The sequence below is a fragment of the Dermacentor variabilis genome, chromosome 6 (assembly GCF_050947875.1).
Source record: "Dermacentor variabilis isolate Ectoservices chromosome 6, ASM5094787v1, whole genome shotgun sequence".
Classification (NCBI taxonomy): domain Eukaryota; kingdom Metazoa; phylum Arthropoda; class Arachnida; order Ixodida; family Ixodidae; genus Dermacentor; species Dermacentor variabilis.
This window is the reverse complement of record NC_134573.1, coordinates 131,815,650-132,072,347: the sequence shown is the minus strand read 5'-3', so window position 1 is coordinate 132,072,347 and position 256,698 is coordinate 131,815,650. Positions and strand designations below refer to the sequence as shown.

General features: G+C 47.8%; 2 long non-coding RNA genes across 2 annotated transcripts in view; both read right to left on the bottom strand.

The window, feature by feature from the left end:
- Positions 1–15,963: 15,963 nt before the first annotated feature.
- Positions 15,964–173,374, bottom strand: LOC142585245 (uncharacterized). Its single transcript, XR_012829059.1, has 5 exons — positions 173,324–173,374; positions 83,378–83,434; positions 21,877–22,059; positions 19,981–20,139; positions 15,964–17,718 (listed from the first exon to the last, which is right to left on the bottom strand). It is a non-coding gene; the product is annotated as an uncharacterized LOC142585245 (long non-coding RNA).
- Positions 173,375–225,725: 52,351 nt separating this feature from the next.
- LOC142584370 (uncharacterized) overlaps positions 225,726–256,698 on the bottom strand; it is a 477,159-nt gene continuing 446,186 nt past the window's right edge. The window contains exon 5 of the long non-coding RNA XR_012828775.1: positions 225,726–225,785. This is a non-coding gene — a long non-coding RNA (uncharacterized LOC142584370). The remainder of the gene's footprint in view (positions 225,786–256,698) is intronic.

Sequence of the window (256,698 nt, the reverse complement as noted above, 5' to 3'; positions counted from 1 at the left end):
AAGGTTCAGCAGCACTAAGGGCAGCCATGAACTTGAAGGCACTAAAGAAGCCGGAATTGTTGAGCTTGGCCAATGAGTTGGGCCTCCAAATTGCAGAATCAAAGAGAAAGCCGGAGATCATTGAGGCGATCGAAGCGACCGGGGCAGACGACGAGGAACTGACGGAATGCCTCGAGAGCATTAAAGAAAAAGAAGAAGAGCGTAAGCGCCTCGAGAAAGAGGAAAACGAAGAGCGTAAGCGCCTAGAGGAAAAAGAAGAGCGTAAGCGCCTAGAGAAAAAAGAAGAGCGCGCCGCACGTGAGGCCAAAGAAGAGCGCGACCGTGTTGCACGCGACGCACTCGAAATGAAGCGCCTAGAGATTGAGCTTCTGAAAGCACAAAATAGCGAAAGACCTAGCACAGAGGCACATGAAAGCGAGCGCAGAATGACAGACTTGATGGCACCCCTACGCAGTAAGAGGGGACATAGGTCTTTTTCTGGTGCAGTTTGAGCGCACGTGTGAGAAGGCAAAATTCGCGAGAAACACGTGGCCGCAACGCTTGCTTACGTTACTGCCACGGGAGGTAGCTGATATTATCGCCCGCATGGGGAAAGAAGAAGCAGAGGACTTCGATGAAGTCAAAGCAAATCTGCTTAAAAAGTATAGATTATCAGCTTCAGCATTCAGGCGAAAGTTCAGGGAAGTCGAGAAGACCAAAAGTGAGTCATATTCAGATTTTGCGTACACCTTGGAGGTAAACCTGAATAAATGGCTCAGAGAAGAGGGTGCACTCGGCGACGCCGAAAAAACAATGCAGTGCGTTGCCTTAGAACAGTTCAACCGCCAGCTGCCAGTAAACATCAAGTATTGGGTTCAGGATAGGCCAGACGTAGACACTGTTTCTAGAGCGGCCGATCTCGCTGAGGAGTACGTAACTCGCCGTGCGGACGAAGGCAACGAAGCTCCTAAGAAGGAGGTGACTAAATACAGAGCCGACAAGCCAGAGCGTTGGTCGAAGTCGAGTCGGTATAAAACAAAGGAAAGATCAGATTCAGGGAAAAGTAGTGACGAGGACAGCGAAGGAGAAAAGGAGTCACCCGAACAGAGGGCAGAAAAGCAAAAGAAAAAGGCTTTCGAGGCCAAGAAACCAGTAGTTTGCTACAACTGCCGGCAAACGGGGCATATCTCCGCGGGATGCAGAAATCCCAAACTAGTGTTGATGTCACTAAGTAGTAACGCAGAGAATCTGAACTTGCTCGAACCGTACATTCGAGACCTCGTGGTAAACGGCAAAGCGTGTAGAGTGCTTCGCGACTCGGCAGCCACAATGGACGTTGTGCATCCGTCGTACGTAGAGGCAGGCCAGTTCCCGTGGGAATGTGCTTCGATAAGGCAAGCCGTAGAGGCCTCCAGTGTTTGTCTCCCGGTGGCCAAAATTCGCATTGAAGGCCCTTTCGGAGTACTGGACACTGAAGCCACCGTCTCGGCACATCTTCCGCCGCAGTATCCGTATTTGTTTTCTTACAAATCAGAGGATTTGCTACGACGCAAGGGAATCGGGTTTAGTGAGGGAACAGTGCAAGCCCTAACTCGTTCCAAGGCAAAGGAGCTCGCGGCTAAAGCAGTGGATGAAAGTCCAGTGGTGAAAGAAACCGGTTTGACAGCTGATTGGACAACTAGTACTGAACAGGATAGCCCTATAGGGGATGAGGCGGAAAGTACGCCAGCTAATGAAAAAACCAGGAAAGCAGCGGAGCCTGAAATGTCGCGAGAGGCAGAATGTAGGAGAAAGTTGTTAAACGTAAGCCCTGCCACAATGATTGCTGAGCAGGAAATGCGTAAAGCACAAAAGAATGCCGAGCATTACTATGACAGGACGGCTCGCACGCGACGCTTCGAAGTTGGGGAAAAGCGAATGATCGAGAAACCCTCGTTGAATAACCAATCTGAGGAAATGCCTGTCGACTTTCCAGAGTTAACAGCAGTGACGGAGACAAAAGACATTGACGAGACCATTGATAAGTTAGTAGAACAGGCGGAGTTGAATCCCAATCAAAGGGCCGAGCTGAGGGAACTCGTGTTTGAATTTAAAGACGTATTTTCAGATACACCGGGCAGGACAACTGCGATCGTTCACGATATCGAGTTAACCTCGTCGGACCCTGTTCGTTCGAAAGCTTATCGCGTTTCGCCTCGTCAACGGGAAGTCATGACCGCTGAAATAAACAAGATGTTAGAGCTAGGTGTAATCGAGCCAGGAGAGAGTGATTATACCTCGCCTCTTTTCTTGGTTGAGGTCCCAGGAAAAGAGCCGCGGCCATGTATCGACTACCGCAGGCTCAATTTAATCACGAAAAACCAGACTTATCCAATACCGCATATCGAGGAAAGGCTTGAGAAAGTGAGCAGTGCTAATTTCATTTCTACGCTCGATTTAGTCAGAGGGTATTGGCAGGTTCCGTTGACCGAGAGGGCAAGCAGGCTTGCAGCGTTTATTTCCCCGATGGGAACCTTTCGTCCGAAAGTCCTGAGTTTTGGATTGAAGAATGCGCCATATTGCTTCTCTAGCCTTATGGATCAAGTGCTACGAGGAATGGAGGACTTTGCACTTCCCTATCTCGATGACATAGCTATCTTTTCTTCATCATGGGCGGACCATATGCAACACCTGCGAACCGTGTTGTGTCGGCTACGAGAGGCCAATTTAACTGTTAAGCTCCGAAATGCCAATTAGGGCGCGCGGAGGTAGCTTATCTAGGTCATGTAATAGGGCAAGGCCATCGTCGGCCTTCCGAGGTTAAACTGACCGCGATAGACAACTTCCCGCAACCACGCACCAAGCGGGACATCAGATCATTCCTTGGCTTGGCGGGTTATTACCAAAGATATGTTCTGCGGTATTCCGAGATTGTGAGTCCTTTAACGGATGCTCTCAGAAAAACAGAACCACAAACGGTAAAGTAGGATGACGCAAAAGAAAAGGCTTTTAGTATGCTGAAGAGCGCACTAACGAGTCAGCCAGTGTTGAACGCGCCCGTCTACTCTAAGCCATTCATTCTTCAGTGTGATGCCAGTGACAGGAGTATGGGGGCGGTGCTCTGTCAAAAGAAAGATGACGAGAACGAACATCCTGTACTGTACGCCAGTAGAAAGCTTTCAGTTCGTGAGGAAGCATACAGTGCATCGGAAAAGGAATGCGCTTGCATAGTTTGGGCGGTACAGGAGCTAGCTTGCTATATCGCTGGCATAGAGACTGACCACTGTCCCCTCACATGGCTGCAGTCCATGTCTACGAAAAACGGTCGTATTTTGCGCTGGAGCTTGGCTCTTCAACAGTACACCTTCGATATTCGCTACAAGAAGGGTAAGCTTAACGGCAATGCCGACGGTTTAAGTCGTTGCCCCTAGAGTATCGAAAGCCTCATGCTCATCCGGGTTTCCGTGGCATATTTTTCGTGCATTCATATCTTTTTTCCGAAGTGAAGCCGATTGTTAGCTGATTTTAATAACCACGTCTTAGCGCTTTCAAGAAATGGCTGTTTTTAGTTTTAAGGGGGGGGGGGGGAGACGCGCGTAGGAAATGGGAAAGGTGTAGCGGGTTTTCTTTTTTGGTAAAAGCCGGATGTGTCTTGGGGGAGAGTGGCCTTGCGCTCGCTGCTTTGTGGTTGTGGGTCCGGCGCTGTTCTGGGGTGATTGCTTGCCCACGCAGGAAACGAAAAGTTGCGAGACCTGCTTGCAAAGACCAATTTCACCGGACCGGACCAAGGAGAAAAGTCACAAGAGCGCCACGAGGACGGAAGACCACTCCCCGGAATCTACCTGCTACGAACGAAGGGTTCGTGACCTCTACGGGGAATCCTGATACCGAAACGCCGATCCCTCGTACAGCGGCTGTTGGCCCCTACACGTCGGGATCTTCCTCACCCGCCGGAGATGATGTTAGGGTTGGCGTCTGACACCACGTGGCGAGAGGTCATCCACTCTACCCCTGAGCCGGAGCCCACGAGTGACCTCATCCCCGTCGCCTCTCATGGTCGTGGCATCGTGTGTGCTGACCTCATCCCCGTCGCCTCTCATGGTCATGGCATCGTGTGTGCTTACCTCATCCCCTTCATCCCCTCCTCCTGAGCCAGAGCCCACGGGGGCCCTCTCTCCGTGTCTGTCACGTATCATTCGACGGAAGCAAGATCCCGCTCACAACTTGTAGAGAGCCTATTTAAGGGGCTCCGAAATGTACTTTGAGAGACTTCATACTTGAGACTTCATACTTCATGCTTTTCTTATTTTCTTTCAACTACCTTTGAACAAACAGTGCAAGTTTCGCACTAGCAAATCGTCTCGCCCCTGCTTGGTCACCATGATCTACCGGATGCCTGCAGCTCGCCGACAACGCCACGCTACCCAATAAGTAATGTCGGTCGAGCTTCGATAGGCAGGCGTCGCTACTTCTCGGCAGCAGTACGGTACGCTACCCTGGAGTACGCATCAAACACTACCTTCAGACAGGCACCAAGCATCAATCTCTAAAGCTATCGTCAAGTACAACGACAAACTTCCCTCGGGCTTCACCGTTGCATCTAAACCATCGATACCCCCTTGGTGTCTTGTCAGCCACACAGTCCATCTCAGCGTACCAGGAATCGGTACAAAGTCTGAGCAGTCGTCGCCTGTGCTGAAACAACTGTCTCTGCTTCTTCTGCACGAGAGGTACGCGGACAGTGCACATATTTATACTGACGGTTCCACAAACATCCAGTGTTCGTCCAGTGCTGTGGTCGTCCCAGCTAGAGGTATCACCATCAGCTTTAGGACTGACCACCCAACGACATCAACATCTGCGGATCTAGCTGCTCTTCACGCTGCACTTTGTTTCGTCAATCGGGAACCACCTCGACAGTGGTCAATTTTCAGTGACTCAAAGGCACCCCTAGAATCTGTGCTATCAGCTCTGCGTCGCGGGCCATTCGAACAGCTCGTGCTCGATATTAGATGCCTACTACATACATCACATGAGAAAGAACATCACGTGATGTTTCAGTTGCTGCCAAGTCACTGCGGCGTCATAGGAAATGAAGACGCCGATAAAGCCACTCGGACAGTTCTTGAAGACACACAGGAAGAGCCCATACCACTTTCCCGGTCCGACGCAGCCAGCAGACTTCGAGTGCTTGCACGAGAGATCACGCTCTCTCTATGGTGCACACCAAGCAGCCAGACCAGCCGGAACAATTGTCAACACGACCTGCCCTCCTTGATGCATCTCTGTATGCCAACTGGATTCCGCCGAAGTGAGGCCACCCTGCTTTATCGCTTATGGCTAGGGGTGACCTTCACGAAATCTTACTCGTTTCGCATTGGAATGGCCGACGACGCTCTCTGCAATGCCTGTCTTTGCGAGGAGACGCTTGAACACACTCTGTGCGACTGTCCTGAATATAATGTTCAGAGACAGTTCCTGGCGTCCGTTCTAGCGCACCTTGACAATAGACCATTGTCAGTTGCAACAACTATTTTCACATATCGCTGACAGAAGACATCTCAGCTGAAGGCCACGAAGGGACTACTTCGGTTTATGAAGGAGACGGGCTTGGACAAGGGGCTGTGACAGTGATGTCACGTACAGCGCAAGAGTGACACACTGTAACTAACGATGTGCGTGCCGTGTTATTTGCTCTCTCTATCTCTTCTCCCCATCTTTCATCCCCCCTCCCGCTCCCATGTGTAGGGTAGCAAACCGGTTCAGCTAAACTGGTTAACCTCCCTGCATTTCCTTCTCCACTTTTTCCTTCCTTCCTTCCGGCCTGAATCTGATTTGACATGGAAGAAGCATTCTATTATTAATAATATTGATAACACGAACATGTAAGGCTCTTTCTATAAGCTTTACAAAATTTTATGTTAGGGCCATTGATCTAATGTTGTCTAAGGTACCATCACCCTCATTCCTATTCACATCCTACCTCTGCTATTCCCGTAACCCCTTCCCCAGCGTGGAGTAGCAGGCTAGAGGCACTTTACTCAGGCCGACCTCTCCACCTTTCTGCCATTAAATATTATCTCTCTCTCTCTCTCTCTCTCTCTCTCTCCGGTACTGGCAATCTTGACATCGCTGACTGGTAACAAATGCACGAGCGCGTCTGCGCCCGTAACAGGTTGGACCAGACCGTTATGCTGGCAAACATAATTTTCTACCTAAAGGCACGGCGCAGGTCTGGTTTCGAAACCACGAGGAAGAGCTCACGAGCTGGGAGCAATGCTAGCAAAAGCTGCACGAGTTGTTCGGCAAGCCTGTTCGCCGTCAGCGAGCTGCACGAAAGGAATTCGGTTCCACGTCAAGACGTTGACCGAGTCATATGTGACATACAGCCAGGACGTTTTCATCCTTTGCCGCAAGGTTGACGAGCGGATGCCAGAAGAAGACAAAGTGAACCACGTACTGAAGGGCATACCGGTTGACGCCTTTAATCTTGTAGTGTAGAAGAATTTGTCCACCATTGCCGGCATTATTAATGAGTACAGGTGATTCGAAAAAGCAAAAAGCCGTCGCATCGTGTAACAGTTCACGCGTCTTCGAAATGCGGCTGCTACTATGTCGTGCGTGGACCTTCACTTGGTGCATCAGTCGGAAACGTCCGAGAACTTAGCTCGTAAGGTTCGCCGAGAGATCGAAGCCTTGGTACTGGTTGGCTTTCCGACCTATTCTAACGATTCTCTACCGGCGATTTTTCTTGCGCAGTCTGTCGTGCGCGGAGAGCCAGCGAGCCTTGCAATTCAGTATAACTGTTCCGTCGACCCATCGGACACTTACGCCTTTCCTAAGATTCGTTCTTCGCGACGCCACTGCTTCTCTCGGCCTTCTCGCACCCCAGCGGAATGGCGAAAATTTGGTGAGCGGTCGATTTGTTTCAATTGTGGACGTGTTGGCCATATTTCCCGTCGCTGCCCAAAATACGTGGACGTCGCCCCAGTATCAGTCTACGTTCCAACCTCACCACCGTTTCCCACTGGCCCCCCGCACCGGAAGATTCCACAGAACCACACAGTTATACTCAGGCGTGCTCATCCACCCGACAGAGTCGTTCGCCCCCATCACGACATCCCCTGTCCCACTCACCCAACGAGAACGGCGTATAGTGCACTATTCGCTGTTCTCCTTCCGCCATGTACCGGTGCTCTACGGGAAACTGACGGTTGCAGCTCGGAGGGGTGGCGCTGCTACAACGACCCGTGCTGCAATTACTCTACTTACCTTACCAACGGATAGGAATTTACTTGATGCGTACAGAGAGGGTGTCCCTATAGGAATTTACTTGATGAGTACATACATGGTGTCCCTGCTACTGCTCTGATGGATACCGGCGCGCACATCTCTGTTATGAGCGACCATGCAGCTTCGTAGGTGGATCACTAAAGTGCTGAGCCCTGCGGAGCCCTGTATTGTACGAGTCGCTCACGGAAGAACACTGGCCACAAAAAAGCATGAGCCATTTCACTCTGTGAAGGTGGCTGATCAGGAAGCTGTTTAGCCCACGACGCAGAAGTGACACAGAATTTTGAACAGAGTTACGAACACATTTATTGTGCTGATCGGTGGTCATAGCGACGATAGGTACACACACGCATTCTCGTAGCACCTCTATTACTAAATGCGTACGCACTTCTACGCCTACCCAATGAGAAATTTGTCCATCACGTAGGAAAATTAATGGTGCACCCCCATAGGCCAGCAAAGAAAAAATATCTACCTGATAGTGTGCTGATCTTGCAAATGGTGTCTATTGATAACTAATCTACTGAAAATACATATCCAAGTGATGACCCTTATAACCTTTTGTACAGAATGAAGCGATTTTGAATCAAATTTGGGACCCGACCCATAGACAGCTCCGCAGTAACAGGGATATGTACCGCCCGCGTTAGTGCCGCTGGCCGTCAAACATCCAAGAGCGTCCCCATGACGGTATTCTGGGCGCCAGCCAACGCTCCAGTCACTTTTGAACGCATGAGGAACGCATGATGGACGCACTCCTGCTTGGCCTCAAGTGGTCCATCTGTCTTCGTTACTTGGATGACGTCGTTGCTTTAACGTGACAGCGTTATGGAGCTCGTGTCGCAGAAAAGCCTGTGTCGGCGGCGTTGGCTGTGAGCGAAAAATCCCGGAAGGCAATTCAAAAACAACTCGCAAGATGGGAATCGAACCAAGGTCTCCGGAGTGTGAGATGGAGACGCTACCACTCAGCCATGAGTTTTTTTTTTCTTTATTTCGATGGTTCAAAGTGGGACAAAAGCGCTTCTAGTGAATGCGGTGTTGCCTTAGAAACATGCCGTGGAAAGTTATACTGTGGTTATGTGTAAATTACAGAAGTCGCAGTTAAACGAGTAGCGAAGTACGTTTCCGCTGCACTTCTTCTACACTTGGCGCACACACAGAGCCATCTTGCGGCAAACACAGAAGACCCCCTTCTCGCAATGTACAGCGCTGCCCCAAAAAGTGGCGCGCCAGTCGCCCGCTTCTCCCCTTCGTCTCGTCAAGAGCATGCCGAGCGAATGAGTGGGTGGTGCGAGCGGGGTGCGACAACGCTATCGCGTTCCACTCTTGAAGGCGAAGCTTAAACGTCCTCCAATTTTTTGCTGCTACATTTGCTACGCACCTAGAGCGCCCCTCGCTAGTTCTTTCTGCTTTTCGCAATGCTGGCCTTCGACTTAATGCGTCTAAATGTCACTTCGAGCGCCACCAAATTACTATTCTCGGCAACTCATCTTGGTTGCGCCCATATCCGGACAAAGTTCGTGCTGTATAAAAGTTTCCCGTGCCGACGTGCACTTTATGTCGACATGGGGACGCCCACTGGAACGCTTCTCACACTTGACAGCTTGATGTCCAGGCTCATTGTAACAACCTTTTCTGGGACGAGGCAAATCATCTTGTCATGGCAACGTACGCCTGAACATCTCTCACACTTGACAGGTCGATCATAACAGTGCCCATAATAACCTAATAAAATTTAGCTGCGAGGGAACTAGTGATAGGAAAGCTTTTAAGGCTGGTCAACTTTATGTAGTTGTAAGAGAAGCACATACGGAAAGAGAAAATATTTTATAATAACAGCAGTACCGGCATTCAAAGGGAATTTAAGCAGTGCAAGAATGACTGCCAAAAGCTGAGCTTCAAAGATGGGAATGTTATCTGGTAGTCTTAAAGAATATGACGGGCCAAACAAACAAGAGAAAATACCTGCATCCGCCTTATGCTCACATACTGAAGCGTTAGTAGTTAGTAGTAGTTAGTAAGTTGTTAGTATGTAGGCGTGCGAAGTAATCTTGCAAAAGCCTGCATAAATAATTGAATGAGTGACATTTGGAAGTTTTGTGGGGGAAATGGCCATCGAATTCCATCTTAATATTTCGATTTGATGATTATTTTGATGCAGTTGTCAGATAGTCTTCGTCGTCTTCAGACCACGTCCTCGGCGTCACACAGGGTGAAGGAGTGAAAAAAAATTGGAGGACGCTTAAACTTCATCTCTAAGTGTGGAACGCGATAGCATTCAAAGATTCCTGACTGCATGTCACTCTTCCTGGCAACTGCTGCTTATGCAACTGTAATGTTTACCGGGAAACGCTGGCGGCGAACCCTATGCACGAAGGCGAGCTTTCTGGTAGAAACGTGGCCTCTTGCGTGGACCGATCCCGGAGGTAGTGCACAACCGCGCCAAAAATTATATAATCTTCAGGTTTCCATTATTGTTTCGCACTTTTAACGTTTAAGTTTGAGAAGATTTAACAAAAGAGGCATGCACTGTCGGTGTTTTGTTTCATGACGTTTGTTTGTGGGCTGTCATTCTCAAAATTCCGAGGAATAACTTTGTCAAGAATGCAAGAAAATGTATGAACAACTTTAGTGATAGAGCGGTGCGGCAATATTAGCCCCGAGAACGAACTAGAGGGGCGCTGCGAGCGCCGCTCGCGTGACGTCAGGGCATGGACTCGCGCCTGTCGTCTGCTGCAGTTCGGGTGGTGTCCGGGCGCCTTTTGCAGTGCTTTCGTTTGTTCGCTCTTATACCCTCTGCTTGTACACTTATGGCGGTCGTCTCATATATTTTTAAAACATCTTTGTTCGCGAAAATTTATTCAAAGAGCTTATTTCTTAGACGACAGTACAGTTCTCAAAGGCAACGCTACAGCGTCAGCCGAAGGAGCGCAGACCAGCCCATTGCGTGTTTTTTATGAACGGATTAAATTAAATTATGGGGTTTTACGTGCCAAAACCACTTTCTGATTATGAGGCACGCCGTAGTGGAGGACTTCGGAAATTTCGACCACCTGGGGTTCTTTAACGTGCACCTAAATCTAAGTACACGGGTGTTTTCGCATTTCGCCCCCATCGAAATGCGGCCGCCGTGGCCGGGATTCGATCCCGCGACCTCGTGCTCAGCAGCCTAACACCATAGCCACTGAGCAACCACGGCGGGTTTATGAGCGGATCGACAACCGCAAAAAAGACAGCATATAAGAATCCAGTTATGATACTATACCTGCGCGGTGTGATAAGTATGTCACAAATGCTGGCTATATATGGCTTCAACAACAGTTACCTTGATTTTAATCCGCTAAAGTAGGTTTGCTCACGACGAGTAGTTCATGGTATAATACAGAATTTTTGCATTTCTTCACAGGAACGCTCGGCAGTAACACGAGCACTTAACACTGCAGTTTATATTCTACCAGTATCACTTGCTTTTTTAACTGCTTGTCAAAATTAGGGGGTTATTCATGTGTTTATTTTAAGTGGCGGTAATTTGAAATAATGCTAATTGATGCTTACAGCTGTTTGCGGAATACGAAAAGGAATGAACCAATATATATTTCCGTTTCCGTGCTGCACGTTCAACTCACATGAGCAATTTACTTGTGTTTGTTGCTTGAGAAATATTTATTTATTTATTATTTATTTAACAATACTGTCAACCCCCTTGCGAGGGTCCTTACAGAGAGGGTTATGTAAAAACATAAAAGAAAAGAACATGTGGAATAATCGCAAACACAGAATACAACAGAATCAAGCGGCGCATGCACTCGCACAGATAGTCATACAGAGTTTGTTTGAATTGAGACAGATCAGTATGTTCCACTAGACACATAGGTAACTTGTTCCCCATTTCAATTACATTGGGGAAGGAGTAGCTGGATGTATCAGTGTGAGCGGTATAAGCTTGGATAGATCGATTATGGTTGGTTCTGGAGCTCCGTTTGCCAGGTGCCAGTATGTATGTTTCCTTCCTAATATTTATTTGGCCTTGGAATATTTGGAATAATAATTTCAATCGATTTTTTGTCTACGCGTTTCTACCAGGTCCAGTTTAGACAAGCGGAGCATTTCTGTGACTGAATCAGTCCTTCGATATCGGGAGCACATAAAGCGCACCGCGTACCTCTGAATTTTCTCTAGTTGTTTCTTCAACTAACTTTGGTGAGGGCTCCATGCCTCTGACGCGTACTCAAGAAGTGGCCTTACAAAAGTTTTGTAAGCGGCGAGTCGTACATCGCATGTAGCACCCTCCAATTTTTTTCCCAAGAAAGATAACCTGCCGTATGCTTTTGAACAAAAATTATTTATATGTATGCTCCACGATAAGTTTTCGGTTATCATTATTCTCAGGTATTTAAACTGACTAGTATTCATCAAGCACTTGTCACCAATAGCATCTGGAAACAAAAGACGGCCCAATTTTTGTGTGGTAATATGTGTATATGTTGATTTAGAATAATTTATTTCCATACTCCATTTGTTGACCATCCGCTCAACACCTTTAGACAGTTATTAAGTTTAAGTTGGTCTGCCGTGCTTCGTACTGTAGAATAAGATAAACAGTCAACCACGAACAGTTTAACATGTACATATGGTTCCATCAGAGCAAAAATGTCATTAATATACACCAAAGATAAAAGTGTTCCCAGGACAGATCCATGCGGGACACCTGAGAGTACTGCCAGTGAGCCGGAGACATGACCATCCATTCTGACCACCTGGTTGCGATTCGTTAAGTATGCTTTAATCCATTTTATTATAGTGGCATTAAGGCCGGTTATTTCTAGTTTGTAAATCAGCTTTTTGTGTGGCACCTTGTCGAAAGCCTTGGCAAAATCTATGGCGATTGCGTCAATCAGCTCTCTGGCATCAATCGCCATTGCGAAATCATGAATTGTCTCTACGAGTTGTGTGGTAGTGGAAAGGCCAGTTCTGAATCCATGCTGGTATGGGCAAAGTAAAGAATTATTTTCTAAATGGCGAATGATATGCTTAGCTATTATGTGTTCCGTAAGTTTACAAGAAATGGATGTAAGAGATGTAGGCCGGTAATTATTCACCATTGTTCCATTGCCGCCTTTAAACACCGGAATAACTATTGCATTGCGCCAATCTTGGGGTAAAGAATGAGTTTGCAATGATTTTTGAAATATAAGTGTCCAGTAACGCGACGCCCATTCAGCATATCTTTGAAGAAACTGGGTCGTTATGTCATCCGGTCCGTGCACTTTTTTTGCATATAAATTCAATAGCTGCTGAAATACGCCCTCCTGTGTAATTATGATGTCATCCATTTGGCTAGGCTCTGTGCTTTCTGAACCAACATCGAAACAATGAATCTGTTTGGCGAACTGACAGAGGCTGCTCGGCCCAATCTTCTTGTGAAACATGTCATATGGGCAGTATGGCTGCATCCAAAAAGAAACCGAAGCGTCATTTATTAGTAGTATGGGACATATTGAAGATGTCGTAATTCGCTGCTGGAGGGTAAAAAATCAAGTGAAACATGTAAGACTTGCGGTGTCTTCCTAATGAAGGTTTGCGAGGTTCTGTTTTATTTACTGACGAAGCGAATAGTTCTCCGTTTATAATAAACAATGCTGGATCGGGACATGGTGAGGAAGAAGGTGCTTGAAGCTTCCTTTTCTAGGCACCCTAAGCTGCTCTGTAGTACCTCGAGTATATTTTAGCCATTGCAATTGGCGCTGTAAGAAACTGCTTCATGGTTTCACTTCGAAGTTGTGAACTTATGGGTTTCGCGAACAATGCGTACCTCGCCATAACGACAGTCGGCTGCTGCCGTTGCGTGAGGGGTGTGCCATATTTTCGACAAAGCCTACTAAGGGCCACCATGAAACATTTCATGGCTTGCAAATGATTGACCCTCGATCTTAACCACGAAACCGTCCTTTCAGGTGATTGCTACTATGGTATTTGTGAATTAACTATATGTAAATACTCTATATATGACGCGCCGTCGTGTTAGCAACCATGAGCAATGCGTTTTATGGGGGCCTGTTTCAGAAAGCGGTGAAAGTAGCAGCTAACTTTTTCATACAAAATGCGCGTCTAACTATTTTTTTACGCATTAATAAAATTGCCATGTTTGTCTAGAGCAACTCACCAGATTACTGAGAATAATGATGACAGCTTCGCTGGGCAGTGTCTTTCTAACACGCATAAAATGTCGACACGAAATACCAAGATTTTTCTTCCGTGTAAAATGCAATGTCTCTCACAGTTATGCACTAAGGGAACTTTAACTGTTTATTGAAGCATCATACACCACTTCGCGTGTTGAATTTGCAGACGTTCTTTTTAGGCAAAATTTTATGGACAGAAACTTCGCATATATGCATTGCAAAACCAGCAGACCCCTTCAACGCTACATAGCTTGCGACATCCAAGCCGCAAATTTTCTCGACTCACGCGCTTTTGAAGAAGGAATTTTGGTTCAGGCATGGCAGCAGAAAGAAGCCGACACATCCTTCTACAAGTACGGCTCGAGCCCCAAGCATACACGAGCGCGCGCGGCAGCCGAGCGAGCCGGAGCGAGCGGCGTCCTGGGCGTGACGTCGCTCGTAAGAGGGCGCCACTCCGAATTCTCGCCGCTAATAACCCACGCATACCTCATATCAATAGCAAGGCGTGGAATATACATATACCTAAATATATGCGGCAATTTTGGCTTACGGACAACTTCGCCGACGCTGACACCGGATTTTCTGCGACACCGGCCTTTAACGCTATCACGTTAAAAAAAAAAAGAAAAAAAAAACCGGCCATCAATGCCACTGGAGCTCGCGAACACCTGCTGCAATGCGAGGTTGGGCTCCAGTAACCAGCCAGCTAAGGAGCAGTAATTTGTGCGCCACACAAGCTCTAAGAGTGGTGACGCCTGTTCACATATTTCGGGGCGAGAGAGAGAGAGAGTAAACTTTTATTATTGAGCAAGCGAAGTGTTGTTGGCCCTTGGTGGGCGGTTTCCTCATTTCAGGTAATTGTAGGACCTGACCATCTTCCGGGCTCGGTTCCCCAGTGCTAGCGGGTCCTCGGAATTTCGGCTTGACAGCTGGGCTTCCCACTGCTGTTCTTAGGTTACCTGCTCTGGCTGGGTTCTTGTTGATCCTCCACACTGCCGCCTTATGTGGTGTAGGGTGATGAGGACGTCGCAGAGAGAGAGAGAGAGAGAGAGAGAGAGAGAGAGAGAGAGAGAGAGAGAGAGAGAGAGAGAGAGAGAATTTAATGATATCGGGGAAGTTAGCCTAGCGACAGGCGTGGCATGGTGAGGGACGTAGGAAAGGTGGTGAGAGAAACACAAAAACAAAGTAAGCACACGCACACTGACACGTAGGCCACACCAGGCGGACGTAGCGCGCGAAGACGACGCGTCCATTGCTAAATTGTTAGTCTTTTTTTTGGTGGGGGGGAGAGAAAATATAGCAATGTCCATTGTGAATGCCTGCTACTCTCGCTGTAAAATAGTTCAGGGACGGAGGGATCCCTCGACACTGCATATTTATTTATTTTTACCCTTTCCGTCCGCCATAAAAACTGAAGAAGTGTCGGCGAACGTCTATGGTTCGATTCTTATTCGTCTGCCCTTCGCGTTGCTGGGGAACAAAGGCACCGACGTCGCAAGCCGATTATACAGCGGAGGGCTTTGAACGCTGGCGCATGCGCTGATCGAACAGCCGTCGATGCGGCGCGCTCCGAACTATATCCGAACTGCAGGCGAAGACCAACGAGGTTACGCGAGCGTCCGAAAAGGGGTGCGCGAAGTGGGACGGGGCTCCCAGCTCTAACAAAAGCGCCACTTAGCATACAAGAGAGCCCAGCAGATTCCGGGCGCCAAATGCAATCCCACTGCAACGTGGATGTGGCGCTCCCTCGTCCTTTGCCGATCAGCTTTTGTAGGGAATGAATAAAAGTCGGCGCCGACAGGGCGAACACATTTCATGAGTGTCTGTCTACGGACGTTTCCCTCTTTCCTCCGTTCTATCGCTTTATCGCTCTTCTTTTTCCAAGAACAAATCGCAAAGGAAGGTTTTGTTTGATTCCGTGCTCCTGTATAGCTTTCGCACCAGACGAGGTCTCGCGAACCAGCCTAGCCGGGTTATTCAGGTCGCATCTTCTAATTCAACTCGATTGACATACGTTTGTTTCCCGGGATTTTGTTCTTTATTTGCTCCTTGTTGGATCTTCTTACGACCAGCTTTGCTCGCGTCTCCATCTGGATCGGTCTTTTCCTTTATAGTGCTTACACCGTTCGACGCAGCGGAAAGGGACAAACCTCGAATAATGCTCGTTTTTTTTTTCAACTGACAGCTTCCTCCTTTTTTTCACAGCACGGATATGTAAAAGTGCCACAAGAATTGAAAAACTAAAACAAAAACAAAGAAAGGTAAGTGGAAGAGCGATAGCAGTTAGAGAACACAACACTAGTTAGTTGTTATGCTATACAAGTTTAGCGTACTATAGGGTACTAATCAGTCTATAACAGTACTGCAGAGACTCCTGCTCTTACGCTGTCTGGTCTGTTCAGATGTTTTTTTTTTCCTTGTTTTTTTTTAGTGGGGGGGGACTCATAATGCAGTTGAACTCATAATCGTGGAGCCCGAAGATGAGTGAATATGTATCTCCAGGACAAGAAAGTATAAGGCACGATGCATAGAGACAACACAAGACGCTGCGATGTCACACTGCATTTTATTTTGTTCTTGCCGCCAATAGGAGCCGAAGCACCGGCAATGCTGCACAAGGTTGGTGACTCAGATCACAAATGGATACATTTATTGGCACTGGACAGCTTTCGAAAGGATATCTATAAAGGGTCGTCGGCCGAATACTGCCGTCACGTCCAAAAACCAAATCGAATTGTGGGGTTTGTACGTGCAAGACACGCAATACGATCATTAATGCACTCCGTAGTGAGGGGACTCCAGATTATATTTGACCACTCAGGGTTCTTTAACGTGCATCTAAATCTAGGTACACGAGCGTATTTTGCATCTCGCCCCTTCGAACCCGCGACCTCGACTTTAGCAGCGCAACGCCACAGTCGCTGGTCTATAACTCGATGGGCGACCTTCCAAAACATTGTAGTCACTTTCTCGCTTTCGGATGACGTCGGCGTCCATTTGCCTTAACTTTCGTCACGTGGGTTGATTATCTGCAAGCTTGTCAGTCCTGTGCGTGGCCGCGATCGTGTGCCCGGGACCCTGTGCACGGGTTATGTTTCTTAATCCCTACAAATTGAAGGTTGGTTGCACGTTATTTCTTGACAGCTTACAGCTGTAAGCTTTGAATTAATGCAGAAAAAAAAAAATCGGTCATCGAGCATACTGCTTTTTCAATGCTTCTCATTATGTGCGTCATCTCTGCTCCGACTTCCAAACTTTTTACTATTTTCTTTTCTCTTTTATTTTGCCCTTCGAGTCTTGTACATCCTGTCACACTTTTCCAGTCGCTTCCGGGTTTTAAACATGACCATAACAAAACGCAAAAGAAACGGTCCGCGCCTTGGTCCTCCCGTCTTTACGTCGGCCGCTCCTCGTCTTCTGCCCATATACGGCCGTTCTTACAACCTTTATTTTCTATCTCGCCTCCACTTGGAGCAGAAGCAATCAGTTTTTTTTTTCTTCGGAGTGCTGAGATCAAACGCACGCGCACTGAAAATGGAAAAGTGTAAACCCCAATATGCGTTCTACGCGAGGAATGAAAAAGCGGCGAACGAAGGAAGGAATCAACAAACCGAGAGGTACACTGAGAAGACGAAAGAATAACGTAGACGACAAAAAAAAAAAGAAAGAAAAGAAAAGAACACAGTGAGAGGAGGAAGAAGATACAGAACCGAAGGAAGCAAGCACTAAAATAAGAAGTAAACGATAATGACGACGGACTCGGTGTTGAGATAGTGCACAATATCAGAAAACTGTCGAGCAAAACGAGAAGCATTCCGAAATGCCAGACAGTGTATCTACAAGAAAGAATAACAATAATAATAATAGAAAGTGCCAGGCAAAAAAAAAAAAAGTGGCAGATAGAGAAAGATGTAAGCTTAAGACGAGGGCGTACAGTATAGTAGTGAGTTTAAGAAATATGAGTAAGAAGCCTCTGTACAGTCAAGGAAGAGTGAGGGGAAGAGGAAGAGACGACAACGCCTCCCCCCTCTGCTCCCTCAGCTTTCCCCGCACTCCCCCATATAGGCGGTGGTGGCGGGCCTCTCTCGCTTGGTCTGTCTCGCTCGGTTGGCCGGAGCGTCCCGGAGAAAATTCGCATTTCAAATGCGTCTCCATGGCTCGCCCTTCCTTCCCCACCGAGCCGGCATCGCCTCCGCCACTGGCGCTGTCTTGCTCGGCTCCACCTTTTCTTTTTGCTTCTACTTGGGTCTTGGCACGAACCGGAGGTTGGTTCCTGCGGGAAGGACTTGAGAACGAGAGAGAAATAAGGAAATCGAAATATAAGAAAGGGATAAAAAACTTCTTTCTCGCTCTTTACGCGTGCGTGTCTGTTCTTTTTTTCCCCTTTTTCACACAGTGGTAAAGATGTAGCTGACGGTGACGACGGCAGTGGCTGTACCGCGCGCGCGAGGGATCTCTTTCTTTTTCATAGTACGGGCTTCTTCCGTTTCTGTTCCCCCAGCGGCATTGGTTTCGTTTCAACGGCGCGCCCGCGCCGCCGCTCGCCAACGCTACAGAGAGTCGTGACGGCCGGGGTTCCGGGCAAGCGTGCAGACGCGGGGGCGGGGTACACACTTCGTCCCCGGTTTCGAGATTATTTTCGCCCAAATGCAGTCGCCGCGACCTCTGGACACTTCGCTGCAGCGTGCGTTGCGCGCGATAGCCCGGCACCTCTCGCGAATCTTCACTCTTTGAAGCACCGCGGCGCTCTCTTTCTCATTCCGCCCAACCCCGAGCAATGCCTCGTCTGCTCCCCATAGGATGGGCTTTACGTAAGACACACCCGATCCGCGGCCGGAAGAAACACAGACGTATATGCGAGCGCGGTGCCTTTTTGGCGGTGGACTCAGCGCGGAGACTCCCGGAAGATACGGCGTGGGTTGGCGATACCGTTGCAAAAGTAGAAGTTGGAAGGGCGCCCCCCCCCCCTCTTCTTTCTCTCATTCCGTCTTATCACCGTTTCCTTCGTATTCGAAGGGCAATAGTTCGGAGGGTGACTACGTCTTCTCGGCTCGGTTCTACTGCTGTAAGCTTTACTTCCTCGCTAGCGAATGACAATGGATTCGGAGGGCTGAAACTTTTACGGGGCCGGACAAACGGACGCTGTCTTCGGGAGCCGTGTGAAAGGGAGGTTCGAGAATTTAATTCATTCTGAGGAGGGACTGCTCCTTATTCCTCCTTTTGTTAGGTTAACGCGACGCGGCTCCGCGGAGATCGAGAAATTGCGTCTCCTAGGAGAGAAAAAGAAAGAAGGCTAAAGAGAAAAAAAAACTAAACAAAGAGAGGCGAGAGGACAAGCTCCAGTGTGGTTCTGAAATTGAAAAGTTCGCTTCCACGGTACTCCGGTAACAGTTCTCGCTTCTCCATGAGACAGCGTAGATTGGAAAAGCCCGAGCGACTGTACCTCTTGGGATTCACTCTTTTTCAACGCAGGTACGGGAGGAATTGAAATGGAAGTGAATATTATTACGCAGCGTAGGGGGAGGGATACGTAGCTTACGCGTTTCACTCGGTGACATTTCACGTCACAATGCTAGTTTTTCTACTGTTGCCAAAGTAGACGCACATTCAAGACGAAACGATATTGTAAACATGTTTCTATGAGTTTATTAGACTTTATAGTATGTTAATCTGAGCTTTATTAGCGTTATATAGCTTGAGCAGGTATCACTACCGTAGGCTAAATGTATGTATTCGTTAAGTTCAAGCTTCTGCACAGGTTAAAAGAAAAAAAAATGTCTTGAACAGGGTGAGCTGTCCCAACCAAAGGTCACGCGAACACTATTCGTCGAGTCATTGCAACAAATCTTGATGTTAGATTGAAAAAAAAACGCAATTTTACATGCATCAAAAGCAAATATAGTCATAACTTTACAAGGCAATAATACATATGACTTCACAATGAAGTGTATCTGTTACACCAAGCAGGAGGCAAAAGAGAGAGAAAGACAGGGAGGTTAGCCAGTGTAAGTACCGGCTGGGTACATTGTCTTGGGTAGCATTGCAAACGCTTCGGTAAGGCTTCTTGTACAGCTGCTGCTCTTTCCACACCACGGGACATGCACTAGAAACCATGCGGGTTGGTTGTAAACGCGCATTCTGCGTAGTGAGTCACGACAAGAACACGGACCATCAATGTATAATAAGACGTAAGACGTAAAAACATCTTACGACGCCGTTTCTCCTGAATTCAAGTCCGAGAACAATGTTGGCAGAATCAAATATTGTTGTTCTCGCTTTGCCAAATCCACGCGACTCGTCGAAGGTCACCGCTCTCTCGAACAGCTATTCGACACAAAGCCTTCTCGAAGCCTTCTCGCGTCTGGTTATGTCAAGAGCAGAAGGCTGTATAGAACAGGACGCTCACAAGTCAGTGGCAGAGGGGCAGATGAGGGAGGGGGGGAGGTGGTGCTTCTCATTTCGAGCTCAGCCGCAGACACTCTGACAACGACAGCCAAGGCGAGAGAGTCAGGCCTTTCTGGCGCGACTAGGAGGGCCCTCGACGCACCCGCTTTGGCGGCTCCGTCCCAGTTCGGAGCCGACAAGTAGTACGCCAACCGACGTTACGAGGCCCTGGCGGTGACAGGCCGGTGGCCCGTCCGGGAGCTGGGACGCTGCGTTGGCGGCGACGATGAAGGGTACTTGACGGGTGCGGAGTTAATGAGAACTGCGTGAGAGGGGGAGAGGGAGAGAGAGAGTGGGATGAGTGCGATATGGGTGCGCAGCTCTTTTGCGGAATCCTTTCACAGCGAGGCCGTGCCAAATGACAAGTGATAGCCACGCGTGTCATCTGCGGAGTCTATATCGCGTGGGTGCGACCCGCCAAATGACGCGTGGCGTTCGACACGCCTCGCGCTGAGAGACTTACACTTCGGCGATGCTTACACCACGCCATTCGCATTCAATCCCACGGATGGAATACCCGAAGCCTGAGGCTGACTCAGTGAAGGAAGTCGGTTGCTACCAGGGCCAGCTTAACGTTGCACACAACGTGGTCTTGGTCTGCTAGCATGTCTACGGACGGCGCCACACCGAGGAACAAGTTGGCCATCATTGTCAGCAAACTGTGCGCGCACTGATTTTCTTTTTTTATTTTTATTTTTGTGGACCTTGAACAGCGTTAACGAACGACCTGAATCTACGCGAACTACAGACATTTCCAAGATTTTCTGACATTAAAGTGTAGGCTGCTGTGTCACACTGAGAAAACGATCATTATTGGAATGCATAACGGTAACATGTATATTTCAGATTGCAACACCCCAGCGTCATCTGAAAGCATTATACTTGCATGATTTTGGTTCCTACAAGGGAGTTTGCATTCACAAACAATGAGAGTGTCGTCATTATGGCATGGACGCTTGTAGAAACAGAACTTGTAGATTAGACGCGTCCTTACAGTATTAGTATATACTATGAATGCACTGCGGAAAGCCCAATACCCGAATTCTCCACTACGACATTTTCTTTTTCACGATGAACTTAAGTACGAAGCAGTAACATGCAGCACATAACAAGCAGTCAAGTGCTCCTACGTACATAATAAAATCCTTCTGAATTAGGCGACAATAAAGAAAACCAGTAGCTCACACGGATCAATAATTCAAGCACGCCGCTGCGACGTATATATGTTTAGTATCACTCAAAACTTCCAGCGTTGAGAACGTTTTTTAAGCTAACCGGTCATACATTCACTAAACTTTTCGCACTGTTTCTTTTTTTTTTTTGCTTTGTTGGTGCTTGCTCGACGCTTAACCACCAGTCAGTGATGGCTGGACAACTTAACCACGGAGTTAATGTCTGCCAGTATAAGTGGTCATGGTTATAGAGACCACTCACCAGATACCTGCAGTGGAATCTCCGGAAGCATGCGAGATATGTCCCATGCACTCTTCATGTGACAACGCCCTTTTTTACTACATTTTCAGCCTATATGACCTTCTGTCTCAAGAAAACTCGATGGCTTTTGTGCCCAAATGAATGACTACCACTATTCCTGTTCATTGCGCTTATGTTTTATATAAATGCAATGGAGATTCCGAAATGACTCGCCATATTAACGAGCAAGAAAATTGACGCGATCAGGTAGGAAGACAAAAGTATGAGCGTCAAACCTCCACTGTCGAAACAAAACGTTTCGACGACTTTAAATTAATCTATTAAATGAACCACCGCGATCAGTGAATCTTTATAGTAACCTATCTAATGTGACGATAACCGCAACGACGAATCCTGCGAATTTATTCTGTTGTTGGGGAAAGTCTTATCAGTTTTATTTTTGTCCAAGTCCCCTTTTTTTTATTCACCGTGACTCAGCTCGACGTAAATAGGGAACAAACGAAAGAGAAGCAGGGGAACACTAGACGAGAGGAGGGAAGCATTTATCCATAGAAGAGTGGTCTACCGGATGCTGTGTGCCGGACTATTTCAGACGCCACGTCTGCTCAGGAAGCGATCATGGCGGCTCTCTGCCTTCTTCATAGCTGCACGCGTTTTCCCATGGGGGTGTCCCAGCTTGCGTTTTTCCGGTTAGCGCCTCCCGGCGCAGTAGCGACGCGATGACAGGAAGAGCGTGCCACCGTCATCTCTGCATGTAGGAAGGGGGGGGGGGGGGTAGGTAAGAAAAAAAAAAGAAATTGTGAGTACATCATACACACGTAGGCAGCGAGGCAAGATAAAAAAAAACCTGCTTGAGGAAAGATTAATTTGGTCGCGTCTATGAGAAATGGTTCTCGAGGAAGATTCAGTGCGGAGAGTAGATGAAATATTATTTCTTTTCCCTTTGTTTTATCCGCATGCATGCTTCTCGGTGGTAACTCAGCTTGAACCGGCGCTCAAAATATTGTTCAACTCCATTCCAGAGAAAGATAAACAAATTAAACGCGTGTTTTCTTTTTTTTCAGGCTTGAGAACTTAAAATGGTTCAGTCAGTAAGGTAGCTAAATGTCCCAGTAGTATACAAAACGTACTCTCGAAGGTAAGGCTAATGTTAATATTTTTGCCTTCAGCTTCACCTTCAACTGCTTAACAATGTGTAAAGAATATGTGCAGTGCGGCACTTAGCTGGAAAGTAGCAATTAACTTATATTAAGTCTAACTTACTAGATGCTTATGTTACGTCTCACGTATGCATTGATAAAGAAAAGTCTTCTTGTAGACACATTAGCCGTCCACACCAGTTCATGTCGCCGCAGCGCTGTCCTCTGTACTGGATTGATCAAGTTTCATAACGTTGATATGAGACCGGGCTGCAGCGAGATAAACAAGTGGCACAATGCTACGCTTACTGAGACAACTCTTAGAAGAGTTCCTGCTTGAAATTGTTTTCTGGTATTCTTGCATGCATCTCCTTAAGCATTTCTTTTTCTTCCTCAAGCGTTGTCTAACTACCTTGTACCGCTACCCGCGCATCTGCTACATGTAGTTCTACCTGGTGTAATAATATGCAAACTGCAATGCAAAATGTGCACATATCGACGCTACGCGGCGCGCACGTCGCAACTCGTGTCTCCTCGCGCGTAAGAACGCGTTTATAGGGCATTTTTTTTCGGTGCACGCAAGCAAGCGCTGGTGTGGCTGAGTGGTAGAGTGGCTGACTCCCACACAGCGGGCGCGGGTTCTATCTCGGCGGGAACTGGTTTTTTTTTTTCTCATTCACGGCGATAGCTGCTACGGACACCGGACATCGGCGGCTACGGCGGTGGACACCATCACACACACACACACACACACACACACACAAAAAAAAAAATTATGGGGTTTAACGTGCCAAAACCACTTTCTGATTATGAGGCACGCCGTAGTCGAGGACTCCGGAAATTTTGACCACCTGGGGTTCTTTAACGTGCCCCTAAATAGAAGTACACGGGTGTTTTCGCATTTCGCCCCCATCGAAATGCGGCCGCCGTGGCCGGGATTCGATTCCGCGACCTCGAGCTCAGCATCCCAACACAATAGCCACTGAGCAACCACGGCGGGTGACACCATAACTAACCGAAAGGGCTATTGGAATGAGCCCGTAACAGCTTACGCTGCAAAATAATTTGAGCATACATTGGTTGTAATGCTAAACAGCTGCTCCCTCACTCTGCTGTAGAACGTACCCTTCACTAATAATCCATGTGTTGCTTCGTGCGCGTGCTGTGCACAATGCTGAGCATTTAACGTAGCCAGGACTATGTCCCACTCACAATGCTGACAAGCATTTCAAAGCAATGTTTGTCACTGGATGCAAAGCGATGCTATTGTGGGCCTCGAGACGCAGGGGAGTCTCGAGTGCCACACAAGGCATTGAAGCCCGAGAGTTCCTCTACAACAGCCAATAAACAACTCTGGCAAGGCTGCTATAGATATCCTGAGCCCCTGGTCACTGCCAAATTCCGCAATATTGTTGATTTTGCCGTCTTGTGCTCTCTGATTGGCTCGCAGGGTGGTTACGCATTCTACAATTGGCTCAAAGCACCAAGGTGGAGGTATTCGACAGGGTAAGCAATACCACCCGGCATGCTTTTCGCGAGAGGCGTTCATGTCATTCAGATTCTTCCTTCAATGGGAAAACTTTAGGCTAAATAACACAGTGGTGTCAGAGCAACATAGTTTGTTTTAGAACACAACATAGGAAAAGAAACAACAGCATTTACATGATACAACTCTTCACGGTGCCTGTACTGCCTGCCTTTACCCTTTTACAACGGTTTGCTCTCTCACTCTTCTAATACACAGGTAACAAAAACTTCGACAGTGCGCTTTCGTGCTTTTATTCAAACAGGGCATTTACTGACGAGCTTAATCCTACCGTGCAAGAAGTACGCTTTCGCTATGCACCTGGAGCTGATACCCGTCTGAGACGCGCTCATGCGTCGACCCTCGGCTTCTCTAGCCCGTAGACAGTCGCCCGTCGCACGCACAGTGCACAGTCGCTGTGCCCGCTCAAAGCAAAACAAGTTAAGGGTAGTAAAGCGGCCGGAAGTTCTCCCTAAGTCCTCCGGAAGCGTGGGTGCCGTGACGTACTTCCGCCGCACAGTGGGAACAGTCCGGCCAGAAGCGCGCCGGACCACTTCGCTGCACCAAAGGAGGCGGGCGGCACCGCTGAAGACGGGCTTCCTTCACCGAAGCGTCCCTCTTTTATTTCCCTCCCTCTCGCGACGGTGCACAATGGCTTGGGATATATCGCGCGGCCCGGAACCCCCGGGAAGTCATATTTCATCCACCACCTCCGCCAGCTCTGTGTCACGCGCGCACGTGCGCTTATAGATCTCGCCTTCTCCTCCGCTCCGTCGCTGTCACGAACCGCCCGGTGCGACGTCAGACGCGAGGGTTCCCTCTTCCTTTTTGATTTCAAGTGGTTCTTCCCTACTGGGTTGAGCACCGTCACGGAGACCACCGCAACGAGCAGACCGACGAAATCTACCGAGGTGGCGGCTTATCTCGTTCCGGTTACCCTCCTCCCCCTTTACGTCTTGCTTATCGCGCTCTCCTCGCTTTCGCAGCCGTTTACTTTCTCGGGCGTCCGCAGTGGGGCGCCCTTTCTGACATCAGTGCCTGAGAGTTCAATGTTGGTGAGCTGACGCCCTCCACAATGAGGGTGTCAAAAAATAATGGACATATGAGACACAGGGAAGGCTTTCTTTTTTTTTTTTTAATCTTGCACATTCTTCGTATACGCTCCATGATGTTGTGTTTATGCCGGTACTGTTCCGTACCTAAGTATTGTATTTATTTTAAATTTTTAGAGATACTATAGTTCACCCTCGTTTCTTTCGCTAATGTGTTAGAAGAGATGACAGGAAAGTCATCTATTAAGATTTCGTTCTTCTTTTTTCTTTTTTATTCTTTTTCGTTTCGCCAGTGGATGTGAAATAGGCGTGGTAATTTTGAGCGATTACATTATTTCTCTTCTTTATTTCTTTGGTGCATATAAGAATAGAGATCACAAGAGAAGAAAAATTACAAAATGGGATAAAAGTTTAGCAGGGGTGTGCAATAAATAAGAGTATTTTGACCATCCTCTACCGCTTCCTGAAGCGACGGGATATGTTTTACTCTACCAAAAGCGTATTTGAAAAGAAGCACTTTGAACAAACCCTAATAGATCTATCTTTGCTCGTACAATTAAATGACCTTTTGAGGAAGTGTCAGTCAGGGGAAAAGGGCGCGCGCGCGCGCGCACGCACGCACGCACGCACGCACGCACGCACGCACGCACGCACGCACGCACGCACGCACGCACGCACGCACGCACGCACGCACGCACGCACGCACGCACGCACACACACACACACACACACACACACACACACACACACACACACACACACACACACACACACACACACACACACACACACACACACACACACACACACACACACACACACACACACACACACACACACACACAAACACACACACGCACGCACGCACGCACGCACGCACGCACCATCTTTGAATGCAAATACGTATGGACAAGCGCTGAACGCATCTTCTGCCGGAATCTGCCCTTATTTTCACGGTTCAGGTTTTCACTTTCTTTCTCTATCCTCAATCGCAGTGTGATATTTTTGCTAGGATGCTGTGCATGTGCTTCACGTTGCGTCATTTTCTAACAGCGTGGCAGTAGCATCAGCGCATGTGTATAGCCGTTCTAAGCGTATATTGTGCACGGAATTTCTGAGCGACTTCCACAACCTTTTATAGCTTGCACAACGGCGCATGCTACCGCAAGAAACAATTGCACCTATTCATAAACTTTTCTTGCACACTAAAGTAGTCCTTTGCCGCATCAACTGTCAGTCTGCAGTAAAGCTGAACTTACAAGCAATTAAAGATAGATAAATTTGCATAAAAATAAAGAAAGACAAGTAAGATGAAAAAAAAAGTTTATATGTACTATATAACTTGGTCCATATTACTTGAATACTTTTCTCCTTCGCCATAGGATGCGCGAACACTTAACCGACACCTTAGTGACTAATCCTGACTTAGTGAAACCATAAATGATAATAGAAGGCCAAGATAAGTATGGTGTCATAGGAACTGCAAACCAAGGGGCCCGTTATGAAAACTCATGTTGACATTTCCTGATGAATTTCCATAACTTTCAATTAACACTTTCTTTAGAAAAGCTATTCCCTTTCAGCTTCAATCATTGTAAAGGATATCACGCCGTTTTGATAGCAGAGCTGTTGACGATCAGCAGGCGGTAGTTTGCAAGCGTTAGGAATGCTTGAGGTATACAAATTGGAAGAAATGATAAAGAGTTCTATCACTGCAAGCAATGAAGTGGGGGATCACATATGAATGCTAATATTGATCGATAAGAGAAATAGTGTCTTAAGCAGGATTAAAATGTACACTGATTGGTAGTTTTTAGCAACATGGCATATAGAAGGTGACATTTTTTTTTTTTGAAAAGGTATTTTGATCGGAAGAAGTGCCGAGCAAGAACAAAGGACATTGTAAGCTTTGTGGCTACCATTGCGGCTCTTCTTTCCTGCGAATTACCAAGTGTGCGCGCTCATTTTATGCGTATAAAGTTGTTCTTTGCCGCACACAGCCTAAATGTGCAGCAAAGCTAGCTTTACAAGTAACTTCAAATATTCATGCTTTGTATTAAAGAAAAGTTTGTTATCCAACTAAGGTGAGCGAATATAAGAAGAGAGAAAGAGAAATTACTTGATGAAAGGGGAGTGTGAACTATAAGTAGCAATAGGAGTTAGGTTCGTCGAATGCAGTGCAGATAAAAAAGGTCGACGTTATTCATTCCCTTCCCTCCTTCACGGACGCATACGTGAGGTATGAACCGACAACTCCTAACATATCGCGGTTGATTTGTGCTTGCTTCCTCTTCCTACGTTACGCGCGCAGCGCCTACCACAAGGGCACGTGTGATTTTCGAGCTGTCAAGCATCGCTTAAAGATAGTGAATAGGAGGGTCGTTCCTGTCGCAGAGGAGAACCTTATTCTGCGCGAGATATAATGAGCCTGGAGAGTATCTGGCCATCGTTGAAGCAATAAGAAGGGCTTGAGCGGACAGATCAAACTTCACAAACACTTTTTGCTGGCCTTATTGAGAATTCGTCCAAGGTGTTGTGCCTAGTGAAGAAGGAATTCGAGCTCTAAAAACGTGTATCCAGTGACAGCTCACTTGTAATGGCCTCAGGAGCACATCAGAAACGCTGGAAGAAAGCTTTTCGTAATGCTGGATCAATCTTCTGTGGAACCTCATTGAATAATTCAGAAAACTTTCGGAAAAGTATATGGAAATTGTGCTAAAAATGTTCCAAGTGTGACTGACATTTATTTAATGCCTAGCTTTTAATAGGTAGTGTGTTTCTTTCTCTCTAAGGAATCGAGAAGGTGCTTGATCATTTCTATTTCTCCATTTGCATTGTCCTCTCGTCTAAAATTTCTCGTTTCTATTTGGCTACGACTTCAGGATAACAGGTTCATCACTAGTCTAACTTCCAGAATTTTCGCAGTTAATAAACAGCAGCAATAATGAACACCTAAACACTGGAAAATTTTGTGACGTTGATGAGACGCTCGGTGAAATGGACGCAGTGCATAGGTACCTACTTGAAAATCAATTACCGCCTCTTATACCTCGCATCTTTTCCAAGAAATACGCCTGGTTTTCTTATTCTGTGGTTGGAGACTCTTTGAACTAACTTTGTCGGCAAACTTTATATGAAAGATATGGCAGCCACAGATCATTCTCTGCCCAATGTGACTACAGGAGCACCAGCAAGGTATTGACAAGTCGATCGGGATAATAAAAGGAAGAGAGAAACGTGATTCCAGCAGAATGCACTGCGCGGGTGCGGGCACACACGCGCCACTAGCTGCGAGAAAAAAGAAAAACAAAAAGGATGAGAGATTGAAGCGAACGACAATAGTGCCAGCGAAGAACTTCTCTTTTGATCGTCAACAAAAAACAAACGCGGCGTGCACGCGAGAGGGAAAACTAGTCACTCTGAGGCAAGAAAATAAGGGACAGATACAAAACGAAGAAACACTGGGAGAAACGAAGTGGCCAACCGATACGTATTTAAGTCGGCGTTCATTCATATTCAATGCAGTCGCATTATCTGCAGGCCCTATCTCTTCGGACATCTCTCTCTCTCTCTCTCTTTTCTGAGGCTCTCTTGCTGTCTCCTTCCTCGCATGAGCTTTCTCCTGTGGGCGACGTCGGGTCGGTCGCGCCTGATATTGAAGCACGCTTCTGACTCTCAGTGCCTGTCCGTTGTAGCCAGTAAGAGCGGGGCTAGGACGAGGAGGTGGCGGAGTAGAAGTTGGCAGAGGGCGTATCGGGAAGACATAGACAGGCTCTCGCTTCTAGGCCAGGCCGGCTTCCTCGATCGGGCTTGTTCGAATCGTAGGCAGTGCTTTTGTCGATCTTCTGCCCTTTTGGGAACCAGTCCAGCGAAGCACTCTCCTTTTCCTGCTCCCTCCAGTGCCAGGGACTACGACGACGGGTCGTTCCTCGCGCCTTCGTTTCGGCGGTACCCGGTTCAAGCTGGACATTGCCGTCTGTGGCAAGACGGTCCCCCCCTCCCCACCCCCCCCGTCACTCTTCCCTTCTCTCTCGCTCTTGCGCACCGTGCGTATAGTAAAGCAAGCGAGGCGTAAACATGGTGACGTGGCGCTGACAGTCGGGGGGTGAAATGTGTACTGGTTCGTGAGACTTTCTTTCATGGCGAAGGTTCTCTATACTGTATTGTGATCAACGTTTTCTGGAGGCGCTAAGCTCACGCCCTGTTGTTTCTCTCTCTTTGTTTTGCATGCTGGTTTGGTGGCGCCGTTCTTGTGTTATTGATCATCGACTTTATGCATACCTGTTCTAAGAAAAAAGAATATTAACCTGCAATCCCGCAAAGTACGGCGCCGTTAGCGTTTACTGTGATTGCTAGAACTTATAGCGTGCGAAATACGAACACGTTTCATGTACCTACGCATGAAAAATTAACCGTTACGCGCCTCAAGCCAGGATACAAAAAAAAGAAAGAACAATATATGGAGGCTAATAGGATGACGGTTAAAATTACTTGGCCTCACCACTTGCGGCACGTACGTTGTAAATTTACAACGTTCATTTATACAACAAGCGTACGTTTGGCCTACCAACGCTCGCCTGGGAAAGAACGTAAGGCTCGTGGACCCGCTATTGCTAACACCGAGAAAGTAATGCTACATGGGTACATACTGGTCGTAAGCAGTCAGCGGTAGTTGCAGTGTAACATTCCTTGGTTTAATTAACTGCTTTAATGAAGTTACAGTCGCAAATCTATATCTGGGTTGTGAAGGGCGCGGTAATATTGTCCGGCCCCTGAATAATTTTGGCCGCGCGAGTTCCCTTAACGCACAACCACATACTTGTACATAAGCATTCTGCATTTCATCTTCTCCAGAACACGACCGCGGCATCAGGGGTTCAAACCTAACGCCTTGCTTTCAGTAGTGAAGTGCAGAAAATCCGCTGGGCCAACATAGTAGATGCGCCGTTCGGAGGCTCCGATGCCGTATTGGACGAGATTTTCGACGAGAAGGACAACACTAAGTCAGGTATGGGAAGGAGGGAGTTTCCACCCCCTCACTATAGACTAAACAGAGCACAAGCAGTTACACTTAGGCAATTACAAACAGAGTCTTATTATTCACCTGCACAAATAAAGGAATGGTATGACATTGCAGACATGAATATTATATGCAAAGCATGCAAAAAGGAGATATGCACGCTTGAACATATGCTCTGGGAGTGTGGGTCGCTCGGCCCTGGCATTTCCCGGAATCGGTTTTTAGGAATGATAAGATCTCCAGATCATATCCCTCAAGTCCTGGCTGTCCAGTACGGGCTAGGAGGCTTGACCTCCCGGTCCCAACATGGGACTAGCCAGGCGGGTGGCAACACCTTGTACAGGACAAGAATAAAGTTTTTTCCTCCTCCTCCTCCTCCCTCCTCCTATATCGGTGAGGTATTCTTTCGATACAGTATCTGGAATAACCTAGAGAGAAAGGCTTGGTTCATTACTGAAAAAAAAAAAGACCTAAGCCAATTTTCCTTCTTCCTTTAACTTTCCGCCGAAATCTTAGCTCCGGTACGGCCAGAGCAAGGTCGCAGATTTCAAAGTATATTCTCGTGCTTGGGCCATTTCGGCGCAGGAGAAAGTTATTGAAAAATGGAATTCAGTATTTTGTTACTGTAGAAAAGTGATTAAGGAGACCTCAGCAGACGCTGTAAAAATCTGTGACGTCACAGTGAGGAGGTGCGAAAGCTTCTGGGCGGGGTCGACACATTCCTGTCGCTTTTTCCATTTTCCTACTCTCTCACCACACATAATGTCACACCAAATGGTTTAGCCGTTTCACAATGTACCGGCCTAACTTACTAATACAGAGGAACTAAATATTCATCTTGAGTGTCCATTTAAGTCTACCTCAAAAGATATTGGGAAACGCTTGGTTTGTCGACACTGGTAATTGGAGCAATTATGCGGCCTTCTAAGGTACACGGTGAAGGTGAGGCCAGCCATATTGCAGGGCAACGCAAGTCGCGCTCGTAACAGCGCTCCTTACACGGCGCTCGAGATTACGCGGTCGAACGCGTTACTGTGATTCGGGGCATCCGAAGCTAAAATGAAAGAGAGTGAGAGAGAGAGATGAGTTGTTGGTTTCATGGCACCAGGACTGACAGTTGATGGGGTAGCACGAAATATGAAGAAAAATTACACATCCGTTCGTTCAACTGACACTTGCGAAACAGTGCGACGAAGAAAGAAATTACCGGTAGCGACTGCAACGTCAGTTTACCGTGTAGCAGAGCAAAAGTATACTTGGCACTATCGAGCGCAATACCCATCAAATGTCAGTATTCCCTTCTAAGCAGATATGCTAAAGACGCGTCAGAAAACGAGGGCCTCGGCAAATTACGGCGAGAACACACGACCCAGCTGCAGCAACAGGAGGCAAGCGAGAGAAACACCCGCACTGCCTCGCGGATGACAAATGTTCTCGCACGGCGATGCGCAGCTCATACGTCTCTCCATACAGCCGCGTGGACAGCCGCTCGAGCGATGGCTGTTTAATGGCCGTTCCCGCGTAAAGAAAAAAAAAAAGGCCGGGACCATTAGTAACCGAACTTGGCTGCAACGCAACGGGGCTCACGCGACGACTTCATGCCGCGCGCTCTTTTCTCCAATGCAGGAGGGATCGGTCGGCGTACACACAGCATCCAACGGCGGTGGGGCCGACGGCAAAAAAAACTTCGTTCCGCCTGTCGCGCAACGTCGCCGCCACAGCGTCGGCGCCAGGTTAGCGGCAGCGCGGCCGCGGTGACGAATTGCGGCGCGAACGTTTCGTCGTTAGCGGAGGAGACAAATGTTCCCGCGGCGTGGGGCACATTTGTCAAAGGGCGCGCCGTCCAGAATCGAAGCTCACTAATGCGATGCCCGATCGGAATGATGGCCGGTCGGCGCGCTGCGCAGTCGTCGTCGACGTTGTGCGCGATTATGGTAACCTGAGTGTTCGAAGTGTGAAACCGTCCGTCATCCTTCCTGCAAGGTGCGCGCTGTCAGTGAGCGAATGAGCGACCGAGTGAAGGAGTATGTGAGAGGGTGAGTGGGTGACTGGGTGAGTGTGATAGTTTGAGTGAATGCGTAGTGGGGAGCGAGTGAGGAGGTGAGTGATACTGAGTGAGCGCGGAGTGAGCTAGTGGTGGGGTGATCGAGCGAGGAAGACCTCGAGCGAGTGAGCGGTTCAGTGCTTTAGTGATCCGGAGGGCATGTGGCTGAGTGAATTCAATTCACTGACTGGACGAGGGAGCCGTGGTACTAAAACAGTGAAGGGAGAGATGACTATTACTAACGAAGTATTTGGTGTGCAGTCAGGAAAACGTATTCGTGGCACGTTCTTCGTAGCGAATTGATAGATGCTTTGAGACACAGAGCAAAGAAAGTAGGGATAGAATGTAAGGAGCTATGCGCTAGACAAAGAAACTAAGAACCACGCAAGTGAGTTATGGATCTATAGTGATAAATGTAATGTAGAGAGTCCGGAAGCCAGTGATATGTATTGTAGAGTAAACGAGGGCAGCTGATATTCTAATTGAGATTAGGAGAAAAAGAAAGTGGAGTTGGGCTGGTCATGTATTGTATAGAGCAGGTAACGGCAGTGGGTTAGAGCAACGGTAGGGGGTTTAATGAAGGGAAATGCTGGAGAGACTGGCAAAGGATTGCGCTTAAGTTGAAGATAAAGAGGACGTGCTTCACGTTAAAAGTTGTTCACGGTCGATGAACTACTAGCGATGGGTCGGTGCTCCTTCTCGTATTCTGTCTCGATGAACAGAGCGAGAAAGGGTTATTCTTAGGCGCAACAACGAGAATTCCCAACGACGCCGTCATTTATCTCTTCTGAAGCTGTGCACTTACGTAAGGGTTTGAAGAATTGCTACAGTGGCGTGCTGCTCTCCCAGCCATACTCGTCAGTGCGCGTTTCTGTACCGCCAACTTTTCACTTAACCATTTTTCTTTGATCGCAGCTATCGCGAGTTTATTTTGCAAGGCAAAGCAAGGCTCTTTGGCAGTTTCGCCTCCCATAAATTTCAGCCGAGTCTTCTTTGAACCCTTCCACGGTGGCATTCTTTAGTCGCCGCCCCTGAAGAACCCTAGAAGAAAACACGTGGCGCTGCCATCAAACAGACCTAAGGCAGGCTCCGCCTACATAGGTGTGGAGCAGTTGCTCGAAGTTTGCCGCGCCTTATATCTGCTCCACGCAAGAACTATTGCAACTATACGGGACGCTCGCCGGATGAGACCATGCATTGACCGAGCATTGCAGAGTATAAGACACATTCCATCTCTACCGCGTACATCGTGAGGGCCTCCAGCAAAGTTTGGCGCGAGAAACATTCGTGCCCCACGATCCGGCGTCCGGCCCCAAAGGACGACGCGCCAGCCAGCAAATGAACAGCTCCAGGATCGCCGCCTGAATAGATTGCCTTTGTTCCTCCGTACCGCGCCGGTCGCTACACGAGAGTCGGATACCGAAGCCACTTTCTTCTCTTTTTTTTTTCCCTTCGCGCCACAGATCCAAAGGCGCCAGACGTCGACGCCGCTGATGGCTTTCTCCCAGTGTAGTCTATTGATGCCTCTAGCTCGCGGTGCTGCGCTCTTCGATATCGCCGTCGCCTATCCCGGTGTTCGCTTCGGTAGAGTGGCACAGAGAGATGCGTAGCTAGCGCTGCGCTGACGCCCACGCGGGTTCTGCTCGCTTCTCGCAGCTACAGCTCGCCGATCCGGCCGGCGAAGTGCTCGGGCTCGTTGACTTGGAGATGAGCGAGAATAGTTGGGCTTTTTCTTTCCCCTTCTCGGACTGCAACGCCCCCGCGAGACAATGCCCGAGAATGCTCTGCGCACGCCGCTGGACAATGCGAGTATGCAGCTGCCCCCGGCCAGCCGTTCTGGTCGCTTGAACTTTGCTTCTTCTCGTTATCACCGTTGCAATTGCTTATTCCGCCGTGGACCGCGCTAGCCGCCGTTCGCCTTTCATCCCTTAGGTCCCATGCTTTCTGCACTCCAAACGGCATGCGAGTTTCTTGTTTCTTTATCCAAGTCTATCCGGCGCCTGCAGCCCTGCCGTGCGCGTGCAGTGATGGTGATAGGTGAGAACTGGTGCTCCTTCGGGCTAGATCGTATGACTGAACGGAAGCCTCGTTCGGCGATGGGCAGAATTTGAAATCGCCGCTACATCGGCGTTCGCGAGAAAGAAGCCGCGGCCCATGATCAAGCACACAATTTAGAAATATATTGTTTAGAAATATTATTGGTGACCTAAACGTGTCAGCTTCACTGACGTCTGAAGGGCCCCCGCCCCCTCCACTTTACGCTGCCTCTTTACACCACAAAATTGCCGATAACGAACTAGAGCCAGTGTGAATAGAAACAGCACGGGCGGAACAAGATATAGACGGAACTGAGCTCGCACTGTCCAAGTGTGTTAACTCATCGTGTTAATTTGGGCAGTACTTTCTGTTAAGGAAAGTGCTGTAACTTACCCAACAAGATGCTTCAGTCAATGCCCGTAGCAGAGACCTCGAGGTGAACTGTGTACGTATTGGGGAACCAGTTAAATAGTCAGAAATAACAAGGAAGACTTAAGAGGAAGCTTTAGCTCGGCCCCAACTCCGACGCGGCCTATTCAAATACATGTAAAACGCAAAAACGCTTTTCTGAGATAATCCCTGGACCGATTTCAATTAAGTTTGTTGCATTTTAGAGAGAAAGTTAAATTCTAGTGACTGGTGTAAGCGGAAATTCGATTCATGGCCTGAATTATGTGAACATAATTTTTGAAAATTCGTAAGTTCGAAATTATAGACGCACAAAGTTTATAAATTAATAGCTCTGCATCAAGAACAGATATCGCGGTTCTGTAAACGGCATCCATTAGGTCATTCAAAGCGGACAAATTCGACATCTCAAATTTTATTTTACGTGAATTTGTTACCTTGTTTACAAGGTTTCTGCAAAAGTTGTATTTCTATATTACTGAATGTTTTTAGATTCATGTGTAAGATCTCAATTTTGACCGCATTTAGTGTACTATCAAATGCTATTCACAGAATTGTGATACTATCTTTTCTTGCTGAGTTACAGAATTGTAAACCTGATAGTTTCGTTTTCTGAAACTTTGCGATTTTCGCCAATTCTTAGTAAAAAGTTGACGACCTAAATCAAAAATTCTAAACAAACAGTCACTAGATTTTAAGCTTTTCTTTTAAATGGAACAAGCCTCATCAAGTTTGGTGCCGTGGTTGCCGAGAAAAACGAATTCTCCTTTTTTAGATGTATTCAGATAGGAACACCCGAGCTAAAGCTTCCTCTTAACTCTAATTTCTGCGTAAAGCGATTGTAGAGCTAATATTTAATGGCGCGGTCTCTGTGGAAACGATAGACGCTCGTTGCATTAGTGCAAGGGAAGATGCTTCGCTTAGGCGCCTATTAGACACGAAAATGCTAACCAGTCTGTTTATAGTCGTCACCACCTCTAATCTCGTGAGCATAACAAGACTGCTACGTTACGTTAGCATCCATCAGGGTAAAGTGTATCGCTTAGGAGTAGAAAGCCCGTTTCTTCTCGTTTATCATTCCCTTAGCATCTACGGCCACACTGGTGAAGTTATGTTCCGTTTCAAAGCAACATATAGCCTGACTGGAGTGTGCCTAGCTGAATACCACAATTGCGTGACCGCACATGCCCGTGCGCAGCGGGTCACATCACGTCAGAGCGGCGTCTGTACACTTAGTCTCGAGAACGGCCTCGAGCTCGAGTTTCGAAGTAGCCTCCAGAGCACGTCTCATTGTTTCCAATACCGGTGCACGCGTTAATGTGAAGCACAGTATAGTATTTAAGTCAAAGGCTTTCGCGTACACGTGAATCTCAAGAACAGGTGACGGCTAATCGGGACAGCGAGAACGCCGACCAATCAGAAACGGTTATGAACTTCCGGCTCCAAGCGTGAATGTAAGACGTATAAGTGAAACATTTAGCGCTGAATAATTTGAGTGAGACACCTGATACATTAGATAGTCACCGATTTTAGTGGTTATTATATACAGCTCTCGCAAGTTTGTGTCGCTGTCCGTATCCAGCGTGGCGAGGCCGCTTGCTCTGTAAATGTGCGACTGGCCCCAACACTCGAGTGTCGCGCTCGGAAACATCGAGGCCCAAGACAGGAACGCCCTACATTGATTATAATGACTGCTATTAAACGAGTATTATTTTAATATGCGCCCAGTTATAGTCAACGCTAAAGGGAGAGGCGGCACGAGTGTAGAATCATTATCGCTCAACTCCGTTAAAACACCAACTTTCGCAATCATTAGCCGCTCCCGACTCATTGAAGCTCTTTCGGCCGTGCAAGCACGCCGGAAAGTGGTTTTCCGAACTGGCAGGCGCGCACAACGTGAAAGAGACAGTATAATGCTGGAAAAGGAGTCTGGCACGCGTGAAAGCTTGAACGAAAGAAAAGCTTCGCGTGTTAAAGGTGGGAAAGGCGGGGAGGAGGGAAAGGGGAGGGAACAGTTAGCGGTCAAACGACGGCGTGCGCGGTGAAAACGCGACGCACGCTACGTCATTACACGCATTAGCCCTGCTTTGCATAACTTAATTCAGCGAAGACTCACTAATATGAAACGCCGCTTTCGTTCTCCTAACCTTTTTCTCTTTTTCTTTATCGCTCGTTTACCCGTTAACACGGCTCACTTGGGACTGACTGAAGTTACGGTGGGCGCAGTTCGTTTCATTAGCGACTATGCCGAAGCGTTGAAAATCGACGATTATCAGGAAAAAAAAAGAAAATGTGATAAAGTAATCGAAAAAAAAAAGAACTATCGGGAAATTGGTGGTCAACGCGGGATCGATTCCGGGAAAAAAAAGGAGCTCGTGGCAACTCGTTAACGCTCAAGACGTCACGGGGGCGCCGATGGGGCGAAAGGGAATGAAGGACGTCACGTGATACGCAGGCCACATTGAGGTTGAGGGCGCGCATGCAACGCGACAACGTGCGCCGCCTCACCTACGTGTACGAGGGGTCATAGGCTATACGCCCGAGAAGTTCCTGCGGCGGTGTAGCTCGGAAGAAGGAGGAGGGTGTTACGGGCGGCTTATATGGCCGCGGCCGCGATCACCGATTCATCCGGCGAGTTTAAATGAGCATAAAAATATGCAGCGACCCCCGTTGCGGTGCCAATCGATTTTGCTGTGCAAGGCACTGTGGCTATTCGATGCCCGCGTGCGTGCGTGCGTATACGCACGTTTGGACTATTCCTACACGCACTTTTCGAAAGCCTATGAGCAGAGGGCAAAAACAAGAGGCCGGTGTGGGGAGAAAGAGTGTATGGCGGCGAACGAACGGGAACCGACGAAGAATAAGAATAAGCGAGAAATGAGGTATTGAAGTACACGGAAAAGGAGTATAAGAGGAGGTTACGGGAGGGGGGGGGGGTGAGGCGCATAGATTTATTTAGAACAGATTCAACACATTAACATGTATAGAGGACGGGCTCGTCCGCGGGGAAAGTGACATGCACTTCGCTCGGGCGAAATGTAAATGTAGGCGAGCATAACGTCACTGGCTGCGGAAGCGACGGCGGTACAGTGGTTGTGGTATAGCAAGCGAGAAGGGGGTTTCAGCAACTGGAGCAGGGGGGGGGGGGATCAGCAGGAGTGTGCGGGAAGGAGTGGGGGGTGTATGTGCAGCATGGCGAGAGACAAGTTTAAAGGGTAAAGCTAGTCCCAAAAGGCTGGTCCTTTATTCACAATGCCGCTTACGTTGCTACCGCGCGCGCTCGCGGCGCCTGGGGAAGCAGTCAGTGTCGTCCCGTCGCTTGTTCCGTCACGCGCGTGCCACAGGGAAGCCTCCTTTCGCTGCTCCCTCAAGAAGAGCCCAAGTGCACCTCCGGCAAGCGTGACTGAGCTGCAACTCGGATATGACAGCATTTGGATATCTGCGCTATAGGCGTACAAGCTGTATGTGGCGTTGTGTGCGTGCAAAAGGTCTGCCCCGTGGCTTCGGTACTGCCTTGTGAACAACACCGGTCCGTTTCTACTATGTACAACAATACCCGGAGGACGCCTAGGCCGAGTGATACGAGACGCCGCGCTTCTTCTTTTTTTTTTTTTTTTTTTTTGCGAGCAGGAAGCTGTGCTGAATGTGCGATGGCCAAACGGCCACAGCGGCATTCTGTTCAATATTGCCTCTTCAAGATCCCCCTTTCGTTGTTCCTAACAAGTCTTGTAGCAGAGACTAACTAGGCCAGCAGCCATTTCTTGTGGAGCATACCCGAAAACCGGCGGCCCTTTTTGCTCATGTTCCGCCTGGAACTATACAGGTGGTCTAGGAGTGTTCTGTTGCTACAGGATGCGTCTATCCTGGAATCCTGGAAGGCTGAACACGCAAGTGACTTTGTGACACGGTCGCCGCGGCGGTTCATCAAGAACACAGAAAACTAGTGCCAAGTAAAAGATAAAAAAAGAGCCGCAAGATGCTTTCCTACGACTTCTCCGCGTCATTCGGTAAAGTGATTTACTGAAAGCCCACTTTGAGAACACCTGACTCCGTTCACTCCGTTCGTGATGAAGTTCGTGTGAATTAAGTGCGATGTGCGAATATAACAGCGTGTCTGTTCCTTTTCTTTCTTTTTTTTCATCTGCGAAGACATCTACCGCTTCTCGTATTATTCTTCGTCGTTTGTTGGTGCTTTCATGCAGCTTTATGTAGGCTCGCGAGCGCGGCGATCACAGCGTACTTTCATCGTGGCTGCGCAGAAGAATAGGCTACAAGGCGCTGGACAAAATCCTAGGTGAGTAGCAAAGTGTACACCTTCCAATTTGCCGCGTTTCCTGACTTTTGTTTTTATGGAATTGTGTTCAGGGAAAGTGATCATGCTGTCGAGTTCCCACTGAAGTTTTCTTTGCCTACCATTTCATGGCTTTCGCGTGAGTCGGCCGGTCACTAGTCGAGTACTCGCGGAGTAGGTTCGCATTGACACACACACAAAAAAAAAAGGAAGCACGTTCCACGGTGGGATTCACTAGTGTGCACTTAAATTGTAGGCATGTAGTGGAACACCGAGATAGTTAGGTGATACACAAGACCATTCAATGTCGGCATGATGTGATGGTGTAACGAGCCAAGATCGAAACCATAGGCGCGAGCTCTTAGAGTTATTCATTTGCGCAGCGGAGACAGTACCATAATTCCTCGATGATAGAAAGAGCTTCATCGATGCTGGACGTGTCCTTGAAGAAGAATGCGTTATCATCCGCGTATGCTAACATTATTATCTCATTGCCCCTAACATTAAGACCACGAAAATTGCTGCGGCCCCGAATGCTCAAACAGAGCCGTATTAATCATAGGGCGAAGAGGTGCGGGGACATAAGGCATCCTCGTTTCACGAGATTTGAGAAGATACCACTGACAGCGAAGCTAGTTGCGCAATGACTTTAACAAAGTGTACGTTAGTGTACTATAGTGTACGTTAGTTTACGCTAGTGACTATAACAAGTGTACGTTAGTTTGTATGGAACAGGCTTTTATAACACAAGTTTGATGAGGATCAATAAGAATGGACATCGCAACCTGCATGTACACTCCCCCACTACTAACACAAGCTATACTCTTTGCGATGATCGGCGCGTGTTGGTGATTGTGACTCTCATATTATGACATATACCCACAACGGAGGATTGGCCAAGAAGTGGCCGGTACATTTAAAGTAATAAGAAATTGAAGAAACGCAAGTCCTATATAAGATTTGTCACACTGCTTAGCCCGGGTATGCGAGACCACGTGCTCGCGCCGGTTTCCTTTACGCCACAGACGCAGCAATCAAATTGGCAAAAAGCTTATGGCATTTCATTAATCGCTTCACGGAAGCTTCGCTTCACTTGGACTCCAACATCCGTACTTGATCGGCATAATTTTTTTATTAGGAATACGTGGGTAGATGTCGGTGCCTATCAGAAGCAGTGGCTTCTAATTTACTATCTGACGTGCGGTTGAAAAGAACGAGAGCGTAATAACGAATGGAGCCACAGTGGCAAAGGCAGAGCACTTCTGGAGTACCTCACGTGAAAAAAAGAAAAAGAGAAAGAAATTAACATCATCACAAAACATTAACTAGCCAGTCCAGACATAACCGTCGCAATGGAACTTGCATTGGTGGGCAAACTTAAACTGGAAAATAAACTGGAAAATAAACGGGAAATTTAAACTGGAAAGGCACATCAGCAACTAACAGCTATCAAACGTAAAACAATCGTGACGGCTTCGCCGAGCACTGAATACATTGCCCGTGCAGTATCAGAGCGAACCTTCGTACGATACGAAAGGCTTGCAAGGACGAGGACACAGGTAAAGCCAAAGATGCAAGAAATACTTAGAAAAGTAATAAAACCACTGTGATGTTCGCCTAACTTGCGAAGGAATGCACAAAACGGCAGGGATCATTAAAGTGATACTAAAGAGGAATCTTAAGTTAAACAGTAATATTAAAATACGCTTCTACAAACAAAACGGCCATTATTACAGTAGAGGAGGTTTTGCAAGCTTCCTCCCACTGGCCTATAGACACATGACACAAGGCTTTTCAAAAGCGAGAAAGAAATTGAGAGAATGTGGTTAACTTTCCTTTCGATTTGCTAACCTGCACGGGGGGGGGGGGGGGGGGGGGATGATGAAAGAAAGTTGTTTAGAAATACGACAGGAAGATAACAAAACGGCTGAAAATATTACAGCTGTTTTCACTGGCATGTATATCGAAAAGGGCGCAGTGGCGATTGAACGGTTTCTGATGTGGCGATGGGTAACGTCGATGTTGCAAAATCACCTCGCCCGAAAGAGGCCAGTCGTTCAGCTTGTTCAGCACAACCGAAAGTGAACGTCTCTGCACACAGGTTACATGCATGATTTTATTTACAAAAGCTGAATGTTGTGCCCTTCAGCAAAATAAAAACCGAAAAAAATGTGTTTTTTTTTTATTCTTGAACCATACTATAGGGGACCGCAGAAGATGAGGCAACATGTCCTCACATTTTACGTCATCCCACTAGCAATGGCAGTTACGGGACGCACCATTTCTACGATATTTTTTTCCAGGTTTTCTTCCGTCGTTTCTTTTCTTTTTCGTTTTTTCTTTATTAGCATTTCTCAGAGTCTCGAGTTTACCTAATGACAGACATAGCTGACCCTTAATTGGCTGGTCTACAGTTTCCCAGATTAACATCATTTAAAGTACAACAAAATTTGCCAGGGTTGTCTGACAAGCATTGTCTGCTCAAGATTTAGCCTAAAACTAAGAGCAGAAACATCGCCTGCATGAAAACAACAAATAACACAATATCTTCGTCCGCACTTTCGCAAAGTAAACAAAACAGTAAGTACATTGAAGAAAAATGGAAGTTAAGCCTTAGTGAAAGTTTATGAAGCCGCACTTAAGATAAGGGTCGTATGTTTGCAATCTAGCCCCCCCCCCCCCCCCCCCCTTCCCCCTTCCTTTCTTCTTGTCTTCACCACGCCAAAGCACTTTACCACAAACACTTCACTCGCCTCCCTGAAAATCATAATCTGAAATAATGTTACGGCTCCGACGAAAGCTCCGGCCAGCTTGCGCTGCTTCGACCGCCGGTCGACGCCGTCGTCATAAGGCAAACCAAGAGCGTCAGCGTCAACCGCAGGCGTTCACGCTCCTGCATGTGCGCCGGGTCATTTAGAATATATCACAGATACTTAATGTTCTCGCAAACGAAACAAATACTGCAGCACTCGCGTCGCCAGGGTCCCGAAGCATACGATATTATCGCAGAAACAGAAAACAAAGAAAGAACAACGGGAACCATAGACAGAAGTCGCGGGAAGGCTTCGAGGGAGAGGAAAGATGGCGAGAGTTCGAAGAAGAGAGAGAGCGAGTGGGGCAGAACCCCGCGTTTTCCATGTTCCGTATTTCTAATCTCGTCTAATGCCTCCATTGTTTGGCCATAAAGCAGCCGTGCGGGACACACGATAGCCGACTCTGTTTTGCGAACTTTCTGCTGGGCTGAGCTCAGGACGAAGGCGGCCGTTCTGCAAGAACGCTGAAGGGCAAAAAGCAAATAGAAGACAGTAGCGACTGCGACTCGGAAAGCCGCGAGAGCGAATAAGAATAACCGAAAAGCGGTACATTTGTTTTTGTTCGAGTATTTGTTCTTTTAGAAGCGTGGTGAAGGGGGGGGGGGTGGCTGCATCGCTCGATCACGCCCATCGCCTTTCGATTCCACTAAAAAGAAAAGATAGCCGACGAAGAGGCAGCGATAGGCACCATTAGCGAGCCAACGTCGACTGTCATAAGCACTTCTCTCGAATGCTGACTGATGTAGGCCCAGCAATGTCTGCCTACTCAGCCTGGTAAGCACGCGCGACGTTCGATGGAAGAAAAGGACGCTTCGATGTGTCTCAAAACTTTTATCGCCTCCGCGACGCGTGATCGTTTAGTAGGGGGCCAGAGACGCACTAAGTTATCTTGCAGTCTTCGTTACTTTAGCGTTTTCGTTAACGTTCGTCAGCAAGGGGACTAATGCGGGATTGAAGTGGGTGGTCATAAGTGAGTGTTGTTTCTCGAATTTTTATGGTAAGAACGAAAAAAAATGAATCAGAGTTACTTCCGTAAGGAACAAAGCGCAACGTTTGAATGATGAAACAGGGAGTGCGCTTATAGAAAGGAGTGATAAATCGCGGTATTGTTTGCCAAGTCTCGCGTATGCAGACGTGCCCTTATCTCGAGTTGTCTAAAGGAAAGCATTCGTACAACTGAGACGCTGGTGTACGGAGCGAGTTGCTGAATTAGCTTTGTTTCCGTTAGCATTTTCGACAAGGTCAGGGAACTCAAAAGCAGATGCTATAGGAATCAAAAGAGTAGAACTCCAAACAACTCAAGAACAGTAGATGTTAGAATTGAACAACGTTAGAGGACAGCTCTGCTGTATACTGCACCGAAAGATCCGAGAGCTTGCACCCACGAACTTCTCATCGTACTAATATGTGGTATCGCTAACGCTCACATCCTGGTTTAACGAATGTCAGAGACAAGAACGGAACTGTTCTGAGTGCCCTTGACCCTTCTAAAGAGTGGAATATGTAAACGGAATGAGCTATTGCTTTACCGCTTCAGGACGAAAAATTGTGCCGGTCCATCTTCTAGCTCAAAAACTATTCTACGGGCTTCCCAAGGAAGCGGCGCGTTATGAAGTGACAAACCACACAACGATGTTAGACCGCTGGATACCCACTATGAAGACACACGCTTTTCCCGCGATATGACTCATTGGCAGGTTTCAATTCCCTCGGTTGGGGAAGCTGCTACCGATCTTTCGGTGTATCACGTTATTAATACTCTCGGATATGCACGTTTCTCCGTTCTCGCCGTACTAGGTATTAAGGCGCAATAAAAACAAGAAACAAAGAAAAAGAACTCAATAACCAGCAAGCACGATGAGGATGAACTGGGGGCTAAATACGCTCGTTCGCGCTCTCGCGCGAGGGGTGAATCAGAGGAGAGCGAGAGAATTAGGAGGAAGAAGCAGTGAAAGAACTCTTTGAACCCGGGCACTGGCGCAAGCCGGCGTGCTGCCTGTGTGAGCGGTTGGCGTCGTCGTCGAGGTAATCCGAAACTAGAGCGTGGGCGCCGTTCAAAGGCTCAGCGTGGCGGTCGGTGAGCCGCAGAAGCGACCGCGCGCGCCGGCTTAAAGTGGCGCGCAACACCCCGAGCTGCAAGCTCGGTCGCGGGGAAAGATGAGAACTGCAGTTGCATGAGAGGAGGTTGGGGGAGGAGGTTTAGCCACGAACGAAAGGGGCTGCGGAGGGAAGTTGAGAGCAAGAAATGAAACTTTGCAGAAGACTGAACATCCAGCGCGCGCAGATGAAAAGAAAAGGAGGTGAAACAGAAACTGAGCAGGTTGTTAAAAGCATTAAAAATATATGTAGTGCGCGAAAGAAGGAAAATAAAGGAGGAGGGAAGCGAGTGGTTCTTTGTGTAATCCCCCTTTTGTGCGAGAAGGGTTGGATGGATATGTTGGAATCACTTCGGGAAACCCGAAAAAAAAAAAGAAAGAAATAGTGCCAATGCTTTCGGTGACGTAGTGTAAGGGGTTAGCCGTGTGGTGGTGAAGGGGAGGGTGTTGTGGATTTGACCAGAAGAAATTGAAAGATTGAGAGCAAAACTAGCAACAGGGACACCGCCTCGGCGCGCTGCAGTCCATGAGGCTAAAGAGAGGAGAGAGTTAAGAGTTTATACAGAGAGAGCCGAAATGGTATTCCGTATTATCCGTTATATTAGGGAGAAAGAAGTACATGACGAACAAGTTTAAAACATCGTACCCTTTTTATACCGTGTATTCTTTCCCTTGAAAACGGAACAATTGAATTCAAGGAATCCCACAATGCAATAAATGAAGTAAGGGAAAACGAAAAGAGGACATCGAAAGTAAGAAATTGGTGAATCGAATGAAATCGAATTATGGAGTTTAATGCGCAAAAAGCACGATTTGATCATGAGGCACGCCGTAGTGAGGGACTCCGGATTAATTTCGACCAGCAGGGCATATTTAACGTGTTCCCGATGCACGGGACAAGGACTTCGTTGCATTTCGCCACCATCAAAATGCGGCCGCCGCGGCCGGGATTCGATCCTGCGGCCTCGCTCTTAACAGCGCAACACCGTAGCCGCTAAGTCACCGCGGTGGCTGTAAGAAAACGGTGCACATCTGGTGTACTTTACTGTCGCGTTCACGTCTGTTCGACTTTGATGTCAGTCTACAATTGGTGACTCTCATGGTGAAATTATAGGCGATGGTCCATAGCTGGGTGTCCGTTGCACAATTCCGCATGCATTTGCCGTGCCTTCGTACTCTCTACATTGATTAAAATGCTGGACCTGTGGTCCGGGCCATGTATATTAAAGAATATATAAAGAAGGCGTATACAGAAGGCACAGCGCCTTAGCAACTGCGGTTGGACGCGATTGGCTGAAACGCCACCGACAATGCGCTGATGTCACGCTGTGAGGATTATTGCATTTGCGTTTCGCGCACGGAAAGTTAGGTTAGGTTAGGTTAGCGTAAAATGCTTTAGGTGGCGCGGCGCACTCTCACAGTGGCTGCAAAGGGTGTCGAGCGTCGCCGGCGGCGTTTCAGCCAACCGCGGTTGCTAAGGCACTGTGTCTTCTATATTTCCAATATATGCGTCCGGGCCAGCATCCTTTACTTTCGTTCGCACAGGTGCCTTTTTTTCTTTGTTAACGATCGATGACTCAAAAAACAAGCGCACATGGACGACTGCTTATCACACACGTTCAGTTTGCACCATGAGTGCCACGGAACTTGCCTCGTCTGCCTTGTTCTTAAGGGAGCATCATAGCATATCAGCACGCGCCTGCAGCATAAAAGCTCAATATATCAAGGATGCACTCGTTCTCTCACTACAATTTAAAATTCAGCAGATTTTCTATTCTGTTACTTGACCTTCTAGTGAAGAAGAAAAAAAGACAGCAATCTGGCAAATATTCAAAATGACGTGAACACTGCACCCAACGAGTCAGCTTTGCAATTTTCTTTCCTACGAGGCAATCTCTCAAAACGCCGCACCACTACATTGATAAAGGTTGTCATATTCAACTAAGGACGGGCTGAATGGAAGGGCCTTCTTATGGGTTCGCATTCATGGGCTATCTCCTTGCTGCAACGTCCGGAGCGTGTAATTAAGAGAAACCTAACCTCTTGGGGCCATCCGGCTTGTAAATGTAAATGTCCTACTCATTAGAAACCGACAACAACGAATCTCTGCAACTTCCAACGCAGCGCGGGCAGGCACGTCCTGGACACTCTTGACCGCACGTCGCGCACATTTACGACCGCAATTAATTCCGCCTAAGCGTAATCCGACTCGGAGCCATAAAGCTGGCGCCGCTCCGGCTGTCGTGGCGATGAATATGCAGCAGCATTGCGCGCCAAACCGCGACTTCCGATAGGCGCTTTTGACAAAGTGCGCTCATCTCCAGTGTCTACATGGAGGACTTTATCTTCGCGGAGGAAGGCATCATAAGCCCTCTCGGGCAATTTAAAGACCGCGGCGGCAAGCCCCGAGTGCTTGCAATAGACACCGCCAAAAACCATATAATTAACAGGGGGCCGACAATGAAGTCGCTGCCACGAAAAGAAGGAGGGGGCGGTTCCCTCCTGTACAATATTAACTCACGCGGCCCGGGTTGCTGGCTGCGCCGCATGGCACTATTGCCGTGCACCGAAACGGTCATGCTGCCAGTCTTAATGACGTCACGGCTTGGCAGGGGCAAGAACGACAGGGGCGAACCTTCGCGAGGGATGGCGTCCATTTATTCCAGTAATTAATGAAGGCACGAGGATTATATTCTCTTGGAGAGAGAGAGAGAGAACGAGAGAGAGAGGATTACGAGCGTAACAAGCGGCGCATATTCGAACCGGTCCCTACTCCGAGGAGGCAAAATCCGCGCTCGGAAATTAAGGGAGTAAAAGACGATGGAGGGTAAGGGGAACACAAAGCTGTGCGGCAGGAGCAGTTGTGTAGGAGAAGGGGGAAGAGAATCGGCTCAGGACCAAGCGAGCGTCAAGATTCATCCTTGTTTTAATCTAGAGGGGTGGCTTTGCGGGGCAATATCGCTAGTCTTCCGACTCGACTACAGCTCACTGTTTTATAGAACTTGAGAGTGCCTTTAATTACAGCGTGTCCGTACAACTGAAGGAGGCCTTGTGGCGCTGAATACATTGTATAATAAGAATGAAGCAAGAGTATTGTGAATACGTAGCGGTGTGGTAGATGCCGGAGTAAGAAAATGAGGTGGTCAACCTATCCAAAAACACACGCATGACAAGGAAGGTGCAAATGAGCTTCACATTACGTGTGATGCACCCGACACAGTTGAACTTGATGTAAGGGCGGGGTGTTTCAGGAGAAATGTAGCTGGAGTTAATACCTCTGGAGTAGAAACGTGCAAACAGAGCCGTGGTATAGCTAAGTAGCCATGGCGCTGCGCTGCCGAGCTCAACGTTGTGGGTTTGACTCCGGTCACGGCGACCGCATTCATATGGGATCGAAATGCAAAAACGTTCGCGCATACTGATTTAGGTGCACGTTAAAGAGTTCCATGTGGTCAAAATTAGTTCGGAGCTTCACGCTACGGCGCTTCGCATAGTCAAATCGTGGTTTTGCCACATAAACTCCACAATTTAATTTTTGTTAGTGTTAGTGTGTAACCTATTTTTCTCTATCGCTGTGATGCCAAATGATAAAAATAAAAGCAGCACCAAATTTAACACACAACTTCACGCAGTGCAATGCACTCTATTTTTATTTTCACCAACATATCACCTAAAATTGCAGATTAGAATAATTTTTAAGTGATTTCTCGATGCGCATTGGCTATATTCGGTAGTTTTCGCCTATTTACGAACTATCTACCACTTTAACACGCTAGACTACAGCATAATCAAGTCATTCTACAAGCATATATAGACAAGAAAACATTGTGAGTTGTACGTGTGGTCTCAGAACACAGCCAGTAGTCTCCCGACATTCGTTAGCGAGAGGCTGATGGCGCTTTGTAAGACAAGCTTTCTCTTTCGCTTTTGCCCATGGTCAAGAAATGTACCGAGAATGTAGAAGGCCTGGCTGCAATTCTGACGAATCCAGCACAAAGAATAGTCCGCTTTCGCACGATCTTCAGAGATGGGCGCCAAGCACACACGAAGTGTAAGACAAAAGGAGTCCCGCGAAACGCAAACGGTTAGAGATGAATGGAAGTCACGCTGACAAAGCTCCTTCATCAGGCCTTCGGCTTATTTGCTAAAGACCGAATACCACCATCCAAAGGGGATGCCAATAGCGAGCGCCATGTCAGTACAATACGGCGCTATATATTCCATGCAACAGGGCCTGGTCGCGAGCACGCAGTAAGACCGGTCCGCTTTGCGAACGCAGTGGGCTTCTTTTGTCGAAGACACCAAAGCGGCGACGAAGCTCGAAACGTGGCCCCATTGTTTCGGCCTCGTCTCTTTCCTCTTCCGCTTTCCGAGCTTCTTATTCCAATCATGACTCCTACAATATTTGCTTGAAGGTTGTATCGCACATTTTTCTTCTTCTTTCTTTCCCTAATGCCCTTTTTTTTAAACTACAAGTTTTACACACCAGTGTGTTGCTTAGCTCAGCGAACTCGCGGCCAATTATACGTATACATCGACATCATGGACGCCTATCCGACGGTGCGTGCGTACGAGTGAGCGCCTTTGCGCCTCTCTTTGCTGCACCTGGTTTGTTATGCAAATTGAGACGAGACGGCGTTGAGACGCACGGATGCCTTCCGCCGACGAGGGCCCCTTGTTTTTCTCGTTTGTCGCGAAATCGCGCATGCTCAGAAGCGCGCTCTGGAGATTCACCAGGAGGACGGCTCCTGAGATATGTCTTCCCTCTGTAAGTGGGCTTAGCGGCATTGCGCGTCAGCAACAAGGACAACGCCTCGTCGTTGGCGACATGTTTAATTGAATCCATGTCGCAGTTGTTGATGTAGAGAGAGAGAGAGAGAGAGAGAGAGAGAGGAAAGGGGAAAGGCAGGGAGGTTAACCAGAGAAAAAGATCCGGTTGGCTACCCTACACTGGGGAGAGAGGGGAGGGAGAGGTAAAGTGGTAACAAAGTAGAGATAAGGAAAGGAAGGAGCCTAGACACACAGTCACCATCGGTCACTGGCACCGAATACTGTCATCGCACAGCACAGTGACACTTGCCACACTATCAACATTTGTTCAGGCTACAGCCGCCTGTCTAATCCTGTCGCCCTCAAAAACCGCAACAGTGCCCTCGTCGCCCTCTGCTGCGATGGCTTGTGATGGCGGTATTGTAAAATAAGTTCCTCTGTGAGAGGTCTTTGGTCAAAGCGCGCTATCGCGGTTGCGAGTGATTGTCTCTGTAAATTATATCGAGGACAGTCACAAAGAAGGTGTTGAAAAGTCTCCTCGTTACCACAGTCCTCACACGTGGCGTCGTCGGCCCATCCAATTCGGTAAGCGAAAGACTTGGTGAAAGCCACCCCTAGCCATAGTCGACAAAGCAGGGTAGCTTCGCGACGGCAGAGTCCAGCTGGAATACAAAGGCGTAGAGAGTAGTCAAGATTGTGGAGTCGGTAGTCGTGAAAACTTCCAGCGTTCCACAAGGAGAACGTGATGTCACGGCTGATCATTCGAAGTTTTCGAGCGGCATCTGTCCTTGATAACGGTATCGGCTCCTCTTCGTCCCCTTGAAGAGCCGACCGAGCAGCGTTGTCAGCGTGTTCATTCCCTATGACTCTGCAGTGACTTGGAAGCCACTGAAATGTCACGTGGTGTCCTTTCTCAGTTAAGGTATGAATGAGTTCTCTAATCTCAAATACCAGTTGTTCGTGTGGTCCGCGCCGCAGGGCCGATAGCGAAGATTGCAGTGCAGCCTTCGAGTCACTGAATATTGACCACCTTCGAGGTTGCTCTTGGCTGACGAGACGAAGTGCAGCGCGAAGGGCTGCAAGTTCCGCGGCCATCGGTGTCGTTGGGTGACATGTCTTGAAACTGATGGTGGTGGCTTTCGCTGGGAAGACCACGGCTCCAGAGGAACACTGGAGAGTTGTCGATCCATCAGTATAAATATGTACGTGTTCGGCGTACTTCTCGTGCAAAAGGAGCAGAGTTAGTTGTTTAAGAGCAGGTGATGACAGCTCAGATTTTTTCCTGATTCCTGGTACGGTGAGGCGCACTGCGGGTCGAGCCAAACAATTTAATTTAATGTAAATTTGTTCAGTGTGTGGTATGTCGTGTTATCAGTTTCTCTCGCGCGTTCCACATGTATCCTGCACAGAACTAAGATAGCTACGATGGTGTAGACGGCAAACCGACGCCTAAACCCCATCGCAGGTGCGAAGCCGACTGCCGGAGGTTTTAAAGATATCGCACACGCTTTCGCGTGGAGCTCCAAGGTAGCGCACGCAAACGTAACTTTCAATCTTATAGATGCCGAGAGCGCTCTACGCTCGTAGTTCCCCCTTCTGTCGCCTCCCATCATCTCTCTCGCTTCCCACGCATCTGCACGCCTTGGGCTTCAGCTGAGCCAACTGGACTATCATTATCTTCACGTACGGCTGAATCACCCTTTCGCACTTTCTCTCGTTTTAGCTCACCGCAAAGACACACGTGGCAAGTTCGTGCTCGTTTCGCCCCCAGCGCAGCCTAAACTACAAAACCCGTGAAAACGCCTGCGCTATCTCTGAAGGCGGCGTTTTACTCAGCCTCGATCAATCGTGAGCGTTCGCTGGCCCCCGTCTACGACTATCATTACGTCTCTTCGCCTCTTGCACCAGCGTTTCTTTTTTTGGCCTCCACATCTAATGCTCCTCTCCCGCTTCCCTTCCCTCAGTCCTCGTGCCACCACAGCCGGTGCCACCGGAGGGCTGCCGCTCCACGATTCGCACCCACGCGTTCCTACCCTCTGCGGAGGCCTCGGGGTTGCGGGTAGGTGTCAGAGCGCGATGGCACGGCTGTGGGTTTTCTACAAACCGACCTACGACCAGAAAACTCACCGCTGCCGCAGCTTTCACACAACCAGCGTCAGCTGCCTCTGCTGCACTTCCGAGGACGGGAAAGCAAAACGTGCCGCGGAGGTACGGTGTGCGCAGAAGATACAAACAAAGAAGCAAGAAGCAGAAACAGAGGAAAGAAAGGAGAAGTGGGGAGGTGGGGAGATTGTGATGGGACCGGGACGAGGTACTTGCGTCACGGCAAGGAGCAATTTAAGTTTTCCACCACACTTACCGTGAAACGTCGTGCTACATCGTACCGTGCCCTTCGACAAGCTGGACGCATGAAACAGAACAGCGCAGGATACGAGCAAAAAAAAAAAATTTTTTTTTCCTTCGTTGTGGAGTGCCATTACGTTGCGGGTTTTGGCGTTACGTTGCCGCGGTCGTTGCGGGGAGGCTGCGCTCCCGGGGATGCGGTGGTGAAACGTCTACGAAGTTGAAAAAAAGAAGAAGAAAGAAGGTGGGGAGTGGAGGAAGAGGAAAAAGATTACGATGACAGTTGGGGGAAAGATCCAAAACGCCGAACAAACGGAGACAAACTGGAAAACGTTTTTCATCGGTGGCAATATACGGACCGTTTCCGGACCTTTCGCACTGTAACTAAACTAAGCGGCCCCTTAAAACTAACCCCCGCCAAAGATGGAACTTGGTTTCATTTACACCATGTCGCAATAAAGTGAAGGGCACCCGCGCGCTGCCACCCTTGTGAGGCTGACGTTTACTTTCCTAGCGATAAGATCTACCTTCTTGCTCGATCTTCCAACAAAAGGAAAGAAGTGGCAAAGCAATGTCGTCGCTAGAGCATTCGATTCCATTCTAGTGTACGAAATCTACTTTTGCTGCTTTTGTGGGATATCGCAAAGCTATAGTGCAAGATAGTTTGAGAAGACTTTCTTGACATTCAGGTGAAGCGAAACTCTGGCTAGAACTTTGCAGTTCTACTATAGTAACACTCTCGACCGAACGTGATGTGTAGAAGGAGTACGTGCGTATGAAAAATATATCTACATATATATCTGAAAAAGCCTGCAGCAAGACAGTCGATGTGACTTGTTTTCTTCTACAGCGCTTCGATGAGGGAGAGTAACAGCGCTTGCAAACAAATAGTAAATTTCACAAGAAAGTTGGAAAGCAATATCTGCCAGGCTTGAGGACGGAGAAAATTGTTTCGCGCCTGCTGTGGCTTTTTAATTTGTCTTTATTCTTTCATATCCTTGCATATAATTCATCCAGCCTCGCAATTTTTCAAGTTGGCAGAAGACGCAGCCACATCGCAGCTACCGCTGCAACCACAACAACACCGGAAACGCATAAAGATAGCTGAAAGGAAAGGCCCGGAAAGAGGAAAGAAAGCAGCGAACACAAGCTTAAAACGAGGCACCCAAATATGCTTGAAAAAAAAAATGGGCGCGAATGAGTTGGGCCCTTGTGTTTTAGGCCTGGCGGCGCGCACGCGATGGAATTTCCATATTTCGACCATCGGTCTCCGAAGCTATTTTTCAAGGTAGGCGGGCGTCCGGAAGACTCGAAATTTGAAGACAGTGAGCAACAACAGAAACAAAGAAAAAAAAACACTTATAACACTCCCGAATCACGCGGGGCCCCTAAGTTTTGCACCGCGCTGCCAAACTATAACGAATGCTTCTCAGTTTGCATTTCAAATCACACGTTGGCAAGCACACGTAGTTTCTTTCTTGTTTTCGGTAGTGCAGTACGGGCTGGTATAAATAATAACGCTTGCAGAAAGAAAAGAAAAGGAAAAGGTGCGGGGGCAACAAAACACTTATTTTTTATCCTTCTCTTTTACTCTATCATTCGCGGTAAAAAGTGCGTCACAGCTCCCTCTTTGAGCAAGCTCGTAATTTCTTCCGTACTTTCGGCCAGCAAAATGCGTGCTCCCATGTACGAATAATTTCTTTTTCTCGGACCTGCGCAAACGAAACGGCAGTCAAAGCAGCCGGCAAAAAAAGTAGAGAAAAAAGAAACGGATCTCTTTGAGATCCGTTGAATTAAATGAAGAAAAACAACTCTCTCGCAGTTCTTATAGACCACGAAGGTAGTTGCCGAGGCACTGTGTCGGCTGCTAGAACTATAAGAATGTTGGTGAAAATCACTGGGCTGTAAATATTTTTTTTTAATAACTTCGAGAAGTGCAGTTGTCTCACGAAGTCTGTGACCAGCACGGTAGTTACTATTCCGAAGGGTTATGTAACTTACCGTAGAAGTCTTCGCGAAATACGCGTCTTAGAAGGTACGCTAATCTTCCAAAGTGCCACACGGTGTTCGATGCACAGAGACAGATCAGGCGCTAAGAACAAGCGTTTCCAGACATATCCGTCGTCAGGATTAAGTGGTGCTTCGTAGGCACAGCGAAAATCTGCAAGCGGCTTTTTCTGCATGTACTCTCATAGTGCGGAGAAGCCCGCTTAACAAACCTAATGCAACAGTGTAACTTTTCAAATAAATAAATACGTCAGTTGCTTGAATGTACTTGGCTGGAATGTTAATGAAATACCGGCAAGTCAACTATATATGGTGTACTAGCTAACTTTAGCCAAGTTGTTCAGAGAAAAAATATTTAGAAAAGAAGACGGTGCAGTACGCAGTTTTAAGACCTACAGTGTTCCGTTGTCAAACCTCTACGACCGAACATCGTAGGTCTTATAAATGTTTCTTGTACCGGTACTTTTTAACTCCCCCCCCCCTTTTTTTTTTCTTTAGAGCACAGCTCTTAGGCAGCCGTTCGTGTGTTCAGCGTCGACGTCCCTCGGCGTAACCACCCGAATACTCTCGTGCCACTGCTCGCGCATTCATCGTCATCTTCTTCCGCAGCTTGCTCCGACGCCGCTCATCATTCCAGCGTTCCCATAGTGCCCCTCGCGCTCGTATCACTGCTCGGGCTCTTGCCAGTGCTCAGGCTCGTGCAACTGCTTGGGCTCGTACCATTGCTCGGGCCTTCGTCGTCGCCTTCTTCCACAGATGACTCTGGTGCCGCACATCATACTAGCGTTCCCATACTGACCCTCCTTCGGCAAAGGCACTAACGGCACTCGCCCACTACCAGTCGGTGCGGTGATTTCGGTCTCAAATTCTTTGCCACAATACGTCACGAAAAAAAAAAACGTATACAGCTGTGTTCAAATTTCGCATTATGAAGTCTCGTAATCGTCGGACGTTTCTCTTTGAACAGCTTGACTAACGTTGTCTGGGACACACGGTGTATGCGGCCATTGCGTTCTCGGCGGAGCGTTGAGACCGAGTGAAAAAAAAAAATGTCCCGCAGAAACTCCTCTGGGGGCTGTCTAAGTATGCTTAAGCATTGTACACTTGCTCATCTCCACACAGCTCGGCGTCCTTATCAATGTTATGAAACTTCACACGACCGGTATAAACGACAGCGCTTTGGTAACACGAACTGCTGCAGACGGCGGCGCAAGGTGAATTGATGAGGCAAGCAAGCTACTGCAGGCGGTGACGCCAGGTGCGCTGATGACGTTCCGATCATTATAAGCTGGTATCTCTCTTTAACGCCTTATCTGTCCGTGTCGAACATTATGCGCCGCGTGGACCATATCTTGAAAACGATTTGCGACGCATGCAGAGAGTATCGACTGCTGATAGCTTCGCGCGGTGTTCTCGTCAATTCGTGTTGAAGAGATGCGCGTGGTGCCATATCTTGAAGGTGATCTGCGAAAGGGGTGTTTATTTATTTATTTATTTATTTATTTATTTATTTATTTATTCGCTATACCTACATCGCCTGTAGGGCATTATTGTAGGGGTTTAAAATACAGGTGGTCCCATTGGGAACATATTCAGCAACATCAAAAGAATACATCAGTAAATACAACATATCTTGAGCACTGAAATATTTATTTCAGTGCTCAAGTAGGGTGCGGCTTGTGCTGAGAGATTTGTGAGCGCTGTGTTCTCACCGCTTTGTTCACCTGGAAGCGACAGGCAACACGACGGTAAAGCCGATCGCTACTGCGGGCCCTATCTATGTTGCATGCGTGGTTCCAAAGAACGTATGCACTTTTCGCTTCATTTTGCTGACTGTCTTAAGCCTGATTCACCTCTGTCGTGGGTAGGCCCGGTATTCCCCTATCTCCGGGATGGGCGCACGTTTTTGTCTTACAGACGGTTCTCTCGTTGGTTAAGCATAGAAATGCTTACACATAAAAAAATATAAACGTAGTGAGGTTCTGAGAGAGGTTGGGCCATGGGTCCGTAGGGGTCATTGCGGCATAGGGTTGAAAGGTCGGATGCACCAACTTCCGCGTACTCCATTCCACTTGGTGATCAGGCATAGGTGTCCAATGCCTTAGTGCATGAAACACGTGTCAGAGTACTCAAAGGTTGTGACCGTTTAGAGTTGACTTGGCAAACTTGCCGACCATCCTGTCTATTACAACGTCCACGCAAAGGGTATGGTTCAAGCGGCGAAGGAAATTTGAACGAGAACAAAGGGGGTTAACTGAGGGGCCCGATTTTTTTTTATTAGTCATATCATGAGAAGCCAACAAACACTGACACCAAGGACAACATAGGACAAGGACAAGCACAAGTAATTTCCCCTATGTTGTCCTTGGTGTCAGTGTTTGTTGGCTTCTCATGGAAGGAAACTTGAGTAGGATTTACACTGTGCAGACACAAAGAAAGAGAGAGAGAGAGAGAGAGAGAGAGAGAGAGAGACGGATAGAAGGATAAATGAAAGATAGGGAGCTTAACAAACGCAGTTCCGCTATGAAGACAAAAGTGCTTTAAGGAATGGAAAATTGCCTTTGCTTAGCTGCTTCCGCGCGCATTTCGTTACAAACGGGACTATATAATTTGGTGTGATTATATAAGGTAACGGCAGAATGGTAAACTTCGATATTGTGGTTTCCACACATGTTAATGGTAACTAAAACGGAGGGTGCAAGAACACAACGTAAAAATATGCCTTCCTGGCAGCTAAATTATTGAGTGCTAGAGTTGTCTATGATAACCGAAAAGGGAAATAAAGGGCGGAACCGGAAAAACAGATCATCAGGAAAACAAGCCAATTACATTATGAAAGTTTCATTGCTTTATTCCTAGCTTCGCATTTAGAATGCTTGCCTTTAAGTACATTGGGTATAGAAAAATGAGCGCGGCAACTTGACGGCAAGAAATACCGCAAAATCGCGGGTTGTACGTTGAACTGATACGTGTACGTCGAAAATTCTGCGGGGAACAGTGGTAGCTTATTGGAGCCCCACCTGTCTCATCAAAAGTCGATCACATAGTTCTCCTTTCGGAAGTACCGTCGTTTGGGCAATGCAAGCGAACACGAAGTTTTATTTCTTTCGTTCCTAAAGGCAACAGGAACAGAGCCGTTCAATTGGCAGTTCTGGCAGACTCCCGTTTCCTCTTGGCCAATCAACGTCGTTCTCCTACGACCCGACACGAAATCAGGCCTACCATCGAAGTGGATCTCATCTCACCGGCGCAAAAAGCCTCGTTCCCCACACACCTTTAAGGATCCCCGCATACATACCAAACGACGAGGTCATTTCGGAGACGGGGCCGTGCGCCATCCCCGCTAACAAGGCGCGCGCAACGTCCCCATCAAAGCACGGTGCGCCGTGCGTTCCCCGCGTGCTCGGGATAACCGCGAAATTCGCCGGGGTTCCTAACAAATTCCGGGACCCAAAGGGGTTTCCTCTCGAGGCCGCAAAAAGCCGGCGTGCCTCGAACTGAGAGCCACTGGAAACGAGGTACAAGCCAACGGAGGTCTATCCTATATGCGCGTATTATACGTACGGTTCCCCGCATACTTCGCGGCCGCTGATGATGCTGCGTCGACTTGGAATTGGAAATGAGACAACCCTTAGTGGGCTTCTGCGGCTCACATCATGCTGTGGTTCTGAGCGGAAGCCACTAGCGGCCGATCGTGCGGGTTACCATAGCACCAGCTTTGCCTTCCGCATGCGCGTCGTGTAATTCCCGCTGCGTGGTTGGGGTATGCATTCCGCCTCCCCCCCCCCCGCCCCCCCTCCTGTATAACACGGCCTGCCTGGCCTCCATGGTGCAGCGTTTCGAGACTCGTTGTCATTACGCTAAGGACCACTCCGAAGAGCGGGAGGAGTACTGAAGGAGAAGACGCGTAGGCATATGTGGCGCTTTACGAAATGACCGCTGGTTGCAACTGCCGTGCCTATAGGAAACGGCGAACGATCGGCAATTACGACGCCGGTGAGCTTAGGCTCCTATACAGCAACAAGTGCCGGAAGCGACTTTCCCGAAGCTTACTTTCACCCTGTACTTCCACATATAACGCCCTTAGTAGACGACAGCTGTAGGAGTTAGAAATGTGCGCTTTGGCCAAGCAGCTTTCGAATTGCAGCACTCGGGGGAGCGGACGCTACACAGACAGATGAAAACAACATGGCTTCTATCTGCGACGAAACGTTTGCACTGCTGTATTTCTAATTCTTTGATTTATTTCCCCGAATATCTTCTAAGAGGAAGCCAGAGCGAAACGCTACATGACGGTTCAACAAGCGTAGATTTCGCTCTCCACACTTGGACAGGCGGTATTTCTGGTAGCTCGGTGGCGCTTCTGAGCACGAGGTCGCAGGTTCGATCCCGGTCGCGGCAGCCGCATTCGGATGAGAACGGAGTGCAAAAAGCTTGTGCACTGAAAGAGAGCGAGAGAAAGCGACGAGCGCAAACGCAGGAAGGTGAAGCAGACGTCCCCTTTGCTATCCTACACTTGGGTATAAGGGGAAAGAAATGAAGAGAATTGGGTGCACGTTAAAGAACCCTACGGGCTCAAAATCAACCTGGAGTCCCCAAATGAGGCGTGCCTCATAATCAGAACGTGTTTTTGGCATTTCTCGGCACCGTAAAGCCCCGGTATTTCAATAAAAAATTGCGACACGATATAGAGTACAGAAAGCGCTTTCGGGGTGATTGTTCGGAGGTGCTCTACTCACGGTAAAATTTGCGCTGCTGATGGCATATAAAAAAATAAAAATAAAAAAGAAGCAGGCTTGCCCTCAAGCTAAACTTTGCTAGGCTTCCGGATCATACTATTCAACCAAATTACCCAACTTGTTACGAAGATCCGGGAAATGAAGAGTGTCCGGTTATGGTGCACACTGCATGAATGCGTCTGTCCAGTGCAATTGTGTATAACAGTGAGAAAAGGTTCATAAAAAAATATAGCGCTTTGACTCATGACTTACTTATTATGAATGGGAAATGTTGGCGAAAAGGACAATATGTCGCTGACTCCTCCCCTTTGCTAAATTGCTAAATCAAACAAGTAAGTACTCTCCTGATATTACTGCTATTCAAGATTACTGTTATGAATCCTTCAGATAGGTTTAGAGGACTTCGTGTTCTTGGTGTGTCGCATCCACACGCAACAACGTTGAAGGCCATGGATTCACCGTACAGTTCACCACTTCCTCAGAGTCCTCCCCAAAGGGGGCGTTGTTGTGCCGCAATACTATGCAAAAGGCTAGATTAATAAGAATGCACAGATTACCTGATTAGCTCAAGCCGGATCTGTGACTATACGTCACCACCCCGCTTCAAAGGTGATGCCAAAAATTATCATATACATCAAGTAAATGACAAGTTATAGACCACTAAGAGATAGTTAAAAACCTGGAGGCGCTAACGAAGAGAAAGCATCGAATGAAGTGCACTTTGTATTTCGAATAAGGTAGATTATTGTACAACAAGATTTAGATATTTAGATGCGCCAGAAACTGCAGAAATGAAGGCAAAGTAGTAGTAGTAGTAGTAGTAGTAGTAGTAGTAGTAGTAGTAGAAGAAGAAGAAGAAGGAGGAAATGGGGGCCGTTTTAAGGAGGAACTCTCATCATCATCGTCGTCGTCCTTGTCATCATCATCATCACCACAGTCATCATCATTATCATCTCTACGCGGCACAGGTTGGACAACCCTTGTGCCCAAGTCCCGAGCTAAGCTAAAGGCGAAACTGGCCACTTGCCACCATAGTCCGTCCTGTACTTGCTCGGCGAAAAACGCTGTCCGGGGATGCCAAGATCCGTTGCTTAAATGACTGCGCCACGGAAAGTGAGGATGATGGTGGGGATGCCGGCAAAGGAGGCGTTCTAACGTGATGAGCCAAGAAATATGCATCGGATAGCAATCGAATTGCTATTGACGTTAATAAAGAAGGTAGTACCTTGGCGTCACCAACAATGTATATGGTTAGCGCAGTGCTGTGGCTTTCTTCAAGTCAAGATGGGGCACCCATCAAGCGAGACAAAAATGGTCGACGGAGAGGAATGAGACGGGGCTACTGTGATGACCATCGAAAGGATACTCGCCTCTGAATGGGCGTAAGAAGAAGAAGAAAAAAAATCAACGGTCATATAATGACGTTTACGGTTCTTTGCGCTTTAGAAAAAAAGAAGGATATCCCGAGTTGGGGCGCGAGCGCTGACGCCGTCGGTTCTCTCAGCGACATCCGCCTGGCCGCTGAAAAATGAACTGCTGACCGTCCGGTCGCGGCGACGGAAGCGAAGGCGATTATGATTTCGAGGCGTCGCAGATATGGGGTCATCCTTCAGCTAAACGGCTCCCTGGCGCCAGGACTAAAAACGTATTCAGCGCACCAGAATAACAAAAAGAAAAAGAAAGCGATGAAAACGAGAGTGAAGTACTCTTCAGCGATAAAGGACAAGGTAAAACAAAAAAAAAAGGTCGAGCAGAGAAAGAACAAGAGCAAGCAGGCGGCGTCGAGAAGCCATAACAAAGGCATAAAAATAGGGTCTTCCTCTTCTGGACGGCGAAGCGTCGCGTCGCTGGGTGGGAGCCTTTGGCTGCCCATTCGCTCATGAAGAGGAAGAAAACTGTTTCACCAATGAGGAGCCTATCCGCGTGACAAATAGCGTCGGGCGTCGCCAGGGCCGCGGGGGATTTATGGCGGTTCGAAACCACATCGCTCATCTTGGCGCGCGCGCGCGCGTGCTCACGTGCTCGCGTCACGGTCGCACTCAAACGAGATGGCGCCCATGGCAACGGCGGGCACGGCCAAGGGACTCTAGCTGGGCGGCCGAACACGCGTACCAGGGTGGGAGAATCTCCCATTCTGACTGAATTCGGCAACTAAAGTAAAACAGCGCTGCCAAACTGACGAACGAAACGAATATACCCGCCGAGGGTGGGACAGTCGTTATGACACGAACGTTGGAAGTCCACCCGTCGTCCACTCGGGGACGTTTTCATTTACTCGAGGACGGCTCGTTTCTTCCTTGATGCTTAATGGTCTCGCCTGCCTCTGCAGACACTTTGTTTTTTACGGTTTTGGTAAAACAGTACTGTCACGCGCGCATTCGAAATGGCCTCGCTTTAGAGTAGTGATAAAAATAAAAATAAGAAGAGCTGCTGGAACAGCAAAAGGTGATGATCGCGACGTGATGTGCTCGAGTATTAAGGCTGAACAGAGGAACCATGAATAACTTCGTAAGGCGCGTACTTCACATTAATTGCACCGATGACGAACCTCGCATAGGAGCTACCCAAGTGTAGGTTAGCCAACAGGCGAAGGCATCGGTTAAACCTCTTGCCGTTATATATATATATATATATATATATATATATATATATATATAGCTCGCACGCGTTCGCATAACTAGCCAGCAAGACCGTGATGCGCGACGTTACAATCAGCGCCATCGATACGTCGTCTACCAGCCCGGCCAGAGAGTCTGGGTTTGGGCTCCAGTACGCCGCCGAGGCCTCGCGGAGAAACTTCTGCGCCGATACTTCGGACCGTACAAGGTTCTACGACGCCTTAGCGACGTCAACTATGAAGTCATTCCTGACAGCCAATCCTGCTCGAGGCGCCGTCAGGACCTGCCTGAGACTGTGCACGTGGTGTGCATGAAACCTTATTTTGCTGAATGACATGACACTTGCTGGTGGGCTGGACACCGGGTGCTACCCGCCAAGCATCGGGACGATGCTCCTTCTGAAGGGGGGCAAATGCCGCGACGCCATCTGTGCCCAACCATGCTGACGACGAGGACGACGACCTCGTGTGTGCAAGCGAACGTGCTAGAGAAGAAGAAGCTAAAACTGAACGCTTGTTCTAATTGTCTAGATTAAATAACGCTCTCCGCTCTTGTCTCAAGTGAGCCGTGACAATATATATATATATATATATATATATATATATATATATATATATATATATATATATATATATATATATATATATATATGTATATATATATATATATCGCTAGCGAAATTTTTGAATCACTGTGCTTCACAGTCGAATACGACATCAACAGTGATATGGAACACTACACCACGCTTAACAATTCACGAACAAAATGTTGCCCAGTGATCCAAAACAGAGGAAAAAATGGGAAGACAACATGATGGGGAAATACCCCAAATAACAGAGTCAACAATAAGCAGTTCATTTTTTAAATAAATGTATTTAAGGAGAGGTTGGTGCCTATGTGTGGCACCGGCTACTCCTCTTCTCTTACGTGATAGTTATCGTCGGAAAGGTGTCAACGAACACCAAACTGGACAAATAAACACATGAACGAATATTCACGCACTAAGTCTTAGTAGCGCAATATAAACAAATGTCCGCGTCACAGAACAGTTCACATGGCATAAATGCTCACAAAACCGAAGTGTTCACACGCAGCACATGAGTTCACACAGCAGTTCTTCCTAAGCACTCATTCTCATGTCATCCCCGGTGAGAGACTGATGCAGGAAATACTACGACACTCAAAACAGCTAATTCGCTGAACAACTTATGATGAAAAACAAGAAATCCGTCGCAGAACTAAGGGCACTTTTCACAGAAGCGCCCGAGTTCACAAACATCGTTTGATCAGGCTATTCACGGGAGACGCCGATAGGATGTGCCGATCTATGAAAGCACGAGAGAAAGAAAAGGCGTGTACAAGCAGAAATACAGCAGAGCGAGACGGAATAGTTCAATTTCGGAGTGCAAACAGAGACGGTTGTAGAGTACCGGAACAAGACTCGAAATGATCCACGTTTTCCTAAAGAAGTTGGAATAAAACGAGCGAAGATTCGAACTACAGGAGCAGCAAGAACCAGGGAATAGACTCAAGATGATTGGACGGGGCGACGAGGCGACAATAAGGAAAGGGCTGACGAGATTGGGGAAAAAAAGTTTATTTTCTTCTGCTCTACAAAGGGAAATAAAGGGAACGAGTTTCCGTTTGCCTGTTTATTTTTTCTTCTTTCAGAGCGTGAAAAAGGCAAGAAAAAAAAGGGAACAGAAAGAATGCGAGCGAACTGAAAGCAGACAAGGAGGACATAAGGTTGACACCCAGTTTCGGAGAAAGTAGAAACGGCGCGCAACGGAAGCGGCACAGTTTAAGGCGTCGCGCATGTGAGCGCGAAAGAATCGGAAGCAGCTAGCTCAGCGAAGAACCAGTATTGCCACGAGATCCGAGAAGAGAGTGACAAGAAAGGGAAGGGACTGCATTTGAAGAAAGTGAGGTGCGAAGGAAATACAAACGTCGGGGACGTATCGGTCTATTATACTAGGTACTTTGATAAGACTTCTCAAATGGATCCAAAATATATATAAGCTATTTTTGCTGGGAGATGCAGCAAGGCAGCAATAATAACCACGCTGATATCAGCAAACGAGAATTAAATAAATGTAAGGAAGTGCGGCAATGCGAAGGAGGATGTACGGCGCGGCAATATACAGTAGCTTAAGATTTTAGAAATATCTACTTGGGCTACTTGAAGAGATACACATTTCGTGCTAACTTATTGGTGCTTCGATAAATCGAACATTAAATTGTGCTTCGGAACTCAAGAAACGAGATCTGTTACTGAGTAGTCGGGTAATAAGGATAAAGTGAAAGATGTCTGTAAAATTTATTGCCCTTGTTTTCAGGGTGTAAAAGGCAGCACACATTGATAGAGATAAGCAGTACAAAAAATTTAATTCAATTTAAAAGACCAAAGCACTGCGATTTGAACTACTTATACCTCCATGCTTGGTTGCTAGTGGCTTGGCCACTCCTGGTTTATTTATGTTTGGATACCAGTGCCTAAGTTACTCAGCCACGCAACTCATATTAAGCAGAATGTCTATGTACTGTGTTCCACAAATTTACGGCAGCGCCACCTGCGTAGTAGGTTATGTACATACATCGGCAGTCCGGTCAATAATATGCTCACGAGAGATGTCTATATAGCTAACACTTACGCTACAGTATGAAATATTAAAGCTGATTTATATTTAGTTGTTTTATATTTTGCAACTATCTATATAACATGCAAGCTTGCTCGAGTATTCTCTATATGAAAAAAAAAGAGACAGACGGTATATAAAAAAGAAAGGAAGGAAAGCTACCCACGGCAGGTTTTTCTTGGGTGTCCTGCACTACGCAAAGCGACTAAATGGATTGAAACACAAGGGGAGTGGCAAAAAGGAGATAAAGCATTATGGGGCCCATACGCCACACCACAAGAAGGTCACATTAGTGGTCACTGCCTGTCACACAATCCAGGTGTCCCTATAAAGCGTAGAAAGGCGCTCCTGGCTGTCCGTGCTAATAATGTACGTGGGCATCAATGCCTTGCACTTTATGCATCAGAAATAAACAGCGTTACAACCTTCTGACAAGGCGAGGAGCAATGTTTCTCAAGTGCTGAGGTGAGGGCAGTATACGGATGAGGAGCTTAATACGTCACGAATTGCACCCTAGATGTGAAATGCGGTATTTACCGCTGTTCTTTCGCTACAGCATAGAACAAAGATGCGGCTTATTGCAGCAGAATAAGGCGAAAGCTCGGAATATGACCGCTGCTTGGCATCGTCCCGCCTAAGCATTCAGATTCAGATAACGCCGACGAACGGCACGAGCAAATTGCCCTCGTATCTCAGATTTCTTCCTCCCAAACATTGCGTCACGGTGATCACAAAACAACGTCCAACACACGCGGCTTACACTTCAGCGGGTCGCTTCCATCTCGCGCTGAGAGTCGGTTGCGCAGTTCCCAAACCCCAAATCACTTTTAGATTGCATCGCCGAGGAGCCCCTGCTCCAGCGGAGCGTAAGGCGAGGACAAAGCCGAGAACGAATCCTCTGCACGGCCTGTCAAATCCTTTCTAAAACACACATCGTGCTCGTTGCCCCCCTGCTCCTCGGCTTAAACAAATGCAGTCTGAAAACCAAGCTAAACACAAGACGAAGCGGCGCTTAGACCCCACCGGATTGGTTTGTGCCGTCCACGGCCCGGATGCCCTTGTCGACCAGATCTCCGTTTGCCTCGTCAATCTCGACAGCACTCATGGTTGAAAGAAGCATAGTTTTCCTAGCTTGGCTCTTTCTTCCGTTTCTTTCCTTTCTTTCTTTCCATTTTTTTTTGCGACCATCGTGGAGTGAGTTTTTTAAAGAGCGAGACCCTTTGTTCAAAACCATTTTCTTCTCACTCCGGCAGGGTGGTCTTTTACTCAGGCGAGGAACACTTGAACACTCGTTTTGCGTTTGTCCTGAGCACGCGTGAGGACGACAGAAGCTGGTCTTTTCGAATGCACGCGTCGATGGCAGACCGCTATCCAATGACGCCAATGCTTCTTGGACGCCAACAACGCGACCATTATCGTAAGGCTCGTTTAAACACCACCGGACTAGACGCATGGCGTTGGAGATGCCTTCTGTTCGTCACCATCGCTCGTCAAACCTTTTCTTCTCTGTCCCTCTTCCCCAGTGTAGAGCAGTAGGCCAGAGCAAGCTATAGAAAATTTGAGCGCAAGCTTTTTTTTTCTATTTTTTTTTACACTTGACAGTTGCATGCCGCGCCAAACCTCACAGCCTAGAGGTCTGAGGAGACAATATAGCAGGGACGTGATTCAGATGTGCGATGACACGCTTAGGATTGTATATTGCGAGGCAGGGGTCGCGCTCGGACACGGTAGCACGAGCATTTCCAGGTGAGGGCTTTGGACCGGGCAAATCTCGGCATGCACACAGACAAGTGTCCCTGTTTAGAAGATCGTTTCATTTTCTTCGCAGCCCCACAGCGGCTGGCGTCGGCGACACTGGTAGGGTAAAAAAAAAAAAAAAGAGCCAGTGTCCTCTGGCCGCTGCAGAGCACCTATTTCTCAGCCTGCCTGGCTTTCTGCAATCAAACTGTGATCGTCTCTTCATTTCCAATCATGAACATATTCCTACTCGCCAAATTCTCGCTACTTGTGCAGTACATTACAAGTTCAGGCGATTCTTTTCTTTTGTGCGTGTGTTCTAAATCTTTGACCTCACTAGTCCAGCAGTATATTGCTCAACAGCGTCTGTGATCGACTCTTCTTTTTCGCCTTTGTCTATTTATCGCACTGACAGATCATGAAGTGACACCCTCCTCCTCCTCCTCCTCCTCCGCCTCCTCCTCCTCCTCCTCCTCATAGTTTAACCTACGTATTGTAGAAATATTCATTTGGAGTAAGCGCTATGTAAGCACTGAAAATTATTTAAATGATCTCGAAACGGTAGTGGAACTGCATGAGAAAGATGGCTGAAAGGCGTGCATAAATCCAACAAATGCAGCTTTGCCGGTAATGTCTCTACGTAGCGGGTTTGGACCTAGTCACTTGTACCCATTTGCCTAGCCTTCAAGTCTGGTGCTGATACGATCAGTCAGTATCTGTTTGAATGCACCATTCTGGCGCACTCTATTGCTTTGTAAACATGGGCTACGTTTGAAACTGAACTCAGCGTATGCTTATGTTACTCTTTACTCAAGTGCTGACGCGGTGCTGTAAGCGTTAACAAACAACTGTCAACAACGCATCTTTAGCTATAGTATACGGCTTTGGATAGCGGGCTATTCAGTAGCCAAACTTCCCAAACTATCGTTGTTCACACTCAATAAAAAAAAAAGCGTCTGCCAAACTACATTAAAGATTCAAAATCAATCTGTTCTCAAGGTGCCTGACGCAGTGCTAAACGCTTCCGCCTTTGGAAACGTTTGAAAATAAGCAACGCAGAATACCGAATACATTTCGAATGAACCACCTACGCGAATGAAACGTTCGCTGCAGTGCTGCCACGGAGCGGTCAGCGCAAGGCGTCGGAACACAACGGGCTGAGGGTGCGGCCGCCTCGGTCGGCGTCGAGCAAGGGAAGAGAGGTGTGCAGGAGGGAATGAGACGGCGCCGTTTTGGGCAGTGCGGCCCGTACACGCGGACGCACTCTCTCGGCCAGCCTACGTACTACAAGCGGCAGCGACGGGCCCTTGCGCACTCTCGCTAATTGTCGGCCTTGAGTAAATCAGTATTCGCGGAACGATCCGCGGGGGTCGCCCACGACTTGATTGTAATTCAGCGGGCAGCGATGCCCCCGCCACTGCAGAACTAACCCTACGAGCTTTCGGGGGCGCCTAACGTCGCCACCCGCTTCGAGACTTGGAGTAAAGCGCGAGCAGTGACACGCACGCACACACAAAAAGATGTGCGCGTGGGGGGGGGGGGAGGGGGGAGAGGCCCAAGGAAAGTAAAACGGGAGCACTGCAGACACAAACCAACAGTACACAAAAAACAATAGACTGGGCGATAAGATAGCAAAAGCAACTCACAAACTCACAATCACACGTCCCACTCCAGAGAAGAGCCAGGGCTCGGCCCCGCGCGCCTAATGCGTTTGTTCTGTTTCGCGTTGTTTATTTTTTTCTAAATAAACGGGCCAAGTTCAGCAAGTTGTCGAGGCTTCTAATAGTTAAGAAATCATCAAAATAAAGATCGAAAATGTGCAGCGGCGCGGAGCGAGAGTGTATCACATAAAGGATGACCCTGCGATTTGAGTAGCACCAGCGTGGTACTGATGCATGGTGGCTGCATTCCTGAGTGATGGCGCTCGCTGCGGTATGAACGCTGGCTCCTTTGTGTTACGCTGCTAATGGCGCCCATAAAAGCTAAGCACGTTCTGGCGCAAACATGCCGTTTCGGGGCACGCTGAAACAAAACTGCGCGAAGTCCAACACTCACAAGCAAAAGCGTAAGTGCAACCAAAACTAAAACTAGCCGTTTATTTTGGAACGCGTGGCGTTTGGTTGCGCCGCGTCGATATGCGCGAGTGAACCAGGTAGCGGCAAAAATGAATAAAAAAATGAAACGGTTGGTGGTACTCCACGTGCAAGCATTTGGGGCGTGAAGATCTTGATGGCCACGTGGAGACAGCACAGTTATGCTTTTAGGTGTACAAGAAAAACGGCAGAGTGGCGTCCTAACAAGGGACAAATAGATTGTGTGCAAGCATCGTATGGGCCATCGTACACTACATGGTCGTATGTGCCCTGACGAAGACAAGTTCCCTTGTCGAAACATTGTGGAAAATCTAAAACTAGACCAGCGTGCAGCAGACCCCCGCTGCTTTAAAAAAAAAAAAAGAAAAGAAAAAGCCGTATGCGGTCTTGAATCATCCTGTGAACATCCAAGTGGGGAATAAGTTCAGGAGGCAACCTGCATGCCCAAACACGAACCTTAAGAATTATCCCCATCCGCAGCATATAGCCGACCTCAAAGACTAGACAACGTATAGCGCCTCTTTGTCCATCTCTTGAAGCGCACGCTTACATTCCATAGTAACGTTTGATTGCAGAGAAAAAAGAAATCACGCTTGCAACTCAGACCATCGTACTCGAAGGAGTATGCTGCCAGAAAGGGAGTTGAATGTGCAGTGTTGAACAGGAAGGATGAAGGAGTTATATCGGTATGGGATTCATAAAGAAAGTATCCATTCCGGAATGGCAACGACAGTGCCCATGCAGTCGATGTGTCTCAGTTGTGGTGGGCAACGCGACACCGAACTTCGGGTACATGACATGTGTACTATTCAGACTGTTTTCACATGATTTCAACAGCATCGTACAAAAACAACGTTTAGACGAGCGATCGCCCAAGTGCAAACGTGTCGCCGAGCTCGTCTAATTGAAGAAATATCCTTCCGTTACTGCGTGTATCATACTAGATGTGAACTGCTGTCGTCGTTGTTGCTATGCTGCTGTTGTAGCGATTCGTTACCCTGCCTTGATCTCGTCTCTATCTTTGTGTTCCGCTAAGATGCTGCGAAGAAAGTGAGCTCACTGTAGACGCAGTCTGGATTGCCACGACGCCTCCAACTCCACGAACAAAAACGTACACTCCGAAGGGCACAGAGGAAAGAAAAAAAAAAGGAGTCACACAAGCTGCGCGCTTACGACGTCGTCGCATCCCTCTGCGCGTTTCCTCTCGGACTTTCAGTGCTGGTCGTTTGAGCTGAATGAATGCCACACTGAACGCCACAGAAGAACCGAGTGAATCTGAATACGTGGTGCGAAGAAGGACGGAGTGCGCCAGATCCGGAAAAAGTACACTCCTCTTCGGAAACGTCTGCACCGACTCGTGTGAGGACAGCGGGTGATACAGCGTTTCAAGTTTGTTCCTCCTGTTCCCGTGAATGGCTTCGACGCTGTGCACGCGCTCTTACTTGTCCGTGCTTGAAAACACGCGGCGTCTTTCGGCGTGTAGCCCGCGCGGGGGCGGGTTGTGGCCGGAGAAGGGGATCACGCCTCTCAAAAGAAACGGGGCCGACACTTCGCGTCGAGTTTGACGCGAAGCTCTGTGGGAAAGAAGCGTCCTCTTCTGCCCCCCTTTTCGAGCAGTGCCAGTGCGTTAAACACAGACAATGAGGGGAAAACTAGAAATCGGAGCCGCCCGCCCCATAAGCTGCGACTCCGCAAGAGTTTCGGATGCCTCAAAGCAAAACGGCGGGAAGCAACTGTGTAGTCAGCGGATGAAAGGGTTTGTGTGTGTACGCCAAACACGGCAAATACGAGTGAGAGTTCAACAAACTTCTGACAGATGTGGTAGCATATGCGGAGGTGAACATAACGCGGTTTTGTAAGGCATTCACCTGAAGACCGGACAGTGGACTTGTTGAATGTGCACGGCAGCTTCCAGAGCAGTTCCTCTCGTTCCTTTCTTTTCCTTATTTTGAAACGATAGCTCTGGCCGACATTTTACTGACTTCGCGATGTTTGCAAACGGCCTCGTCTAAAAAAAAAAAAAAACTAAAAGGAAGAAGAGGTAAGTGAAACCGCAGTGGTTCTGCAAGGAACTTGTATAACAACACATGTAGCTTACATATACTGCCTATAAGTCCACGTTCACCCAGTGACCGTGGCTCAGCTGCGATACGCTAGGTATCGGATTCAATTCCAGGCCGCGGCTGTTGCATTTCAACGGCAGTGCAATGCAAAAATGTTCATGTGCGATGCTCTGAGTGCGCGTTAAAGAACCCCAGATGGTCTAACGTAATCCGGAGACTTCCACTGCGGCATGTCTCATAACCCGTTAGTTGCTTAGCGGCGTTGAGTCGCATAATTTAATGGGTAGTGCCTATTGAGAACCGCCGCTTGTGGTGAGCAAAGTACCTTGTGCACCTTTGACATTTGTTCTCCCAGGAGTCATCAGCGTGTACGCTAAGCCGCTGTATCCTACAATCATCATTTAGTGAACGGGCGTGCTCCACGGCGCATGCGCAGAGCAAGCTTCAATAAGAACCGGCCGCGCGAAATATTCTTCCGGGTCACGCGTGATTGGTGTACATTTTAGCAATTTTGTGCGCTTGTCGTTGCGATTCTGAACAATAGGCGTGAAGGGGGAATACATGTGCGTAATCTAAATTTTTCTTTTTGGCAAAGTGGCAAATCGTGACGCGGCAAAACCGAAAGTTACCACCAACGAGCTTTTGATCACCGGCTCACAACGGTATAGTACCTGTTATGTACATATGCAAGTACTAATGCCTTACCAGATGGTTCAGTAATATCATTTCTCGTCCAAACACATTACGCCATCAACGCCGCATATGTCAGGAAGCCACACTTCAGGTAATAGAACACTTAGCTATCCCCGACTGTGTAGAAACTGTTATCTTTAAACTGCCTACTGTCACACGTCCACATGTTTTACAGATTGTTTAGCGGCCGTGAGAGCGTTCGTAAATGTTCACAAAAATTGAAGCAAGCATGGTGGACGATGTGCACTCTCAATCCAGATAGTGCACAATATATTCAGGGTCATGCTGCGAACACTACAAACGTTACTGACCAGCAGGCAAACTCTCTACCCAGTTAGGACGTTTTGTCTCCCCCCCTCCTCCTCCCCTCTCAACTAATTTATTGCTAATCCTATTCCGCGCCTATACAAGCTCCCTCCGGCAGTACCATTGAGTGCTCATCCCGCTGCGCGTCTGCTCCGTACCCCGTCACATTACTAAGGTGGAACACGTTGTGCCCAGGTGTCTGCGTGATGGGGTGGCCGTTACGCGTGTTGTCACCTGCAGTTGGAACTCGCTGGACGCTCCACAGGACTTAACACTTCCTAACTGCCTCGTTCCAGTAATGGAGCCGGATGCTTCCTATTAAATATGAACTTCTCCATGTTCACCACTCATGTGCGCAAATGTATTGTTGTGGTAAAATAAATACTCTACTACCAGAACACTCCGGTGCTCCACTAGTTGGCGTTAAATACAGTGCCACGTCGGCTTGTGACATTCCCCTGTGCTTAGAAATACCACAAAAAACTTCTAGCATTATTAGATAACACAGTTATTGCAGAATAAACGTGAACAATATGACAATGTCCGGTCTTCATTGCTAGAAAAAAGAATGAAAAGTGTGCAGCAGTCACATATGTTGCCGCGGTGAACTACATGGACTTCTGGTCTATAAGTGAAGCAGTGGATCAGCGAAGAAAGAAAGAAAGAAAGAAAGAGAGAGAGAAAGAAATAGGAAGTGAACGAAAGAAAGAAGAGCATTAGGTTCATTTCTTCTGGAGGGCCGACACAAAGGAACATGCGAGACGTAATGCTTTTTACAGGCGAGAACAAGTTGAACACGAAGATTTTACTCTTCGCGCTTTTCGCCCCAGAAGGCTTACCGCTGGCTATGGGTCCACCGCTCAGAAGCTTATTAAGTGCGTGTACGCCATTGGAGAGCCCGAACTCTTTACAGAAGCGAGAGCGAACTCGACAAAGGCGTAAATCAAACACGGCACAGCCTCCTGCACTACCTCCCCTCCGCCGCCCCCCCCCCCCCCCTCCGTCCTCCCGAAACACCAACACTGCGCAGACGCTCTTTCCTCCGCGCCAACTCGCGGGTAGCTCTTTCGTCATCGCCTACGCTCCTTCCTTTCTTTCCTATCTCTCGGCCCGCTTGCGTAGAGGCGAGTCGCAAGCATGTAGTAGAGGATCCGCTGCGACGTCGGTCGCAGCGAAACGAAAACACTATGTACGCAACAGAAGGGCACTATAGAAAGAAAGAATGATGTATAGAAAGAGCGAGGAAGTCGCAGGAAACCTCACGCGAAAGGAAAGGGGAGAAGACATTGCCAGAAAGAAGAGGCAGCACACCACTCCGGGAGAAGGATTTTGATTGGTGGTGGTTGCCGACCAATCATATTTCGCCCTTATGCATCCGTCTTCAGACGGAGAGAGGTGCGCCGGGGCTATGTGGCCGGGGCAAACAACAATGAAGAAAGAAACTGCGCGGGAAATGTAGGAAGAGATAAAAAGAAATCATCTGAGAAAGGATGCGAAGCAAGAAATCGGAAAGACGGGGTGAAGAGAGAGAGAGAGAGGTTGTGGGAAGAGATGTAGAAGGGAGGCTAAACGGAAAGAAGCTTGAGAGATCGACATGCGTCAGAAGCGGCGACGAGCAACGAAGCGGTAGAAGAAGCAACGCGGCCCAAGCCCGAACCTGCTTCGTTTCTGAAGGAAGGAGCCGCTCCGAAAGTCTCTCCCGACGCGCACGGGCCAGATCTTGGCGGCATCGGCTGGAGCTCAGTCTCCCAATTTTGTTGCTGCGTCTGTTCGCTTGGTCTCTTCGTTACCGTAGCTGCGCCGGCGCTGCCGGCGCGGCTAAGTTTCTCGCGCCTCATGCATTCGTCGCCACCCGCCGCCGCCGCTGCTGCGTTTCTTGTTTCGGCATTCGCTTGATCTTTGGCGGTTGCGGCATACTACAGGCGTCGGTCAGACAAGTAAGAGGGACCAGCGAAGGCCGAAGCCGTCATCTGCTACGAAGTGCTATAGCCGTGAAAAAAAAATATCCAGGGAGGGCTGACGCGAGGAGGCGGATGAAATATTAGCTCACGCCTACCGTACACGCCGAAGTTCGCCTCCCATTTCCAGTTTTTCCTTTTCTCCTACTTTGTTCCCGACGCACTGAACAAAACGCTCGGGTGTCAGAAACAGCGCGCAGTCTCACGCATGCGATGGCGCTGTAGGGAAAAGAGGAGCTGCGCCAGTAAAGATGATGTTATGGGTCGTAATGAGCACACGCATCAGTACGTACCCTTGTCATCTGGGGTTTTTATTGTTTTATCGTTCCCTTCCTTACGCGCTGTTCAAGGACCAAACTTCCCCTAGAATGTTATGAGTCGCTTTGATGCTTCAGAAGATGGTGGCTATAGAAGAAATTGTCGCGTAAGAAAATATGAAACAATAGGCATCGTAAATTGCTTTGTGCGCAAATTAAAAGAGGAGCGTACCAGTCAGTCAGGTTTCGGACCAAAGCCTGCTTTTATAGCCTTTTATCATCGCACAACTAACTGCCAAACCTACCATGAGTCATCGTCAAGACTTCGAAGAAACGATGCAGCCATTGATCAATTAAAAGCGAGAAGCGCATAGGGTTGACCTTTCGGAATCTGTATGAGTGGGTTAATCGCAATGCCGCGTCTTACGCGCTCCTACATTATAAAAACCATGGTGGATTCCTTTTTCGCAGATAATTTGCCTGTATACTTCCACGTTATTACCGTTATATTTGCATAATATTTGCGCAAGCATCGAAGAAGGCTTCGCTTACCACCGATTCTCATATAAGCGATTCGCCGACATGTTCTTTGATTTAGTGAATATGTAATGTTTTGAATATATATATATATATATATATATATATATATATATATATATATATATATATATATATATATATTAACGAGCACGCTTTAAAGCATAATGTGCAAAGGCAATGAAAAAAAGAAGGCATAGCATGAGTATACTAAAAGGAAGTTCAAAGAAAATGGTATGTACGTGACATGACGCACTGTGATGTCGTCACGTTTGTGTATGCCTATTTTTGGCAGAATCTAGCATGCATATGTTCAAACCAGCTATAAAGGCTAAATGAGCGAGCTTGATGGTCTGTACTACCACCTCTGTTTCAAAGGGGATTTTCACAACGTGACAACGAAGTAAATGAGCAATGTTATGCTGTGTACATTTGGCGTTTGGGAACACGGAAGGGAATATTGCAGCTGCAGCGATAAAGATCAAACCACACACACAGGGAAAATAAGGCGGGTTTTAACAAACACAGACCCGTTTTTTCTGCTGCAACAACAAAAACAACATAAGCAACGTTAACATTTGCTTTATAAACTTGCTTACAATTTGAGGACAATGTGGGGTTTGAATGGTTCTCGCACTTCCACTCATCCCGCCATTTTATCACGTCGCTTGCTGTGCATGTAGGCGATGATCAAACCAGAGCCCGTACACACAAAACTTTTTCTACGTGAGGGTTTCCAGATGTGCTTGAGTTCAGCCACCTGCCACTCCTGATAGTGATCGGTGTCTTAACGGGAAGCTCACCGGATTGATGGTACATAGTGGACAGAAACTGTGAAAGGCGTTTTGCGGAAATCGGCCGAGCTGCTATGCAATTTTCCACTATCCTGTCACTTTTCCTTTGTTTGTAGGTAGGTCTTCTCCTGCATAAGGTTCAAAATGAGGAGAAGCCTGCTTTCAGCGTAAACCAGGCGACATTTTATCCTATTGCAGCTGGGTCATTCTTAGAGGAAGGAAGTTAACTCACGCCGGGAATGGCAGCGGGACATGTCGACCAGACCTTGCCGGCAAAATTGTGGCGCGTATACCCCCAGGCGCGCGCATGGCACAGATCACATGCCCACATGGCCTTCTGTCTTGTGCTTCGTTGCAAGATATTGGCGCCTCTAGTAAGGATCTATAAAGTCGCAGAGCCTGTGCTTTTGGGCGCAGTGTTGGGGCAAACTAACGGCCGACAAAAAGTGACGCGTGACAGAGCTCTCGAACTTGCGTTTTGTTGAGTACTGTCAACAAGCTGCTACCCCTTCGCCACACAGTGACCTGGAGTTGTGCCTGTTCTAGCGTGCGGCATACAAGTAAATCATGAACTTTTACAACTGAAATGTATCTCTTTAGACCGAAGTTTAGCGTGTCTTTATGGATACTTACGACCGCAGCGTAAGCTGCAATGGAGAGTCAGAAAAGGTCCACTCCAATCGCGTTTGATCGTTTATTTTTTTCGATTATTGATTGATTTTTTTCTTGTTCATGCCCCGCCACCCCTTCTTTCTCTCATTTTTTCTTGACACAGTGCCCAGACTTTGAAAAATCTAATAATGTCGAGCGGTGATAAAAGAATTGCCTTCCAGGGAACAACCATGAAAGAAAAGGAAATGCTTTTTTAAAACTAAGTAGACAAATAAATTTCAGCTAAGCTAGAAAACCTTTATGAAACGAAAAGTAGAACAATACGTTATGAAAGCATAACGTGCAGTCTTCATGAGAAAAAGTACTAAAAACAGAAAGTGAACCGAAAGTATTGAAAGCGGTACCAAAACAGCAGTGCAAAAAAAAAAAAAGGAAGCTCGGTTATTTCCGAGCCTCATCCATATGTATGCTATGGAAATGAAGCAGCTGTAAACAGGGAACGCTGTCTCCCTCGCCGGTCACGAGAAGCTCACCGTATCGTAACGTGCGCTCTATTTTTTTCCTGTGTTCTTTTTTTTTTCTGAAGATAACATTTTGCCAAACAAAGTTGCAAGAAAGAAGTCTTGCGAGGAGTAACGAGTGCTAGCGACGAAATGAGTGCTTCAAATCATTAGGTCACAACTACTCTGCACAGAAAAGCCCCGTCTGTGTCCTTAGTACACCGGCCAGGCTCAAGCTATCATCACGGCTGATTCCTCAGGAGAAGTATTCATGGGCATTGACCTGACCTAGAGTGATAAAAATGAGCAACTAAACGGAACACGCGTGAAGTTAAATGTTCAATGACTTAGTTGAACATCTTTGTCACACGAAATTGTCGCAACACTAACAAAGACTAAGGATTTGTGAGGTCTACGGCAGTCTTTATTAAGTGAGGAGGATGAGAGGGTGCGTAAGTTAACATGTCAAGTCTTCAATATCAAACTCGTTTCCCATGAAGAGGCCATGTCACTAAGTGCTTTAGTGCTGTAATTATTATATAACTTGGTGCTGCCCAATGGATTGTCACTATAGGGAAGCCCTGTTCCAGCACTGCTCGTAAACTGAAAGTTATAGAGTGTTTCATTGTTTCACTGATGACTGATTGATTATTTCGAAAATGTTGGCATTGATCCCCGATTTCGTTTATTTTTTTTTTAACACTGTACCTTATCGCCCGACAATCTGCATGTGGTATTGTTGCCATTTAGAGTGAAGAACGTGGAGACCCCGCTAATATTGCTGCTCCAAGACGACAACCTCGGAATCATCCATTTGATTGGCGATTACTTGTATGCCCTTTTTTTCGGGTGAAAGACAGGATTTATTTGACAACTTCAAGTTCAATTTTTCCCAATAAAGTTTTTCTCTAATTTCACGAAATAAGGCGCTGATTACGAAAATTCGAGCTATCGACTTCTGTCAGAACAGGGCTTTCTTTTTTTTTCTAGGATATCAATGTCTGCGGCAGTACCTTTTTGTGTGTACGTTTTTGTGAGTGTTACTTAGCTGGGAGCTAAATCGTAAAGCTGATTGTTCTTCAGTGCTGTTCTACATTGAGCGGCTGCCTTCACTATTGATCTATCCGAAGTTAGGATTGGCTGGTATCTGCTCTTAGGAGCAGTTCTAGCGTTAGAACTTTTTGTAAATACGGGTTCTGCTTTTCAGCTTTCGTGTGGGTCAACGTGAATATTGTAGCGATATAAAACCTTTCTCCTTATTATTTTAACCTTTTAATCTCCTTAGTAGAATCACAATATAGCGAAATCCACAATTGTGCCTGAAAAAAGAAAAGCAAAAAGGAAAAAAAAATAAAGGACACAGTTCGACTTCTTTACGACGTTAGGTCCCAACGGCTTCTAACATTCGTTCGAATACGCTCCCGCATCCGCTGAAAAATCTTTTGAATCAGGCAGAATAGAAATTGACATGACTAAGTAATACCTTTATTAAAACGCCTTAACACCGCGCAGCACGCTAATCTCGTCCACGGGTGTCGATATAGACATGTCAACGTGAAAATGAATTATTTATGTGACACAGATCTCGTCATTCACTCTAGAGTGACAAGGCGCGCGCGAAACGCGCCGGCCTCGCTGCATGGCAAACGTAAGGTTTACGAGATATGCGAGACGTCCCACCTTCTGCGGCGCCCACAAGTTGAGGTGCATAGGCCGCGACTGCACTTAACCCCTGCTTGGCGCGACTATTCACTTTAAGAGGAAATGTACGGTCGGAACACGCCTTGGCTTCGAATATAAGTACCGCTCCTTTCCGCGGTTTATTTTACCTGTGCTTTACACCGCAGATAGTAAATGTCATGCCACGTACGACACGGAGCGTTTAAGACGCTGTGAATGTCACACGTAGCGTGGCATTCAAGAAGATGCATTTACGACCAATAACAGTTTCAGTTAAATCTCTATAGCAACCTTCCCCGCCCCACGATCCCTCCACTACGCAGTTTTCGTTTTCGGCTCCCTCACTTTCTCTCTATAAGTTACCTTTTCCCCCCCTAACAGCCCCACGTGAAGTGTATAGAAGCACGACACGTTCAAGCATTTTCACGGCCTCAGCTCGACGACGTGTAGACAAAAGTATGCTCGCAATACTTCGAAGGCAAAGCAAAACAAAAATCCAATAACGTTATAGCACACATAAACCATGGATCAGCAATGGTAGAGACGTCCTTTACGACACGCAACGAACGCGCAGGGCACACAACACGCCAGGCGCGCAAATCGCTCTTCCGTGAGCTCCGCATACACTGATGCTGCTGCTCGTAAACCGAAAGCAAAAACGAACCCTTCTCTTTCATATGCACATTAGGTCGCTCGTGCGCCGGTGGTCTGGGGCGTCTCTCTTCTGTGTTGTGCCGCGTAAGGCTCGCAGCGTGAGTCGGCCGCCACGGGGCGCTGGCGAACACACCGCGCCATGGGGCTCGGAGCGCTTTGCTTTCACACGTGACGTAGGAGGATCGCGCATTTGCTACCGTTTTTCTCGCGGTTGTTCCACCACCGTTGCGTTGCGCTTACGCGACGAAGGTCGCTGCGTAGGGCCTGAAATCTGCTGTGCACAAACGGACGAAACGAACGAGCCAGCCAACCGCGGCGGACGGGAACCTAGCGTGCTCAAGCTTGCTGCTTTGCTTCCCCCCCCCCTCCCCTCCCTCTTCCCAAAACTCTTCGTGCGATCCGTAGGGTTCTCGCTTCTGGCGAGACAGAAACGATTAGAACTCTATCATGAACTGGCGATTGATTCACAGCGACAAACGGCAACAACACGGAGGGTGTGTGCGTGTGTGTGTGGGGGGGGGGGGGAGGCTTTCATGCGCTCGCGATGTGTATGCGTATATATACCGACTGCGCTCCCTGCGCGCGCTTTGCAGACGACAAAAGAATGGAGGAGGGGTCGGGGTACGCGTATGAATGCAGCGCGCTGCGCAGACGACGAGGCTACTTAGCATCAAAATGGCGTCGACAAACGTCGCGCAGAACGTTATACGACCCGGTGTCGGGCAGGAGGTAGGCAGGTCTCGGATAGAGAAAAAAAAAAGAAATGTGGGGAGATGGAAGTTGGTGGCAGGCAACGCCTTTGGCAAACAGCGCGCACGCGTGAAGGATAGGTGCGCGCGGCACGCACAAAAGCGACGGCGTAAGCAACGGCATCGCGTTCAAGCCTCACCTCCGGCCGTTCGCGGCGATAGTTGCCGGAACGTATAGCGTGAAGGAGTGGGCAGGGATAAAGGAAGAGAGAAAGAGAGAGAGGTAGTGTAGGGGAGGTTCAAAGAACAGGGAAGCTCAGTGGGGGTTACGAAAATGCATAACCACAGCGAATTTTAATCCGCGGTTTTCGGCCGTGCGCGAGTCTGTATATAGAGTGCGCGGATTCACCGCTTCGTGTATGACCCAAAGGAAGAGACTCCAGAACTTACTCCCCTTTCCCTCCCCAGAGAGACTGTCAGATGCTAGAGGGAAGGGGGAGGGGTAAGTGAAGGTGGGAACACTCAGCAGAGTTATAACCCCGCCCTGGGACTGCCCTTTGAGGCGCACAGAACGTACGATTCATGCACGACGTTCATCATTTCCTCCTTTCTCACTTTCGTTTCACGATCTGGCGCTCTACATATTTGATAACGCTTATAGCCACAGCGTTTCTACATCACTGGTAACCTTGAGGCAGAGCAGTTCTGCAAGCAATGTGTCTTGTAGCGAAAGAAGAAATTATTGCATCTTTGCAGCGGTATGCTCGTAAGTGTAAACACAAGAAAGAAAAACAAGACAGTCACCATTAATAAATAGGGTTTGCGCCTCAAGGAAGTAATTTTCTCTGTAATTTTCTATTAGTGATCTGGACTCTTGCTCAATAAAGCAAAATTGAATGTAGAAAGCAAGAAGACACGGTAAAGAAGAATGCGAAAGGCATGGCAGATTGACCACAAATAGTAAACTCGTTTGTAAAACAAGAGAACTGCAGCTGTACTGACTGTGATGAAAAACAAAGTTACCCGCCGTGGTTGCTCAGTGGCTATGGTGTTGGGCTGCTGAGCACGAGGTCGCGGGATCGAATCCCGGCCACGGCGGCCGGCATTTCGATGGGGGCGAAATGCGAAAACACCCGTGTGCTTAGATTTAGGTGCACGTTAAAGAACCCCAGGTGGTCAAAATTTCCGAAGTCCTCCACTACGGCGTGCCTCATAATCAGAAAGTGGTTTTGGCACGTAAAACCCCAAATATTATTATTATTAAAAACAAAGTTGTACCAGGCCTTGTTTGAATGAGTGAACAAGAGGGTTGGCAGGAGCCATGTGACAGCGAGGGTAGCAAAACAGTCTGATAAAGGTTACCGGACAGGAGAAAGCAATGCCAGAATTTCGTCTACCATATTCGACAGCTGAAGTTTAGATAGATAGATAGATAGATAGATAGATAGATAGATAGATAGATAGATAGATAGATAGATAGATAGATAGATAGATAGATAGATAGATAGATAGATAGATACAACACCACGTGACCGGGGCGTGCTTTGCAGACGCCATGAGCGTACACGAAGTGCAGGCTATCAGTTTCCAAGAGCCCTCTTCGAAGAAAGAACCAAAAGAGGCGGAAGGAGAGTCTGGCGGGTCCCTTTCTCGGTCCTCCTTTTCGAATGTAAATACTGCGACAAGATCACGTCGTCCACGCGCTCCTTCACAGCTCTTCCGATCGAATCGAAAAAGCAGGCTCGCAGGTCGGCCAGCCCCACTCGCTGGGGGAAGTTTTGCATACGTTTTCTATCGGGTATATACCCCCGCCTCCCGCATAGATGGAGCTGCCGGACAAGCTTACCGTTTTCTAGAAGCGCTAGTATAGCGGTTTACCACAAGAATAGCGTTCTTTCTTATTTATTTATTTTTGGTTTGGTACGGGAACATACGCAAACCACAAGAAACAACGACGTCGCAATGCTAGGTCGGTGGCATTCCTTCAGATATGGAGGGTAACGCGACCTCGGCGTAAGAGGCCGTGTGGGCGACGGTGCCAAACCGACCGCTTTCTATAGGAACGGAGCTTGGTGCGCGCGCTGGAAAAAGGCGAGAGAGAGAGAAAAGGAAAATGGAAAACACTGACGTCTGCAAAAAAAAAAAAGAGATAATATGGATATATAATCTGTACGAGAGCAAACTTGGACGTAGCAGACCGCATTCGGTTTCAAAATCCGAAATCCGCGCTTGACCCGCTCCGAAACGTGATCATTGTTATGCTGATGACCGCAGGTCTTCTCTGAGTCGCCGCTGCGCCCAGCATCTCGTTTCACCGTGATTTCCCACCAAGTGGACGAGCCCACAATTGTGCCACAACGCTGACGCATCCATAGCGAACACGTAGAAGGAGAGAAGAGAAGAAGAAAATGGAAGGAGCTTTCGAGATTTACAATCCTCTAAAGTGCTGTCTTCTTTTCCCGCACGTCAGGTGTCAGGCGCGATGGCTTCAAGTACTTTCGTTCTAGAAGCGTCTGTTGCCAGATGGGCAAAGATCAGACCGCTTGGTTGTATGCGGGCAATTTGTGCACGCCGTGTACTTCGTTTTACCGTCCAATGCCACTGACCTGAAACAGAAAAATCCACCTGGTATTTTGCCCAGGACGCTTGAAGCGGTTCAGACGATGAAGTTTTTGGAGAGGGTGTCTCGACGCATGTTCAATATGAGGAAAGTTATTTGTAGGTACGTAACAGTCGACGTGGCAGACAACTAAGGGATAAGTAAGCACTGAGAACGAATATTTTAGGCTGTTTCTGCCGTGGTATCCTTTCCTTTAGGCTGTAGACACTCCCCCCCCCTCCCGACATGCCTCCAGAAAACAACAACAACGACAACAGCATTCACGCTATCAAAGTCAGAAAGTTTGATAGTTTGCCGCGCCGCAAGGAAAGGAAGCCTTGCTCGTATTTGTGTTGAGCGTGCTTCCACCCAGAGAAACACTTTATTAACCATAGTTTGCTTTTCTTTTTCTTGCTTTTGTCAGCTTACACCCGAGTGGACTAATATACCTTTTGTCCCCCTTAGACAAGTATTGCGTTCCCCGTCCCTGTCGTACTGCGGCTGTGCGCCTCCTTTTATTTTCTTTCCTCGAGTAAAATCAGCGGCGAATCGGGCTGCTCGTCGGGCATGCTCGGGTTTGCGCAAGCGAAGCGCAAAAGTTGGGACCTGTGCCGAAGTTTCGCGTCCGCCGACAGAAAAGCGAATATCGGGGCAGTCTCAGGAGTCGGTACAGTGTGTCGGCGCAGGGCGCGGTTAGGAAGGGGGTGGGGGCTACGTGCCGCTTAGACGCGGAGGGTGGGGTATATAGGCGCGTGGCAGCGGCTGTCACTGACGTCGAAACAGATGGCGGTCTCCACGACACGCGCTTCCCCATCTTCTCTCCTCCCATAACGCGCCGGCAAAGCGCCAGCGAGCCCGCCTGTTTGGCTGCCGCCGGCAGCGGCGGGCGGGCGGGCGGGCGGACCGACTGACTGCCGACGCTGAACTGCCTTGCGAGCAGTTTCAGGACGCCGGCACGACGGCTCGCTAGAAAGGAATAAGGCTACCGCGTACGTCCTCCTCTTCCTCGGCGTCTAATGAGGGGGCCGGACCGCGGGCGAAACCGCATGAAAGATGGCCGCCAGACGCCGCGCGGCGCCCGTTCCGTCCCGTTCCATGCTCGCACGCGCCCACTATGAGCTCGCGACCTCGTTATATTGCTGGCGGGGATGGCCCCTTCCCCCCTCCACCGCCCACACCCCCAACGACGAACCAACGACGGCAGCGGCGACGACAACGCGCAGCCGGTCCTCTTGAGTTCGGCCACCACGCCGCAAGGGCGGGTTCCGTGGGTTTAGATTTTACGAAGAAAAAATATCTAGAGCATTCCTTTTTCTCTCTGTATTCGACAGGGGGCACCGCGATTGCTCAGCTACTGTGAAAATGATGCTTAGTATACACAAGATCTGTCTGATTGTCGTGTCTGTGGCTGCAGACGTTATTGACGCGTCATCTTAAGACGCTTCATTTTTCTACATTACCGGTTTATATTTGTCTTGGTGCATGAAGGCCAGTAAGTATCTGCGCAAATGTACAACCACTTGGAATCGTTGCATTTGCAACGCAACATTTTATCGAAAGCAATCCATTTGCATAGTAACGAAACCTTTGGAAACAAGAAGGACGATGTTTAGGGAGATCCATGCAATGCCCAACACTCCGGCGCTGACTGAACCCCCGTATATAGTTGGAGCTACTGTAGACTGTAGCGGAAGAGTTTCATGCGACTGACTCTGTGAATGACTGAGTCTATTACTCTTATTTCATCTCTTCCCCTTTCGTCCTCCCCAAGTGCGGAGTAGCCAACCGGGCACGTCCTTGGTTATCCTCCCTACATTTCCCTCTTCGTTTCTCTCTCTTTCCAGTGTCAATTTCTTGGGGGGAACTCCATGTCCCTAAGCTACTCCTTTGCTACGCGGAGTGACCCCTATACGTCGCCATGCGGCGTTACAGTTAGGGCTGCCAGCCATTTGGCATTGTGTTCAGACCTGTCCTGGAATATATCCGGTTCCAAATCGGGCCCTTTCGGGACAACAATTTCTCCCGAACGGAGGAACAGCGAGATTTACAAAACAGGGCCCGCATTCGCGAGAAAAAGAAAGTCCTTGCTCTTGAACTGTTCGTGAGATTATAGAAGCCAGCCGGTATAGCAATCAACATATTAGTTCGCAAGGTGACCGACCAATGGTAAACAACACTTGCGAAGGAAAACATATTATGAATTCGTCCCCAGAATCTCCGCTAATGGCGAAGGCTGCTTTACGTGTATATTGAAAAAAAAAAAAGAACCTGTTGCGCTTGCAACTGTCCAACCCACCTCAAGCATGTTGGATTTGATATTCCTGTCGCATTTAGCACAGAAAAAAAATGCATTTTTTCTTCCTTCATTGTTCTATATTGCAATATTGTTTCCTTTAAAAACAGCGAAATCTTTATGATGAAAGGAATGCTAAGTGAACAAGTGTCTTTTTTTTTTTCACCTTATCATACGTTAGCAAGGTCAGGTAATTCACTATAGGGTGTAGGGTGATCCATGTTCACCTTAATATAAGGTTAGTCAACTACTCTGTGCAGCCACCCACAAAGAAACAGCGCAATCAGTTGAAATAAGCGGCGGAGAGCAGTACGGCGATTTGAACAGGAGCACGTGTAGAACAAACCGAAACCAAGCAACGAACGCCAACCGCAAGCACTAAGTTGGCATAACTTCACCCGGCCAACTATCACAAATTCCGGCACTATATTAACGCAGCAAGCCATCTTAAACCACCGACCAGCTTTGCGAGTAATCGCTGCTTCTAGTGAGAGTTCTAGTTTGCAGGGCACTTCACAGCCCTCAGCTGTAGTCTTGACCTACAAATTAATGGATGCTTAAAAGACACGTAGTGCATAAATTAATGCTTTTTTCTAATCCGACATTTGTGTGGAATTCTTGAGTATACTACATCCCAGAATTTGCGTGGTTCTTCAAGCACATTTATCTACTAATAGGCTATCGATCTACCGATTTATAACGGATAGTTCTTGCAACAACACAGAAGATCTTTAACACGTTCTGAACTCAGCGACTAGTTGTGTGGTACAACTCGTCCTCACTGTATGTTTCTGTAAGTGTCCAGTCTGTGTCTCTGTCTCGGTCAGCGACTATATGCGGCCTTAATTTACTCCCTTAAGCTACCAGCACTTTATATTTCCCGAACCGGTGATGTTTCTTACATTATTTTAATTACTAATATATGAAAAGGACCAGCCATCAGCAGGTTGACTATATATTTTTTTATTTTCATTTCAAGGGGAAAAAAAAAAGATGCACACGTAGTAAATCACCCGGCTTCGCTTGTGCCGACAGGCGTACACTAACATTAGAAGGGACTCACTCATTTGCGAAGGATGCAGGATCGCGCTCGAAGCGAATTTGTTTCACGAGGAACAACCTGCAAGAAATGAAGATGTATGAATGTACGTTTCATCGTCTGTAAGAAAGCATGTATAATAGAGTAAGATTACCATGACACGAACCACCCTTTCCAAATTACAATCAAATTTATCAACAACCCTACTCACCGCTATACACGTACGTAACCACCAACGCAAAGAGGCAAACACAGAGAAGGGCACCTTCACTTTTCGAGTATAATTGGTCACAAACTGGTCACTTCTAATGCGAACGAGGGAAACATTGCGCCATTGCATCAAATTCATTCATTCGTTCGTTCGTTCGTTCGTTCGTTCGTTCGCTCGCTCGCTCGCTCGCTCGTTCGCTCGTTCGTTCGCTCGTTCGCTCGCTCGCCCGTTCGTTCACTCGCTCGTTCGTTCGTTCGTTCGTTCGTTCGTTCGTTCGTTCGTTCGCTCGCTCGCTCGTTCGTTCGTTCGTTCGTTCGCTCGTTCGCTCGTTCGTTCGTTCGTTCGCTCGTTCGCTCGTTCGTTCGTTCGCTCGCTCGCTCGTTCGTGCGTTCGTTCGTTCGTTCGTTCGCTCGCTCCCTCGCTCGCTCGTTCGTTCGCTCGTTCGTTCGTTCGTTCGTTCGCTCGCTCGCTCGCTCGCTCGTTCGTTCGTTCGTTCGTTCGTTCGTTCGCTCGCTCGTTCGCTCGTTCGTTCGCTCGTTCGTTCGCTCGTTCTTTCGCTCGCTCGCTCGCTCGCTCGCTCGTTCGTTCGTTCGTTCGTTCGCTCGTTCGTTCGCTCGTTCGCTCGCTCGCCCGTTCGTTCACTCGCTCGTTCGTTCGTTCGTTCGTTCGTTCGCTCGCTCGCTCGTTCGTTCGTTCGCTCGTTCGCTCGTTCGTTCGTTCGTTCGCTCGTTCGCTCGTTCGTTCGTTCGCTCGCTCGCTCGCTCGCTCGCTCATTCGTTCGTTCGTTCGTTCGTTCGTTCGTTCGCTCGCTCGCTCGCTCGCTCGCTCGCTCGCTCGTTCGTTCGTTCGTTCGTTCGTTCGTTCGCTCGTTCGTTCGCTCGTTCGTTCGTTCGTTCGTTCGTTCGCTCGTTCGTTCGCTCGTTCGTTCGTTCGTTCGTTCGTTCGTTCGCTCGCTCGCTCGCTCGTTCGTTCGTTCGTTCGTTCGTTCGCTCGCTCCCTCGTTCGCTCGTTCGTTCGTTCGTTCGTTCGCTCGCTCGCTCGCTCGCTCGCTCGTTCGTTCGTTCGTTCGTTCGCTCGCTCGTTCGTTCGCTCGTTCGTTCGCTCGTTCTTTCGCTCGCTCGCTCGCTCGCTCGTTCGTTCGTTCGTTCGTTCGCTCGTTCGTTCGCTCGTTCGTTCGTTCGCTCGTTCGCTCGCTCGCCCGTTCGCTCGTTCGTTCGTGCGTTCGTTCGTTCGTTCGTTCGTTCGTTCGCTCGCTCGTTCGCTCGTTCGCTCGCTCGTTCGTTCGTTCGTTCGTTCGTTCGTTCGTTCGTTCGTTCGTTCGTTCGTTCGCTCGCTCGCTCGCTCGCTCGTTCGTTCGTTCGTTCGTTCGTTCGTTCGTTCGCTCGTTCGCTCGTTCGTTCGCTCGTTCTTTCGCTCGTTCTTTCGCTCGCTCGCTCGCTCGTTCGTTCGTTCGTTCGTTCGCTCGTTCGTTCGCTCGTTCGTTCGTTCGTTCGTTCGCTCGTTCGTTCGTGCGTTCGTTCGTTCGTTCGTTCGTTCGTTCGCTCGCTCCCTCGCTCGCTCGTTCGTTCGTTCGCTCGCTCGTTCGCTCGTTCGTTCGCTCGCTCGTTCGCTCGCTCGCTCGTTCGTTCGCTCGTTCGTTCGTTCGTTCGTTCGTTCGTTCGCTCGCTCGTTCGCTCGTTCGCTTGTTCGTTCGTTCGTTCGTTCGTTCGTTCGTTCGTTCGTTCGTTCGTTCGTTCGTTCGTTCGTTCTATATGAGTGGCTTGCTGGGCTTGTTGGGTTACTTGGTGCATGTTTATACTAAGAGAATACCAGCAAACCTCGAAAAGGTAAAAGAAAATCGAGAGGCAGACATACACAAAGCGACAGGAAGATGGCTGGTGAGAGTATAGTGCACGCAACAAGGTGAAATCAGGAATTGACCAGAGGTGTTACACCCTCGCAGCTAGAAGGGCTGCGCTTGCGCTTTTTCGCACATTACAGGCAGGAAGCAGAGGTTCTCGTCTAAGCGCCCCCCCCCCCCCCCTGAGCACTAACGACACTACCATTCGAACCTCGCCCCTGCACACCTCTGTACTTCTTCACGCGTGCGTGTGTGTCCCCCCCCCTCCCCCCATGCTGCTCTCCCTCAATCTCACCTACTGAAATCAGCTCCCCCCTTCCACCGTTCACACACCGTCGAATTCTCTCGTGGCCAGATGTATTCACCGCAGATGTCCGCATATGAATGCGTGGCACGACGCCTCGTCGCGAAACAAATCGCGCGCTTTGCGCACGGCCATCAGCGAAGGCTGCCGACGGCGCCCCGTAGCGGCCGTTCCACCATACTCATCCCCTGTAACACACCCTCTTATATATTTTTGCTTCTTCCTTGTCGCTTACTGCCACAGAGCGCGCGTGCGCGTGGTGTGCCTGTGCGTGTGACTGTATCGGGAGCGGACCATAATTATTTTAACGACGCCCCGACATGATTAGAATACCATTACCTCGGGATCGCCTTTCGATGGAGACAAGAGAGAGAGAGAGAGAGGGTGACAGCTTTTGTTTCTCCGCTTTGTTTTTTCTTGCGCATCGCGGAAGGGCCGCTTTGTATAGAGTTTAGCTGACCTGACTGGCATATGTGGCGCCGAAAAAACAAAAGCAGGAAACCGATTCGTGGACACTCCAAAAAGATGCGAGTCACTCTTATCTTCTCCCTAATTAAGGGAGTGGGGAGGGGGGAGGAGGACAACCGCAATTTGCATCCAATGAACCCCTCTGGACAAGTATAAAGGCCAGGTGAGAGCTGCCTTCATTTTGCGCTCCCCGTGTATAAAGACATGGGCAGGAAGCTGTGGTTTGTAACGGTAAACTTGAGGTGCATACAGAGCCCTCGGAGGGCCCGCTTTGGTTTTACTGTCAGCTCTGCAATTTAGAAGTGTGTTATCATTGTTTCTTTAATGATTAGTGAGACATTACAGTGCACCCTTTAGAGAACTTCGGCACACACTGTAACAAAGAGAAAAGTACGTGCGCTCCTGCTTTCAAGAAGACGACAGTGACACGGAAGGCAAAGCGCCAGTGTGCTAGAAATATCATGCGAGGAGTCTTTTCAGACCGCTAGAAAAAAAAATTAATGTGTTCGTGAACACCTAGTCCACGGCCTTAATAATTGCTAGATATGCGATTACGTGGAAACGCTGATGCTATCATAGATTTCTCGCAACACATGCTTGACCTATAGCATGTGCATATATAGCTCAAGATTGAAATCCACTTCTATATTATTATTCTTTTTTCATTAGTTGGTTGTTGTGAGCGCATTTAGGCTTTCCGTTGATAGCTAGCTTCTGGGATCGTTGTTAGGTTCAACCGTCCGAAATTCAAATACAGCATCAGCTAAAGACTTTCGAGGAACATTTTTCTTCAACATTTATGCTCCATAACCCGTTGACATTTTCTGCGGGGAGAAAGAATATGAACAGAGGAAGGTGGGTAGGTTAACCGAAAAAGCATCCGGTCGGCTGCCTTACATTAGGGAAGGGGGAGGAGAAATCGGAAGATGGAAAAGTGGATGCCTCCTGTAAAGGTGTGCCAACGAGGAAAACGTCCCGTGGTCAAATTTCCCTGTCCATCAAACTGAGAACAGTCACGCGGGTGCAGGTCACACACTACACATTCAGAGGCAGTGCCGCAGCCCGATCACAACTGGGAGGACCGGAGGACGAGCACGCGAATAAAGCAGTAGGGTGTTGAGATCGTAAATACAGTTCGGAGCCGCCCTGGTCGCGGCGACCGAGGACACTTCTGGCGATTCATCTTCACGCCATTTCCGCGCCAGAAGCGCTCGTGGGGGTGCGTGGGCCACGCGAGGAAGTGGGAACCTTTGTTAAGGGTCTCTACAGCTGCGGAACGACAGGGGGCGCTGGCGAACTACCAAGGCAAGCAGAGCTGATATAGATTCGCAAAAAGAAAGAAAGAAAGAAAGAAAGAAAGAAAGAGGAAGACAGAATGCCCCTCGGCGTCTGTCCCCCCTTCAGTGCCGGTGCTCCGGGAGATTTCCGTGACTGCGGGCCACTTTGTGGTTCAGAGCCACTCTATCTGAGGATCAGCGCGTCACTATGGTGCGGATGCCTGCCTATAGCAGTGTGTGCTGTTGTCGTGGGAACTTCGGAGTGCAACGTAGAATGTCACATAGAGAAATGACAGCGATGACGCGTGCATGCGGATGTCAGCGCTGGAGCATCCACCTTGTAGGATATTACATGTTGCTTGATCACTGTACGATCTCATTATTCTTGCTTCTTTCTTTTTTTCGCAAGATTTCGGGGAAAACAGAAACTCGATAGAGTCGGTTTGTGTGTGACCGCAAACACCTTTATGCATTATGGGCAATCATTTAGGATATAGTATTTGCAACGCACTCCAATATACACGTACTGAATTGTACTAAAAGTGAAGTTAAAAGAAGAACCATCAATAAACAAACAAGCCCAAAGGCTATCGCTCCTTGATAATACCAGTAGAGATGCTCTTTACTGCCCAATAGAGTTATGTTTCGGGGTGGCATTGCTGCAGCCCACATGAACAACTGGTAGCAGAGATACGATTACGCTACCATCAAGCGGTGGACAGAGGCCACGACATTGTATTTCAGTGGCTACCTGGGCACTGCAACATTACTGGCAATGAAAGTGCCGATAAAGCTGCCCGTGAGGCACATGGTGAATGTGGAAGCACCTCGATACCATTGTCGAGAACGAATTCAGCGCGGCCCCTCAGCAGTCTTGCCCATATTTTTACTCCAAGGAAATGGAACACATTGAAGTTCACCAACCGGCGCCTATATTTCATGGACCCAAACCTGAGATTACAACTTTTACGTAGTTTTAACCAACGGGAAGTGGCGTTACTGCGTCGCATGCGAGTAGGGGTTTCTTTCACAAACACCTACTTATTCCTAATTGGAATGGTGGGCAGTCCCAATTGCAGCGTATGTGGTGTCGAAGAAACAACCATACATCTCCTGTGAGACTGCCCCACCTACGAAGATGAGAGGAATGTCCTTCGGAAAGCTTTGGGGCACTTAGACGACAGGTCTTTCACATAGGAGAGGATCTTGGGCCCATGGCCTCGTACATCTGCTATTTGCAAGGCCAGAATTGCGCTGGTGCATTTCTTGAAATGCACCAGCCTGTATGACTACCTGCGACTGACTCGGCGATGAACGCTTGTGTGTGTAACAGTGCAAAACGGTGAACTTCCTTCTTCCTTCTCCTCCTTCAATCCACTTTCCGCCTTCTAGTGCAGGGTATCCTACCGGGATCAGCCTGCTTAACCTCCCTGCCTTTCCCTGATGACTTCTCTTTATCTCTCTCTCTTGCTGAATGACCGTTGTGTTTCGACCGCTAAGAGTAGGTCCTTCATTTTTAAATGAAACTGTTTATCTAAGCAAGGAGTTAAGCTCGGCCAATGCGACCACCGTAGCAAGACGTCGCTCAGACTTCCAGTCCGTGCACCACAAGGCTCACGTGTGTATACCTCCGGGTTGGGACCGTCATCGTTTAGGGCTGCTTAACGTGTGACGGGGTAGGGGTGAGGGGAGGGGTTCCCGGCAGCCGCACGGACAGACCCAAGTGGTGGTCAAACAATGGTCGCCTCTCATCTCATCGCTCATACGGAGCCCGATACAGCCGCCAACAGCCGGCGCCGGCGCTCCGCTCTTTGTGGTTTCCGTGACACACGAAGAGAGACACACAGTCGCGCGAAGCGAAGGATATAAAGGAAAAGCAAGGAGAGAAATAAAGAAGAGATACAACCAACGAAAGAAAGAGCCGGGAGGAGTGGGGTCATCACTGCAGGGACTCTGCAGCGATCACAGTTGCCGACGCTTGTGCCGCTGGCGCGTTTGTTTGCGCTACGCCACTGCGCCGTTTGGTGGTCCTTTTTTGGTGGGGGGGGGGGGAGAGGGCAGTAGCCTACGTAGCTCCTGCGCGGCCCACGCTAAGAAGGGGACGTAAACAGATGGAGGGAGTCCGGATGTGGATGGCTTCCGTGGAGAGGAAATTAAACACCCGAGAGCGTCCATTTCCTTGCCCACTATGGGATATATATACGAGAGGGTGGTCGGCGGCGGCAGCGGTCAGCCGGTCTACGCTGCTTCGGCTTGCCCTTGCAGCGCTTGGGCGCGGATGGGTTGACCCTGATTGCTTCTGTATAGTCGTCCGATGGGACGTTATTGCCTGCTCCCAAGAGCCGGCTGGGGCTATCAATGGATGCTTTGGACTCGCTTTCGACGCTGTTTGCGCAGTGACGCTTTGCGGTCGGCTTGTCGGGCCGCTGCTATTCGGTGGAAACAATGAAGCAATCAGGGGATTCTCGGTTTGCACTTCGCGTACGTTTGCGTGCCTGCGTGCGTAAGCACATGTGTGCGTGTGTTCATGCGCGCGCATTTGCGTGCTTAAAACGTGCGTGTATTTAGAACGCGCGCGTGTGCTTTTGTCTGTGTGTGCGCAAAATGTGCGCGCGTTTGTACGTATTTCGTGTGCGTGCACGTGTTGTGAGTGCGAATGTTGATGCGCTGGCATGAGAATAACCGCTAAGATGTCACAGAAACGTGACAGCTATGTATGGCAACGCGAACTTTCTAGCGTTTTTCGCTGTTTCGATTCGAAATAAAGGCACGCTCTGATACGTTGAAACACACGCATGTATCGGAATTAATGCTTTTGTCAATAGTAAATGGGCCGTTTCTTCAGCAGGTTCGGACTTGTACATAACGAATTGCATTTAATTAGTTACTTTTAATGAACTACTTTTATTGGCAAATTTGTAGCTTAACGATCACTATATTTACTAGACCTACGCTCACTGTAATTAAATTACTTTTTTATTCAGTAACCAATTAGATGTAAGCAGTTACATATTTAGGATACGCGAAATGCTGGAAGTAGGCTTTTCCACACTATTAAGTTGCCCTACAAATGACGGCCGCCCTCTCGCTAAGGGCACCACTGATCCGAGGGCATACGCGAAGATGTAAGAGAAAAGGTGGTGGCGAGGATAGCGGCCCCGGATGCAGCTCGGGTGCTTTACTTCCACTTAAAGGGTAACGACTACCACCCCGTGTGGGTCAAACTTCATGTGCGTGGAAGTACACTTGTAGAATATCACGTGTTCCTTTTTATTGTTTGGCTTCCTTTCTTTAACAATATGTTCAGTGTCATAACCCCCCCCCCTTCCTCCATGGTGTCTTAGTGGCTGTGGCATTGCCCTGCTAAGCATGAGGTCACAGTTACAATTCCAGGCCACGGCGACCGCATTTCGATGGGAGCGAAATGCAAAAACGCTCGTGTACCGTTCAGTGGACGCACATTAGGGAACGTCAGGCAGGTTTAAATCAGCCCGCACTCTCACACTACGGCGTGCCTCAGTGTCAGATCATGGTTCTGTCACGTAAAACCATAGAATTTAACTTTATTTTTTCTTCAGTGCCACGATTTGCAGGTAATTTGTTTTTTTCTCACATACTACTTGATAGAGCATGAACTGCTTCCTTATAGTGAATACGGGTTCTAAGCCATCGTTTGGGTTGAATTCGAAAAGCTTTTCGCCCGTAAGTGCTCTTCGCCCTTGTCCAGCTGCCGTGGCTTATGATATGTCGCATCCTGATTGGATGGCATTTCGTTTTACGAGCATTTCTAGCTTGACAACTTCTCTTTCTTTCTTCTGTTTTTTTTTTGTGAATACGCGTCCTGTTTGCGAGCTTTTGCTTGTTTGCTTAATAGTCAAACCAACACGATCAGCCATAACTGATTTGGTTTTTCTTTACTGATGGCGGGTGGCATATCTACTGCTACGGGGGTTGCCCAGGAGTCGTATGGCATTAGAAAGAGACATAACCAATTCTACTTTTTCTCTACCCTAAAAATTCGCGGATCTTTTATTTGCGATACCTCCAACGCTATATACATGTTTGACAGCAACGTCTGCAAAAAAAAAAAAAAAGAACATATTGTCCAAACAGATACTTCGTTTCGAATACGTTTTAATACCCACAGATCGCAATCGCATGCTAATGCGCTTCCTAACCTACCATTATAAAGACATATTCGCTTACCAGAGCATTCTTTCAAAAAACTCTGGGACAGTATGCTTGATTCAGGCTTTCTTTCCCATCAAGATCGCGAAGTCCGCGAAGTCATCGTGTCATCTGGCACTAAGGAAAACACAGGCACATTAATTAGCGTGCCTACTAAGCACCCTTTACATTATCCGCGACTCCCTATGAATGTATGCCATTAGACGTAGCTTTCTTTCAAAAAGCCCTGTTTTCTTTTTTTTTTTTCTGCGCAGTTTACGTTAACTATATGTCACTACTGTCCATAGTCTCCACACGACACGGTATTCCACAGTGCACATGCAAATAAAAGCCTTCATCATTCATCCTGCTCACTATTGCGGTTATTGAGCAATGCGTTCACCTGCATTCTGGCTGTAATGTCGCGCGGCACTTTATTATCATCACGTTTTTTGTAGATCTCGAGTGGCTTACATTGTAATGTTTAGGGAAGTAGCGCTTGATCTCTGTGCTGTGTGCCACGTAGGTGCTGTGCTGCCACCTCATGCTTACATTACTTGATTAGCGCCGGCAGGAACATGTCTGGATATAGTGTAGTTGTGAAGTGTATCTCTTTTTACGTCACGTGCGATGTGACTGCATACTGACTGTAATGTTCACCGTATGATCAAATTCGTAGGTGTTATGGCTGTATATATATATATATATATATATATATATATATATATATATATATATACACAACTTAAGAGACAAATAAAAACATACATGTGACCATTATGCTGTCACGTCTCTTCAGGCGAACGTTACCAAACGTTTGCCCCGTGTGCTGTCGAAAGCAGAAACGTAAGATATTTCCCTTCACTCCGTACAGCACCTGCCTCGCCGTTACAGCGTCGATCGTCACGTTCCTGCGCAAGCTCAGGAAGAGCAGCTCGCATTAGGAGGGCAGAGTCTGCGGCACCGTTGAGAAATCATTCGGCCCAGAGCGCCGACAGACGTCGCAAGGAAAGCCGCAAAGAACCAATGTGCAGGGAAGAGGCGATCCGGAAAAACGCGGCGGCTGACGCACGTGTGACGGCGGCGGCGGGCTGCAGGCAAAGCAGCCGGGGCGCGTATTCTGAGGACAGGAAAAAAAAAGAGAAAAAAAAAGAAAGGAGAGAACGCGTTGTGCTCGCGCCGTTGCCGCGACAGCTGATGACGCCCGCAAGGTGGGCGACAGCTTTTGGCCGCGCGTCTCCTCCCACCGTCACCGTCGCGGCAACCGCTGGCACACCGACCGCAGCGGGGATCGATAGACAGGGACACGCTCCTGTACCACATGCGTGGTCGTCGTCGTAGTCGTCGTCGTCGTGCAGCCGTTGCCAAGCGTCATGGTTGTCATTTCCTTTATTTCTTTTTCTTTTTGTCCCCTCGTCCTTGTTTTCTCTCTCTCTCTCTTTCTTTTGTAACCTCTTCTTTAACCGTTGCAAAACAGACCAGTCGCGTTTCTTCTCGCTGCGGTTTTCTACCTTTAGGTGATTTGTGCTTATTAGTTGTGCAGCGAATACCCGCGGTCTTCGCTCTGCTTCTGAACAAACTAGATTCGTATTTGTCAGCAATACATGCAACCAAACATGCCACCTACAGATTTTTTTTTTTTCAATGCAGAAAGTTGACCGAGCCTAAACACCAGTTGAAGAGCTTTCCTACATATAGCCATTGCTAAGTGGAACTCCTATACCTCAGTTTCGCTTTATCGCTTTCTCGTCACTTCAGTTATTTAGATGTCACTCAAAGACGTCTAGTGAGGAACGACCAACTCCACCGGAGAACTTGCACTTGAACGACAGTGTGTTGCACAGACAGGCCACAAAGTAGCTGAATCAAGCAAGCACGGCGACATCGTTATCGTTCTTTGTCTTCTCTCAGCGATTGTTGTTATAGCTGTAGATCGTGCAACCGTGACAACGTGACTGTCCATACAATAACACGCACGCGATTCCTCTTTTACATTTGGAAACTCAATCATCCAGGCTGGCTTCCCTAAACCCTCGAACACTTCGCAGCCTCGATGTAAGTACATTTCGTTGGGCTGGTATGTGAGGCATTGCAGGTAGCCCATATATGTACTACATGTACAGCTTGTTTGTATACGTATACAGTGCTCAGCGATTGAACTCGGACAACATGGTGGCCGGTACTTCCTTGCGCCATCGGTGGGCGCTCGTGACATAGAGATGATGCATTCTTGCGTAACATGAAAGCGAGAATCTTTTTTATGCATCGTAACTGCACTCGAACTCCTGAGCGATCACCCTGAGATCACCGGTGGTGCAGAAAGCGCCGGCAGGCATGCTGTCTGGGTATCGCGTTTCAATCGTTGAGCACTGTACGCGTACTATATAAAGGTATAGCATACAGCTATATGTATTTTCTACATATACTACGCTATTGCTCTGCCAAGCCGTCACGGCACGCAACACACAGTTTTAGCGCTGGGTTCCGTCTCATTCTCTCGTTTGTCTTCGTATACGTTCGTGCTGTACTTACAGCACGATCCACTGCTAAAGGGAACACCCGAACAGTGTTAAGCGGGATATAACTGGAACATGCCCCCGCCTTTATCAGAAAGAGGTGTCTTGTGTCATATTGCAGCGATAGAATACGAGCCGTTGGCAGAACACGAGCTGAGTAAATCGCTGAATTTTCGTCTCTCACGTTTACGTCTATAGACAGGAACATCTATAAGCGTCTCATCCGTACTGCGCTTTTGTTTCGTTAAACGTGAATGTCGTGAACCGTCAGCCTGCACTTTCCTTCTCATAAACCGTACGCACCACTGTCACGCGTACCCGTGACCAGATCGCGTATGTCACTTTTCGTAACTGTCGTGTCTGATTGCGCCCACATTCAAACGAGTAAACGGAGGGAGGGTGCAGGCTCGCGGTCCACTCCGCTAGCCATCCACCCGTGTCATCGTGGCGCTCTTTTTCTGCGGCGATGAAGAGAGCGTGACCACCTTAGCGAGTTTCCACGCAAACAAAATAACGTCGAATCCAATTCGCGAGGCGGACGACACGCGCGCGTTCACGCGCCCCCCCCCCCCTCCCCCCCCGCACATATAGCACGGAGCGACCGAGACGAACGTATATATACATACGTATACACACAACAAGGTTTAGCGCGTGCCTCAAGTTCAACGCGCAATACACAAGTACACAGCGTGGAGAGCTTTGCCAAAAAACTAAAGCAGGAAGAGCTTCGCGAGACGCTTGAAAACGAAGCCCGAGGAAATAAAGAAGAAAAGAGATCCGGAAACCCCACCGCTCTTTCTCTGCTGCGAGCGCTTTGCTCGGAACACTGTGGACATTTCCGAAGGCGTCGCATAGTCGTCGGGGGTGTGCGCCTCTGTCCGTCTCCCTTCACACGGCGAGAGTATGCGCGAAGAGGAAGCAGCCTCATTTTCCCGAAAACGACTCGGAGACGTGACTTGACTCACAAGCGCCTTTCCTCCTGGCCGTTCCGATCGGAGACGTCGGGACGACGACGAGACGCGGAGCTGCGCCCTATAGAGGAACACGTGGCGTGCCAAACCATCGTGCCGTAGAGAAAATTTTTTTTTTCGAATTCTTTTTTTTATCGGATTATAAATTTATATTGTAAATGTTTCGCCACTTCTTTTGTCCATGTCGCTCCTTTCTCTGTACACGGGAGAAGTAGGAATCTGCTGCTTGAAGCATCGAAGCTCGCCACTCTCATTCTAACAATGAACGCGACCAAGCACGTTGGACGTCCGCTTCCCCTTCAAAGTCTGGCGGCTCGTATTCCGTAAAGTGCGCGGCTTGCGGGAAGCCTTGGAGTAAGCAAATCGAGTTCGGTTGTCGTATTTCGCACAGTGTCCGGAGCTTGAGCGATTAAGCCCCCATTCACACAGGTAGCGCTTTTTCCTTTTTCGATCACGCGAAGTCGCGCCCGATGAAATGCTCATTGACGTACGCCAACTCTTGCGAGATGCGCGTCGCATTCACCTAAGCTGGCAATGTACATCTTCTCGCAGGTTTGTTCTGCATTCAAGGCATACATCTGGTATGTGTCTGTATTCACAAAATTACGCAGATTCTACAAACTGTGGGAATAGGGAAGCGTATAGCTTTCATGAAACAGCAAGGCGAAAAGTGCGTGCTTTAATTGGCTTGCTTTATTATTTTTTTTTCTGTGAAGAAAATCGGTCTCGGACCAATCGATGCGACGAGACGTTTCTTCTGGTACAGTCGACAAGATCAGCGACCTCAAGGACTACTTTGCGTGACCGAAAAAAAGTGTTAGTGTGCACGCGCCCTTAGAGCTCTTTGGCCACTGCCGGCGCGATGTCTCCGTAAAAAGACCGAGAAAATGAACGATGCACAACTACACAAATTTGGAGGACGCTTAAGCTTCGCCTTTAAGAGTGGAACTTGATAGCATTCAAAGATCCCGACTGCTTCTCACGCCTCCCGGCAACTGGAGCGTACGTAACCGCAATCTTTACCGGGAAACGCTGACCGCGGGCGCTGCACGAAGGGTGGGCGTTGTGGTAGAAACGCGGCCTCTTGCGTGGGCCGCGAAGCGACAGAGGCGAGCGCCAGCTAGAGGAACCGGGCGCGCCGCTCCGTGGTCCCCGAGGCACCCACACGCCGGCGCGCGCAAATGGCGGACGCCGCGGCTGGTCTGTGAATGGTAGAAACGTTGGAAAATGTGTTTCTTTGAGTTGTCGCGTAAGAGAGATAAGTTTTCTCCTATGTTCAAATTACAATCCGAGAGCTATCATGTATGTAGGTTGTGTGTAAGTCATAGTTAACGGTTTTTCTATGTATACTCTAGCTTGAAAAATTCAATTAATTCAGTAAATTTCTTGCGTCACATGGAGAGCGTGGGCATGGGTGGTTAGTAAATATCTACATCGAAACGACGCCCGACGCCGGACGCCGACGCCGTACACGAACGCCGGATTTTCTGCGACACGGGCTCCTTAACGCTGTCGTGTTAAAACGACGCAGCAACCCTAACATTATCGCGCAGCATCGGGTATCTATTAGCACTCATCTATTAGCGCCCATGGATTTCTTGAATGAATTCAGAGTCTCCGCCATGATACTCATCATTTGCCCTAACTGCATATGTAGTGTTATAAGGATAACGCAGGCACAGTTCCTGTTTTGAATCCCTATAGCATTCAGCCCAGCAAGGGAATATGCGGGAGACACAACAAGGCCTAATTTTTGTCACATAACTATTTTCGTTAGCAGTGGCTGCTCGCATAGCCTCCTTCAACGCTATCGCGAAGCGTGGAGTGTCTATTAGCAGCCATCTCAAATTTTGTCTACATAACAGTTCTTACGTAAATAACTGCCACCGTAGCAGCCAGGCTGCCGAGAGTACTAGGCTACTAGAGCACCGTCCCCACCGATCATCGGCTCAGAAGGCAGTGAAGGCACTTTTGTGCTTTCTCAGAACGTCTGGTTTGCGAGAGCGGCTTTAACTCAAGTACTGTACGTACACGTATCTACACCCTCCCTCCCTTCTCTGTCTTCCCCTTCTCCCTTCCCCCAGCCTAGGGTAGCCAACCAGGCTCTTGACTGGTTAACATCCCTGCCTTCCTATATTCCTCTCTCTCTCTCTCTCTCTCTCTCTCTCTCTCTCTCTCTCTCTCTCTCTCTCTCTCTCTCTCTCTCTCTCTCTCTCTCTCTCTCTCTCTCTCGCTGTCTCTCTTTCTCGAAATTTAGTCGGGTAAAGTTGGGAATGAAATGGGCTTCCCGTAAACTTTATCCCATTTCTGCGACGCTAAGTTTAGCAGCGCCTTATTTAAACCGGGTGGTCAATATTCCAGCCTTTCTCTTATACTCAGATGTTCGCTTTCTATCTAATAGGCCGTTTGGGCTGAGTAGAACGGCAGACATAAAGCGTTAACATGGGGTTCAAGTCTCAACAGCGCGCAAATAAGATCTTCATTGCCTGCAAATCTTCAAGAACTTCAAATCGGCTATGGAGCATAGAACCAGTTTTCGAGGAGAATAGAGGGTATACTAACCTTTTAAACGTACATTAGGCGATAAAGAATAACAAAACAAGAACGAGAGGAAACGAGGTTATCAAACAGAGATTACAACGAAGGCGAAAAATAAACCAACGGACGAAGAAAAGAGACACGAGACAACCACGTACACGTTTACAAGGGAACCGAATAAACTACTTTGTTTACACATCACATGCTTCTGCCCATGTTCTTTTGCGCACACCTGTTTATTTTCCCGTTGTCCTGCGTTCACCTTGGCACACTTCGAACCAAGACGTTTTGGAGCGCAAAATAAAACCCGAACACCAGCTCGTTTGCCTATTTTTTTTTTTTCAGATTGTGAGATATTCTGTGAACATAGGGAATGATAAAACACATGGTTTCAGAGGAGCCTGCTCCACCCTGGTTTACAACGTTAGGTTTCTTGAGCGGCCTGAGCATTTTTTTCCGCAACAGATATAATCACATGGTGAGGATAACTTGCCCCTTTGAGGCGGCTGACCTGACAATGAAAACTACTTTGCAGCAGATGCACACATGACTTGTTAAGTGCGTTGGTTAGACATGATTGAATGATGCCACTTTTCATTACATTTGAGTGAGCTGAATGGTAGGAGAGGATGGGTTTGCTAGCCCTTGGCTTGAACTGCCAGCACACAAGACACGATGAGAAAGTGATCTCCAAATCTAAAAATCCTAAACAGTTATCGGCCCAAAGCTCATGAATCAGGATTACAGGGTGCAAGGCTGTTTGAAATTCTGACAATACTAATGATGACTGGGTCTCCAATTCTGGACTGTCACAATCTAAGAACACTAAAAAATCATCCACAAATCTAAAGATCTGCATCACATTTGTCCCCGATAAGCACTGCTTTAACAGGTAGCCTACGTGGTTGTCTCGCGTCTCCTTTCTTCGTCCGTTGTTTTATTTGGCACCTTCGTTGTAATCATGCATAAACCACTCGCCCACCAGCACGTGCTCGTTGACAAACAGAGATATTCACTTCAGCTGTATTTTGTTAAGCTGTATTCAGTTAAGCTTTGGTATTTACGCTTAACTAAAAAAAACTTAGCTCTTAGTTTGGCTTATACCGAAGAGCTCATTGTTATCGGGAGGGGGAACTATTGTTGAGATTCGAAACTCACACAAAAAGGAGAGGGTGGTGGCGACGCCACGTTGAAGTTCGCGCACCAGAGTACCGTGACGTTATGGACTTAGCATCCACAGGTGGCGTACAAATCCAGGCCACAGCGACCACTCGCTTTGGATAACAAAAGCCAGTCTCGAAGGCCGTGCTTTTTCTTTTATTTTTTTTTTTTTAAGCTGCATTGCGCCGGAAGTGATTCTGGAGCTGGAAGCAGGTCATAGACGCCGTTTTTAAGACACAACCTATTCCTGTGTAGTTAATTTTTTATTCGTAAGACAATTATATTGTGTTCCCCCCCCAAAAAAGAACAGTTTACCGAAGACGCTATAATAATGTTTTGTGCGCTAAAGACAGCTTTAGTTTGAGCAAATACGTCGGCATACGTGACGTCACGTTGGATTATACGAGCTCTGTGGTTTGGGTGCCATGTTTATGGAAAAGAAGTTCGGCTTTCATTTCCTGAAATTGCGATCGATATTTTCTTGCCAAAGGTACAAAAATTGACAAATGCGTTTCAAAGCATACTCCGCCAGTCTAAATTGATACAGTATTTCTATTCAGTGCACCTTTCATTAAGCGTTTGCAAGTGCACATTGGATAATGTCAAGTGTACTTGCCACATGAAACCGACCTTGTAAGCACACGGGGCTCGCGAACATAATCTTCACTTCAGTAATGTGCTAGCATTCACGATAAGGGCATTTAACAATTGCGGGACAGTTAGCTTAGGTTCATTTTAGGTTATTTTATTTTCTTTTTTTTTCAATCCAGTTCATTGCTGCGTTTGCCATCATCTTCCGCGCTCCTCACGCGCCATGCCCGTTCGTGTGAGAAGCGTTCGCGTTCGACGAGCTCAAAGCAGCCCCCCTGCTCTCAGCTCTCATCAGCAAATTAGAAAGTTTGTCCTCCGACAGAATTGGAACTGCGTCAATCTCTTCTCATCACCCGCCCCCCTTCTCCCTCACTTTCGAGCCCCCGTCGTTTTTTTTTTTTTCTAACAACGCTAAGCGCTCTATACAGCCTCCCCTACCATCTGTTCTACCTTCCTTGTGATTTTCTTTATTTAGTGCCGCAATAGCCGCACTTAGGACACCCTTCCTCTAACGACATTATCCCTGTTCACCGCCTTGGCGTCGATTCTCTTTATTGGGCTGCCTGTGCCATAGTCGGAAAGAAGTACAGGTCTCTCTGAAACGCGGCTCCTTTCTATATTTGTTCTTCCCCCATCTCTCCATCGTCCAACCTATTGTCGAAAACTCTAAAACGTTCAAGTAGCCCTCCTTTCCCGGTCTCTTTGTAGGCAAAATAAAAAGAGAACGAAGAAGTTGTGTTGGCAATAGAGTCTATATTGGTAAGGAATAAAAATACTGGCCACGGTTGGGAACTACTGAAACGGGTCACGACGAACGAAGGGACCAGATGAAAGGAGCAAATTTTGTTGGGAGTACAGACGTGGAGCGAGAGAAGCCAAGAAATGAAATAACTAGAGAAAAAAAACAGAAAATGAAAATAAAGCAAAGATAAGAACGAGCCAATAGTAGACGGCTTTCGAGAAGTGATGGTGTCGAAAGAAAAACACGGCTACGCCAGCAGCAGACGGTCCCCAGCCCCACTTTGGTGACCAATCTGTCTTCCTCGACCGCGGAGGTGCTGCCGCTGGGCAGTACTGCCGTTCACGGTGGTGGCCGCGGATGAAATGCGAGGCTTTGGTCTCTCACACCCTCCAGAGGAATGTCTTCGCGCAATAAACGTATAGCTCAGTAAAGAAAATACACCTTAAGTTTTCAAGGAAGTAGACAAAGAAAGGTGCGCTTGCGTCGCAAAGAAAGAGAATGGGAACGCGAAAATTGAGACAGAGGAGAAAAATGAAATGGCCGCGCCCAATTCTCAAGCGAGGCAGGCAGGCAGGTCCAGTATGATCGAAGCACACGTTGAGGAGACCCCACAGCCTTACACTAGATGTCGACACGACGCCGCGCGAACGGCATTTCGAATGCCGCGTACGCTTTGGAAGCGCAGACCGCGGTTCGGCTCAAAGCGCTCTGCCGACGCCGACGCGAGAACAGAAAGGCGGTAGGACAAGGGGGGGGGGGGGGGGAGATGCCCGCCTCGTGGGCTCTGGCTCACGTAAGGCAGCGGTTTTCAGTGGTGGGTGGCTTCGAGCAAGCCCCGCAGCTTCCCGCGCGATGCGAAGAAGTTTTGGGGCGAAATGTCCGAAGAAACTAAAGTAGAAATTTGTTCCACGCGGGTATTTGGATCCGGACTGCTGGTACGATCTGTTGGGAACTCGGCGCTGACGCCCGTGGTTGTACCTGGGTCGCAAGCCCCAAGGGTAGCGTTGGCCTGGCGGCCTGGGGTACAACTCGAAGCATCCGAAGGTCCCGGCAAAGCATGAGTCGACTGGTAACAACGAAACAACTTGTTTATTTTAACATCGCAAAGAGTTGGCGGTCAGGTTTGACCGAAGTAGAGAGACGGGAGAGCACTTCACTCAACGGAAGAAATCGGAGCCCCTCCTGGCGTCCGGGGGCAGCTGTTTTTATACTCTCGCAGTTGAGGGCAAGAAGGAACCCCTCAAAAGACGAGCACGTGAATGTACAATGGGCTAATGGTGACGCACACTGTCGTAGCGATGCCGTAGCACCATGTCGTGGCGCTGCGCACGATCTCGTAGCACCTGGTCGTGGCGCTGCGCAGCACACTGTCGTGGCGCTGCGCAGCATACTGTCGTGGCGCTGCGCAGCACACTGTCGTGGCGCTGCCGGTCGGACACAATGACTGTAACGAGAAGATGGTCCCTGCTTTGGCATCGCCTGTTTCGGGCACAATGACTGGAACGAGATCCCTGCTTTGGCATCGCCTGTTTCGGGCCCAATAACTGGAAGGAGATCCCTGCTTTGGCCTCGCCTGTTTCGGGCACAATGACTGGAACGAAATCCCTAGGCGGTCGCATCGCCGCAGACGCGCCTGGAAACACCTGGCGATGAGTGTTGCGGTGACGACGATCGGGCCAAAATGTCCGCCGCCCCGCCGCCGTCGCGCCGGCAAAACCACGTGTCGCAGGCGAAACGCAACAGACCGCCCCGCCGGGGAAAGGAGATCCCGATGGACAGGGGACTGCATCCGCTGTCCGGAGGGATGTCGCTCGATGATGCTCATAACCGAAGTCGGGCGTCCCTTGACGTTTCTTGAGCGCAGCGCACAGAGAAGGCCTCGTTCTCTCGTTCAGGTTCGCACGGGACACTGCAAAGTGACTTCGGGAGAGTTCACATTTTTGTTCTCGTTCCCGGCAAGCGTTAGAACTACGCTGAAAACTCAACCGCTCAGTCAGCAAGCACGGCACAACCCTCACTAAGCCCTGCCAGGCTCTTTCCCCTTTTTATACCACTGCCTAGTTCCTTACAGTAGTCTAGCATCACTCAGAACGCGTCCACAAATTGAAAAATTGCACTAGAAAGCATATCATCACTTTGAAACACTAAACAAAAGCAATATGTTAAAAAAAAATCCTGCCTCAGGAAGAAAAACATCAGTAACAAACAATTTTGAGGCTGATTCCTACGTTAGGGGCTTCGACTTAAGCCATCGGCGTTACCGTTGAGACTCCCCTTTTTGTAACGCACCTCAAAGGAATATTGTTGTAAAGCGAGGCTCCAGCGCAGGAGGCGGCCATTTTTGGGAGAGATGGTCTGCAGCCATTGGAGAGGGCAGTGATCTGTCTCAATGATAAACCTCGAGCCGGCTAGATAGCATGACAATTTCTGAACGGCCCACACGAGACATGCACACTCTTTCTCGGTGGCGCTATACGCCTGCTCACGACTGGTCAGCTTACGACTAGCATACAGGACGGGGTGTTCTACTTCTCCATTTTCCCGTTGGCACAGTACAACGCCCATGCCTCGCTCACTAGCATCGCACTGAACAATGAACCCTTTTGTATAGTCTGGCGATCGTAGCACAGGCTGGCTTGTTAGGGCACTCTTTAGGGCGCTAAAAGCTCTTTCCTTTGTCTCGTCCCAGACGACTGTTTGAGGCTCTGTTTTTCTTAGAGCATCCGTCAGGGGAGCCGCGATATCAGAGTACCTAGGGATGTACCTCTGATAGTAGCCGGCGACACCCAAGAACGACCGAACATCGGTCTTGGTGCGCGGTTGCGGAAAGTCTCGCACAGCGGCCACTTTTATTTCAGAGGGGCGGCGACGACCCTGACCAATCACGTGACCGAGGTAGACAACCTCGGCCTGTGCTAACTGGCACTTAGGAGCCTTTACTGTCAAGCCTGCTTCGCGCAGGCGGGTTAGCACTGCCCGCAAGTGTGTCATATGCTCAGACCAGGATGCGGAGAATATCGCTACGTCGTCTAGATACGGTAAAGCGAATTCTTGCTGTCCCCGCAACACTTTATCCATGAGACTTGAAAAACAGTATGGCGCGTTCTTCAAACCAAAACTCAACACTTTAGGACGGAATGTTCCCATTGGTGAAATGAACGCCGCATACCTACTAGCCTCTTCTGTAAGAGGAACCTGCCAATAACCCCTGACAAGATCTAGGGTGGAAATAAACTGAGCGCTACTAACTTTCTCAAGGCGCTCCTCGATGTTAGGGATCGGATAAATTTGATCCTTAGTGATGGAATTAAGCCTGCGGTAGTCGACGCAAGGACGAGGTTCCTTGCCCGGTACCTCAACTAAAATCAAAGGGGAGGTATAATCACTCTCACCTGCCTCAATAACACCGAGCTGTAGCATTTTCTTTACCTCAGCCTCCATAATATCGCTCTGGCGGGGTGACACCCGATACGCCTTGGATCGTACTGGCTCTGTGGAGGTAAGTTCTATATCATGAGTAAGTACAGAAGTCCTACCAGGCCTCTCAGAGAACAGACCTTGAAACTCTTGTAATAGCTGGTGTAGTTCGGTTTTCTGCTCAGGCGACAGCGGTGCTTTACTGATAAGGTCACTAATGACTTGACCGGTGTCTTCCCTGTTCGTCACTGAGCCTAGTCCCGGAAGCTCGACCGGAAGCTCTTCAGGAACGTTTACCATCATGCACACCACTGCTTCCCTTTGTCTATAAGGTTTGAGCAGATTACAGTGGTAAACTTGCTGTGCTTTCCGCTTTCCTGGCAGACTTACCACGTAGTTAACGTCCGACAGTTTCTGAACAATTCGCGCTGGGCCCTCCCACTGCACGTCTAGTTTGTTGTTTAGCGATGTGCGCAATATCATGACCTCATCGCCAACCTCAAAACGACGGGCCCTGGCTGTCCGATCATAATAAACCTTGGCCCTCTGCTGGGCCTTTGCCATTGCTTCACCTGACAACTCCTGTGCCCTTCTTAAGCGTTCGAGGAGCTTAAGCACGTACTCCACCACGACTGGGTCGTCGCCCCTACCTTCCCATGATTCTCGAAGCATGCGAAGCGGAGATCGAAGCGAGCGACCGTACACCAGTTCAGCTGGCGAAAACCCCGTAGCCGCATGCGGCGCGGTCCTTAAAGCAAACATCACCCCAGGCAGACACAGCTCCCAGTCAGTTTGATGTTCAAAACACAAGGCTCTCAACACGCGCTTCATGACGGAGTGGAGCTTCTCAACGGAATTCGACTGTGGGTGGTACACTGAGCTGTGTAACAGCTTTACCCCACACCTTTCGAGAAAAGTTGTCGTCAAAGCGCTAGTAAACACTGTGCCCTGATCTGATTGAATTTCTGCAGGAAAACCAACTCGCGCAAATATGGACAGTAGTGCATTAACTATCTCAACTGAGCTGAGTTCTTTAAGCGGCACTGCTTCAGGGAACTTTGTCGCTGGGCAGATCACAGTCAAAATGTGTCTGTACCCCGTGGCTGTTACCGGCAGAGGTCCCACTGTATCAATAACGAGCCGTCTAAAAGGCTCCGTAATGATAGGTACCAATTTCAACGGCGCCCTCGATTTGTCCCCTGGTTTGCCCACCCGCTGACAAGTGTCACATGTCCTCACGAAATGGTCTGCGTCCCGAAAACACCCTGGCCAATAGTACTCTTGCAAGAGACGGTCCTTAGTTTTCTTAACTCCTAGGTGTCCGGACCACGAACCCCCATGTGACAAGCGCAACAGATCCTGACGATAGCATTGAGGCACGACCAGCTGATCGAACTCCACTCCTCGGCGGTCTAGATACTTCCGGTACAGGACTCCACCTCTTTCCACAAAACGCGCAGTTTTCCTGGCGATACCTTCTTTGACATTGCAGCGCACGTTTTCCAGGCTGCCATCCTTTTTTTGCTCGGCTATCAAAGCCGTCCGGCTGACTTTTAGCAACCTATCAAGTCCGTCTGACGTAGGCGCGATGAGCAAATCAGTAGATAGCTCTTCTAACTTTCCCGCGTCGGGATTTTCCTCTCCAGTATCTGGCGCCTTCAACGCTACAGACTCAATTTTATTCTGTTCGGGCGTGCTCTGAATATCAGCTTGCTGCGCCTCTGACCCTTTTTCGTTGTTTGATAACGTCGGCCCCGCAACTACCGCCTTTGCAGCGAGCTCCCGAACCTTCGATCTGGTTAAGGCCTGAACACTAGCTTCACCAAACAAAAGCCCCTTCTCGCGCAGGAGGTGATCGGACCTGTTTGAAAATAGGTACGGGTACTGGGGTGGCAGCATAGATGACACTGCCGCCTCCGTCTCAAGCGCTCCGAAAGGTCCTTCAATAAGCACTTTTGCTACCGGCAGACACACGCTATGAGCTTCCACGGCTTGCTTGATCCACGCGCACTCGCCCGTGAACATATGGGGTTCTACGTAAGACGGGTGAACTACATCCATCGTAGCTGCGGAATCGCGAAGCACTCGGCACTCTTTCCCGTTTACGAGGAGGTCTCGCATGTAAGGCTCGAGAAGCTTCATGTTCTCGTCCGTGCTGCCTATTGAAAAAAACACAACTTTTGGTGTTGTTTCCGGACACTGCGCCGAAAAGTGACCCGGCTTCTGGCACGTATAACAAACGCCCGCTCGCCTCATCTCGAACCGCTTTCTGCGTTCGGCTTCGGCTGCCGTCTCTTTACGTTTGGTCGGATTGCTTTCACTCGCATCCTCACTACGCGTGTCCCCCTTAAATCTCATGGGCGTGAACCTTGGCCTCTCAGACTTGGAGCCAAATTCACCCTTTTGACCGTCCTTAGCTCCGCGAGCTCGACGCGTCACAAACTCCTCGGCTAGCTCAGCGGCTCTAGCCACCGTACTCACGTCTGGCCTATCCAAGACCCAGTATCACACGTTCTCAGGTAACCGACTATAAAACTGTTCTAGCCCGAAACACTGCAGAACTTTATCGTGGTCACCAAACGCTTTCTCTTCTTTGAGCCACTCCTGCATGTTCGACATAAGCCTATACGCAAACTCTGTATATGACTCACTTTTGCCTTTCTCATTTTCCCGAAACTTCCGACGGAACGCTTCCGCAGACAGCCGGTACTTTTTTAGCAGACTCGATTTTACTTTGTCGAAATCCTCTGCTTCCTCTCTATCCAAGCGAGCGACTACGTCGGCCGCCTCGCCGGGTAACAAAGTGAGCAAGCGCTGTGGCCACGTTTCCCGAGAGAACCCCTGCTTCTCGCACGTTCGCTCAAAGTTAACCAGGAACAAACCAATGTCCTCTCCAAGCTTAAACGGCCGCATCAGGTCAGTCATTTTGAACAATACGCGTTCTCCTGCACCGTGTGCCTGACTTCCATTACGAGCGCGTTCCATCTCTACCTCGAGACGCTTCATTTCCAAAGCGTGTTCGCGCTCTTCTTTTTCTTTCTGCTCTTTAAGTTCGCGCTCCTGTCTTTTTGACCTCTCCTCAATAGTCTCAAGGCATTCCGACAGCTCGTCATCCTCAGCCTCTAACTCAAGAATAGCCGTTATCAGTTCCGGTTTTCTGAGTTTGTCCGAGACATCCAGACCCAACTCTCTTGCAAGCTCCAACAATTTCGGTTTGCGCAACGACTTCAAATCCATGGCTGCTCTGAATGCTGCTTTCTCTACTGCTTACTATTGTCTTGCCGCAAACTAACCCGGCAGCAACGACAACCACAATTACCAGCTCTGTTTCTGACACTAACAAAAAGCCTGGCAAAGCTCAGTAGAAGAAAGTCCCGCACTCACCAAACCTCGCAGGCAGGAATTCCGCGCAGTCGTTCCGCTGCAGGCAACCAGTCGTCACACAGGGCTCGTTGCACTGCTCCCGGATCGACGTTGAGCTGCTCAGCATACAGTCAACTGCATCTCTTTGCTGCTGGCCTCCGTTGTCGCGATCTCGCCGCTGGCAGACAGTTGTTTGAAGTCGTAGGCGATCTCACCGCTGGCAACCAGATATTTGGATCCGGACTGCTGGTACGATCTGTTGGGAACTCGGCGCTGACGCCCGTGGTTGTACCTGGGTCGCAAGCCCCAAGGGTAGCGTTGGCCTGGCGGCCTGGGGTACAACTCGAAGCATCCGAAGGTCCCGGCAAAGCATGAGTCGACTGGTAACAACGAAACAACTTGTTTATTTTAACATCGCAAAGAGTTGGCGGTCAGGTTTGACCGAAGTAGAGAGACGGGAGAGCACTTCACTCAACGGAAGAAATCGGAGCCCCTCCTGGCGTCCGGGGGCAGCTGTTTTTATACTCTCGCAGTTGAGGGCAAGAAGGAACCCCTCAAAAGACGAGCACGTGAATGTACAATGGGCTAATGGTGACGCACACTGTCGTAGCGATGCCGTAGCACCATGTCGTGGCGCTGCGCACGATCTCGTAGCACCTGGTCGTGGCGCTGCGCAGCACACTGTCGTGGCGCTGCCGGTCGGACACAATGACTGTAACGAGAAGATGGTCCCTGCTTTGGCATCGCCTGTTTCGGGCACAATGACTGGAACGAGATCCCTGCTTTGGCATCGCCTGTTTCGGGCCCAATAACTGGAAGGAGATCCCTGCTTTGGCCTCGCCTGTTTCGGGCACAATGACTGGAACGAAATCCCTAGGCGGTCGCATCGCCGCAGACGCGCCTGCAAACACCTGGCGATGAGTGTTGCGGTGACGACGATCGGGCCAAAATGTCCGCCGCCCCGCCGCCGTCGCGCCGGCAAAACCACGTGTCGCAGGCGAAACGCAACACGGGGTAGTAGAAAGAAAGAAGCAGATATGACTCGGCATTTGAAAGAGAAAAGGAGGGCCTCGGTGCCGGCGAGTCGGTCGTAGGGGAGTTTTACGAGGGCCCGGCGTCGTCGAGCGCGAAGGCACGCTTCGAAAGAACAGACACGCCCGCAGACTGTCAAATCCCGAAATGGGATTAAACTGAAGCCGCCGCCGCCGTGCGGTGCGGCGTTATTTTGGGGCACCACTGTCTGCGCGCTTGTAGACGATGCGCGTGTAGACGATGCGAGTTTGAAGATGTGTGCGCGCGTGTGACTGCGGCCGTATTGGGCACGGAGCGTGGTCGGGTGCTTGCGAGTGCGCCTTTATGACTCACACTTGTTTTGTTCCGTTGATTTAGACGAGTAACCGAATCTCAAGCGCTTGAGAAACAGATTTATTGCTTTAACGATTTACGTCTCAGTTAGTCGGCTGAACATTGTAAGACGACTTCATCAGAGAACACGGAAAGCGACAAAAAGTAAATAACAGAGACATAAAGCTTTATGTCGTACAACCCTATCCATTCAATGAAATTAAGACGACGCATAGCAACCGTGATGATTTTAGGTGCTTTATGCAAGTCGTGTCAATAGGTATTGGAACAAAGCATAATTTATTATGACTGTTTCGTTCACAAGGCTAACCTACTAAACAACACAGGACCTGTGAGAGAAGTCCTACGGAAAGGATCAGGATTAATTTGAACCACCTGCGGCTTTTCAATATTACGCCGTCATCGGAACGCGGCCGTCCCGATCTGGCATGGAACACGTGATCGCGTTATCAGTAGCGGAACCCCATAGCGACTGAGCCACTGTGGCGGATCTTAACGTATTTGAACTAATAGGCTAAACAATGCTAGCTGTTCTGCGAACACACCGATTTTGTCAGAATGTTTGCTGAAAGATTAATGTAGACGATAAAGAGTCGGAACAATCGCGTAACTTTCATTCATATAAGATGAGCACTCAGTATGCCAGCCGCCCAAAATTTATTGGTGCGGTGGTTGGGCCGCAGAATCAATGCAGCAAGAGCCTGATGCATTGTACTTGTCAACAGACTCAAACGGGTCAACAGACTCTAAACACTCAACAGAATCAAAGTGCACAGGCGTAAAAATTATCGCCCCCATTCGTACCACTTCCGCCTTGTGTACTCCTTAGTGCCAACGTTATTATACATTGCAATGCATGCGCATACCTAAACAAGCGAGTTTAAGCGACAGCCACGGCTCCCGCAGGAGTGCCCACTCCGTCACACCACACCACGCATGTTCAGTGTACAGGTGCTTCGCGGGAGTCGAGGCGGCAACTCTGCGACGAAGAATGTACGAGTACAGCATATACTTCATTTCCTTATTTTCTTACTACAGCACGAGACAACAGTAAAACGGTGTTCTCCGTCCCAGTGGCCACCGCAGAGAGGGTATACACGGGCGAGGATCGCACGTCGCCGCCGGAATAGCCCGAACTCGACCGTAAATGTATACAATCCCCCCCCCCCTCCCCTCTTACAGCGGGCGCTTGCAGTCGCGGTAACGCACCACTGTATACGAGGGTGTGGGCGGAGCCCCGAGCCGCTGCGAGAAGAGGCAAATGGGTGAGGAGAGAAAGTGGTGCGCCTGTAGTACAGGGCCATAAGCGATATTGCCTGGCGCGCATTACTTATTCCGATCACCGGTGGTCCGAACACCGTTACTACCTGCGCAGTTTCCCTCCCCCTCGACCCACTACAGTGCCCGCATTTCCTACCTGTGCGCTACAGCGAAAGGGCTGATCGCCATTCGCGGCGCGTGAACCCCGCGACGGTGGCGAGCACGACGACGGCTGCAGCCAGCGTCACCGACGTCCGGCAAACCGCGTGGCAGCAGCACGTACCGCACCGCCCGTCCCTGGACCGCTACCGGCGGCGATGTTATTACGCAGCGCGCTGAAAGTGCGGAGAGCTTCAGGCCACGGGCGTGGGGCGTGTGGTTGTAACGGCGAAAGTTGAATGGCCGCCGATGCGAGCACCCCGCTGGACGTCCAGGATAACCTTTCCTCTGTTCCGCGCTTTATTTTATGTTGCTTTACTATTCCACATTAAACTTGCTCGCTTGTACGCGTGAGCGCTGCGTCGCACGCGCGCGACTCGTTTGCATGCAGGGCAGGGCGGCCGCGCGGACCTGTCCTGTTCGTCAACAGCGTTCGATTCGCAGGGCGGCGCGCGTTCTCTCGTTGTGAGGGGGTTTTTTTTTCGCTTTCATTTATTTCTTTATTCGGTATTTTCTTTGTTCACGGCTGAGTTGTGCTCACGTTCATACAAGAAACCCTCTTCTGCGGAAATGTACCGACTCCAGAGAGAGAGAGAGAAGCAAGAGGAAGGCAGGGACGTTAACCAGAAAGAGTCCAGTTTGCTACCCTGCATGGCTGGAAATAAATAAAGTGAATTCAAAGAGACAGAGAGAGGGAAGGATGAGTATATAAGCGGGAACCATCGCACAAAGCTGAAGCGGCAGTCGCCACTATTCAGTCTACCTCAAAGACCGGAGCTTATGATGCGAACTAGCACTCTGGCTGCCTTTAGTGCACACCTCCGTTGGGACCACTGTCATATTATTATTATTATTATTATTATTATTACTATTATTATTATTATTATTATTATTATTATTATTATTATTATTATTATTATTATTATTATTATTATTATTATTATTATTATTATTATTATTATTATTATTATTTAGTTTTTTGCTCTGATGGTGTGGCCGCCTATCCAGTCTCTCGATACACGGTCCGTGGTACAAGACACTTGTCTGTGTACTAAAACACGTGCAGATGCTACAGAAAAATGTGAGATTGTCATTTCGCAGCCGCTAGTGGCACAGACTGTTGGCCCAGCTAATGATGAACGAATATGAGCTGGTAAACGTGACATCAAGCCTCAACCGCTGCAACAGACTTTGTTAGTATAAACACATGCGGCTGGACTATACACACTTAAAGCAGTTCTGAGCTATGTACGTACGCTGGCTCCTTAGCGTCGTACAGTCGTATCCTAAAGGGAGGTTGCTGTTCTCAACACAGACTACAGCGTTTAGAACTCATTGCAGAGCATAGAACCAAACATTCTTTATTACGAAGCAGTCGAGTGTTGCCATTATACCATTTTTGAGGTGAACACGTTACTTTTGTTTCTCGTTTTTGCGCGGTTTTATGGTAAGTCTTTTTTTCTTATTATTCTTCAAAACTTTGTTTTCTAAGTGTCCAGCTGTTGGATGTGTTATTGTGTGCAATAGTGCGCGCTTAGAGTGCTTCGGAATTACTTCAGCAACGTGGAAATTTCTCAGATGAGAGTTTAGTCTCGTTATACCACGCAATCTGTCTAGTCCAGTTGTCAGCGGAATTCGCCCCCAGCATCGTCTACGCAACGGTGGTCGCCGTTGTCCATGTATCGGCAGAAACATTACCAGATCTATAACTTCGAAACACCAGAATAAATATGCAGAATAGACACCCATGTTGTTTTTTAACAGGGACCCCAAAGGACAGTAGAGTGTGAATCACACTTGTCTAGAGTGGCCGAAAAGCCAACTGATTGCGGCGGTGGCCTGTACTTTCTATAGGGAGCGATGGCGAATAAATCGGGCGCTTGACCACAGTAGATAGACGTCACTCACACTGCACTATATATAGAAAAGGCTGCACTAGTGTTCCGAAGTTTTTCGATGCTTGCGTGTCGGAGAAAGACTACCATCTAGCGAAACAAAAAAGGAAGAACGCCGTCGAAGAGAAAACCTGATTTAATCCAGTTCTTTCTCCCTCAGATGCGAAACACATTACGCTCTCTTCCGACGTCGAAAATGTCGCTCTTCTTTTGCTGTATTTGGCTTCGATTCTGAAGTCTACAATAACTAAAAGAATGACATTCCTTCTTTTCGTTTACGTTTGAACGCAGATTAATCTAAGTGCGTTTTGCTCAGCACAGAATAAATAAACAGCAGCAGTCGAGCGTTGTGGTAATCTGTGACACCCGGGGTGCACTGTGTAAGTTGGACCACGTAAAAAAGCAATGGGATGACTTTTCTAGCATTTATATATTCGCATGGAAATGTCGAACGGATTCAGAATATTCGTTGAACTATAGTTAAGGCCATTGATTTTCTGGCAGGTGTGAGAAATCTCACAACTTTCGGGAATTCATTTCTGGCTTCAGAAAGATAATCAATGACTCTGGCTTCGCTATTTCACCCATATTCGAAAACACGTCGAAATACGTGTTCCAAGACACGGTTAGTTTCTGCCGGCATTCAAATGAACGTTATATTTTTGCAAATGTGCCTGCGAAACGGTTTGTAGTAAGGAGAAACACTTTGTCAGGAAGCTTACAGAAATCAGCAGTATACTAAAGGAGCCCCAACTTGTACGCTGCCCAATAACACGCGCTTGAACATTATTAATAATAAAGAACTTCATCATGCAGCACAAAACAGTCAAATATAAGCGTTTCTTTCCACCTCACTCTCGCGAAAATTTAGACGCATTATCGGTCTCGGACGCCCTCAAAGAGAATAGCTTTGTTTGGCTCTTTCACCAGTTTTATAGTAGTCGGTAATTGGAAGATTCACCGCCAGCGATGCTGTCGCAAGACCGAGTATAAAGAAAATTTATTCACCCGTAGGCACAAGTTGAATGACTACAACGTATTGTACATGCACGGCAATATGCTCGATATATAAACAAATCAGATTGAACAAACAGAACACCGCCGGATTCCACTTCGAGTTGCAGGACGCCTTCGTGTCCAAACGCCAGCTACTAAGGGTGTGTCATGGGCAGTGTACGTATACAGTTATAAGGAGAGAGAGAGAGCGAGCGACCGACCGAGAGAGAGAGAAAGAGAGAGAGAGAGAGAGAGAGGAATACAGGAAGGCAGGGAACAGTTATAAGGAAACAGCTAAGACAGCTCCGAGCGCAAGTAACGGAACGCGTCTGGAACCGTCTGGAAAATGCTGGGAAGGCGCCTTTGCAACTTGACGCCATCTCGTGACGGCAAAAAAAGAAAAGCTCGGAAGAGCACATAAATTGCCTGTATTGTGACCTGCTCGCCTGTGCGAACTTTTGAAAACCACAGCGTGACTCATATTAAGCGCATATAGGAAAGCGTGACATGTTTTCGTGTGTTACTTGCCTCCGCGTGTTACTTGTCAGAACGCCAGACCAGAAGCTCCTGTGAAACCCTAATCGCACTGAAACAACGAGGGCCCGCGTACCAACTGCAGAAACAACGTGCTGCGGCGCACGCTGGATGCAGCTCAACGACGGAGGCGCCCAGGCGTGAGCCTGCGGGAACAGGGGGCCGAGGGTAAGCGACAACGCCGACAAGGACCTGCGGTTCGAAAGCACAACGTACACGTCTTGCCCGTCGTGATCATGCCGCCCTTCGGAGGCGTCAAGTCGACACAAGGCGACAATGCCGACAAGACTCTGTAACTTGATATATAGTCGATGCTGCTCCCGATCATCGAATTCTTCCTGTCCGTGTGCGACTATAATCGCGTATCTCAGGAGTGTCAATAAATTTGTTCCATCCATCCATGTCTGCATACGTAGGTCACGTCACTCGTGTTTTCTTAGCGAGTGTATGTTTACTGCAGTTCATATAGTTGCAATTCATCTAACAGTACCTCTAAACCGGACAAAAGTGGTGTATTATACATGGATCTTAAGTACACCAGTAAAATGTGAGTAGGATATTGTATACCTCTCGTAAGCATTGTTACTAATGGAATGACTGAATGTATTCTGGGGTTTCAGGTGCCGAAACCACGATTGTGAGGCACGCTGTAGTGGGGGACTGCGGGTTCATCTTGACCACTAGGGAATCTTTAACGTGCCACCAATGCGCGGGACACGGGCGTTTTTGCATTTCGCCCCCATCGAAATGCGGTCGCCGCGGCCGGGAAATTTGATCCCGCGACGTGGTACTTAGCACCGCAACACCATAGCCGCTAAGCCAAGTTCATGTAAGATATAAATTAATACGTCAAATTTGTCCACTTTGGATGTGATAACGATGCAGCATACAAAACTGCGTTATCTGTTCTAGGTGCAGAGTTACGGATTTGTGAACTTCCTGCTATCATTTTCTTTTCAGAACTTACCAGTTTTCGTCAACCATTGTAAAAAAGAATGTGCGCCCTAAATCGAAATTGCGCTCCAGCAGTCACTAGAATTTACCTTTCTCATCAAATGCAAGAATTTTTGTTAAAATTGGCCTAAGTGCCAATTCTTATCTCAGAAAATGATTTCTGCGTTTTACACATATTTGAATAGGCGGCATCGGAGTGTGGCCCGAGATAAAGCTTCCTCTGAAATCTATCAAACTACTGACACGCGAGGCTATTATTTAAGCGGGTAGGTAATCAGTTGTATATAATTTATTTATTTATTTATTTATTTATTTACTTTACCCTCAAGCGCACTCAGCTTTACAGAGGCGAGTGGGGCACATGAAATGACAATACAAAATATCAGATATAGTAACATCTACAATACATATGAGGAAGTAATGTTAGGCTAACACAACAGAAAGTTGGAGCAAAAGTACAACGCGAAGAACAGTGTATATATAAAAAATTAACCCTCACGTACACACAAGTACACACAAGTACACACAAGTACAAACACACACACACAAACACACACACACACACACACACACACACACACACACACACACACACACACACACACACACACACACACACACACACACACACACACACACACACACACACACACACACACACACACACACACACACACACACACACACACACACACACACACCACTTCACGAGTCATCAAATAAGTAGCTCTGTAGTATGGTCGCACCAAATAACTCATAGTTCGAAATGGAAACGATATCGGAGGGAAGGTGGTTTCAGTCACTGGACGCGCCTGGGACGAAAGAATAAAGAAAAGTGTTAGTGGGGCAAGTGTAGTAACGTGTACCATATGGTGATGATCTAAGCGGACTGAACAATAAGATGAGCTCGTAACGAATTGAGCTTTTAAAACTGGACGATGGTATATCTTATGGAAAAGGGTAAGACGACATGCTTTGCCACGTGAAACAAGTGACTGCAAGGAAAGGTTGTGTTTCATCGACGTGATACTGCTAGTTCGGGAGTAGTTAGATAATATAAAACCTGTTACGTTATCATGTATCATCTCAAGAGAATAAGTGCGATTGAGAGGGGGTCCCGAATAGAGCATGCGAATACAAGTTTTGGGCGCACTAGTGTTTTATACACGACTAAAGTTACGTCGTGGGTATCTTAGCATGCGGTTGCCATTGTTATTAACGTAGTTAATGTGAAGGTTCCAGCCTAAATCAGATGTTATCATCATCAGCCTGGTTACGCCCACTGCAGGGCAAAGGCCTCTCCCATACTTCTCCAACAACCCTGGTCATGTACTAATTGTGGCCATATCGTCCCTGCAAACTTCATTATCTCATCTGCCCACCTAACTTTCTGCCGCCCCCTGCTACGCTTCCCTTCCCTTGGAATCCAGTTCGTAACCCTTAATGACCATCGGTTATCTTCCCTCCGCATTACATGTCCTGCGCATGCCCATTTCTTTTTCTTGATTTCAACTAAGATGTCATTAACTCGCGTTTGTTCCCTCACCCAATCTGCTCTTTTCTTATCCCTTAACGTTACACCCATCATTCTTCTTTCCATAGCTCGTTGCGTCGTCCTCAATTTAAGTAGAACCCTTTTCGTAAGCCTCCAGGTTTCTGCCCCGTAGGTGAGTACTGGTAACACACAGCTATTATACACTTTTCTCTTGAGGGATAATGGCAACCTGCTCTTCATGATCTGAGAATGCCTGCCAAACGCACCCTAGCCTATTCTTATTCTTCAGATTATTTCCGTCTCATGATTCGGATCCGCCGTCACTACCTGCCCTTACCACTTCCAGTGCCTCGCTACCTATTGTAAATTGTTGTTCTCTTCCGAGGCTGTTAAACATTACTTTAGTTTTCTGCAGATTAATTTTTAGACCCACTCTTCTGCTTTGCCTCTCCAGGTCAGTGAGCATGCATTGCAATTGGTCCCCTGAGTTACTAAGCAAGGCAATATCATCAGCGAATCGCAAGTTACTAAGGTATTCTCCATTAACTTTTATCCCCAATTCTTGCCGATCCAGGTCTCTGAATACCTCCTGTAAACACGCTGTGAATAGCATTGGAGAGATCGTATCTCCCTGCCTGACGCCTTTCTTTATTGGGATATTGCTGCTTTCTTTATGGAGGACTATGGTGGCCGTAGAACCGCTATAGATTTCTTTCAGTATTTTTACATACGGCTCGTCTACACCCTGCTTCCGTAATGCCTCCATGACTGCTGAGATTTCGGCAGAATCAAACACTTTCTCGTAATCAATGAAAGATATATATAAGGTTTGGTTATATTCCGCACATTTCTCTATCACCTGATTGATAGTGTGAATATGGTCTATTGTTGAGTAGCCTTTACGGAATCCTGCCTGGTCCTTTGGTTGACAGAAGTCTAAGGTGTTCCGGATTCTATTTGCAATTACCTTAGTAAATACTTTGTAGGCAACGGACAGTAAGCTGATTGGTCTATAATTCTTCAAGTCTTTGGCGTCCCCTTTCTTATGGATTAGGATTATGTTAGCGTTCTTCCAAGATTCCGGTACGCTCGAGGTCGTGAGGCATTGCGTATACAGGGTGGCCAGCTTCTCTAGAACAATCTGCCCACCATCCTTCAACAAATATGCTGTTACCTGATCCTCCCCAGCGGCCTCCCCCTTTGCATAGCTCCCAAGGCTTTCTTTACTTCTTCCGGCGTTACCTGTGGGATTTCAAATTTATCTAGGCTATTCTCTCTTCCGTTATCGTTGTGGGTTCCACTGGTACTGTATAAATCTCTATAGAACTCCTCAGCCACTTGAACTATCTCATCCGTATTAGTAATGAGATTGCCGGCTTTGTCTCTTAACGCATACATCTGATTCTTGCCAATTCCTAGTTTCTTCTTTACTGCTTTTAGGCTTCGTCCGTTCCTGAGAGCATGTTCAATTCTATCCATATTATACTTCCTTATGTCTGCTGTGTTACGCTTGTTGATTAACTTCGGAAGTTCCGCCAGTTCTATTCTAGCTGTATGGTTAGAGGCTTTCATACATTGGCGTTTCTTGATCAGATCTTTCGTCTCCTGGGATAGCTTACTGGTATCCTGTCTAACGGAGTTACCACCGACTTCTATTGCACAATCCTTAATGATGCCCACAAGATTGTCGTTCATTGTTTCAACACTAAGGTCCTCTTCCCAAGTTAAACCCGAATACCTGTTCTGTAGCTTGATCTGGAATTCCTCTATTTTCCCTTCTTACCGCTAACTCATTGATCGGCTTCTTATGTACCAGTTTCTTCCGTTCCTTCTTCACGTCTAGGCTAATTCGAGTTCTTGCCATCCTATGGTCACTGCAGCGCACCTTGCTGAGCACGTCCACATCTTCTATGATGCCAGGGTTAGCGCAGAGTATGAATTCTATTTCATTTCTAGTCTCGCCGTTCGGGCTCCTCCACGTCCACTTTCGGCTATTCCGCTTGCGGAAGAAGGTATTCATTATCCGCATATTATTCTGCTCCGCAAACTCTACTAATAACTCTCCCCTGCTATTCCTGGTGCCTATGCCATATTCCCCCCCTGCCTTGTCTCCAGCCTGCTTCTTGCCTACCTTGGCATTGAAGTCGCCCATCAGTATAGTGTATTTTGTTTTCACTCTACCTATCGCCGATTCGACGTCTTCAGAGAAGCTTTCAACTTTCTGGTCATCATGACTGGATGTAGGGGCGTAGACCTGTACAACCCTCATTTTGTACCTGTTATTAAGTTTCACAACAAGACCTGCCACCCTCTCGTTAATGCTATAGAATTCCTGTATGTTACCAGCTATATTCTTATTAATCAGGAATCCGACTCCTAGTTCTCGTCTCTCCGCTAAGCCCAGGTAGCACAGGACATGCCCGCTTTTCAACACTGTATATGCTTCTTTTGGCCTCCTAACTTCACTGAGCCCTATTATATCCCATTTACTGCCCTCTAATTCCTCCAACAGCACTGCTAGACTCGCCTCACTAGATAACGTTCTAGCGTTAAACGTTGCCAGGTTCGTATTCCAATGGTGGCCTGTCCGGAGCCAGGGACAGATGTTATATGAATACGCAGGTATTTATAAGAACTAACGGATTCTAGAGTAGCGTTATTTAGGGTATAGATAACAGAAGGTCTGCTAGTGCATGAAACGCGTAAAACTTTGCATTTGTTAATGTTTAGTTCCATGTACCAAGTTCTGCACCAATGAGAAATATCATAGATATCAGTTTTCAGAAAACTGAAGTATATGTTACTTGAAATTTCGCGGTAAACGACACAGTCATCTGCGAACAGGTGAATGGAAGAGCTTACACAATCGGGTAAATCATTAATATAGATGAGGAAAAGTAAAGGACCCTATACAGAGCCTTGGGGCACGCCGGAGGCAACAGGTGACGACGGTGAGGTAGAATTATTGGCAAGAACATACTGCAAGCCATTGGCTAACAACAACTCAATCCAAGTTTGAATTCTGCTGTCCATGTCTACTGCGACATTCATACTAGGCATGTGCACCGTGGGGCCACTGAGTATGCGACAATGCGGACGTGCTACTGAGTATTTGCCGCTCTTTAATAAAGTTATTTGACGCGAACTTGGGTAACTGGGCATCACAACAACAACAAACAACCCTTGCGTAACTAAATTTACGTTAAGTCATATTACGTAGATGTCAACTGGAGTCGACGCTGCTCAAGTTTTTCAAAAACTTTTTTTTTTCTAGAACGAAGAGCCAGAGGAAACAGATAGCCTTTAACTTCCCAGTCATCGGCACCCCTTCTCCGTGTTTCTGTTGTAATTTCTAGACTGTTTTCTCAAACTTCGTCTTCTCAGACAGACAAACTTAGCTCACAATCAAAGCCATCACGACCGAGCTGAAGAGGCCCGCCTCCAGAATGATTACTTATCTGATTCTGAGAGGCAGCCAGGACACTTCCCCGCCCCCCAGCAACCACCGCTGCTAGAGAGACGACCAAAGCGGCGATGAAAAGCTCCATAACCAAGAACCACAAGTAATCACGTGGCTGGGCTGGGATAGGGATATATGATGCGCGCGTTCGTGAGAGTCACGTGAGTGAGAGAAAATATAGTGACAGTGAAACAAAGAAAGAAAGAAAGAAAGAAAGAAAGAAAGAAAGAAAGAAAGAAAGAAAGAATTGATTTCTAGCGAAAGCGCCAAACTTCATCCAAAACTTGCAGCGGATGAAAAATGAAAGTATAGATAGATAAAAGAAACTAACACGAACGGTAGCGACAGATCGAGGGAACGAAGGCAAGTGACAAAGAGAGCGATAAAGAATCGAGGCGGCTTTCCTTTGCCTTCTTTCTTTTTTTTAAATCGGGATCTTCTTCTTCATTGGGATTTCAGCGGGGCGGGGTCGCGGTACAGCGTGCCTCGAGCGTTCTGCTCAGACGAGAAGGGCGCCGCCTTAATAAAGACAAACTGGCGGTACACGGCCGCAGAACACAAGGCGGCCAATCGAAAACGAAAAGCGAACAAAGAAATATTAAGAGCCACTATTTAACGAAAACAGAATAATAAAGTGACGAGAGATAACGCGACGAAAGCGGGCAAGAAGAGACACGAGCGTTAGGGACGACGCGACGACTTTTCACGACGCAATAACTTTTGCTCCCGCCCTCACCGCCCCCCCCCCCCACCCTTCCATCTCTCTTTCTTTCCTTCCTCTTCATTTTACTCGATTTTCTTAAACCTTCTCCAACAACACCCACCCTATGTTTCTTTTTTATCTTCTTTTTTTTACGACGTTCAAACTCCTTCCAACGAGCAGCACAGGCCTGCCGCTACAGGGAGCCACGTTTTTTGCTGCATTGCGGCTTTTTCCGAACGATCACGCTCAGAGGAATCGCGCCGCTGTATACTGTTGTGTGTCTGTCTGTACGCACTTTTCATAAAGTCGGCAGCGCGGTTCTTCACTCCGATTCTGCAGATAGAGCTGTTCGCGGAAGAGACGAGGAGGAACGGAGGAAAGGATTTTCGGCTTTCGAAATCCCGCCGCAAAACGAGTGTGTTTCGCTGAGGGTTGAGAGGGCAGGCCGGGAGCTCAGCAAACCCGGGCAAAGGCGTGGTGCTGCGAAGAAGCGTCGAGAGATATATCCTGTAGAGTGGTTATGTCTCGCGAGAAGCTGTGAAGGAGAGGATATACGGTATAATGGGTTGTGAGGAGGGGGGAGATAGAGCCGGGTTGGGGAACGCGTTATCTGTGCCTGCGCCTCTTCCTCTCGCGCTTACTTTGCTTCCGCCTTTCCCTGACGGAAATAAGACGAGCCAGAGAAGCGACACGCAAAGAGAGAGAGACTTCTTCCGCTTGTCGCCGACATGCTGACGCTGTAACAGCAGTATACAGCTTAGGCAATTTAACCGGGGCACAAGTTTTCCTCTTGAGAACGAGTGTCTGAAAAAAAAAAAATGCGGAACATTTTTGTAGCAGTTCTGTACATGACGATCTCAAGTCTTGTCTTTCAGTCTTTCGTGGTGTCGAGCGTCAGCGCAGTGCGCCGGGCTGCGTAGATTCGCCTGTCGGCGTTTGCCACGGCTGCTTCTCGGTCTTGTTTTGAAAAGTCAGCGAATCGGAAGCCGGCAGGCTTCAAGCGGCGTGCGCGCTTAGTGCGGCTTAGTTGAGCGCTCCAGTCTGGCGCATTTCTGTTTTTGTTTCTTTGTTTCTTCTGGTACAATACCGTTCAGTGCTTGAGGCAGCAATGAATGCACGCGTACATACGGCGTTGGTTATTGAGTCCCTCGAGTATGACTTAAGGCAGTTCCATGCGCGCACTTGTCGAAGGGTTGCGAAAAGGCTACAAATGTCAAGAAATGCGTAGCCTATTTTTATATGCGGTGTTACGGTGAATCGCAAGAAATACAAGCGTTAAATTTGAAGTGTTTCTTGTTTACATAACGTGGAATACGTGCGAGTTCGTGTTCTTGCTACACATTGCAGCAAATGGTCGCAGTGGGAAAGTGTCACACCCGACAGCGAGAGAAAGGATGTTAAGAAAGGCAGGAAGGCTAACCGCGGATAGCCCTGGTTGGATACCGTGCACGTGGGGAAAGGGGATACGGGGATAAAATAAATTGAGCTTAAGGGGAGAGAAAGAAAAGCAGTGGCAGCAGGCGGCGTTCTGAACGTCTATATCATGAATGCCCGTAGACCTCAAGAACTTGAGTAGCGCAAATAATATAGACTTTCGCGCCGAGTTCCTTTGTGAGCTCCGAGATAGCACTTCTTGTTCTGACAATGGACGGTAGTCCAGACTATCCAGCGCTGTGCACAACCCCCCCCCCCCCCTCAAAAGAAAAAGAAGAAGAACAATGTTTTTCGCATAGATACCTGTAAATAGCGAAATAATTCAATGCATAGCGTGTACATATTTTGGCAATATGCGAGAGAAACCAAATTTGTTTGCAGACCACGCTTACTCGGCACGTGTGGAACTGAACCTTACATATGGATGTGGGACAAATATGTGCCTGGCTGAATGAACAATTATAGCCTCACAAAACATTCCGCACTGAGTTTCCTGAACACAAATTCAAGTTTCCTCCTCGTACGTAGCACTAAAAGGAATACACGCTGACTACTTTAATTGCAAATAAAGATTTACCAAGTGAGGTGGCTGTAAACCCTTTTCTTTCAGTGAATAGCTCCTCAATGCACAGAAAAAGTTTCATTCGTGCGAAGGTGCATGCCGCGCAAAGAACCACGTCAGCGAAGGTTCTGAAACTCGGTTTAACTACAGTGCAGCCGCGTCCGAACACTCAGCAAGGAACCAAGAGTGCGATTCATACATCCCTTAAATCTTGGAGCGCTGCGGCATATGCTAGAGTTCAACCTAGGACTGCCGAACGATGCTGCGCACGCCTCCTCTGCTTAAGTGTGTACGGATAATGTTTGGAACCTGCGTCAAAACCAACAAGGTGCGGTAGCACGCGTGAATCACGGGACTAATTGACAGAAAACTTCAAAGATCACAAAACGAAAAAAAAGTTTACGAAGAGAAATACACGGAAAAGAAAGAGGCAACGTGTATACGGCCGTGCACGGCAGCTGAAAGTCGCGGGGTTGATGGTTTTGATACGCGAAGCGCAACTACACACACGCTGCGCCACCACCATTTTCCTCCAAAACTTCCCCTCCCTCTTGCACTTGCAGTACAGCGACACGCTTCGCTCGGCACGGCACACGGCAAAGTGTCTAGCGAGGAGGGGGGTGAGCGCGCTTTGCGGCCCAAGTAAAAGCCGCTATTGGGAACGTGTCACGCAGTTTCACGTCACAATGATGGATTGCACTTTGATGGCGGGACACAAAATTTCCCGGCGGTGGCCGCTGCTCCATCTCGATCCTGTTGCTCGGCCCGTCCGCGGCAGCGCACGCAGCGTTCTTTCCTCCAGCGTTGGCGCTAATCTTTCTTTTCTCTCAGCGGACGCCACGGCAGGCAGGCGTAACTACCCACCCGTTCTGCCTACGACGAATGAGCAGACAAGAAGTACGTAAAAAAGCAGGAGTGCAAAGCGCGACTGAGTTACAGCTGGGGAACGTGGCAAGGTGAGGGCAGGGAGGGGTGGGGGGTGGGGGAGGGTAGTGCGCAGCCGGCTGAGGTGTCGCGAAGTTAAGGTGGGTGTGTTGCGGGTGGCATATCGACGTGGGTACGACTTTTACTGAACGGCGCATCAAAAGTGTTCGCGGTGGATGCCAGCGAATCCTTCGTTCTTTCTCCGCTTCTTCATCAGAGTTTTTGCGCGGTTGTTCCCCACTGTCTGTAGAGTGCTGCCGAGCAGAGAGGCAATACCGAGCGAGCCTTGCTTGGCCACTCACGATACACACAAACGCGCGCACTCCAGGTTGGTGCCGCGGTATACCTATAGCGCTCCCAGTACGCGCGCGCACACTAACGTCACACAACGCACGCACGGCTTGCCACGGTATTACGTGCGAGGCCCTGTCAAGGGAAGAAGGCGAAACAAAAGAATACAGAATCAAGGGAGCTCCGCAGAAAGCCGTTCTTTCTTTTCCCCTCTTCGTTCTTAATTTCCCCACCCAATTTGGCTGCGTCGAGCGGTTGATTCAAGATGACGAGACGTCAAAAAAGTTGTCACCTCGCCCTGATATTCCTCCCCCCCCCTTCTCGTTTTCTGTTCTAGTATACGTTCATCGATATGACTAGACGGGTGTTTCTTTTTACTCTGCCCTCGTTTGCTCTTCAGCCCCTTCATACTCGCCGTCAGGCAACGATGGACAAGCCTTGTACGGTGTCCCTCGTTTCCTCTTATTCGTGGATTCTCAATGCAGCCTTGCCTGGTCGTCTGATCCCGACGTACTGGAGGGGACGGGGGGGGGGGGGGGGCAACTTTGTGCCTGTCCAAAATGAAGGCGAGACAGAGAGCGAAAGAAGATAGAAAACGAGGAAGAAACTTTGCTCCGCTGACTTGCGTGACGATGTCCTGTGTGCACCGAACACACAGACGCGCTCACTGACGTGCGCACAGAAGGCTATACAAAAGCACGCACACATATCCGTCGGTGGTCGCACCGCGGGAGAGCCGTGGCTGTATACGAGGCTCAACAGTCAGCGGTGATGGATGACGTCTGGAAAATCTTTCGCAGTTCTCGCCTCGGTCCCCATCCGCTTGCTTCGCCTCCATATTGCTACCAGCCTTTCGCTGCCTTCGCTACAGCGTCAGATATGCGCACAAGTCGTTCTTTTATCTTTCCTTTTTGCCAGGTCTCTCTTACTGTTCTTGTGGCGTACTTCTAATACTGAGTGAAGCCTCTTGACTGACAGGTGTAATTAGGAAATAGCAAGCGACACACTGGACACAGACGCGAGCTCCATATGTCGCGAAATTACAATAAGCTGGATACAAAAGTAAACTACCCTGCGAAATATAAAATGGTCCTTATTGTGGTAGCCAACTACTGACGGGTCATAGGCCGTAGTCATGTGAGTTTACATGTGTTCTCTCTTTCACATGACACATGACTGCACCATTGTAGTTGCAAAAATAATCGCACGCGTGCTCGCGCGTACAATCACCCTCTCTCTCTCAGACACACACAAACACGCACACCTGCCTCTGAAGAACAAGGGGATGACTGAAGTCGGCTTCTCCTCATAGTTATTCGCGTCGTGGAGAAGATCGCTTTGACGGAAGTATTTAAACGAAAATAAGGACTCGCTTTTGAGTCTCATTGCAAATAATGTACACATATTATTGCCTGTAAAGCAAAGCTAGCCTTCCAGGAACATACGTTAGAAAGGCCACCTAGCGGCAGTTAACGTAATTTGTTGCTATGAACGCATTAGTAAGAGAACTTCTGTGAGAGGAGTAGGCATGGACAGCGTCAACAATCAGTGATTAAAGGGACACTAAATCAAACCGATAAATCAATTTAGACGGATAAAGCGTTCTTTGAAAACTTTATTTTGTTAACTTCTAAACAATAGGTTGGTTATTAGAAGAGAAAATGAAGATCAAAGTTTCAGGTTTTGAATTTCGCGCTGAATCCGCGACGCCGGCACGTCACTGTGACGTGATGAATTTCTAAGTACCTTTTCGTAGTTAGGCCGCCTTCGCTCAGTAAATGTTGCCAAAGCTCTCCATATTAAATCTTTGGCTCCTTTAGAGCACAATGTAGCCATATTTACGGTTGAAGAAGCAACTAGGCCTTAGATGACGCTGTCAAAATTCACGACGTCCCGACAAGCTGGTGCAGGTGCTTCAACGAGGCATCGCCACCTGTGTTTTATTATTGCGCTTTTTCTGGCTTACCAAGGGACTTACCGTGTTAAGGGTGGTGTTTTGAATATTGTAGAAGGGTAATTTCTTGATACAGAAGAAATAATTTTTCTCTTACAGTGTACCTTTACTATACGCCTGGCTGGAGTGTCGCTCTGGAAAGAGCCTTTATGACACTTGACTCTACAGAAGTCGACTGAATAACGCATACCTTCCGTCTCCTTTTGTATCAATTGCAATAGAATGAATTAGTAAAGTAGAAACCAGAACAACCGTTCCGTTTAAATACATTTATTTTATCGCGCAACGATGCAACTTCTACTCGATCTTTGAAGAGCACCGAGAAAGAAACTATAGGAAGTAATTAGTCAGCAACGCATTAGGACCGGAGTACGTCAGTAAGAAAGCAGAATCAGCAGTCTGATTTAGAGACTGCTTGTGTCTGACAAAAGTAATAGTCACAATACTTTTTACCTAACAGCTCTATATAACGACCTTCTTTTAAATCGCGCAGTTGGCGGCAATCAGAATTCGATGCCAAGTTCATTAAACCCGAACTTCCAAACTGCACCGTGATATTCGCCCCGGCTACGTGCTGCGCAATGCGCCGGTTCTGTTTTTCATTATGTGAACTCTAATTCTATTCATGGCCACTGCTTTCATTTCTTCCACGGAATGAAGAGCATCTGGCAGCGCTTATTTATAGGCCATCTTCATATTATCATGTGAATACCAGTGAACGTACCAGTGAACCAGTGTACCAGTCAACCAGTGAATGTACCAGTGAACGTGATTGGCGCACTTATATGTGTATTTTTCTTTTGTAATATATATGCTCTCTTTCGTATGCTTTGATTTTTTACTTTGTAATTTTACTCGTTTTGCTTGCATAGGAGGTCCTGCCAATGGTGACTAAACCTTGGGACATTCTGTATATGCACAATTATGTCTCATTCCTGATGTACGTAATAAACTTGAATTGAACGCTTCGCAAATATTACTCCCGCAAACGTAAATTTCATGGTGTACCGAGGTCAGACAGAGAGCACAATAGGGGAACAAGCCAAGAAAACAAATGGTCGAACACACGCAGGCATGGCTTTCCGGAAATGTCACACATCTGAATTCGAGCCGACAACAGCATAACGAGAAATCGCGTTTATGAAAGCCTCCAACAGCATTTACAGCAAATGCAAGAACGAACAGGGAAGAGAGATTCTTTGTTTTCTCCTCTGGAACCATGTAGAAATGCTTGTTAGCGTTAATCCTTCTCTTTTCTCCTATGTATGTTTGTTTAGGTTGAAAGCCGTCGCTGGCACCACTTATAGGCGTCAACAATTCCAAACTGTTGTGCATGAAAAAAAAAAAAGAAAGAAAGATCGTAGTGATCCAGGCTGCTAGTTCTCCTCGAAACTCCAAAGCCCCATGATCAAACGCAGAAGTTCGCAATGTTCCGAGTGAAGTTGCCGATACGAACTCAGTTCGGTGCCTTCTTAATGCCTGGTTAAAGTGAACAGAAACTTAATTTCCGCACGCTGCCGCATCTGTTGTGCAGAATGCAATACGCCAGTGGTTTATTTCTCAAAGACTTCGTCATGCCGCTGTGAAGAAGTGGCATGAACACATCTGCGCCTCGATTTCACTCGCTTGCAAAGTCGATACAGACACGGTTGTCGAAGCCCGTTCAACTACCCGATAAAAGTGCGCGCGGTTAAAAAGTGGCAAGGCTATATCTCCCGAAAAGTTTCTGGGCTCAAAATGAAGAGGAGAGATACAAGTGTAGCTGAAACGAACCAACGACGGCAGAAAAAAAAAAAAATACGTACAACAAAAAGAAAATTGAATCAATATTCCATGGTTGGGACAAAGCCAAGACAATCCATCATTCGAGCGATCGGCCAAGGATCGCGATACCGCGATACCAGCAGAAGCGAAGAGCACTGAGAGAAAAAGGGGGCGAAAGAAAGGAGAAAGACTGGCGGGGAAACAAACTCACAGGGGAGACTGCGGAAAGGACGTCGAAGAAGCAAACAGCGGTGGAGCAGATGAGACCGGAGAGAGCCCACAAAAGAAAAGAAAAAAAAAAGAACGGCACAGTAGCGTCATCTCGCTGAGAGAACGAACAACAAAGAAACCAGAGCGAAGCGGCACAAAATGAAGATAGAAAGAGAATCGTACGAGCCCATAACGCGGCTGCGACGAGAGCACAGCGTATACAGCAAAGGAGTGCGGAATAGAACGAAAGACGTGAAAAAATAAATGATTAAAAAGAAAGGGCGAGAGTCAAAAGGAAAAATGATGTCGGCTGTGGAAGAGGGCTGCAGATTGAGGAAGAGGAAGGGTAGAAAGAAGAGCGAGCGCTCTGAGAGCCGTACGCGTAGAGGGGCTGGCGCCGCCTTCGACGCTGCGTTACGACGTCACCATTGGTGATTTCCGGCGCCCGTAGCGCAAGCTCCGATTGGGCCGCGCCCTGGAAACCGGAAATGGGCGGAGCCTGTGCGTCGTCGTCGCTGTCGACGACCGGGACGCTGTGAGTCGCTTATATTTTTGTCCTAATACTGTTCTTCTTTTTTTGGTCCGCATTCATGTTGGCCTTTTTATGAAAGAAAGAGCGGGGTGCGGTTGGAAGGCCGCCCGTTTGACGTGCGTTATCGTTCTACTTTCTTTTCTGCTGAGGTACTCGACGCCTGGGAAGAAGGTCTCACGCTCATGATGCTGCGTTAGGGACTGTGCGCAGCGAGCGCTAGACCTTTGGTCCCTTAGGAAAGTTCGTTTTGCCCCGTTCCTTCGCCCGTATTTTTTTTTCTTCATTCTCGCTTTGCGATTAAAAAAAATTGTGTGCATCGCCAGGCTTTCGTGCTATCCGAAATCGAAGGGAGAAAAAGACAGGCATTCTACCGCAATGACGTGAGCTATGCGCTGTGAAGTAAAAAAAATATTTAAAAAGTTTATTATCTGTTTTGGTGCATCTGTTATCCCTATGCTATGCCATTGAACTATTACATGAAGCAGGTGCTTGTGCGAAAGTAAAGGTACTCTGTGGCATGAAGTGCTTTCCTCAGAAGAGCAGTTTGTAATGCAGCTTGTAGATGTCATACAATATAACGAAAAAGCGTTAAACGATTCGTTTCGTGATATACGTGAGAAAATTATTTACGATATTTGCCTATATAGACTGTCTTGCTCCAGCGAAATTTTTTCGTAAATTTTCTAGCCAAGTCCGCTTCGGGGCGACGTGAAAAGTGCATGAAATAGTGACGCACCATCCCACGCCGATTATAGGTTTGAAGGAAACGTGTAATTTTTTTTTAACATTCACTCTACAGCACAAGTCTCTTGAGCCTTAGTGACTGCAACTACCATGTAGAGTAGTAATATATAGCCACCGCAGTTTAAGAATAGGTTTTATTATAGTTTCGTTTTCGACGTTTCTTTATTTCTATATTTTTTCTTCTGTGCCAGAATGAAACGTCAGCAAAAATAGGAATACTACAAACTCTACAGCCGTGGAGCACTTTAATAGAACCATCGTTAATGGTTTTTGCAACGTAATATAATACCTACGCATCACGAACACATGTAAGCAACAAAAGTTCATCAATTAATAGAAGCGGTATTTTTTTTACTGTGCCACTAGTTACACCGGCCCACTGTTATGCCAGGTATCAGAATAAGAGAGATAAGAGAGAACGAGAGAGACAAATAGGGAAGAGAGAGATAGAGAAAGCAAGGAGAGAGGTAGATACAGAGGTTAACCAAGGACGTGCCCGATTGGGTACCCTACACTAAGGGAGGGGGAAGGGAAAAGAATAGATAAGAAGCAGCAAAATCAATGAGAAAATAGAATAAAGACGCAGTCATGCCTAACCAACTTGCAAATGAATAAGAGATTTCTGTAGGACAACAACATCTTTCTGGATGCTATTTCACTTTGAAAGCGAAATGTATCTTCAGCGACATACGCCAATCTTTCTGGCTAAACATTACGGGCACTTGCAACATTACTCAATTGTTCAATATATTCTTAACATTGCTTACCGTATCGTACTTAACAATGTCGAAACATGATGCAACGACATTTTTCGTTACAAACAGATTCAACAACGTTCTGCGTGTTTTTAATAATAATAATATTTGGGATTTTACGTGCCAAAACCACTTTCTGATTATGAGGCACGCCGTAGTGAAGGACTCCGGAAATTTTGACCACCTGGGGTTTTTTAACGTGCACCTAAATCTAAGCACACGGGTGTTTTCGCATTTCGCCCCCATCGAAATGCGGCCACCGTGGCCGGGATTCGATCCCGCGACCTCGTGCTCAGCAGCCCAACACCATAGCCACTGAGCAACCACGGCGGGTGTGCGTGCATTTGTGTGTGCACGCACATGTGCTTTTAGGCAGCTGATTTTATTGGGCACTAATTTTTCCTGTTTTTTGTTACCTACCCACGTAGTTCTATTGTTTCGTTATTGACTCTCGTACAATCTCGTAAACTGCAGAACACGGCGTTTTGTTGCTCTGGTTCTTCTTTTTTTTTTCTCCCTATATACAGCTGACCACTCACGTTCGGTGGCAAAAGAAAATGCTGTTTTATTGCGGGAGTGCTCTCATAATATTCGAGGTTATCATCTTTTGCTCATTTATGTTTGGGGAGAAGTCCGCGGCAATACAGTTGTCACATTCCTAATTTAAACAACAACAAAACTTTTTTTTATTCACAGATTACGCTGCAAACCGAGGAAGATTGGGCTGAAGGTGTTTCGCCGCACCTGAAAAAGGCCCAGCCTCCCCTCAGCAATTCAAGCAGATGCGGGTGCAGCATGGGATTTGCCAAACGTTACACACAAACTCACTGAGTGCAATTCGAACATGTTCTATGTCACAGCCGTAATATTAAGAAAATACAAAAATAGCACCTAACAATCAATTGGCAGAAACAATTTCCTGACGAGGCCCCCTGAAGGACATCAAAAACAATGTTAAGTTTGCGATAAAATCAATGAGGAATGTTAGACACTTCCTTTGAATTCCGCAAGAAATTAACCAAAACCTAATGATCACCTGACCCCGATGGCAAGGAGCCCGCGTGTTTCCAGCGAAACAGGCCCTTCGCAAATACACGAGAACAACAACTTAATAAAAACGCAGCAAGGAAAAGGATATCAATCAGTGTTGTTCACGCATAAACGTTGGATCAACGCGATCAAGAGCTTTGCGAACCTTGGCCTTAAGCGCGGATCCACGGCGCTAAACATTGCGCGGAATTATGCACATACCCAATGAGCAGCAAAACGCTGAATGAAAGCGATAATGGCCAACAGCCCGGGAACAGTTCTCGTTTTATCGCGAGAAGCGCGTGGTGCCAATTACTTTAGTACATCGCTTTCATTGCCTTTTCTTTGTTTTCTTTTTTTATTTTGAGCTGCGTAGCGCAGTGCCCCAAGTAGAAATGTAAATGAAGGCCTAGCCAAAGAGTTCCAAACAGCACGAGTGAGCATTGTTTTTTTCTGTGCGTAATACATCCGAGACGAAAGGGGAATACCCTGTTTATCTACATATATTTCTGCCTCCACCTTTCACGCCAACCTCACTTATGAAAACCGTTGGGGTTGTTGCGGTCGGTCCCAGGGTTGAGTCACCGATTCGGCCCTTTCTAACCTTTTCTCGTTCTCCCATTTCCCTAATTTCGTGAGCAATCAAAGAGATAAGGTAAAATAAGGATTCCACAATAAAATTCGAGAGGAAAACGTTGTCCGAGCGTATACAACGAGCAAGAATTTTTAAAAAAGTAAGAGCGTTTCTCCTTTTCCTTTTTTTTTAATGCGAAATCGTCGAATGGCCCATTGAGCGAAAGAGCCGGTGTCTGTCGTCTGTAGCAGCGAAATGGCAGGTAAATTCCCATTTGCCGCGACGCCACGTCATGAGCGAGCCTCAACAGTATAGAAGGAGCGAAAGGGAACACCTGATAACTTTGTTATCGCGCCAGGTGTTGAGCGAGAGGAGAGGGTCGCCCTCGCTCTCGGAAGCGTGTGTTATCCGCGCGTTCCTTGGCCGCACAAGCTCTCGCCTCTGCGTTTTAACTGCGCCTCGCTAAGGCGCAATCAAAACATGCCAAGCGTCTCAAAGCGCTCGCTTGGACGCGAGCGGTGTTCAATTGGACTATAATGATTTTTTTTTTTTTGCATTCACAACTCATAAGTGCTTACATGTCCTCGGTTCTGTGATTTTTCTTTTTTGTATTCCGGACGGTCTGCGGGACCGTTGTGATTTGGTACACTTTAAAAGCTTTCTTTTTCCCCGAAGAATAAGGTGAACCTTAAGTATTCCGAATTGAGCGCAACATTGAAACGCCTGCGTATGATAAGTGTTGCAGCTTGCCTCATGTCCTCTGGCGTATCGCTATTAGCTATGTATATTAATGCTGGAAAGTACTGTCTGATGATGAAAAACTTTATTTATCCCCCTTTAAAGGGAAGGGGGTAATGGAATAGAGGGTGGGGGGAGGAACTACTTGAAGTAGGCCTCCTTTATCCTCTCAGCCCACTCCAGGATGGCCTCCTGAAGATCGGGCCTGGAGCTGCGCAAGGCAGCCTCCCACCGCTCCTCACTAGATATTAATTACTTGAGGAAAGGGGGAAGGGGGTATATGGGATGACCGCAGCAAAGAAATACGCGTGTACCTTGAAACGATATGTATACGACTGTCTGTTACTACCACTACATGTCTAATTGTTGAGTAAAAAAGTGCAAGTATACGCGCGTTCAATGTCTACCTTTCTTTTTTCTTTTTCGAAGCAATCAGTGAACCGAGGAATTCGCTTTTGACAACAGTTTTATTTTCGCTTATATTATATGAAATATATCTGGGTTTCTAGTACAAACACAGCTTGCTTAAATCTTTTACTGCGCAGTTCACTCATAAGAAAAGGCAATACGGCCTGATTTTAATACATTTCCAACGACATAACCGGGAGAGAGTTATACGTAAACCCAATTGTTGAAAGCTTTTCTCTTTAGGGCGGTGAATACGCGAGGGATTGCTTTTAATATCTTAAGCGGGCACTATTCTTTAACAGGCGGATTTGAAAATAAGTTTGTCTTTTAGTCTTACTGCTATACTGCCTCCAATGAGATTCGTTGAACGGGAGTGCGGAGAACTATTTAACTGCATGTTCCCTCAGCTTCATGTATGAGCTGTAGTCGCAAGGCAGAAAGGAATCGTATAATTCTGTTGAAGAAAATAGCCTTATTTTTAACGGTAGCATCGTCTCAAGGAGATCACGATTCTCAGTTCCCCTAAATTTCCCCAGGCAGTGAACGATACAGGGTATGATGCTTAATTCATAACCACGAGGAGAACCTAAAGTAATATTTATTTCGCTTAGAAAGGCTAATCATCAGAACGTCGAGTGACCCGGAGGTACATATGTACAGAACATGACTTGAGTGGCTTAAAGAACAAATGTTTCACGGAGGAGAGAACAGAACATTTCTTGGCGTAAGATAAATTCGATTCCAACAGACGTAAGAACGCACGGACAAGAGAAGCAGCAGGTATTGTGCTTTATATTTTCAGTATAACTTACCTAGAAAGCAAGAAAAAAAGGGATAAGTTAGAATATCAGTTGAAACGAACATGTCTGTATAAAGTAAACGGTACAGAGACACCGTAATGGGAACTCACGAGGCCCAAAAGCTGTCTCCAGAGCACAGGTTTGTCAGAGACATATAACCATCCGGACAAAACTACAGGGAGAAATGCACCTTCACATTAAAAACGGTCTGATAATAACAAAACAGGAATCGGTGTTATTATATTAAATGTTTCGATAAATAAGCGAGAAATCACGAAATACTAACGTAAGGAAAACTTTTTCTAGTTATCGCTCAGAGAAATTATTGAGCACGAGATGTAGCTTACTGTCCATCTGCTACACGCTATGATTGAAGGTTCACAAACAAGGTCCCAAATTAATTAGCACGAAGATAACCAGAGAAACCACATGAGGCGAAGAACTTAGGATTAATTTTGACTACCTGGGGCATTTTGTTTTACGCCACACTCCATACTTGCTTGGCACACGAACGTTCGTGCATCCACGCTGCCATTGAAACGTAGCCGCCGCAATCGGGAGCCTAATCCACGAGTTTGTACTCTGAAGCTGAACGTCATGACGAATTAGCCACCGTGGCGTACGCTGCCCCTCTCTCTCTCTCTCTCTCTCTCTCTCTCTCTCTATATATATATATATATATATATATATATATATATATATATATATATGCAAGATGAAAATAAATAGTGGGGACTGCTGCCACGTGCTATATAGCGACTGTTACTCCTTTTCTCTCGGCTATTATTTAAAAGGCATCTGGGATATCCTACTTGTCTCGATGCATTCCTCATTCTGAGCACGAAACGCTCCCACGCACGATTTTGGGAGTGGGAACAAAGGGCTCCGCCACGCATATCGGTTCATCTGTCCTCTCACAGACCAGCGAACCGACTAACTATCGAGAGTGCGCGCGCGTACTGAGTGTTTCAAACTTGAGCTCTCCTCTCTTCTGTTTTGCTCTCCCAATAACGCGTTCTACACCGCAGCCCTTCCAGAGGCACCGGAAATGACTATCACACCGGAAGAAGACGCTCACATGCCTGCGCGAACCCCGCCGCGATTCGCTGCAGCCGAGCGTGTCGGAGTGGCGCGCTGCTGCGACACAGCGCGGCGCTGCCGTCGCCTCTCACGTGGTACCTCGAAGCCCTTTTACGTTCCTTTTGTTAAGGGACTCTCGCCAGGCACAGAGCAAACTTCCGAAAGCCGCGCGACTCGCGTCTCCGCTCCTCAGTCTGCCCGCCTGCGCACGAAATGCGAAGTTCCAATGTTTGACTTCGATGAAGTTGAGAGAATTCGAAGGCAAATACGAGAGTGCATTTTAAAGAGGCGCGACGGCGGTGCAGAATGGAGAGACGCTAGTTGGATGCGCAGGTTGTTCGAAGTGGGGAGGTAGAGGAGAGAGATGTGCCATCGGCTCTTCGCAGGAACAACCAGCACGTGTTTACACGCGATTTCACGGTATGGTACATTGCGCGTGCGACGTGTAAAGTTCCCTATGACTATAGAGGTTGGTTTTTGTTTATTTTACTCCCTGAGTCAGAATAAAGCAAGAGAACGTGCGCGCTATTCACTTAGGGAAGGAAGTATACATTTTAGGTGACGCACAGAAATGCGCACCATCTCGGTGAGGTGGCGTGGACTAAAGCGCGTGGGACGCCCATTTCACATCAAAGTGCATCGCACGCCCCACCTGCACGTGTTCTGTGCAGTTTGTGCACGAATCAAGCGTGAAAACGAAATTCAATGACCCTGTTCGCTGCGAGACATCTTCGCTTACAAACGAGCTGAAAACGAAACAAATGACCAAAAGCTATATCCGCAAGTTGCGTTAAAGCTGCTAGATATTCACGCTGCAGACTTGCTAGCAAAAGGGGGAAAAAAGGGAAGTTATCAATTTATGTCATTATCGAATTGAGAAGAATGTAAAAACTTGCCAAACTACAAAATCCAGGCTGTCATAATCGAGTGTACCACAGCACAAAGCCCGCCACAGGGACATACAGTTGTAGGTTGGGACAGCGGTCCAAATGGCGCTTATGCGCAATTCAGCGCGTATATCCATGCATGCATGATTGAACGCAAAGGATACTACAGCGCGGTTAACGTTAGTTAACTTGAAGTTGAAAACCACATTAAATGCTAACTTCTCAAAGAGAAGCGCCTAATACTTCTTCTGGCACGTAATGCATATCGGGATGTTTCAGTTGTTCCAATTACTTGCTTCTTGGAAATGGTCCTTCGGCAGGCTATGGACCAGTGCTAAATGTACAGCTGCAACTTCTGTTCAAAGCAGCAAACAGGTATGCCTAAATCAGTTCCAGCTGACAGAGCACTCTTTCGAAACTCCATTTTCTTTCCTTCGGGGGAGACAGGCTGATCATTACCTAAGTGAATGAATGCGAAGTTTCTATTTAGAGTTTTCGCGCTAAGCTCGCTAATTTCCCATAATGTCGGTGTAGCTTCGTGAAGTATTTTCTCGTGTTTGACAAAGTTCACTGAAATTGTTCAGTTCCACACACATTTGAACGAAATGTGATCTCCCTCTACTTTTGCCCGTGAAGTCCTTGCCAGATTTATGAGGTCCCGAGGAATAGGTACATAAATAGAGAGAGGGAAAGAAAGAAAAAGGGAAAGAGCACTCTTTATTGAAAAGCAGAGCGAATGGCCAGCGTTGATTTTCGCATAGATGCTACTCTGCAGGGAATGGGACGAAGGAGAAGAAAGACCCTATAGAAGAAGGTGGGTAGAAGAAAAAACGGCGGAGAAAAAAGAAAAGAAAGGTGCGTGCCTTGTGATTTTGTAGTCAGCAGAACTAGTGTACAAGGCGACGAAGGAATATCAAGATGAGGTCGCCCACCCGTCTTGCATTTCTGTGCTCTTTCTTGCTTACCAAGAATCATTTGCTCCAGGTGTATAAGAAAGACCAAATTGGTGTTCCCAATACGGGAGTCTTGGCATCACTCTCCATGCGTGCCCAATGACCTGTAATACTGCACGCGAGCAAAGTTAAGAGTTAACTGAGACGCACGGAACACAATTACATTGAGAGCCGTGCAACCACTAGGCGCTACAGCGCTCACGTAATCGCAGGTGTGTCCGCACGCCCTTGCAAAGGGAATTAGCGAGATACATAGTGCGAAATAGTTTTCTTTGTTTTACGCCTTCTCTCGTTACGAACTCGGGCCCCTCGACGCGGGCAGCACTGCAGTCGCGGTTGGGCGGTCGCAGGTGGTGCTTAATAGGAAGTGACACATCGGGCTTACAAATGAAGTACGTATGTTTTGTGGGCGCGATGACACCAATTATAAAAGGCGTTTAGCCCAAATTAGCCCAGGGAGAAAAAAAAATATCGCAAACAAGCAGATGTTTTCTACGCCCGGCTTGAAACGGGAGTGTGACTTTATGTGCGCAACGTACTCTCATTTCCTTATTGTTTTTTTGTTTTTTAGTATCCAGTTTTCATGACCGGGAGCAGCTGCATCTCTCGAGAACTGTGATTCGTTCGGGCACGCGTTCGTACAAAGTGCTCTAATGCTAACTGCGTGCGAAGATTTCCGAGGACTCCCATGGGATCCAGTGTTTATACACTGAATAGCCTTCTTAAGTACGCTTGTCACGTGCATACAGAAGGTACGAGCCCGTCGTTTCTTTTTAACAACCCGCTTGGATAAATTAGGGAAGTAATTGTATATGCAGGCACAGGGCGCCGTTGAAAAATTGCAAGCAAATTGGGTTATTCGGGTTTCCTGCTTCATCGGATGGGAAAGACTTGTCCTACTTGGCTGAATAAGAGAACTCGCAGGACTTTGAAAGTTTCTGTCTTCAACTACAGCGTCATTATTATACAGACCAAAATAATTAAATAAATACACACATCCCAATCTATCGGTTTGAACATTCCTCAATCTTGTCGGTATACTGCCGTAGTTCAAACGTGATCCGATATACGGTAGTAGAGTGGCTGCATATATTCTCTCGACGACAGCACAATTATGAAGCCGTAATCCTAAGACATCCCAAGGCAGGCGACGCCAACAGTGCAGCCCTAATTCCTTCCAACATCAGCGACACTGCTGGACTGGCAGCGTGGCATGTCGGGCATGTGAACCATAAAGCCGCGGGTTAGTGTGCCGTCCAACGCGTTCTTCGACAGCTGTTCTTCGCACTTGCGTGTTAACCAAGCGAACGCCTGGCTTATGGGCAGAACCGACTACCTCTGAGCTGGCGAACAAACCGATAAAAGTCCCCCTGAATGAGTTATGCGTTCACATTGACTCGGTGTCTTTTACCCGCGCCTGTTGTTTCTATTTTTCTCTCTCTCTTTTTTATTTCTCTAGTTCACGTCGCGTAATCCCAGGCGCCGTTCTTTAGTGAACCGCCTCTTAATCCCACGAACAATAGCCGCAGGGTGTGCAGATTAGCAGCTAATCGGGGTTGGCCCCCAGCGCCCTAACCCTGATGCTCAGTCCTTTCTCACTTTCTTTTTTTTATGTGAGCTCGCACGGCCTGTTTCCATGTCCGTGCTTTCGGAACATACACGTAGGATCGTATACTATACTATAAGCCTGCGCGCAGTCCGCGGTACTCATAATTCCAACGCCGGAACACGCGAACGAAGCAGACGAACAACGAGGTAGTGCGGCTGTCACTCAACGGCGGGAGCGCCCGCACGAGCATATAAAAGCAAAGCTTGCTGCGCGCACACCGTCGGGTCTCGGGAATTATAGTTTCCCAAACTCTCCCTGCGCATTTGCATATACACCGGTCACGTGCTAGCGCGGTTCGTACCGCCATGTTCCTGAACTCAGCGTATGCGCCATGCACTCGTTGTAAGTTTTCTAGCTTCTCAGGTTTGTATACGTTTGCTTGCTTCATTGTTTTTCTTGTTTTTTCGCAAGCACTTTCATTTCCAGCTCAATACGTTGATCGTAAATTGCTGCATGATACGAAGCGTGTCCTTTCATAAGTGGACTCGGGCCGACCACGTCGCACCTTAGAGATGAGTGTCGGCCTGGAAACCGCGGGCAGGGGAGCGTTGCAGAGAAAGCACGTAAGCAATTAGGAGCGCGTACTTTGAGAGGTGTGTACTATCGCGCTCGATATGGCAAACCACACTCCTAGGTTGGACAGTGGCTCCGAGTGGCCTTTATTCCCACGCAAAGGAAGAGGGTTCCACTGTTCCCGTATTCTTCATCGCCCCTGGTGTCTGTTAATTTCTTACCCTCTCTCCCAGTCTTGTACGCAGAATCTTGAAATGGTCTCGCAAACACACAATAAAACATAGGCTGGGAATTGTGCGAGCTTTGCACGGAAGGTGGCCACATACACAACAATATAGCAAGTTGACAGCGATGTTTGTAATGTGATGCGGAACAGTGAAACAGCTCAGCGCACTTCCTTCAAGTCGGAACCACGAGACCTATATTGGCGCCACCACCCAACCTGGAATACCCCGCTTGCCGTGTAACGAGCGCAGTGAGAAGAGGTTGACAGTTAGCGCATCCATCCCAAAAGCTTCAAGCGTATCGTACATTTCAGATTACACAGTGGCCGCCTCACACGTACAACAGTGCATTTTTTTTTCTTTTCATAGAGCTCATGCGCCTGCCCAGAAAATGTGTTAAGGTAAAACCTAGCAAGAATTGAAAATAAGAGACATAACGCTAAATCATGTTCACTTTTCGTGCTTCATCGCTTCCACTGCCTCATAAATTTGACGTTTTGAATTCCTTTCCAGGATCCTTCACTGTGGCCACATATCGAAGTCCACCGCACACGCCAACCTTCGCAGAGCAGGGACGACAGCTTCGCAACGTCGCTTCTACATTACCGATGCAGGAATGATATTAAAGCGATAGAGCCGCTTGCCATCAATATCATTAAATAGAAGACACCTCTACCTTCAAGCGTTAACGGCGTTAACACTGCATGAGCACCGTTCTCGCGAACAGAACGACCGCGACAAGCTCGCGGTTCTTGCGTAAGCCACGCGCCCGCAGGTACCTGCTTTTGACAAGCGTGTAAACGCTAGAGGCATCTGCACCGAACCTCCTGAAGCTTTTGGGCTTCTTTACGCCCTGGTCACGCTGCTGGCGAAGGGGAAAGTAGGAGGGTGATTGGGGAGGGCGAGAGTGCCGGCGATGGCTCGAGGCACTGTCGAGGGGGTCGATGCATCGTTCCGTGTTTTTAACCGCCGCTTTTTCCCAGTTTTGCCGCCTTAATCCTCGCGGCTCTGCGACGCAAAGCTGCCATGAACGCTTAACAAAAGCAGCCGCACGCGCCCGCGCGTATACACTAAGCGCGCGTGCAACGTGCGTACACGTCATGATTGACGCCGGTTCTCAACTCGGGTCAGCTGCTTGCGAAGAGCGGAACGTAGTTGTGCCGCTAGGGAATAACGGGAATGCAGCCTGTATGCGAGAGGCGCGCTAAAGCGATTACAACGTTGTGCGGATCAGCGCGTGATCGTACAGTATTTGAAGGACATAATGTTCTTCCTTGTTGGAGCGTGCTGAGGATGGCGGGATCGATAAAAAGCAGCGTGGGTTGTGAAGACTCGCGTCCAGCATCCGGAAGTGTCGTTACGGGCTGTCAAAGCAAGTTGCTCGCTCATAAAAGTCCCGATTTCACTCTCTTTATTTTTGAAAAATAAAGAAGAATCACATACGCTCCCAAAATGTCAAGGAGTAAGACGAGTTCGATTTAAATCAGTGCATGACAACAACTTGCGGAGCAATATAGAAAGGTGCTTATCCCTTATGATAGTTGTTGACAATGGTGGGAAAACGACTTATACGAAAGGTTTCACAGAGAGAGAGAGAGAGAGAGAGAGAGAGAGAGATGTAATCACTTAGGCACGTACAGATATGCTCCTGCCCTTCCTTGAACGACACTGGATCAAGCCTGACCAAATAAGGACAACTGTGCAGCAGCATTGCGCCGTCAACGCAGTATGATAACAATGAGTTCTTCAACCAAATGCTGATAAATAAAAGGCTGACACACCGATTTCATACTCGCATACCAATTTCATTGTATGTATGTATGTATGTATGTATGTATGTATGTATGTATGTATGTATGTATGTATGTATGTATGTATGTATGTATGTATGTATGTATGTATGTATGTATGTATGTATGTATGTATGTATGTTTGTATGTATGTATGTATGTATGTATGTATGTATGTATGTATGTATGTATGTATGTATGCATGCATGCATGCATGCATGCATGTATGTATGTATGTATGTATGTATGTATGTATGTATGTATGTATGTATGTATGTATGTATGTATGTATGTATGTATGTATGTATGTATGCATGCATGCATGCATGCATGTATGTATGTATGTATATATGTATGTATATGGTTATACTGCGCTCAGTTTTACAAACACGATACTAAGGAAGGACAGGACGTGGACGGACGAGTATCGTCCGTCCTTAGTATCGTGTTTGTAAAACTGAGCGCAGTATAACCATGAACGTTCACCAACTAGCCCCCTTCATTGCTTTACTACTGTATGTATGTATGTATGTATGTATGTATGTATGTATGTATGTATGTATGTATGTATGTATGTATGTATGTAATCTTTAAGCATCTCTCCACCTCCACAGGACAGCGTGAATGCGTGAATCTGGAATCAAATGCCTGAATCTGGAAGCAGTGCTAGGTTCACTAGGTTCGTGTGTGAGCCTGAACTTGCATGCACAGCAGTTTGACAAGAGCGGCCTGCTACTGCTTTGCTGTCGTGGGGCGATGACACAGCAGGAGCCATCGTCGATCGGTCGCTTGCCAGTGCGGGAGAAGACCGCGCATGAAACCGAATGCGACTGCCATTCTCCGAAACCACCCCCGCGTGTTCAAGCCGCGGCGCGCTCGGCGGGGCGGGAGTGTAGGGTGACACGCGTCTGGCCACGCTGTGCCCCTTGTCACCACGTGCGCGCCTCCCCTCACGTGACGACTACAGCCCGGCGGCGCTGTCCCAAGCACTTTAACGCATTTACCAGTTGAAGCCGGTAAATGAGCAACAGTCCCCGCCTTGGCGACAGTGGCGCCACTGAAACAAGAGGCGGGATAGTCCGACAGATCACTTTTGGACTTGTGGCTGCTTTGAAATAACACTAAACAACAACATTATCTCAGGTTAGCCTGATTAAGCATTTGGAAACTACCTTCATCAATTTGGCAGGAACCAGCTGGTTAATAGTGGAAGAAAGAAAGCTGAAACATTCGTTTTTTTTTCCCCCTTTGTTCCGCGTCAAAGTCTCAGCACCGGTAAGTCAGTGCGACGTCATAAATTTCAAAGCTCTTTTCTTCCACCGTATTTGGACTGTTCCGGCACTTCAAAACGGCTGAAGAAGACAGGTCTTCAGAACAGATACTTAGCTGGTTCAAGTTTTCATCTGGTGCACTCCAATATACCTACGGCTCCGTCTCCAGCAGGAGCGAATGTCAGTCGTGGTGCTTTCTTCGTTCCCTACGACTTAACATCGTTTGGAATCTGAAGCCCACGTCCACGATTCCTTCTTGCGCTTGCCACGTCTTAGCGCGCACCACTGCAGTATAAATATTGTCGTCTGTCATGTCTCTCGCCGCGAATTTTTTCGCGAAACGGACGCGAAATTTGCCGGGGCGTTCCGAAACCTAGCCTCCTCTAGGACCATTCAGCTATAGCCCCTCGTTCCGCGTCCCAGCTCCCGAGCCCTTCGCCCCCCGCCACAATTCACCCGCTCCTTTTTCACGGCGCGCATTTTTACTGCCCGCCTCCCTCGCGCGTTAGGTTTGTTCAGTTTTGCTCGGCAATATCAGCGTCTCTCTCCCTCTCTCTCTCTCTTTCTGGCCACACATCACGCCGATCGCGCCCATTTATAAAACCAGAGGCGACGACATGGAAGGAAAACGAAATCGCGCCCGCGAACGAAACGCGACCCACCTATTCTCTTTTTCAACCTTCCCCATTCTCGCGTTTCCGCATGTTCTTTCTTTTTTTGTTGCACCCTCCCTACTTTCGACATATGTCCAATTTCATGCGACGTTGACACCGTGGACTTTCCGGTACGCGCACGTGGCGTACACAATCGAAGTCAGAGAGAAAACTCGGAAAGGAGACGGGCAGAGCGGCAACGTGACTCTGATGCGCTTGCGCACAGCTTTAAGGATTGGCGGTATGCGGTTTATGGAAGGAAATTCACAGAGCATTCCATTGTTCATTGTGTCGATCGGGAAATAAACATTACGCTGACAGCGTCACCTTCTCTGAAGTCTCGTTGCATCAAAAGTCTATACGCTTTCGCCCCATGCATTGGCATCGAATAATTCGTAAACAAAAAAAAAACATTTGCATATGGTATTGTCGATGACGAGTACAGTGGTACGATATATAGCGGAATTGGGAATGCAGTGCACAGAGCGGTGAACGAAGAAAATTTAAAAAAGCACCGTGGCAGCACAGTTACTGCAACGCATGAGTTGCTTTTCCGTCTGGACCCGTGAAGCGACGCCCGCGCACATGTGGCCAGCCTAACTGAGTAGCTTGCGCAGCAATGGCCATATTTATAGAAGCTTTATTGCGAGACAGGCAAGACTATGCATAACAAAAGCTTCAGTGCGAAACATCACTGTTTAAAAAATATTATCGACGTTTATTAATTGCATATATACATACTCTAAATCCCCCCCCCCAAGAAAAAAATAAACCACGAAGGTTAAGGAGCTTATTTTGAGCAATCGTGTAGTTATAGCATAACGAAGTGTTCTGCCCACATCTTGGCACCGTAAACTTCAGCTCAAAGCTTATATGCTATCGTCTCTCTATACGTGTAGAGCGTATAAGCGCGACTGAACGAGGACATAGAACGAAACAGATATACAGAGACAGAGAAGCGCTGTCTCTGTGTATGTTTCTTTCTACGTCCTTGTTCAGTCGCGCTTACACACTCTATCATGGATTCTAACCAACTAGCCCGCCAACGTGGTTTAACAAAGTCTCTCTATAACCAAGTAGCAGAATTGGCCTCGGTGTACGGGCCCCGGTCACTTTCCGGATAGAAGCGTCGACAGACAGCGCGAAGATCGCGCTGAGACTTTCTGTGCCTGCGCAGCAACCGGCCGGCAGCCGTCGCGAGCGAGCTATAGCGACCCCCGCAAGAATGCCATGGCGGCCGATCCCGTACAATGCGCGAGAGCGCGGCGATAGAAATTGGACTCGACACCTCCTCCCACCTAGCACGCGGCTCGGAGCTGTCATTGTAGCGCCGCCGACTCCCCAACCCACGCCACCACAAGGCCGCTGCTTCATCCGCCGCTTGCTCACCCAGCAAAGGAGGGAACGATGACAAAGCACGCGTGGCGGTCCGCCTGCGGGATCCTGACCCCCGCATGCAGAATCCGGGGGTTGAGAGAAAGAAAGGAATAAACAAAATAACCACTCCCCACTCCCCTCTCTTCCCTCCTCTCTAATTTCGTCGGCGTCACAAACTGTGCTCTCGTGCAGCCTAGAACCCTCGTACCCAACCCAACTTTGGGTGCAACGCCTCCTGTCGGCACCTTCTGGCCGGAGGAGCGGCCCACTTGGTTGGTTGGCCGAAGCAATGTGTGGTTCAATCAGGGTTAGTATACGGAACGAAAGAATGTTCCTATGCGTATGTAGACTCGAAGCATTCTTGATTTTGCGCAACAGGAACGCGATTGCAGAGGACAAACGCTGCTCCTGTAGTATGGTGTGCTTTCTCTGGGGTGGACAAGACGCAGGGCAACTGAATAACGGCCAGTTGGTGGCCCTGAAATAGCAGCTGTCAGTGCATCGAAAAACCTCTTTGTAGGCACTGACATGGGCTCGTAATGCTAGGGATGATTACTTGCAGTGGCTCGTCTTCCTTACTGCATTTCGTCTGTCTTTTATTTCCCTCCTTTATTGATTAAGGATTGCTCTTCGGCGTCCTTTTAAATGAATATGCTGATACGGGCGTGTCGAATTTCGGGGCAAGATAGTGATAATTCGAAACAACCGTGTGCACCTGATGGCCACTGTTGCGGAGATTGGGTCCGGTTGTAGTGGAAGGTATCTTGGCCGTGTAATAAGAATAGCTCAATTGGCAAAAAAGGTAATGTCGATTTGTACTTGTAACAAGAGAAAAAGAGGCCGGCACAGGAAGATGTGGTAAGATAATGCTTAGGAAAAGCTTTGTTAAAGAAATACATATATGTAGTTCATTGGAAAGGGAAAGAATAAATAAGAAAGAAAATTGAAAACAACTAAATTTATTTCCCTTTTAATTACTCCTCCTCCTCCGAACCGGCGGAAGAAACAGGAATATGCTAGAAGATACAGATGAAGCAACCTACGAAAAAGAAAAACAAAAGCACGAGAGGAAGAATACGAATAGTAGGAAATGCACAACGACTGTAAAAAAAAGTCAACATAATCTAACTGGAACCTCTAACACAACCTCATTCTTTAAAGAAAAGATAGAAAGAGAAAGTACAGAGAGAGACACCGAGTTCTCTTGAGAAACTCACTGGTCACACGTTTCCAGCTGGTATCCTTGGCGAATCAAAAATAAGCAGAAAAAATAGGGGGCATGGGGGGAGGAGGTGCGGGAGAGGACACCTTCCTGTCGCCAGCCCAGCACATATATCACTCTTCTCAAAGGCCACATATAGGCGACCCCCTGCGGCGCATCCATTCTCCGGCTTGAAACGAGAGGCGGCAATCACGTTTCTCAAATTTGACTTTCCCACTGGGTTCGGGCCCTGGCAGCCGGGCGAGGCTGTACAAAGGAAGCGGGTGCCACAATGCCGAAGGGCGGTGTGTACAAGGAGGCTGTACAATGGCAACGGACCTTATAGACGGGCGACTAAGTTACGGTTTAGCGAGGCCGACACGCACGCGCTTGGCCGCAGTACAGCTCCGCGCTAACGCGCAGCGACCGATAAATTGGGGCAGTCAAAACAGATAGGTATACAGCGGGAACGCTTCGTTTCGGTTTCCTTTCTTATTTGTCGCCGGGTCTTTGAGCTACTGAAATCGCAAAGTGGTCTTCGCATATGACTGCGGCGAAAGCCTCCACGGCGGGTTTCAAAATTTTGCTAACATGGGAAACCCAAGACCTGCCTCATTTTTAAGTTTAACGGTTTCGGAAGAGGCGCTCATGTTGTCGTCTTATGATCGTCTCCGCCACCGCCATCATTATAATCATTACGACCGCCCTCATTATTGTCATCATTTGAAATTCGATCGAGAACCATAGCGAAACACCATAACTTTCCTGTTATTATGTTTTTTTTTGTATGCCTTAACATTATCAGGGCACTTCAGGTACTTTCCGGCGGCTGTGTATGTTTGTACCTAACCGTTTTCCCACCTGCCTGACTCACTGAGTAATCTTCGGTCGAATGGGTAGCGCATGGGGCTGCAGTGATGAGGAAACAAGGTTAACAAAGGAACAACCATCGGACCAATTTAGGTGGTTCAGTATGCGGCAATGTGAACATGCGTACAGCTCTTCAACGAACCCTTTACACACCGACGTGGGTCACTTTACATGCAGGACAGGGTAGATACCGTTGTTCAACGAAACCTTTTGACGCCAACTTGGAGCACTGGATACGTGCCAGTATACGTGCGTGCCGCGCTCTTCAATAAACGTCTTTGACGGCAATTTAGGTAACTAGCTATGTGCCACTGGGAATGTGCCACCTCTTCAATGAGGAAAAAAATCCCTTAAATTTGTCCGATTCTGAGCGGAATCGAGCCCACGTCACAAGGGTTCCTCAAGGACAGCAAGCCGACACAGTAGCAGGCTGCGTCACAAATACACTGGCTATGTGCCGCTCCTCGACGAACCTCTCGCCAACTTAGGTCCTAAGTATGTGCCGCTGGATGTGCGGCAAGTGAGGGAACAATTCTCTCAGCGTTCGCAGATACCGGAGCACCATGTACTTCGGATGCCGCGCGCAGGCTTACCACCAACGCCGCTAGATGGCGCCGAGCGTTCTCAGTGAAACATGTTTTGACGGATGCAGTACACTGTGTCGCTATGTTGGTTCAATGCTGTTCGCATTTCCGTCGACAGTCATCGTGAGATGGGTTCTGCCGAATTAGTTTTTTTTATTCTTACTCTACTTTCAATGTTGAGTAAACTGAGCATGTAGAGGGTGTTTAAGCCCTTGATTCTAGCGAAGCGAAATAGATTGTGCGATGGCAGGAAAGGTTAAGGATCTTGGCGAAGTGTCAATTTAGGCGGGACACGTCTCGCCTGCATACCGCAGTGGTCTCGCCGTCCCACACATTACGCGTGGGGCGGTGTTTTGTCCCGCTTTGGCCATTGCGGACTCAGAGTCATCCGGAAATACCTGCTTTGCGGTGCCTAATCAGATGAACACATTCTCTGACGTGGTGGTGACACCTTCAAAGAAGGCTCGAGAGGCAGGCGACAAAGCTAGCAATGCGAAACAGTGCCGGAAGTGAGGCATAGAACGCGCGCCCACTTAAGGCTCGTAAGTTTTCTTGCTCCAGCTACAATAGACTTCTCAATGCTTTGGCCAGCGAGCCATAGCCAAGCCAAAGTACACTGAAAACGTCGTTAGCCACTCTAACGCAGTCTGCCTGCCGTCTTATTTGTCACACGCGTGGCGTTAAAAACACGCGCAATAATGTCAAAACGTAAGTGGACATTTAGCGAAAAGTTTGGAAAATTGTTTTCTTTGACATAAATCATGATCATCTTTTCATAATGTCATCCGCCAATCTCGAAGGTATAGTAAATGCAGAGGAAGATTTCTATACTGACCTGTACAGTACCCAGAGGACTCAGGATAACTCCATTCAAAACAGTTATGAACAGGATACAGAAACTCCTCCTATAACTAGCGATGAGGTCAGAAGGGCCTTGCAAAACATGAAATGGGGGAGAGCGACAGGAGATGGGGGAGACATAATGCTTGGAAAACTGGCGGCTCTTTATATGAAGTGTCTGTGAACTGCAAGGGTCTCAGAAAACTGGAAGAATGCAAACATTATACTAATCCACAAAAAAGGAGACGTTAAAGAATTAAAAAATTATAGGCCCATTAGCTTACCTCTAGTGCTATATAAAATATTCACCAAGATAATCTCCGATAGAATAAGAGCGACACTGGACTTTAGTCAAGCAAGGGAAGAGGCAGGTTTCAGGAAGGGATACTCTGCAATGGATCACATCCATGTCATCAATCAGGTAAAGAGAAATTCGCAGACTACAATCAGCCTCTCTATATGGCTGTCATAGATTACGAAAATGCTCTTGATTCAGTAGAGATACCAGTAGTCATAGAGGCATTACGAAATAAAAAATACAGACCGCTTACGCAAATATATTGGAAAATATCTACATGGATTCCACAGCCACCTTAATTCTACACAAGAAAGGTAGGAAGGTACCTATAAAGAAAGGGGTTAGACAAGGAGGCACAATCTCTCCAATGCTATTCACGGCGTGCTTGGAAGAAGTATTCAAGCTATTAAACTGGGAAGGCTTAGGAGCAAGGATAGACGGCGAATACCTCAGCAGCCTTCGGTTTTTCCGATGACATTGTCCTACTCAGCAACACTGCAGATGCGTTACAACAAATGATTGATGACCATAACAGAGAGAGTGTAAGAGTGGGGTTGAAGACTAATATGCAAAATACAAAGATAAGGATAAATAACCTGGCAAGAGAACAAGAATTTAGGATCGCCAGTCAGCCTCTAGAGTGTGTGAAGGAGTGCGTTTACCTATAGGTCAATTAATCACAGGGAACCATGATCATGAGAAGGAAATTCACAGAAGAATAAAAAAGGGTTGGATCGCATACGGCAGACGTTGTCAGCTCCTGATTGAAAGCTTAACCATTATCATTGAAAAGGAAGGTGTACAATCAGTGCATTTTGCCGGTGCTGACATATGGGGCAGAGACTTGGAGACTGACCAAAAAGCTTGAGAACAAGTTAAAGACCGTGCAAAGAGTGATGGAACGAAGAATGCTAGGCAGAACGTTAAGAGACAAAGAGAACGGTTTGGATGAGAGAACAAACAGGTATAGCTGATATTCTAATCGACATTAAGAGAAAAAAACGGCGTTGGGCAGGTCACGTAATGCGCAGGTTAGATAACTATTAGACCATTAGGGTTACAGAATGGGTACCAAGAGAAGGGAAGCGCAGTAGAGGACGGCAGAAGACTAGGTGGTCTGATGAAATCAGGAAATTAGCGGGTGCTAGTTGGAATCAGTTGGCACAGGACAGGGGTAATTGGACAACGCAGGGAGGGGTCTTATAGGCTGATGGTGATGATGAAACGAAATTTGGAATAAATGTTGAATCTACTTTCTATGTCTCTCTCCCGAGCCTTTCCCTTCACGTTCATATTTGTCATCCTAGGATTCTGGTAACATTAGGTAAGCGGCACAATACACAAAGAGAGGTACGGCTCACAATGGTATACGCTCTTCGTTTTCAAACCTCGGCGCTATACCACCTGTCTACATCTTTCGATTCGTTTTTATGAGTTAACAGTTGTGAAAAAAGGCAGACATGACTCAAGCTACTGTTGCTTGGTTATTTATTAGATGACGAGCAGAGGAAAGATAGGCCACCTGTAGGCCGGTTATTCCAATCATCAAAAATAAACTCAAGCCATTATGGACTGCATGAAATAAACAAAACAAACGAGAAAAATAAGGAAGGATCTAATGCGTACTGTCGACTATTTGTATAGCCGAATAACTAGTGGCTATGAAGAGGAAAATTAAAAGGAAGAAAGCCAGAAACGGCAGCAACAGAACCCGAAAGCGTCACGTCTCGTCCGCCCTTTCTGTGGCAGACTAGGGCGGATGCAAGACTGACTAGTGCAAGGCTGACTCAGGGTGTGAAAAGGCGAAACGCTACAGACACGTCAACATTTGCCTACAAATGAGGACAGCCAAAAAGACATCATGGCCCGCAAATTGCCGATACGAGACAGCAGTATAATGGCAAATGCGGCTGTGCCTTCTCAAGCGCGTAGTGCAGAACGTAAAGGAAAATAAAAACTACAAAGAAAAAGCGATAAGATAGAAAGCAAGCTGGAAAACCTCGCATGTTGCCCGTCCGCATATCCTAAAATATTCACACAAGAGCGCGTTTCCAATTCACCGAAGAACGGACGCGCTTTTTGCACGGCCGATCAGGCCTTTTCTGCGAAGCCAGTCAGAGAGGATCAAAGGAGCGAAGCGGCACGCTGGAAAAACGCGTCGAGACCAATCTACCAGAAGGACCGCAGTATAAGCCAAGCCAAGCCAATCGAAGCCGCACACGCGGACAGGCGCCATACAACGGGCGCACAGAAGACGACACGGCCTGTTTCAAGCCTGGTTGCACGAACACACAGGCAGAGACGCCGATCACAGCAGGGGCAAAAGAAGCACCTCCCGATGACCAACCACAAGAACGAATAGATGCAGAAATAAACGAAAAAAAAAAGAGAGAGACAAAGTCTAAGAAACGTCTGCTTGGTCGACCACCGGCAGCTAATCTGCATCTTTAAGGAAACACGGTTTTCACGCTGCTTTTCAAGGCACCAGTCTATAATAAACACCCGGTCTCCACGCCCCGACTGGGTTTTGGTGACCCACGCCGCGCGCACGGCCGCCTCGGGGCTTTCTTTTGGTCGAAGCCGCACCGCGGCCTAGGTTCTCTGTACAAGGCGTTGCCGCTGCGAGCCTCAGAACCCGAGCGGAAAATGTTTCTGTCGTTCTTTCAAAGAGCGTCACCTTCCTATCCTCGGGTTCCTTTTCAAACCACGACGAAAGAAATGCTTCGAGTCTTGTGCGAGAGCATGGAAGTCTTCGCCACTCTTTTCACTTCTTTTTTTTTTTTCTCAGCCAAGTTTTGTTCTCTTTGCCGGCGTGGAGTCTATATGGCCAATACAGGCGCATGCAGTGACCCCGGGCTCGTATTCGGACGGTCCCTCCCTTCCGCCCTTGCCGGGGTACCCACGCGCCTTGCATGTGCGGCCCACGGCGTCACAGATTCTTTGGGACAGGGGTGCCGCCGAGGTGGTTCGGGGCGCGTAGTATATCGCATATATACCCTCGACGCCGGCGTCCTTTGTGCAATGCGAGACACATGTTGCTCGTCGACGCCTTCCAAGCTGAAAAGAAGAATGAGCTGAAAGATGCAGTGTCGCTGGAAAGCAATTTCAGATTTGTTTTTTTGTTGTTTAGGTGTGAGTGAGGGTGTTCGCTCTATTTGCTTGTTTTGGTTAGCGAAGTGTGCGTGAGGGCGCAAAGATGCGACGAACTTTGACGTGCAGGTGATGGCGAGACTATTCCCGAGTCCGCCTTGTGTCATGAACGTTAGTACTGTCTTAGCGTTCCGTTTCGCTCCTATGGGCGTTTAATTTGTCAAGTAGATTCTGCAGGCGTTCGTTCTTTTTCATACACGATCCACCTTTCTTCAAGAGGGTTTGCTGTCGGGTTAGTTGGTACGGGACTATTAAGAACAAAAGCAGCGCACGCGCAGTACAACAAGAGGAGACAGGCACAGATTGCGCAGGTAACCGAAGATGGCCTAATATGTTGCCGGAGTTGAATAAAAAGAAAAAGATGTAAAGACTGCTTTTCTCATTTAAATGGTAACAGGGGAGCTTGAATACGGCAGCACCGGAAGTTACACAGACAGAAACAAGAATCACGAGCAACTGATGTATGGACCATTGGACGGAAGCGGGCAGCACAATTTGACAAGGTCGCGGGAAGCGGAATCGGAGCGACAGTGCTCTCAGACGAGCACACGTGATCCGAACCCACTCACGTATACATGCGGAAGCGAGACGATTTCAAACAGAACGAAGCGCAGCGCAACCATTGCGGACGGAGCATTCACCGTTTTTCAGCGTGTCGAAGAAATAAAACTTCCCCGCTGGGGCGATAAGCGAGCTTGGGGTTGGAGCGAGCAGGACACACGGAGGGGTTGCTACAGAAGCACCCACAGAGGCGTTGACGGGACACCTTTGTTGTTTGTTCAAAGTGACGAATTCGTCGCCCGGGCCGCCGTCGACTATCTTTCCCCAGTTCGGACAACGGTAGGAATCCCAAAGCATCGCGTGCTACGTACAGACACAGAAGCAAACACACACGCGGACATCGGCACCCTGGTGTCTGGCTGCGGCCGAAGCGGTTCCCCAACTTACCCCGCGCGGCCATATAAGACGGTGGGTCCGCAAGGGAGCAGAGGGTAAATGGGAGGGATGAGGAGAAGGGGGGGGGAGGTGATTGGGGGGCGCGGACACGGGGCAGACCCTTCTCCCCATTGTGATCCCCGCGCGCATTATCGGGGGGCCGGCCGCCGGCCGTCCACCTGGCAGAAAATTTGATAGCGCCGAGCGTTTTGTGTAATGTTTCTTCCGCGCCGCTCTCGCCTCCTGGTCTGCAGCAGCGGGTCTGCACTCTAGGCATGGCAGCAGCACAGTGTGGCAAAGCAGCAGCAGGACCGATTCCGCGCGTCGGCCTCTTTGTCGCTGGCTCAGGGTGACTGCCCTCCCCCCCCCCCCCTGCCCCCGTATCCTCCTCACACCCCTCACATCCTGCCATTGTTGTGCCCGTAGGGGTGCGGACCCGATTCGAACGGGGTACAACGCGAGCCGCCACCGTGTCGAGGTGTAAGCCCAGATACGTGAGGAGAGGACACGAAAAACGATGGAAAGAACCCCCCCCCACTCCGACACTCCCGTCTCCACTGCACGCATCGGTCGCGAGAACAGAAGCGAGGCGACGATGCCGAAAAGTTAGGCTGGCGTACAAGTAGCCACTGCTGCTGCTACATGCTTCCCTGTTGGCATTTTGACGTTCCGTTCGGTACCTGGGCTGCCGTGGACACGACTCGATCACCTATTCCGCCCGTTCAGGCTTGTTTCTGCTTGAGCCACGAGACTTGTACCGGTACACTAGAATCCTATGTGTAAATGTGTATAATACCTGTAGTTAGAAGTTTTTGTATAGAGTCTGTAGCATTTACTTTATGCGCTGAGTGATTTGGTCCTTTTCGTCTCATGCATATACACACCATATGCTATCGTGCAATATTTAATGCACTTACATGATATCCTTTATTTCCTTTCGACGCATTCAGTATCAATGTTGCATGATTTCACTGTCCATTGGCCGGTAATTACGGAAGCAACCGTGCACACCGTAAAGCTGCTGAGCACAGCAGTATATGCAAGGCATTTTCTTGTTTTGTAATTTGCTGGATTCTTTACCATTCGATTTGAAATTATTTTAGACATTAATTCTCCGCAGCCAGCACCTTCGACTTCAATGGCTTGTTTATTTATCTAAATTAGCAATACTATAGCATGTTCTTGGAGAATAGTGCGATATCTAACCACTGTTATCATATTTTTTCCATTTTCAAAAGTATGCTTGATTTTTGGACTTTAGGATGATTTTTGTAAGCATACGTATTGAATAGTTTCCGTGAGTACTGAATCTGCCACAAAGCTTGACTCTTAAGTAAGTAGTGTTTCGCAAAATGCTCGTAGAAGAACACAAATACATATAGTCTTATGGAATACTGCTAGCACCATCCCGATCCTACATCAGTGAAATATTTGCACACCTAAAATAGCTTGTGTAAATGCGCCACACATGGTCATACAGACTCAAAATGATTGTGCGCAAATTCTGCAAGACGGCTAATTATATACGAAGGCTGTTTATAACTACTTATTAACCACAGCATGCGCTGAAAATACAGCCATAATCAAACTCTGATTGAGTGAACGCACAACATCGAAAACACGAAAGAAACGCAAGCGTGTGCCGTGACGGAGACCGCTATCCTAAACGGCTTCCGGAAGCTCGCAACTAAGGACCGATCGGAAACGCGTCCGTCACGATACGACCCCCGCAATCATGGCCGCCATTAAGGGTCAAGGCGACGGGTCTAACAGCTCCACTTGGCCTCTATAGCCTTTTCGGGGGCAGCGGCATTGACTGCAAAAGGCCACATATATCTTTTCCTCACAGTACCCCCGCCGGCTTTCCGCAGACTCTCTGCAGCTTAGGCTGCAGTGTACGGAAGCCGAAACGGACAAACAAACCGCTGCGACTGCTGCAGAGAGCATGTAGAGAAATGCGGCTGGCCTGCCCTCTTAAGATTCCAGGCACAGAGCAAGCTCATCGGCAGTCCAGCGACGCGGAAGGCTCAACAACGTTAATAAAGGCTCGACTTGCCATCCGCCTTTCCTTTCCTTTCTTCGAGCTCAACAGGAGTGCCCGTCAGCGGACGGCGAGAAAAAAAAACTGACAGAGAGAGAGAGAGATAGAGAAAGCTCCAAAGAAACAAGTCATTTCGTGAATGACCGAGCGTACCGCCTCCTTTGTACAGAGCGACGGCGCGGGCGGCCGCCAGGGCCTTGGCCGCTTGTGGCCGTCTAAGATTGGAAGCGTCGTTAGAGACAACGTGCCCGCCCCGGAGAGCTTTAGGCCTTCCACATTTGCATAGGTGATCGCGAGGGAAGCGGTCGGAGAAACGCGTAGCGCGGCTCTGGAGACTCTTTTGAATGCCGGCCAGGCAAACGCGGAGACTGGCTCCTGGCGCAATGCTCGAGAGACACTGGAGCGGTGACCGGACGGCGCCCAGAATAGCGCTCCACAACTCACGGCTCGGTAACTGCGACCGCCACACGCCGCCAGTGTAGTGTGCACGTCTATAGGAAGAAACAATGCCGCGGCGAAAGGTGTATAGCTAGGCGCCCACAACAGGTTGCCGACCCACCTGAGGAGCGGCGGGCGCGGGCATTTTGCGGCTGCTTGAATCTGTGAGAGCGATCTCGTGACCTCGCGCCTTCATAGTTCCAAGGAGAAGTGTGGCGTACCGTTAATCCTGGAGGACGCAGAAAGAGATTAGCATCGAAGTCCAAGGCCGTCTCGTAACGCATAGTGGACGTCGTAAATTATGCTGCCCGCACCAGAGTGAGAATAGGGCGTGAGCTTTCTTTCTTTCTTTCTTTCTTTCTTTCTTTCTTTCTTTCTTTCTTTCTTTATATATTTATTTATTTCTCCTCTAGCATGCTTCACTTTCTTTGCTTCTGGGCACAAAGCAAGGTCATTCACGCCTTCCATCGTGTAAGGTGTGTCCTATCTGGCCTGCATTGCTGAACAGCGATATAGCGAGCGGTTTTACCAAAACTATAAGCACTCTATGGGTTGGATGAGCGGCTATGGGGTGTCGCGCTGTCGATCATCAAGTCGCGTGTTCGATTTCCAACTAAGATGGCCGCATTCTGGCGTAGGCGCCTAACGGAAGCAAGAACCTGTATTTAGCCATCTAATATACGACGTCTAGCATATAGGCAAGTTCTGACTTTGAAATGTAAAGTCCACCATGAAACCTCTAACAAAGCAAAGCATACGCCGAGCAAAACACTTCACAAACCCTGGATCGTAAACGTACAGTTAATGCAGCCTTTGCGAACGTCAATGCTTGAGATGTCCAGGCTTCTGCCAAATTTTTAAGCGTTTAAACTTTCCATGTGTAACATCTGAAGCAAAGCGGAAGTAGCTTAATCTGCCAGTCCATTTATAGCTGACATAAAAGCGCTTGCCGCCCAGTAGGTGCACTAACGCACGCGCGCGCACACATACATGCAGGCATGCAGTGCCAGTCGCAGTATGTTTCCATCCTTGCCTATACGGCGCTGCAGAAGCTTCTATATCAGACTAATACGAACGGTCAGTCTTGTAGCATGCAAATCTACATCAGCAGATCATTCTTCCATAAACCTCTACTCCTCTGTTGCCTTGCTATTGGCTCCGGAACGCTGCAAAGACATAACGAAAGTAGTCTGACGATCCTGACACCCGCCGACGTCCAAATTTTATAAAAAGATTTGTGACTGCACTTGAAATATATACCACCGTCAGAGCTACGAAATCAGACCCCATCTATATTTTGCTAAATTTCTAAATAATTTCCGCAGCCCCTTCCCACAAAAGACGTCACCCAAGCCGATGCGCCAGGCCGGTATCAGGGACGCACAAGCGTCAAGTCTGTCACCAGATGCGCCAATGGAAAGGTGCAATTAACGTGAAAAGTGTCTGCGTGCAGGCCGGAAGCCTCGGTGTATAGGAGGAGGTCGCATCGGTTAAAAAAAAAGAAAGGGGGGGGGGGGGTGAGTGGCGAACGCGAACGCGCACGCACGGGCTCAGGGACCCCGTCTATTAGGGCAGCACTAAAAGACCGCATGCACACAGAGGAGCCGCAAACCCTGGTCTGTGCACCCCAACCTGCCGCTCCCCTTCGCGCTCATGATCCTCGCGTATAGGAGCTCGCCGCATACCCTGCGACGCCCGCCCGTTATCGCAGCAGCGTGTCGGGTGGCGAGCGAGCTGTGCGGTGGGCGAAGTCGCATCGCTCTTGGCAGATGGTCGCTATAGTGTGGCTGCAGTGGTAGGCCGAACGATGGCAGCGCACAGTGCGCATCTGTGTGCCTCCCCTTCTCTGTGTGCGACCAAATGCGGCGTTGCGGAACGGGATCGCCAGCTCCCGAGGGACCGGTCACCCCATGACACAGTTTCCATCGGCGCAGCAAGTAGTGTACGTTCGGCTTCTGCGACGCACGTGGGGTCGAGCAAGTAGTATATTGGTATTGGCGAAAAATCGCCGATAAATTTGTGCCGCTTCTGAGCAACGTAAAAAAAAAAAAAAAAGAGAGGGAGAGAGAGAGAGAACGAGGGAGGAGTGAAACGCGCGAGGATATCACTAGAGGAACAATCGTTGTTTCTTTCCCTCTTACTAATGATTCCCTTCTTTTTGACCTCGCTCCTTTACCATCTGGCTTAACTGTAAGGCTTAAAGCTTATTTCCAGCAATGACGACGGCCCTCCCCCGCCCCCTTCTTTTTTGTGTATTGCTTGCTCCGTCGCATCTGTAGCTGAATGTATCAGCATGCATTGCTGCGTATATATTCCCGTCGCTGCGTTTTGCACTGCTCGTCAAAGAGAGAAGCGTGGCTTGACACGTGTGCGCGTGAGAACTCCCGTGGTGGAGTCAGGCCGGACCCCGTGCGCGCGGTTCAGTAGATTTCAGGGGCGCAGGGATTTGTCGCCGTGCGTATAGTGCGCACCTCGCACGCCGCCCATATGGCACGGCTATAAGCACGTATGCAGCGACCACGTGACGTGATACGCCACTGAATATTGCGATACGCTGTGATGAGAGAGAGGGAAGGAGCAGGAAGAACATTAATCTGAAAGTGCCTCGCCCCAATGTATACGCTATCTTAGCGCCTCTTGAGTAGCGGGAGCGATAAAGCGAGAAATCGACAACGCGGCTATCAAAAAAATAAATCGAGCACCTTAACATCCCATGTCCCACGAATTGTGAAAAAGACCTGGGGTTTCTTTAACGTGTACCTTGTGGTGATTGCGATGCAATCGAAAATTTAGCAAGCGGTATGCCGAATAATAAATCTTCTTTCCTCACGGCGATCCAGAAACTTCAGCTATTTTAAGCTGGAACCAGGAATAATAAGCGTATGTTTAGTTGATAAAATTGTGCGTCCACTGGTTCAGAAATACCGTGCCCTTGTAGCTCCTGTGTGTGTCGACATTTAAAAATATTGAAAGTTCCTTGAAACACGAAACAAAGAGTGGCCCTATTAGAAACCCTTTCGCCATTGCCTATGCCATATACCAACTGCCAGAATCAGAAATGATTCAGCCGCAAGATTTGCACCCTGAACGTCACCGCGGGGCAGCACGCAGTCGCGCAGTTCGATAACGTACGCCTCCTTCATCCTTATGTCGTGTCGAGCGACAAAAGAAAAACTTGCGGTGCGGCAGCTTATACATCCTCGCATCAAGCAAAGTATCGGGTGTCTCCCTGTACACCGGGACCAGAGGAGGCGACGCTTATGCGACAATCGCTGGAAACAAAAGCAGCTGGCGGAGAGTGACCGGGATGCAGCGCTCAGAGCATCGCGGTCTTGCGTGCCACTCGTTGCTTACCTCACAGCGAGTCGCAGGCGGAACAAACACAGACGCAAACACAGAGGGGTGTGGGGCGTAGGCAGACGCGGGGTATTGCGACCGGCCTCTTCGATGTTATCGAAACGCCGACCGTCACCACCGTTCGTTGTACGCACCTGATCGACGCCGCGCCGCGCGATAGAGTCGAACTCGGCTTGTTGGCATCCCGTGTATAATCTCGATGTAGGCGTCTCACGCTGTATGCGCGCGGCGACGACAGGTTGCCAAACTCCCCAACCTGACTCTCCGCAAATGGTGCTCCCTCGTTCGATCCGCGCGGGCACGTCATTAACATTGCATCAAGAACACGCGCGTGTACAAGTTGCTCCTTTTCTTTTTTTTCGCTTTTGAACGCACTAGGAAGAAGAGAACGATGATACGAGGGGATACGGCTGAGACCCCCGCAGGGCGCATGCCGTTAACGGAGCGTGGATGGCAGCGCCAGTCCATCGATTGCTGTTCTTTTTGTTGCATTTCTATATGCAACGCAGAAAGCAAGCAGCGACGCGCAGGTGGTCAGAGATATGCAAAACAGTTTGGTGGGCACAGCACTATGAGTGTATACGGCTTAAGAGATCGCGGGCGGGAATCAACAAACGCGACTCGGACGAGGATTGCGCGAGAAGGCGCTGGCGAAACAAAAGTAAACTATACACGATGCGAGAAAGCGACGCGGTGTCAGCTTTGACTGGCCGTCCGACGTTCTTCTTCTTCTTCTTCTTTTCGTTCTTGTTTTATGTTCCCTTCCGGTTTCGTAAATACTGGCGGACGCCGGTGCTTGAAAATTATGCTAATTCTTGGTGATGGTTCCTTTCATCGGCATCCGCGAGCCAGGAAGTGCACCGAGTGGCGTCGAGGATTGAAAACAAAGTGCGCGGAGCTGTTGCAAAAGTGAGAGAAAGGGAGAGAAAAAAACAAGTACGCGGCAAAAGTGGAAGGCGGCGCTTGCTTTTTGCTGATACGTCGTGAGCGGTGACAACTGGGTGCATGGAGAGGCGAGCGAAGGTGGCGCGCGAGTTGACGCCGCTTCTTAGAAGGCTAAATTTTGTTTTTGCAGCCCGCCTTCACTGTTCAATATTGATTGTTTGTATTTGGCGCGCAAAGCAATAAACATATAGACTTGCACAGAGGCACTCCTCAGATTTCAGGCCGCACTGCCTTCACATAATACGTGACAGGACACAACACGAACTCCTCGCTCTGGCGCTCCTTTCCTCTTTCTAACGAAGCATCTTTCCCATTTTTGCTACATTTCTACGAAACAAAAGGAACAAATCCGCTTGCGCGCGACTTCACGTACCCTTTCTCCTAGGCGACCACGAGGTCTTCCGTTCTATAGATGTTCTCGTTTACTCCATCCATGTTACGGTAGCTGACCTTACTCAGTGAAAACACTTCATCCGTGGGATATCCAGATCATGTATGCCAATATTCACGGACCGCTTCGAAGACAACTAGGAGATCAGTCGAATGTCCGACCGAGGACGTGCCGACGATAGCACCTGGACCTTTTCTGGCCCGCATGGGCACAGTGAGGTTTTATCTTTCACTTTAGTGATGAGAGAAACACGTCTTGTGATATGTTCAAATAATAATGCGAAGGTATCGTGTCTTTAGCGTTATGTGTACGGTATAATTTGCGGTTTTTCTAACACAATTCACTCCAAAAACTTGAGTTAGTGCAATATGTCACTTGTGCGTGACAGAGGGCATCGAAAAAAAAATAAAGAGGAGCACACTGCACTTCCGCGCGCGCTTGTACACAAAGTGTGCACAAAATGTCTTTGTTGTTGTTGTTGTTGTTGTTGTTGTTGTTGTTGTTGTTGTTGTTGTTGTTGTTGTTGTTGTTGTTGTTGTTGTTGTTGTTGTTGTTGTTGTTCATTACTTGTCGTTCCGTCATCACAGTGCGAAACTGATCCCGACTATTGATAATATTGGCGGTCATATCTAATCTCTGTCGGGGTGAGGGGACGACGGCAGTGACGCGCTTTGTATAAGCTTCGTGAGTTTCCTCTTATGCATAAGTGCGACTAATGTCACGAAGTTTTAGTCTATGAACTTGTTGATGCTAGATACTGGGAAGTTCACAGTAATGGAAAGGGAACCATAAAAAGCACATAAAAGGGACATGACATGCTCACGCTTGTGTAGCACCAAATAATGAAATGTACCGCATTAAATAAACGAAGAAGTTGGTAATTGCTCGCTTAGAAGACCGATAAACATACAGTGCGAGGCAACTTGAGAAGTAATGGTATTTAAACGTCCAATACCTTAGAAAAAAAAAAAAGATTCAATCATTCCGACAGGACATCCCAAGTCACCCTGGTAGGTGCCGAAGTCCGTAGTTATAAGTTATTTTTGAACAGCTCTGATAGTTTCTACGCAGCACTGGTTGCTTGCGTGCTGTCAAATGCTCATATGCGCCTGCCTAAAGCTCCTGGCACGATGCGAAAACGCGCTCGCAGCGAAAGGGAAACATTGTGCGCGTACATGGATGCAGGCGCGCATTCGGTCACCGCGAACCTGCGCGATCGCTGCACTGAGGCCTCATTCTGTTATTCTCCATTTAGTTACACAGACAGCCCACTATAAGAACATATTTCACATGGTTTGCTCTCAGCGTTTGTCTACCTTTCAAGCAAGAAGCCGGTTGGGAGACTCCATAGCGTCGATCGCGCGCAGTGGTGTTCACCGTACGTATTCGGCAAAGAGATAGCGTCTGTAAACGATTCTCTGCTTTCAGTTTGCGCAAGATTATTATTTCGTCAGTAAAAAACTTCCCTCGTTTTGAGAGCACTTACAGAAATGTCCAGGAGGGCTGCCGCGTGGTGTTTTTATTGAGCGCCGTAAGCGAAACCTATGAGGAGCGGCGCGTGATCCCTCATACTACGCAAGGCAGGCGCTTCCGACAGATGGCGACTCCGTAAGTCATCGCCCTCAATACGGGACAGCTGCAGAAAATCCTTTCACATTGTACAGCTGTATGTTGAGTGTTATATTTCAAGCATACCTATATTTGCATGCACGGAAAGCAAACGAATTAAAGTAGAACTCGCACCGATACTTCGGATACATTAGGTAATGGAGTAAGGTTACCGTCCAACTTGGCTATGACTAGACTATATAGTATATAGGCAATCATGGTGTGTAGTGCTTCCAGGTGTTCACGAGTAGAGGATGCTCTCATTTCTAATTTTTTTATCGCGTTTTCCATTTGTGCTTATCTCAATAGAAAAGGACGTCAATGTGTAAAAAAAGAAAAAGAAAGAGATAAGAGTATGAAGTCCCGAGGACGCCGTGACGCTGTTTGTTTCCGTCTTTTAAAGTGAAGGCCACACAAAGCGTCCTTTATGTCGCGTTAGAGTGCTGCTCACGCTTGACACCTCGCTAAGGATTACATTCGGGCGCTTCACGTGCCGAAAACACGATGTCATTATGAGGCATGTCACAGTGTCTCTGCGGATTATAATTCTGACCTGCTGGAGTTCTTTAACGCGTATACGCAACGCACGGTACACGAGCGTTCTCGGGTTCCTCCCCCATCAAAATGCGGTCGCCGCGGCCGAGTCGAACCCGCGACCTCAAGTTCAGCAGTGCAGTGCCATAGCCACGGAGCTACCGCGGCAAGTAAAGCTTTGTTCAGGCCAATACCTTTTACTAAGCAAAATATAAGAGCCACTATATTCACAGCGAACACGACTGCATTAGTGCTTTTCTCCTTACATGATGATAATGATCGATGATGTTGATGTCGATGATGAACTTTATTGTCATCCTCTTTGAATCGAGGTGGCGACAAATAATCGCCTAGCTTGTGAGAGTTACTTACATGCTACCATGTCGTAATTTAGCATCCTATATGCTTTGTACCCGTAAAGTCATGGTGGAGTTTTAACCGGTCACACAAAAGCAACAAAACTAGACATAAATGTGACATCTTAACCAAATAAAAGGAAATCCCTCAAAGTTTCCGTAGTATGATCTACAAGGGCATGCGCCGTGCGCGCACACACACACACACACACACACACACACACACACACACACACACACACACACACACACACACACACACACACATATATATATATATATATATATAGGTGATGACGCAGCAGCGGATCAGCCCACGCCAGTCCATCTGTGGACGGTGTACAGAGGAAAGTGACAGCGTGTTCTGTGGCTTGCTAAATTCGAATCCGTGACCAAAGTGCAATGTGAGTATCGTCGCGTGTACAACGAAGCACCAGCATTTAATCACTTAAAACTGAGAATCACAGACGTTATTCCGTCTCTTACACCAGACGTCCTTAACCGCGTGTGGGAAGAACTTGAATATAGTTGAGGTGTGTGGTAGGGCAACAAATGGAGGCCACACCGAACTGCACTGAACCGGTATGAAACTAGGAGAGCTTTCCTCGTACTTGGTGAAGATTTCACATTCCTATCTTGTTTCGTTGATTTCCTGTGACCGGTCAAAAGTGTACCATGAGTTTAAGGACACACTGTATATATTCCTTCTGTCGTAAAAATTATTTATCTAGTTATCCTGATTGCTACATACTAAAATGTTCAAACATGTGCTAAGTTTGCACAAGACAGCAGCCTAACCGCATCTCCTGTCTCGGTATAAATAAATAAATAAATAAATAAATAAATAAATAAATAAATAAATAAATAAATAAATAAATGCTGTCACAATACCATCCCCATTTCTTTTTTTCCACCAACACTCAAATCGTCGCTTGCTGATCTTCACCTCCGACGAGTTAACGCTCCCATCAGCTCTGAACTCCAGCGCTACTGGAAGCCACGTGGATATTCCCTGCATGCGGTTCCTGCTGAATGGATATTATATGCGGGTTCCATTACAATGTGTTGAGTCATCCCCTGATCTCTTAAAAAACAATCACAAGTGTCAGACTTGTCGGGAATATTTACCGCTTTATGCTGTTTCCCTCAGGGAGCCAACCATTTATCGACAATATCGCTACTTTCGCTACCTTCGGTTGCGAACTCGTGCTTTCCATTACGTGCCTCAAGTACGAGCTGTGTATCAGCGTCGCGCGGTTGCACCACTTCCTTAATTATCTTTCGAGACACGCTCAGACCCCGCCATGCAGCACCCTCGACCAAGCTCACGAGCAAACTGATTTTCCGTTCGGAAGCCGCAACACCGTATGAGTGACAGGTGCGTCGGGCGTCCCGACACCGAGTCCGCCACCGTGGCTTCGCGCAGTCGCGAGCGTCATCCTCTCACCGTTACACATAGGAAGGAGATCACGCCCTTTGGGAAGTGCTACACCCTTAACAAGGTGCGCCCGCGTCTGTATTTCCTTCTTTTTTTTTTCTGCGGACTGCAGCAACGGAGCACCGACGCCGTGACTCGCCTGCAGCCTACGAGGGCGTGGTCACGGCAGCGTGACGTGTCACGCTCCAAGGCGTCACACGCGCGCGCGCGCGAGACGCTCCATTATTAGCGCGTACCCCGGGATCGGTCAGCCGCGGTTCACCGTGCCCGGAGAGAGCGAATGGCGACGCACACTCAGGTAGTACGTGAAGTCGGGGCGTCCTTCACACAGACAGACAGGCACTTCTCACAGTTCTCCTTCGTTCCCCCCTCCCCCTCCCCCCTCGCTCTCCTTCCGTCGCCACGGCCCGCGGCGCCAACTCTACCGAGGACGGCTTGCCGCATCGCCGGCGGTGCACTACCTCGCGCCCTCCGCGAGGTGGGCCCCGGATTTAAAAGGATGACATCGCCCGCTGCCGGTGCGTCCGGGCGCGCTCGAGCGACGCCGACGCGCTCTCTTCAGCGACCCGTGGTTAGTTGGCGGCGGCCCTTGGCCCCGGAGGGGGGGCGTGGCTCGCTGGCCGGATGGGCCCCGGCCAATGGGGAGACGCCGGACCGCTTGACGCACGCCTGACCGGCGGATGCGTGTGCTATACTAGCACCAACGCACACATGTCTACGGGTGTACCTTCGTATAGGGCATGCATACGACTTGCATGCCTGTGCGTGCGTGTGTGTGTTTGTGTGTGTGTTTGTGTCCGTGTGTGTGTACGTTGCGCACGTGCGCGTCTGTACGAGCCTGCGTGTAAGTCTGTATGTCAGCATGTGAATGTGTGTGTGTGTGTTTTGTAACTGTATACTAATCTGAGTGTCTGTGCTCAAGCGTGTGTTTGTGCGTGCGTGATGGGACTGCGCATTGATGTTGGAGCGAGAGGCATCAGTGCCGAAAGAAAGAGCACGTGAGACGGTAAACCCTGATGCACGGATGTATATGTACTACTTGTTTACGTCTGGCCTTTCGCTTGAGGTCACAGCTGATACAGTGTTTATTGTTTCAGGTTGTTGGAAGATTCCACGACTGAAGGTTAGCCACGTAGGAGCATTAGAAGTGGGCATCCACGCGACATAACAATGGTACGCGGGAAAGCAACTCGTTTAACGCGCCTGTGATGGAAAGCACTCATGATCTTGTATCGAACAGAGGCAACAGTAATTGTTCGAACGAGAGCACTAAGCAAAAATAAAAGCGACATACTTGCTACGACCGAGTCTTGTCCGACGTAAACATACACACCTCGGATGACAACGTAATCGAGGCCCCAATTATTTGATTTGCTTTTCCAAAAGCTCCTGATTTTTTTTTCCGCCCTTATTTATTCTTTATGTGGATATCGGCTACAACAAAATAAAGAGCGTAGAAAAGGAGGATAGGAAAGAAGAAGAAAGGAAGAAAATCTAGTTTATTAAGGAACCTTGATAATATAGTGTAATTAGGAAGGAAGGGCGTGCGACATATTTACAGTGATTATATACAAGAATATATCACGAGGTCACAGCCGTGAAAGGACATCATTTAGCAAGCAATATGGCCAACACGCGCTCACCGTCATCATTTGACGTTAGTTCGGCATCCATACCGCCGTTACCGGGTCTAAATTGGCCGAGCTTGCCAATAGAATGCGTCGGCTTTTGCATACAGTTATTTTATCCTATAACAACCTGCTGCGGCAGTCGACACGATTGTCTTATACCTTCGCTGTGGTATTTTATTTAACGAAGCATCAGTCAAACCTTTTGAGACAAGTCACAATGTGCCGATTAGCGAAATAATACCATTTTCACTAAAGAACCCCCATAATTAATCGCTCTCGAACAGATGTTGCAATCGCAAAACTGAATCCAGCGAATGCTCGAGGCGTGATCCGTGTGCTAAACAATTGTCTAGCCCATTTTTGAGCTAGCCATGCCCGATATGCCCAAGAGTACATCAGTGTGCCATATAATCTCACCGAGTGTTTCGTTTCACGTGCAGACTGTGACAAAGATTTCACGGAATAATAATGAATGGGACGGCAATACATTTGGCCGCAGTGTTAGTGACGAATGAAACTGTTGCCATTTTGGGCAGGTTCTTAAGAGGAAGTTGATCTTCGCAATTACAACGCGAATCTTATAGTAGATTAATGAATCATTTATTGTAGTTCTTGAATGATTGAAGTAATTATCGCGCACCTTGCGCATACCACACCCTATTCGTAGCGTGACCACATATTGAGCAGTAAATGGCTGCAATAGCATGATATACCACTCACTGTATGTAACCTGACTTAAGAATATCTGGTCATGATCACCTATAGCTGAGAATCTGGACAGACGTATTGACTGCTGCTGCTATCCAAGCCATCTCAAGCTTCTTTGTGAAGAACGATATGAAAAAAAAGCAGTGTAATTATAATCACAATAATGATGTTCAAACCACAACAAACACGCTCTGCGATATACTATATGGAACACACATTCCAGATTAAATTTATAGACGCACAGGTGTCGTCCAAAGAAAGGAAAAATACAGAATGGTTATTAAATAGTCACGTTAAGAGGGAGATTTAGCTCGGGGCCTACTATCTAAATACATGGGAAATGAGTAATCGTTTTAGTTGCCCACCACTGCACCAAACTTGATGAAAAATTTGTTGAATTTAGGAAGAAACGTTAATATGTAGAGATTGTTGGTAGCGAATTTTCGAATTAGGCGGCCAATTTCTTAATGAACATTGTTGAACATTGCAAATTCTCAGAAAACGAAACTCTCAAGTTTACAATTCCGTAACTCAACATTGATAAAAGATATCATACTGCTGTCAATTGAATCTAATAGCACATCTGATGCGGACAAAACTGATATATCACGCACAGCTTTCAAAAAGACGATTAATAAGCGAGCAGGACGTATGCAAAACGCTTGTAAACACTGTAATGAATTCACGTAAGCAACAAATTGATATATCAAATTTGTCCGCTTTAGACGCTGTAACAAGTGCACTTCATAGAACTGCGATATACGTTTTTGGTGTATAGAGCTATGAACTTGTGAACATGGTGCTTCCATTTATTTCAAACTTAAAAATTATTGAATATAGCTTTTAAAAAATTCAGGCCATAAGTTGCTTCCAACAGTCACTAGAATTTCACTTTCTCTCTCGAATGCAACAAGTTTCAATAAAATCGGTCATGTGGTGATCTCAGAAACGTGTTTCTGCGTTTTACATGTATTTGATTAGGCGGCATCGGAGTTGAGCCTGAGCTAAAGCTTCCTCTTAAATATATGAGTGTTCCTGTAGGTCTATCATCTACCTAGACGTGCAGGCTGAATAATGAGTTGATATGCTTATATACATCGCCTCCGACTCATTGCAAGCAACAATGTGTGTGCACAGCGAGTCACAGTTTGCCGCCCTTAATAAATGACGTTTAGCAATACCGTTCAGAACAAAACACATCTACGTGTTCATAGCATTAGGTGAACGTAAGCGACATGCGTAGCGAATACAGATAGATGAATCAAGCACATAAATGACGTTTAGCAATACCGTTCAGAACAAAACACATCTACATGTTCATAGCATTAGGTGAACGTAAGCGACATGCGTAGCGAATACAGATAGATGAATCAAGCACATACCTCATATTTCCAAAGAAATTTTGCGACATCTTCGCTGCAGCTCGTGAATTGTCGCACGAAGCAAAGGCCGAGCAAGCCCTTTAAACAGGCACTGTCTCCCTAATGCCTCGAGGAAATCCCAGGAGATTTGCTGGCCCTATATCAGCACAATATGTTCGAAAGTGATTAAACATCCCAGCGGCTTTACTTTTCCTTGGCACCTCTCGCACGAGTGCCACTCCAAAGATATCACTCGCACACGTTCGAACGCGAGCTATTTCGCACGAATTGTCGACGAGGTCAGTCATTTCTTCCGGTTCACTACTTGAAGAGATGGCTAGAACACAAGAGCGATGACAACAAAGCGGCGTTCATTGATGAACTCCTCACGAAGGTTCCATGCCCCGGGAAAGCCGAAGGAGGTAAGCAAAACTGTATTCTGCCTGAAACACACGGGCATCCCTGATGAGAAAAAACGCACCCGGGTAAGGTTGTAAAGTGCCACCATGGGGTACTCGGTGGCCAAGATTTTGGATGTTTGTAATAGCGGGCTCTAAGCGTCCAGCACTCAGTTGTCGACCCGAGTGGATAGCTGACTAATAAAGCACTATGGCAGAATAGGCGACAACTTCAGCTTAGACCTTCGCACTTTTTCTATTGGTTTGTGCGAATGGTGAGATGCAAGGAGGCACAAGGGAAGTACAAGGCCTACGAGATGCAACTTTTTCTATCTTCCTCTTCTTGTTTTTCACAAATTTCATAGGCAACGTTGCTCAGGGTTTGTTCGTTGTCTTCCATGCTGAGAAACTGTGTGAGTTGACTTAGAAAGGCCATCAGCGCACAGCATAGACTTAGGCAATGCACAATGTTTTCGGCTGACCCAGGTTTCTAATGTTAAATAAGATTTGTGACTAAGCACGAGGCCATTCTGGGCGTGAGTTTTGCCACGCTAGTCGCAAAACATGCCAACTTCTACTAAAATTGGGAAACAAGCTTTCCTGAGGCCAGCACCTATGAAGTACAGCCGCTCTCATTCTTGGCCATACAACGTTTTATCTTTAGCAAACCTTCGCCCGTCGCCTGAATGTTTTTGACAGACGTCTTCTCGAACCTCAAACAACTTCGAGGCATGAGTGCTTAGAAGTTAGGCCTGTATAGGCAACGCTGCTGAAAACATTGCACCAGAGCGGTGGTCAACGCATGCGCAGCTCTTCATATGGCAGTTAAACGGTTCGCTGTGGCGGCAGCTTTAGGACGCCCAACGTACGTATGGCACGGACGTTGCCAACTGGAATGATAACATTTATGCTGAAGTTCTTACTGATGGTCAATTGACTTGCACATGTAATCATGTGATTGATGTGCGGGTAGACGTGATAACGGTTTCTGAATCTCCATTAGACTGCACTGAGCACTGAGCCCACACAGCTCACGGTGTTGGCAGCTTCGTGACATTCTCGATGAAATGGCGTGACAGCAAATCTTAGAACTCAAATCGATAAGACACGAAAAACGATGATAGTATACGCAGACAAGACACACATCCACATGAAGTGAGCGGGTACAAAAATCTGGCCAGCATGAATAGACCCAACCAGGTGAACTAAGCCCGTAGTATCCTCATCCAATGGCTTTCATGTGGCACCAACGAGTTGGCAGCTAAATTCTTCACTCTTAGAGAGCAGGTGACGTCACATTTCTTTGCCATCAGTGCACTCACTGCATCGATGCTTGCTTCATCAATGGCGCCGCTAAGATGAACCGACGACTTGACGACGAAGTTCTTCGCGCATGGCGCAAGCATGGCGGGCATCACACGACACAGAGACGAGGCTACACTGGGAACACATCCTTGCCATCAACAAACACATAGCGTCGATGTATCCTGCAGCATGGGCATATTCGGCACTTGAAGCTCTCCACAGTGACCCGACAACACGGCGAAGAAAGTGCTCGCACATGGGGCAGTGATGGCGGCCAATAGACTGAACAGCGGTGACGTCACATTGAACGCCAATACCTGCAATCGACACACCCACGAAGTCGATGCGTCCTAAAGTAGCGATATATGCGTGCCTTGCACGGCGAACCCACAACTTGACGACGAAAGTCTGTGCGCATGCGGCAAATACGGCGAGCTATACATGAAACAGACAACGTCACACTCCGAGTACGTCCTTCCATGCCGCGGACACATGCATGACGTCGATGCGTCCGGCCCACATCGACGTATTCGCGGCTTCCACTACGCACGCTCATTTTGTGTCGAAAGTCTTCTCTGAACATGGGCCAAAGATGGCGGGAGACGCACGAAGCAAAGGCGAAGTGCCGTTCGGCGCACGGTGCAGTCCAATGCCCTGGATAGCCGTTAGGTGCAGCCCGCTATACGAGCATATCCTCCTGGCGATGGTTGAATAGGCGACTTGAAATTCGGGGGAAGCGGTATCCAAATGAGGAACTAAAATGGCGCACGGTGAGAGCGAAGCGGCGACAGAAAGGACAACGGCTCCTGGACGTCTCCGCGGGCGGACACACGACGGTACGGTTCCGTAGCGGCGGCGGCAGCGGCGCGCAAAACGCGAAACGCGTGCGGCGAGCGAACAGCGGTGCCACCGAGTGCCAGGGGGGGGGCCCGACCATGGCGGCGAGGTTTTCTCGGGCGAGACCATTTCTTGTGTTCGTTTGTAATTATATGGAAAGTGCCTTCATCTGCAATGCAATGCCGCCGCCACCCGGATTGGACGGACCGACGAGGGAGCCGACCGGAGCGGAGCAGCTCCGGGCTGCTGTAAGCAGCAGCAGCAGCAGCAGCAGCAGCAGCAGCAGCAGCAGCAGCAGCAGCAGCAGCAGCAGCAGCAGCCTGTTCGGTGTGCCTGCCGTATATATTGCGATGCGGGATAATTATCAAGTTAATATGGATCATCATTGAAAGTCGTCGACGTTTGCAGCTTCCCTCCCTTGATCGCGTTGTGCCCTCACCCCCCTTGTCCTCTTCGTCCGCTGCTGCTTTCCATCGCAATCTCTGTGCATCGTGCTTTTGAGCAAGAGGAGCAGCTTGTGACGGCGAGGAGAGAACAGAACGCGCGGAAGACGGGCGAGAAGCATAGACGTTGGCAGGGAAGAGGGGGAGTGGGGAGGGGTGCGTGAGCTATACTTGTGGAAAGGCACGCGCAGTGAATTCAAGACGCTAAAGCCAGAGGCCCGTTTCCGCTCTTTCTTGTCTTCTCTGCGGTCGGCGAGGAGACGAAGGCGAAGGGAGGGGGGGGGGGAGACAGAGATGAGATGCGCTGCGAATCAAGACGATCGCGAGAATCGCAACGAGGTACAGATTAGAATTAGAAATAAGGCGAGACGATACGGGCTCCGCTCTCTCTCGCTCTTTCTCTGGCTCTCTTTTATATATATATATATATATTTTCTTTCTCCTTTCTCAGCCATAGAAAGCCAAGATTCGCGAAGTTTCTCTCTGCTATCTTATTGCTGACGCGATTTTCGCCGGTTACTTATATGTATAGCGCAGCGTTTTCTGAAGCGCGCGGTATTCGCTTTTATAGCGTAGGTTCGCGCATACGAAACCCGAGCCCGGTGGTCGATGCATTGAAGAAGAGAGTGCAGTAATTTTCTTAACGTATCCTTTCCACATCGACGTTCTTTCAATGCTGCCGTAACGGGAGAGGAGAAGTCAGGTTTACGATGGCTAGTTGAAATGAACCGAGGGCCAGCCCTGAGAACACGTTCGCGCTCACTATAGGGCGAGAGGTTTATGCAAAGCAATGCGCACGATGGAAGGGCGAGGGAGACGTAAAGAAAAAGAAAAAGGCAATGAAAAAGCGGCGAATACAGAAGCGCAATCCGCTCTCTCTTTTTTCTTTCTCCTTCATCTCACTCCTGCGTCAAACCCGGACCCTGTTCGGGCTAGGTGCATAACTAAGGCACCCCCTTGCATGGCAATGATGCTGGCTCAGCGGCATCCATACATATTACGTGCTTAGGCGGTGCGCGGTATCCCTCATGCGCCGAAGGGAGGATGATGATGGACCAAGTAAGCTTACAAAATGAATCCGCAATAAAGGAGAAGAAAATAAAGAAAGGAAATGCATGAAATGATTAGCTAGGTTTTACTGGTTCTCTAATTTTATGGCTGTAAAAGTAATAGAGGCTGGCTCTTGGTAACAGTAGAGTAAAGGACACCGATAATTTTGACTTTATATAGTATACATTACCGTTAGCGCCTCAGTCATGTGTCTGCTGCGATAGCGGTGATTGTAAGTGCTAACGCTATAGCCAAATCTTTTCGATAGTGTGCATTCCAGCGATAGCAATTTTTCGGTATCCCATGCTTCAAACTGCATGATACATGGCTGGCGATGGATGCATCATACGACTAAAGAAAGAAAGAAACCAAAGAATTTGATTCTTGAATCTCCCGCGGCAGCTGGCCACGATAACCTCTCAGCAATGTCGTATTATGGCAGTGCGTCGTCAAATGTAACAGTTTTGATAACCAACCACCTTGCTGAAGAAAGAAAAACACGAAAAAGAAACGTAAAAGAAAACGATCTATTGGATTTGGGGTGGCCCAAGTTAGAAGTTTCTTTAGGTCAACAGGAATTAACGCTAGCAATAGGGATGTCTTAGGGAAACGACCAAAAAGTTTATGCAAACACTTTTCACTTTTGCCGAGATTGAACAGTGCCTGTCATTGGAGAAAGTAAAAGCGATGAAAAGATAGACTGAATCGTAAGTGACCCTACCTCCAGAGATACGTTGGTTATCCCCGTCAATGCATCACAAGTTGGACACAACTGTTCGCAGTTTTATCCAAAGAAGTATAGAATGTTCCACTGGTGGAGTAAACTGGTTCAGAAATACTAAAGCGTAAATACCTCGTCATTTAGTTACCACGCTCAATGAGAATAGCATTAATAATTTGCCATTCTTACCGGAGCCGTCAAATCGGTCCTCTCATTAAAACTAATTAAGGAACCGGAGTGCGGCCTAGAATATTTTATAAGAAAATTCTGGCTGCCACGCCGCATGGTTCTCCGTTCTTCCCGCGCTAATCGCGCAATAGGTACGTTTGATAGTCTAGCATTTATACATGTAATCTTCAGCTAGCCGGAATAGACATTCTTTCGTGCTATCTCATGAATGTGGCACTTCGCCCGAAAGAGTGGGCAGGCGATTGTACAGAGATGGCTCGTAGTAGTGGATATTTTATAATGGTGATCCTACACAGCATAATCTAAACGAAATAAATGTCTACTGGAACATGAGTGCTATGCCATAGATAAAAAGCGTTTGAAGAAGGAAATATCGCTGGAGTCATTATTTCGACAAGAGGGCTTGGGTTTGCCAAGGAAGCAACTGACGAACACAAGCCGCAATAAACCGAAACTTTGGCTTCAGTGACATTCTTTGTTCGAATACTGCTGATCTAATCATAGCATCATCCAGGAAGACATTGTTTTATTGCGATAGCGATACAATGGACGCTCCAAGCAAATTTCCGCCGTCGCTGTGATGTTCTGTGCATATATAGAAGCACAAATATATATATATATATATATATATATATATATATATATATATATATATATATATATATATATATATATATATATATATATATATATATATATATATATATATATATATATATGTATATATATATATATATATATATATATTTCAATAAATAAAATTGCTAGATGGCCGGATTCAAACAAAGCAGCCCTGCCACAGAAGCTCGAAAATCAAGCCACTATAGGCCTCGGACGCTTGCTTCAGCAGGCGGCATAGGACACCCTTAAGAATTTACCGCATGCAAGAGACCGTCTGCAGCTTCCAGGACGCTGTTAAGTGTGCGCAGTAGAAGTTGTATTGCATGCTGCGTTGCGTCAGTACAGGTCGCACTCGCGTATAGATTGAAGATCGTTCTAGGAGTTGTGGTTGTTGTCTGTCCAACTCGTGGTCCATAACCACTATGGAAGATTGGCAAAGAAATGGGTGGATTAGTCCCAGTTATAACCAGAAATACGGTTCCAGAGCTTCTATATAAGAAAGGCGAAATCACATGTTCAATTGACAGCAGTAACAGTAGAAAGAATAAATAACCATTAATTGAAACGCGTGCACTCAAAACAGGAATAGATACAAATTTAACAGGGCATTCGGCCGCACTCCGTTAAAAATGCCTGCGCAGCAGATATACTTTTGGCTGGATGCCAGAGTAGAGGCCACGAACGAAAGAGCCCAAACGCATCGCTTAAACCTTGCTATCGCCGTCAATGGTCTTCTTTTACGGGCGAAACTGTCACATTCTTTTTATATCTGCATATTTCTGCAGCCTCCGGACGCTTACGTACACTCATTATATCACGCCTAGCACACTAAAGCACCGGTGTAAGGGCAGGTAGCCTGCAAGTTTATGTCACGATAAGGGTCACGCTAATTTGGGCGACTTCTGGTGTGTAGAGAGGAGTCTCTGTAGAGGACAGTGATGGAGTCGCCTCTTCAGAATGCGCCATGGAACGGCCGAGAACCTGTTTCACACCGCCAGCAAGCACTAAAAACGTAGCAGTGTCGCCTAAAGTGACACTGAAGAGCAACAATAAAAATTCTGTTTAAGGTAATAATGTATTCTTTAATACTCTATATGCGTTAACTTTTCGGTATTAGGTTGACTATTAAAAGAGGAAATGAAGGACGAAGTTCCATTTCTTGAATTTCGCGCCAGAATCCCAGGACCCGCACGTCAGTGTGACGTAATGAATTTCATAACTTTTCTTTTCTTTTTCTTATATTTAAAATTATTTTTGTATTTTGGACACTGGCTCACAAACGTTACTGAGACTTGATCATTCCAATCTACAGTCTAGTCCGTCGTTATGGATGATAAATCAACTAGGTCGGAGCAGATGCGGTAAAAATCTATGACGTCATAGCGAACAGATGAGAGAACTTCTCAAGGCGACGTCGCCACCATTCTTCCGTTTCTGCGTCTTTTCTGGCTTACCAAAGCTTATGTCCCAGCAACAGTGGCATTTTCTTTTTCGTTTTAGAAGGCTAATTAATTAATAACCCTCTAATTATTTGCCTCTTTCGTGGCGCTTCAGATATCACTATCGCGATGCAGCAGGCTTAAGAAGGAGAAGAAGTAGAATTTTATTTAGTGAATCACGAAAATAATGTTAGCCGCGTTGCAAAGCACCGTAGTTCTCACGATCTACAAGTTCGCGCGATGGTTCTTCTGACAATGTAATAATAATAATATTTGGGGTTTTACGTGCCAAAACCACTTTCTGATTATGAGGCACGCCGTAGTGGAGGACTCCGGAAATTTTGACCACCTGGGGTTCTTTAACGTGCACCTAAATCTAAGCACACGGGTGTTTTCGCATTTCGCCCCCATCGAAATGCGGCCGCCGTGGCCGGGATTCGATCCCGCGACCTCGTGCTCAGCAGCCCAACACCATAGCCACTGAGCAACCACGGCGGGTCTTCTGACAATGTCAGCTCGGTAAGTATATATGCGTGATAACGAATAAGCGAATATTCACTTCAGCGTAGGGCTTAAGAGAATCGAAAGTAGACGGCGGAGATAGCGAAGAAAGCAACTTAAATCGTAATCACGATGCATGAGCTACAACTTTAGTAAAGAAACGCCGAGACCATCATTTCACCAGGCGCTTATGAGAAAGAAAAAAAAAATTGCAAGGAGGTAACGGCAAAGTTTCTTGATTGGTGTTTTCCCACCGTGAACGATAATGTCACAAAAAAAAATTAAGCGTGCAAGATATTATTGTCAAATAGATTACCTTGCTGTTGCAGCTCTTGCACCGAGAGGCAGTAACCTCCAGGTCGCGACCTGGAATACAAATATATGCGAACTTGTATATCGTAGTACTTTCACGCAACGGTGGTTATATCACCTGTGCTTTCACCAGCGCGTAAAATTGACATAACAAAATGTGCAAACTGTACAAAAGCTGCGCGCGCGAAGAACCCAGAGAGCGAACAAGAAGCCCTGGAGGCGCTGTATTTTGTAACCATCAAGTGCATTTCCAATTCCGCTCTTATCATCTACGACGCCGAGTGGTCGATTTCAGTGATAACGGCGGCTCGTCAGTGTCCGAGCCAATTATTAAGTGTGAGACAAATATAAGCAGGAATACACCGCCAAAAAGCGGTCCACAAGAGGCCCAACACACCACAAGAGCTTCATGGGCGTATTATGCGCTATCGTATGTATAGTGTCTCCCTTACACACGACCTTACACGCAACGTAGTGGTATGCGTTGGCGGCCGTGTTGTATCAGCCGACAAGGCGTTATTATCCTGGAGGCATTGAGCAACTGGCGAAGGCACGCACCAAATTCTGTTAAGTGAACGACGCAGAGAAAACCTCAGTTGCGAAATCCCGGACCATTGGAAGAGATGGACGCCCGCACGGGCGTTGAGCTCAGTCCGTCGCTTTGAGATTTTCGACTCATTAGGCTTTACGAAGACGTATCGGGGATTCGAAAGCGCTTCCTTGAATGGAAAATTTCGCAATATCCTGATTCGTTGAATCAACGTTTGACCCCGTACGCACACATAAACGAATGGTACTGGACACGCGCCCTCCTCGACCTGCACGCGAGTCCCCATCGCGCGAACACGTAAATAACGGGAGCGCGTAGTCGGAATCCACGCAGAACAAAGCCCAAAAATAAATACACGAACTCTGGACAGCACAAACTGTTATTCTTTTCGACGAAACTCAATTCTCGCCTTGCTTTGGCCAAGATTGCGCTTCGCAACGCGGCCGGAAACGGACTGTAGATTGCAGTCAAGCGCGGCACCGCTGGTCAGAGCATGGTCCCTCTTTATCATCATTATCATTGCTTTTTTACTATATTTTTTTACTTTTCGTGGCACCAATGTGACGGTGCCAATAGGAAGGACAGTAGGGAAATAAAGGTCGGGAGAATATGGGATGCACAGGCTTCTTTCTCCTGAGATGAAAAGAAAAAGAAAAAAAAAAGAAGGCGAGCGATAAAGGAATCTTGGGGACGTGGGCGTCTTGAATGCGATTTCCTCGAAAAACGCAATTTCGCCTTTGGCCGTGCGACGCGGACGGACATCGGGGGACCCTCATACATTTTGAGTAGGCGCTCGTATATACGTATAGGGTGTGCGTCAAGGCATGCGTTGGTGGCAGCCGAGTGTGCCACTTCGTCCTCTGCCGATTTCCTCTCCTATACTCGGCAGGACTGTTTGCCGCTGAAAGAGTTTGAAATGAGATGCAACTCCCTGCCCTCCTCTGCTGTCCCTACAGCAGCATTCGACCTAGAGTTCGCGCCCAGGCACTATATTCACCTGAGGGCGGCGTTCTCCGCGTGGGATGGAAAAAAAAAGAAATATATAAAAAATACGAGGCGGCGGCGAAACATCAACACGTCTCGACGGCGCTTGTGATCTCGTTCGCAGCATTCAGCGATTTCCGCCACGTGACCCAGAAAGCGAAACATTGGCCACTTTGCAGGAGACGGGCAACTAAATTTTGTTTTAATAACAGATGGAAAAGAAATCACCCTTCCCCCTTTCCCGTTAAGCCGCATGTCTGCGTACGTTATAAGCAAGCCTAAGTTGTCATTAATAATTCCAAGACCCTACTACAGCAATCAAGCAATCATTTGTCATTGCAGTCAATCTCACTACCTTTTGCTCAACATCAGAATGTCGTACTATTGAAAGCATCGATGAAAATCTCAAGCACTTGCTTTAAGAATGTTCCATCCCCGTGTAACACTGCCACTCTTCTATTACTTCGACAGGAGTCGTTTTAGCTCAATTGATGAACCAAAAATGCAGCAGAATCTATGTGCAGCGATGCTCTGTGTGAGTGCGCAAAGAGTCGAAGCACGTGTACACGCACGCACGCACGTATGCCGACAAATTATACCGAGCCTTTTGTTAAGCGGAGTTGCTGACTACTAGCGAGTACGACGGACACCTTGAACGCATCATGGTTTCAGAGGCAGCATGGGCATACGTACGTAGCGCAATTAGAATCCATTCCATAAGCAAGAAGCGTTTACTCCCTCGTTACCGCGCATGCAGCCGCGGGTGCGCGAAGGCGAGCTTCGTTCCCCCGCACGGCCGACGCCGCCACTGCCGAGGATGGATGGAGACGAGCGTCACCTGGTGGCGTTGCAAGGAACCCAGTTGGTTGTTTGGGCTATCGGTTGGGCTATTCGGCAAGGGAACAGCCAGCTAGGCCGCAACTTCCACGGTCACAAAACCGGCGAGGTTCGCAAAGAAAAGCTCAGATTTTAAAATGCCTGAAAAGGAGGAGAAAAAGAAGAAAGTCGACAGGGCTAGCACTAAGTTAACTGATTAATTTTGGAGGTTGAACAAAGCAAAACTACCAAATGCGCCCGCGTGTACTGGTTACGTCATCAACATAACGTCATGTCGAAAAACCGGAATTCACTACCAAAGAGGTAAACTTACCTGTAACTAATACATTCCGTCCCCTTTTGCTTATTGTTATAAGCTTCAAGCAGGTCCCGTCATAACGTGCCAATACTTATCTATGGTACCTTAATCTCGTGAAGCCGTGGTTCACATTTGCAAGCAAGGCAATGAGTAAATACGCTTTAGCTTTAATGTTCTAAAAATGCCTTGTGTCGACTATAACTAACTCGCTCAACAGCAGGCCTTATTACTGTAATTACCATTACCATTACCGTCTCGACCAGGTGTCGGTTCTCCTTACGTTTAGTATGTCGTGAGGCGCACGCGATAGTTAACGGGTGATTGGACTGAAGTAAAGGCGGGGAGGAAACAGCAAAATGTTTAAAAGGCCATATATTGTTGCTTACGTGTGGACTATGCATAGTGGGCAGTACTGACCCAAGCTCGTAAACCTAATAGCAACTTAAAGATAATGACATCAGATTAATACAATTAAGTTATAAAACTATGTTGCATCTTCTCTCATTCACCGAGAGGTACAAAACTCCAAGTACAACTCTCCAAGTTTTCATTATTCTCACGGAAGCGTCGACCAAAACGACGGTCAGCGCTTCGCATAGGCCAGAGGGCGCTACTGAATTATGCGCTACTAAATTAAGGAGACGTAGTAAAAAATGCTCGACTGAAAACCATGTGTAGCATAACTGGGGAGCTCAAGCAGGCTACGTGAATATTTGTCACCTCTCCGTTTCAAAGGAGACACCAATAAGTAATCATCATCACCATGATCATAGTTATAATCACTCCAGCATCGTCGACGCCAGCCACTAGGGATGCGAGGTAAATGAGACGCCTTTGATAAGAACGACAAGGCCCCACGTACGCTTGTTCGTTCCCCTGAATGCTACGCACCGACCTTAGATGCGCTGATGTTCGGAAATTTTCGCGCTTCTACCCGCTATCGCAAGCATGTCGAGTTGCGCCAAACATGAGCACTTGAACATATTCAGAACTCGGTTCAAGGCCTGGCCTGTGTCTGACAGAAAGTGGAGCTTTACGGGGTTAGCCTCCCAGCCTCTCCGTTGACCTTTCGAACCCAGCATGGACTTTTCAATAAATATGTTCTCTCTCTCTCTCTCTCTCTCTCTCTCTCTCTCTCTCTCTCTCTCTCTCGGGCACTCTTGCCTCGTGATAGGCGGTCGGAGATGTGAAGGCAAATGTTTGTCACGTTGCATCCATCCAACGCATTCAGGAAACTAGATAATCGTCCTCTGAGTGAACAGACAACACTCAAACACCGTCCCCACGGATCATCGGCTCAGAAGGCAGCGAAGACACTTTCGTGCTTTCAGAGAACGTCTGGGTAGTGCGAGTGCGTTCGACTCCGTATAGTGCGATTCGCGCACGTCTTTCCTGTCTCTCCTGTCTCTCCCTTTTTTCCATTCCCATTCGATCTCCTCTCTCCCAGCGTAGGGCAGCAAACCGGACACTTGACTGGTTAACATCCCTGCCTTTTTTTTGTCATCTTTCTCTCGCTCTCCCCCATCTTGCTTCCGCCGCTTGCTAGGCTGTGTGTTAGCTTCGGTGCAAGTTACCTAATGCGAGGATAAAGGCATGCGCGCGAAGCACAATGTTGTGCGAGCATGGTCCCATATAGGCTTTTCCTGCAGAATCACAAACGACTGGGCTAGTTGGTCTGACATGTTTACTGCAAAACTAAGAGCGAATAAATTGAACAAAGACAAATAGCGCTTGTCCACGTGTGTTCCATGAGTGATTGTCTAATTTATTCGCGCTTCTTCGATACAGCCCCTGCCTGTCGTGTCGTTAGGCACTCCCGCAGTATTATTCAAACCTTGGAGAGCTGTACTAATAACTGCTTGTTGCTGGGATAGTTGTCCCATACTTGTGGTTTAAAAGAACACGAAACAATTTGAAGCGACGACAGGACAGCAGCGAGCAGACTAGTGACGCTCTTTTCTCTCCTATTAGTCCTTGATATTGTTTCGCTGTCTTTTACACCGTAACTACAAGCAGGCGTTTGCATGCGCCAAGTCGATATTACAGAGGAAAGAGAGATATTACAGAACCCGTGGGAATCGCTCTTGGAATGGAAGAGGAACATCGCAGAAACAAAATACGAGTGCCTCTTTGAGTCTTAAATAGATTTGTCTAGGCTTTCGGGCGATGAACTTATCTGGAGAAGCCTGTGCCTTAAATCCTAAGCTTGGATGAAGTACAGCACGGTTGGCCAAACTTAACACAACACTTACTCACTGAGGCTGTTAATTTCGGGAAGAGAGAGAAAAAATAACCCTTTTGAGAGGGTATTGAACTTGTGCGACAGGCCCCCTGATGAAAAATTGATCAATATAACAAAAGTTTCGAGAGGATAGTTATTAGAAATACAAAATGACAGCAAGGACAAGCTGAGTAAGAAAAATAAGGACGGAGAAAAAAAAATAGATGAAATTTTGAAGGATCCCCAAGAAACGTCCGGGGTCTCAGGAGAAGGTGCACCGGCTGATCTCGAGTTTCCTGTTCACGAAATTTGCATAACAAGGTGTTGATTAAAGCTCGCTCCAACCTCCTACCCTCCACTTTTTTATTCCTTTCTCTTTTTTTCCATCGTAAGCCCACTTTGTCTTGGCAAGGCGTCTCGCTCTCCTGTGTCTCGGGAGGATTCTACAGCGTTTGAGACAATAGGAAAAGGTGCCACCGTGACACTAAATACGGGCTAGAAACAAAAAAGAAGGATGGTTGGAGGTGCTGTTGCGTGAAACCTTAGAGCAGGCTTGTTGTTCTTGTGATGGGCGCGGAGACGGTAAAGTAAATGATTACGATTCTTGCCTTACCCACCTCAAAGCGCCACGCATAAAGCTTCCTCCGAATACAAAGCAATCACAGTCAACACAACCATAGTATGCGATACGATGGTGATGAATTTGGAGTTTATGGCGCTAGGGCCAAGTATGACCAAAAAGTGCCAGACCATAACATGGAACACAACTGCAAGGGCGCTGTTAGCCATGTTGAACGAAGGCAAACTTGACCAGCTGAAAACTTCTAGCGCATCTTTCAAACTAGAAAGCCTTGCAACATGCATTTTCCAGACATGTGCAGCTCACAGATCAGGTAGTATGTAAATAAATCAAGGTGCATTTAGGTGTACCATGAATTTATCTGATGCCCGTGGATTCAGCTGATGTGCTTTTGGATGTCTGCTGAAGTGTGGGAACCGTGGGACGTAATTCAGATATGGAGCACTTCTTTTACGCCACACTATACCGGGTGTTTCAACGAACACTCAATTTTTGCTTAGAAATTGCGTGTGGCAGATATCACAATTCTAGTCAATGAGCTAGAGTACTCGAAAAGGCTGATATTACTTGCACAGAAAATCCAAATGCAAAATCGGTTAACTAACGAAAAATCACTACCGAAGCTTTTAACTAATGACCTTTTGGCCCACATTGCAATTTTCTGGTTTCCATTTTTTCCCCTCTTCTTCTTCTTTCTTCTTTTATTCCCTTTACCTCTTTTGCCAGCACAGGGTAGCCAGCCGGCTACTTACACTGGCTAACCTCCCTGTCTTTTCTCACCTTTGTCTCCTCCTCCTCCTTGGAATTTACAAATACTTACCGGGGAATTCGCAAGGCGGATCCACTTGGGGCGAATTCTCAGGATGACACCAGTCTCGAGATATTAATTCCCAAACTTTGCGGAGAAATGCATTGGCGTTCTAGTTACTTTTATGCTTCAGTGCATAAAACGACGTTTTCTTAAGACAATAAATGAAATGACAGGGCCTTTTTACCGCACGTTTGACGGCGCATATCTCGTAAATGGTGTAATCCACACAATTATTTTCAAGTGTATCTGCCTTGCAGTCTCACCCGCTAGAATTTGTAAATTGCAGTATGTGCAATAAGGTAATTAGTTAAGCACTTAATGACTGAACTTGTGTTAATTATTCGATTATGCCTATCAATTTTTTTGCGCAAGTAATATCTGCCTCTTCGAACAGACCAACTCACAGACTAGAATTGGGCTATCTGCCACTGGCAATTTTGAATACTGGGGTTTTACTTGTCAAAACCACACTTTCATTATGAGGCACGCCGTAGTGGGGGACTCCGGATTAATTCTGACCACCAGGGGTTCTTGACGTACCAGAGGCAATTAAAAAAAAAATAAGTGTTTGCTGAAACGAAACACACTTACATGGGGCTTTTTGTTTTCGTTTAAGCTTCGTCAATATTTTAAAAATCACCTGTCTTTGATAACACACATAGTCCTAAACCCTACAATAAATTACTCGATGAGGCGGACATAAATATTGTGAACAATCAAAGGCATAATCGATTAAGTAACAAACTTCCTCTGATTAGGATCATTAGTAAAAAATTTGCAGCACATACTGCATTTTACGAATTGTAGCTAGTGAACTTGTGAGACATATTGATTAGAACGAATTCTGAGGATGACACGGGTTTCGAGACGTGCGCCGTCAAACCTGCGGTAAAAATGCACCAGAGTTCAACTTAAACGCTATTGTATGCGTTAAATCCCAAATTTAACTGGATCGCCAATGTATGTCGATCGTCGCACACTTTGAAAATAGCGTATCGAAATTGGTTTCACCCTGATAATTCATTAAAAATGGACACGCCTTGCGAACTTACGGGCTATAATTCCTACATAGCAAAACGTGCCGTATAGTGAATAATTAAACAGTTAATTAGTGCATCTTTATAAATTAGTCGACATATGCATTCTGATTTCTCGTACAAGTAATAGGCGCCTTATCGAATAATTTAGATAAAGGGTTAGAAGTATGTTATCTGCCACAGGCAATCTTTAGAAATTTAGCTTAGCTAAATAAACAACACCTGGCATACGTGGCACTGGATTCGAAGCCAAGCTTTGTGGTACCGCGTTTACTGACGCTCGAGACTGCCATTTCACGGAGGAAGAACATAAACTAGGAGGCGGCATTGCGTCATGCAGCCAGCGCTCGCAAGCCAACTCTCTGTGAAGCCGCACCTCTTCGCCTTTTCTCTTTCAAGAAGTGGGCCTAACACGCTACCCTGCATGCACTAGCCGGACTTTTTTCAAGTGCGCTTGGTTCGCGGTATATGACTGAATCTACGCGCCGCTGTTTGGGTGCTTTGCAAACCTCTCCGCGCGCATTTGCTCCCGGTGTGCTCGCGCAACTTTGTCGTTTATTGAAAAGCGTACATTTATTGCCTTCGTTGCAACGTGCGAATGCGGCAAGCAACCGCACGGGCTGCACCGCGCCGGCACTATTTTCGGAAGAGCGTCTGCGTCTATCGCGTCTAAGGCGGCGATGGAAGACACCAAAACAGCGCGACATGATCACGCGTTTGGCCGGCTTTCCGTGGCTTCAGTTTGGCCCGTTCTTGTTCGTTCCTTCTTTCATGCTTCATTTGACACCAATGCTGTGAACTGAACAGGTGATGGCTCTGATTCTGAGTGACTCGCAGCGCAGGGACTCTTGCCAGCGTGCTTTCAAGTTTTTTTCATTGATGCGGCAGCTTACACTTCAGTCACATGTTATTGTGAAACGGCTTGTCAGGTATACTTTGGCTGAGCTGACTTAATCGGTCCGCCAGTGCATACTTCCGTTCCGTCGCCGTGGTATATGACTTTATTGTATGCGTCAGATCAAGTGTCCATTACGGGGTATTCGGCTGCATGCTTACGGATTGCGATTTATGTGTTCGCGTGCCAAAAGATTACCATGTCCCTAGTCCGGATGCTGGTTACTCGTGCCGTCCTGACAACAAAGGGCCTAGTTTCTGAACCCTTCAGCATATGGAGAAAACGTTAGGGCACCCAACAGGGCTCTGCAAAAAGTTAATCTCTCTCTTCGTCAGGAAATGGCGTCATCCATTCACATTCGGTGTTCAGAAGCTGTGAAAGCCACATACACTCCTCAGAGGCTTTACGGTGCTGCTACATTTAAAACTAGAGTTACCGATAGCACTACAGCAAACAAACGAGCGTGGTAAGGACACTGCGACGATTTATGCGGCCATACAAAACGGTCGCTTCAAGCACATGTCCCATCGGTTACGTAACTTTTCAAATCTTCCAGCTGCTCCTACCACCGGAAGCAAAAATTGAAAGAGGTAATTAAACGATAGCCTGGGGGCCGCGGGATAGCTTCGGAATCTATTCAGATTCGAGAGACAACGAAAAAAAAAAAAGTTCCGCCGGCGTCTGTCTGATCGGCATCGCCGCATCCTTCTTGACCGAGCCCGCCATTCGAGCACACCTGCGTCGAACGCTTCTTCGGTGGTCCCCCTTGGCTGACCAGCTGCCCTCGTCCTACCGAGAACGAGTGTCGGACGTTGGCCGGCTGCACCCATTAAAACAGCCAAATCACCCGTGGAAAACGCAAAGGTCAGTTCGGCACCGCCTCCGTTGCGCTTACTCTTTGTTGTGACACTTTGGGCTGCTCCGCAAGACTGCTTGCTTCGCCTCCGTGCTGACGGACCACCAGCTTGTCGATTGGGGGGCGAGCTTCACCGATGATCGCTAACGAGCGAACGCTTACTGTGTACAAGGATAGCAGAAACAAAATGAACCATGGGATGAATTTAATGATGCGTGTTCGTTGATTAATCTGTAGTACCGTTCCTTTCCCTGCAAGCTGGGTTGTTAAATAAAGTGGACGTTCAGCCATTGTCCGTTGCTCGGCTGTTAGTATCACCTGGCGATGACGGCTGCTTGAAAAGTCGTTTCACTGTGTTCATCTTTCAATATTTTTATTATGTATATGCTTCCTATTTCGTGATTGTATTCCTGGCCAAAACAACGTTTTTCTGGGGCCTATGCAAAGGAGATATCAGGTCCTACACGATTTGGTGAACCCTTTTGTTTGCTGCGATGCTGTACACTCTTGAATATTATGCGCACGCTGTTTAGGGGTTAACGTGGTCACACAATAGTAATCGCCATTAAACTTTTGCGTGTTTATTTTTTTTTTTTTTTGGCACGGTGCATCAGGCATTTCTCTGCCAGGACATAATCAGGAATTAGAAATATATATTGTGGAGCTTGGTCGCTTCATCGCCTCGCATGTACAGTTGGCATCAAGAGATTACGAAGCACGGAATATGAAAAAATAATCTGAATATTTGCACACTCTGGAAATGTTGCATACTCATCGAATTTCTAGCCTGTGCTCCTAGACGTGAACAGCATATAGTGTTGCATGGTTTTACGGGCTATACAGTCGCAAACTGCTCGGAAATACCGCGGTGCGAAAACGTTCGACGCCGAGAGCACGTTAGTGCATATCAAAAAGGCGCGCACGTCTGTTTCCTTGTGCGGAAGAGAAAGTTAATTCCAAATGTGATTAACCCCAGCGTGCAGTGTAACTTTACTAAATTAGCAATCGCGGCAGGTCGCTTCGCCTCAGTCGTATCTAACGGTCTGCGAATCGCTAGCTTTTATGTTGAAGCGAGTGCAAAAGCTTTAATGCGAAGCATTCTTCCACTCATTCTTGGCACTTCGCCGTAGGTAGGTAGGTTCCTGTCTTACCTCGCTTGAATAAAAAAGAAAATACTGTGTTACTGGAATCGATAGTCTGCCGGCGAGCACAGGAGCCTGGTGCTATAAGCATTTTTTTTTTTTTCACAATCGTAGGCGTACTTCCCGCAATCCAAAGCCAGCCAGCTCTTTGGAACGCTCGGCGTGTACACCAGCCTGTGCCACTTCGTCTTCTTTCCTTGTGACGGCTTGCGATCCGAGGCACCGCGTTAGACTGTACTAACATCGGGACCTGCACGCTTTCCTCAGTACTTACCCTGTAGCACTCTACGTGGAAATTGTGCCCCCTTGTACCCACTTGATGGTCGCTTAAGTTAACCACGTGTTAACATTCTTTTTTTTTCGCCAGACTGCAAATGCCACCGTCGTTTCACATACACCACGTGACACAGTCATAGAATACGTGCCATTGCGTAACACGTTGTCGCTCATGATCACAGAGTGTGTGTTTCTCTCGTTTACGCTTGTCCGAATACATACGTAGAAACCAACAATTGCCACGTAAGCTATAGCGTCACGCATGCCGCTGCCGCAATACAATCATCTTCAGCGAGGGTCTCTCTCTCTCTCTTTCTCTCGCGAACACGCACAGAGAGAGAGAGAGAGGGGGAGAGCAAGAGAGAGAGACAGAGACATACCTGCAAAATGCTTTGCATAACGTCGATTCCCACAGCGCGTGGGATCTGCGCAATCTTTAGCGTTGTTTCTGTAATTATTTGTAGTAGTTCTTATTATTACATGTGAGCAAGATGAATATTAATTGCGGTTACTGCGATAACGCGTTCTGTCACATTATTTAAAGGCTCAAATTTTTTTATTCACATTACTTAGGTGCTTTCGCATGTAATTGTCTCTTTGAAATGTTCTTTATGGTTACTATGCTCACAAAGGGATCTACATGCAGACTTTCATCATTGTGTGCTGTATGTGTCGAAATTAAGCTGTGTTGCATTAGAAGGTCTCCCTGACAGTTGTTTAATCTTGGCGACTACTATTTCACTAACAACTTGCACGCAGTAAGAGTGTACGTTTACAGATAAATAAACTTCGCCTTGAAGAAGCAATGCGAATATTTGGAATAAATTGACCTGCGGCCTTCTAAATGTGATTAGAATACCGAAGAGAACTCTGCCCGAAATGCAAAAGAAATGAAATAATAATAATAATAATAATAATAATAATAATAATAATAATAATAATAATAATAATAATAATAATAATAATAATAATAATAATAATAATAATAATAATACACTAAATTCAAAATCCTATTTCGACACGACCAACATGACTTGGTGTGAGTTCAGCCAGGCGGCTTCAAAAAGCGAAAGTCTCGCTCTAGTGCCTGGTTAGCCTTCGAAGGGCTCTTGTAGCGGCTGCTGGGCCATTAGCGACAGTTAGTTTTTGCAGTGTAGGCTTCAGGGCGGTATTTGTAGTCCTGGATTCTATAATACAACCCTAGTAGTTCAAACAAAACGAATATTCAATTCTCGAATAAATGTTTGAGCTCGAACCAGAAGTGTTCCGATTCGCATTAGAAATTTCTTAATGTTCTACTTCTACTCCTCATTTCCGAAGTTCGAAACTGAAAACTATAGGTTCACTTAAGTTCGACTGCGCAGACGTGACTGCTCGGCAACCTCGACGCCTCGGTTCTTCTTCGCAGCAAACATGTCTGAGACAACGACACTTTGTTGCTAATTCTGGCATTATGTACCCGCATTGGTGGTTGGCGTGTGCAGAGCTTCGCCGTATGGGTCTGATTCCGAACAAAACTCACCCTATTACCAGTGAGAAAAACTGAAACAAGAGAATTCATCGGAAAAAAGGACACAGCACAGTAATCTAACAAAAATAAGCTAAGTGTAAGCAGTATCATGCTGAAGGGAACGGAAATTCTTAAATAAAGAAAGGAACGATAAAAAGGAACACGCAATGAGGGTTATAAAGCAACGTAACACATTATTACGTGCCATTTACCACCGCGTGGAAGCCAAGCGAGAAACAATTGTAACTTCTCCTTTGCTCCTCACTGTTTCTGATCGGTCAGTCTCGGCTAGTTTAAACCAGGGGCTGCATAGTCGGGGTTGGGGAAAGGTCGTTTGTTTCCTATGGCTATAGCGTAACGTGGGCAGGCGCCGTCCCGCGTTGGCAGAGGCGTTTCGAATCTCGCGAGAATGACACGCCGCGTAGCCGTTCACACCTGGCACTGCTCCTCCTCTGCGCGTATACGTGGCCGAGCTCTCGGGGCCAAATCTGTGCCACTGGCCGCGAGGGATGCCAGCTGCACCGCTTTCGGCGGCGAGCTGCGCGAAGTAGGGCGCCAGGAATACGCGGGCACACACGCGCGTGACCCTCCTCCACCGCTCTGCGGAGGAGATAGCACGGTCCGTGTCGCGGGTGGTGAGGTGGCGGGAAGGAGGGGGGGGGGGGGGGGGGGGGCTATAACCAGCTGGCCCTGTAGCCGGCCGGCTGAGTTGCACTACCCGGCAATTATTAATGACGGGTTTCTCTGCTGTGGCCGGCAATATTTTATTTAAGACATTTAGTTCCGCTCACTTGATTTCCCGCGATAGAGAAAGAAAGAGAAAGCTCGTTGTGTAACTGCCGGCGTTCCGTTTGTTTCTATTGCGGGTGCCGTTTCTTTCAATGGCAATCGGTTTTTTTTTTTTCACTACCATATTTTTTTCTTCTTTTTTTTTCGTTTCAGGCTTCGGCGGAGGATTGGTGGCAGCTTATAGGCAGCACTGCAAGCTATACCCGGGGCCCTTTCAGGACAAAGCATTGCAGTTCATCGGTCAGCACAGAAAATTATCTTTAGTTTTGACAAGGTGGACGGCGAAAGAGAGACAAGGGTTAGGTAACTGCATCACTTATTTATAATAGTAATAAAGCGTTATTATCATCGTTTTTGCATATTCATTTCCTGCAGCACCTAGGCAAAGGTACGCATGTGAAATGGCAGACAGAGCAACTGCACGGTCCCATGGCATTCTTAAATAATAAAGAAAGAAGGAGGAAGCAAGGAGACCGCAGAATAGTAAACTTTTATGATCTCAAAGAAATGAGAGAGAGAGAGAGAGAGAGAGAGAGAGAGAGAGAGAGAGAGAGAGAGAGAGAGAGAGAGAGAGAGAGAGAAATAAAAGGAGGGAGAAAAAATAATATGCGACAAATGTGGAACAGATCCTCTACGAAATGACAATTTAATCGAACACGTGGAAGGCAAAATAAGGATCTTGAATAAAATTTCGATTGAGGCTAGTTGGTACATGGTATTTTGAAGGTGAAAAATTTCGCGCGAAACTCAGGACAACCAACAAAGAAGAGACGAGACAAGCACTGGCGCTGCTTGTCTCGTCTCTTCTTTGTGGGTTGTCCTCGGTATTGGGCTGAACTTTTCACCTTCAAAATAAAGATTACATTAAAATGACACGAAGGGCAGGCATATACGCTCCTTGAGATTAACTACTACACGAAATGGAATTAAAGGAGAGCCACCTATCTCCTACACGCACAGCAGCGGACTATTTTGTGCTGCTTAATTTTCTTGGAAATCGCTTCTGGCAATAGTCCCCTAACAATTAAACGCAGCTGTATTTGTATAAAGAATGTATATAGGGACTCTAGTATGCCACGCAGTTTTCGAATCCACGTCCGCGGCTGGCTCCAACTCGTGATAACTTCTTATTGGTCTTACTCTTCTTCGGACACAGTCGCAAAACTGGGAAGGGATGAAGATTACAATGACGAGAGAAAAAAAAACATAACTACGTAAACAGGTGTACACGGACAACTTGCATACGTGTGCGTCGAAGATTGAGAAGCTGGGCAAAGAACAAAACGCAGTATCTGTTTTTACGAGCCTAATCTGTTCGTACTTGCTCTCGAGTGCGCACCCTCTACGCGCAGTATAGGAATTTTAATTGGGCACGATTACCTGATCACAAAAATCGCGTCACTATTACTTTTGATAATCTATTACCTTTCGTTTGCTGCCCGGCAAAGGTGTTCTGCACGGGGTCGCGCGCGTTGACACAAAGAGGGGCGAGTATCTTTGTGGGCCACATCATTAGGACTTCTGTGTCACGCAGCAGTACAGACTGCAGGCCACTATGACGTGTGTTACGCGCTGTTGGCATAAGTACCGGTTTTTATCGCATTTCTTTTTATCTGATGGACGCCGCGGATCGGAGAGGTCTTCGTACTTCGGTCAAGCTTAAGCAGATGAAAGAGCAGTCACGCCTCGAAGAGAAAGCAGCTTGTGATGTCAACGCTGCCAAGCTGCTGCAGGTAACGTATAAACGGATCCCGCATATTCAATTTGTGAAACCAGATTTCATAAAATCCCAGACGGACGCCCTCGTTTTCAGCCGTCGTTCAGCATATCGGTACATACCCGGAATCACTGATTATACTCGGAGCTAGTCGAGGTCGTACGGGGGATGGGACACTGCAGGGTGACTTACATCGCGGCTTAACAGCCATTTCTGCCATTTCGTCCGCAAACAACAAATCGTAAATAATTCATTGCTTCATTCGTCGGCTGTTTACAAGGTTCCAGCTCACACTGCGGCCGCGAGATTCAGTGCTCGGTGAGCCTAAGCATGAGACGTTTAAAATAATATACATTGGTCATGTGCCAGGCACCGAAGCAAGCGAAATCGCTATGTTTTGTAGCAATATCGAGCTTGTGCCACTATGGGGCGGCTTGCAAGTCTTAACTTTGTCAACATTTATCCTCATCACTTCCCATCCAGCCAGAAATATTCCTTCAAAGTGATTCGTTTCGTTGCACCTTAGAGGATTCATGTGGTTACTTATCGTAGTCCATGAGTTCTGGTATCCTTAAGACATATTCGAAAGTGCGGTGTTCTCCCCTGAAGACAACAATAGTTGAGCAAGAGTTACAATTCAACGCGCCTACTCAATTAGGAAATGCATTAAAGATGCGATTACTGAAATACCTTTTCGGCCCAAAAGCTTCGACGCGAGTGCCTCATGCCAGAAGCAGCACGCGGAGCCCACTTCCACCGCTTCCTTCTGCTTTTATGAAAAACGAGTACATAAACAATGCGATGAGTGCGAGGACCTGATCTCTCTCGAGTGCTCTTGAAAGCACGGGCGAGCTCAAATGTGAGCGTGAGCCACGAAGCAAGCACCCCTCGAAGTCGCTACTCAGGAAGTGAGCTTACAAGGAACGCGCAGCAAGAATATATAGATATATATGTGAAAGCAGAGGAGAAGGAGGAGGCGAGAGTCACTCTCCAGAATCAACAGATGTCACGCCGAAGGAGCGTGCAGTCACTGTGCGCTGGCAACGGCGAAAGAGACATCGACGTCGAGCGAAAACGACTCTGGAGAGCACTCTCACAGATCCAAGGAGAAAAAAAAAAGGGCGGGAGTCTGAATCGGGGCTCGAGTCTTCGGAACACGTAAGCGTGAGGACTCCGTTCTTTTCTGACATGAAGAAAAAAAAAAGGAAGGAGATAGAGGTGCGTAGAGCAACTGGGAGGCATTCCGGACGCCAGTGAACGCTCGTCCGCACGTGTGTGTCTGTTTCTGCGCGTCTGTGAGCGCGCCTGCGTCCGCACTCGCGCATGCGCGTTTGTGTGTTCGCGTTAGCGAGCGTGCCCGAAAGAATACGCGAACAAAAATACGCCGCTCTTCGCGTGAAGGCGAGCGACTGTGGTCCCCTTCTTCTCTTCTTCCGACATGAAAGGTCCATTATCGAATTGAGCCGCTGCGGTAACTCCCAAGTCGGCGTGTGTCTTATCAAAATAACTCCACCGTGTGTTTGTGCCAGTGGGATCGAGAGCCACCGGCTCGCTCTTCCGGGATCCGTGGCTCGGGCTGGCTGGTATACACTGACGCTCTCTCCGCATCTATTTGCTTGCCGGCGGCGCCCATCGCTGGACCTCCCTTCCACGTTCTTTTTCTTTCCCCTATTCCTAAATGTCCTTTCCCACTCCTCCGTCTCCACGTGTATAGTAGATCTGTGCGCTTTGTTTATTCGCCGTGGTCTTTATAACGTTCTATGCGCTCTCAGGCTGAGACTATTTCTATATCGTTTTGTCGTGGTTGTTCTTTTTTTCGTCTACTTCCTCAACATCCGGATGAGATGTCCATCGAACCGAGAGACGGAATCGCTAGTGCGGACGAAGGTTGGGGAGGGTGGCTCGGATTGGTGCAAAAGGAAAAGGCGAGGAGCCAGAAGGGATCATGTTTAATTTATACCGGCCCGGGCAAAGAACAGCAATGGCTCAGCGGCGTCAGTCCGCCGCCAGCTCTGGCGGCGCGGTGGTGCGTCGTCGTGTTGGTTTTAGCTTACGGCTGTTTGAACAGGGGGCGGACAGGCAGCGGACCGGGCTTCCATCCCCGCCACCGGATTTTGAGAGCCCCGGGAGTTACACGGAGATCGCGCTCGGCTTCGCCGCCGCCGGGAACGTTGTGCAAACTGTCCCTTTCTCCTTGTTAACCTCCTCGCTCTCTTCCGCTCTCTGTCTTTCCTTACGCACTTGGCAGTTGCGTGTCACTTTATACCCTTTCTGCTATCCTTTCGCGTTGGCCTAGCTTTCTATCTTGTTTGCGTTGACCTTTCGCCGCACTGAGTCGGCAAAAAAATTCCTGTGCGAGCCCCATGCCAGCTTGGCGTTTTCTCCGCTTCACCGTCTTTGGCGCTGGCATGCGACCGAGCTCACGAGACTTGCCGGGGCCTCCAGGGGGCAAACAGTCATTTTTCTTTTCTTCTCTTTTTCTTTTTACACTTTATATTGTATAGTTCTAATTATTTCACCTTGAAGGACCTTCACACCCGATGAACTCGGCGAATCTGTCACTTTTCGCACTGTGTGCATGATATCTGCGTCTTCAGAGTCAACGTACGTTGCTCTAGGTGACTAGTTTTTGGAGCCGATTCAATCGGATGAAGAATCGCGAAAGAACGACCGAAACTGAGATTACGCGTGACTTGCTGGCTGAGCTGCGTCTAACAAACTGCCGTCCCACAGGCAGGACATGTAGCTTTCAGTCTGACACCCTGCTTGCTCACAATGAACTTTGTATGAGGAGCGCGTGGTTGTGAGCCAGATGTTTAGAAGGACCGCGACACGGCCTCAACGCGCCCTTTCGTAGTGTTCTCGGGTCTTTTTGACAGGATTCCGCAGCGCCGAGGGGTTGACTCCCGCGGAGCGCCTACAGAGGCGTCCCGCTGTGTATCGAGAGCGCGTGGATGGCGGTTGGACCGGACCGCTTAACAGATCTCCACTTCTCCGCTATAAACGCGCTCTTGTGCAGAAGCGCATTCCGGAGAAACCGCACTCTTTCCAGTCTCCTTATCAATAGCGCAAGCTGTGTACCGCGGCGTGCACAGAGGGGGACGAGCGTGCCTCACCAATGCGCCGGACACGGCGGTGAGTCAGTCCACTCTGTCTTTCCCGAAGCTGGCGGGCCACTGCCCAGCAGGAACTTAGTCCCCGACACAGAAATGAGGTCCGTTGTCAGCAGCGCGTCTAAGTGTACGGCGTAAGTTCGCGAACGACAAGAGTTATGTCCATGGTATGGGATGACCTGCGGCCACAGAAGAGGGTCGGAAGGGACACGGTGCAGCTGCACCCTCGGCTCCTCGCCATCTTGAACGTCTGCTCTAGAGATGACGACTGAACGTAAATACACGGCCTCTGACCATGGTGCAACCTAGACGAGCAATGGCGCTTCCGAAATCTCGCACTGCGCGCATTTTGAAGCGCCGAATTCCTTTGTGACGTGCGATGCGGAGATGGAAGTCGGCGGTCGCTATCAATCTGCTTTAAACCAGCCATCAACGTGAGGACCAAGGGAGGTGAAAGGCAACCGCGCGTCGCGTTGGAATTTGACAGAGAAGTGTCATCCACGCACTAAGGAATGCTATTAATGAGAAACCTCCCCATACTCCGGTTGAACACGACTATCCCCAGAAGGTAGAGCGGCAGCTGTCCTAAAAGCAAGACTTCAGGCTGTGGTTCGCCGCAAGTGCGTCCTAAATGACATACCAGGAACGTTTGACTTTTTTTTTCTTTCCTTCCCTAGTTCGAAGCGTCTAGGACAGCGGTCTTCAACTGGCCTGGATGCTGCGTCAGAAAACCATCCCAGTACAATGGAACGCGTCCTGACAAGCTCGCCTGACATGTCACGCCTTCCGTCCCGTCCGGCGGCTTTCCGGATTCCGCGCTGGATTATACCGATCCGTCGTTCATTCGCGGCGTGGGTGAAGTGATTTAAAGGGGGGGGGGGGGGGTGTAGTGCATTGTACAGCTCGTCTTTGTAGAAGCGAGCCGCGAGCGGCGAGTTCATAGTAAATGTGAGAGGCATTCTCGGTATAGGACTCTATTGCTCCGGCTTCGTGGGAGGTCGAGGTTGCATTTGAATTTCGTCTTGCTTGTCTTTTTTTGTTTTGTTTTATTGGTTTTGCATCGCGGAGTGTAAGTAAAAACAGACTCTTAGCACGTCGCGCTCGGTAGAGAACAACGGCTGCGCAATCTGATAAAGATAGCATGACTGATACAAAGATCACGTACAAAAATTAATATTGAGGAATCGCAACCGGTTGCATATATGCGTCAACCATGCCTTGTGAAAGGCTGCAGTCACTATTTTCTTATTGTGTGCCCATGTTAATTGAAGAGAGGCATCTTTCAATGTCATGGATGTGATAGAGCATTCAACACTTGTATCAAAGCCTTCAAAAAGCGCTAAGCGTTAGCTTTTACTTGTTTGCGGCATGATTACTTGTGTCGATTGCCTATCACACATTTTTTCCTTACAGTCTTGACCTCGTTTCAGCATGCACACTGGTGCTCTGGCCAAACAACTGATGATTCTCGTATCACTCACTCACTCACTCACTCACTCACTCACTCACTCACTCACTCACTCACTCACTCACTCACTCACTCACTCACTCACTCACTCACTCACTCACTCACTCACTCACTCACTCACTCACTCACTCACTCACTCACTCACTCACTCACTCACTTATTATTGAATGAATGAATGAATGAATGAATGAATGAATGAATGAATGAATGAATGAATGATGTTTTTGAAAGCCTTTGTTCGATTTATCGCACGTCCCGATCCTGCCTTCGTGTCATTGATATCCGGCCTGATCTTGAAGAATACCAGGAGCGATTGGCATGCTGCTGCATAATGTGCACAAAAGATGTATAGTGTTTGAATTACGTTAGCATTACAAGCCCTTAGCACCACTTCTTCGAAGTGATCGGTGTACTCACGGAAAAGAAAATGTTGTCTCCATTAATTCAAAGACTCTCCCAAAGTACTTCATATAATAGCTTAGACGAATTACGTCCAGAGTCCTTGGCACGAACGAGCACTCTAGAGAGGATCAAACTTTCCATCCATTCCTTCCTCATCCGCCCTATCGGAGAAACTGGGAGACAATCTCCCACCGAGTCGAAATCTTTCTCAGGCACACGCGCTGTATAGCGCTCCGAAACTCCACCGTGTAAAAAGTTTGCCACCGACAGCATGCACAGGCACGAGCACTCGCCGCTGCTCAAACTCAAACAGAACTGCGCATCCCCACACCACCGCACGCGGCGCCGTTCCTTTCAAATCCCCAAGGTACGGCAAAGGTCCGCTCTAGATCCCAGAACAGTGCCAGCGCCGAGAGGTAGGTGGACAGGTAAGCGCGCAAGGTTCGCTCTCTCGTGCGAAAGCGTGTGCGGCCGCGCGCGCCCTCAACTTTGAGTGGGTCTGCCCAACAAACAACCAGTTTCGTCGACGTGCCTCGCGAAGCAAGCCGCGGGTGCGCAGGTACGCACGTACGCTCGTTTGGCAGCGCCAGGATGGAGCGAGCGCCGTTTCGCCGCTGCCCTCCTTCCTCACCCTTTCTTGTCCACCAGATTCGACCAGCCAGCAGGCAACGAGTGCCGCACAGCAGAGGCCGTGAAGGCCTGGACAATACGCGGGCTAACCAACGCACACCCGCGTTGTTTGTACAGCAATGGTCGAGCAGGATAACGCGCGCGGCCCTGGAAACGTAAACACGAGCGCGCAATGCACAAAGAAAAGCCGACCCCCTCTAACTCCATCAAGTTTCGCCGGACAAATATAGAACTGCAGCGCGCGCAGTGGTTCGGGGGCCGTCTGCGAGCGTTGAAGCAAGTTCGCGGCACTGCACATGCGTGGGCGTATATATATATATAGAGAGAGCCGCAGTGGACGGCGCGCCGAATGAATGTGTTGCGTATATGCGCATACGTGAGGCCGGGCGTGCTTGCAGTGTGTCCAACAAGCGCTGCTCTAAGAGTGGCGGGGGTGGAGGGTAGGCCATGCTCGGCGTTCCTTGCAAGCGGACATCCTCCTCCCGTGTCCTCGTTCCTTCCTTTCTCCCCAATCAATTTTCTCGCATAATTAATTATGATAATGAGCGTCCCAGAACAAGGGCTTGAACGTGGACGTGAAGCTCGGCCTCTCGACGACGGTAGGAGTTGAGGTCGAGGGCACGAGTTGGGGCGTTGGTCTGGTTTAGGTGGCCGGTTGGGGCTGCCACTGACGGCTTCACCTCACCGCCGTACATTAAGGGCCCCTGAAAACGTCGTAGGCCGGTGGCGATCGGTGTTCTGTGTCATCTTAAGACAGGACACGGTCATGGCTTTGGGAAGGTGGAGCGTGTCTATACATGACTAAGCTTGTTCTGAGGGCCCGGGTCAACGTGGCATGGCGAGGGAAATCGCTATATTGCGGTGCCAAGAACAACGTCACTAATTAAAGTGCGTGCTTATCTGTTCTTTCCGAATCATCGTGATGAAAAAAAAAATTCCGAGGCGTATGAGTTGAATGTTTTCGGTATAATTGTGGGGAATAATGTATTAACTTACGAGAATTTGCCCATGCTTAAATGTTTCTCTTGCAGTCTGATAATACAAGAATATGCAAAATGACGATGTCGCAGAAAAAAATACAAACAGCAAGAGTAATACAGTGGAAAGAGCTAAAATTACAGATAAAAGGAGTGCTTGCTCATTGCAAACGAAAGCACCAATCTTGAATGCAGCCCCATCGCTTGCAGACACGAAATTTTGACAGCTTTCTCTATAGTAATTGCTTTAGCATTGCACAAGTCGACATCTTATGGATAAACATTCATCAAGAATTTATTGAAAAGAAGATAGCAAACGCAAAAGCAGGAAGATTCACACGAAAAAGAAATGATTCTGCTATGTGGTTTGATTCTTCACAGTCATCGTCGCCGGCTATAATTATGCCTGTTCCAGGTCAAATGCCTTTCGCGTGCTCCTCTGCATTAAAATACTGCAGCTCAGTGTCCGAGCGAGTTCTTACTTAGTTGTATAGTGATGAAGACAGCTCTAAAGACTTCCACAGTGTGGCGCAAAGCGCGTTGGATACGGCAACCATTAGGCTTACTAAGGAAACTATCAGTATGGTATGGGGTCAGTAAGTGGGCGCGGGGAAACGACGGAAAATGTGTCTGTTAGCAGCACCTGGCGAGTGCCACGAATTGAGTTATCGCCACACGTTTACGTTTGAGTCTGAATTTATTTATGCTCTCTCCTCGCGTTTCATCTGGAGAAAGAAACCTGCGACTCGGCGACGTTCCACATTTCGCCAACGCTCAGAGATTTTTCCTGGATCGCCAGACCAGCTTAAGGCTGCATTTCGACTATCCCCTGACCGCATTGCGGAAGTCGAATGGCCCCGACGCTATAACTCCGTGTTACCAGCCAGGCAGCTTTCATCCTTACTGCGTATACCTTCTGCTCTTGTCTCTTTCCAGGCGAGAGCGTAGCCAAGCCAAGCCCCTGCAATATGCCGAAGGAAAGGAAAGGGGGAGGGGCGATGGGGGGAGGGAAATGACAAACCGAAGTGTTTGATCTTCAGGAGGAAACAGGCATACCAGAGAGCGAGCAGAGACCGAGGAAAAGTGCGCCTAAATCGGCCAATCCATATTCGCGGCACCTCAGAGGATACATCGGATGTCAGTACAAGGCATAAAAACAGAAAAAAAAAGCGAGCGACCTACGAAACTGGACGAGAATAAACAGAAATGAACAAAAAAGAGTGAAGAGCTCTCAAACATTGAATATGAGGAAGGGAGACGGGCAGGGGGGAGGGGGGTACTGTAGCAAAACCAACAGTCGCCAACGGATGTGCGGGCGTGCTCGGACCGTTCTCCTTCTCTCTTTAGATTCGCCCGTTACATGTGAGCCCCAACTGCTGGACCCTTACAACCCCTCCGCCCCCCTCCCCTACTCTTCTCCGCTCGCCCCCGCGAGCAATAAGGGGGGGCGTAGGAGCCACAGCCGAGCGAACGCGAGCACTTGCCTATGCCTATACCATAGAAGCCACAGTCAAACCTACACCGCTGAGATACGAAGCGAGCAAGCTTCTGCGAATCCCCGAGGCGTCATCTCGCAAAGCCGCTCAAGATTGATTAGGCGATTGAAAGCGCACCGTCGTATTCTCGCAGCACCGGAGTGGAAAAGAAGCTAAACGTAATCATAGCGCAGCACGACTAAAAAAAGATAAAAAAAGACGCAAGGATACAGAAGTCGAAATGAAAGCACGAAAGTCCAGCACGCCGGAACCATAGTCTTTTGGGTGTTTCCGCTCATTTATGTGTTGCTCTTTCATATGAGCGTCTTTCTTCTTCGTTTTGTCCCTTTTCGTATCAGTTTCTTTCGGCCACCGTTGATTCCTTGTCATGCGCCGGATATGCAGCGCCAAATGTCATTTCTTCAGCTCCGAGATGTTTCCTCTCTCCGCAGCCTTCTCGGTTGTTCTGGATTCTTTTCGTCGCCATTTCTCAGCGCGTTCGGCCGCCGGTGCTGCTTCGAGTGGCGCACTTTGTCTTGCGCCCCTGCGCCCACAGCACGAGGCGATGGTGTGGCAGCGAATTCGGAATATTGATCAGCGCGTCGTGCGGGCTGTCCCCCCGCGTTCGGCGCCGCATGTATCTTTTCTCTGAGCGTTCGCCGATATATGTAGATGGGACCGTAAACGGCAGGGCTCCTGCGGTACGCGCGCTCGGAAGGCCGACGAAAGGAGGTAAAAGTGGGGCGTGTGGCGTGTCTAGAGATATGACCGTTGTAAACGAAAAAGTGCGCTTCTTGCGCTACACACGCGCTGCCGCGAGCCATCCCTGCTGTTCAACCCTGGTTTGTTGATACCCCCTTCCGTATCAAGACAAGTTAAAAACAACTTGTTTACGTCCATGTCTTCGTACATGGAGAGTGCATTCATGAATTCCCCATTCCCCCGCCCCCAATGAGATTGTGTTTGAACAAGAGCCTAATTAGTAATACAGCAAGTTACTTATTAGTAAATTCTTTGATGCGCTGCCGAGCCCGAGGTAGCGAGCTTGATCACGGCCGCGGCGGCAGCATATCGATGGGGGCGGAATGCAAAAAAACGGTCGTGTACCATGCATTGGGTGCATGTTAAGGAATCCCAACTCGTCAAAGTTATTCCGGAGCCACTCCCCCCCCCTGCACTGCCCCCCCCCTTCCTCCATGGTGTGCGTCATAATCTTGCCGGAGTTTTCGTATGCAACACCCCCGAAATCAGTTTAAACAAGTTAAATTTGCTTGCTTGCTGAACTATCTAGGTACATTCAAAAAGTCGGTCAGCCATATCAAAAATACTACATGTACGTTGTTTCCCGCGCTATTATCAGACCTTCGTGGTATCCAATCTAGAGCAGCAAAACGGGTAACGTTAGGGCATGCAGCGCTACTCTTATTCCGACAACTTTTCGTGCAGGTGTGCGTTCTCAATTTTCTTCATTTGCCTACAGTTTTATACAGAAGGTTACTATACGTACAAATCTACAGTCGATCAAAGAAGTGAGCAACATGAGTTCGTATGCGATTACTGCTTCTTTTATTAGTCACAACCACACGTAGAAACAAATAACGAAATCGAAAAAAATGCATAGGCGAAATTAATGGTGACGTTTATTGGAGATGTACAAACAGTAATGTGAATTGAAATTAGTCTATAACTTCATAATAATAATAATAATAATAATAATAATAATAATAATAATAATAATAATAATAATAATAATAATAATAATAATAATAATAATAATAATAATAATAATCGCCGTCGTCCTCGTCGTCATCATCATCATCAGCCTGTTTACGCCCACTGCAGGGGAACGGCCTCTCCCATACTTCTCCAACTACCCCGGTCATGTGCTAATTGTGGCCATGTCGTCCCTGCAAACTTCTTAATCTCATCCGCCCACCTAACTTTCTGCCGCCCCTGCTACGCTTCCCTTCCCTTGGAATCCAGTCCGTAACCCTTAACGACCTTCGATTATCTTCCCTCCTCATTAAATGTCCTGCCCATGCCCCCCCCCCCCCCTCTCCTATTTCTTTTTCTTAAGTTTAACTAAGATGTCATTAACTCGCGTTTGTTCCCTCACCCAATCTGCTCTTTTCTTGTCCCTTAACGTTACACCCATCATTCTTCTTTGCATAGCTCGTTGCGTCGTCCTCAATTTAAGTAGGGCCCACTTCCTAAGCCTCCAGGTTTCTGCCCTGTACGTGAGTACTGGTAAGACACAGCTGTTATACACTTTTCTCTTGAGTGATAATGGCAACCTGCTGTTCATGATCTGAGAACGCCTGCCAAACGCACCTCAGCCCATTCTTATTCTTCTAATTATTTCAGTCTCATGATCCGGATCCGCGGTTACTACCTACCCTAAGTAGATGTTTTTTCTTAACACTTCCAGCGCCTCGCTACCTATCATAAACTGCTGTTCTCTTCCGAGACTGTTAAGCATTAGTTTAATTTTCAGATTAAAGATTCATCAGATTAATTTTTATACCCACCCTTCTGCTTTGACTCTGCTTTGCTCACTAAGAATACTGAAAGTGTATGGCTTACCGCATGTTAAAGCCGATCCTACATTTCCGCATTATGCGTGAACCTTTAACTAATTTAGAATTTTTCGCTCTCATTGCTTCTTTAATTCTATTATATGGCTTCATTTCATTGCATGCTATCAAGGGCGCACCCCTGGAGGTCGGCTAAGCGCTTCACTTTCACAACATATTTACCAGTTTATCACGTTATTTCCACAGCATTAAGTCATTCTTGACATTTTTCGCAAGTATATACTTGTCGCTAAATCAAGACAATATTACGTAAGTATACTCTCACAACCATGGCAATTTTAATTTACTTTTATACTTAAGACGGTTTGTTTTTTCTGACGTTCTGAAAATCACCATTTAGTAAAATGATAGGTTATTGATTATATAATTTTTTTAAAAAAACAAACGGGTACTAGCCACGACACAATCATGGCTACTCAATTACTGAATGCAGCGCTGTGGAGTTGTGACCGACTGATTTTAAATATTTTGCAGCTGGCTTGCTAACTAACTAACTAACTAACTAACTAACTAACTAACTAACTAACTAACTAACTAACTAACTAACTAACTAACTAACTAACTAACTAACTAACTAACTAACTGGCTAAATGACTAACTAACCAACTCACTCACTCACTCACTCACTCGCTCACTCACTCACTCACTCACTCACTCACTCACTCACTCACTCACTCACTCACTCACTCACTCACTCACTCACTCACTCACTCACTCACTCACTGACGAAATAAAGATGACAAGTTGGCCTCGAATTTTCGTACTAGTAGCACTCAAAAGTGAGATCAAGATATCAAGTTCAGTGCTTTTTTTCTAATGTGATTAACATTCTTGGGGTACTTCACAGACTTTCCGAGGTCTGACTGTCTGTCTGTCTGCAAATCATCGGTATCCAGTGCGACAGAGGATCTTAGCTCTTTACACGTTTCGGCGTTGGCGATACGGTGCGCGTCGCTACATTACTTCAGTGCTAATCACAGTAACGTCGACATTAATCGCCAGATAGTTTCCACTGGATTTTTATTTTTCACTTTATTCTACCCTTATTCCGTTGGGACCGTTCTCTGTCCCTTCCTTGCAGAGCATATAGCATGCCAGACGAGTATTTCTACGCCTCAAAACCTCTGCGCTTTAAGAGAAAGAGCTCTCGCTCCCGAACCAGAATTTATACCTTAAGCAACACGGTTTCTGAGAGACTTCGCCGTCATTCCGCATTCTCACTCGGGTGCGAACGGCAACGAATTAAGATGAGCCAAGCACACAATTGAAAATGTCAGCGTTAAAACTCAGCGTCACCGAGACCACGGGTGGCGTTGCTCCATGACCTCGCCGGAGCAGTGGTAGCGCCAACAGCCGGAAGGAATCGGCGAAGAATGCTGAGAGAAAGTACAGTTGCGGCGACAACCACTGTTGATTTATACGAGGAATTGACAAGTAAAGCCGTTTGAGCAAGACCACGACCAATCGTAAAATGACATGCATGAGAGATGACGGAACTAAACAGCCATTAGGAAACTCCAATGCAGCTCTATTGTGCTCACCGAAGAGTAAAAAAAAAAAAAGAATAATAGACGAAGGCGGGTTGGAACGGAGCGGCTGCAACGGAAGTCATCTAGAGAAACTGAACGATTTATAGTTTAGGCAGAAGAAAGGCCACGTGATAAAAGAAGGGATTCAGAGAACGAAAGAAAAGGTTTCCTCCCCGTCTTGCTTTCTTTTTGCTTTCGAAAGAAGCACATGTTTAGCATGAACCCTGTGTAAGCTCCGAAGTGCGGCACCATGAAACTATATATCTTTGTTCTTTATTCCATTGTTAAAAGCGCCACTCATATTGATACACACGACATCCAAACTACAGAGCTGTTTAAATTGAGAAACTCGCTTCATGAGAAAAAACTTTTTGTTCTTGTACCCCAACCGCTGGCGACTCTCGATATTGCGCCAATCTTATCTGTCTCTATTTCAGTGCTAAAATAGTGCAAAGCCTTAGGCATATAGCTAACGCTATAGTATTCAAGCTTTGCACCGTAAGTGATGGTGCATGCAAATGAACAACGACTAACAAGCCGGTACCAGCTTTATCTGCACGTGTCCGCAGTACCACGTACTTGGAGATCGCCTGATACTGCGAAAATTTGTTGTGCTAAAAGCAACGTGCGTTTAATCTTATTTGGGTCGGAGGACTAACCTAAGAACACCCGCTTTCTGCCTAACCATATTGCAGTTTTCGTTTTAATGTTTGTGCAGCGCTCTTTGCAAACGAGTTTCACGAAATGCAGTCACCTAACTCCACTAGTCCGTAAAACTCATTTATATGTAGGATCGCCATTAAGTTTCACTACGTTGACAAGAAAACAGTGGCAGCATCCCAGACAGTTTGCTAAAGTTCCAGAACGCACTGACATTCCGGAACGTGACTTCTCCTTTAACCGATGCTGAAGTGCGCGACGCTATAGTAACCTGACAGCGTCAAGTGGAAACACTAACGCGAGCACGCCGCTGACTCCACAACTGTTCAGGTCGTTCGCGAACGGCCGACGGGTAAGCTTTATGCACGGGCACGCGGTGCCCGAAAGCACGGGAACCGCAATTCTCCGACACAGGCATTGTGCTAAAGCCCCAGCCTGCCTTCGTTGCGGCGTTGCAAAGTCGCAGGCGGTACAAGAGAGAAAGAGAGAGAGAGAGAAAAAGAAGGACTGCAAAGACTGCATCTCCAGACAAATGGAACGCTCATTGTTCCTCGAGACGGGCGTAGCGAACACGCTGTCACCATCTTTATTATTATTATTTCTTTACGTCTGAGGCCCGCAGCTTCAGTTCTATGCCCCGAACAGGCTCTGGCGGCGCAGATTCGCATGGCTGACTCTCAACAGGACTGGCTGTGACTGCTGCCGTCTGGGACCTGTAGCCGCAGACGCATCCAAAGCCACAGCCGTCAGGAGTTAATTATGTATGGTTTGCGACGGGGGTTCCTTATAAGCCCGACTGTGCGCATTCGCGGCTTGAGGGAGGCTGGGGAGCAAAATAATGAAGAACGGAAGCCAAGTGCATGGGGGCTCGGGTGAAAGAAAGCGCAGTTTAGTCGGCAGTTGTTGCGTTGTGGCAATGCCTACCGGAAAGGGTGACAAAGGTGGCAGCAGTTTAATTCAAGAAGTTGTCCCGGTCGACACGTGTGAACTTGCCGGGCCATGAAAGAAAGCGTGGAGTCGGCGAGTCGACGTTTGTTAACAGCTCACCCCGTTTATTTCATTGGCCACGCTTGTCTGCTCCCTAGTTTGTAGTAATAAAGCTTCGGAAAAAATAGCATACGCTTTAAACATTTTCTTTTTGTACCGCGCTTCGTTTTGTTCTAATAACAAGGGTATCTTGCCAGTGACATGACTGTAGCGCAGCTTTGTGCTGTGAACAATTATTACAATGATATGCTACCGCCATTAAAACTGTACAACTGCACCATTTTGTTGTTCCTTGTGATGGCAAGTGTCATTATATAAACGAATGACGTCTTTCCCCCCAAAATTTATGGACAGTCTCAGGAGAAGCTGGATAGTACCGCGTGTTCGGTTAGCTGGTGTGCATGCTTGCTGGCCTATAAGATGCCGTTGCCTTGCGGTAAAAATCAAGTGGCAGGAGCAGGTAATATCCTAACACGTGTCTACAAGAACACAAGCGCTTTATCAAGGTCCTGTTCATGTTCACGCTCCCGTTCGGTCAGTCAGTGGCGAGTTTTATCACGGATGTGTTCGGAATACTGAAGTATTTCTAAATGCATAGCTTTGTTAATTTTCTGCCGTTCTGATTTTGCGTCTACAGCAAGCAATATTGCCTAAAGTAAACAAAAGAGCACCAGAAAAGGCTGTGCCTGTCCAATATTGTATTCGTGCTTGTCGTTTTGCCTCCGTCGTGCCGCGGTACTTGGAGACAACCTCAGAGAAATCAATGTTCTCCGTTTCAAAGCTTCTTTCCTGACGAGAATGCAATTCGCTTTCGTCACAAAAATAAATACATAAAAGAAAGAAAAGGAAACCAAAAAGAAAAGAAAGGAAACAGTGTGTGATCGTGACGACTTGCAACGCCGGTGACATCTAAACCGTCTTCTTTCCGAATTGTCACCTTTGCTTTTTGCATCGTGCCTGCAGTGCTCTTGAGAAATTATGGCCTTGAGGCCCGTTTCTACAGCTACTTTCTACATTACTTTTATTTTTCTAAATTTTCATAGTTGTCTTCCGCATCCCATCAGTGCTAGTCTCAGTAGCGTTGCGAAATAGATACGTCGAGCGGCCTAATGAAAATATGCCTAATTAGAAGCACCGCGCGGGAACACATGATGGACAGGGGCGTACACCCACTGCTCAGTTCACTTTCTATTTCGTTAAGGACCCATGTGTTAGGAGTATGACATAAGGGGTAAGGTTACATGTGTAGCAGCATGACGATAGCTGTTAAATTATTGCAACAAGAGCTGTCTTGGCTTTTACAAACAACAACAACAACAAAAACAACAACAACAACAACAACAACAACAACAACAATAATAATAATAATAATAATAATAATAATAATAATAATAATAATAATAATAATAATAATAATAATAATAAATGATCTCCAATACCCGCTGTGAAGGTGGTCGGACAGCGAAGCTGTAAGCGACAGCTTGAACAAGTACCCATCGCGACGTAGGTTGAAATTATTCAGGTGGCGATATTCACATGTGCTTTACCCCGTTATTAAGCTGTTTCAACGGCCTGCAACTTGGCTTGCGCCGCTACTTCGTGTACCTACTTAGAGTGGAGCATGTGAGAAGAGAAATTCGCCGTACCTCGCATGCACGCTGCTCTTCAGGAGCCCGCACCCTACGTTGCCTTCCCATAGCATTGCCAAAAGTTTAATCAGTTGCTAGGCGGGTTCTTCTTTAACATTTACGTGACATTTACGTCGGCGCAGGAGTGCCTTATCATCAGTTATGTAGTTCGAATGCTTGCGTTGAGCTTGTTCTTTATCGAAACGTAGGGTGTACTGTATGTTGCATGAGAGATTCCAAATAATGTACGCACTGTTCGCTTTACTTTGTTGAGTGCTTGTAGACTCTTCCTTGCGGGGGTATGAGCCATTGCATTTGGGGGTATGAGGCATAGATGATGGCGCCACGAAGAAATCCCGGGATCCTAGACATAGACAGGATCGCTGTAAAACATCGATAAATAATTCCTAGATGGAACTAGTTGGGGATGGCCATTCCAGCCTGTAGCAGCCCTAGAAGAAAAACTAACCTGAAAAAATCATGAGCCATTCCACTCTGTGAAGGTGGAACAAAGCTGCTGACCGGTGTCCTGATCCTGTCCTGATTATCCTGACAGGTGGTCGTTGTGACGGTAGATCGCCCACACATTCTCATATCACCTCTGTTATTAAATGCGTAAGCATTTATATACCTACACAACGAGAAATTTGTCCGTCATGTAAGACAATGAATAGGTCATACTCCCTTAAGCAATGGCTCATACTCATCCCGCAAGCAAGAATATATAGAGAGCGAGTGAGACAACTCTATCCGGGCATATAGGAAATTTTGCGTTGAATGAAGCGGTTTTGCGAGAAATTCGTGAGCTGAGTTTTCGCACATGCAGATTTGTTGACGCACACGAGAAATCCACGGAACGGTGGCCACGAACAGCTTGGGTGTAAAAAGCAGTATAGTGGGTGAAGCGCTGCGTGTATGCGCTTTTGTACATAATGTATCCAAACGGTGTATATTTAATCACAGACCACCGGTTGTTCCATACATTCCTTAGTCGCTGGAGTTTATTTTTGATGATTGGGATAGCCGCCCTTCCGTGGCGTACTTTCCCACTCGCTCTTCATTTATTAATTGATTAATGGCTTTCATTTGCCCAAGGACCAGTTCCGGCCAACGAACAACGAAACGACAATCCATACTTTACACTCATTTAGTACAAAAGATGCCCGATCGGAGGGACTTAAGAACCGCTTCGGCAGAGCCGTAAACGCGCCCAGAGAGATAGAGTAAGCCGAGATACAGTAGCGCCCGGCGCTCATCCTCCGCAGGGGGGCGCTACCGGGCGCTGGAGATCCCGTCATCTGGCGCCATCGTTGCGGGCGGGGAGGGGGGATTTGACATCACCAGAGCAGGAGCTGGGACGCTTTTTAACACGCCGCGCGGGCGGCCTGATGGATGACCGGGTCAATTTCACGTTCTTTTGGCTATACCGCGCAGCTTTACTCGGTTCCTGGCATTTTTGTTTTCCGCTTGCACTTCGCGATCCCCTCACACGTAGCGGCGGCGGCCTCTGATCGAGGGGGAGGGAGGGAGGACTCCCCCGTTCTCGAACTCTCCAAGCTGTTTCGTCGACTGCGGCGGGCGGCGTCGGCCCAGAGCGCACGCGGCACGCGCGCGCGTGCGCTATGCGCGTGCCGGCGTCCATCTGAGCATCCGCGCTATGGCTGCTGCGGAGCGGCGCACCGGCCGTGCGCCAGGATTTCGGGAACACCGAGCTGCAACCCGGTGAGAGGATTCGCGGCGTGCTGCCACCGACCGCCACAGCGGGAGCGAAGCCACTCTGTCGCTGTCTGGGCGCCGGCATGGCCGGTGGCTCGAGAACACCAAAGTGCCCTGTTCGGCGGCGCGCAAAAGCGATGGGGAGGCGTGATGCCGCGGCTTGGGAGAGATAAGAACGCCCTCACGGGGAATGCACTTTTCTGCGGCAGCGGCCTCAGTTCGAGCCCACCCTGCAGGCGGCCTGAAGGGCAAGGCCACTGTAGTTAGCGCTGGAGAAAACGCCAGGCTTTTGCACCTATGGTGAAACAGACGGCTGTAGCAAATACCTGGGGTCTCGTCTTTCGCGGGAAACGCGGAAAGCGAGATTTGTCGAGTGCGTCGTAAACGGCGAAACGGCGGAGCTCGGACAGGTGGCGTGTATGTCTGTGTTACCAGAGTTTAATCTCGCAATATCGTTATCAATAGTGTTACTGAATAAATGTGTCAAAAACGTACAACTTACATTACGTTTTTAACATTTAAATGTTATGTTCAACGCATCTGGAGTTCGTACGTTTTGTGACCTACATGTGTTGAGAAGCTGCTGTTGCTGTCGCGGCGGCATCAGACGATTTTTTAAGGCATTTTGTCAATGCCTCCTAAGACACCTTTACAAAATTGTTTTAAATAAAGATGAAATGAAATGTAAAACAAAATGTGATCCTGCGATGTTATAGTACTATTTACGGTTTTATTACGCGGCATGTCGTTCGCATGAACTGAACGAATTAATCAAATGAATGCGAATTTGAGAATAGATTTTTTTTGTCCCGGAAAAAAATAACCTTCTCGTGCGTTAGCTAAGCGTCATAGCTGTGCTTAGGAGAAAACAATATACTTTTCTCTTTCAACTAGGTCCTAAATATAAGTGTTTGACAAATGAAATTCACATCATCATTTAATTTTTTCACCACCTGCCTAACAGGCTTATGTACTAGGTATGTTGCTGCTTCACCAGGCTAACGCATTTTGAGTTGAAGCGCGATAGCGGTGAGCTTACGCACTAAACCTGAACCATATGCATCGTTCCTGATATAAGAACAAAAGATGTCTATAATAGTAATCAGAAGCATTTCTTGGGTTATACCCTTTATTCGCTTGGATCAGTGCGTAGAAAGCTCTTTTAAATTATTTTATAAGCATCAGGGGTCGAACTCGCAAAGGTTTTCGAGCGTAAGAGATCCTAGCTTTTGGCAGGTCGCCATCGCTAATCATTTATGTCGAGCATCAGTACTGCCTGTAATTTTATCTTACGAACAATTCCAGCATAAGAGGCTTTTGTGAATATGGGTTCGGGTGCATGCTTGCCATATGCACCAATGGCGATGGTAAAACCTGCCATTATTAAAGAGCCGGTAAACATACCTAAGGGCCAGGGGCGTAGCCAAAAGGGGGGGGGTCTTATGGGGCTTCAGCCCCCCCCCCCCCGAACTTTTTTCGTGCTGTGCCCACCCAAGCAATCCCCGGTGCCGGAAATCATTCTGAATTTTCTCTAGATTGTCTTTTTTTCACGCTGGAAAAGACATTTCAGCGCGAACCTTGCGAACTAGGGCTGGATTTCGCGGCAGCGCCCATGCACCGGGAGTCACATAACGCCAAGCAGCCCCATCCGAGCACAAAGTTTCAAGGGCGTTTTGATGGGGAACGGGCTCGCCATGGCATCTTCCTGAGGCCGCGGAATCTACGCAGCGCATGGATATCGAAACCGAAATTTATGTCGATAAAGTTCTCAAACTTTTGATGTGAAAGGTGCATTGACATTTCCAAAGTTGTGCTTTAGATTTTCAATTGCGGAACATTGTGGGTTTGATGCTACTATAAATATTGGACGCCAAAGATGCATTGACTCTAAAGTCTTACATAGGACCATACGTCGAGACAAGTCAAATCAACACACTGTAAGACAAGTTGACATGGCCAGCAGCGAGGTCGGATGAGATGAAGCGTTGCGGTGGTTCATTTGTGCCGTCATGACACATAAAAAATATCAACTTTCTTTTTTCACCTACGCCAAAGCATCCATGTCAAGACACCAAAGTGAGCCAAGGTAACTACGTTCTTATTTATTTTTTCTACTTCGACTTTTGTTCGCGAGGACACATTGAGCTTCTTCAATTTTTTTGTCCTCGCTACGCTACCCGCGGGCTGCCAGAGGCAGCCAGAGCGAATGCGTTTTTTCTTTTCTTTTTTTTTTTTTTTTTGTCGTCTCGCTCCGACCACCACCAGCGCACTTCGGTGCGCGTTCGCTTTTCTCTGGCCGAGTGTATTTTCGCCTGGTAGAGTTTTGGCACTTTCTGGATCGCAGACGAGAAAAATAAACTATCGTCGCTCGCCGCCATCGCTGTGGGGACTCGACGAATTGCACCGCGTTCGCTTGAGCACGACCTCTCCGGAAAGTCTTGTCTCGCCAGTGTAGGATACCGAGCAGTATGCGTATGGTTCTCGGTGGACCAAGCGTCTCACGTTTTCTTCGATATTCTTTCGGTAGCTACATTAGGTGCACAAAGTGGGCATTCGATTGTGGTTAACATACTCTGCGCTTTTTCATTTCGGTGCCCCGGCCCCACAAAAAAAAAAAAAAGGACATTGTTGTGGCGCAGCGAATTGTCGTATGGTGAAAGTTCGATTTTGTTACTTCTTTTGGGGACGGTAATGGGCCACGAGACGCTTCAGTTGCCGGATAGTCTTATTATATAGTATTGCGACAACAATTATATGGACACTCCAGGCGCATTCCTGCCGTCGCCGTCGCCCTCATGTTTCGTATAAAGTCCAAGGCCGATAACATCGTAACCGCGCGCCGCATGTTGTATGTGCGAGTGAAAACGTAGGGAGGGGGATGCGGGGGGGGGAGCTGGAATGGGTGATATGACGATGGTAGCTCAGCCTTGTGTGCGCAAAAGAGAAAAGCGGGGAGCAAGCGCACCGCCTTCCGTCACGCGCGATACATCGGGGGGAGTGGATAGAATGGGGGTGCGATCTAAGATTCTGGGAATCTCTGATTGCGCAACATGTTTATTTGCCTTGTTTGACGCATTGTATACAGTGGCTTCTTTAGATACGTAGATTTATTGGAGAATTATACGTGTATTTAAATATCTTGTTGCGGGGCTTTGTGTATACGTGCAGTGAACTTTGTTTCCAGTGACACTTTTTTTCCTTTTATCAAGCTGTATCTTCGCACTTCTATTGCACGAAGGCGAGTAAAATGAAAGTGAGCCAACCCACCCCGCGCAATAATTGTTCGGTCCATTATCTGCGAGGCATGCACGTGACACAGAGGTATCTCTCTATTACAAAAGTGATACGCAGGTGTGAGTGTCAAGGTTGTTTAATGCTCTCATACACTGGGTTGAACATGGTTGCGCGACATAATGGACGCTCTAGAAGTTGAGCAGCGTGGTGCCCTGAGGCTTTTGACAGATGAAGGTATTTCCCAAAAAGAAATTAGTCGCCGTATGGCTGCCGTGTATGTTGAACATTGCATTTCATTGGCCACTGTGAAGCGTTCGAGCAAATCGTTCAAAGAAGGATGTGAAAGTTGCAAAGACGATCCAAGGCCCGGTCAAAGCCATCGTGCAATCAACCCTAACAAAATTGCAAAGGTTGATGAGCTGATGAGACAAGAACGGAGGATAAGCATCGATGAACTGGCAGAGCGTGTGAACATCAGTCATGATTCGGTTCACGCCATAATTCATGAACATCTCGGTTATCCGCTCTTTCGTGCGCAATGGTTGCCCAAGATTTTGAACTATCGCCAGAAGACGGAGAAGTTCAGCGCTGCCTGACTCATCTGATCCGGTATCACAATAAGGGTGACGACTTCCTGTTTCCAATTGTGATTGGGGACGAACCATGGTGCCACTTCTACAAGCCTGCACCACGACAGCAAAGCTTACAGTGGAAACATTCAAGTTCCCCACCCCCAAGAAAGGAAACGCCGTCATTTCCGCCGGAAAGGTGTTGTTGACTTTTTTTTCTATCGACAGGGGCCATTAGTGATAGAATTTGCTAAATCTTGAGAGGCTATCAATTTGTTTCGTTATTGTAAAACCAGATCGCAGGCAGATCGGCTGCGTGTCCCAATCAAGAATAAATTACGTTGAAAATTGACGGATGGGGTCATCTTGTTCCACGACAATGCCGTCCCCATGTCGCTGATGTGGCTAATACGAAACTGGCAATGTTCAAGTGGGAAACGCTGCAACATCGGCCATACAGCCCAGACCTGTCGCCTTGCGACTTCCACTTTTTTGGAGCACTTGAAAAAAAAAAAAAAACAGCTCAAACGAACCAGATTCGTGTCGGACGATGACGTGAAAGAGTCAGTTGCAGACTTTTTGAAGCAGCAACCCAAGGAATTTAATGAGACGGGAATCACGCGACTCGTTAGACAACGGCACAAATCTCTAAATGATCATGGAGACTACTTTTAAATAAGGTACCCCGTTTGTCATATATTCGCATTGGCTGACTTTCATTTGACTCACCCTCGTTTATTTTGCAGAATTCCTGCTTCTTATACGTGCTCTCTGTTGCGGCTATAATTTCGGTGTAATTACTCACGATACACGACCGGTGACAGCTGCTCCTGCGTAATACATTGGAACAAATGATAGCTTCATTGAAATTTTTCACTGGCAGTTGCATATGCACAAGAATCAAACAAGGTTCTTGAATGACAAAGTTTCATTACAATATTTGTCCTCAGCTTCTTAATTTCATGGCCTTTACATTTTTTATATCAGCGGCATGCTTTGCCTTGCTGGTTTCGAATTGATATAGTTCTAATGTTCGTGTGATATTTTATCTACTTATTGAATACAGAAAAAAACATGGAAGCATGGATATCGGTTACTTTGGGCACAACTTTTGGCACATACAAGTATATACTTTTATGAAAAAATACGTATTTTACTTGTTTTGATAGTGCGTAGCGTTCAAGATTTCGTATGCAGCATCTTTAGTAATGACAATGCAGTTATTATTGATGTTTTTATCCCCAGACAAATTGTTTAAGAGGAAGCTTTAGCTCGCGCCCAACTGCGACGCGGCCTATGCAAATACATCTAAAACGCAGAAACGCTTTCCTGTGATAACCCCCGGATCGCTTTTAATGAAATTTGTTGCATTTGAGAAAGAAGGTAAAATTCTAGTGTCTGTTGGAAGCGGAATTTCGATTTAGGGCCTGAACATTGTTTAAATATTTTGAAAAAGCCGAAAGTTCCAAAAAGAAATAGAAGCACAGCGTTTACAAACTAATAGCTCTGCATCAAACACTGATGTTGCTGTTCAGTAAACGGCATCTATTATAAAAGTCAAAGCAGACAAATTTGGTTTGTCAATTCGTATCTTACGTGAATTGGTTACGTTGTGTACAAGGATTCTGCGAAAGCCGTATTTCCATATTGCTAAATATTTTGAGATTCACGTGTAACATAGATATTTTGTCCACTGTAAACGTACTCAATTGACAGAATTGTGATATCATTTTTCATTGCTGAGTTACATAGTTTTAAGCTTGATAGTTTAGATTGCGGAAAATTTGCGATTTTGGTGAATTTTCGATGATGAATTGACAACCTAAATGAAAAATTCGCAACCATCAGTCACTGGAATTGAAGGTTTTCTTTTAAATGCAACAAACCTCGTCAAATTTGGTTCATCTGTTGCCGAGAAAAACTAATTCTCCTTCTACATGTATCTAGATACGAACACCCGAGCTAAAGCTTCGTCTTAAGGAGGAGACCGAGCTGCAATGTGAGCCCCCCTCCCCCGACCCGCATGAAATTTCTGGCTACGCCATTGCTAAGGGCACACGGTAAAGAAGAAAGCTGGTGGGAAGGGATTACAGACACCATAGCTGGCGTAATGACCTCCGAGCCTAGCAATAACGATGAGCAATTTCTTTACGTTATTCCACTTAATCTGCTCAGCTTGGGCCTCGTTCGAGGGCGTTGTCATGCAATGACCGAGCCTGTATGTGGTTCATCGTGACACGAGGAATGACTAAAGATTGACGAATACACACGCCAAGTGGTGTTCATCGAAGTTTAGTCCTCGTTTTCTTTCGCGCCAAGCCACACGGAAGAAGAATAAAACACGCTAGCCAACCTGATTCTATACCCTCCTCAATGGCCGTGAGTAGACCAAGCTGAAGGTAGCCATGACAGCACCATTGCACGATTGTGCCACATGTTGACCGTGCAGATGCGCGAGGCACTTTTAATGGCCTGAAGCAAAATGCATAAGTATAGCAAAATGTCAAAAGCAGGCAGTTGCGGTTGGGAAGACCAACGTATTCATACGTTGACCAACTACATACGTGGCTTTTAGGCGCCAGTGTCACATGGTGCCCTGGCCCTCTGTTGCTGGAAAAGTTAACAAACGCTATTGAAGCGTCTTCATGCTAAGAGTATAGTGAGCGGAAGGCCCCACGGGCTATATGATTTTAAGATACTTTGACCCCGTTCAGTTTATTCGAAACTAGACGGCTGGCTACAGATCCATCTGGCACCGCGCCGTGCAGTGTGTGTGCACCTTCCCGAGCAGCAGCAGCAACAACAAGCTGGCGACTCGGTGGCGCAGCAGAGGAGAGGCCAAGGGATAGGTGGGGACGAAGGGAATCGTCCGAGGGAAGACGAGAGGCAAGAAGCTCGCTCAAAGAGCGTTACCGACCGAGCCGCCGCGCATGCGCAGAAGGGGACGTCTCGGGGGCCGAGAGACGAACGCTCATTGGTCGATTAGATCGTCCAGCGGCAGACGCGCCGACAGCGTCGTCTCGAGACAGACAGCTACGGCCTCTTTATTTACTTTTTTTTTATTGTTTTTCTATTCGCCCGGACCGATTTCATTTCGTTATTTTCGTTATGGTCCGCCATTGCTCTCGCTCCGTTCCTTCCCCTTTCCCGCCTTTTCTTACTTTTATTTCCCTCTCGTTCTTCTTCCTTCTATCTCCGTTTCGGCGTCGCGACATTTTCCCCGGCTCGTCTCGGTCCGTCTATATCGCGCCGACTGGAACACGTCGTTCCGACTACTCTTATTTTATACGGCCTGCCGGCAACGTCCTTTCTTCTTCTTTTTTTTTTTTAATTTTGTTATGTTGAGTTCTTCCTTCACCCCGAGAGCGCTATATCGAAGTTTTTCTCGAGGAACAAGGAAGACTAAAGGGAACAAAATCAATCTCCAATAAAAGAAAAAAGGAAATACAAACGGAAACTACAAACGAACACAGTGTCGGGCGCCTTTTTTTGAAAGCGCCCGGTGCCTGCCATCTTGAAATACCTTCTTTTATTCTCACTTTATTTTGCTGCCGCGCGCGGCCGATCAGCATAAAATCGATAAGACGTCCTCGGTGCTGCCAGTCTTCTCAGAACACCACTGTCGTTCTGGCTGCTTGTGTGTTGCCCTCATCTCCCCCACCCCCTCTACCTTTGCCTCCATTCTTTCTTTTTTGTTCTTTTCTATTCATTTTCTAATACCATAGGATTCCTTTCAGTGCTCTTGGTCTATAGCCTGACAGCTTTCCAGGGTTTCTTCATCGCGTTTCGTGTATGTGTCGGTGTTACTACGGCGCAGTAGTCTATTCGCCTTCTTGTTTGCTTGAAAATTTATGTGGAAGTTAAGTTTTCGACTCTTGTTTCGCTGTTATTCGCCCGCAATCCGCGTCTTGGTCACAGTACCTTAGCCTCAACGCGACTCGCTGCAAATCTCCAGGGCGGGAAGAACACGTCAAAGATGAGCAAGCGCCATTTCGTGTTGTCGGAACGACTCCGTTGGCAGAGAACACTTGGAGGTTTCTTGCGTGGCCAGGCGACGTAGTCGGTTCACCGGAAGTCATTGCGCAAACCTTGGAGTGAAAGAAAGAAAGAAAGAAAGAAAGAAAGAAAGAAAGAAAGAAAGAAAGAAAGAAAGAAAGAAAGAAAGAAAGAAAGAGAAGATACAAAGGTCGACGAAATGTGGCTACGGTCTAGTTCTTGAGAAAAGATTCCTCGCAGGTACACTTTTTCCTGGTTCGATTAGCTGTAGGAAACACTAATAAGGTTTAGCAAGAGATAATGTTTCTTGCTTGTGCGACAACGTATAGCTAACTATAGTAGATGCCACACGAGCTGGCACTAATGTAGAATGGTGAATTTTTTTTAAATTTTATTCTGGGGTTGCGCGGTGCAAGACCGCAATATGATTATGAAGAACACCGTAGTGGGATACTCCGGATTACTTTCAACTTCCCTGTATTCTTTAACGTGCACCCAAGGCACGTCATGCAGGGGTATTTACGTTTCACCCGCACCGAAATGCGGCCGCTGAAGCCGGGATTTGATACCACTGTCTCAGGCTTAGCAGCGCAACGCCATAGCCACTACGCCACCACGGCGGATAACAGTAGAATGGTGCGGCATACTGAAGTATAGCTAAACAGTTACCGAACGAGCTGTGATGTCGAAACTGAAATTAGAGCACGAAATTTCTCAAAAACGGGGGCGCGCACACGCGGCAAATGTACAATCTGCGTTTCGAACGCTGTCTCCTTTGTGGCCACCGATGAACTCTGACACAATTTTCTTTCTCTCATTCTAGAGTGTACGCAGCGGTTACAACGTATAAATGGACTTTACCGCCTTATCATCGATGAATTTGAAAATTCCACGAAACGCAGATACGAAGGGATGCGTCCGTACGCCAATAAAACGCACTTGTGCTTAATATATTTAACTAAATATTGGAGTTAATGCTTCTAACTTTATAACGCGAAATAACGCAGATGAAGTAGGACAAAATCCGAGGTGATATGGGCACTTGGAATGCTTCCGATCACTTCAGCTCAATTTCATAGCAAACATCTGCTCTCGCTATGGAGTCTGTATACTCTACCCTTTAAGGAGCAAGTTAGAACAAAAATATAATAATAGCCAATAAAAAGGCTATGCAAACCTCAAAGCTCCATGGGAACCTGAGCACTTGCTGCTGGTTTTGGTAGCACATCGGTTCAAGCGACTCATTTTTTTACTTCCAACCTCTCGCTTTTTGCTTTCCCCTGCTCACCCTGAAACCGTGTATTTAGTTCACACGTGGGCGTCCGGAAAGAGCGAGGACCGCCCCCCCCCCCCCCCTCGGCATCTGTTGAGTGCGTCTCGCACGCAACAGCGCACTAGCGCCGCCTGTCGTCAGCCCCGTCTGCAACTGTGGTGTGTGCTGAGGCATGGGGGGGGGGGGGGTGAGTAGCCGGAACAGGGGGGAGAATAGCACGGGCATCCGGCTTCATATTTCAAGTCGTAAACGGTTCCGTCGACGCCGTCGCTTTTAACACCGCTTGAGGTGTTTTTACCACCGCTATCGCAGCGCCCCCATAATCTAACCTCCCCGCACATCCAGCGCTCGTGTTGCTTTGCCTTTTCTCTCGTGATTTTGCCTCCCCTCTTTTCACTGCCCACGCGTGTGCTTCCTCCATTCTCAGTGCCGTGATGATACATAATTACCGCCAACTCATTTCGTCACCTTCTCCCCTTGCGTGCTGGAGTGGGAGTGCTGATAACTCATACATACATGCTACTTTCGTGTAGGTACCGTAGTTCACCTAGGCGCGTCTGTTAAGTAAGGCGCGATTTAAGTAAGAATATAAAGACAAATATCAAACCAGTCTAACAGTTTGCTTATGATTGCCGTTTTCATTCATTTGAAGGAAAGGTGTTAGATATTGCTTGAGAAGACGTAAACCTATTTTCTCTTTATTTACGAGCTTTGCGTCAAAAAACTAAACCCAGTGACATCAATGTGACGTCAAGGATTTAAAAGAATATTGTAGAACTTTTCATTTCAAAGTATACTGTCGAGTTTTTCGCGTTTTGGCGCAGAAAAAAATTATCAAAACTTCTTTGAGTCCTTGGAGTCCTACCAGAATGCACGGGATTGGTTTTATTTATGGATAAGCAGTTAACTAGGCCTGAGCAAGCGCAGACAAAGTCCGTAATGTCACAGCGGGCTGTGTGGAAACGTAGGGGCGGCCATCGCAACCTCTCTTTTATTTTCGTTTCCTTTATCGCTCAGCAAGCCTCACTTCACGGTAAATGTAGCAGTTTTGCTGTTGCCGAAACATAATTTGCTATTATAGTTTAACTTTATATTTTTATTTAGAGTTACTTTTAGGATATGGCTCTTTAAGGGGTGCTGACAGAATTTTTTCTCACAAGTAATGTTTTTTTTTTGCGTTATATGAAGGTCCTGTTACTCTCAACCCTAGAAAAAAAAATGTTGACAAGCCTCACAGCGCCCTAACTTATTTAATATAGCAGCTTTTTTAGAGGCAGTTGCAGTTTCGTTTCCCGGTAGGTTACTGTGTCATGACGTCACGATGCCGAAGGTGGTCATGTGAGAGCAAGACAACGCAAAGTTTTGACACTCTCTCTGGCTTTCTCGATCGCTTCCTATGCTGCTACTCGCTGAAATGACTGATGTAGTGGCATAGCGGAAGACCGAGGGAGTCGTAACGAGTGTCAGAGCCTCGCCAATGTCCTGCTTCCACGTGTCTACCTTCTGCTTCACGACTTCACTACACAGTAGAATGGAAACAGAAACAGGCTGTCAAAAAGATGTTATATTAAATTATTTAGAACGTTCTGGGGCTTGCAGGTATTGTTTCTGAGGTGTCGTGGTCCCGGACCTTATTGTTACGCAAAAAAAAAATGAACAATCGAAAATAAAATGTCTGCACGCATTTAAGGCCCATACTGATGTCAGGAAGTGGTGGTCGTCGACAGCATCTGCGAGTAATGCATGCGAATACCGCAGGTGCCTCAAGGAAAAAGCACGACGACTTAAAGGCCGGATTACGAAGGCTCCTCCAGGTTTGATGTACTGGTCATCGCCTGGCGGCCTGGTGCCTTCACCATTCCGATTGACTGCCACCCGCTAGCAAGTACGTTCCTTGTGAACGAATTTCGTTATGAATTCGGGGTCTTGAGTCACAGAGCGTTTACCCTCTGTGTCAATGCCCCATCCTTCGACACTCAAAGATTTTCTCTGCAAGCTATAGTCTCAGCCAGATTGGTGACATACCACTCAGATCCTGGGAGATTGGCCTAAGCGCCTTTGCATGCACTAGGCTACAGTATCCCTATTGCGCTTTTTGAGGGCAACTGGACTGGACGATCGCTTGTGACTGTTAGCGAACGTTCCTTTCCGAACGTTGTTCTCAAAAGCGCAGAAAATATAGCATAGTATAGAGCTAGGATATCATTGTTGGTAGAAACAAAAATAACGATATAAAGATTTATTTGGCCAAAGATCAGGTTCAGTACTTCATGGACGGGCTGAAAAGAAACGACGACTGACCACGCGAAGCTGCAGTTCGGTCAACGATGCACGTGGCAGACACTCCACCAAAGGAAAGAGAGAATGGGAAAGGGCACACGTGTGTGTTTAATATGTCCACGACATAAACAAACGCTCAATAGCAGACGGTCTGTTATATGTGAGCCGGATTCGATAAGTTGTGAACATCACACCGCGAAGGCAGGCGCACTCAGTAAGCGTGCAAAAGCAAAGCACATACACAACCGAAATGATGCACATCATGTAAATAGAAACACACACAAAAAAAGAAAAGAAAGAAAGACCAATGCCACGCGTGCACACGTTCGACTTCTCCGCGACCAACTGTTCTCAGTGCTGCCAGGAAATCAAACGACCGGACATTCGTGCCAAAGAATATTAGACAGCAGGACGGTCAAATAATCATGACATGTGCGGTAACGAAAAAGAAACATCGAACGCGGAAAGCTCCGGTCCGGCCTACACATATAATGTATATATAGTGAGCGAAACCGTTAGCGTCGAGCGCACGGCAACAAAGTTCCCTCGCCGAGCACACGATCGCCATTGATTTTTTTTCCAGAGCCCCCATTACTTATTCATGCTGCGATTCTAGACTTCCAACCCTTAGCTCTTCGCATACATACATCCGGGTGAGGAACGAAACAATGAACGAGGCGAGCCGTGCCGATTTCTCCTATATACGCGCATAAGAGCAAGGTGCAAACCAGGCCATACAGAACGAAGAATCAGAAATCGTCCGCAAATGATCAAGCAGATGCTGTACGCGTCTCGTTGTATGCTTTCGGAACTGCGATTGGTACACACCACGCGATATGCTCATTTCTTCTGTTTTTTTATTCTTGTAGGTTTATTTACAGCTGCTTAGCAAGGTCCTCTTTGTCTGGTTTATAGACCGATTCCACTCGCTCTGAGTAAATGCCACGCATAAATGAGCCGCGGAATGAATTGAGAAATGAAAGGAAATAAACTGACGGACTTAGCTGCGGCCGCAGTCACGCTTACGTGGTCATTAGACTCGAGTTAAGCGGCAGAATTGTAAACAAGCTCCAGATGAACCCGATCTCTTGCGCGTTGAATCGATGGAATCGCCCGTGTACACACCGTGACGGCGCATGGCGTAGCCCCGGAAATCGAATACCGCGGTACTTGACTTTCGTAGGCTAATTATGGTCCTCTCTGAATGGCGGGGGTATAATTTGTTCAGATACGCTCCCCTACAGTTGCCGTGTTACTTTTTGATCGCTTCGATCTGGAAGGCGTTCAAGCGTCATCGAATCACGTGCCGTTTAGAGAAGCATTCAATTCAATTCAATTCAGTTTATTTTTCAACGTATATACAAATGTCGGAGGCCTCATTGGATAGAAAACTGCCTCAAACAGCTGCACGGGACCAAGGAGTCACTGGCAGACGGTAAAGCACAGTAAGATCTTGATGAGGGCTAGTTGGTTCATACTTAGAACTGAGGTGAAACAGCGCGAAAAAGACGAGGACACAAGGAAACAAATACCACAGACAAGCGCTTGTCTGTGGTATTTGTTTCCTTGTGTCCTCGTCGTTTTCGCGCTGTTTCACCTCAGTAAAGCACAAAGAAGAGCAAAATGCCTTGGCGACCAAGCATCGGTGACATTAGACATGATCGAGGCAGTGTAATATTAGAATTAGTGCATGAAACAGCCTTACTATTAAAAAAATGTCTTACGATAAGGTTGAACATTTGTATGTATTCAACGCGCACAATATGGAAACTTTTCATCATGAGCAAACAGATGTACATACAAGATGAAAGGATGATAAATAAAAGGAATATCTTAGAGAACGTGCATGCAGAAGTTGAGTAAACACTTTCGACATAACAATCAATAACGTCAACATATTCATTAGTAAGTTCGCGCTGAGGGGACGATCTGTTAACTAGGAAACGTTGCTTAAAATTTGTAGGACGCTTAAGCTTTGCCTTTAAGAGTGAAACGCGATAGCATTCAAAGATCGCTGAGTGCTTCTCACGCTTCCCGGTAACTGCAGCTTATGTAACCGTAATTTTTACCGGGAAACTCTGGCGGCAAACGCTATGCACGAAGGCGAGCTTTCTAGTAGAAACGCGGCTTTCATCGCGGCGTGGGCCGCGATGCGGTGGAGGCGAGCGCCATCTGGAAATGTTGCGAGGAACCGGGCGCGCCGCTTTACGGCCTTTGAGATTTGCGCACGCAAATCTGGGAGGCCATGGCCGCTCTGTGAATGTTAGAAACGCTAGAAGAAAAAAAGATTGTGTTTTTTTTTAGTTTTTGCTTAACAGAATTATGTTTTGTCGTATGTTCGAATTACAATCCGACGCTGTCATCTCTGTGGGTTGCGTGTAAGTCGTATTTTACTATTTTTTGACGTATTTTACCTTGAGAGATTCAATTAGTTCAGTAATGTCCTTGCGCTACATCGAGGGCTTGCATGGTTGCATATGCGTGGTTCGAAATTGCTGTTGCCGAAGCGACGTCCTACGCTGGAGGCGGTACACCGCACGCTGACACCGGATTTTCTGCGACATGATGCCCTTAAAGAGAAGCTGAAACGGTTTTCAATTTCCATGAATTGCTGGGGTTGGGAAGAACAGACCTATTAATTTACGGTTCTGAAATTTTTTCTTTGTACTGTCAAATAAGGGGCAGAAATCGCTTTCTAAATTCCCCCGCGGACACGCCCCGTCGCTTCCCGGAGCGCCGTGTGAGGAGGCAGCCGGAGGAGAGAACCGGCGAGAGTGACGTCATTCCCGGGGACCGCACTGCCGGAGCGGCGTGATGGCATGTGCTGGCATGTTTCTTTCCGTCCTGCGCTTTACTAAGCGACGCTACGAGAGATCTGCCGCCGCTCACGTTTGTTTTGCGATTTTCGTGAAATGTGCTTCCTTTCTGTGCTGCGTGAGTGCCTACAGCCAAGGGCGCCCAACATGCCCTCGTTCTGTGCAGTATTCGGCTGTGCGAACACAGGCGGGCGAGACGATGTGGTGTTTCACATGTTCCCGAGCGACAAGAAACTTGCAGCGCAGTGGGTCCGTGCGGTGAGGAGAGATAATTTCTTGCCGACGAAATCAACTGTGCTCTGTTCGGACCATTTCCGCGACAGTGATTATCATCGGAGCTTGACAACGATGCGGGAAATCGGTATTCCAATTAAATCGGCGTGACTGAAGGCCGGCGTTGTTCAAGAAAAACACCTCGCCACTTCCAAGAGTGGCCTTCGCCAAGAGGAGAAAAGGTGAGGTAAGGGTTTTAATGTGCACACGGGCAATTTTTTAAACGGATGATCACCTGAGTGTCGAAGAAACGGCCTTACAGCGGCGTATGACGAAGCGAGGTGGAGGCACAGCCGGGAATATGCACATGCGTGCAAAGTGTTTGCCGTTTTCATCCTGTTTTTCCACTCCGCTTGGTCACGGAACACTGTACTACGGCTGTTTGTTCGGCACTGTTTTGGTACGGTGAAATAACTGGCCGGGGCTACGCTTGTGCATTCAGTGATATTTGCTATTCGTCCTACCACGCGGTGCCCGCAGGTTTAGCTGTTCAGCATTCGTGTTCAAATCGCACGACATAAGGCGTTACGGTAATATTTTTATGCTCGCGTTAGAGTAGTTGAACTCGTCGCGTAAAAACCTCGTTCCGTAGACTTTGCACTCACAGCTTGCTACCAGCAGCGAAATGCCGCAAGAAGGAGCGTCGGCACAGCCGCGCCCGTGGCAAGGCGAACGGGCTCAAACAATGAAGTAACGTTGTGAGGTATTGAACTTGTCAGCATTCGACGTGGTCTAGCCCAATACAGGCATCGCTGCTGGACAAAATTTTATTTCTTGCCTTTAACTAGCTATGCATCACGCATGGCAAGATTATTATTTTAAAGTAAATATAATACATAGCTCATTACTTTCTTATTACATTCTAATTACATTACCAATTACCGTTTTCAAAAAAGTAATGGTATTACTTTACGATTGCTTCCAAAAAGTTTTCATGCACACAAGAAGCAAAAAGCAAAGTATAAAGGGACGCCAACCTTTCTTCAAGGTAACATACACTTGCCAACATTTCATGCCCTCCCCCCCCATGTGCCTCCACGACACCTCACGACACTGCCAACGTTCTGGCGCCGTACACAGCTTACTGGTGCATATTTAACGCAATTAATAAATTACTTTAGCCATGAAATTACAGACGCCAAGTAATTCACATTACTAAATCACTAGACAACTAATCCATCACATAAATTACTGAAAAAGTATTTCAATTACTGTATGTAATCCAACTGTTATCATGTTTTCTGATATGCATGATATGCTGAAATTCATGACATTCATCACTCTTTCAGGTTCTAGCAGAGCACCTTGAGAACCGAGCCCCTGATGAACCTGTTCCACTACCATCACCAATCGAAGAGTTTGAAGCAGCCAGTGTGACAAAGGCAGATAATGTTGAAGAGTTTGAAGTAGCCAAACGTGGCACTTATGTTCGCGATCGTGTATCAACACGCAAAACACCACGGAACTTTAGACAAGCAGCGGCAAGGTGCGTGACATCGCGGAATTGCACCCGTGTTTACAATCTAATGAGATGTTAGTGCTTCGGCATTCTTCCAGCAGCAAGTTCCCTGTGACACTTTAGCGCGTTTTTTCTCTCGTCATTGGAACGTGCAGCTACATGAAAAAAAAATGACATACGTACCAGCTAAGATTTCCAACGCGCGAGAAGGTGCACACATCGCTCTCGCTGTTGGCACACTCAACGTCGTCGTTGCCCCCGTTGCCGCCATCGTTTTCTGTATCGGCTGTGGGTTCGAACATGTACGGCGAAAATACAAGCTCTCCGAGACAGCGAGACCGTTTTATAATGCTTACAACTCAGCTGTGAAGCCAGAACATAACATCGTGCTACGCTCTGAAACGGCGGCGCCGACCGGCGATCCCCGTGAATGACGTCAAAGCGGTCCCGACCAATCACGGGCAACAGCGGCGTTCGCGCGATGCCCTGAGGCGCTGGTGCGCGTTTTCTTCCAAAAAACAGCCGCTACCGTTTGTTTCCGCCCTTTTTAAGCGAGATATTCGTGTTCAGTGGACTCAAAACTGTAGAATGCCGCAGGGAACTGTTTCAGTGTTTCAGAAAGTGTTTCAGCTTCCCTTTAACGCGATAGCGTTAAAACTACTGAAAATATTGAAATAGAGGAGTTCATATGAGAGGCGATATGGATTCAAGTGTTCTACCGTCACAATATTATGCTATTGATATTTCTTTGTACGATGTGCGTACGATACACCGTTAACGAAACGAATAGCACACACAGAGTATCAGTTCTGCCCTAATGGTTGATCACTCACTCACTCACTCACTCACTCACTCACTCACTCACTCACTCACTCACTCACTCACTCACTCACTCACTCACTCACTCACTCACTCACTCACTCACTCACTCTCTCACTCACTCACTCACTCACTTGAAAGAATGAATGACGTTTTCAAAGTCTTTGTTCAGTACTATTATAGGCAGTATATTTACATGACGTCATGTACGCCACTTTGTAGCCCTAGTTCAAGCTTCCACTAACTACACTGCTGCAGATAAGCGGTTCTAGAAAGCGCGCGCCTCTTCACTGCGCTGGCTGTACGACAAATAGCGACTTCGATGACGTCACTAGAACCTCCTGATCTAGCGAACCCCAGTGGATTACCCACTTATGTAGACTAGTACAGTCGTGAAAAATCAAGAACCCTCACGTTTCAAACCCAGACAGCGTTAGGGTTGAAAGGAGGCGCGTCGTAACATCGATGGTAGGTAAGCCATCTCTCTTCTGCCGATAGGAGCAGTCATGCAGTACTCGCATTCATAAGGGATCCCGTACGTTTTATTTCGGTGTTCTTGATTTGAACCAATCTAACTTCTGCGCGTGCTGTTTTGGTGAAGTGAAACGAAGTACCCGGCATCGCTCAAGTTAAAAAAAAAATAAACAGCACACCGAAAGAACGTGTAACTGCACGCATTGTAAGCAGCAAGTTAAAAGAAATGTGGGGTTTAACATCTAGAAACTGCACAGCGGTCTATCAGCGACACCTTTAATGGAGGGAGCCTGATTAATTTTGACCGCCTGGAGTTCTTTAATGGGCACCTAAATTCAAGAGCACCGGCTGTCCCGCATTTCGCCCCCATCGAAATCAGCTCACCGCGACCGGGACTCGAACCCGCAAGCTCGTGTACAGCAAGGGAACGCCAAAGCCACTAAGCCGCCGTGGCAGGGTAAGGGCGACGGCTCACTTGTTATTTGTATGTAGTTTTCTTTTTATTTCTTTAGACTTTACAGGAAACGCGAGCCTTGGCCACGTCGATAAACCTACAAATTTCCGCCAACCCGCTGCGCGCACGATACTTGAACCTCCCTGCACAACCCTTCAACCTCGGCGACCACTTGACAGCTATACGTATTCAGCGAAGCAGCGCGCACGAGAGAAGGCACGCTATACCATTGCAAAGTCAAAGCTTGGAAGAAAAACGAAAAGACGACGTTAAACGATCAATAAGAACAACAGCTAAACAACAGCTCCGGATCCCGACACCATCGCCAGGCAACTCCGACGGATTATCTGAGCTCCTGGAGCGCGCACAACGTTTTTAAATCGGCTGCTTGTGTTCTGCCCACATCTCTGCGCCCCTGCGTGTACAATACAACCGCTGGTTGCAACTGTGCTGGATAGGGGGACAAATAGACGTATAAGATGAAACATTCAAAAGGGGGCGGATGGGCTTGCAAGTTTATCCCTTTTTCAGCACGGTGTGTGCATACGCGGATTTAGTGGAGCTCAGCTGTCTTCAAGCGTCCTCTGAGGGGGTATCGCTGGCCTTCATAGCTCTTCGTTTCACCCGTGTACATTCCCTCCTGCGGCAGTGATGGGAACGGATTTGATAAAATTAGTTTTCTTACGCAAGTTTCCTCTTTTCTGTTGTGTAATACGTAGGCATCGAAGTCCCGCACAGCAGCTAGCGTAGAAACACATTGCGAAGATGCTTACTGCGAAGCATTGGATTTACCCGAGTACCAGTTGTTCAGTGGGTATAAACAGCGTTCTGATGCTCAGCATGAGGTCGAGGGTTCGACTGCCGGCCACTGTAGTCGCATTTCGATGAGGGCGAAATGAGAGCGTGCCCGTGTACCTAGATTAATGTGCACGCATGAGAACACGATGAGAGACACAGAAAGATAAAGTTTAATGATATCTGGACAGGTTGGCCCAGTGACAGACCTGGCATGCTACTGCGGGTGAAATGGAGAGCGATGAAACAAACGGGGAGAGATAAAAACAAAAGCAAGGCGCGCGCGCGGCTATGGTGTTAGGCTGCTGAGCACGAGGTCGAGGGATCGAATCCCGGCCACGGCGGCCGCATTTCGATGGTGGCGAAATGCGAAAACACCTCTGTACTTAGATTTAGGTACACGTTAAAGAACCCCAGGTGGTCAAAATTTCCGGAGTCCTCCACTACGGCGTGCCTCATAATTAGAAATTGGTTTTGGCACGTAAAGCCCCACAATTTAATTTTTAAGGCGCACACACACACACACACACACACACACACACACACACACACACACACACACACACACACACACACACACACACACACACACACACACACACACACACACACACACACACACACACACACACACACACACACACACACACACACACACACACACACACACACACACACACACACACACACACACACACACACACACACACACACACACACACACACACACACACACACACACACACACACACACACACACACACACACACACACACACACACACACACACACACACACACACACACACACACACACACACACACACACACACACACACACACACACACACACACACACACACACACACACACACACACACACACACACACACACACACACACACACACACACACACACACACACACACACACGCACACGCACGCACGCACGCACGCACGCACGCACGCACACACACATACACACACACACACACACACACACACATACACACACACATGCAAATTAAATTATCTAAGACCTCGTGAACACCACAGGTGTGACCCGAGAGAGAGAGAGATAGGGGAGAGGAAAATAGTAGAGTTTAACCAGACGCACGAACGGTTTGCCAACCTAACCTCAAGGTAAACAATATATAATCCGGAGCCCCTCCATGGACTACGGTGTTTTTCAAAGCAGCATAGTTATTTTGGGACGTTAAAGTTCAATAATCGGTGAAAGAATCGATTTCTGAAATCAGCGATGTCTGTCGCTCCCAACATTTGTTTGCAACTTCTGCTTGTCGCACCGCCTCGAAGGCAGACTTATGGTTTTATAACCAAGCGAATATTCGCTTGCCTTCGCGCGCAAGCGCGTAGCAATATCTCTTTTCTGCGTATTGCATTCTTAAGGAGCTGTCGTATCTTGCGTCCATTTCAGGCACCTGTACAGCGTACAGTATATAAGGAATACGGATATTCTTCTAAAGCTTCTTAAGAATCCTAAACACCGATTGATGTCCTTGTCGAGACTTTCTTTGTGGTGTCCCGGCCTTATTAGCCATATATCGGATCGCAGTTTCATATGTACGTAACAGAAAAACAACTGACGTATGTGACTCGTACGCAGAGTTGACCGATAGAACATCACGCGTCGTGATATCAAGAGATGCAAGATATTCGTATCTTTGCACTGCTGTTGCCCAAAAGACGTTGTCTTCAGGCAGCGCAATGTAGGTTTCCCCTACAGTGGATGAGATGGCTATGGCGCCTCGCTGTTGGCCATAAGGGCGTGGGTTCGATTCAATGCCACAGTGGCCCCTTTATGAAGGTGGCAGAATACAAAATCGCAGGTGTACTGCGCTTTGGACGCGGTTCCCACGTTGTTTGCAAATGTTAAAAGCCTATGAATTCAAACGCACTGTAAGTAACGCTATAATTTCCACCACGTTGAACATTTGGACAGTCAAAGCAACTTTGTAACCGTCAAGCGTGAAAAGAAAACAATGCCGCAGCCTCGCAATAGCGCAGTGTGAGCGTTAGGTCTCGCAGAGTTCAATGTGTAAAAAGCTACAAATTATTTTTTTTCTTTTCTGAGTGCTCTAATTCATGCAAGAGGAAAATGACGTGCGATATAAGCTTCAAAGCGATATTGTTACCCATTTATTCACTTTTTGAACGATTCGTATGCGTACAACAAGTTCGTCAGATGCGAGAGACTTTCAACCGCTGGTCTTCGCTGTGCGCATATTGACTTTTTCATTCTTTAGAAAGGAATGACCAACTTACCATATAAAGCTGCATCAAGACACTGCGGATCACCCGTCTTTCCAAGATTTGTAGTATCTATAAAGAAAAACAAAAGACTTGTATAAGTTCTATCATGGAATGGAAACCAAAGACGTCCAACTTCACATCACATGTACTTGAAAAGCGGCTAGGAGATCTAGGATTGAAGCATTTTATTGTTTACACTTTATTCAAATAGGTTTAATTGTTTGCCGGGCTCGCATACAACATAGAGTGGAGGAGCAATTGGAGCAGAATACGCTGAACCTGCACCATTCGCACAGAACGGCGGAATTATCGTCTACGTTGTTATACACCAGCTGTAGCATTTAGCCGTAAAACATCTAACCCTAGCTTCAAGTACTAAAGCAGTCCACCTTGGTGTTGTCACAAAGAATTTCTTTTTCAATGTCTCCTTTAGCCGTGCGGTCCATAGACCTCGAATATCCGTTTATCAATTAAACTAGCTCTTTTTTTTTCTTCTTCTTCTCCATTTGCCTCAATCATTCGTCATGCTGAAGCTCGATATTTGTCTCCCGAGATTCAACTGTAAATAAACTCAAGACTTTTTTTTTTATTTATTCCTCGTGCTGCAATGGGCCATGTTTTGGTCGGGCTGCCGTGGGCCTTGCTAGCTTCAACGCAAATATTGTTGCCTAACCCCAGGTATGTAACGTCTGCCAACATGAGACCGTGCAACACCACAGCCTTCTGCTTTTTTGCGAATAACCTCGTATCTATGTATTATGACACCATAGTGCCCTTTGCTTCATGACAGCTCCAATTCTTTCTTACTTTCATCATCTGCTCTCGCACGTTGTACTTCCCACACACCATTGTATTTACACGTCATTAAAGTAAGCAGTCTTGTACACTGCAGCGCTAACATTTAAAGACACATACACACACACACACTTGTATAAAGAACAAGAATGCAGGCCACGGCGTGGCGTCAAGCGATAAGACAGATAAGGCTGCATGTACTGAACGCCGGACAGTCGGCAGGCGCGAGGCCCAGAAATTGTCAAAACCGCTAGCTAGCAGCCGAGCACCGTTACCCATAAAGTAATCCTCTCCGCAGCGGTAATAAAGGCGGCAACTGGCAAACACAGCCTGCGACTCTCCCGCGTCCAAGGAAAACAATAACGCAGCGAATGCACGCCTCGCAGATGCGCTCTCTCTATCTCTCGCACGCACTGTTCTCGTCGCACGGAACCGCTAGAAAACAGCGCGAACCTTTCTTCCTTTTCTCGTCCTTATTTCTTTCCCTGCCAAGTTCGAGTGTTCGTCTTCTCGCCCGCGCTTTGTCCTCCACGGTGCCCGTAAAAACTTGCTTATCGCCACGAGACACTTTCAAATTTTTGAAGCTCGGCCTGCTGAGCGCTACAGATGCGCACGTGCGCTCTCGAGCCGCAAAGGAGCAGGCAGCGCCGCGGCCACGCTGATTTGTTTTTACGAGCGTCCGGGTATTTATACCCGTGGCGCGGCGGGCACGCTCTAATCCCTTTCGCTGGCTTTTCCCCCAAATGAGCTTTAAAAGTCGCGCTTTCGGGGCTATCGCATGCAGGCGGAGGGAGATGAAACGGCAGCAAAAAACTGCTATATGGAGGCAGTCCTTTTTCCGCTTTTAATGGTTTGTTTACGCTTCGCGCCACACTGCCGTTTGGCCCTAAGCACCTTTTGTTACGTATCGGAAAGAAAGAAAGAAAGAAAGAAAGAAAGAAAGAAAGAAAGAAAGAAAGAAAGAAAGAAAGAAAGAAAGAAAGAAAGAAAGGAAGAGGCAGTTTTCGCTTGACTGGCGAAGAGGGCATCGAAAGCGAGAGCAAAGTTCAGCCTCGCGCTCTAGCTCTTCGCAGGCTGTTCTAACAATACGCAGAGGCGAAATTGCAACACGCAGCACGCGACAGAACTACAGCCGCGCAGCGGGAATAGCGCCCTGGCAGACAGTAGCGCGTCACAAAGCTGGCGGGAGGATAAGTTAACAGGCAGCGGCGTTACAGGCGTCATACCTCTCGACAGTGCACGAAATGAAACCGACGGAAAACCGTCCGTGTTTGTCAGCTCCCGATGAAAGGATTCGAGAGGTTTAGCCTGTCGCTTGCTATCCGTTTCGCTCAGACAGCAGCATGCACCGAGGTGCGTTATGCACACAGCTATTCAACGGGAACGCCAATGAACGCGCGGATAGCGCGCATGCCAACAGCCGAATGCATAACGCTGCCCTGCAGGGGACGTATTCTCGGACGATCACTTTCGGCGATACTATCGCTTTCGCGTGACGCAATGCTCAACCAGCCAATCAGCTTATCCGGTTTTGCTCAACAATCCAATAAGAGCGCAGTGAAAGTTAACCATTAATATCACACTCACGGTTCTGTGTTATTTTTTCCACCTTTTTCTTTAACTGTTATACGTTTGTTACAAACTTATATAGTTCCTTTTTATTGTGCTCATATGCAGCTTTATGTAGCTAATATGTTTCTCTCACTTTTAGGCTATGCACTTGGCTGCTGTTTTCTTTTAATATTGTTGTTACTAGATTGTATGTACTTGATTGTATGCCCCCCTTACTCAATCCCCATGTAGAAGCCTTGTAAGGTATTTTACAAATAAATAAATAAATAAATAAATAAATAAATAAATAAATAAATAAATAAAAGTGATATCGCCGAAAGTGACCGTCCGAGAATACGCTCCCTGGCTGCTTTGCTGCAGAACCAATTGAGTGGAGCGCGAATGTTTGCCTACTTGGAGTCCTCGGCTTTTTTTTTTTCCAGCTAAACGCTTTGCGTTTATTCCCGCGCGGGCTGCGCATGCGCAGTTGATGCCTTGAAAGCACGACGGCGGCGCTTAAACGGCGCGAACACGTCTCGAGTGTCCGTAAATTGCGATGGCCATAATATGTCATTAAGGGACGCTAGAGTTTCAGTTCAGCTACGTGAGTTCCCTCTACCATTTTGTTTTATCCATCTGACATGAGAGACAGAATGGCAAAGGAAAGACAGGGAAGTTACCCAGAGAATATCACCGGTTGGCTACCCTGTGCCCGAGGATGGTGGAAAGAGATGCGATAGATGAGAGAAAAAGAATACGAGAAGAAAAAAAGCACGCGCGCACAATACTATCTGACAAGATGCAGCAGTATTGCACTCGCTTAAACACTTGGCAAGATGCAGCAGTATTGTAATGTGTTTAAGCGAGCGAGTGTAAGGTATAAATTACGGTTTAACGTCCGTGTGTTTGCTGACGTGTGCGTTCGCATGCATATAGACCAAATACCTGAGTCGGTTTACTATAATCATGCCGACTCGAACTTTCTTAGTGTTCAAAGTCATCCGCTCGTCTTTAACTTCGTGCACGCTTCACGCTCGCTTGCTCTCTCGCTTGCTTGCTCACTCACTCACTCACTCACTCACTCACTCACTCACTCACTCACTCACTCACTCACTCACTCACTCACTCACTCACTCACTCACTCACTCACTCACTCGCTCGCTCGCTCGCTCGCTCACTCACTCACTCACTCACTCACTCACTCACTCGCTCGCTCGCTCGCTCACTCACTCACTCACTCACTCACTCACTCACTCTGAATGTCGTCCGATCATGTTTACGGAATGTGTAGACGACCGAACAGCTTTGAACCTTAGTGAAGAGACTGATTAAACAATATAATGAACAGTCTGTTACGATGTATCACGTTAGAAGTAACTGTTAAGCGCCAAGTATACACTACATGTCCTTGCCTAGGCGAGTAGATGACGTACTCTCGCTTCAACTATACACGGAAGGCACGGCATTTCATGTCGCTATGAATCAGTGCGGGCGGACACAAATGAGATTGCACAAGGCGTGCGGGGGCAAAGCCTCAAGCTCATCCACTCGTTATTTTTCTTCAGCGCGCACAACAATTTGCGAGGCGATGTCGCTCCGAAGATACTCCAACCTCGTCGCCCATGTCGCAAAGACTATAGTATACCAGACTCGCACACTCGTTGCAGACCGCGGTGCAAACCAGCAGCAATAGACGCCTGGCGCGAAGAGGGCCGTTCATCATTCCATTGTTTCCCGGGGCCCGAACCACGGGCGGGCTGGCGGCGAGACGGCGTCGACGATGATGATGCTCTCCTCCATAGTGACCCACCGTCGCGACAGCGCGTTCATCACTATTCGCGTCTGGGGCTGCATTTGCATGCATTATCATAATGAGTATTCCGCTCTCCGCGCTGTCTCTCTTCTCGTTGGCGTTTCGGGCAAGCCCTGCAGCGCGGCACACCGACAACCTCGGCGGCGGCCCAGCTCGTCTAGCCGCGGAAAGATGGGGCCTCGTACGCTGGGAGCTGCTGCGAACCACCAACACCAGGCCGCCGGCAGCCATAGAACACACGCGTGTCTATATAGGAAACACTCTGCGGAGGACACAGTGTCTCGCACGCGTGGTGTGAGAGACGATGGAGGCACGTAACACGCGCGGTGGAACGCGAAGAGGCGTGTATACTTCGCGCAGCGCTTGGTTCGTGGGCGCAGTTTTAGGTAATGCCGTGCGCAGGCGTGTATGCTGTGGAGCTGCGCGCTATAGGAGTGAAACGACCCAGTGCATGAGCAAACGAATCCGCGCACGTTACGTGTACCAGCGCGGCGCCTCCGTACCTAAATGAATTGCTTCCACGTGAGGTGAAGTTTCTGAGCTTCGCGCAGCGCTGAAGCTCGTAGGTTAGCTAACTCAGCTTGGTTTCCGGCAGCTCTGCGAGCTTGATACATGACTTATGTGACTACAATAGCTAGTAGTGACAAACGGGGTCACATCGGTTACTATAATGTAACTTACTGCCAACGTACAGGTTGACTTCATTTGCCGAGAAAATTAGGAGCCTTATTTCTCCTCGCGAATCTCGCAGTTGCAGCCTGAAGCGTCAGGATTTACAGTTGCACCCGTTATAAGTAGGGGCCCTCAAGCGGGACAGATAATGCTGGCTCAGAAGTAATCACAACACGTACTCACAAGCTGTAGAAATGACTCCTTACATGCCTTGAAATTACCGGTTTTATTGCTATCAAATACTTCTTTACCAATCTGAACGTGCGTGCTCGAAGTTTTACAGAAGCGTCCAATACAATGCAATGACTCGCGTTCAGTGTTGTTTCACATTTATTTATTCGCCAGTACTTCGTTTACTTTATATTTTCTGTGCACATTTATATCGATAATGTAATAGAAGAGAAAAGCGTCGTTATTTATTAGAACTTCAGCTTCTCGTACATGTATTTTGGCGGCCAGAACTTGTCTGTTTCGCACTTCAACTCTGTCCAGTTGAATGAAAGTTCACTTCGGCATTAACAAAAGCTAACTTTGGTGGTGTACCTTTCGGTATACACACTGCTATTAATAACTTACAATATGTTTCACAGATTAGGTAGAAGAAAGCTTGCACCGATATAATATTTAAACCAGCTCCAATTTGTAGATCAGCCATGCACCGCTACATAGGCGACGATGAAACGACGGGCACGCACAATCGATTCGGAAATACAAATTTAGTCACAACCTCCTACAACGTGCTATCATTCACAGTTCTCAAAGCCCCGAACAACATCGGTCCGGGACGAACTTCACGTGTAAGTCCACAAGGGGCAAGGAGGAAAGAGGCAGCACTCGAAACGACGCCGGTGGGACTGCCCCCCCCCCCCCCCTGCGTCCTCGAATGACGGGCTTCGCGATTGAGGGGAACTCCGGGCGCATTACGTCCACGAGAAGCAAAACTAGCTGATCTCATCACACGTAGCAGGCAGACAACGCGGCGGCCCACATTGAGATACACCGCACGCTCAGCGCGTAGCAGACGAAGGCCGCCCGAGAGGACGAGCGAGTAAAGACGCCACACACATGCACGCATACGAAGCCCTTCCTGCATCAGAGGGATTTCCCTTTGAGAACCAGTAAATACGCACGCCAAGCCGCAGGCTTGAACGCTCCCGCGGGTCGCCTGAAACAAAACAAACAAAGAGAGATTGTGTGAGAAAAAGGGGAGAGAAGCTAACGGCGGAGTCTTCGAATCCCTTCGGCAGGAAACGCACGGAGAAGTGGGGGGCCGACGTTAGACGCGCTCTTGTACGCCCGCTCGTTTGCCTGTTTTGTAGCCGTTGCGAGGCCTGTTTCGTATACTTGCATGTTTATGTTTTTTTTTTTCACTTCGCGAATGCCTAGTGCATTGATCGGGCACGTGTGGATGCGCGGACGGGCACGGCGCGCACGGTGCACGGTCTGTTTGGAATGCAAATGTCTCGTTTGGGTCGGCGGCAAGTCGGGCGGTCGCCCGGTCCTCCAGAGGCGTGCCGGTCTGCAGGATGGGCAGACGCGCTGAAGACGAGGTGGGCGTCTGTATAGTGTATTCTATATGTGGGACTATACGCATATACGTGTATGTGTGTTTCCATATGCCCAAACGCACTGAAGGGATGCGCGGTACAAGGCAGCGTTGGGGTGCGGCTCTTGTCCCTTTTTGTCTCGGTGCATGCGCCGGCTATAGTCGGCCGGCAAGTCCGCTCTCCAGCCACGCGAGAGACTTCAACGGCAACAACACAACGCATGATTTGGTATGCAGAGAGGGAGACAAACAAGGCACCCGACGGCCGCGCCAGCAGACAGGCCTGGACGAAGAAAAACGGAGCACCCCGGACAAATTGAAGAACACAAACGACCTGCCGCCAGGCAAGTAGTCGGAGCCAGCCAGAGGGCCGAGCCGTCGACGCAGGCGGCTGGCGAGCGGCTTGGGCTTTGTAGGCTGGCACAAGGAGTGCGGCTGGCTTCCAGACGGACAAGAGAAGGACCGAATCACGTGGATATACCCAAAACGACGACTGAAACAGGAAATTCTTTTTCTCTGACATGAATAGACCGAAATAGAATAAGAAAGAGCAGTACCCACTATGAGGAACTGAGAAGATAACGAATAAACAACAACATAAACAGGGCTGACGTAGTTGGTCACTGAGGCGCTTTTTTTCGTGGTTCCTGGAGGTGATAGGAGTGTACTTCCGTCAGGAATGATAAAAGCGTCTAAGGGACGCGCATCACTCAAACTGCTTTCACTGGCACACGCTCTCTCTCTCTCTTTCTCTCTCTTTAGTCACCGTACTCGCTTTTTTGCCGCCTTGTCAAATGGCACGGCTGGACAAGCAAACCACTTTGTCCGCAGTAAAAGCCAGACTGACGAACAAGATGGCTTGTGACACCCCTAGCTGTTTCGTCTTGAAAAAGAAACGAAGGAAGCGCTTCGTCGACCTTTTCCCAAGAGATGCGCCGTGTTGGTAGAATCACGTGTTTCCATATGGAACGGTCCTGCGTACTGCACAGGTGTATCCGGGGCTTTCGTTCCTTGCAGGCTGCGGATAACGACACGGATAATGCCAAAGAATGATAATGATACCGTGAAAAGGAAAAAGTGGATCGTCGCATTTCCATATATGGTCATGAAGACATCTGTTGACTTGATTCTCAAACAGACATCCTCGAGATCTTGTTACAGCTGTTAGATTGATACAAAAGTCTTAACGCTGCCTCAGTTTTCTATAACATTGAGACATTCCGACGTTTAACGGGAAGACTTATTTAGAAGTAAGAACTGAAGAACTGACCTGAGGCGACAGGTATCGGCGAATTATCAAGCATTGGAGGGAGGAAAAAAGAAAGAAGACAGAGGGAACAGAGTGAAGACGTTGAAGTCAAAATTAAGCACATGATGACTAGATGACTGATGGCTAATGCATCCACAATGACTGCATTAGCCTTAGCCAGGATGATATTTTGGTCACGAGCCGAAGATTTATAAAGTGAAGGCGTCGATATTGGGCTCTTCTCTCTCGCCTTTTTCTGTTTTGTTCGAACAGCTTGTTTCTATATTGCGGTGCAGTTGTCATGTTCAGCTTAAATACCATGAGTGTCACGTGCTGCCACAAGAAGTGACTCCTTTCAGAACATTTGCCCAGTACGTTGCCGTTCTCAGCTATCCCGGTTGCACGTCTGTCTATTGTTTCAAATATTGCTGTATCTGACAGAAACAAGGGCAGATTCGCGCATTTATGCAATGTTCACTGTGTATTATTAATCAGGTGTCATGCATCTGAATCCTGTCCTTTTGCTTCACCGAATTCAGTGCATTAATATCACAAATCTTTGTCAAGTACTTTTGTCACGTAAATATTACCTGATACTACTCACATGGACGAATAATTCCCCCCCCCCCTTTTTTTTTGCCCCAGCTTAATGGTCAAGAGCCTCAGCTGTAAGCAAGCTACTGAGACGAGGTGGTAAGTAGACATTAAAGAGGATATTGAGGTGGTCGGATATCAGCGTTTAAAAAGAAGGCTACTTTACCTTAAGAAATATCGCTTGATTGAAACACCGACTCGAACTATTCTGGAATCCATTGAAACACTTCAAACGTGAAGCAGGTGCACCGCGGTTACAGCAAACTAAATTCTCTGAAGAGAGCACAGAAAGATCCATAGCAGTAGCCCGAGAAATTGAACTTCGCTTCTCGAGATTTTCATCGCTCTCTTCAAAAAAAAAAAAAGCTCCAGATCCCGGCGAACATTGCGAACGTCCAGGTCTATCTACCATATCGGTGTTCTTTTGAGCCGCACAACTAACTTCCGAATACCCTCGCCACCCCCGGATCACCCTAGGAACAAACGGTACACGGACACGGCTCACGCCTCACAATTTCACGATTGCGCTTGTGTACTTATTTACATGCAGTCCACGCTCTGTCTATACTACACAATCCGCCACGACTTTCCCCAGCCCCTTCCCGATATTCCACCAACTATATCCCCGCCATCCTCTCCCCTCCCTCAAAATTTGCACCCCTTTTATTTTGCACCCTAGCAGGCCGGGCCTCTCTCGCGGCTCGAACTACAGCTCCGCAACACCGGCTCACCGCTCCACGGGCGTCGAGGAAAGGATAGCGCGGTTCGGTGGGCGACGCATGAGCGGCGCTACAAAACACCCCCTTCGCGGACGGACGGACGGACGCCTTGTCTCCTGCGCGCGTGCAAAATTGGAGCTCAGCTGCGAGGTTCCGGATCATCAAAGGGGGTGAAACCCTCTCCGGCGCTCCGCACACGCGCCCTGCATTTACAACAAGCGCGCGAGCGCCCCTTTCTCGCCTGCTTGCTCGCCGCTGCTGTAGCGTGTGTATGCGGCTCGTCGTCTCTTATACGCCGCTACGGCCATCTCCCGTTCTCTCTGCCTCTTCTCTGCTGGCTGTCTCACTCCTGTGTGTGTGTGCGTGTGTGTGTGCGTGTGTGTGTGTGTTATACGTACACGGATGGCGCCGTGTGCACAGATCGGGGCAACGCCTCGCTGATTTCACCCCGAGCGAGAAAGCGCTGGAGCAGAGGTGGTGCGTTGTCGCAGACAGCGCTTCGCAGGCATCGAACGAAGAGAACGAAGAAGAAGGAAAAAGGACGAATGCTTGAATCAACAACTGCCACACGCGTTTCTTTCGCTTACAGTTTTATTTGTGTGCTCGTGGGTGAAAGACTGATCAGGAAGAGGCGCATCATCACGTATCTGTACTGCTGCGTGGTACTTCGAAGAAACTTTGTTGCCAGAAGGCTGCGTTCGGGAAGCTTGTGGAGTACAGGCGTGGAAGCTTGGGACAGTCGGTAAAGGTTTATTTTGACGGTGTTCATAACGCACGCAGACATAAGGAAATACGAGACAGTCAAAGTCGGCGCTCATTCAGAAACTCTCAACCTGTCCATCATATTCTTAAATCTGTATGCGCTGTGAAAACAGTTGAAAATAGCTTATGAAATCTTCAGTTGGCTTGTTTCTGGCTGTTATTAGACGTGGATGGAGATCACGCTACTTCTTGTTTCAGTGTTGAAATTTCAGACAACTTTCTGTGACCCCACGAGCAAGCTTTCGAGCACACTGCGAAAGCGCCATAAGAACACATGCACGTGTTGGCATGCACTGAGAAGAAATGTTTCGATTTGCTGTCTATAGTGAAATGCTTACTATTAGACGCATTGAGCGTTCGAACTGACGTGCTTCTTTGAATGATACAGGGTGCAGAGCCCGTAAACTGGTCGTTATAGGAGCAGAAAGACAGAGATGTCAACTCCACATGGGCGTGATGCGATCACGGTTGAACGAAAGGAAAGCTAATCTGTAGCGACTAAATTGACAACCTTAGAAAAAAGATTGCATTGATTATAGGGCCTACAACTCTGGCCGTACATTTTTAAGAACAGGTGCCGAAACCTATCTCCCCCGAAGCATCTGAGGCAGTTAGGCCTACTTCAAATTACTCTTACAAATTTTTTATACAGAGAGACTGTTGTGATCACCTCATCTTGCCTTGAAGTGACTCGGGTGTAGCGAAGAAGAGCAAATGACGTTGGCTTATGTCATATTAACGTAGTTGAACAATCCAACCGTTGAACGTAAGGAAAAAAATTAGATTAATTTAATAGACTTAGGTATGCCTATATTAATCAAACAAAATGGCATGACGCGATGTGAAGTCATTTCAAATCAGAAGGTCTTAAGAGGACCATTTCTTTATAAAAGTACAATCTGTTTATAGTAACAGAAAAGTTGTTACAAGATTGCAGACTTTCTGAACACGTCACTTAAGTTTTGTGTCAAAGTGCGCGCTGTAGTTAATTGTATTCACACCAGAAGTGACTTGAGGCCCGTGAGGCCCGCCCAGTAGTAAGTATGCAACAAATTGCCGAAGGTAACAGCAGAGGCGAACATTTGTGTTTTGCTATTCACAAAGCATGGTCGTACAAAATATACGCTGGTCTAGAGGTTTCTCCTGTGCATATTGAGAAAAAAAAGGAAAGAAAAAAGGACAATGAGGTAATTGAAGAATAAAATGACTACCATGCTTCCAAGCCGCACTTTTGAAAGCGAACCTACCACGCCCAACTAGCCAAATAATCCACAAAAACAGACCCGATTTAAATTTTTTTTCTCTCGCCCGCCGCGCACGCACACAGCGATGCATCGACCAGTGGAGAGATGGCGCCTCTGTATCAGCGTCCGGCGAAAGTGAAGCCGCGGTTCGCGGTTCAGCATCTGTCGTCTCCACGGGTTCAGCGCGGCCCGTATGTGTACGCACGCGCAACGGATCATGCGCTTGAGCGGGTTATAAGAGCAGACAACGACGACAAACGATTCATACTAACTCAAAAAATATGGATATGCGGCCCCTCATTCATTCTCCTCACAAACTGTACACCAATACGCTATTGTGAGAAGTTACTCTATTTTTGTGTGAGTTTTCGGCCTTCGATTGTGACTATCGCTGCGGCAAACGTTGTGACTCGATGAATCAACAGCCATGCCAGTTAAGTGGTTCGAAGTGAACATGCAAGTTATGGTTCCGAAACCGCTGCATATATACAGAAACGGGATATACAGAAACGAGCTCATGATATGTTGAGGCATGCTTAATCACAAAGCATCGCAAAGCGAATGCAGAATGCGGGGACTCCCAAACGTATTCGAAGAGCACTGAACAGGGCGGCGCACGACGTACAACGCTCAAACCTGAGGCGCGACTGCAGCACAACGCGATCAGAAAGCGATATAGACGTGCGGCACTCCCCATACTGACGACTATGCCGGGCTCAAAACGTAAATGGTCATTCGACGCAGATTTGCTAGCGTTCAGTCGTCGTGAGCCTCGTACACTTCACAAAGCAACACTGCAAACAATCTATATGGCCGCCTTTCCCTATGGACTTGCACATCAATATGACTGCCGCTACCGAGCTGTTTAGTGTACTTATTCATTTTTTTCTCTCTCTCTTTTCTTGTCATATACGCTTCGCCTTCTTTTTTTTTTTTTTTCGTTCTCTCGCCGCTGCTATGTGACTGCCTTTATGGCTCCCGAAGAATATGCAAATTACGGTGTCATCACGCGGCAGCCTTTTTCTCCGATTCGAGGAGAGAGTCCATTAGGTAAAATGACCGGCCTGTCTATCGCAGGGGATGGCCGGATAATTAGGGAGAAGAAGCCGACCCCGGGCTTCGGTCGTTCGTCGCCGACGCTCTTCTTATTTATGACTCGCGGCTGCGCGGTCCGGAGAGTCTGGTGAAAAAAAGAAAGGGAAAAAAAAGATGGTCTCGGCTTAGCCCCCGCGCGTTTCGGAGGACGCTTGCTGAATCGCTGCCTCGCCAGCTACCAGGGCGCTGCAGCGATGTCAAGAGTCTGACGCGTCGCCGCTCCACTTCTTAGGGCAGGCTTTCCGCTGCCCGCGTTCGGGTGCCAGATAGTGTAGCGCCTTTAAGTGTCTTCGCACTCAGCAACGTAACCGCAGAGAAATATCAAGCGCATAAACCAACTGAATGCCTTTTATGCCTTATTACCATCCTGTCTCCAACGAGAACACAGCGTAGACGAATATTTAGGCGAGCATTTTAGCCCTTCTTGCGAGCAACATAGACGGTTTCGAACGCGTCGTATAGAAGCGCTGTGTTGCGTGCAGCTTGCGCAATACTTTCGGTCGCAGATCCTTCGAAGTGGAATTCAATGTCCAAAACACACACACACACACACACACACACACACACACACACACACACACACACACACACACACACACACACACACACACACACACACACACACACACACACACACACACACACACACACACACACACACACACACACACACACACACACACACACACACACACACACACACACACACACACACACACACACACACACACACACACACACACACACACACACGCACGCACGCACGCACGCACGCACGCACGCACGCACGCACGCGCAAGAGTGAACCAGCCTACAAGCAGAAGTGAACCTTCAAAGCTTTCGAACGTTGAGTTAGTCGTTCTTTCCTGTGCTCACCAACGAGCGAGACAGAAGAAAGGGGATAGGCAGGGAGGTTAACCAGATGGGAAGATCCGGTTTGCTACCCTACGCTCGGGAAAGAGGGGGGAGGTAAAGTGATGACAAAGTAGTGATAAATAAAGGACCGTAGACACACAATCACAGTCACAACAATCAATCACGAGGTCAGTAAAGCGCGGCATAGGCAAACAAGCGTGAGTTTTTTTTTATTATTATTGCGATGGATTAAAATTGTGTGGACACTCCAGGCGCATCTGTGCCGTCGGCCTCGGCTTTGCCTTGAGATTCCGCATAAAGTCCACGGGCGATAAGTGCCGTATGCTGTATGTGCGAGGGTAAGCGTGAGAGGGTGAGCCGGTGATCGCGGCTCAATCTCGCGCACTCAACGGAGGAAAGCGGGGAGGAAACGCGCTGCCTTCCGTCGTGCGCAAGGCTTCGGGGGGAGGGAGGGAGGGGCGACGCGCTCTACGCCCGGGCGGCCGCGCGCGCCTGGCCGGGACATCTGCGCCGGGACAAAGTCATCTGCGACGGCGACAGAGTCCGCGCTGCGCAGTACTTTCGCGGTGTAGTTCACGCTGATGCGAGCACGAAGTCCGAAGGTCAATTCGCTCGCTGCTGCTGCCACGCTTCCTCGCTCCAGCGTTTCGACAGCGACGCGGTCATCGAGTGAGATGTGTTCATGTTTGGTTGTGCGGGCGTGACACTATGCTTGTTAATTTAGTTTGTGTGGCTATGTTTACAAGTTTATACAGCCGATAAAGCTACTTTCCTTACTTAGTATAGCTGTTCACTAATTCGCTATTGCAATCGATGCTGCGCCTTTCGGGCGAAACTGCGACTTTTTTTTTGCTTTAAGATGCTTGCTGATTATGGATGCTGGTCTCAAATGGTAAGCAAACGGAGCCAGCCATATTTTCGCCCCTCTAGGAAATGAACAAAGTAATTATGCATTATATGACTGCTACTCAGAGTATTCCGTAATTGGGTTGTTCTAAGAAAAAATGGTTACTAGCTTTCTTTGTGTACAATATCTTGGTCTGGTAGTGGACAAAGAAAGCAACGAACTTGTTTTCGTTATAAACCACTCGAGACAAAACAAAGGGGTAACACGAAAACACATCGACTGCCACTATAGCACGGCGTTCAATAGCGCGCTGCTCGTTTACATATGTGCTGCGGCAAGATGAATTCATCAATAAAATTCTGGACGTCACAGGATAGGCTGCATGCGTCGAGTAGGCCACACAAAAGATTCGGCGGGTGCATAAGTGACGGGAATAAAGAATAGGCAATGAAGAACCGGAAGTGGATGTTTAAGAGAGACACAGCGAGAGGAAACGAGCCAAGTCGTCATCCTCCTCCTTCCAGGGCTCAGCGGAGAAGAACGCGGCGTTCGGCTTCCCAAAAAGGCGCTCGTCACCGCGCCGTCGTTCCAAAATCTCACCCGCGCGGGCTTCTTTGTTGGGGGGGGGGGGGGGAGGGGGCTTTTTTTAAAGGAAGCAGCATGATAGTTCCCGACGCCGCAGCGGCTTTCGTGCTGCTGCAGCGCCCGACGAGCCGCGCGTGTAATTCTCCGCGTCGACCTCATTTGCATAAAAACGCCGCCGGCAGCTCAGAATAACCGGCGGCGGGGGCGTAGGAAGGAACGAGAGAGCGTCAGTTGCTCCTCTTCGTTTCTCCTTCTCCGGGGAAGTCAAAGGCGGAAAGCGAGAGCTGCTCCACCATGCATACCGGCGCTCGAGAGAGGAGGCTCGGAAAGGCGCGAGAATGGAACGACATGGGAGAGAAGGTTACTGAGGCGGCTTCATTTTTCCATCATCATTAGGAAGCGGCAACATCATATAGACGAAACGAGCGAGCCGCGGAGGAAATCATGCCGCCCCCCCCCCCCCCCCATTCCGCTCATCCCCTCTCGGATGCCGAGAATGATCTTCTTGCTTAAAGGGATGAAATATGACTCTCTTCTTGCCTTGCGCCCTTTTGTTATTTCCTCTTTCATGAGTCGGCAGATAAACAAATTGCGAGGTTTTTCCATTTAGCGTCACCAAAACAGCAGTCGGCGTATTGCGCGCTGTTTCTATTGTAAAATAGCTTGGGGCGACTTAATTGCTTCGTGAAATTGTTGCTCGTGTAACGTGGGGATTTGCGCCCACTGCCAATGAGACGCACCCGGTCGAAAGTAGCTGTTCTACGCTGAATGTCGCTGTTAACTTGCAGGGAAAACTGCAACCAAGTAAAACTTCTTCTTCTTCTTTTTTTTTTTTTTTTTTTGTGGAGAAGCATCTTACTAAGACGAGACCTAAAATGAAAATATGTATACTTGGCTTTTTTTTTTTTTAGTACTGCCAAAGTTAAATCGATGAGAAAGGATATGCACTTGACGCTGCACGCACGCATAATAGCCAGTTTCTTTCAAACGCTCCTCATTTACCGAGCTATCAAATTAGGCTTGTGAAATTGACGAAGTGTAATATAACGCCGCTGATGGTCGTTGACAAATGCTGAAGTTTGAAGTGTGGAAGCTTGCTTACGTCATTATGCTGCGTTACAAGATTAACAGGCACAAGATTCGCTTTGGTACCACGGAGTTGAATATGATCAAGAGCAAAATATAATTTTTTTGGCTATTACCTGCGGCGTTTGGCTTTTGCTTTACGTGCAGAATTATATCAACTGCTACGGGAAACTCAGAGGTCTGTTAGAAACCGGATAAACAGGAGGTGTCCCACGTAACTGGAGCCAAAAATTTAAAATATGCAAATACCACGTAGCTGGACAGAACCAATGTAATGTTTCCTGTCGCTTGCAGATAATCAGATTACTTATCTTCATCCCACCTAATTAGATAATTAGTGTAAATAATTATTCAACTTGCCAAAGATTACAATTAGATTAAACATGTCAACGAAGAAATTGTAGAGCAGCACGAGAAGCTCTCGATAGAGCTTTCTGTTGCTCGAAACCTGCTACATAAAAGTGTTTTTTCGAGCGGGAATAATCTCACGAATACACGCAAAGTGCCTCGAGCGGCCACTCGCGCGGCAAGTTTGCGTGCATTTGCGGGCTTCTTTCACACTCGGAAAAACTTTTATGAAACACGTATTGACGAACAGAATGGTTACGAAGTTCTTCACGTTGCTCTGCAATTTTCTCGTTGGCACCTTTTATCGAATTATAACGTTTGAGAAGTTGGCTAAATAATTAAGGCTAATTATCTAATTAGGCGGAATAAAAAAAATCAGAGTATCTCCAAGCGACGGCAAATAACATTACCTTGGTTCTGTCCAGCTACGTGGCATTTCCATATTTTTAATGTTCTGCTCAACTTACGGGGTACACCTTGTACACGCATGCACAATTCCACGTGGTCAGTATAAATAAATAAAATAAGGGATGAAAGCACATGTGCTGAGCAACGCCACGGGAAATAAGACGTTCGACGGTGGAAGGAAATGATGTGAAAGTCAAATGAGTCCCGCATAACGCAGAGCTACTGCAAGTGGACGTTATCATCATTACAAATCGCAGCAGCACACAATGTAGTCGTCAAGGCGTGCGTGGTATCTGTTGGGAGTACAGAGTTAGCCTTCTCTCAAGAGCCTAATAACAGTATCGAAGCAGGTAGATCAAGACAAACAGTTACGGGCTAAGCACATAACTTAGTTAGAAGTGCACATATATCGCAGCATTGTCCAATGTATACGGCAGCAATATATGACCGGCAAGCGAGAAGGTATGGGTGAAGTACATCCATATTAACAGAAATGGTTCGATCCGCCGCTCTGTTTAGGAGCATTACTATGACTCGTGTATGACCTCTGCCAGACGGCAGTAACTTCTGCCGTCTCTGCGCTGCTGTGGGACATTACCACGAGCTCTGTATGACCTCTAGCATAATGATCTGCTCCAAATATGTTTGGTAACGTCGAAACAGGCACCCTCAGCCACGTCCGGCAACGGTCCCTCAGTTCTTATTAGGTAAGCTCAAGCAGCACATTTAGCTAACGAACATTCCTGACACGCCACGCCAATCACCTTGACAAGCACGTGCGAGCCTGCTGCGTCTCTAAAAGAGAGAAATATGCCACCCAGTCTGAACGAATCGGCAAGATGTTTACCAACGACACGTTGGAAATAACAGCGAAATAAACAAGCCCCTCCCGCCCCCCCCCCTCACCTCCCCGCGCGATGGGATAATGCGCCTTTCCACTGGGACTACTTTTCCTGCACCCAGTGACCAAGGCACGTACTCTCGGAGCTGTAAGGACTTACGCCACCGATGTAGCACAGGAGAAAGGTAGGAAGAGGGGAGGCGCGAGATTGTGGTGCGCGAGAGGCAATTTACTGTTTGCGCGCGCGCGACTTCCATCCCGCGCCTGTCTCGTACAAGCCGGGATTTCCCCCTTTCATTACGGGCGCGTCCTGTGACCCCTCCTCACCCTCCTACCCGGCATCCCCCCTCCCACATGACGTAACAAGAGCGTTAGCCAGAACTGACGCCTGTTTCAGTCAGTGCGGATGTTTATTTTGTGGTGCTCTACGGCCCGGCTTCCGCACTGGTCATCTCGGCGAGCGGGTCCCTTCTGCCACATGTATAGGCTCCGGTGCATCGCGCGGAAGTGTTGGGAACAACAACGACAGCGAGAAAAGGAGTTGGGCGGGAGCGAGGCACTTGCGAAGCACTGATTTCGCGCAGCCCTTTCGCGGGGGGAGCCTCCTTTCAATATGGTCACTCGCCCTGATTGAATTCGTGCCCTCGCGTCCCAGCACGTGCTGCACGCGTCTCGGGACCACAGGGTGACGGGCAACTTCGGGGGCCAGCCAGCCAAAGAAGAGGAGAGGAGAGCATAACGAATGATCGCCATCTACCGGCTGCCTCTGAAATCGTATCTACTTAGGGACATCTATTTAATTTGCGTAATTTGTTCGCTTAAGTGGAAGTCAGCGAATTGAACCGGAACGCCCTCCAGAGCATCGTGCTTGGCGTAGCACGCGGTAGCTTAAAGCTTAAACGTAGATCAATTGTAAATGTGTGAGAATGGGATACTTGTGTTTAACTATCAGACTCGCCTCTAACTTCTGGTATTTATGAGCAGTGATCTAAGCTTTTACTGTAGCCATTCGGCCTTTCACACCACGCCCACGCTTCCAAAGGTTCGGAGCGCAGGATACTTGGCCACATCAAGAGTGTATGCGCAGTGAAGCCACCTTATTGGTAGCCTTAAGTACCGGGTTGCGTGGGTTAGTCGTCTTATGGTTTGGCGACGCTTGTTGTAATAGTGCTGGGTACAATTGCATGTTATATACTCCGCAATGATTTTCTAATGTGAGAGAAGTACCGTTACTTTCTCAAGCTAAGCATACAAACAACATGCGCTCGAGAAATGAAGGAATCGGTGGTGAGAGCGAGCGCCACGACGACGACCCTTTTAACGTGTATACTACTTCCTTGTTGTGATGGATCGTTGTATCCCAAAATATGTGACCGTAACTAAGGCGAGATGCTAGTAAGGAATGACATGTCATTAGATTGAAGCACGGCGTAACAATGTACCTAAGCAGCGGTACACTGGGACCTGAAACAGTGAACTTTCTGCGATTTGCTGGATACCAGCAAGAGTGGGTTTTATTCCTAAGAATAGACGGCATCAAGGTTCGCATACAAAATATTAGCTATAACGGTGCATCTGTTTGTCAGCACGAGTAACAACAATAAATAAAAGAATCGCACGTACTTACAGATGCACTAGTCAACGACCACTTCTTTTGCTTCGTTGCAAGTGGAAATTTCATTCAAATAATCTGCACATTATCATAGAACGCACCATACTGCAGTTGGCAAAAGGTTAACCATTCAGGCTGCTTATACCAGCGGCAACAAAACTCAGGGAAAAAAAAGAAAAAATATCGTGCGTCTTATTGATGTCTGATAACCGAGGGGTGTTCGAAGCTTTGCATCACCTCATAATATGGATTCCGAAAAGTATTGCTGTTAGGACAACATGGAAAGCATCTTCCTCTGCGAACAACAAAAGCTTAGTCACAAGCGCGAAAGAGAACATTGAGACAGGACAGCATTCGGAGCACAGCCGACTGCAAGCGGCCGTGCACTGTGCAGCACAACAAAAACACCGAGAACAGGCGGGACGTTCGCCAGTGTGGTCGCGAAACTGAGTACGAAAACAGCGCATAAAGAAGAAAACGTTGAAGCCAGCAACAACGCAGTGGTGTAGTGATAAAGAGTGGGCGAAAGGAGAGAGAGAGAGTAGCAAGACTGCCGCCCGGGATAGCCGAGCATAACGACACGGAGTAGGCGTGGTCGACGTGCGTGCGCTTCGGGAGGGTAGGCGAGGGAGTCGGTGGGGGCGAAGCCTCTGGCTGCAGCCGCTGTCAGGACGTGTGGGCGCGGGCCGCCACCAACAACTGGCCTCCCCCGCCGCTTCTTGCGGGCCGATCCAATTTCTTAGGAAACGCTATAAGATTAGAAGTGAATCGGCCATTAAGGCCCCCGCGCTTAATCCAATTGGGGTTGGCCCGGGGCCCGGCCCGCTCCACCGCAGAAACGCTCGGCTTCGAATGACGCAAACCAACCTCCCTTTTTGCCGGGGCACGACGAGAAGGGAGGGGGAGGGGGGGAGTGAGTCTACGACACATGGGAGAGGCACGGCGAGGCTAAAACGATAGAGATAGACGTCGAGGTCGGCGGGGTTGGCGTTAGCGAGAGGGAGTTGGAGGCACGAGGGTGCTGGAGGCGAGCACGAGTGGTGTCCGAAGAGAGAAGATAGAAAGAGAAAGAAAGAAGTACTGCCCCGCCGAAAATTTCGGACACAGCCCCGACTGCAACAGCGTGTGGGCCGCCCCGAAAGAGCGCGCGGCTTCTTTCGATGGGCATAAAGGCCATTCGATTAGCGTGCCCAGTGTCGGGAGTTCGGACCGTATTTCTTACCAGGATCGCCGTTTTTTTTTTTCCGCCAATACTTTTTTTTTTTTTGCTTTCTCTCATGGTGGAGGCTTCGATTACGTTGAGCGTTTTGAGTGAGGGAGCTAGGCGGCAATTGCTCGGTGGTCTTGACTTCAACTCGATCTTGTAGGTTGGCTTCCTCGGTCGGCATGATTCGAGTGTCACTGTATGCATTGACCAACAAACGGGCGCGTGGAAGTTCGTAAGTGTACAGCAAGACATTCCTAAATTTATGCTTAAGTACGATTTGCCTGGTTAATAAATAGCCAGCGTTATAGTGCAATGCGCGCCCCTCGTATTATGACGAGCGCGTCGCTTACTGGCTGTGCCAGCATGCTGCCGCAATTAGCCAATAGCTGAATAGCTGGCCGCATATCATCACGACGCAATGAGGAGTATGAGACAGTCCCAATGGGGCTTCGAAAGCTTGCTTGGCAAAAAGACTAATGATCAAAATAGAGGAAAGGATGAATTTCAAAGCTTGCTGTATATAGCACGTTGCTGGTTGGCTGCGTTGCGTTGAAGGAAAATTGTATCCTCAGAATAACAGGAAAATATTCTTCTTCATATTATTATTATTATTATTATTATTATTATTATTATTATTATTATTATTATTATTATTATTATTATTATTATTATTATTATTGATGACGATGGCGACGATGATGATAAAGGTTGCCAACTGCTGCCGAAAGGGGCGCTACGTGCCCTTCCTCTTCCTGCCTCGCACGGCAGAAAATGGGAAGACAGCACAGTTAAGGAGAATGGGGAGAAATGCAATTGGGAAAATATAACTATTATAAGAATTTTTTACTATCTTGCGATCAGCGCTTCAGTCGAAAACATTTTGTTTGTCTCCACGTAACCTACAATGTCCTAGATCGTGCAACATGCTTCGTGCTCACTTCTCGTTCTTTGCGAACGGTATATGCTATACAATATCCAGCGGCTAAAAAAAAATTGGTCGAACATCCTAAGACCCAAATTGAGAGGCTCAGGGCAACAAAAGCTGCAGTAGCCAATGCCAGCATTGTTATAGTTCATATTCTACTGGTCTACCAAATAGTTCGTACCGACTGTGACACTGAAATAAACACAAATAAAAGAAAATTTGGTAAGTGTTCCGGTGAGCGCGTAACAAGTATGGTATCAAATTAAATCATTTATTATGGATTGAAAATGTTAGCAACAAGTGCATTATGTAGCCCGCTTCTGAACGACGTTCAGTTGTTAAACGAATGAAAAATGGCGTTTGAAGTTCCAATTAAAACAACTAAACATGGCGCTGGTTTCCGTCAAATGCCTGTGTTTCGTTATTCAGTTTGTACGCAACAAGTATTTATTAGGGTGCACTCACTTATAAATAAAAATAAAGGAATAAAAATAATAAGCAGTGTTCAAAGTGTTTTTCACGGACACCATGAAATCAATCAAGGTCCAATTAAATCGGCATGGAAACATCACATGCACGAAAGCCTACTACATCTGACAACGCTCTTCCATTTCGCTCCCAAATCAATCACACAGATAGTACTTCAGCATGCAGCCTCCGGTGTTCTTTAGGTGCGCTCTCAACCGGCATCCTCAAAGCGTTGTGGAATTATTGACAACGAGAACATCTCAACACTGTCAACCCTGAAAAGAGAGGACCTGCCAGCGACTCGATACCTTGGGGAAAGCGTCCATCCGTCGGCCCCCATACTACTATGAGGAACTACTGTCTTTCCCTCTACTCCTGCTTCCTTCCTCCCTGTCATGCATAGCAGGTTGCCTTGCAATGCGGGAGCAGCTATGGGAACCAAAATCAATCAATCAATCAATCAATCAATCAATCAATCAATCAATCAATCAATCAATCAATCAATCAATCAATCAATCAATCAATCAATCAATCAATCAATCAATCAATCAATCAATAAACTACACTATGTAATCCGTACGAGAGCCCTAAGAAGAAAGAAGAAGAAAGGAGAAGGCAGGAATGTGAATCATAATGTGGATGAGGAACAGGTGAATAGAAAGACGAGAGAGAGAGGAAGAAAACACACCGGTGAATACATTGCACGCGTGGGAACTACATCAGGCAATCAAATAAGTTCACGCAGGCCAGTCGCCTTCAGGAAGCATAAAAATGCCTTCACTGCTTTGTTGACCAACGACCTAAGGGCACAGTTTTCGAGTAGCTCCAGCACGTGCAGTGGCAGATCGTTCAATGGTCGCAATGCGTTGGAGAGTGTCCTTGTGATACAAACCGACGACAGTGGCAGAATAACTGGTCGAAGCTTATACTTCGCAGCCGCAGACATCACACGCAGCACTGTCGGTCCTTCCAATCAGAGTAATGTAAGCCCCCGTGAAGGCGACCACAGCCGACACTGAAGTTACACATGAGAGCTCAGAACTCTATAAAGCTCCATGGAGTGCTGTAAGGCAAACGACCCACCGCGGTTGCACAGTGGCTATGGTGTTAGGCTGCTGAGCACAAGGTCGCGGGATCGAATCCCGGCCACGGCGGCCCCATTTCGATGGGAGCGAAATGAGAAAACACCCGTGTACTTAGATTTAGGTGCATGTTAAAGAACCCCAGGTGGTCGAAATTTCCGTAGTCCTCCACTAAGGCGTGCCTCATAATCAGAAAGTGGTTTTGGCACGTAAAACCCTATAATTTAATTTAAGGCAAACTGGTAGTTCTACTCTGTCAAGCCAAGCGCGAACATTGGGTACGCCACTGTATTGCACTAAACCACCACTATATGAAATTAGAATTTTCTCTTCTAACTACTGCATTTTTCTACATGCCCGCCGGGTTTAATTACGAGGAAAGATTCCTGGCCAAGCTGCCAATGACGCCCACACAAATGGTGTCAGTGAACGCCCAACCCGCGTGTGCGCCTTGCCGTTTAATGCGGCCAAAGTAAGCAGCGCGCACCATCCGAAGCGACGCCTCTTTTGGGACCCACAAGCGAAACGGAGACGTCCATGCATGGGTGAGCTCCGGCCACGATCGGTCAAAAACAGGTTCACTCAAGCCTGTCTGTCGTGATTCATCGCCGCGCTAACAAAAAAAAAAAAAAAAGTGTCCCGCCAAGACAAGAGAGAAGCCACTCGGCTGCCTCCTCCTCCTCCCGCTCCCCCATCTACGCTGCAGTTTGCCGACCTCCAGGTTCCTTACCATAGGAACAAACTGTGAGAGGGAATGCCAAAGCAAGAACGGCAAAAAACGCGCGGAAAAACAACAAACTGCGCAACAAAAGCTAGTGGAATCAGGCGCAGCAAAGCTACGCTGCAAGAGCGCGGAAAGGGAAGGCCCAACTCAGGGCGCCGGCCGTGTTCCAATCCGTTCCGGTTTTAGGCCTCGGCTAAAGCAAAAGATTGAGCTGCTCGGAGCACTGGGGGAAGTTCAGGGAGAACCGCGCATGCTTTGGGAGGGGACGTTGGTCGGAATGAAGGAGTCAGGGAGAGAAAGGGACCCGCGGCGGGTGGGGTCCCGTCAGCCCGATGTGGTGCATGGGTCCCATGCGAGGAAGGCCGTTCCGTTAAAGAAACGCCGTTCCGGGGTCGGGTCTTCCCCGACCGTGACGTATTAGGAGCTATTTGTCACGTGACGATTTTTTAATCTCGACCGCTATTTCTCCCCTCCCCGCGCGCTGCGCCCGCGTCGCGGCCATCAACGCCACCGCGGTCTCCCGCGCTGTATTGGCCGCGAAACAAGCTCTCCCCTGCGTGGCTCCGCTGCAGTTTTGTGCACCCTGCGCTAAACAGGCCTGCTTTGAAATAGGCGCAGTGGTGCTGGGAGGGTAGGGGGGGGGGTGTTAAAAGGAAACGGGGGATCTGGAACGGACTGCGTTGCTTAAATGCACCCACCAGCGGCTCCTCTACAGTCAACTACGCCAGAGAAAGCTTGCGCAGTGCCGACGAGAACAGGAAGGCCGTGGCGTAAAAAAACGCGAACGTGCCCGCGTTTGAGAGCAGAGGAACGTACAAATAAAGACAGGCCGACTGGTTGGGTGACGTGCAGTCGCAGCGAGGAAGATAAGAAGAAAAAGAAAAGCATGAAAGAAAGTTCCGGATGTGAGAGACGGATTGAGCGGACAAGCGTCACCAACCGGATTCGAAAGACGTCTCGCTCGGGCCATCCGGGTGCTCTCTTCTTTTCTTCGTCGGTCACGTGCGCGTGCATCAGGCCGGGTCGGAAGTTCGAAGCGGGCGGCCGCACTTGACAGTGCCACGTGCCGATGCTACGCGCACCCACATTTAAAGCCGAAGCAATCTCGCATGATATAAGCAACTAGAAAGTGTACGAGGAAACTGCAAGAAATGGAGGAATTTCAAAAATGCACGTAGTGGTAGTCAGAAGCGAATCAGAAAAAAAAAAAAAGATCGGGTTGGGCAACGATTAAAAACATGAAAACGATGACAGCGTTTTGATTCCCCGGAAGTTGCAGAAGGATGAAGAGCTACAACCTTAGATGTCAGCTGCGTAAAAGGCACGTGACATTGACGCACGGAGTGAGCCAGCAAAGAAGAGGCCCATTAAAGGGCGCGGAGTGAGTTAGTGAATGAAAGAACGACAGTCATAACGACAGTAGGCCAGAGGTCGTTCACTCTCCGATGGTCACGTGTCACTAGAATAAGGGACGCGGCGCACGATGTCGGTGGTTCATCACCAGTGTCATGAAGTGCGTGCCAGTTTGCGTGCTCTGAAAGCGTTTGTTGACGAGTGCCGACGGCTTGCTGCCCTCGTTTTTGAAGAGCCCTCGCATGAAACAGTCCACCCCGGTGTCGTGGGTGGTGCGAAACTAAGCGACTTCCGGACGGGGCCAGCTCGGCCGGTGTCGGAAGTTCACTGACACGTGCAGCGTGCGCCATTACGCCACTTGATGGGGGAAAAGAACGGTTCCGGCTACGCGCTGTCTCGATCGGTTGCGTCATACGCGCATTCTTTTTTCTTAATTTACTATAATATTTAGTACTTTCTGTCACTATTGTGTGTTACTGATATATTTTTTCACAATTAATTGAGAATCACCATGTGTTTTGTGATTTAGCATTGCGTTCACAGTTAGAACGACAAAAACACGCAGTTCTCATGGCTCTAAAGGACTTAACCACGCCTGTTCCGAACGTTCCCATGCGTCGAGGATTGTAGCAGCAGAAATTGTAGAACACAAACACAGAAAGGGACGAACATACGTGAACGCAGCTCCTACGTCCACGTATGTTTGTTCCTTTCTATGTCTGTATTTTATAATATCTGCTGCTATAATCCTCGAAGAATGAACCAACAAGCTCAGGTAAACACCCTTTCCCATGCACATTCAGAGTGCGTCGCGGGAATATGTGGGACATGTTTTAGATTTGTATTACAGTCGCAGAGGCAAGCAGCCGCGCTAGCAAACGAAGCAGAAGTATGACGAAACAAGATTCGACTAGTTTGCTTTCTGCCGTGTTTGTTTCTGCAGGTAACGTTCCATCGTACGTTCGTACAACAGTTCAGCAGAGACTGCACTTTTCTACAATCTGAACATTGCAGTTTATAACATATTTAAAGGCCGAAATTCGAAGCGAAACTATTCGATTAAGTAAAACAAGACACTCAAGAAGAGAAGATAGCATTCTCGTTGACACCTGCGTATGTAACACCCAAGTAAACAAGATGACAAAAAAGAAAGAAAAAAGAAGAGGCAAACTAATGTGAGACCCACCAAGGGAAGGGTGCGCGACAGAGCGCGTCCGCCGAACCCTCGGAGGCCAATCACTGACCCAGCCATAAAACAACCATTCCTCTTCGGGCCGCTAATCCGTTACTCCCCGGGGATCAACAGACGTCGCGACACCGCCACGAGGCAATCGCGTCAGTCGGGGAGGGAGAAGTCGCCTCTCGCCAAAGCGGGCTTTCTCGCTGAGCTCAGTAGCTATGCGGCGAAGCCTCCTCCCCTTACGCCTCTCCATCTGCTGGCGTCGTCCCTGTTTCGCGATGGACTACCTTTGTGCAGCCCTGCTCGGCTCTGGAAGGAGTCTCTCGAGACTCGCGCCACGCCAACACGGAGGCACTTAGTGGCTGTCGTCACGCTGACTGTGCAAGCGTGCTGCGACAGCGAAGGAGGCGGGAAGGGCGCGTAGAACGACGCGTAGGTCCCGTTATCGAGGTGAGAGATCACTGGGCAATGAGCTGGCGCCGAGAATCAAGGCTGTCTCTGTCGAGGAAGCAGGCAGAAGAAGGAGCTGCCTGGCCGAAGGCTGATCGTCTCTGAAGGCGAGCAGTAACTACGCGCTGTGCCTAGGCATTTGTCGGTGTGACTTTGAAGGCGTTCCCATTAAGGGTGAGGCGTAATTCGTGAATCGTGATTGTACCTAACAACACGATGGTAATGGGGAGCGGACAAAATTCGTGTACAAAGGTATAGTGTGCGCAGCCGTGTCTTGTGTGAAACTATATAGGTGGCGTAGGATAGATAACCGGTGGACCATTGAAGTTACAGAATGGGTGCCAAGAGAAGGGAAGTGCAGTCGAGATCGGCAGAAAACTAGATGGGACGATGAAATTAGGAAATTCGCAGTTGGAATTAGTTGGTACAGGACAAGGGTAATTGCAGATTGCAGGGAGAAGCCTCTATACTGCAGCGGACATAAATGATGATGATGATGATGATGATGACGACGACGACGACGACGACTACGACGACGACGACGGCATAATTGACAATGGTGTGAACTTTGTCATCCAAGTTAAGTAAATTTGGGTGTTTACGTGACCAAACCACGGTATGCTTACGGGGCATACCGTAGTCAGGGACTCCGGTTTAATTTTGACGAACTGAGGTTCTTCAACATGCACTTAATGTAAGGTTCACGAGCGTTTCTGCATACTGCCCCCATTGGAATGCGGCAGCTACAGCCGGGATGAAACCCGCAACCTCGGGCTTAAAAGCTCCGCGGTATACCCGCTGAAGTACCGCGGCAGGTTTGCGTTAAAATGCAGTTCAAGAGTAGGACTAGAAGACTGTGGTGAATCAACTTTTACGTGGGTGATTGCACGACGAGGGCTCGCTACAGAAAGACAATTCTTTAGGCAGGAATGGTGTTTATCTCATGGCTGTGAGTACGTGCTCTTGCCTTAACATGAAGAGCTCTTTCATCACAGGTCTCAAACGTTAAACTGCATCCCTTATTTTTTGGTACGATAGATGTATATTTGCAGACGTATATATATATATATATATATATATATATATATATATATATATATATATATATATATATATATATACCAGATTAAACGGGGTTATTGTCTTTCTAGAATGAGGGATTTGCCAAAAAAAAAAGAGACGAAGCCACTGGTTTCAGCAGCTTGACGACGTGACGGCCCTGATACATGTCAACAATATATACTTGTATCATGTATCAGCAGATATTCGCAAAAAGCCTTTCACAAACAGAACCTATAAGGAGATGGTACAAGACACTATAACACGCACAACACATCACTGCTTTGCTTTGCTAAATGCACTTGCCATTCAAAGTTGAACTAAAATATAATAATACAGTTTATAATGCACAGGATTATAAAAGATGTCTCCTAAACACTTTTTACGGAGGTAAAGAACATCAATTTCATTTCTTTCAGAGTAATTTACAAGCAGTGGAAGAGTGTATGCTAGTTTTCATGAGTTGTTGTTGGTTTGAGTTGTGTGTGTATGACATATTTCTATAAAAGGAGGTATTCCTAAATGAAATTGCCTCATTTCATAATATTCCTCGCTGGAATACAAACACTTACGATTTGTCAAGCTTGGTGCTTCCTCATCTTTGCAAATAGACATTTGGTAAAATGAGTGTACCTGCGATAGGAGATACTACTGTTCATCTTTGACTAACTGCCCATAGCGTGGATTCAGCTATTCTGTTACCCTCGCATAAATCAGCAACTTATAGCTCGCACGTTCCTGCGCGCGCCTATAGAACGCATTAGCACCACGAGCAGAATCGCTTCCTGCAGGAAGCGATTCTTTCCCACATCCCCACATCTATCTCACATCCCACAAACCCACATCTATCAGTTCGGGCCCAACCTTCAAGAGGCGAGGTCCAAACAATTTTGTTAATGAAACGTTTGGTCGTGCAGTAGATACAGGGCATACGTATATAGAGAAGGGTAGACACCTCACAGAAGAGGCAGCGTCGTATCTTCAGCCGCCTCGTTACTAAGAATTGGCCTATTATGCTGACGCTTGCTCAGCTATACTCCTTAATCTTTTTGTTTGTTTTCCGTGTGCTCCAACAGACTTCTCCCACTTACAAATCACTTGCATGGACCACTTTCGCCTATCACTTCGTCGGCTGAACCTCCTTCGCTGCATTCCGAGTTCAGTGCTTTGAATGCTCTGAAGAGTACAGTGCTGAGAGCTTGGGTCGCACGACGCGTGGGATCAAAATTTCAGTCCCTAGGCGTGACTGAGCTGTAGCAGATAGCGCCGCTAGCAGCTCGCCTGCAACTTCCTTGCGGGTGGCTCGGAATTCGGCGACATGTATCTGCGTCGAGCTCGTGCGTGAGATTCAGTTCGACGCGTTGGTCCAGCTTATAAAGCCAGTACCCCACGATATGTGCATTCTAGCCACGATACCAGCGTTGCTATCGCGCGATGTGAAACGTCTAGTGCGGTTCCCTGCTGAAGGGAACGCGTCATTGCCGAGCACGTGCGAAATCCTCCCTCCGGGAAGTGTACAATGCGCAGTCGCCCAGTTTTGCGGCAGATAACTTATGGCCGGTGGTGCTGGCACCCTTCTGAACTACTGTAGAATGTATCCACATAGCTTCAGCAGGTTGGCGTCTTCAGAGCACCAGCGAAGTGAGAGGTCCGTATTGAGGTGTTCCTTTTAAGGAGCAGACCGCATTGTACGCGCCGGCGAAACAAATTTGCAAGAAATACATCTCGTATGTGTTGCCCGCTGAACACAGCCCCGGGCTCTTTGTCTACACAATTTTCACCACAGAGAAGATATTTACCACCCTCTAGCCAGTGGGAAAAACCCACTCAAACGGGATGCTCGCGAAGGCTGCTTGGTCGTCCCGGGGAAAAACGGCGGCATGCAATGCAGCCAAGCGCGGCGCGACCAACAAAAGGTCAGCCACGCTTTTGTTTCGCTTTCTGCCGGGAGGTGGCGGGGCAGAGCGAGCGCATGGCGTCGCCGTCCCCCGTGTTTTTGTTTCGGGCCAACGGTAGCGCATCGCCGGTCGGCGCGCCCGCGACTAAAGCGCTATGTTAATGAAGGCGTATTCATGAGCCGGCAGGCACGAAACGGCGCCGCACGGGCAGTAGCGGCGGCGGCGGCTCCATTTGGGCGCGAAAAAGGGAACTCGGCCCAAGAGATCACAGCCGAGAATTGAGGCAAAGAAAAAAGAAATTAAAGAGTGCCTCTAAAAAAAAAAAGAGACAGAGCAAGTTGGGACCAACAGTTAATGCAAGGAAAGAAGGAAACTGAGTGGTTCTTTGTGAAAGCTCTCGGGACGCTACTGACACAAGCGCCTCTGGGACAAAAGTTGGCGGCGGTGTGGGATAGCGGCAACAAGAAAAGTCTAGCGGAAAGTGGGAAAGGACCGGAGCATGCCAGCGCGCTTTATCGGGTACCTCCATGCCGGGTTCAAGTAATCAAACACGCAAAAAAAAAAAAGTAGAAGACGAGTACGCGGATGAAAAAGTGCTGCGATTGAAGAGAAAGAAACAGAGAGAGTGAAAGGTTGCATTAGCCGGCTTATCGTTTAGATCTGGCGGTATATGAGCGTGTTTTGAAGAAAATAAAGGCGTTTTTTTTTATTGTTTCACAGTGCGATGTACCCTGTGGGCGTCCATTAGTGGGCTATGGTTGCGCTCTTACGAGGAGAAAATAAATATTACCAAATCAAAGTGATCGCGGATTAAACGGCGTAATGAAAGCAGAGGGAAGGACAAAAAATGAAGTGTCCCTATAACTTGCTGCTTTAGGCACTTAGGTAATGCAGTCTGAAACTTTCTACTTATCCATGATGAGCAGTCACAACAGTAATAGTTGGTACATTTAGTGAAGTGTGGTAATTATTATTTTGCTCGCGCTTTCGAATTGTGAGAGCAAGCGTATATATCCTTTATCGACTGGCAGAATTTACAGTGCGCAACGAGTACTGTCGAAAGAAAGCTGCAGGAAAGACGACTTGTCCATTTCGAATTCCTTCAAACCTTATAATACCGAAGCTTTGAAATTGTTCCCTTCTCTGGGTGTGTATTCTGTTAATCGAAATTATCTTTCCCGAAGAGAGCTGTTTTGTAAAGCGTAGTGATGGATGATACAGCAAGCAAGTGAAGAACATAGTGTCAGCTTTTTTTTTTTTTTGCAAGTCTTATTTCTAAAGACTGACGAAGACCGCAATATGGGTACATATTTATGAATTCTGACTCACCTATGTGTTCAAAATTCATGGAAATGCTTAACCTCCTTCTCCGTAGAAATTAACTGTCCTTGTCAAATATACGACCAATAAAGATATTTGCCGTTGTTTTCACTGTTTCCCAATTTAGTCTTACACCAATGCCGGCCACAAAGCTGTCTCTAAACCACGTTCGTTCGTTGATTCATTTAACCATTCATTCAATTATTCCTTCATGCCGTGGAAAAATTGAATGTTTTTCAAAGGAGATGTCGAAGAGAATTTCTTAAGAATGCGATATCTGATGGGGTGAAACCGTTGGGAGGGCAGAGACCCGGGAACGTTAAAAAAGAGCCTGCATTGTCCTTTCCCGGAAACAATGAAGTCGAAGTTATTCCTTGCTTACGATATCGTGGACACCTAAGGGTACGGGGTGTGGGCTCAATCTCAATTGACCTCCTATGCACGTTAAACTCAAGGGGTCTACGGCTTGCCGAGATTTCTTCAATCTGTCTGTCAGGCCAGCACTTGTACTGGATTATTCTAAAGCGAAGTTTTCTTTTCTTTGCCTACCCCCCTCCCCCGTCCCATCTCACAGAGCATCACGCTGTTGATCTATCGTCACGACAAACGCAATGATGTTGCAAACGTGCAGAAAATTTGAAGCAAGGTTGCGTTTCCTATAAGTACTTTTGTA